The sequence below is a fragment of the Panthera pardus genome, unplaced genomic scaffold (genome assembly GCF_024362965.1).
Source record: "Panthera pardus isolate Hobbes unplaced genomic scaffold, ASM2436296v1 HiC_scaffold_1, whole genome shotgun sequence".
Classification (NCBI taxonomy): domain Eukaryota; kingdom Metazoa; phylum Chordata; class Mammalia; order Carnivora; family Felidae; genus Panthera; species Panthera pardus.
This window is the reverse complement of record NW_026526654.1, coordinates 66910547-67198904: the sequence shown is the minus strand read 5'-3', so window position 1 is coordinate 67198904 and position 288358 is coordinate 66910547. Positions and strand designations below refer to the sequence as shown.

Below are 288358 nucleotides of genomic sequence, written 5' to 3'. Positions count from 1 at the left end.
TTAATATCTAACATAATTGTATTTTCAATCTCTCTTGGGCATTCACGTCTTCATCTGTCAATCATGAATTCTCAGATTGTCAATGAGGTAGTCTGTCACATGGGTCCTCTCTATCTCCCAAAGGAAGATGGGATAAATCCACTAAATAAAATTCCCTGCCTTGCCCCTTAGGGTGGTTGACCTTGCCTAGAACAGTCTTTTCTTTTACCATTAACTTTCTTGTCCCCCCTTATAAAACCTTTCCATTTTGCACAGCTCCTCAGATCTCCCCTTTATGTGCTAGTTAAGATGCTGCCTGATTTAACAATCACTTAAAGCCAATCAGATCCTCAAACTTACTCAACTGGGTTTTGTTTTTTAATACTACATTTAGGTCTCTTATCTGCCAGCCCAACCACTTATGTAGGAGTTGAGTTAGGTTTCTTTCTCTCTCCTTTCCCAATGCCTTGTTCTCATATGGGCCACAAGAGTCTAATGATTTAAATTTCTGAATTTAAATTTCAAACAAATCAACGTTGTTTTCTCAAGTTTCCTGGTCTCACGTGACACTCATTCAAACTCTTCTCCATGTTGAAGGAATCGTGTCAGTTGCCTCTGGAGGTTCTCTCTTACAGTGTCCATTACTCAGTCTCCTGTCCTTTGCTCTCTCTTGATTCCCCCTCACTGACTTCTGACAGCACCAGTGTGAATTGTGGTGCTGTCATCACATAAAAAGTCACACTGCTCCTCCACTGAGGGTTGTTGCTTTTGTTGACCACATGTGCCTTATGAAGGGCTGAGCTCCCTGTGTTTCAAAATTCACTAACAAAGTTGCTGATGTTCTGGAATCCTTGCTAGGTATCCAGACTGTGCAATGTTCTCAGAATAAGATACAATTTTTTTTTTAATTTTTTTTACACCACATATATTACCTTCTTTTAGAGGAACTCATACCCAAGCAGTATACTGCCTTGCACTCCAGCAGGCAACAGTAGAAACAGGATTTTAACATTTGCTTTTAAGTCTCCTTCCTCTAGGCTCACAAGTCAGTTCTAGGCTCACTGTGCTTATCCTTTCCGGAAACATAGGCTAATTACTGAGCCAAGTTTATTGGCCTGAACCACCCTTCTAATGTTCTTTTCCAAGAGGAAAACTTTAGACCTTCATGGTGGGACCTCTCTATAGTCCTCCAGAGTCAGAGTCCCACATTTAAACACATTAGGTTTAAGCTCCAACTCTTGCTGTCTTTGTGAGATTTTTTTTTTCCCAGTCCAGAGAATAAACTAGCCACTTATTAAGCCCTTATAGTACAAAACAGTAGTGTAAAAGGCTATGAAGATCATAGAAATTTCTAGACTATTAATAAAATGTCCTGTCAACATAAACTTGACTCCTTCAAAGTTTAAAGCTTTACAAAAGAAATAAAGTCAAAAGGCAAATGGCAAGTGAAGAAATATACGTAGGTATACATGACAGATTACTTATTTCCTTGACAGGCAGATAACTCTTACAAATCAATACAAAAGATGCATAGCACAACTAAAAAATGAGCCAGCAATGTGAATAGAGAATTCACAGAAAAAAAAAATAGCAAATAAGTCTAGAAAGCAATACTTACCTTACTCATAATCAAAGGAATATTTTAACAGGAAAAATACTAGAAGATAGTCTAGATTTTCACCTGGAAAATTAGAAAAGGTTTACAAGAATAATAAATCTAGTACTATGAAGGTAAGAAGAATCCAGCACTCTGATACCCTGCTCTAAAAGGAACAAATTATTACAATTATTTGGAGACCACCTTGATGATATCAATAAAAATGAAATTTGCATACCTTTTGACCCAGAAAGCTCAGGAAATTTATTCAACAGACATACCTGCAAACATGTATTTAGAACATGTATTCAATAGCATAATTGCCCTGAGGATCTATCCTTGTGTTTTCAAATGGGAAATGTCGCTGTGAACAAAGCCACTGGCTGAAACTTATGCATGGAATAACATGGTTTGTATAAAGTAAGTAGGTAGATGGATTGATAGGTAGATAGGTAAGTACTTTTAATGCATAGTAAATTAGGTTAGATGAAGTAGAAAACAAAGTAGTTGGTCTGGGGAATAACAATGCATATGGGGGCAAAGTAGAAGCGACCACAGTCATGGCAGCATTTAACCTTTCACTTTATTCCCCTCACATTGTCCAATTTTTTTTCACAACGAACACGTGTAACTTTTGTAATTTAAAATGATATTTTTTTGAAAAGGGAAGAAAAAATAGCCCCAGCTTAAACAGCTCCTGTAAGTAGCAGGCGACTTCATGAAAGTGTCGCTTATTTAAGGACTCGGTCCTTAAAGTTGAATGTGTGTCTCCTTTCTCTGATATTCTTCTGCCCAGCCCACTGCTCTCTCTGGCGTATGGTCTCAATCTCTTCCCACCATGACACAAACTCCACTTTCTCCTGGTCACAACGTCACATCTTTCACGTATTACACCCCTGTCTCTCATCTTGTCAACATAGCACAATCACGACTGCCCGTCTAGCCTGGTACTACTCCACAGTCTTCCTACCAGAATTGTTTTAGCCAACATTTCAAGGACATGTTGGTAAATTAGAAGAGTAGTAGCTATGGTAGTCTTTGGAACACGATATAAAAATAACCTGTCAGAACACAGACCTACATAGTTTAGTCACACCCTGTACATAAATAGCACATGGCTTACTTCTTCATGGAACAAAATACAGAGGCAAGGACACCCTCACAAGTCATTCAACATCTATTTTTGAAATTTTTTCTTTCTAGTCCCACAGGTTACACATACCTTTGTAGAGAATACAACTAGCAAGTAGAAAACAAATTAAAATAGTCCAACTGCTTTTTCACATTTTGACACATGCAAATATGTGCTGGCTTTACAAAAATAGGTTTGTATCTATGTATGTACACCTTTTATTGTAATAATTTTTCTAGAAATAAATGTGCAGCCGCATTATCATTTTGAACTCATATTTAACATTATGTTCCATTACTTGATGCATTCATTCATACCACAAACGTTCAGGAGAGTTTTCTGGTCTCTACGCATATCATCATGAATAAAAATATCCCTGTGCTCTTGAGTTTATATTCCAGTGGGAGAACAACAAATAAATATATATTATAAATGCATTTGGGGACAAGCACAATTTACAAAACAAAGGAGGGTGATGTGATGTTGCACTGCAGAGCTGCAAAGGGAGAAGCCAGGCTCTTAGGCAAGTTGGCAAGGAAGGTGACCTTTGAATGGGTGGGAATGAACTCTTCGGATGGAAATATGTAGGCAGAGTCCCAATAAAACTAACAGAAAAGGTCCTAAAGGCTCAAATAGTCTTTTCATGTCCTATATTTATTTTTCACACTTAAAGATTATATAATGATTCTCATTTGATTTCCTCTAGTATTTGGGGAGGAGGATTTCATTGTTGCATTTAAATCTTTTATTCAAACAAGTATATTTATCTTAATACAGGGATTTTAATCCTCTTGTGAATGAGTAAATGTATCAGTGTATATGCTCCCATTATTTCCCCAGGATAATTTCCTAGAGGTAGAATAGATTTAAAACACTGACTTTTTAAAGGTTTTTTTGATGCACATTGCCTAACTGCACACCCAGGAGGACTGGAACAATTTGAAGTGTTTAGGATATATCTCACCACACCCTTAAAAACTTGTGAAATCCAGAATACTACCATCTAAGAGAACAAAAGCATCTCAGGTTTTTCCACTGCGCAGTCTTTTAAAAATTGCTTTATGTATGTATCTATCTACTTGGTTATATTTATCTTTTCTGGTTTCTCTATTCGTCCTTAATCATTTTGTAGTATCTATTTTAATGCTGTGATATTACCTCCCTGAAGGTTGATGAAAATCATACTTTCATTTTTCGGTAATTTCCTTCATTATAACATACAATTCCACCTTTAATCAATTTAATGGTTCATATTTTAAACTTCATTTTGTCTGAAAATACCGCACCCAACTTTCTTTAAAAATGCTCACTCGTGGGGCGCCTGGCTGGTTCAGTCGGCTAAGTGTCCAACTTTGGCTCAGGTCACAAGTTTGAGCCCCATGTCAGGATCTGTGCTGACAGCTTGGAGCCTCCATTGAATTCTGTGTCTCCTTCTCCCTGCCCCTCCCTTGCTCATGTGCTCTCTCTCTTAAAAATAAATGTTAAAAAAAAATTTTTTTTTAAATGATCGCTTGCAGAGCATCTGGGTGGCTCAGTCAGTTAAGCGTCCAACTTCAACTCAGGTCATGATCTCAAAGTTCATGAGTTCAAGCCTCCCGTCGGACTCTGTGCTGAGAGTTTAAGCCTGGAGCCTGCTTCAGATTCTGTCTCCCTCTCTGCCCCTCCCCCACTTGTACTTGGTCTCTCTCTCTCTAAAAATAAACATTAAAGAAAAAAAAATTTAATTTCTTGCTCTCTAAAAAAATGTTCACTTGCACTAGGTTTTTTGTTAAACCTTAGTTTTCATGAGGCACTGTGTTATGGGTGCGTCACTTGTTAATAGTATAAAGTTCCATTTTGGTTTGGTACCCAAAAGTATACATTTTATTCAATTAACTTTATGTAATTTATCGTCATAACAGGCACAGTGGGTCTTATTTCTGATTTTTTTTCCCAGTTGGTTTCTTTTAGATATTGCTTTTGCTTCTCTAATTGGAAAGCCACATCAAGTGATTTTTATAAGTACTTAATTTTCAGGTTTTAGAAAAAACAATTTAAACAATTTTCTTAATGTCAACAGAATTTCTCTTTTTCTATGTAAGGTTAAATAATGCGCTTCTTCCCTTTCTCTGACATTTTCTTTTTACTTGTGTCAAGTATGATTTGGAACTTTCATTTCATTATGGTCATTGTTTTTCTGCTACAGTCTGTATGTTCTCTTAAGAATAATATTTGCATCTTTTCTAATCATTTTTACTTAGAATTAATTCCATTCTCAAATAGTTTCCATAGGTACTATTATTTCTCAGACTGTGACTTCCTTTGTGGTCTTTCAATTGTTTCTCAGTTGAGTAAAATATATCTTGCCACACAGAGTGTGTGGAAGGACTTCCACCTTGAGCCTTATCGATCTGAAACTACATTTTCGTTGTTGTCATAAATGAAAAACCACCTGCTATGACATAGAGTTGAAAGGGTGAGATCATAAAAATAGCCCCAATTCACTTTACGTATATCTCCATTTGTTGGGGGGGGGGGGGTGAGTATCTAATATTTCAAGTCTGAGACCAATTTGCTATTTTCCCCCTTTATTAGCACTTTTCTCCCCTCTATTCTTGCAGGTCTCACAAAATTCCAAACCTTTGCTATGTGCAGATTTTCATCAATTTTCATTAACTTTACTCGGTGGACTGAGTCTTTTTACCAGCTGGTTCAGGGCTTTTCAATTCAGTCTTGGTTTTTTTGTTGTTGTTAAAACTGAAATGGTATCATCCTTTCAATTCACACTGTTCACGTCCTCAGAAAAACCAAACTATCCTTGTGTTAGGTCTTTGTCAAATGTCCTCCTTGTCTGTTGTCTTCAATCACTTTCATCTCATTAGCCTTCTTTTCCTTTATCCTATTTACCCTGTTTTCTAAGATGGAGTCTCACAATCTGCTTTATACCTCATTTATTTGATTTTCAACAAAAACTCTGTCAACCCTTTACAATGTCTAATGTTATTTTTACTTCTACTAATTGTGTGTTCTGGTTTTCCATCTCCTTCATTTTTTTCCTCAGCACTACCAGGTCTTTAATTCAATAAAGTCTGTTGCTTGTCTTTTCCTAACAAGTTCCAGTTTTCTTTTGTGTACACAAGCACTCATAACAAATCCTAAAGTTTCTTTTTCTGTCTGTAATAATTTTTTTAAATTTTTTTTACTGTTTATTTTTGAGAGAGAGAGAGAGAGAGAGCGCACGTGAGACAGTGCGAATGAATGGGGGAGGGGCAGACAGAGAGGGAGACACAGAATTCGAAGCAGGCTCCAGGCTCTGAGCTGTCAGCCCAGAGCCTGATGTGGGGCTTGAACTCATGATCTGTGAGATCATGACCTGAGTGAAGTTGGTTGCCCAACCGACTGAGCCACCCAGGTGCCCCTGTAATAAAAATATTTTAATAGATTTTTTTCATTTTAGAGACAGAGACAGAGCACAAGCAGAAAAGAGAGGCAGAGGAAGAGAGAGAATCTCAAGTAGGCTCCATGCTCAATGAGGAGCCCAACACAGGGTTCTATTTCAAAACTCTGGGATTGTGACCTGAGCTGAAACCAAGAGTCAGATGCTCAACCCACTGAGCCAACCAGATTCCCCTAAATAGGTTCTTCTTCTAACTTGCCATTACTTATGACACAAAATCTTTCTCCAAAAACTCCATGTTATTCTAAGTGCAATATTTCCTACAACTGTTATTTGTTTGAAAATATGTGGTAGAAACTTCACCATTTATGTAAGTGTTGAAATTCTCCTCTTGCAGAATCTCTGAGAAAAAAATCTCATTTCTATCATTTCAGTTTTCATCTTAGTAAAGACAGGCATTCTTTCACCTAATCTTGGCTTACAATTAATGTAAATAGATCTTCCTTCGGGTATCCCGTGATTTATCTAGGTATGTTTGAAATTCTCCTCTTAGATATTAACCAAGAATGTTAGACAGTCTAGTTCAATTAACTTCAAATCATTAGGAGCCCTAATAGCATGGCAAGCAAGGTCATGGAATGCCCCAGTGAAGGGGAGAATTTTCCACATGTTTTTCTCTACCTTTTGCATCTATTTATCTATATGTGATTATCTCTTTGGTCTGGCCCTTACTTCAGAGATACAGACTAAATGCATCTATTTTTTTTTCTAGTGCTCCTGACTTTTTAGTTGGAAAATGGTTACACCCACCAATTATTGAATTTTCAACGGAAGTGCCCTACTGCTCACACACTTCCTATTTACTATAGCAAATGTTACATTTCCAGGGTCTATGCTGAAACCCTTCCAAGTCCTTATCGGTAAAACTAAAATTAGCTTTAAGTGAAATAATCCTTATTTTCCCATGGTACCCCTCACCTCCACAGTTGAACCCTCAAAAATAATGTTGTGGTCTTCTCCAAAACTATGTGTTTCCTAGAATTCTATACTATTTAACTGGGGAAAGAGAGCTATGAATTGATCCTTTGTTACTTCCTTCAATATACTACCAGGCAGACCAAGATTTCTCCAGGATCCTGAGAGGTGGCTGGCATCATTCCCTTTGTCAGCAATGAGGCAAGTTTTCCCTCTTTGTGTTTTTAGTTATCACAGGCAATTTCTATAAAGCGAGTTTGTATGCTGGCTCTTATATTGATATTTTCTCCTGACCCTCACTAACTGTGTTGAATTTATGTTATGTATCAATCGTAACGCTAAGTAATCAGAGACAAAGGACTCTCCCTTGTCCTCAAGCCACTTACTTTTTTTATATGATCAAAGTAAGATCTGACCATCAGCTCACTCATGCCTGGTGCCTCTTCTTAGTTTCTAGGTATAAACTTACCCACCAAGACTTGGTTATTGAATTGGTTGCCAGGAATCAAGCAGCAAGACAAGGGACTAGAGCAGTTTCCAGAATCAAAGGGACCACAAAGACCAGCTTAGTCTATTGACAAGAATTTAAAGAGAACACAGAGGACAACAGTTTCCTTGCTAATGGTTTCATTACGTCTGAGAGGCAGAACTAGGAAACAGACTGAAACCAAACTCACAGGGAGGTGAAAAGTAGTGGTAAGGGGTACAAACAAAACAAAAACAAAAGTACAAGAAACAAAAAACCTACCACCAACAACAAAAATACCCTAAGGTCATTTAAAGTCTGAAAACTCTGATCTAAACATTGACAAGTTCCTTATAATCTTTCCTGAAATCTTGTGACAGGAGGCGCCCCAATTTCATACTATGTTTTAAATTAAGACATGACAATTGAACATTCTTATGAAAAATAGTCCTGTATAACAATGGGGGTAGGTATCGTTGTTCAGAGACCAATTACACCCGTTCTTTTACTACTAATGCACACATTTGTTTTGTTGGGTTGTGTTTTTGTCTTTATGTCTTAAGGAAGACTTAAAGAGTGAAATTAGGTAAGAACCTCATGATCTTTCATTTGTCACTAACTGAAAAATTTAATAAATGTGATTCTATAAAGATGAAATTGGTTTCTTTGTGATCCTCAAAGTTGTTGCAACATCAAGTAGGCTAGTTGACTGAGAAAACAAAGCAAAAGACATCAATCTCAGAGGTATGATGTCCTTGAGCATGATTTGTTTATGTTTCAATTAATAATGACAAGAAGTTTTTTTTCTTTTTGAACTATAATTTTTAATTGGATTCCAGCCTTTGTGATTTTTACCTTTTAGGTCATGAATATTTTCACATCCATATAAATATTCTTCAATTTTGTTCTACGATGCAGTCAACTTACTGATAAACAGTTTGGTCCCTGTGAGCATTATTTTTGTATTTGGTAGGTGAGGCCAGAGAAGTATATAGTCTGAGGCTAATCATTCTCCATTTCTGACAGAAGACTCTTCTGATTATTCTAGGTCATGTCCCATGAATAAAGGTTTTTTGCAGTTTGGTGGAAAGAGGCCCAATTCCTGGCCCTGTGTCAACTCCAGGGACTGTCACTTCTCATTCTTTCTGATAGTTCTCCAGCCTTGGATACTTTCCTTCTACGTTTGCAATCATCAGTTCCCTGCTTAATACTTGAGGATCCCTTCACACATCTCTGGTATGTTTCTGCTGGGCACAGCAATCGTCTTTACTGTGCTCTGTCCTACAAACTCTAGGTGCCTTACCGTTCCTGGCCCCTCACCCTAGTCTCATTCAACTGAAGGGGTCTTTCTGGGTTCCTCCTCTTTGCACAATGGGCTACAAGTTCTCTCAAGCCAGTATTTGTGGCAATCAGAGTGCATTTTGCTTTTTTCCCCTATCGCTTTGCTTGTTTCCCATCCTGCCTGATGTGATCAGAGATCACATTCATGGAATCATACCCATTACCTTTTAAAATCTGTCGTTTCATGTATTTTTACCTGAGTGAAATGTTTCAGGCAGGAGGGTAAATATGGTCCCTGTTTTTCCAACTTGGACAAAATGGTGGTCTCCAGGGAAACGTTTCTGAAATCTCAATATGGGAGCCTCACAGTAATGCATGTGGGTACTCTAATGTTTTCTGATAGGGAGAGAGAGGCTTACAGATTCATTAGTTCTTACCAATCATGTAACAAAAAGCCCAGCTGGTCAAAAGCAATCTACTGTTTTGGGGGAACTCCAAGGCCAGCTGCTGACCTAATGTGGAGGATACTGTAGAATATATGAACCAGCACTCTGGTTTCTCTTTCCGATCACCCTAGTGTGTGACTCAGTCCCCTGGTGTTGCAAATACAAGATACATACTCAACAGTAGGGGCCCAGCTAGAGTTCACCACTAACTGAATTCTTCTATTCCTCCTCCCCCACTCCTTTAACACTTACCATCTGCCTCCCATCTGGTAGGGAAAATCAAAGAAAAGGCTTCTCCCTACACTCAGGTTAGAGTAGTGTACCCCTAAAAAAAGCATTAAAACACCCTTGAAATGAAAGCGCTCCCCATCCAAAAAGAAAACAAAATTCAGAAAGGCAAAATCAGTTTCCTGATCTATTCATCCCACTTCCTCTCCAATAGTCTCAAAGTACCTCTGTTCAAAGCCACCATCTTGATAGATTTTTGTTTATTCAGCTAAGTGATTTCTTCTATGCCCCTCACCCCAACGAAACACAATCACAGCTTCATTTACCCAAAGGGCAAGTCAGCACTGACCTTGGGGTAACAGACCCCAGTGTGGTACAGCTTCTGTGGGGGGTGGTGATGGGGTGGGGAATATGTTAATAGAAAGCATAACGAAGAAAAATTCAGGAAAGCAGTACAATAGAATTAGGGGCAGCCTCTATGACAGGCATTGTTCTTCAACTATTTCTAATTGTTAGAACATTTAAACATTGTTTTTATGCTATCTACAGATGTCAAAATTGAGGTTCGGAGTTAACGGACTCGTTCAAAATACTATAGTCAGTGGTTGATAGGAATACATTCTCAAACTGCGACCTGATTCCAAAGCTAATGCCCACCACAACGTAAGACTGTATTTTCTATCTCCAAATAAAGACAGTCCTGCCAGCTAACGGAATAAAAATTAACTGAATCTCAAAAACACAATCAGACCCAAATCCTACATCCTTCCTACTGCCAACATTACCAACTTGTTTGCAGTGCTAGCTTCACACATCTTCACACATTTCTTTATCATCTTAGGGATGCCCTCAATAGTCACTTCAGAACCATCTTGATGCCCTAACTTCAAATAGAGCAGGTTAAGGGATAAAGGTTGTGGCATGCAGGCCACAGGCATGGCAAGAAGAGATGCTAAAGAAGCAAAGTTCCCTTACCCCAGACCCTACCAGGAAGTTTCCTGTTAAAAAAAAAAAAAAAAAAAAAAAAGAATGAAAGAAACAATTCCGATGGACTGCTTATTCACCATGTTAAAAGGCCTTTCTGCCCCCTCATTTCCTAATTGGTCTTTCTTGGCCTTTAAAAGTTTAACCACAGTACTGTTATCAGTTAGAATGTAACCCTCTGGAATGGATGTTTGTTCAATTTGCATAGGGTGAATAGGAGAGAGAGATCTAAAATTCCCTCCTTTGTCAGCTATGACTTAATACAAAAAAACAAGGGAAGGTCTTCTTTTTCTGTTTATACATCTCACAGATACCACATCTGAAGTATCTAAATTCTGAGTCTTGGGTATATTCGCCCCTTGACTTGAAATCAGGGACAAATGGAACAGCAAGTTATTTGGTAAAGAGAACACAAATGTTCTGAAAACACTCTATGTTGAACCAATGCTATGTTGTTACGAGTAAGGCATAAAAGGCAAGTACTCAAACATTAAGAGTCAAAATGTGCTTTCAGGAATTCTATATAAACACGAATGCACTAAAATAAGCAAAAAATGATCTTCAATAGCAATTTTTTAATTTTCAATTTATCATTGCTTTTCCTGGTAGCTATTATTTTAGCCACATGCCCTTTAATACACCCACGCTGATCTGAAGGTGCAGGAACACGCAGATACACAGAAGCAAATTGATTCTTCTGTTTTGGTTTTTTTTTTTCTTGCCAGGAAAATTGTCTGACAAAACACAGTCAGGTTTGAGGATGATGTGTTAAGATATCATTGTAGTACCCAAGCCATCCTTCAAGCATTCTATCACCAGCTCCATTCAGCAGTTTTCTGACCTGTGAGGCATCTTAATCTCTCCCACGTTTGGAGATGATCTGTTGCACAATAAATGAGCTCTATAACAGAATGTAAGGTCTGGTGTGCTCAGAGGGTGAGGATAAATCCTAGCAGAACATTGACACCATTGCTCATGTATTATCGGAAGGCTACACAATAAAAACCACCATGCATTTTATATAATGCCCACTGCTATAAATCTGCATACAAAATAAAGCCCTCTTTAACAGGTCAGAACCATGCACATTCCAGCCAACATTCATATTCTATTGATCTCAGCCAAATTGGCTGTTTTCAACTCAAGCTAAGACCTTGTTCCTCAGAGAAATTTTAGAATCTGGAATGACCGTCTAACTTCCCTTGTGGTGGTGTTTTGTTTTGTTTTCCCTGCAAAAACTAACATGATGCAGCCCAGTGACTGTCATTTGTTAGAAATCTTTCCATGGAACTAAAAATTTGTCTTTGAGGTAAAGAGATCAATTTGTCTGAAGGACCTTGCTGTATTCCATACCAAGTTTGACTGTGGCTTTTTTTTTATTTTTAATTTTTTTAACGTTTCTTTATTATTGAGAGACAGACACAGAGCATGAGCAGGGGAAGGGTAGAGAGAGGGGGAGACACACAGTCTGAGGCAGGCTCCAGGCTCTGCGCTGTCAGCACAGAGCCCGACATGGGGCTTGAACTCACAAACCGCGAGATCATGACCTGAGCCGAAGTCGGTCACCTAAACAATTGCGCCACCCAGGTGCCCCATTTGCCTGTGGCTTTTAAGCAATATAATGTATGTATGACGTTGAAAACTTTACAAGATGGTGAAAGCCATAAGGACACCTTTGGTAGTTTGATGACTGCCATTTGTACCAAAGTTTCACCAAGTCAAGAAAGTGGCATTTTCCATGTACATGGGTTCAACAAATGTTTGCTGAACATCTGCTATGTGCCAGGTGCTCTACTAGGAAAGCATTGAGTTGAACAAAATCCCCAACTTCATAAAGCTTAGTCAGAGGGATAGGAACAACAACAACAAAATACATACCATAATGTCAGGTAGTGATAATAGCTATCAAGAAAATGAAACAGGTTCAAGGCATAAAAAGGGGTGAGTTCTATTCTACATGCAATGGTCAGGGAAGTCCTCCCTAAGGATGAGATATGTGAGCAAAGATGTAAATCATGTGAAAGAAAATCAGGCTGAGAACAGTGCTATAGCATAGGAAAGAGCAAGTACAAAAGTTCAGAGATGCAAATGAACTTGGTATGTTCTAGAAATCTTTTAGCTCACTGGAACTAAACAGGGAACACAGTAAGGAAATGGGGTTGGAGATGAAGAGATAGTCAGAGACCTGGTAATGTAGGCCTGTGGGATCTACAGATACTAAGATATTGCAGAGTACTGAGTCTGGAGTATGCTCTTAGAACATTACTCCTCTGGCTATGTTGTGGAAAATAGAAGTTAGAGGATCCAGAGGAGAAGCAGGGACCAGCTGCTGGTCACAGCAGGAATGTGAATTAGTAATGACTAGGACAAGGTGAGAATCGTTAATAATTTGGATGAGAGGAGTTGAGAATTCACTGTTCTGTTTTCAGTGTGTTTAATTTGAAATGCCTATAAAGAATCTAAGTGGACAACAATTGGATCTCCAAGTCTGGAGGTCAGGAGCAAGGGCAGGACTAAAGATACAAGCTCAGAAGAGAACAGTAGGAGAGACTATTAAAACCATGCACCTTTATGAGATCTAGAGTAGAAAGTTGTGTAGGGAGAGAAAACAAAGTCTCCAATATCTAGAAGTCAAGAAGAGACAGAATCAGAGAAGCAAACCCAGGAATTAAGGGACCACTTTACTATATGGTATTTTAGAAGTGAAAGAAGTATTTTAAAAAGAATTATGATAAATGCTACTTAAATAATGAGTGAAATAAAACTGACCCTTGACCATTGGATTCAGTGTGTAGGACAACATAAACTTAAAATAGATGTTAGAAACATTTTTAAATCCATTTTCAGAAAGCTATTTTACCTAGTGGATAGCTTGCAAAAAAGCCAGCTTTCTGAATTTTATATTTATATTATGTTATAATTTCTAACAGGAATTTTTAAGATACTTAACAAAAACGTTTCAAAATATATGTAATGAAATAGAAGTATGTTTTATCATAATAAAATATATGAATATATAAAATATATATTTTTTAATTTAATATATAAAATATATACATATATTTTTAATATATGAATATATATTTTAACATAATGAAATATAAATATATCAGAAGTAATCAAAATGATTTCATATATGGTATTTTTCTTATAATTTTTAATACAAGATTATCTGGGCTAATTTGATTCCTTTCAGAGATGTCATTGATTTGAATAAAATTTAACTTGAAATATTAGTCACATATTAAAATTTCTATTATACAGATTCAAATATTCAAAATATTTCTAATTGTAATATTATTTCTAAGTTATGTGCTAAAATGTCAATCTAGTTTTGAATTAAACTTATTTTAAAATTTTTAGATCCATAATTGTTGCAAATGGCTAGTATCTTTCAAAAGTTGAAAAAGAATACTAAAAATAAAGTTTGAACAAGAAAAAAAATGGTTTTTAAAAGTATCTAAAGGAAAATGAAATTAGCCAAAACAATCTGGGTAAATGTGAAGTACTTATAACAAGATTAACTACGACATGAGTAATTGGTACAAGTTTGCAGAAAATAGAAAAAAGCAAAGTGTCAAGTCAAATCAGGCAGTGAGGGGGGACTGAGTAATCTAGGAAGGGTTACTATTCTGGATCATTAAATCTGGACTAGTGAGAAATCACAGATGTGTCAAAACAAACACTTTAAAGATTAATTTTTGGATACTAATTGCTAAAACCAAAAAAGTAAAGTTGACAAGCTACCAGAGAAAATTTGTAGAAAAATACTAAAAAGTTGGCAAGATTAGAAAGAAAAACAGATGTGACAGTTATAAAGCAATTTAAATGCAACTTAAATACCTATCAAAAAGGCATTTTACAATAAATAATGTGAATTACAATTTTATCTTAATCTCAATTTTAAGTTTTCAATTCAAAAACATCCCCAATATATCAGAATTGGCAAAACAGTATAGCATAGAAGTCCCATATTTAAGCATCCATGTGAATGGCAGTTCTTGCTGTTTCTTATTTCAAATTCTCACGCAACCAACCTCAGAGAGGCGCAGTTCATCCATTCAAGCCAAATCACAAATTTTAAGTGACTGGCCTGTCAACAGACTGGCTTTTGGTGTTCAAGTTCTTCCCTGTGACTTGGCCTGAGGAAGAGCATAGCCCAGAGGTACAGGGCAGGCATGAGAGCATAGTGGTTTCATGACTGGTCTCTGGAATCAGACTCCAGGGTTCAAACCTTGGATCTTTCTTTCATTTACAAGCTGTGCAACCTTGGGCAAGTTATTTAATCACTCTGTGTCAGCTTCCTCATCTGTAAAAGGGTAATAGTAGTATCTACCTAACAAAACTGTGAAGCAATGGGTGGAATGGGTTTACATCTTGGCACACAGTGAACTAATGAAGCATGTAAACTGTTATTATAGTATGAAAGAGCCAATTAAGGGTTACTTTGAAACCCAGAATTCAGAATATTAGCATTATCCAGTAGAAAATGAGCATTGGTGGTTTTGGAGCAGGAGAATATGGAATGCACAACAATTAATCCAATGGTCCTGGGAATGAAAACTGTACACACATTTTAACAACTGGACTCTAGGGTCCCTGACCACAAGATTTCCATTTTGTTCAGGGTAAGTTAACCATATACCCCAGTGTCCAGCACTGAGCTGCGGCTGTAGCTCATGTCCAATAGATGGGTTTATGGAATGGAACGGACTTACTTTAAAAAAAAGAATTGGTGGAATTTGGTGAAAACGGGAATGTAAAAGCAAGATAAACTTCCAACTACACTCAATCTGATTTTGATACTGCATCAAAGAATATCACTACCTTTTTGCAAAACAGCAAGCAGGAAGAAAGTAAGTTAGACACTTTGCATTTCAGATACGGGTGGTACACTTAGGTGCAAATGTCTAGCAGAGAGAGTTAGGAATGTGAGACTGAGCTTGGAAGGTAAGACAGCGCTAAAAATACAAATTTGGGAATCATCTGCTTCCATGTGTGAATTAAAGCTAGAGGAAAGGATCAAATGACTAACTGCAAACTCAGAAGAAAAGACGAGGCCAGAGCACGAATCAGGAAAAGCAAATAGTCTTATAAAGTCGGATTCCGGATGGCCCAAGACAGGACTGCATTGAGCACAGAGGTAGAGCTGTTAATTTTAGAAATCTACGGAGATACCTTTTCCTTGATAAATGACCCCCGCATTACTTCATCTACTGTCAACAAACTCTGCCAAACTTCCAAAAACAACTTACCCTTCAAACATTTTTGCCTTCATCTCTTTTCTATGGAATGGTCTCGAACAGAAACTGTAGCATAACCACTATTTTCTGCTTCTCCCCCTGTAAATGCTGGAGCAATCAACATGAAATTCTGAAATGATTTCACACTCTTGACCAGAGCTGAAGAAGGAATTGACATTCTTGGAAGGTAATAGTAAAATTGTATGTTAAACAGGGCACTTTTTTTTTCTCCCTCAGCAAAAATTTTCTCTAAGTCTTATTTTTTTATTTAACTTCATGTTTTCAATAACTTAATTTGGGCTTCACTGGAAATTTTTTTGAGGTGAATGACATAATAATAGCTAGAATATTAATTGGCATGTTCAGGCAGGGATGAGAATCTATTTGAGGAAAATGTAAATTGGAAGTACAGGGAGGTGGCATTTAAGAATCCAGAAGCACAAGAACAAACTGAATCTTAATTTTTTTTTCCCTGATTTTACTGTTCACATAAACCATGTGGCAGAATTTGGAATGAGTCGTTTCTGACCTATGTGGATATCCTCTGAGCATACTTAAGAAGCTTATACTGAATGTTCATTTACAGAAGGGGTAGTAGGCATTTCACAAAGGTGATTTATTTACTTTATTTTTACTTATTTTTTTAAATTTAATGTGAATACAGTGAGAAAGAAGACATTAGGACATTAAGACTTGCTTAAGATTATATCCTAAAAAACTAAAATTATGGAATTATCTTTTTAATCTCATGTTTAGTATTTATTTACATTGTAATTGCAAATGTGCATTCTTAAGAAAAAAACTAGTATATGAACGTGATTTTTCAAACACAAATATACTGTATATAATTTATAGTGGATTCTTATGATCATAAAGACACACGTTTCACACACAAAAATTGTGCCATTTAAGCCTTTAATTTTCAAATTCTTTTCAGGTCCATCACTTCATTATTTTCCTCTTCAGTTGGTAATTGAAAATGTGGTAGACTTACACTATCAGTCATTTTTTTTTTTAATTTTTTTTTTAACGGTTATTTACTTTTGAGGCAGAGACACACAGAGCATGAACATGGGAGGGGCAGAGAGAGAGGGAGACACAGAATCCGAAACAGGCTCCAGGCTCTGAGCTGTCAGCACAGAGCCCGACACGGGGCTCGAACCCACGGACCGCGAGATCATGACCTGAGCCGAAATCGGACGCTTAACCGACCAAGCCACCCAGGCACCCCACTATCAGTCATTTTTATGTGATTAATCACTTTCATGGATGTCATGAAACCTAAAATCCCTCCACCATGATTTGAGATTTTCAGTATGTTTGCATTGAATTTTTGGGTGTTTACAGTAACTGATATTCAGCAATGCTCTTCTGTACAGATATTTTTACAATGGGTAGGGATGGATGCTAGTGTTAGGACCAGGGAGAGGCTAGAAAATGGAATCTTTTTTAAGAACTCACTTCAACCGAGGAACGTTTTCATGTAATGTCAACATGTGTTTCCTTAGCAACTGTGTAACAATGGGAGATTGAATCATATATATTGGATTTCGCAGACTCACCAGACTATAGTTTTTTAGACTGGATGACCTTTGCCTCTTACTCCAGAGATACAGCATAAAAGAGCAGGATAAATGCCCAGAACATACTTTAAGGTGAATACTTCATAGGGGTTATAAGTAAATGAGCACTTTTCATTGATATTAACAACACTTATTGAGTGATCATTATTGCCCAACGTTTCACTTGCCTTAATTCTACTTTTCATTGTCACCTAACCCATTAAGATGGGTATGATGACATTGCCTGCATTTAACCAGTGACAAAAGTGAGACCCAGAAAGGCTAGAAATGTTGCTCAATTTCACAAGGCTAGCAAAAATTTTGAAAAAAAAATAACTCTAAGCTCTATAAACTTTATTTGAGTGAGGTTATAGAGGTGGGTCACATGGGTGGCTCAGTCAGTTAAGTGCCAGACTTCTGTTTTTGGCTCAGATCATGATATCACTCTTTGTGAGATCCAGCCTTGAGTCCAGCGCTATGCTAACAGTGCAGAACCTGCTTGGGATTTTCTCTGTCTCCCTCTCTCTGCCCCTCTCCTGACTGCTCACTTTCTCTCTCTCTCAAAATAAAGGAAGGAAGGAAGGAAGGAAGGAAGGAAGGAAGGAAGGAAGGAAGGAAGGAAGGAAGGAAAGAAAGAAAGAAAGAAAGAAAGAAAGAAAGAAAGAAAGAAAAAAAGAAAGAAAGAAAGAAAGGTTAGTTATGGAGTTTAGATACAATGGCATATACAAATAATAGATCCTGTTGGGGATGATGTAGCTATTAGACTACTTACACACTAGTTCATAAAGAAGGATAAGCTTACCTATGGAGTTTAAAGATGAAAACAGTGATAAGCCACTAATTCATTCTTTAAGCATCAAACAAGCTATGAGGTTATGTTTCTAATTTATATTAGTTTTGTTCCATACAACAGCCAAAGACTACAAGAATTTGAAGTTATCTTTTGTGAATAGAAGTTAAAAAGGAATTCCTTAGAACTATCATGTTCTATATGGAAGTGCTAACTACTTAGTTGTGCAGCCTCATTCATCCATAAAGCACTGCATTTGACATTGATTTCTTTAGGCACTTGAAGGGAGTATCAACAGCTAGAAGGGTGCATGACCATTCATTATTTAACAGTGAAAATACAAGCTCATGAGGTCAAAATCCATATCAGTAATGTATAGGTATTCATTTGCAAATCTTGACTACTTGTAAGACTGATGAGACACTGATATTAGAGTATCTCAGTAATAATTCATAAACTGGGTTTAGACAGATATTTGAAGCACCAATAATTCCCTAAGTGCCTCCTTCCATAAAACTGACACAAACAAATCCGTCCCCTGGAAATCCACTGATAGTTTTGAATAAATGGCAGGGGCAAGGACAAAGCATTTCTAACACATTGTTCTTAGAATGTTCTAGAAATTTCAAAGTTTCCTAATTCTTTTTGCTAGCTCTACCTTACTTATCAAGTCATCAGTGTAAATCAAATGTTAAAACTAGCAAACGAACAAGCAAACAAAAACCTACCAGGTTTACCAAGTCCCTGGATACCAGTGATGTTTTCTGGCATTTTTCTAACAGGTGTTTCAGATGATCAGTCAGTTGCCATCCCACAGGGAAAATTCTCTGGTTCACCACACTTAAGTCAGGCTCCTCTGAGCACTCTGCTTAACTTAGACTGGACCCTTGGCTTCTGTTACTGTCCTTGTAGTGTTTCGTTTTACCAAGAATACTAAGTCAGATTAGCCACAATCCCCACCCACCTTCTTTTTCTTCCATTATCTTCCAGGTAAAATGTGACCACTCAGGCCTGCCTTCAGCAAGAATCATGTTAGGTTCAGTTTGGCAAAGAACTACTCTACTTTCTCTATCATTTTGTATCCACTGACCCCTCCACCTTCTTCCTTGACTATGAATTCCCACTTGCCCATGCTGTATTTGGCATTGAGCCCAATTCTATACTAAGATCTTTTTTCCCGTATTACAATAGTTCCTCAGTAAAATCTGTTTTTACTGCTTTATCATCCAGTTGTCATTTTGACAAACGGGTCAAGTCCAATAGCGAAAGTTCATGTTGATAATTATGGTCTAGGTACTCTACAAACATCTCCAACTGTCTTTGAATCCATGCATCAGCTTTCTCATCTCTAACATGAAGATAAAGTCTCCTTCACTTTGAGGATTAAATGAGTTAATAGTAGTTCAAAACTTAGAATGTCTAGCACATACTAAATATTCAGTCCATGTCATTTTTGTTACTCTTACTACCAAATTCTACATTCCTAAGTTCTTCTAAACCTCTGGTGCTTTAGCCATATAGGTACTTCAATATTAACAAGTCTTTTCATTATGCCCTGAATACTTAAATTCAAGCAAAATTTCCAAATACCGTGTAAGTATCCTACAGGTAACTACAAGTTAGTAAGTGAAGATCTGTAACACATGAAAAAAAAAATCCCCTTGTTACTTCTTGGTCACCTATCAATATAAATCCATCAGTATATGAGTAGATTCACAAACTGTTATGGTTTTAAAGATAAGGAGCACCTACAGAGGTGTAAAAAGTAATCACTAGCACAGTAGGGATCAACCATCAATTTATCAGAGGCTGTAAAAGAAATTAGTATTTGATCACATAGAACCATGCCTGACTGACTCTTAGATATCTTTTTTAGTTGAAATAATCTGAAGATACCAAGCTCTAAGCCTTTTGGGGGTTCAATAAATGTTAGCTTTTGTTTTATTAGTGAAAAATGCTGATTTACTTTCAACTCACATATTTGGTGTGTAAAACACCTCTCAGAGTTCCTAACATAAAGGCTCTAGAGAAACTTGTTGCATCAAAGAATAGATGAGTAAATACATTAATGTGATCATATCAATGCCATTGTGATTTGAGTATCTCTGGTCTTCTGCCGGTCCTCAATCTCTTATTCATTCTTCCCTCTACCTGTTTATCTTGACCTCTTGGGGATCGCTTCCTGTCTTCCACTTCAATTTGACTTTATTTACTCTTGTTTATTTGGTCATCTTTCCCCTCCCCTCCCTTTTCAATCTTATATACACACTGAACTCTCCCCTCTCAAAATTCTTCTAAGGTGGAAATAGATAATTTCTTTCAAAAATATAGATCCTCAAGGACAAAGATAAGAGGGTGAATAAAACATCAAGATTTTAGAAGCTAGAAATCCTATGAATGAATGGGAAATTACTTAGCAAACCTGAAAGCCCTGACCAGCCTGGTTGATGGGGAAGCTCAAAATCTGGTCATTATATACCACAAATGACAAAACTGTTAAAGAATTGAAGTTACATGGTACCTCCGAAAGGAAGAGATACAGATAGAGCTGATTGGCTGAAAATCTGTTTAGAAAGAAAATAAACACGCTCCAAACTCAGCCAAAGATGGACAATTTACTCTCTCAGTAGGGTTAATTGGGGGATTCTAGAGAGTATCAGGCACAGTTGGGAGCAGAGTTACCCAACTGAGAATTGCTAAGTCAAAGACAATCCACTGGGTAATGAGGCCCCTAATCCCTTCCCCAACTCAGATTCCAAAATAAAATCAACTAGACTTGTACCTTCCACAGGTAATTGAAAATAATCCAAAGTCATGAAGGAAATATGACCAGAGAGAACAGAGCTAGTGAAACCGATAGGCAAGTGATTGCCCCCACCAACAAAATGGTCTAGAAGACACCCCCACATACACACACACAGACAGTGCTTAGAATCAGGATTTCTGCTCCTCAACCTAAAGTGAGTGGTGAGCCTGAGACCGTTAGACATTTGAGAAAAGCTTCTCATATAAGAGACAGAAATCCATCAGAAAATAAGAATTGTCCCTTGTGTCCCTTCATTACCTACCTTAGTCCTTTCATGGTTCTTTATTATAGTTATTTTTTCCCCATGTCTACCTTTTGCCAGCAGACTATGAATTGAACAGACAGAATGTATCTTATTTATTTTTCCATTTCCAGCACATAGCCTGGGGCCCAGAAAAAAACAGAGTACTTGACAAAAGTCGGTTAATTTAAGGAGAGAAGGAGAAAAGTAGAGTGATAGAGATTATAAGGAGAAAAAGCTAACTGTGAGTGACTGAACACTAGACATGACTCATATAAAGCAAACAAAATGACTGGACTGTTTCAAAATTTAGTAGTTCAGTATAGGAAGAGAAGCTAGAGCAAGAAAATGAAAGCTGCCAGGGAGTTAGAAGCACAGCAGCAAATATGGTCTCTGAAGGACAGGCAGTTAAAAAGTGCTTTGAGGAGTTCGTTGTCTATAATGGCAGGCCACTGACCACATCAGCTTGGAGGAGGACAAAGAATTTCCCAGAGGCTTTGGCATGCTGACATTGCTGACGTCCATGATAGTAGCCATTTCCAGGGAGAGGGGGAAGGAAAAGCCTCATTGGGCTGACTTGTGGAAAAATCTAAGCTGAAAAGTAGAGACAGTAAAAACATCCATAGAGATGTCTGCTGTGAAAGAGAGTTGCAGTGGGGGAAGATGGGGACTCAATACCAACATGAATAAAATATTACGAAGGGATAATTGTACGCCCACAGGAAGGATCTGATACGGACACAGAAAGTAGTGATGGAAGAGCAACAACGATGTGAGCAGATCTTTCGAGAAGATCAGAAAGATTGTAGAGAGGCTGCCCTTAGCAACGAGAACAGACAATTCCATTATAAGAGGACAGAAGGTAGACTCTGTAGGAGCAGAGGAAGATGGGCTGGTAAAATTGGTGCTGGGAACATGAGGCAGTTCTCAGTTGATTGCATCCCTTTTGTCCATGAAATGTGCACCATTTGCACACAGTGAGAGGGGAGATTTTTCTTCTAACACGAGTAAAATTGGGTTGTAAAGACCAGGAAAAAACCTCAAATAGTTTTTTAGAGTAAGATGTATTTGCTGGGGAAAACTAACTAAAAGGCCAAGCTGTGGAATGTGCCTCTATGAAACATTAGCGTCCTAAGTCTGGAAAGAAAGAAGTGTATAATTTAACTTTACAACAGACTACTACCCAAGCAACCACTGGGAAGGGTTGTTTTTTTGTTTTTTTGTTTTTTTTTAGCTCAAGGCAATAGCCCCAATCACACAAATTCAAGGTTCTTCAGAGAACATCTCATAATAGCCATTTCTTTTAAATTTACTGATTTATTTTGAGAGACATGGTGTGGAGAGAATGCATGCAAGCTGAGGAAGGAAGGAAGGAAGGAAGGAAGGAAGGAAGGAAGGAAGGAAGGAAGGAAGGAAGGAAGAAGAGAGAACACCCCAAGCAGGCTCCATACTGCTAGCATGGAGCCCAATGCCAGACTCGAACTCACAAACCGTGAGATCATAACCTGAGCTGTAATCTAGAGACAAACACCCCATCAATTGAGCCACCCAGGCACCATAATAGCTATTTCTAAATGTCACAATAGTGGGGCACCTTGGTGGCTCAGACAGTTAAGTGTCCCACTTCAAATGAGGTCATGATCTCACAGTCTGTGAGTTCGAGCCCCACATCAGGCTCTGTGCTGACAGCTCCAAGCCTGGGGAGCTCAGATTCTGTGTCTCCTTCTCTCTCTGCCCCTCCCCCACTCCTATTCTGTGTGTCTTTCTCAAAAAAATAAACATTAAAAAAATTGAAAAAATAAAATGTCAAAATAGAAAATACCATGTACACTAGGTGTTTACATATATTTTACACACCTTAATTTCACTCAGTCTCATAACAATCCTGTAAATTATCCTTTCCCTGTTTAAAACCCAAAAAATGATACCCCAGAAAATTAACCAAGCCAACACAGCTGCCAAATAGCCAAACTGGAAGTCAAACCTCAGTGTGATTCCTAAGATCAGTTCTTTCTCCGACCCTATCAACAAAGACATCCATGACTTCATGCAATACCGTAACTTAAAAAAATGCTCACTTTAGGTAATACTCCAAAATTTAAAGTATTCTTTTTAAACTCTATTTTTCAGTTTATTCAGAATTATATGGATCTCACATGTATGGTGATACATGCAGAATTTGTTCATTTATAGATAGATGATAGATAGATAGATAGATGTTAAATGTTGCTCAAGTATATACCTCTCACGAACGGTAAGACATGTTATAGGAGCATGGGTGGGGTGAGGGATGGGAGAGAACCTAGTAAGAAATAACTTCAAGAGTAACAGGCTTCATTTGGAGGCACAGATGCTTAAATTATGTCTACATTAAAACAAAAAGAACACATTTTCTGTAAAAGAGGACTAAAGCACATAGACAAGATCTTTGGTATAAGGTCTGGCACATAGTGAGCGCTCAAGAAATGTTCCTTTTCTTTTCCTCCCAGTACCACCGAAACTAGCAACATCCAAGATTTGGGATCTTAAATCAGTCCCTTAGAATAATCTATTATCTAAAGAACGGTATGGGCTCATCAAGATTTGCTCTAAAACTACCAATCAGACACACAAAGAAAAACTAAATACAATGACCTTTGACCATACATTTCAAATCTAATCTCAAGTTAAGTGTGGAGAAAATGTGAATAAAAAGCACAGAACAATCAGTAGACATCTGAACATTCACCTTGGGGAAGTTCTGTTGACTAAAGAAGAAATCTACGAGGCAGAAAACAAACTGGAAGAGACAGCTTTTTCCATGGGGTCACTGGATGAATCATCAGTTTTGAGATTTGCTTTTGATTCTACAAAAATTCTAGAATGAAGGAAGAAAGCCCAGGGCCCACCATAAGTGGGGAGTTTAATAATAAAGCCTGTGTAACAGATGCACTGTCCTTATTCTGAGCTATAAAATATCTCAACAAGTCAAAATATTGGTACTTATGTTTAATTATAAAAATGGGACACAAATATCCATAATTACAATTTGCTTACAGTACATGTAAAATATACTTCCAAATCTATAGGTTGTTAATATATCCAACTCTGCCTAGAATTACCCTGGTTTGAGTCTGTGGTCTTCAGATAATTAATAGTACATCCTTTCATTCTCAAATATGTCTTAATTTAGACAATAGAGTATATGATCATCCTGATGGCTCAAGAAAAAAAAAATTTAATACCTAGAATAATAAATACCTGGGAAAATGTGAGATAGGGGATTTACATACTCTTTTCCAAACTGGCTATATTAGTTTACCTCTCATCAGTGGTAGATTAGAGTCCCTTTTCTCCACATCATCACCGATAACTTTTTTTTCATAATAACTATCTATACACATGTGAAGGTGATATCTCATAATTGTTTTGATTCCTATTTCTCTGATGATTAGTGATGATGGTCAAGTTTTCATATACCTGCTGCCATAGGTTTATCTTCTTCCTTCCCTTTCTTCCTTCATTCCTATTTTTTTTAACTTACTTATTTAAATTCAAGCTACTTAACACACAGTGTAGTACTGGTTTTGGGAGTAGAACCACAGTCATTCATCACTTACATATAATACCTAGTGCTCATCCGAACAAGTGCCCTTCTCAATGCCCATCACCTATTTAGCCCATTTCCTCTCCCACCTCCCTTTCAGCAACTCTCAGTTTGTTCTATATCTTTAAGAGTCTCCTATCATTTGCCTCCCTCTGTTTTTATCTTAGTTTTCCTTCCCTTCCCCTATGTTCAAGTGTTTTGTTTCTTAAATTCCATAGGAGTGAAATCATGTATTTGTCTGTATGATACTTGTCTTTCTCAGATATATTTTACTTAGCATAATACACTCTAGTTCCATCCACGATTTTGGAAATGGCAAGATTTCCTTCTTTTTCATTGCTGAATAGTATTCCACTGTACAATATACCACATCTTTATCCATTCATCAGTTCGTGGACATTTGGGTTCTTTCTGTAACTTGGCTATTGATGATAGCACTGCTATAAACGTCGGGGTGCATATGTCCCTTTGAATCGGCATTTTTGTTTCCTTTGGATAAATTCCTAGTAGTGTAATCGCTGCTGCTGTTATCTTCTGCTACCAAGGCAGCACCCTACAGGTCAAGTTCATCTATTGAAGACATCATTGTCTTTGGCATTTTCAACTCTGTCAAGTTCTTCCTTGTTAAAACTAATTCAAGGGTTTAAGTCTCCATTCTTTCATTTATTAATGTTTATTTGATATCTGAATGAGGTATTCTGTAACTTTCCATCTTAAACTAACCAACACTTTGTGTACAGTTACTAGTACCAAAGACAACAAGTAAATACACACAAAAATAAAGTGGCATCCCAGCTAGACCCTGCTAAGAACAGGTACAAAAGCAAGTGGAAGCTGCATGCACTGACTGCCCACTGTATTAGGCATTTCACTTAGGCTCTCCCAATATGTTTATAACCTCCCATGGGGACAGGTGTCATGAAATAGCTATTGTTCTATTTTACAATAGGGAAACTAGCTCAGTGGCATTAAAGAACTTTCTCAAGGTTATCCAAGTCCCATGCTTGTACTAAAAATTCACATCTGTCCAAAACTCATACTCTATTTTGTCCAGATTATAAATGAAATTACTAAGAGCGGACTTGAAATTCATCAATTTGACAACTACTTCTTACCGCAAGATACTTGGACACTCACCCTTGTGTGTTTGTCCACAGCTCATCTACTTTTCAATGTCTGGACATAGCTAAGAAAAAGTATTAATTCAATAAATAAGATTATGCAATTTCACCTCAAAGTCAGTCGGGCCTACTCAAAGACTTGCGATTTTTGTAACATTTTACAATTCTACTCTGAAGATGTTATGACTTAGCTTGTCTTGATCACCTCAGTGACGTGGAGTTTTTACCATTTTAAGATTTAGCCAATAACCACACTTAACACATTTAGGTGGTGAGATCTTGCCATACTACGGACCTCAAACTGCCATTCACACAGGCTAATGTAAAAACTTTTTAATTCAACTGTGCAAATCTGTCTCCTGCATTCAGTATCCTTGTATCTATGTCCTAATGATATAATCAATTAACGCCTGAAGCTTTCGAGTGGTTCCTTTCATCCTCTATCAGTAGGTATTTTATACATTCTTATGTTTTCCTACCTTGTAGTGACACCTTTTAAAATCAGTTTACTATCTAACCTCCTATGATCATCATCCATCCCCTCATTTGTAAATGTCACTTCTGCAGCAGCTCTTTTCCCTGAAAACTTTGTAAATACTAATTCCATTCTTGGTTCTCTCCCCCTCTTTCCAAGTCACAATTTATTCTGGTCTTCTCTTCCTCTTATCTGCTTTCTACAAACCATACACCTATAACCTGTGTCTTACTGTGCTGTGCGTTTTTTGTCTAACGTAATCTGTCCAGTATTGGTTCAGTTCTTGGCTCCACACTACAAAAGATCGTGTTTTGGGGAGACTTTCGTTCATTCTTCTTCTTCAGAGAAATGCAAGCAATTTAACTTCCTTAGCTCTGATTCATAGGCACTTTCACATCCTTGGAGCTTTTCATGTTCTGTTGCTCGTTTAATTCAACAAATAACTGAACATTCCCAAATTCACTTCCTGGCTATCTAATTCCTTTGTCGGGCAGTGCATTTCCATAGTGCCTTTCAATACCTGACATTCAATTATAAATGGGACACAGAGGAGAAGCAGGGATGAACAGACCCTCCTCCTCCAGTGCTGTCTTTCCTGATTAGCTGGCAGTCAGAAAAAAAGCTCCTAGATGCCAGCTTTCAAAGTCCCGGAGCTAAAAGCAAGGGAATGACCGGACAAAGAGATAATTTCTCTTCCTGAAGAGATTCCAGGCATCAAGCCAGGGAAAATAAGTGCCATCATGTTTAATAGTTTAACCCAAGAGAAATTAAAGGGGAATGGATAGGGGAGGTGGATGAGTTACAAGAAACTGGCTGAAAGCCAGTCCATCCCAGGATTCAATCTTAGGCTGGCCTAACAAGAGGCCAGCAAGTCTGCGTAATAGGCAACTTCAGCAACATTTGGAGCTGTATTCTTCCTTCAATCCTCAACATCCCACATCGTGATTTTACAAATAAAATTATCAACGTATCTCCAGTCCTGGACACCCCGTTTGCCAGGTTTTAAGTGGTGGGAGATAAAGGTCCCAGGGAATATCTACCTTCAGGAGTACAAATACAAATAGAATCTAACAAGGAAGTGAAAAATAAGGTAATGGGATCAAAAGCATGCGTGCAGAGGCTTTATGCCAAAAGAAGGCAACATGATAGTCCTGAATATTGATTCAAGATCAAATAGGAGAGTGCTTTGGGTTTTTGGAAGCCAGGTGCTCTATGGATGCCAACTATGGCGTTATTCGTTCCTTTGCAGGCGATGAAGAATGAGACCACGTAAGGAGACTGCATGTGGTCTCAAAAGCACCATATCTATGCATATCATTTTTTAAGTTAACTTGCATAGCTCAATTTTCAAGAGGTAAAATACTCCTTAAGCGCCCCATGCATGACCTACTTTGGCCGAGACGGACAGCTAAGCTCAAGCCCTTACCAGCATCTGCTGCCACCACAGCTTCACATATTAACCACCTTTAGAAATCTTTATGGATTAATCACTGGGAAAATTAAGCTCATAGCAAGGTTGTTCTCAGGAGAAAGATGCTGCCATTTTGAGACCTATTATGCCAAATATGAACTAGCACAAAGTACAGAACGATTCTTGTTTTCAGTAAATGGTGACTCTAAATTTTGTTAGGTGTAGTTAATAATAGCATAGTTCTCTGAATAGAGAATAACATTGGCACCGAGCATTCCTCTGTGGATGCATTCGATCTATTAATACCTTCAATTCAAACGATCATTTCAGAAGGTTGTTTAGAACATTTCATTAGCATGTAATAGGGCATTTTACAGTGATCCAAGATGAAGCTTTTATTAACTGTTACTTCTGAAGATAGAACATGTTTTTCAAGAGGTCCATCAATCTTAATGTGTATGTCAAGTTGCATAAAAGGTCAGTTGACCTCCCTGAACAACGGACCCCCAGTTAAAGAAGACAGTGGCAGGCTCCTGACTGTGTCCTACCTCCCACCCTCATTTTAAGATGTGGGTTGTTACAGTTACAGGGCGAAACTCTAAGAGGATTGTGGGATGTTATGCTATAAGTACGTGCTTCTTTTTAAGAATTATTTTTGAATTACACTCAAGTCTCCCCAACTTATTTCCTAGTGCTTAGTTATGCTATCAATCAAATGTCAAAAGATTCAAGTCATTATTTGTTGTTGTTTTAACTGAGGACCATATGAAATATTTAACTATTAATTGGCTGAGTTGGCCAAAAGTCTCTAGGGAAGGGGCAGTGACTAGCCCAGGGACGTACAATGAGTGCTTAATAAATGCACGTTGATGCTTTCATATCTTATTTCTGCAAGAGTTCTTATAGTTTTTATCAAGAAGAATTAGAGTCTATGTGTAGGTAGAATCATATACAATTTTAAGAAATAATAAAGAGAAATCATGTATACCTTTAGCCTAGTTTTCCCCAAAGGTAACATCTTGCAAAACTATAGAACTGTATGCTAATTGAAATTGATTCAAGCCATTCGTCTTACTCAGATTTTCCTAGTACTGAATTGCTGTACCTGTATTAGCTTCTATAAACTTTTATGACAGAGTTTCTTGTATCCAGAACTGCAGACAAGATACGGAACAAACAGTTCCATTCCCACAAGGATTCTTCTTGTTGCCCTTTTATAACTCTGACCTATCCCCACCCCATGCCACTACTAATCTATCCTCCATTTCTATAATTTTATAATTTCACAAAGTTGTATAAATAGACTCACACAGTATGTAACCTTTCCTTCCTGTTTTTTTGTGGGTTTTTTTTGTTTTTTTGTTTTTTTTTTTTTTGACTCTGCACAGTGCCCTTTTGATTGATCCAAATTGCTGCATGTTTCAGTAGCCCTTTCTTTTCTATTGTGCTGAAAAGAATTTTTCTGGGGGAAACACCCACGAGTGCAATTGCTGGATCCTATGTTAATTGAACATTTAGTTGTAGCAGCAACTACCAAAGTCATTTCCTGAATGGCTGTACCACTTTAAATTCCTACCAGCAATGTATGAGTGATCGACTTTACATCCTTGCCGGAAATTCATCTTTTATTTTAGCCATTCTGATAAGCGTGTAGCCATATCTCGTTGTGGTTTCAATTTGCCTTTCTGTAATGGTTAATAATGTTGAACATCTTTTCATGTGCTTATTTGCCATCTGTACATCCTCCTTGGTGAAATGTCCATTCATGTGCTTTGTCCATTTTCTAATTGGATTGCACTTAGGCTGTTGAGCTTTCAGAGTTCTTTATAAGTAGGATTCTATTTTAGGTAAGCTTTGGCAATGTTAAACCACTGGAGAAACTACAGTTGATTCCAACATAGAATGGATTTCATGGCTTTGAAAGAGCCAGCAGATTATCTGGCCAAATCTCCTCTTTCACAGGTAAGATTGCCTATGTTCACTTTAGCAGATAAGAAACTGGGACCCAGCAAAAGCACATGGTTTTCCCAAGTCAAGCACAGTTAGTGAATAAAGAAGGGGGCAGATTCCCTAGCAATGGAAAAATCACCTACCCCTTCTGGTCCTCAGGATTCCACCTGAAAAATTAAGGTAATACCGGTACTCTATCTCCAAAGAGATTAAAAGCCCAAAGTCTGTTTCAAAGTCTCCTAAGGGCACACATTCCCAAATCTGTAATGACACTACCCAAACAACCCATGTCCTTTCTTAGTGGTGGCAGAGCTTATTCTCGACCGTAGCTTTATGTCCCTCATTAAAATTGGATGAAATAACACTTCATAAGTAGAAAAGCTTCTGTTCTGCCACTTAAGAGTCACCTAGTCAATTAATACTGATTTTCATTAGAATACAAAGAACATAACGAAGTTCTGAGAAATAAAGGGAAATACAATGAACACAAACAGTGGGTGGGAAGAGGGACCAATGCGTTTCCTCATCTGATGCTGCTTCATCTGCAGGCACCAAAGAAAAAGATTCCATTATTCACAACAACGTGAGAAGGTAATTACTAGTAGAAGTTGAACTTCAGGCTAGCAAAGACTACCAGGACACAGGCAGAATGAAAGGACCTACTTTGTCTCTTGGCAATGTGTCACTTAGCTCTTACCACCCATCAGGTGATTATGGAACAAACTTGTCATCTCCCAAGGGACTATGCTTGGTGTGATGAGTTACGGGGTCCTCAGGTTCTGCCTCTGGTTTTTTGTTTTAGATTTTAACACAAGAAATATATAATTAACTAGAAAATGAATCTGAAATATCCAAAGCTTTTCTTCTAGGGGTCTTCATCACTCAATCAGAACTTTCCCTGCTAGAATAGTTTTCAGTTGCTATGTCATAAATCCTACGAAATTAGTAGCTGGAAACAATCTACATATATTGCCTCATGATTTCAGTTGTTTAAGAGTCGACACGGCTTAGCTAGTTTCCCCGCTTAGCATCTGACAAAGGCTGCAAGTGAAGTGTCAGCCAGGCTCTACTCTTATCTGGAACTCAGGGTTTTCTTCCAAGTTCATGTGGTGTTGACAGAATTCAGTCCTTTTGGGATGTAGGACTAAGGCCCTTAGTTCCTGGACACTGGCTATAGCTAGCTACCATGTGGCTATCCCCATAAGCAGTGCTCATTACAGCATTTGCTTTTTCAAAATTAGAACGCCCCAGTCTGCTAGGATGCAGTACTATATAATGTAACTGTATGGAAAATGACATCCCATCACCTTTGCCATTTTCTACTGGTTAGAGACAAATCACAGATTCCACTTCTACTCAAGGGGAGGTAATTATACAAGAGCATGATGCCTTGGCCATCACCTGAAAATGTGTCTGCCATGCCTACTTATGTTTAGTTGTGAAAGAAAATAAGCCTTTCTTTTGAATGTCCCCCTAAAGCAATCAGGCAGGCAGAGTGCCACGGGCAGTCAACTTATTCTCAAGATAGATCTTCTCAGCTGTCTTCCTCAGTTGTCAACTTTGAAAAAAGGGCAGGACACAAAGAAACCGAAGCAAACACACAGGGGCTTGCTGATGACACTTTTCTGGGGTAAACCTGAGGCGTTTCCTCTGGATTGGCATCAGGTTTAAAATGCCAAGGCTTTCACTCAGTGTTTGCCTAGGAAAAACCATTTGTTTAGCGTTCGTTTTGTAAAAAAGCAAAACGGCTTTGATTCAGTGTAAATAATTACATTTGCCAAGCACCTTGACCAACTCAGGTATTTTTGATTCAGCCTCTAAAGCATTCCCTCCAACCGCATTTCTCCTGCCTTGTCTTCCTTCTCTCTCTCCACTTCCAAAACAAGTGAGAGTCTCTTCCACCCACCCTCAACACTCCCGGAATCTAATGATAGATTCTGACATTTGACAGTAGTGATGTCACTTAATGAAAATTCTTCATGCATGGAGAGATAAAAGAATAAACATCACGCCTTCAATATGCAAGGGTAATTGAATCTTCTCCCTCCACCTTAGGGGGGAAAAAAAAAAAACCTGAGGTCATCACCCAGTGACTATTCTTCCCAAGAAAGTTCTCCATGCTACTTCATCTGGTTAAAAAATCTTTCGATTTCATATATAAAGCTTCCAATGCCATCGTTTTCAGTCACCTATGCTCATAGTCTCGATCTTTAGTACTGACGTCCTCCAAGTGAAATCACTCTGACTGAATATTCACTATCATTTCCATCACCTCACCACCACAAACACATCCTATTTGAACAAGAAACTCTTGCTTCATTTTGTGCTTTTTCCTGCCTTCCTAATTATTAAAAGCAACACATTTCCTCTAGCTTCTCCGACTGAAATTCTGTAAATTCCCTCCCTCTCTTTAAAGACTATTTTCAGGGTTTTTCCTGCCATCTCAATCACTGCGGGATTGCTCCCCCGTATCCTCCCCTTTCCACTCCCTGTGCTCCTACCTCCGCTCTGGCCCACCTTTCTTGTTCTGTGCTGTAGGAAATAAATTCTTTTCTTCTTCCTGCTTCCTTTATCATCAATTGTACACACTATTCCCAATATCTTTTTAAAACACCTCATATCATGGCGTGATCCTGTTGAAGAGTAGTCAATAGCTCTCTAAAACACAGGCAATACAATCCAAACTCCTCGGGCAGGCATTCAAAAATTTCCAGAATATGGTGCCCAACGTCTATTCCTAGCATTATCTTCTGTGACCATTACAGTCGCACTCTGTCACACTCTTACATCGTCACAGTCATTTAGTTACTTATCTTCCACCTAGTTCATCTAATTTACCCTTTCCACACCATATATGCTTATCACTGTGCGGAATTACGTCTATCTCTTTTTTTTTTTTTAATTTTTTTTTAATTTTTTTTTTTTAATTTTTAAAAAAATTTTTTTTTATAATTTTTTTTTAACGTTGATTTATTTTTGAGACAGAGAGAGACAGAGCATGAACAGGGGAGGGGCAGAGGGAGAGGGAGACACAGAATCCGAAACAGGCTCCAGGCTCTGAGCTGTCAGCCCAGAGCCCCACGCGGGGCTCGAACTCACAGACCGCGAGATCATGACCTGAGCCGAAGTCGGCCGCCCAACAGACCAAGCCACCCAGGCGCCCCTACGTCTATCTCTTTTAGGAGTTTTCTCAATATCCATGTGCCTCATGAAGCATTCCAGGTTTCCTCATCTGTATCCTGATTTGGGGAGAGGACAGAAGCAGCCGAGTGTTACCATAGTACTCCACTGTAATGAATGTATGAATGAATGAATGAATGAATGAATGAGAAAGAAAGAAAGAAAGAAAGAAAGAAAGAAAGAAAGAAAGAAAGAAAGACTCTTGCTTTCCATATGACATCATAAGTAAGTATCTGACTAAATGAAGGTCATTTGGCAGAAACTTTCCTAGGAAAACATTTTTCAAAATTCACCCATTCACTAAATATTCATTAACCTTTTTATCATGTTCCAGGAATGAAGGTGATGAACAAACAAAGATATGAACTCTGGCTATAAGGGACTTGGGATCTAATAGGAAACAAAAACAATGTGATAAATATCTGTACAAGCATACCTTGTTTTATTGTTCTCTGCTGATATTGTGAGAGTTTTTTTGTTGTTTTTTCTGAGAAATTTTGGGGGGGTTTCTATGTGGTTTTTTTTTCTATTTTTTTTAAACAAAGTTTGTGGCAACCCCTCATGTACCAAGTCTATCAGTGCCCTTTTTCCAACAGCATGTACACGCTTTGTGTCTCAGTAACACGTTTTGATATTTCTTAAAAATACTACAAACTTTTTCATTATTATTATATTTATTATGATAATTTGATCAGTGATTACAACTCACTGAAAGCTCAGGTGATGGTTGACATCTTTTAGCAATAAAGTTTTTTTTTAATTAAAGTGTATGCTTTGTTGGGGTTTTTTTTTTAGATATAATGCTTTTGCACATTTAACAGATTACAGTATGTTGTAAGCATAACTTTATACATACTAGGAATCCAAAAACTTATTTTGACTCGTTCTACTGTGATATTTGTTTTATTCCAGTGATCTAGAACCAAACCTTGAATATCTCCAAGGTACGCCTAATTGATAATAAGTAAATGTAAGTAGACTGAGTTATTCTGACAAGAGGTGGAAATCAACAACTGAGAAAGGCTAAAGCCTTTAGTAAATAGAAGAAATGACATTTCAGATGGGCCCACAATAGTCTATGTAACATTTTTGAGTAGTTATTACATGCCAGGCACGATACCAGCACTTCATCTCTTTCTTTCATGTGATTCTAACATCCATATGAAATTGTCATTATTCCCTTTTACAGATTACAAAAAAAAAGGCTCAGAGATGTTTAACAACATAGCCCAACCCACACAGTTAATAAGCAGTGGACTTGGGATGAACACCTAGATCTGGCTAAATCCATAATGCAAGCATTTGCAACCACACCAACCAGAGCTCTAGGCTCCAACAACCTAGATCTCAAGTACCCCCATCGCAGCCCCTCCACAAATGTAGACAGTGAAATCTGCACTGGACATTTGCTCATGACAACAATGCATCAAAACACAAGCAATATACAGCAACAGAAGCTTTACTGAAAATTCTGTGGAGACAATTTGGGAGGTGGTCACACTTTTCATTATGTATTTCCATGCTGCTAAATCACTTGTCACTCCGCTACCATCTGAGTATTTCTCCTCTCCCCTTCCTTCCTAGACTCCTTGATCAAAATGCCTGCTCCTTTTTTTCCTCCTTGGGTATACAGAGCAATTTCATTCATGCACATGCAAAACCACCAGTGATCCACAAAATGACCTCTAATTAACATCTTTATTAAAATCAAGTATCAGAGAAACTTCTGACAGTAGAATCTGCTGCTTGGGGACCTACTTCTCATGCCAAATAGATTTTACTATATTCTTCTCCCCCAAAAATGCAATGCTATCACCAAAAAAACTCTGGTCAATGAATTTTTCCCCCCACAATTTTACTATATTGGTATAATACTCAAATTTTGAAATATATTAACGTGATTTTCTCTGGCACACTTATATATACACGATTCTTCAGTCAGATCGAGTCAGACAGATAAACTCTACTAGTTTTCTTTAACAGAAAAATTTTAACAAAGATGAATTGGCTGAATAGGAGACGATGGAGAAGGCCAAGAGAGAATAAATGGAGGTAACACCAAGACTAACTGCAAGAAGCAGCTATGGCCCCATAGGGCTGGAACCAAGGGATGACAGTGGAAGCTCAGAGAAACATCTAGAGACCAGGTCTTCAGGCCTCTGAGGAGGTGGCATGAATGAGACTGAAACTCACAATTGTAACTACCTGTCACTTGTCAGGTTAGAAGTCATTACTGAAGTAATGTGACAAGGATAGGAAGCCAACAGGAAAGACTAAGTTGCTTCTCCCTTCTCATATGTTCCAGTCTTCCTCTGGTTCCCCTTCTGGCAAAACAGAATATTGCTTTGCAGAATCATTCCATTTCAAAGCCAAAGAGAACTGAAAGCCTTTGAAACACGTAATAGCTTGAAAACCAGTACAATCATCTCTCTGGTTAACCTGAATCATCCATCTGCCTGGATTGGGGCAAGGAGGTAGGGGTAGTAGTAAAGATTTTTACAGAAAGAATTCCAAAGGAAGGAAAGATGGCATTAATACTTATCTTCCAATATCTGCATGATGAGTTCCGAGTTTCCAGTGAGACAGTAGGCACTGTTAGGAGAGCAAAGTTTCTTCTAAATTCTTTCATCTCAAGAAATAAATCTAGAAATCCAGACAATTAAGTTTACCTTTATGCTCAGGATAGGAAGAGAAAATTACATAGATAAATAGTCTAAAGCTGGCCTCTTCCAGCTCAGCGGATTGTGGGAACAAGGGGGCAGTGAATAGGTCAAAAGCAAGGGCCTTCAGAAAAATTCTGTATGTTCTCACTTATATATGGAATCTTTAACACCAAACTCATGGAGGGGGTGGGGGATAGGGGGAAGACCAGATCAGTGTTGTGGTTACTAGAGGGGGGTGAGAATGCAGGAGAGAGAATTGGAGAAAGGTGGTCAAAAGCTACAAAATCACATATGGTGAGCCCTAGGATTGTGACACATGACATCATGACTATAGTTAACACTGCTGTATGATACTAAAAGGGTTGTTGAAGTAAATCCTAAGCATTCTCATCACAAGAAAAGTTTTGCTTTGTCTTTTTCTTTCAACTATATTAGATGATGGGTGCTAAATAAACTGTGGTAATCACTTCACAATATATGTAAGTCAAACCATTATGCTGTATGTCTTCAACTTAAACAGTGGTATGTGTCAATTTTATCTCAATAAAACTGGAGGAGGGAAGTAAGCAAGAGCTTTCATTTCTTTTGCTTCTCTTCATATCAAGCCTCACTAGGACAGGAAAATGGGAAACATGCAGGTATACAGAAGGATAGCTCAAACACACTGGCAGCACGCTTAGGAATGCTAGGGGAAGACTGCAAGCTTTATTCATGGATATTACCAAATGGCACAGATTAATGCAGCAGCAACATAATGGGAGGTAATTAAGTAGAAACTTTGGTGTGAGGTGATAAATGTTCCTGGTTGTCGATGAGCTATATGTGCTATACATGGAATGGAGAAGCTCCCACATGCCTCAGTTACTAGGTGTAAATATGCTCAAGGAGTCAAAGGGTAACCAGGAGACTGAGAAAAGAACAGAGAGGCCACAGTGTGTGAGGCCATCAAGACAGAGACCATGGACAGAACACCATCTATAGAGGTAGGTTCTAGCGCATTGCCCAGAAGATGGATCAGAGGAGATGCAGCATGAAGATGATCAATTCAGAACAGACTAGCACTCATCTCAAGATCCAAAAGTGAGTTTCAGGCCAAGGGCCCCAAGGGCTTTATTATTTGTCTACTTACGATCATGAGGCTTCCTTTTCCCCTTCCTCCAATCTCTTCCTTCCCTCCCTCTCCTCCTCTCTCCTTCAGCTAAAACATTATTCTTTAATTGCTTTTTAAAGTTTAATTTAGCTAATAACGAACACTTTTCCCACCCAGGGCTTTAATTCCTAAGCTACAACTTTATATTGTCACAGACTCTGCATATTACAGGTTAGGAGTAGGGTGTATTCATTAAGTTGGCCTACCATAGAAACTCACACCTGCATCCAAAATGGACTAATATCCGAGGAACATGGCAGCATAGCAGAACCTAAGGCTCACGTCCTCCCACAGATACACCTCAGTGTAAATAAACCACATCAGTGTAAAGAACTGAGAAAATGGCTTCAAGACCAGCAGAACAGACTCCACAGATAAATGGGAAGAAGCAATATCGAAGACATTAGAAAGGACAGAGATGTGGACATGAGCCAAACTGACATGTGGGACTGTCTGCAAGAGAAAGGGATATCTCCAGAGCAGAGCAGAGCACATGTCCACACCAGGTACATCAGGCACAGGGACCCACACTAGGAAGATGAATCTCCTTAACATTTGACTTTGAATACCAGACAGACTTAATTGGAATTCTTACAATCAATGGGGCTTACTATCTACAACTTTCAAAATCAGCAGGTTCTGCACTGGGAGATCTGGGAAGATGACAGAAAACTGTGTACCTACTCTTAAAGAGACAGCATAACAAACAGTCCCACTGAAATACAACACTACAACATAAAAATACCAGTTTGAAAAATGCCTGGCGTATACGGGAGGCAGACATTTTTACTATTATCAGGGCCTATGCTGGAGGGGCAGTGACCTTTGGAGACTTCTCCAGGAACAAAAGAGCTAGAGGACACCATTTTCCTACCTTCCCCGTCCCCCGCCCCAAGCCTAGATACATTAACACCTGGGGGACAAGTGCAGCACCAACACTGCCCACCTAGCTTGCTAACAGCATATGCAGCCCTCACATTCTCCTGAAGACCCATATCCTCCAACGCATTGCCTACAGGAATCCATCCAAAGCAGATCCACAAGTCTGGCAGGGTGCAAGCCCCCACTACAAATGTCAGTACCACCTCAATGCAACTCCCGCCCTAAAGGGAAGAAAATCACACATGAGTCTGACTGCAGCCCCAGATATCTGGTCTGACTGCTGGCCCCAATCTACAAAAGCTACTCAGGATGTAATATAGGGAGAGCACCCTGAAGATTGGTGTTACTACAGCACTGGCAAAAGCCTAGCCTCACCAAACCCAAGCCAAAGGCAGCCACCAACTGGCCCACTAACAACACATGGACCAAACTCTGCCCACAACAGATTACTGGACTGAAGGCACAGCCACAACAGTGGGGTGCCTGCAACCCACATGGGAGACACCCCTGCACTAGTCCTGGTGAATAGGAGATGTTGCACTGCAGAGCATCACAGGACTTCTTCATAAGGCAACTACTTTCAAGATTAGGAGATGTACCTGACTTTCCTCATGCATAGAAACACACAAACAGCATTTGTTTAAAAAAAAAAAAAAAAAAAAAAAAGACAGAAGTGTATGTCCCAAAAGAAAGAACAGAACAAAATACCAGCAAGAGAGATAAATGAAACACAGAAAAGTAGTATGCCTGATAGTGAATTTAAAGTCATGGTCATAAAGACACTGGACTTGAGTAAATAGTGGAGGACCTCAGGGAGACCCTCAGAGAGAAAACAAAGAACGAATTTGACAAAGAACTCAATGACTGAAGTTAAAAATACAGGAGAGTGAAGAAATTGTAGACTAGAGAAAACAGAACAGATCAGCAACCTGTAAAAGAGAATAATGGAAAGCAATCAAGCTGAACAGGAGAAAGTAACATTAATTAAAAATGCAAATAGATCAATGGAACTCAGCAAGACCATCAAGTGTAGTAACATTCTCATTGTAGACATCCCAGAAGAGAGAAAAGGAGGCAAAAAATTTGGACACATGGTAGCTGATAACTTCCCTATTCTGGGTAAGGAAACAAATCCAGATCCAGGATGCACAGAGCACTCCAACAAATCCACCCAAAGAGGTCCACACCAAGACACAGAGTAATTAAAATGGCAAAAAGCAGTGATAAAGAGTTTTAAATGCACCAAGAAAAAACAGTAACATACAAGGAAACACCAGAATGCTATCAGTGGATTTTTTAGCATAAACTTTGCAGGCCATAAGCGAGTGGAATGATATACTCAAAGTGTTGAAACAAAGAAACAAACAAACCCTGCCTCCAAGAATACTTTATCCAGCAAAGGTATCATTTAGGACAGAAGGAGAGCTAGTTTCCCAAACGAACAAAAATTAAAGGGGATTCTACACAGAAAGGAATGACCATAAGAGGAGGTAAGGAAAGTAAGAAGCACAAAAGCAGTAAAGTTAAGTATATCTATAAAAATCGGTCAAGGGATTCACAAAATAAAAGGGTGCAGAATATGACACCATACACCTAAAATGTGGCAGGGGGGACAGGATTAAAAATTTGTTGCTTTCAAAATGGATTCAAACTTAAGCAATTATCAATTTAATATAGCCTATGTGAATAAAGTGCTATATATAATGCTAATAGTAACCACAAATCAAAAACTAGTGACATGCAAAAAAAACAAATGGAAAGAAATTAAGTATATCACTAAAGAAAAGCAACTAATTTAAAAGAGAGCAAAAGAAAAGAACAGAGAAGAACAACAAAAACTAAGACAAGTAAAAACAGGCAGTAAGTACATACTTATCAACACTTATTTTGAATGTACATGGACTAAATACTCCAATCAAAGGACAGGGTGAAAGAATGAATAAAAAACACCACTCTATCTACTACTTACAAGAGGCTCATCTCAGACATAAAGACACTGCAGATTGAAGGTGAGGATATAGAGAAACATTTATCATGCAAATGGATGTGAAAAGAAAGCTGGGGTAGCAATACCTACATCAGACAAAATGGACTTTAAAACAAAGACTGTAACAAGAGACAAAAAGGCCACCACATCAGCATAAAAGGAATAATTCAACAAGAGTTACAGTGGAAAATAATTATGTGCCCAACACAGAAGCACCCAGTCCACAGAGTAGCTAATAACAAAGATAAAGGAAGTGGCCCATAGAAATTCAAGACTTAAACACTTCTACTTCCATCTATGGACAGATCATCCACTTTGGTTGACAGAAAATCCACAAAGCAACAATGACTTTGAAATATCAGACCAGATGGATCTAATAGATACATTCAGGAACAGCCCACTGTGAAACAAGAGAATACACATTCTTCCTAATTACACATAGAACATTCTCTAAATCACACACTAGGCTACAAGGCTCAACAAATTCAAAAGATGAAGTCAAACTATGCATCTTCTGACCACAGCACTATGACACTAGAAAAAAACACAAGAAACAATCTGGAAAGAGCACAAATTCATGGAGGTTAATTAACATACTACTAAACAATGAATGAGCCAACCAAGAAATCAAAGAGGAAATTAAAGAAATCCATGAAGACAAAAATAAAGACACAATGGCTCAAATTCCTTGATATGCAGTAAAAGCTGTTTTAAGAGGGGAGTTTATAACAATACCAGCCTACCTCAAAAGGCAAGAAAAATCTCCAATGAACATCTAACTTTACACCTAAAGGAGCTAGAGTACCAAGAACAAAACTCAAAACCAGTGAGAGGAAGAAAGAATATAGAGCAAAAATAAAGGAAATAGAAACTTAAAAAATGCAATGATAGATAAAACCAGGAGCTGATTCTTTCAATGGATCATCAAAAAACCTTTAGCCAGTCTCACAAAAAAAAAGAGACAGAGAGAGAAAGACCATGAACTCCAACAAAATCACAAATGAAAGGGAAGAAAAATGACACTACAGAAATACAAAGGATTCTAGGAGACTATGAAAAATTAAATGCCAACACATTGGAAAAAGAAGAAATGGATAAAGTTCTAGAAATAACTTCCCAAAACTGAAGCAGGAAAAAAAAGAAAATTTGAACAGACCAGTTACCAGCAATTAAGTTGAAGGAATAATCAAACTCCCAGCAAACCAAAGCCTAGGACTAGATGCCTTCACAAGTGAATTCTACCAAATACTTAAAGAAGAGTTAATACCTAGTATTCTCAAACTATTCCAAAATATAGAAGACGAAGGAAAGCTAAATTCATTCTGCAGGGCCAGTATTCCCAATACCAAAACCACACAAAGACACCATAAAAAAACAACTATAGGCCATTATCTCTCAGGTACATAGATGCAGAAATCCTCAAAATATTAGCAAACCAAAGCCAACAATACATTAAAAATATCATTCACCACAATCATCTGGGATTTATTCTTGGGATCTAAGAGTGGTTCAAGTGAATCAATGTGATACAATCCATCAACCAAACCAAGGATAAAAACCACATCATTTCAACAGATGCAGAAAAGGATTTGACAAAGTACAACATTCATTCATAACAGAACCCTCAATTAAGTGTTGAGAGCTTTTCACCGAGGATCAGGAACAAGATAAAGATGTCCACTCTCTCTCACCTTACCACTTTTGTTCAACATACTACTGGAAATCTTAGTCACAGCAATCAGACAACAAGAAATAAAAGACATCCAAATTGCTTAAGGAGGAAGTAAAACTTTTATTTGCGGATGACATGGTACTATTTATAGAAAACCCTAGGGGCACCTGGGTGGCTCAGTCAGTTAAGCGTCTGACTTCAGTTCAGATCATGATCTCATGATTTCTGAGTTCAAGTCCCACATTGGGCTCTGTGTTGATGGCTCAGAGCCTGGAGACTGCTTCAGATTCTATGTCTCCCTCTCTCTCTCTGCCCCTCCCCTGCTCACTCTCTCTCAAAAATAAACATTAAAAAAATTTTTTAAACCCTCAAGACCCCACCAAAAGACTACCAGAACTGAAAAATGAATTCAGCAAGGTTGCAGGAAACAAAATAAATATCCAGAAGTCCCTTGCATTTCCATACAATAATGAAGCAGCAGAAAAAGAAATTAAGAGAACACTCCCATTTATAATCGTCCCTAAAGAATAATATACCTAGGAATAGAGTTAACCAAGGAGATGAAAAACCTGTACTCTGAAAAATATAATACACTGATAAAACAAAGTTAAGATGACATAAACAAAGGGAAAGATATTTCATGCTTATGAATTGGGAGAATATTTTTTGAATGTCTATCATACCCAAAGCAATCTACACATTTAATGCAATCCCTATCAAAATGCTAACAGTATTTTCCACAGAAAAACAAATAGTCCTAAAATTTGCATGGAACCGCGCGCGCACACACACACACACACACACACACACACAAAACCCAAAGAGCCAAAGCAATCATGAAAAAGAACAAAACTGGAGGTATTACAATCCCAGATTTCAAGATATACTACAAGCTGTAGTAATCAAAACATTACGGTATTGGCACAAAAAATAGTCACACAGATCAACGGAACAGAATAGAGAGCTCAGAAATAAACCCATGATTTTATGGTCAATTAATCTTTGACAAAGGAGGCAAGAATATGTAATGGGAAAAAGGTAGTCTCTTCAACAAATAGTGCTGGGAGAACTGAAAACCTACATGTAAAAAAATGAAACTAGACCACTTTCTTACACCATATGCAAAAATAAACTTAAAATGAATTAAAGACCTAAATGGGAGATCTGAAACCCTAAAAGTCCTAGAAGAGAACACAGGAAGTAATTTCTCTATGATCTGCCAGAGCAACATTTTTTAGGTATATCTCCCGAAGCAAGAGAAACAAAAGCAAAAAAATCATTTCAACTACATCAAAATAAAAAGCTTATGCACAGGAAAAGGAACAAAGTAAAAAAACAACCTACTGAAGAGAAGATATTTGCAAATGATGCATCTGATAAAGGGGTAGTATCCAAAATGTATCAAGAACTTATACAACTCAACACCAAAAGACAATCCAATTAAAAATCGGCAGAAGACATTAATAGACATTTCTACAAAGAAGACATCCAGACGGCCAACACACAAACAAAAGGAGGCTCAACATCACTCATCAGGGAAATGTAGATCAAAAACACAATGAGGTATCACCTCACACCCTTCAGAATGGCTAAAATCAAAAACACAAGAAACAAGTGTTGATGAGAATGTAAAGAAATAAAACCTATTTAGAGAAAAAAAAACTATTGATTGAAATACTGATGGAGCCACTGTAGAAAACAGTATGGAGGTTCCTCAAAATTTTAAAAACAATTACTATACGGTCCAGTTATTCCAGTACTATTACCAAAAGAAAACGAAAATACTAATTCGAAGGGATATATGCACCCCATGTTTATTGCAGCATTATTTACAATAGCCAATGTCTATAAGCAGCCTAAATGTCTATCAATAGGTGAATGGATAAACAGTAAGTGGGGGCGCCTGAGTGGCTGAGTTAAGCGTCCAACTTCGGCTCAGGTCATGATATCATGGTTGGTGGGTTCAAGCCCGGTGTCAGGCTCTGTGCTGACAGTTCAGAGACGGAGCCTGTTTAGGATTCTGCCCCTCCCCTGCTCATGCTATGTCTCTCCCCCCAAAATAAACAAACATTAAAAATTAAAAACAAAAATAACTGGTATACACATATGATGGAATATTATTCAGCCATAAAAAAGAATGGAATCTTGCCATTTGCAAGAGCATGGATGGAGCTAGAGGATATAATACTAAGGGAAATAAGTCAGAGAAAGGCACATACCATATGATTTTACTCCTACATGGAACTTAAGCAACAAGTGAACAATGATAAAAAGAGACAAAACAGGCTCAAACTACAGAGAACAAAGAGATGGTTACTAGAGGAGAGGTAGGTGAAATAAATGAAATGGATTAATAGTATACTTATAATGAGCACTGAGGAATGTAGAGAATTATGGCATCATTATGTGTACACCTGAAATTAATGTAACACTATGTTAATCACAATTGGAATTAAAATTTTAGAAATATTATTTTTGATGAAAAAAATAAAACAGATTATTTGGCTTAAAAAAACCCAAGGGGGGCGGGGGGACCTGGGTGGCTCAGTCTGTTAAGCATCCTACTTCGGTTCAGGTCATGATCTCATGGTTTGTGAGTTCAAGCCCTGTGTCAGGCTCTGTGCTGACACATTAGGGCCTGGAGCCTGCTTCGCATTCTGTGTCTCCCTGTCTCTCTGCTCTTCCCCTGGTGACCTGCTGTCTCTCTCTCAAAAATAGATGAATATTAAAAAAAAATTTTTTTAACTAAAAAACCAACAAACAAAAAAAACCCACAGGGGCGCCTGGGTGGCTTAGTCGGTTAAGTGTCCCACTCTTGATTTCAGCTCATGTCATGATCTCACAGTTCATGAGTTCAAGCCCTGCACTGGGCTCTGTATTGACAGCACAGAGCCTGCTTAGGATTCTCTCTCTCTCTCTGATTCTCCCCCCCACCTCATGTTCTGTCTTCATCTCTCTCCGTCTCTATGTAAAAATAAACTTAAACACACACACACACACACACACACACACACACACACACACACACACACCACAGACTAATGTTTCCCTTAATAGAATTGGTAAAATTAGAATTGGATGAACCATGGAAATAGGCTCAATTCAAACATTCTTTGAGTTTGGAAATTAATAGGCTTCAACAGTTGGTGTTCCTGCCAATGCTGTGAATTGCATCAGCCATCAAGAATGAAGGAAGGAAGAGGATGATGGAATTATCGAACTGTGGAAGAGAGTTTCCAGGGAAAGGTTTAATATTGCAACGTTAATGAAATTTATAAAATGCAGCTTACATTTTAAAAGTTTATCCTTATCTTTTCTTCCTTTGCAATACACTTTCTCTTCCCTATCACCTGTATTTTTCCTTACTCTCCAATTTCTTTTTGCCTGAGGTATAATTAACCTAATGAGGTATAATTAACCAAATAAATTGCCTAAATCTCAGTTATTCCATTTTGTTCAATTTCTATTATCATATATACCTCTCTATTAGCCACCTGAAAAAATGGCCACCTTTACAACACCCTAAGAAGTCTTTTGTGCTCTTTTCCAGTTAATTCCTGTCCCCCCACCCTAACTAAATTTCTAACTCTTTCCAATTGAATAGTTATTACTCGAGGTTATGTATCTAAGTTTTTCAGAAAAATTCCTGGCACACATTAAGTATTCAATAAATGCTATTACAATGTTAATGAGGATGTATCAGGAGCCTTATCAGGGTTATCATCATCCCTTATCACTGCCAGGCAAAGAACCAGGTTGGAAAATGGCTCAAATTATAAAAGGGGACATGAATTCAACTATCAAAGGAGACCAGGTGAAAAGACTTAATTCACTCATGATTATCGACATATTCCCTAAGAAGTTAGTGGAACTAATTTCTCACTGATTAACTCCAATAGTCATGTATCTGAAGACTTATTTTGATTATCTTCACCCAAATGTAGGAAGGAACTAACAAGAAAAGCAGGTAAGAAATTCAAGTGCTGTTCTAACTGCACCAGCCCCTCTCATCATTTCTATGAGTTTACCAAAAGAGCAGAACCCAAAACATTTTGCATCAATAAATGGAGTTTAGATGCTGGAATTCAGATGGTCCAGGAGAGCATGGCTAAATTCTGTAACTTGAAGCAATGACAACAGTGGCAAAGCCGTTAGAATCATATCCACTACCTTTTACTTAGTAGTCAGTTTTATCTACTGAGGAGGAACAAAAGCTACAGTGTAAAATGTGTGAATACTGCTCTTACTACATCCTACAAAACAGCTATTGCTGGAAATCAGGTGATAGAAAACACAGAACATATTCTTAAACGATGTGTTCCCTTTAGAACCTGACAGGTATGTTAGAATTCAAAGGTATCTCTCTAAGGAGGAATAATATTGCTCAATATTAGTGTTCCAATTTTTCTCATTTCCAGGGTTTTTATAGTAATTTAATAGGAAGTTTGCTGATTGTGGCTTTTTGCAACAATTAAGACCCATTCTTACTTGCTGTTTAAAAAACAAAGGAGAGCCACTTTTGAAGAGTTGGACTTCATTCCAAAGAATGAGAAGAGTCCCATGATTGTGGCAAGACCCCAACCCTCACAGCTACATACCACTACCATTTGCCATGGGATCCCCAGGACTCATTTTGTTCATTCCTTAATCTCTGTTTCATCAATCACCCAAAGAATCTCACAATGCCCTGGTTTTCCCCTCATCTTCCAGATGTTTTTCCATAGGAGGAGTACTGGGAAATAAGGAACACCAACCCTATACCCCAGCACTCCCTACACCCCTTTTCTTCTCTCAATACCACTTAGTATCTGATATACTATAGGCTTATTTGTTTATCTCCCCCTTCCCAGTAGGAGGTAAGCTTTATAAGAGTACATAGTTTTGTTTGGTCCAGATGTATTCCTACTGTTTAAATAGAGTTCCATTATAGGCATTAAACATTTGCTGGATAAATTAATTCACCCCCTTTGCAATGGCATATAGGACTCCAGAATTACTCTACTCCCTACTGCTTTTCTCCAGTGGACAGAGTGGTTAGGCAGAGAGGAACAGAGCAGATGCCATGGTTTGTAGTAGAAGGTCATCCCACTTCATTTTTCCCCCAAATTACTGTCTTTTCACCTTTAACCACTGAAGGTCTCTGGGTATGTATGGAACTAATTAAAAGGAATGATTCTAAGCACGAAATTTGACTTAGGCAAGTGCATACAGATGGCCATAGGCTAGGCTTTTCCACATTAAAACCCTAAGCCTAAATCCTTGGGTGAAAGCAAGGCAATAGTGAAGTGTTTTAATGTAAGCAACGTGTACCCCGCTACTGCAGGAAATGCTCATGAACATGAGAATGTTCTTGCTAAGATCTACATAATACTAGAATCCCTGAGATTAAGAATTTACGTTTATCAAAATGTACTATAAAGAGTAAAATGGTGAGACACAGATTGAGAAAAGATCTGTCCAATCATGAATGTAAGGAAGAATGCAAATCTGGGGCACCTGAGTGGCTCAGTCAGTTAAGCATCTGACTGTTGATTTTGGCTCAGGTCATGATTTCAGTTTGTGAGTTGAAGCCCCACCTTACGCTTTGTGTTGACAGCATGGAGACTGCTTGGGATTCTCTCTCCCTTTCTCTCCTTCTCTGCCTCCCTCTCTCAAAAAAGAACAAACGTTAAAAAAAATAATGGAAATCTATACCTACACAGACACACACAAAGCATTAATGACAAGAAAACTTGACACAAAAAAAAACTGATATGAGGCTTAAATACGCAGCCCCCCCCCAAAAAAAAAACAAATCATATTTAAATGGCCAACAAACACGAGCATAGTACTCCACATCATTCATCTTGAGAATGGCAATTATAGTCACAATGATATACCATTAACTCAGCAACATGACTAAACTAAACTGACAATGGGAAGTGATGTTGAATTATTAGAACTCCTATTACTGGTGAAAGTGCCAATTGTGCAATGCATTAGGCTTGGTAGTATGCATTAAAGAAAAATACATGCCTGCCCCATGACTAGGAATTCCACTCCTGAATATACCAATGGAAATGAATCTGCATGTCCACCTCAAGTTATGCACTGAAACATTCAGAACAGCTGTGTTCATAATAGCCCAAAAAGTGGATACAAAACCCTAATCCTCACCAGCAATAAAATCCAAGAACTGATCCATTTACTGAAAGGAATACTCTACAAAAAGAAAAAAGGTTATTAACTAGTGCTACACACAATAGCACCAATAAACAAAAAAAACACACACAGGAAGAGAGGGGAAGATGGCGGCATAGGAGGATGCTGGGCTCACCTCCTCCTGACGATCCCTTAGATTCCACCCACATCTGCCTAAATAACCCAGCAAACCACCAGAAGACTAGCAGAAGAGACTCTCCTGAGCCAATCATAGACAAAAGGCCCACTGAAGAGGTTAGGAAGGACCAAGTGCTACACGGACTGGTGGGAGGGAGCTGGGGCGGTGGAGGGGCAGCCCACCTGGCAAAGCAGAGCCCCTTGCAAAAGCAGAGGGGCCGGACTCCATGAGTTCTGGCAGCCAGAGCGACTTAATATCTGGAATGTTAAAAGTCAACATCTCTGCTCTCAGAGAGCTGGAAGGGTGAGAGGGCACCAGGAGGGAGAGTTGTTGAGCCCCAGAAGACAGAGCTCAGCTCTGTGGGGGAACAAAGGCACTGGCAAGTGCCATCTCCCTCTCACATCGCCCAGCCGAAATCCCAAAGGGAACCAGTTCCCGTCACCAAACTTGCTTGCACTATGCAAACACCCAACGCTGTGCTTCTGTGGATCTATCCCTCCAACCGGTCCGCCTCCCTCCCGGTGCTGAAGGGCTCCTCCCACAGGGGACCACCGCCAGCAAAGCAAGCTAAGCCTGCCCCTCCCGCCCCTGTGCACCTTGCAGATCCACGCCGGCTAATACGCCAGATCCCATAGAAGCAGCACCACAAACCTGGTAGTGTGCTAGTAGCCCAGACAGGGGCCACACCACTCCACAGTGACTCCTACCTCTGGGAGAGGGGAAGATAAGGTACATACCAGTCTGACTGTGGCCCAGCAGTGGGCTGGGGGCAGACATCGGGTCTGACTGCGGCCCCACCCACCAGCACAAGTTCCTCCAGACAGCACAGGGCAAGTGCCCTACAGTTTGGAGCCAATGCAGGCACTACCCCAAAAGACAAAATGGAAGAGCTCTCCTCAAAAGAAACTCCAGGAAGTAGCAACAGCTAACGAATTCATCAAAAACAATTTAAGCAATATAATGGAACAAGAATTTAGAATAATAGTCATAAAATTAATCACTGGACTTGAAAAAAGTATAGAGCACAGCAGAGAATCTATTGCTACAGAGATCAGGGACTAAGAAGTAGTCATGAGGAGCTAAAAAATGGTTTAAATGAGGTGCAAAATAAAATGGAGGTGGCCATAGCACAGATTGAAGAGGCAGAGGAGACAATAGGTGAATTAGAAGATAAAATTATGGAAAAAGAGGAAGCTGAGAAAAAGAGATAAAAAATCCAGGAGCATGAGGGGGAGAATTAGAGAACTAAGTGATGAAATCAAATGGAACAATATCCGTATAATAGGAATTCCAGAAGAAGGAGAGAGAGGAAACAGGCTGAAGGTGTACTTGAAAAAATCACAGCTGAGTAATACCCTGATCAGGGGAAGGAAAAGGCATTAAAATCCAAGAGGCACAGAGAACTCCCTTCAGACATAACTTGAATCAATATTCTGCATGACATATCATAGTGAAACTGGCAAAATACAAGGATAAAGAGAAAATTCTGAAAGCAGCTAGGGATAAACACGCTCTAACATATAAAGGGAGACTGATAAGACTAGTGACGGATCTCTCTACTGAAACTTGGCAGGCCAGAAAGGAATGGCAGGAAATCTTCAATATGATGAAAAGAAAATATACACAGCCAAGAATCCTTTATCCAGCAAGTCTGTCATTCAGAATAGGAGAGATAAAGGTTTTCCCAAACAAAAACTGAAGGAATTCATCACCACTAAACCAACCCTACAAGAGATCCTAAGGGGGATTCTGTGAGTGAAAAGTTGCAAGGACCACCAAGTACCAAAAACATCACTACAAGCATGAAACCTACAGACATCACAATGACTCTAAACCCATACCTTTCTATAACAACATTGAATGCAAATGGACAAAATGCTCCAAGAAAAAGACATAGGGTATCAGAATGGATAAAAAAACAAGACCCATCTATTTGCTGTCTACAAGAGACTCATTTTAGACCTTCAGACTGAAAGTGAGGAAATGGAAAACTATCATGCTACTGGAGGTCAAAAGAAAGTTGGAGTAGCCATACTTAGACAAACTAGACTTTCAATTAAAGGCAGTAACAAGAGATGAAGAAGGGCATTATATAATAATCACAGGGTCTATCCATCAGGAAGAGCTAACAATTATAAATGTCTATGTGCCGAATACAATGGCCCCCAAATATATAAAACAATCACAAACATAAGCAACCTTATTGATAAGAACATAGGAATAGCAGGGGACTTTAATATCCCACTTACAACAATGGATAGATCATCTAGACACAGAATTAATAAAGAAACAAGGGCCCTGAATGATACACTGGATCAGATGGACTTGACAGATATATTTAGAACTCTGCATCCCAAAGCAACAGAATATACTTTCTTCTCAAGTGCACATGGAACATTCTCCAAGATAGATCACATACTGCGTCACAAAACAGCCCTTCATAAGTATTAAATAATTGAGATCAGACCATGCACACTTTCAGACCACAATGCTATGAAACTTGAAATCAACCACAGGGAAAAGCCTGGAAATCTCCAAAAGTATGGAGATTAAAGAACACCCTACTAAAGAATGAATGGGTCAACCAGGTAATTAGAGAAGAAATTTAAAAATATATGAAACAAATGAAAACGAAAATACAACAATCCAAACGCTTTGGGATGCAGCAAAGGCAGTCCTGAGAGGAAAATACGTTGCAATCCAGGCCTATCTCAAGAAACAAGAAAAATCCCAAATACAAAATCTAACCACACACCTAAAGGAAACAGAAGCAGAACAGCAAAGACAGCCTAAACGAAACAGAAGAAGAGAAATAATAAAGATCAGAGCAGAAATAAACAATACAGAATCTAAAAATACTATAGAGCAGATCAATGGAACCAAGAGTTGGTTTTTTGAAAAAAAATAAAATTGATAAACCTCTAGCCAGGCTTCTCAAAAAGAAAAGGGAGATGACCCAAATAGGTAAAATCATGAATGAAAATTGAATTATTATAACCAATCCCTCAGAAATACAAGCAATTATCAGGGAATACTATAAAAAATTATATGCCAACAAAATGGGCAACCTGGAAGAAATTGACAAATTCCTAAGCACCCACACACTTCCAAAAATCAAACAGGAAGAAATAAAAAACTTGAACAGACCCATAACCAGCAAAGATATTGAATCAGTTATCAAAAATCTCCCAACAAATAAGAGTCCAGGACCAGATGGTTTCCCTGGGGAATTCTACCCGACATTAAAGCAGAGATAATACCTATCCTTCTCAAGCTGTTCCAAAAAACAGCAAGGGAAGAAAAACTCCCAGAATCAACCTATGAAGCAAGCATTACTTTGATTCCCAAACCAGACAGAGCCCCAGCAAAAAAATAGAACTACAGGCCACTATACCTGATGAATATGGATGCAAAAATTCTCAACAAGATACCAGCAAATCGAATTCAACAGCATACGAAAAGAATTTCACTGTGATCAAGTGGGATTCATTCCTGGGATGCAGGGCTGGTTCAACATTCACAACAATCAATGTGATACATCCCATTAATAAAAGAAAAGAAAGGAACCATAGGATCCTGTCAATCGATGCAGAAAAAGCATTTGACAAAATTCAGCATCCTTTCTTAATAAAAATCCTCGAGAAAGTCGGGATAGAAGGAACATAGTTAAACATCATAAAAGCCATTTATGAAAAGCCCATAGCTAATATCATCCTCAATGGGGAAAAAATGAGAGCTTACCCCCTGAGATCAGGAACACGGCAGGGATGTCCACTCTCACCGCTGTTGTTTACCATAGTGTTGGAAGTTCTAGCATCAGCAATCAGACAACAAAAGGAAATCAAAGGCATCAAAATTGGCAAAGATGAAGTCAAGCTTTCACTTTTTGCAGATGACATGATATTATACATGGAAAACCCAATAAACTCCACCAAAAGTCTGCTAGAACTGATACATGAATTCAGCCAAGTCGCAGGATACAAAATCAATGTACAGAAATCAGTTGCATTCTTATACACTAATAATGAAGCAACAGAAAGACAAATAAAGAAACTGATCCCATTCACAATTGCATCAACAATAATAAAACAGCTAGGAATAAAAATAACCAAAGATGTAAAAGATCTGTGTGCTGAAAACTATAGAAAGCTTATGAAGGAAATTGAAGAAGATATAAAGAAATGGAAAAACATTCTATGCTCATGGATTGGAAGAATAGTGTTAAAATATCAATACTACCCATAGCTATCTACACATTCAATGCAATTCTAATCAAAATTGCAGCAGCATTCTTCTTCAAGATAGAACAAGCCATCCTAAAATTTGTACGGAACCACAAAAGACCCTGAATATCCAAAGTAATTTTGAAGAAGAAGACCAAAGCAGGAGGCATCACAATCCCAGATTTTAGCCTCTACTACAAAGCTGTAATCATCAAGACAGCATGGTATTGGCACAAAAACAGACACATAGACCAATGGAATAGAATAGAGACTCCAGAATTAGACCCACAAAAGTATGGCCAACTAATCTTTGACAAAGCAGGAAAGAACATCCAACGGAAAAAAGTCTCTTTAACAAATGGTGCTGGGAGAACTGGACAGCAACATGCAGAAGAATGAAACCGGACCACTTTCTTATACCATTCACAAAAATAAACTCAAAGTGGATGAAGGACCTGAATGTGAGACAGGAAACCATCAAAACCCTAGAGGAGAAAGCAGGAAAAAACCTCTCTGACCTCAGCCTCAGCAATTTCTTAGTTGACGTATCTCCAAAGGCTAGGGAATTAAAAGCAAAAATGAACTATTGGGACCTGATGAAGATAAAAAGCTTATGCACTGCAAAGGAAACAATCAACAAAACTAAAAGGCAACCAACGGAATGGGAATAGATACTTGCAAATAACATATTGGGCAAAGGGCTAGTATCCAACATCTATAAAGAGCTCACCAAACTCCACACCTAAAAACCAAATAATCCAGTAAAGAAATGGGCAGAAAACATGACTGGACACTTCTCTAAAGAAGACACCCAGATGGCCAACAGGCACATGAAAAGATGCTCAACGTCACTCCTCATCAAGGAAATACAAATCAAAACCACACTGAGATACCACTTCATGCCAGTCAGAGTGGCTAAAATGAAGAAATTAGTAGACTATAGATTCTGGAGAGGATGTGGAGAAACGGGAACCCTCTTGCACTGTTGGTGGGAATGCAAATTGGTGCAACCACTCTGGGAAACAGCATGGAGGTTCCTCAAAAAATTAAAAATAGATCTACCCTAGGACCCAGCAATAGCACTGCTAGGAATTTACCCAAATGATATAGGAATGCTGATGCATAGAGGCACTTGTACCCCAATCTTTATAGTAGCACTTTTAACTATAGCCAAATTATGGAAAGAGCCTAAATGTCCATCAACTGATGAATGGATACAGAAATTGTGGTTTATATACACAATGGAGTACTACGTGGCAATGAGAAAGAATGAAATATGGTCTTTTGTAGCAATGTGGACAGAACTGGAGAGTGTTATACTAAATGAAATAAGTCATACAGAGAAAGACAGATACCATATGTTTTCACTCTTATGTGGATCCTGAGAATTTTAACAGAAGACCATGGGGGAGGGGAAGAAAAAAAAAAGAGGGAGAGAGCCAAATCATAAAAGACTTAAAAACTGAGAATAATCTGAGGGTTGATGGGGGGTGGGAGTGAGGGTAGGGTGGGTGATGGGCATTGAGGAGTGCACCTGTTGGGAGAGCACTGGGTGTTGTATTGAAACCAATTTAAATAAATAATACAAAAGCACACACATTATGATTCTATGTATATGAAGTTAAAAATAGGCACACCTTACCTATGGTGATACAGGTCGCAAAAATGGTTACCTTTATGTAGTATTCACTTAAAGGGGCAACAGGAGGCCTAACAGAATCCTAACAAATTTTATTTCATGATCTGAGTATTGTTCCATTGATACCTACCAATATAAACATCCATTGAGATGTACCATTAAGATCTGTGTAGTTTATAAAGTTTACTTAAAAAACAAGATCTATAAAGATAAAAAAAAAATAGTGAAATAGTTCTGTGTAAATCAGCTGATGGTCTTGCACATTTACCTAGTGAAATCTCCTCAATCTGTAGAGTTCAGCCATGAAAAACACAGAGGTGACACTACGAAGAATTACAAGAGGCACCTGGATGGCTCAGTCCATTAAGCGTCAGACTCAGTTTGAGAGTTTGAGTCTTAAATCAGGCTCTGTGCTGGGCTCTACACTAACCTCTGTTCTGACCTTGCAGATCCTGCTTGGGATTCTCTCTTCCTCTCTCTCTGCCCCTCCCCTGTTCATGCTCTTTAATAAATAAAACAAACATTAAAATTTTTTAAAAATAAAGAATTACATGCTGGGTAGTTTCCTCCCTTCTGCCCCAAGGATTCCTGTCCTTTCAGGAAGGATACAACCAGTAGAGGGGAAGAATGGGGAGTAAGATAGTCTCAAGTTGACTATACTTTAGACAAGTGTCTTCCTGACTTTTGTCAGGCTCCTGGCCTCCCTTATTTACTTCAGAAAACTTCCTTTTGTAAATTCTTTCTCTTCCTCTTTCAGATGTAAATCTCCCATTCTCTTGCCAGTTTTATAGGGAGGAATGTCTTTCTCAAGGACCTAGACACCATCCCTTAAAAATGTAATCCATTAAAAAAAATGTAATCAATGAAGGAGATGATGCCTCCTAGTTTCTGTGGGAAGAGAGGACCCCAACTTGCAAGAACATCAATTAGGAAACAGATGGCCCAACCACATTGACCTACATCCCCCACTGAAGTCCCCAGGACTTTTCAACTAGCTCACCCCAGCATTTGCTAAAAGTTACCTTTTGTTTCAGCAAGGCTGCAATTAATCTTTCCTCCCCAAATAGTCTTGACCCCTACTGCAATAGGCTGGAATAAAGTCTTCTATGTCTGCCCAGGAATTTTGTCTGGTGTAATTTTTTTTTGACACCCTGCTCCCTTGAAGTATAAGACCCAGTGTGAGGCCATAGTTCCCAGGTGCTAAGGACAGTAATGAATCTAGGAGCCACAAAACTTCTTGACAATCTTTGTCAGGGGCTATGCCCAAAGGTTGTATCTAATGGCAATCAGGTATTGCCAGTGGTCTCTAATGAAGATACTTATTAAAAATCAGACATATACCAGTTAGTTTTTCTTAAATAAATCCATACTAAGTGACTATTTATAGAAGGTCAACAAATGTACTAATTCTTATTCCTAATAAATGACATACATGTGAGATAGAAACAAATCCAAAAATGCTTAGAATTGAGATTAAATTGAAAAACCATATGGAAGCCACAAATCAACCCACTATACATAGAAATAGTGATTTTTGTGGGCTTAACTAGATGAAGGTTAAGATATACATTTTTTTTTCATTTTTTTTAATGTTACTTAATTTTTTTTTGAGAGAGAGAGACATAGAGACAGTATCTGAAGGAGTCTCCAGGCTCTGAGCTGTCAGCACAGAGCCCAACGTGGGGCTCAGACTCACAGACTGCGAGATCATGACCTGAGCCAATGTCAACGTTTAACTGACTGAGCCACCCAGGCACCCCAAGATAGACATTCTAATTTAACAATACAAAAATAGGTAAGGAGACACTTGGGACAATCAACACCCTAGAAATGTTCTATTTAAGTAAACAACATGGCTGACCAATTTCACTAAGAATAAAGACCAAAAAAAAAAAAATTCTTGATTGACAAAATAAAAAATATGAGCTTTTAAAGGCAGACAAGAGAATAAATAAGGGCACATACCAATAAAGCTAGATTTTTCTTTAAGTTTTGGCTGATAATTTAGGAAATGTAAATTATTGTGGAGAGAAATAAGAGACTTTGTTAACAACAACAAAAAAGTCAGACAACATCTGAGATGACAAATCCACAAATTTCTACCATTAAACTCTCATCGTTCCTGACAAGAAAAATTTGCATGAGAGAGGCTTTGAGTCTCACATTGGTTAATAACCATATTTAATTTTTCCTCCTGGGATTTTGGGTATTCTTACAGGTTTAAATAATTTCCTAGCCCCTTTAAGTCTAAATTATACTTGGGGAGACATAATCTAGTCTGAAAATCCACAGCCCCAAGGCAGAGTACTTCGCAAACCAATGACTGGAAATGCCAAATTGAGAATTACCAGATGCAGACAGTATTTCCCTTAGGCTTTAGCCAAAGGGGTCTGCCCCAGGCCCACAAATCAGGAGTTCCCACACTTTGGAGTGCCTTTCTTATAATTTTTTAAGTCCGTATCAGGTGTCTGAGACAGGTGAACAAAAGCATTCTAGCAAAGCACCCCAAGCCGAATCCCATTGCTTCCTCTCAAGGCATTCTCAGACCTTCTATCCTGCACAGGATTTTGACCAAAGCCTGGAGGACCTCCCTGGCTTGTGCTTGGGTCATCCTAGGGCTCAGGGACCAGCCCCATTTAAGGAGAATGAGATATGAGAGGCAAATCACTCCTGCTGACAAGCGAGCTACTTCTTTTGTACGTTTGAGATTGGCCTCCAGAATGGTGCTGACATGCTCACTTGGAGTAACTTCAGTTGTTTATAGGTGAAACCCTACACACTCAAGGAATAACCCAGACTTCAGAAGGTTCAGAAAACATTCTCCTGACTTCTAATAATGCATATATAAATATTGCAATAGAGTGTTAAGAGAGAGTTGTTTTATTACAAAGATCAAGGGAGAAGGCATCAACGAAGGGAGAGAAAAACAGACTTCTGTTTAGTGCAAAATGACAGTGATATGGGCATTATAATGACCATTTTAGAGACAACGAAACTATGACTGGCTCAGAGAGCCTAAGTTACTTGTCCTTGTTCACACAGCCATTGACCACGTCTACCATCACTACAATAGAACTAGATCAGTATTGGATTCCAAGCAAACATTGAATCAGAAACAGAACGATGCCAAGAGGTATTTAAATGACCAGATGCGTCTTATGTCCAGGAATTTGAGAGACCCCTCTGCTGTCACCATTAGCATCCAATGACCCATGAAGACATGGCTTGGACAAGCAACCCTATACAGGTCACGTTGACAGCTGTCCTCTGGGAGTGTTTTTCTCTGTGTGAATTCTTTCATGCTCCTGTGAAGGATGTGTTCCTATGCCAACGTGACCTGATTACTATTATACCAGCATGTGGGATTCCATTTGGATCACAAGTCAGTGGACAACCCCAATTCAGAGCATCAACATACCTCCAAAATACATTAACTCATTTTAGTCTGGATCATGGGAAAAAGTACTTTATGTCATCCATGATTTTTTTTTTTAAATTGAAGAACCCATATTATACATTAAAAAAAAAAATCAAAGAAAGTTAGAAGAATTGAATGAGGAGGAAAATTTCTTCAGGGAAAAAAACTCAGAAATTAGCTAAATATACAACTGGCTTAAATAGTGCCTGAGATATTAGGGAGCCCTGAGATTGGAATTATCCAGAATTCATATATGATCTAATAAAGTGCCTTTCTACATGGTTAAATCAAGTTAGAGAGCTAGAAACTTCTGAGAGGTGGCAAGCTTTAGGTTATACATTCCTCTCCAGAGGAAAGTGGCTCTTGACCCATTTCTCACTGAAGTGGGAAAGGTGATATCAAGTGCCCTGTGGGTAGGCATAAGTTAGGTGACTTCATGGCTTGGCTCTCATTTCCGTGATAGCAGGCCATCCAATATAAACTAGAAAATCCGTAAAACACCTTTCCAACTGCTCTCACAGGTATTTTGTGTAGGCTGGCATCCTTCTGCCAAAAAACCACCACAACTTTATCAGGCAGTTCCTTGTCCCACATGGTAAGTGTCTCCTGAAGGTATTCTGCTAAGTAATTAAGCTTATTATGGATAGGAGAAAGAGGATCATTTGTGTTACAGTGGTTTTGGTATAGCCTTTCTTTCCCTTTTCCCCACCTAGGCCTAATATGTACGAGTTCTAGTTTTTTAGATCAGATTAGTCCATTTTCCTGTTCCACATCTAACACAGAATACTTAGAGATCCATCTACAACCAAAGAAAATTATTTCCATTCCTTCAAAGTTTGTTTCCCCATTCCTTTGTTTTTGAGGTGGAACATGCAACTCAGCAATGAACATTTTACTGCTGTGTTCAGTAGGGCAGATTTTTAAAGGAGCCATCAGATGGCTGAAGGCGAACAGAAGACAGGATGCAGAATTGTATCATTGCCAAGATGGCCCCACTCACACTCCAGCTCCACACTGAATCTGCAGTAAATTGTCCATTTATCATTAGTGCAATGTGAAGTTGGATCAATTTAGGAGGTACACTAAAAAGCACTGAGTCTGCTTAAATGACCAAAGCAGAATAAGAACAGAAACTGTTCTTGGCTTCCCTTAACATGACTTTCTAGGTTCTAGGCTTTTGTGTTATAAACACAATGACAGAGGCATGCACAAAGAATTACAGTAAGGTGGAAAATGTGTACATGATCCAAGTAATGATTGTTAAGATTGTGTGAGAGGGGCACCTGGCTCAGATGGTAGAGCATGCAACTCAATCTTAAAGTCGTGAGTTCAAGCCCCACATTGGGCATGGAGCCTACTTAAAAAAAAAAAAAGAAAGACTATGTGGGACAAAGACTGCTTCAAGGGGGACTTTCAACTGGGACTTTCAAGTTAGAAAATGAACAAGTTCTTAATTTTGACTTTCAGAACAAAGATTAATCTGTCTCTGAGTAGACATGAAAAAGGGATATGTATGGTAAGTAGACACGGTTTATTCAGGGGAGTCCCCTAGTTTTAGCAAAACACCCTGAGGAAAAGACTGGGAGTGAGGAACTCAGTCCCCCTGTGCATGACCCCCAGAAGGGAGATGAGGAATGGCACCAACAAGGTCTGAGTAGACTCACTGCCGTTTAAAAAGGGATTGTGTATTAGTTTGCTAGGCCTGCCACCATAGACTAAGTGGCTTAAACATCATAAATTTCTTCTAGTCCTGGAGGCTCAAGTCTGAGATCAAGGTGTTGACAGAGTTGGTTTCTTTCAAGGACTCTCACCTTGGCTTGTGAAATATCGTCTTCTCCCTATGTTTCCCCATCCTCTTCCCTCAGTACATGTCTGGCCAAATTTCCTCTTCTTCGAGTAACACCAGTCATGCTCAAGTACAGTCTACCTTAATTATCTCATTTTAACCTAATTATCTCTTTAAAGGTCCTATCTTCAGGGCACCCGGGTGGCTCAGTGGGTTAAGCATCCAACTTCAGCTCAGGTCATGATCTCACAGTTCATCAGTTTGAGCACCACATCGGGCTCTGGGCTAACAGCTCAGAGCCTGGAGCCTGCTTCAGATTCTTTGTCTTCCTCCCTCTACCCACCCCACCTCAAAAAGAAACTTTAAAAAAAAAAAAAACTATCTTAAAGATTTTATCTCCAAATAGATAACATTCTCAGGAGTTAGGATTTTAATATATGAGTTTAGGGAAGATACAATTCAGCCCACAACAGATGGTCAACTTCTGCCTGATTTTTAAGGGTATGTGTCTTGAGATTAAGGTAGGACTCTTAATTGTATATAAATTAACAAGGACAATCAAGTATAGGCTTATAAGTAGGTTGACTGGTACAGAGAAGCTAGAGAAAATGAAAAGACATATACATATTTCTATCTGCATATGGGTAATATATAGATCTCATTGTCTCAGAAAAATGTTATCAGCAGGTATAGATTTTCAAAAAGTTCAAATAAACAACTCCAATTAAAAATGACTAAGGACACACTTGTGGATAGCTTTGAATACAACGAAACAATGTAGAATTGGTCAAAACAAACTATGAAGATTTTATTGCCTTTTTTCAACTAAATGAGGACCAAGAACCAAACAATTCTTTTGAAGCTTAAATTGCTAGTATTATGTAGGGCAGGCTGGTAGAACAACAAACTAGAATTTCACCAAAAAAAATATCACCAGGTGCTAAAAGCTTACATCAGGGGCATGTGGGTGGCTCAGTCGGTTAAGCATCCGACTTCGGCTCAGGTCATGATCTCGCGGTCCATGAGTTCGAGCCCCGCGTCGGGCTCTGTGCTGACAGCTCCGAGCCTGCTTCCAATTCTGCGTCTCCCTCTCTCTCTGCCCTCCCCCACTCATGCTCTGTCTCTGTCTCAAAAATAAATAAATGTTAAAAAAAAAAAAATTTAAAAGCTTACATCAAATAGCAACCGTGGAAATGGGGGATGGAGATAGTAGGGAGAAAACTAAAGAGAAAATAAGAAAGAACAGGATCAAAGTTAATAACTCTGAACTCAAGAAAGAGAAGAGTGAACAAAATACCAAAACTGGAACCCATCTTATTCATCACCACCCTTGATAGCAATGTTTCTATGTTTCATTTTTAAATACCTAATTAAAATGTCACTTTAAAAATGGAGCAATTTCTCTGTTGTTAGTTGTCTGAGTTGCTTTTGCAGAGCTGTGATTATTTAGAGGATACCTATTTTCCCCTCAGAATGGTTTTACATTCAGTGAAATGTTAAATTATTCACAAAAACTTACTAATTAAATTGACTTTAAGTGCCACTATTAAAATGTGATGGCCAACATAATTGGCCTGAAAGTGACTGCTAATGTCTCATGCATAGAGGATGTGCAAGTTAATTTTATTGTTTCCCATTTCAAAACAGTGCCTTCCATTCCCTCCATTACCCATCTGTCATCCCCTGCCTACGTAGCCTCTCTCACCAGGCTCACTTATGACGTTCCCACAACTCCCTCCCAGGTTCCTAAAATAGTCATAACAGGAAATAAAGCAGCCACCTCATCTTAACTAGCACAAGTGTGGAGACAGTCTCACTGCTATAGGTAACAAGTTCCTGGCCCAAAGTAAAACTCGCAAATCATGGATTGCCCCACTCATTTCCTCCTTCTCCAAGACCACACCATGGTCTTACTTCTACCAGACCCGCCCGCAGGCATGCATATGCATACCCAGGCATTTGTCACACTTGTCCAATAGCTGGCTGTGAACATCTACCTTGATTTCCCTATTCTGCTTTTATTCCCATCTGTTATAACTCTGCCCTAACCTCAACCACCTGATTAGGGCCCTTAAGATTTGAACTGCTTCTGTCAGTTTTCCTTCCCCTAAAAGCAGGATCCTGCACTGAATCCTAGACGTAAACTGACCGCCTGTGGTGAACTAATGAGACCACAGCCACTAACCTGAACTTTCAGTATTCCCTACTACCCGACTCAGGCTACCAGGCTCCAACTAACAAATCACATTCTTAGGGGCCAAGAGCAAGCTGAGTTGATTATACTTCTGATGACTCCCTCCAATAGCAGCCCATGCCCCAAACAGACCCATCTTTCTTCTTTCTCCCCATGAATCATTGTTGCCAAGGTCTTTGTAGATCTCAGAACAGAGACCCTGTGAATGGTAATACTAATTTATGTTGGAATTTCTATACTGTTGGCTTCACCAGCAAAAGGAAAAGTTTACTTTTCACATTTACAATTCTAGCATATTCCAAAAATAACCATGAAGGTATTACAGGTAGCCAGGTCATGTAATAAAATTAGCAATTCTAAAATCCTTGGGGAACCCTTAAACTCACTGTTTTCAAAATATAATAAATAATATACATACCCTCTTTCCCAACCATGTGACTTTTCTCCCCTGGGGATTCCCTGCTGTCATGCTCCCCTCCCCCATACCTTTTGGAAGAGGTGAGGGGCCTCATCTCTTTTCTCAGACATAAGTCAACCTGTTTTGTGTCAGAGCCTCAGTGTCCTGCCTTCTGAATTATTCTAAAGCCCAGTTGTTGAGTGGGGAGGGGGCTGCCTCTCCCTGACTCCCATCCCCTAGGTCAGGCAGAATGGCTGGCCTGTGCTGCCTCTGCACAGAGGAAGTCCCTCCTCCTTCAACATATTGGCTTGAGACCTGCCTTCCCACCCCCATGTAAGACATCTGGACCTCCCTTGGGCAGATTTCTATCAAGTCTGCAATAATCTTGGGGGGGTGGGGGCGGTATATAATAAATACCATAGCTGGTTTTACCTAACATAAGAATCAAGTTTTTCTTTATGGAAATATAGTCTATTACTTATTACAAGGGACTCCTACAAATGATCAGAAACAGCAACCCTCTAGAATGGTCTTGAATCTAGAAATCCGTTCAAAGGTTCCAGGGTGAAAATCTTAAATTATGTGTCACAAAGTGTTCCCATGCACTTGATCAGTCTTACAAATAGGACTTATGTGATTAATCCAACTCTGCATTTTCTTCTTAACAAGAAGCTGTAATTAAGTAGAAAGACTAGGAAATTGGAACCACAACACCTAATATATCGATCAGTGTTCAGTTGAAAATGACAACCTAGTCTGGGAAGTGTAAGCAGATGTGGATTTTGTCCAAGACAAAAATCTCTACAGGTGCTGGGGAACTTCCTTGGGCATATTATAGTCAGTCACTGCCCGGACAAGAGAACAGCTGGCAAGTTAACACACAAACTGGACTAGTGAGTCCCTCTAGGTGTCACCAGTGAGGAAGGAGCTCCAGAAAGTCCACTGTGGCCACACCATACACTCAGATATTTCCACCATTACACTTGCTCCTTGTTCACAGCCACCATGACTCCTAAGTCTTTTATGTTGCATTGGTTTGGTAGAACCCAATCCACTTGCTAGCACTTTAAGTTGCTAGAGAATCCAAAAATGTTGGTCCCTAGCAGAGGAAAACAAACAAAAAGGGAACTAGAATGGATGTTATACAAGCCAAAGTAAGTATTGGTCATAGTCTGCTCCTGTAACAAAACATCCTTCCACCCCTTCCTTGTTAGAATTGAACCTCAAAAACACAAAACACAACACCTCCTGCTAACTTAATCCAACTTTGCCTTACATAAACATTAAAACTTTTTCCCCAAAAAGTACAGATCCATTGTCCTATTAATCCCTGTACCTATATGAATGATACACATTCACCCTCTAGTTCAGATACAATCTTATGTTCTGTAGGCTGTGGCCTAAATTACATACATATTCAATGTAAAAACAAGGGGGAGAGTGATAGGAGATAAAGCTTTGAGCTTTCATTTCTCTTAAGCTCTGGAGCCCAGCCAGAAGCAACCCGTCCATTGGTCAGTATTCCTTGCGCATCCATATTACTTTGTGGGAGATACCTTCAGTTCCATCCAAGCTATGTCTTGAGAGGCTTTTCTCTCCAAATGAACTCAAATAGTGATTAAATAACCATTGCAACAGGGAATACTTATGTCTCCCACTGTAATACAAGGGATCCTCACGACCTTCAAGCCTGTAAAACCAATTAATAATTCCAGTAACTATTACTAAATTAACCCCTAGGTTTGGATACTGGTTCTTACACTTCCCAGCTCTGTGATCTGGTGCACATTCAAACACAAAGTGGGTGTAATACAATATGGTTCTTTTGAAGTTAAAAAAAAAAAATGGCGAATGCCTTACATGATGCACTTCGTAGATGCTTAATATGTGTGAAATGAAACTTATCTGATGTATTACCACCAAAATAATTGTTTTGGGCACAGGAACATAGGACAGGGAGGGAAAAAAATCAGATATTGGGGTTGGGTACAAGGAACTCAAAGGCAGGTTAAAAGAGGACAATCCTAGGGGAGTTTGTCTTAGCTTGGGCTGCTTTAACAAAAATACCAGAGATTGGGTAGCATTAATAACAAACTTTTATTTCTCACAGTTCTGAGGCTAGGAAGTCCAGGATCAAGATGTTGGCAGATTTGCTTCCTGCTGAGAGCCTTCTTTCTGGCTTATAAACAGCCACCTTCTGGCTGTATCCTTACATGATAGATGGAGGGAGCTCTAAAAGCTCTTCCTCTTTTCACAAAGGTACTAATCCCATCATGAGGGGTTACCCTCATAACCTCATCTGAACCTAATTACTCTCCAGAAGCCCTACCTCCTAATACCATCCTATTGGGGATTAGGAATTCCACACATTAATTTTGGGAACATAAACATGCATAAACAACTCCCTAACAGAGTTGGTATGAGAAAACACATGTGGAACCAAAAAGCAATTTAGGGAATCCAGTAAGAAATAAGTCATGCCATATACATCCCAGGAGCCCTTGAAGAGAACCCATTTTACACAACGGTACAATGACTGCAATAAACAGTACTCCTGAGGCCTTGCAGTATAGTATCAACTGGCTGACCCTCTGGAGTGAGATAAACGCAAACCCCAACTCCACAATTTACTAGCTTCATGACCATGACTAATTTAAATTTCTAATGAGGAAATTTAAATACAGTTTCCTCATTAGAAAGCCATAGACATTTTAGCAAAGCTTCTTAATAGTCTTAAGAGATTATGTACGTAAGAAATAATACCCAGGATATGGCACATAGTCAACAAATACATTTTAGTAAAACCCTATCTGTGTTTCAGGTACCATATTAAGTCCCTTACATGCCTTATCTCATAAAATTCTATGATCATCCTGTGACAAGGTTTGTTCTGCTTTACAGGTAAGAGAACAAAAGCTCAGAAAAGTTAAATGATTTATGTTTTCTATAGATGGCAAAAAAAAAAAATCATGATTTGCACACAGGTGATCTGGCTTTACAGTTTGTATTTTATTATTATTCCCTATGTCCTCCTTGTAAGGACAGTTCCTAGAACCAGAGTAGAACACCTTGACCTCATTCCCAATCCTACTGTGAAATACCAGTAATATTTAATATTCTCTCAACATTAAAAATGGAAGTATATAAAGAATTTTCAAAAAACTTTCCATCAATACTAGATACAAATCAAAGTATTTCCAGGCCAAAAGACAGCACCTCACTTACCTGGGGGACAAATGCCACTAACCTAGGATAATTGATGACCTAGGAAAAATGAGGAATACATAAGAAAACAAGATAATTACAGGACATGCTGCAAAACACCACCATAGGAGAGAAGCAAACATCTCAAATTACAGTAAAATTCAGTCTAAGGGTTTTCTAAACCTTAGAGACAGCAAAAGATAAAAATGACGGTCCTCAGAGTTCATTAGTTTAAGGACTAAATTAAACAGAAGCAAACAGGGGCTGTTTGGATGCCTACAGAGCTAGAAAAAAAATATATACACCATCTCTTTATAGCAAATCAAATCATTCCAAAAATGCACTACTCAGCATAGGGACTGGGTGGCACTTTCATGGCAGCTCCTTCTGCCTCAGCAAACCAGGAGGCTGAGGCCCATAATGGCAAAACCTTAGGATGAGGAGACGATACATCTGGTTCCCATGGGCAACTCTCAGGCCAATTACTGGCATGACATTGAGCAAGTGGCTACAGGTCTTTGCCTCAGTGGCCTCCTGAGTTAATGATCCCAAGCAGATCAAGGTGTGTGAAAACCAGGTTGGGGCTATTAGCGTGAGATAATGCATGTTAAAGACAAGGGCTACAGAGCAATGAAATTGAAGCTGTCCCTTTAAACTAGGCAGGGAAAAAACCCTGGTAATCTGTACAAATTGTGAACAAGATGACCTTCTCCTGGCTTATATCTGGAATTATTTTGAGAACTCTAAGGCTATAAATCAATTTTAAATAGGCTGTGAATAGTCAAATTAGAGAAAAAAATGTCAAATATTCTTGTATCAAAGTTAACAGAAATGGGGAAAAGCCCTGAAGAAAAAAAAAATGACTCATTTGCTAAAATACTGTTTGGGGAATGAGAATGGTTTGTATTTGTTATCTCTCTTATTATCTTAATCTTTCAAGTTCCCCACTACACTTTGCCGTTTTTCCTATCTCTGACCTTGATACCTTGGATCCCCAGGATCCTGGCAGTGAAGCGCATAATCAACTTTGACTCAGCACATTTGGTTCTAATCCTGGTTCTGACCACGTATTAGTTGAGCGAAGTGGATATAAAGATGAGATACCCAGTCTTCATGATGCCCATCAGCCATCAACCGCAGAGAAACATGCTCTATTTCTGGATACAATTCTGTAACTTACTCTATACTGAGGAAAAGACAAAATTCCTTCCCATAGCCTCAAAATCCTTGCAGGATATGTTGCCTACCTATCCCTGCAGCCTCGGTCTCATGATGCTGTCCCTAACCATCTTCACACCATGCCATCTAATGTTTCCTCCTACTCTAGGCCTTTGTGTATGTTTCTTCTTCCTGAAGATTCTTATATTTCATTGGTTTGCTCTTATTCATCCTTTAAACCTGAACTCAAGCATCACTTCCTTAAGGAATTTTTCCTGACCTCCCAGCAATCACCCTAGTTCCAATTTTACATTTGATCAATATCTCCTTGACGAGACTAAAACTTTGAGGACAGAGAATCCTTTCCATTTTTCTCTTTATCACCAGCACCTATTGTAGTGCTGGGTACATAAGGTGTTGCTAAATGTTGAGTAAATAAATTAAAACACTAGCTATTTCTAGACCAGTATTTTGGGGATATTTGGTGGTAACTATCCATGTTACACTAATATTCTCCTTTCTCTCTGAGCACACAAAACACCAAAATTCCTGTTACCCTTATAGTTGGGTGAGGATATGCAGCCAGGTCTGGTTTATAGGTTACAGATCAATGAAACATTTAACTGTCAGTAGGAAACCTTTCTTCTTTTCTGATTTCTGTGGTGATCTTGGGATCACACTGAAATGCACTTTTCAATCAGGCTGGCACCCTGAATGAGGACAGCAGAGACCAGAGCTTTCCAGTCAGCCGGCAATGGGTATGTAGCACCAGGGATAATAGGCCATTACCATGGAGTTTTTAAGGGGTGTTTGCTACAGCAGCATAATCTATCCTGAATGAAGCAGACACTGCTACTAGGAATATGGTAATCCATATCATACAGTGAAAACATTTGACAATGTTATTACCTATGATGATTTGGTCAACTGATCAATATACTTAGTGAGTGTGTATCTCTCGAAGTGGTTAGGAATCACAACAGCATACTGTGTTCCCACTGTGGTTGGCTTCATTTGAAGGGTTTATAGTTTTCTAGGGCTTCCATAATAGACTACCACCAAAAAACAAATGTATTCTCAGTTCTGGAGGCTTGAAGTCCAGGATCAAGGTGTCACCAAGATTGACTTCTGTGGACTTCGTATGAAGGACAATCTGTTTCATGTCCCTCCCTCCTCCTGATGTTTTGTTGACTATCTTCGGTGTTCCTTGGTTTATACATGGGCTACTCGGTCTTCATCTTCATATGGCGTTATTCCTGTCTTTCTAAAATTTTCCCCTTTTTAAGGACATACACGGTACTGTATTGGTGTTCAACCTAATAAACCTCATTTGAACTTAATTATCTCTGTAAAGACTTTCCAAATAAGGTGACTTTCTGAAGTAATGAGTGGTTAGGACTTTAGATCTTTTACGGAAGACACAATAGCATAGCATAGGTACTACAAGAAAGATAAAGTCAGGGAACAAATTAGCCATGCCATAAGCAGAAATATCAGGTAATAGAGCCCATACTGCAGGAACTTCTAAGTTTAGAAGAGACAACTCTTTCTCAAACTTAACATATATAGGAAAAATGACCAATGTCTTCAACAGTGCATGCCCACTAAAATTCTCCATTGCAGGAAGAATTCAACCAGAGTTTAGCTGCCTCACTCATAGTTACAATCTTTGAACAGATTTAAGTCACATCCAATTATGTCAGATGGGGAAAAAATGGCTCAGCAAAAAGTACACTGAAGAAATAGTTCTGCCAAAGCAGCATGATAGGCCCCTATGGCATCCACAATTAAGCCAAGAAAGAGAGGGTTAGAAAACAGATACAGAGCAAATCTGGAGAAAACATCTACCAAATATCTGAGTGTGGCCATTAGAACATTTTGGTACTTGGACTGGAAGAGCTAAGACATGGAGAGAATTGAATTGCCAAAACAAACCAAAACTATGACACCTACTAAGAACTTGACGTTCTCAAACATCTACAGTAAGAAGTGGGTTGAGGAGGCTGCTCAGATCACAAGAAAATCCAATTGTCCAATCCCTACTTCATACGTGACCAAAGAGGATAGTAGGAAAACAGCACATCTCCCAGAAGGTGAAGCCAAGGGCTACGGAGCGCAATGGAGTGGGAGCTCCACCCAGCAATCATTACTAGTTAAGTCTATTCCCAGGTATGTATCTAGAAACAGTGGCCCTTTCCCTGTTCCTGGTGTGCAAACTCATATACACAATCCAGAGATGCTGTACTTTGAACTTCATGTCATGACTAAAAGGCACTTCTGGAGCATGATCCTCAGAGAGGGAGGAGTGTACTTCTCAGGTGTTTAGGAGAATAAACTAAATATTTGATGAACATACGGGCAGAATGTGGTCGTTATTACAACTACTCACTAAAATCCAGTTATCGGTTCCTTTTGAGGCCATGGGCAACTAAATCTCCAGGCTCCCATCTGTGGGGGTGAAACCATGAAACCAGGGAGCATGAGGGATGTGGGTCATTTCCAGGCTACATTATCCAATTGCTCTTGTAAGATCCTCCAGAGTTTCCCACCCCCATTTCTTCTAAGCTCATCATGAAAGTCCATGTCAGGCTATGGTGTGCTTTTGAGCCTGAGTCTCAATGAGTAGAATAGAGTCCCCAACACAATTCAAGATGAACATGTAGCTTGAACAAGGAAGATGTTTGCTTTACAATGTTGAAATTTTGCCTTAACATAATGCAGTCATCATGCTCCTTGCTATTTTCCTAAAGGAGTTGAAAATACGTATCTACACAAAAACCTGCACGTGATGTTTACAACATCTTTAACCATATTTGTCAAAACTTAGAAGTAACCAACGTGTTAAGTGAATGGTTAAACTTCGAAATACTCAAGAGAGTATTATTTAAAATGAGACATCAGGCCATCCATGAAAAAACATGAAAATCTTGTATTCATTCTGGAAAAGGCAAAATTATGGGGACAGTAAAAAGATCAATTGTTGCTAGAGATTTGTGGAAAGGGGGAAGGCAAGAATACATGGAGCACAGGGAATTTTTAGGGTGGTGAAACTATTGTGTAGAACATTGTGACAGTTGATATGGATCATTATGCAGCAGTCAAAATCCACAGAACGTAGAACAAAAAATAAACTTGATGTGAACTTTGGGCTTTGTTAATAATGTATCCATACTGGCTCTTCAATAAAAATGAAATTAGAGGTTATTACAGAAGCATTTCCCTCTCCTGATACAGCATTAATAAATCAATTGATTAAATAATCTCACAAAACTAAAAATGATAATGTGGATTTACAAGAGGTGAAGTTCATATGCCTATCAGATATTTACTTCAGAAGCAACAGCACCTGATTAATGGTAATACAACATAGGAGCAGTCTTCCAAAATGCAACACCTCTCCAAAGTAATATGAACCACTTTTAAAAAATAACAAATTCCAAGAATTGTTAATGCATCACAAAAATATGGGCTTAATTATCTTCAATATGTTAGAATTTATTTTTCAGTGAATTGCAATAAATCATTTCACTCCTCAAAATTTTAATGAACTCAAGCCAGCATTTCTAAAGAAAAGTGAACCAACTGTACTGGAATAACCTGAAGAACTTTTGAAAAACGTAGACGCCCAGAGTCTCTCCCAGCTCTGTTGACTCAAAATCTTTAAGAGGCCCAGGGATCCAAAGTGTGTCATGCTACACAGGTTTGAGCATCACTGACTTTAATTCTATATAAAATTACAAGACACCATGTGATAAATCTTTCATTTCTCAAGACACTAGTTTCTCGATGCTTCATAAGCACCTAAGCACTGCTGTCACAATTAATCTTACGCATACGCAATACCCAGAGTAACAAGTATGAGCCTTCCTGGGGCACCATTCTCCCTCTAGCCCTTGAGCTGTACTGAGTAGCACAGTTGTTTTATAATAAACAGTCTCAGAGTGGGGCTTACCAACAGAATGCACTTCAAGCAAAAAGAGCTCATAAGTGAATTCTCATTTTTCCTAACGCAAAATTAAGCTACTTCTATATCTGAATTTTCTTCCTTCTGCCTCCATTTCCTATAAGGGCTAAATGGTATAACTTGAAGTAATGAGGCTTTGCAGTTAAGAAACTGATGGGAAACATAACATAAATTGCAAGATCTTCAAGTGTCTGCGGAGGACCCAGCCTCATTGTGCCAACAGCAACACAATAACATAATGCGAGTGCATCCATTCATCTGTGTTTTCCTAAGAACGAAAGCCAAAATATGTTATTTGGTGTTTCTTTTGATAATGAGTTTATTCTCTAATTGCACATCTATGACTTTTACAATGAATTAATCAAGGGTGATTAGACACAGATAGACATGTTCTGTATCTGTAAAATATGAGCACCTCTGTCCTTCTTACAATCTAACATTAAGGAGCTAAGATAATGTTTCCATTGTGCAAATATAGGGAAGTTCAACTGATACTTTTTCACAAATCAGAGGCAAGAGTAGGCCAATTCTCACATAATGGGATTTATTCAACCTATACTGACCTTTCTCCTCCTCTATTTAGGGTCACAACCACTTAATACTTTTTTAATGGTTACGTATCTGTTAGTTTTTCTCCCTCAAGTTGCTCAGTGTAAGCTTTTTGAGAACACAGACCATATCTAAATAACATTATAGCTGTGAAAACACTGATGACTATAAAAAGCAACATAAAAGTTACATATTATCATTTGTTCCTTGTTCTAGAACAGCAAAGAAAATATAATCATTTGAGCTATATTTAATGAACAAAAACATTGGTCTCTGAAGACTCTAAGATTAAAATTCATTTCCTAACTAATTAAAACCAATACACAAACCGAATCTTAGTTTTACCTTTTATCTAGTTTTTACACTTATGGTCATCAAAAAAATGCCATCAGTTACATAAATGTCTTGATTTCACAGTTACCAAGGAGGCTGAGGAACTGGGATATTATATGATAAGCCAGTTGATAGATTTCTGAGTTAAGCATGTTTTCTTTCAGCAAGAATGGACTTTCAAGATTTTTGGAGATACCAATGTAAATTTAATCTAAAACACATTAATATGATAATCTCAGCATCTGAGAATGTACTCAGTCAACACACAGTTTCAGTTTGGTAGGTAGATGTAGTATCAGTAACAGGCTTCATAACACAACTTCTGTGACACAGGAGCCATGACCTACAATACAAACTTCCCCTTACTATACCTGAAGGGTCCTCAGTGGTTGAAGGCCCTCCTGGGAATAAATGTGCTTATATGTCCAGCCATCAAATAAAACTCACCAAAGAAGTCAGAGACGTCTTAGAGGTAGAACTACAGAGGTAGTAGAGGGAGGCGGTGGCTATCCGTCAGACAGAAACAAATATGCACGATCGAAACAAGGCATATAGGATCTAAAATAGGTCAGGACATTAGAACGTTGGTCAAAATTTATAGTGCAAAACAGAACTGATAAATATGCAGTTTGGTGACTAAAATAAGGGAGTTGGTGTATGGGAAAGCATCCTGTACAGGTCTAGCTTATATAGTATGTGCTTGATACACGTTAAGCTTGGTTTTTTAATGATGACCTTATAGTTCATGACAATCAGAGGCTCTGCCTTTCTACAAAATCCTACACATGGCTTCTCTGCCCCTGCCCATGGCTGCAAAACACCTTCTCACGGGAACTGGTATTATGACCTGTAGGAGATTAACAACGGATACTAACAAATTACATCCCAAGCAATTTCAGCCAAGGTGAGGGGTTAAATGGCAAAATCCTTCCTTCTATGGATGAATTTGGTGTTTAATGAAAAAGAGCATTCATGCTGCCAGCACTCCGCAGGATGTGCTGTCACCCAAAGACACAGAACCTGATACTTGAACTGAATGCTGCTAAAAGTGGCTCATCACCTATCTGCTCCTTCATTCTTCTGTCCAAACCTGCATATCAGAAACCACAAGAAGAAAGAGTTTCCTGGGTTTTATTCAGAGACGAGACCCATAATCAAAGACTTAGTCTGGGACAGATCCAAGAAGTTTGACAGCCATATTTACCCAGTCAATACCAAGGAAAGTCTGAGAAAGAAACAGATTTGAAATTGACACTGTAATAAGACCAGGCCATTGATCTACAAGTCAGGTACACTCCATCTTTATTTCACAAAGGAAGGCTTAGGGACTTTCCACCAATTACAGAGTAAGACCTACTTTTTCCAGTACCTAGTACCAACATCCGTTCTGCCATGCTGCTGCTCCTCAGGACCAGGGTGGTCAACACTCCTGGCCATCAATGCTCAGGAGCTAGGTACACTCTCTTAAAGCAGCTCCTGTACCTTCTCTTGCTGTCCTAATGCCAGTAATTCCCTCTCCATCAAAGTAAAGGGGATGAGCATCTTCTAATTTCAGACAGACTCACCTCCATCTATCCCCTTTAACTTACCCTTACTGTCCCTAGAGAATATCTTCTATGTGGTGTATGTGTGTGTGTAATGTCTGTTGTATATAAACAAACTGTATACATTATATCTAATTATGTGTAAAGTATATATTCTATATTCTAAAGATTTGTGTATTTATTATTATTAAACTTTTGGGTTTCATTATAAAAATCAAATATGATTTGCTTTAAAAATGGGGCCACTAACAGGCACATGAAAAGATGCTCAATGTCACTCCTTATCAGGGAAATACAAATCAAAACCACACTAAGATATCACCCCACACCAGTCAGAGTGGCCAAAATGAACAAATCAGGAGACTATAGATGCTGGAGAGGATGTGGAGAAACGGGAACCCTCTTGCACTGTTGGTGGGAATGCAAATCGGTGCAGCCACTCTGGAAAGCAGTGTGGAGGTTCCTCAGAAAATTAAAAATAGACCTACCCTATGACCCAGCAATAGCACTGCTAGGAATTTACCCAAGGGATACAGGAGTACTGATGCATAGGGGCACTTGTACCCCAATGTTTATAGCAGCTCTCTCAACAATAGTCAAATTATGGAAAGAGCCTAAATGTCCATCAACTGATGAATGGATAAAGAAATTGTGGTTTATATATGCAATGGAGTACTACATGGCAATGAGAAAGAACGAAATATGGCCCTTTGTAGCAACGTGGATGGAACTGGAGAGTGTGATGCTAAGTGAAATAAGACATACAGAGAAAGACAGATACCATATGGTTTCACTCTTATGTGGATCCTGAGAAACTTAACAGAAACCCATGGGGGAAGGGAAGGAAAAAAAAAAAAAGAGGTTAGAGTGGGAGAGAGCCAAAGCATAAGAGACTCTTAAAAACTGAGAACAAACTGAGGGTTGATGGGGGGTGGGAGGGAGGGAAGGGTGGGTGATGGGTATTGAGGAGGGCACCTTTTGGGATGAGCACTGGGTGTTGTATGGAAACCAATTTGACAATAAATTTCATATATTGAAAAAAAAATGGGGCCACTAACATTATGAACACTATTTCCTGAGTCCTTAATCAGTTTTGCCTAAACCAGGAGCTTTAAGAAATCAGATCGTATCTATTCATCTTCAATTCCAAAATTTAACATGTTTTCCTTTTCCTTTACTTTCTCATGTTTCCAAAAGTCTAGTAGATTGGGTGGGACACAAAGATAACAAAGATGTTACCCATTGCTATATATTTTATTACAGTAAAAAAAAAAGGCAACATGAGACCTGCAACTAATTTTTAAGTATATAGCACAGTATTAGTTACGTGCACTGTGATGCACAGATCTCTAGAACTTTTTCATCTTGCATGATAAACCATATCCACTGAACTGCATAGCACTTCTGTACTCTTCCATACCTGCTATAAGTACAATCATGCAGGATTCGTCTTCCTGTGGCTGGGTGATTTCTCTCAGCATCATGTCAAGATCCAACCATATTGTAGCAAATACAATTTCTTTTTTAAGGCTGAGTATTCTATTGTAAATTTTTGTCACATTTTCTGTATGCAGTCCTCTGTTGATGGGCACTTAGGTTGTTTCCACCTCTTGGCTAATGTGACCAATGCTGAAATAAGCATACGTATGTAAATATCCATGCAAAACCCTAAGTTTAATTCATCTGGATAAATACCAGGAAGTGAGATTGCTGAATCACAGTATTTTTTTTTCAACCTCTATACTATTTTTCATAGTATCTGCACCTCTTTATATTTCTAGCAACAATGGAGAAGAGATCCATTTTCTTGGCATACAAACCAAAACTTTTTCTAATAGCCACCCTAACAGGTGAGCAATAACAGCTCACAGTATTCATTTGTATTTCCCCTGATAATGAGAGATGTTAAGTATCTTTTCATGTACCTGTTAATCACTGTAGGTCTTCTTTGGAGAACTGTCTATTCAGTCCCTTTCTTCTTTCATCAATCAAGTTTTGGTTTTGATTTGTTTTAGTTTTGTTTTTGGTTTTGGTTCTGTTTTGTTTTGCTGTTGAGTTGAAAGAGTTTCTTACATACATTGGATATTAACCCCTTATCAAATAGTTTCTCCCATTCCATATGGTGTCTTTTCTCTCTGTGGAAGGTTTCCTTTGTTTAAAAACAAAAAAATTAATAAAACCAGAAGCTTTTTAGTTTAATGCACTGATCTACCTTAACTTACAATGGGGTTACATCCCAATAAAGCCATCATAAATTGAGAATATCGTCAACTGAAAAAGCATTTAATACACCTAACCTACCATTCCTAGCAGTTTAAGCTTAGCCCACCTTAAATGTACTCAGAACATTGGGGTGCCTGGGTGGCTCAGTCGGCTAAGTGAAGCTGACTTCAGCTCAGGTCACGATTCATAGGTCAGGAGTTCGAGCCCAGTGTTGGCTCTATGCTGACAGCTTGGAGCCTGCAGCCTGCTACGGATTTTTTGCCTCCTTCTCTCTTTGCCCCTCCCCCCTACTTGCACTCTCTCTCTCTCTCTCAAAAATAAAACATTTAAAAAAATTTTTAAAAATACTCAGAATACTTACATTAGCCTACAATTGGGCAAAATCATCTAACTCCAAGTCTATTTTATGATATAGGGTTGAAGATCTCATTTAATTTTTTGAATACCATAAAGTGAAAAACAAAATGGTTTTATTGGTACAGGATGGTTATAAGTCTATCAGTTGTTTACCCTCATGATCACACAGCTGACTGGGAGTTGCTGGTGCCCAGCATCATACTAGAGTGTTGTACCACCTGTCACTAACCCCAGAAAAGTTCAAATTCAAAGTATAGTTTCCACTGAATATCTGTCACTATCCCATCTTCATCAACTTGAAAAGTTTTAAGTGGAACCATTCTAAGTCAGGGACCATACATAGTCCCATTTGTCCAATTTTTTTGTTGCTTGTGCTTTTGTCATATCTAGGCAGGCAATCATTGCCAAGACCATTATCATCCATCTTTTCTGTTTTCTTACAGAAGTTTCATAGTTTCAGGTCCTATGTTTAGGATATAGGACACTGTAGCTTTACAATAGATTTTTACATCAGGAAGTATGAGGATTCCAGCTTTGTTCTTCCTCAAGATTGTTTCGGTTATTCAGGATCTTTGTGGTTCCATATGGCTTCTAGGATTATTTTTAAAATGTTTGAGAGAGAGAAAGACAAAGACTGAGTGTGTGGGGGGAGAGGCAGAGGGAGAGAGAGAATCCCAAACAGGCTCCACGCTGCCACAGCAGAGCCTAACTCAGGGCTCAGTTTCACTAACTGTGAGATCATGACCTGAGCCAAAACCATGAGTCAGCCACATAACAGACTGAGCCACCCAGGCACCGTAGGATTTTTTTTTTCTATTTCTACAAAATATATCATTGGGATTTTGATAGGGATTGCATTGAATGTGCAAACTCTTTGGGTAGTATGGATGCTTTAAGTCCTCCAGTCCATGAACACAGGTAGCTTATTTATGTCTTAAAATTTCTATCAATAATGTTCTCTAAGTTTTCAATATACAAGTCTGTCACCTCCTTGGTTAACATTATTCCTAAATACTTTTTCCTTTTTTACGCTATAATTGAGGGTTTTTTTCTTAACTTCTCAGATTGTTCTTTAGTATATAGAAATACAAGTAATTTTTGTATGTTGACCTTATATCTGACAACTTCACTAAATTAGGTCCAATAGTTTTTTATGGGATCTTCAGGGCTTTTTACATATGCCATCTGTGAATAATGGTATCTATACTTATTTTGTTCAGTACTATGTTGAATAGAACTAGCAAAAGTAGGTGTCCTTGACTTGTTCCTGATCTTACAAGAAAAGCTTTCAGTTTTTCACCAAGTATGCAATTACCATGGGATTTTAACGTATGGCTTTTGTTATGTTTAAGTAATTTCATTCTATTCCTACTTTGAGTGTTTTAACTTGAAAGGATGGTATATTTTGTCATTTGCTTTTTCTGTATCTATTGCCATGTGATTTTTTTAGCCTTCATTCTGTTCACATAGTGTGATTGATTTCCATATATTGAAGACTCTTTGCATCCCAGAGATAAATCCCACAAGATCATGCTGTATGACCCATTAAACGTGATATTGAAATCCGTTTGCTAGTATTTCATTGACAAGTTTCACATGAGTATTCATCAGGGTTCGTGCACGTGCACGCGTGCATGGGCACACGCACAGGGGCACACACACGTGCACACACACACCTTTGGCTTTGTTAGCAGGATAGCCTTATGAAATGAGTTTAAAAGCATTTTTTTTCTTGGCAAGAGTTTAAGAATGACTTGCATTAATGCTTCTTTAAATGGTTGGTGTATTTCTCCAATGAAGACATCTGGTCCCAGGCTTTTAGTGTGGAAAGATTTTTGATTACTGAAAGAATCTCCTTACTAGTTACACGTTTCTTCAGATTTTCTTTTTCTTCCTAATTTAGTCTTGGTACTTTGCTTATTTCTAGGCATTTTTTTCCTGTAGATTTTCCAATTTCCTGTCTTCAATTTTTCATAAGTCTTCTAATTCTTTCATTTTTATGAATCATTTTTTATGCCTCTGCTTTCATTTCTGATTTTGAGTCTCATTTTCTTGATTCACTTTTATCAAAGAACCAACTCTTAGTTTTATTGACCTTTTCTATGTAATTCCGTTTCATTTATGCTCTGATTTCCTTACTTCTACTAATTTTGAACTTAGCTTATTTGTTTATAAATATATATTGTTTTTTATTTAAATAGTTAACAGTATAATAATCATTTCAGGAATAGAGTTTAGTGACTGATCACTTATATTTAACACCAAGTGCTTATCCCAACAAGTGTCCTTGATGTCCATCGCCCATTTATCCCATTCCCCCACCCATCTTCCCTCCAGCAACCCTCAGTTTGTTCTTTCTCTGTCCTATGGTTTGCCTCTCTCCCTGTTTTTATATTATTTTTGCTTCCCTTCCCTTATGTACATCTGTTTTTTACCTTAAATTCCACGAGTGCTGTCACATGATACTTGTCTTTATCTGATTTGTTTCGCTTAGCATAATACACTCTAATTCCATCCATGTAGTTGCAAATGGCAAGATTTCATTATTTTTGATTGCTGAGTAAAATACCTTTGTATATATATATATACCACAACTTCTTTATCCATTCATCTGTCAATGGACATTTGGGCTCTTTCCATACTTTGGCTATTGTTGATAGTGCTGCTATAAACATGGGGATGCATGTGCCCCTTCAAACAAGCATTCCTTTATCCTTTGCATAAATTCCTAGTAGTACAATTGCTGTGTCATAAGGTAGTCCTATTTTAATTTTTTGAAGAACCTCCATACTGTTTTCCAGAGTGGCTGCACCAGTTTGCATTCCCATCAACCATGCAAAAGTGTTCCTCTTTTTCCGCACCCTTGCCAACATTTGTTGTTGCCTGAGTTGTTAATTTTAGCACACCATTCTAACAGGTGTGAGGTGGTATCTCATTGAGATTTTTATTTGTATTTTCCTGATGAGTGATATTGAGCATTTTTTCATGTGTCTGTTAGCCTTCTGGATGTGCCTTCGTTGGAAAAGTGTCTATTCATGTCTTTTGCTCATTCATTCACTGGAATATTTGTTTTTTGTGTGTTGAGTTTGGTAGGTTCTTTATACATTTTGGATACTAGCCCTTATCTACTATGTCATTTGCAAATATCTTCTCCCATTCCGTAGGCTGCCTTTTAGTTCTCTTGTTTCCTTTGCTGTGTAGAAGATTCTTATCTCAATGATGTCCCAGTAGTTCATTTTTGCTTCTGTTTCTCTTGCATCCAGAGACATGTCAAGTAAGAAGTTGCTGCAGCTGAGGTCAAGGGGGTTGTTGCCTGTTTTGTCCTCTAGGATTTTAATGGCTTCCTGTCTTACATTTAGGTCTTTCATCCACTTTGAATTTATTTTTGTGTATGGTGTAAGAGAGTGGTCCAGGTTTCCAACACTATTTGAGACTGTCTTCATTCCATTGGATATTATTTCCTGCTTTGTCAAAGATTAGTTGGCCATACGTTTGTGGGTCCATTTCTGGGTTTTCTATTCTGTTCCATTGATCTGAGTGTCTGTTTTTGTACCAGTACCATAATGTCTTGATTATAGCTTTGTAATACAGCTTCAAGTCCAGGATTGCGATGCCTCCAGCATTTTCTTATTCAGGATTGCTTTGGCATTTTGGGGTCTTTTCTGGTTCCATACAAATTTTAGGATTGTTCTAAGCTCTGTAAAGAAAGCTGGTGTTATTTTGATAGATATTGCATTGAATATGTATACTGTTTGGGGTAGTTTTGACGTTTTAACAGTATTTGTTCCTCTGATCCATGAGTATGGAACATTTTCCATTTGTGTGTATCTTCCATCTCTTTAATAAGCTTTCTATAGTTTTCTGTGTATATATATTTTTGCCTCTTTGGTTAGATTTATTCCTAGGTGTTTTATGGGTTTTTGTGCAATTGTAAATGGAATCGATTCCTTGAGATCTCTGTTGCTCCATTATTGGTGTATGGAAACGCAACCAGTTTCTCTACATTGATTTTATATCATGCAAATTTGCTGAATTCAAGAATCAGTTCTAGCAGTTTTTTGGTGGAGTCTTTTGGGTTTTCCACATACATATCATGTCATCTGCACAGAGTCAAAATTTGACTTCCTCCTTGCCTATTTGGATCCTTTTGTGTCTTTTGAGTTGCCTGATTGCCAAGGCTAGGACTTCCAACACTATGTTAAATAACAGTGGTGAGAGTGGACATCCTTGTCGTGTTCCTCATCTTAGGGGAAAAGCTCTCAGTTTTCCCGTTAAGGATATTAGCAGTGGGTCTTTCATATATGGCCTTTATGATCTTGAGGTATGATCCTTCTATCCCTACTTTCTTGACAGTTTTTATCAAGTAAGGATGCTGTATTTTGTCAAATGCTTTCTCTGCATCTACTGAGCATTATGTGGCTCTTAATCTTTCATTAATGTGATGTATCACATTGATTTATTTGCAGATATTGAACCAGCCCTGCATCCCAGGTATAAATCCCACTTGGTCGTGGTAATTTTTTAATATATCAGTGGATCCAGTTTGCTAGTATCTTGTTGCCATTTTTTGCATCCATCAGGGAAATCGGTCTGTAGTTATCCTTTTTAGTGGGGTCTTGGGATTTAGAATCAAGGTAATGTTGGCCTCATAAAATGAATTTGGAATTTTCCTTCCATTTCTATTTTTTGGAACAGCTTTCAAATAATAGGTTTTAACTCTGCTTTAAACATTTGGTAGAATTTCCCTGGGAAGCCATCTGGCTCTGGACTCGTTTGTTAGGAGATTTTTATTTTCAATTACCTTACTGATTATGGGTCTCTTCAAATTTTCTCTTGCTTCCTGCTTCACTTTTGGTAGTTCTTATGTTTCTAGGAATTTGTCCACCTCTTCCAGATTATCCAACTTGTTGGCATATAATTGCTTATAATATTCTATTTTTGTTTGTATTTCTACAGTGTTGGTATTATCTCTTTCACTTGTGAATTTATTTACTTGGGTCATTTCTCTTTTTCTTTTTGATCAATCTGGCTAGCAGTTTATCAATTCTGTTACTTCTTTCAAAGAACCAGCTCCTGTTTTCATTGATCTGTTATTTTTTATCATTATTTTGATACCATTGATTTCTGCTCTAATCTTTATTATTTCCCTCCTACTGGTTTTAGCTTTTTTTGTTGTTGTTGTTGTTATTTTTCCAGATCTTTTAAGTGTAAGATTAATTTGTGTATTTGAGACCTTTCTTCCCTCATTAAGAAGGCCTGGATTGCTACATACTTCCCTTATGACTGCCTTTGCTGCATCCAAGAGATTTGGGGTTGTCGTGTTTTCCTTTTCATTGGCTTCCATGTACTTTTTAATTTCCTCTTTAATATTCTTTAGTAGGATGTTCTTTAATCTCCAAGTATACATGGTCTTTTCCAAATTTTTCTTGTGGTTGATTTTGAGTTTCACAGCATTGTGATCTGAAAATATGCAAGATATTATCTCAATCTTTTGTACTTGTTGAGGGCTGATTTGTGACCCAATATGTAATGTATTCTGGAAAATGTTCCATGTGAACTCACAAACTACATGTATTCTGTTGCTTTAGGATGAAATCTTCTCAATGTATCTGTTAAATCCTTCTGGTCCACTGTGTCACTTAGACCCATTGTTTCCTTGTTTATTTTCTGCTTAGATTATCTGTCCGTTGCTTTAAGTGGGGTGTTGAAGTCCCCTACTATTATGGTATTATCAATGAGTTTCTTTGCATTTGTAATTGGTTTATATATTTCGATGCTTTCAAGTTGGGGGCATACGTATTTACAATTGTTAGATCTTCTTGGTGGATAGATCTCTTAATTATGATAGAATGACCTTATTCATTTGTTACAGTCTTTATTTTACAATCTAGTATGTTTGATCTAAGTATGGCTACTCCAGCTTTGATGACAATTAGCATGGTAGATAGCTCTCCATCCCCTTTCCATTTGTGAGTGTCTTTACATATAAAATTAGTCTCCTGTCAGCAACATATAAAAGGGGCTTGTTTTCTTTTCCATTCTGATACCTTAGGTCTTTTGATTGGAATGTTTAGTTTATTGACTTCTAGAGTGAGTACTAAAAGATGAATTTAGTGCCACTTTGTTGCCTGTAGAGTTGGAGTTTTTGGTTATGTTCTCTGGTCCTTTCTAGTCTTTGTTGCTTTTGTCTTATTTTTCTTTTCTCCAAAGAGTCCCACTTAAAATTCCTTGCAGGGCTGATTGAATGGCCACAAATTCCTTTAGTTTTTGTGTGTCCAGGAAACTCAATCTCATTCTATTTTGAATGACAGCCTTGCTGGATCAAGCACTCTCATTTGCACATTTTTCAGATTCAGTACTATGAATATATCCTGCCCCTCCTTCCTGGCCTGCCAATTCTCTGTGGATAGGTCTGCTGCAAACATGATCTGTCTTCCCTAAAGAGGTTAAGGACTTTTTTGCCCTTGCTTTCATAATTCTTTGTGTATTTTGTGAATTTGACTATGATATGCCTTGTGCTAGTCATCTAGGGGATGTGCTTGGAGGCTGCAATAGGGCAGAACTTGGTTTAACAACTCCATTCTCCACTTATTAGCTTACTGGGGTGGATCAGTGTGGCACACATGCACACGTGCATATGTGGGAGAAGTGGCAATGGCTTCACCCAGCTCCCGAGTCTTTGGCATAGGAACTTTGCACTCTCACCTACCTACGATCAAACACCCCTCCTTTAACTCAGGCCTTTTTCCATTCCCTACCTCGACCCTATCCATCTCCAAGCTGTCTGCCTGCCACATGGTTTTATCCAGAGTTTTATCTCAGATGGGGTTGTCTCTCATAAGTCCATACTTCAAAGACCCTGAAACTTGGACCCCCCACCAACTCTCTGGGGGAGTCTTGCTGAGCAATGGCCTGGTGCCATCTTGCCCCAGAAAATGTTCATTAGATCACACAGTGGTAGAGGTTTGGAGATTGTGGCATATCACAACAAATAGCTGGCATCAGGTTTCACCACACTCTGGCATCTTTGTTCCAATAGCAGCAAATGTGGCTGTTCTCTGGGGTCCACTGGAACCTTTGCCTGTGGGTAGGCTGTATGGCCTCTACCAAATGCTACCCCAGCAGGGGAACTGCTTCTCCCCATGTGGCACATGGACCCCTCAGACCCCACTGCCTGCCTCTGGGAGTTTGCCCTACTTCTTCACCAGAGCATCCCCAGGCACTGAGCCCCAGAATTTCCATCTCTGCCCTCCACTCTTTATAGAACTCTGGTGGTGTTGAAACCTTCTGTTTTCTTCCCATCAATGGTTTTGCAGAACAGATTTTTTTTGTTCAGTCCCCTGCAAGCATTTTCAGTCTTTCTCTCCAGCTACTTTCAGGGGGAGTGCATTTCTTGCGCAATCCCGACGTCCCTCTCTCTCAGCCTTTTGCTCTGTTCTCTCTCCATAGTAACAGCTCCCTACCCTCCATGGCTTTTCTCTCCCCCAGTTCACCTCTCTGTACCACATGCTGGCCAACTTTTGCGGGTCAAGTTACGCAGATTGTTACATTAATCTTCAAATCAATTTCCCAGGTGTTCCAAAATGGTTTGGTGCTGATCTAGCCGCATTTCAGGGACAAGACAAGCTCAGGCTCTTCATACTGCTCTGCCATCCTAACTTATCCTCGTGCCTCCAGCTTGTTCTCTTTCTTGAAGTGCCCAGTTAGAATACTTGAGAGATCTCAACTTAGGTATTTATCACTATAAATTTTTATTTTAGTGCTGCTTTTGCTGCACCCCAATATTTTGTTACCTTGTGTTTGTCTTACCGTATCTTCTATTTTCTCTTTTGATTTCTTCTTTGGTTCATTTGTTGTTCAAGAGTATGTTGTTTCATTTCCTCATATTTGTATTCTCTGGTTTTCTTCTGCTATTAGTTTTTAATTTCATTCCATTGCAGTAGGGAGAAATACTTGGAAGGATTTTAGTCTTCTCATTAGTATTTTGTGACCTAATGTATCAACAATCTTGTAAAATATTTCATTGGTGCAATGTTCTGTGTATGTGTGGACTGTTTGACCTATAACATGATTCATGACGTCTATTTCCTTACTGACCCATCTGGATGCTCTAGTCACTATCTTAAGTGAAATTTTTCATGCTTTAATATGGAGTACATTTATACTTGTTACAGCTTCCTAGTGAATTGGCTCTTTCAGTGGATTTTGTTCCTTGTTTAAGTTTTTGATTTAATCTACCTTGCCTGCTTTAACTTTGGCCATTACCAACCACTCTTTTCTAGTTACCACTTGCCAAAATATCTTGTTCCATCCTTTCACTTTTAGCCAATACATGTCCTTAAATCAAAAGTCAGTCTTTTGCAGGTAGTGTATATTTACAACTTATTTTTTTAATCCAAATAATCTTTGTGGAGTTTAATTCATTTGCATTTAAGCTAATTACTGTTAAGGGAGAATATACTATTATCATTTTGTTATTCTCTTATAGTTCTTGATTCTTCTTTTCCTCTCAAAGTCTGTCTTCCTTTGTGCGTTCCTTTTTCTGTAGTGTCACCCTTTGATTCCATTCTCATTTTCTTTTTTGAATCTTCTCTAAGTACGTTGTGTTATATGAGCCCTCTGGCAACCAAGATCTATTTTAAGCTGGTAACTTAATATTAATCACATTGAAAAAAAATTCTAACTCTGCTCATACTGTTACTAATGTCACAAATTGCATTTTTTATATCCTATCCATTAACATTTTTATAGTTTTGTCTTCTAGGGTTTTTATCTTTTAAATTCTACATGACCATTAGAAGTGGTTTACATACCAGTATTATAGTGTTCTCTATTTGTCTATTTACTTTTCTTTTTAAATATGATATTTATTGTCAAACTGGTTTCTATACAACACCCAGTGCTCATCCCAACAGGTGCCCTCCTCAATGCCCATCCCCCACTTTCCCCTGCCTCCCACCCCCCCCCCCCATAAACCCTCAGTTTATTCTCAGTTTTTAAGAGCCTCTTATGGTTTGCTTCCTTCCCTAACTTTTTTACCCCATTTCCCTGGTCTTCTGTTAAGTTTCTCAGGATCCACATAACAGTGAAAACATATGGTATCTATCTTTCTCTGTATGACTTATTTCACTTAGCATAACACTCTCCAGTTCCATCCACATTGCTACAAAAGGTCGTTTTTCATTCTTTCTCATTGCCAAGTAGTATTCCATTGTATATATAAACCACAACTTCTTTATCCATTCAGTTGATGGATACCAGATGGCCAACAGGCACATGAAAAGATGCTCAACGTCACTCCTCATCAGGGAAATACAAATCAAAACTACAATGAAATGTATATTTACTTTCAACAGTGAGCTTTATGGTCTCATGTCCAGTCTAGAATCCTCAATTTCAACTTGAGGGACTTCCTTTATAGCCTTTCTTTTAAACCATGTCTCTTCATAATAAAATGCCTCATGTTTAGTTTCTCTGGAGAAGCCTTTATCTCTCCATTTTTAGAAGAATTTTGCTACATATAGTATTCTTGGCTCAAAATGTTTATCAGCACTTCGAATGTAAGATCTCACTGCCTTCTGGCCTGCAAAGTTTATACAGGAAAAAAAAAATCCACACGTAGTTTTATGGAGTCTCCTTCCTATCTGGCCACTTTTACTTATAAGATTTTTGGTTTTTGACAACTTGATTGCAAGAGGTTTCAGCATGAACTATGTTTTCATCCTAGTTGAACATCTATGTATGGAATTCTTGAATTTGAATGTGTATCTCCTCCAGATTTGGGCAGTTTTCAGCCATTATTTATTCAAATAATCTTTCTGCCCTCTCCCCCTCCTCCTTCTGGGACTTCTACAATGCATATATTGGTTTACCTAGTGTTCTTCACTCTGCTGTTTGCTTCCCTTTTGTTTTTGTTCTTCTTATTGGGTAATTACAAATGACCTATCTTGGACTTTACCAGATCCTTCATCTGATCAAATCTGTTGAATTTCTCTGGTGAATTTTTAAATTCAGCTATTTCTGTAGCTCCACATTATTTTTTCATCTTCTCTTTGCTTATGCTCTTGCTTTGTTCATGCATTGTTTTTTCAAGTTTATTGACCATCTTTAGGTTATCATGAGGTGTTCAGTAATTCATTTTCCTCCATTTCTTTGGGATTATTTTCTGGAGACGCCTTGTGCTTTTGGCCATATCTCCATCTTTTTTCATATGCCTTACAACTTTTTAGGATTCACACTTTGAAAAAAAAAAAAAAAAAAGAAGAGCCAACTCTCCCAGTCCTTAGGGTCCATCTAAACAGGGGCAAAGATTCATCAATTCGCTATTCAGCCTGGCTAAAGATTGTGGGGACCTTTCAAACCCTTTCTGTCAGTGTGGTTATTCCCTGCATTTTTACATGTAAATTATGAATTAGAGGGATATTCCAGTTCACCCCCACCCCACCCCTCCCCGCAGGAGCTCATTTTCTCTTCCTTCCTCTGGAGTCCGTCTATGCAGCTGCAGTTTCTCTGGAGATCCCCTACCCACCCAGCAGTCTTTTGTTTCTATGGCCCCAAGTTTCTAGAGTATGCCAGGCCCCAAGAGTGCTCCAAGTCAGATGAGACCGAAATCAGTCCCTCAGGCAACTGCTTAAAAAGCTCTAATAATAAATGCACGATCTACCCCTTTCTCCCTACTCTCCCACAAAGGAGAGGTCAAATTTCGTTAGTTTGTTTCCTCTACTTCACGTCATCTTCAACAACAAGCTCCATAGTGCTCCTTTTCTCAGTGACACCTAGATAATCCTAAATATGCCAGGTTCTATCCATGCTCCTAGTTCAATCAGACAAACCAGTCCCCTCGTATATCCCCCTAAAATACTGAAATGTCATATTTGTGTGCCAACTCTCTCTCCCCCCACAGAGAAGGTGGAGTTGCAAGTTTTCTCACATTCATTCCATACTGAGTCAGGGGGAGAGACTATAGAAGGTCTTAGTTCAAACCATCACTTTTGTTCTCAGCTGCCCCCAAGCTTTGGCCCTTTCAGGTCAATACTTAGATTCAGGCAACACAAAAACCAGTTCCTCCAGTACCTCCTCAATATATCTGTATATTTGGTGTACAGTCTGGTCTTGTGTTTCCCTATCCAAGAAGCCAGGGTGTGGGAGTTTTCTCCAAGCTATGGGGACCAGAAGACAAACTGAGTGCCATGAATTCTATAGACCTTGAAGCAGTTGGTTTCATGTTCACCTGGGATGCAGGTGCCTCTTAACTAATTTCTGGAGGTATCACAAAGGAAATTGGTACAACCATGTCTCTTTTGTGGAGAAGTGAAGTATGGGGCTTCTACCCTCTTTCTAATGTCACTCCTACGTCATGTCCTCCCAGTGGAGCTACGGATGTAACCCTACATGCTCAACTACAATTTATTCACCTATGAAACGCAAGCCTACACTGTATAATTTCCATGTCCTATAAAATCCCAACAACCTAAAAATATCTATGACCTAAGTTGAGAATAAAAAATAGTCTATAATGAAGGTGGACAGGCCATTACAACACATTGCCAAACCGATTTGTGAGATTTCTAAGTATGACCAACTTAGTAAATATCCTTTAAGTTTCTCCTCAGAATTAAATGTACTTCCCCTTTTTAAGTGCCTTTTCAACTTACATATACAAATCCAAATGTCTATTTTGTAGTTTACAAAGTTAGAAAATGGACTTTTATAGTAAAAAAAAAAAAAATTCTCACCTGGAATTAGTAATTATAGGATTAGTAATAAAATGATAACAGTAACAGCTATAATGTTGATTAGTAATATCAATGCAACCATGGTGTGTGTATGTGTATGTAAATTGCAAATATTCCATCACAGATGCAAAGTTGTAATTGCATCCATTATCTTTGGTCCAATTTCTACCATGCTCACCATTCTAGCAGCCTCTCAAATAGAAAAGCATGGGTCTCAAGCTTTCTCTGCTGGAAGCTAAGCAATATGAAATGTCAAACAGCTGCACACACTTCATTCCTCTTTTGTCTTTTATTATACACACAGTTTGGCCCATTTTAAAATAGATTAAATAAAGTCTAGCAGTAAATGAATTCTTGTTGACAAATACAATCATAATGCTCAATTGAACAAATTGTTTTTCCTGCCCTCCAACTGTTCCTAAAACAAGAAGCCACAGAAGTTATTTACCAGAAAAAAATATATACATATCAAGCCTATGAGGACAAAGTTTTTTCATGTTATTCACTGATTTCCTTTCTGTTAAAAATAGGTATTTCCTAACATTTGGCAGAATGTGCAGAGTCCTACGCAAAAAAATGCCTACAAATTTCAACAAATATAATACTATTTTGGTTTTATAATGTTATTTTATTTTTGAGAGACAGAGTGTGATCAGAGGAGGGACAGAGAAGACACATACGCAGAATCCAAAGCAGGCTCCAGGCTCTGAGCTGTCAGCACAGAGCCCAACGCGGGGCTCGAACCCACAAACCATGAGATGACTTGAAGTCACTGCTAAACCGACTAAGCCACCCAGGCGCCCCTATAGTAATACTATTTTGGATCAGACCTGAATGGCAAGGAGACTGTTCTTCAAGGTATAAGGGCAAAGCATTTGAGACAGTAGTAGGTAGGACACACATTTGGGAGAATGAGGCTTAAAACACTTTAGGGGAAAAAATCAGAGTGACTCAAGAGGCATCACATGTAGGGGAGAATGATAAAATTGAGATTGTAGATATAGATAGGAAGCGGGTCAGCCAGACATAACCTCTGTAAAGGAGTACCAATTTTATTCCATGAGGGTATTAAGACATTTTAGAATTTTAAGGACAGTGACATCACCTGGCTGACATCAAAATTATCACTCCAGCTCTTATGTGGAGAACAGCTTGTGGGCACTAGATATAGAGTGGGGGTAGAAGTTGCTAGACTGCGATAGGCCTTCAGACAAAAGGTGGTGGCTGCTTAGAAGATGGTAGCAGTGGGAGCTGGGGCATAGAGCAGATTAAGGATAGATTTTCAAAAACGCTGCTGATAGAGGTTTGTTGATCAATTAGAGGAGATGGGGGGAGGAGAAAACAAGAATGAATCGTATGCTTTGGGCTTTGGTGGAGGAATTACATGTGCTAATAGAAGGTGGTTATCTGGAACAGTGGACCAAACATTAAAAATTAACCTTTGTGATGATCACTTTAAAATTCTGCCCTTAGGTTTTTAAAAAATGACTGCCAAGTTTAGAAACATTTGGGTTAACTCAACTGTGTTAGAAAAAAGTTTTGTGGGGCGCCTGGGTGGCTCAGTCGGTTAAGAGTCCGACTTCTGCTCAGGTCATGATCTCGCAGTTCCTGGGTTTGAGCCCTGTGTCAGGCTCTGTGCTGACAGTTCAGAGCCTGGAGCCTGCTTCAGATTCCGTCTGCCCCTCCCCTACTCACACCCTGTCTCTCTCTCTCTCTCAAAAATAAACATTTAAAAAAAAGAAGAAAGCTTTCCGTACTTAATAGAACCCTAGAGAACAAGTAACAATTCCTATTGTGTATCTTCAGACTGCTTATGTGCAACGCACATTATAACTCAACAATGTAAGGCCTTCACAACCATTTTATAAAGTTCCTAACATTCTTATTAAATACATCAAGACTTAAACAGTCCCCTATGAAATAGCTTAAATTATCACAGTGACTATCAGCATGTATATGGCTTTTTGAACATGCGGGCTCACTTCCTGGGAAAAATTTCTCAAGACAGAATTTTAGAGTGAACACTGATTAATATTCAGCCAGTACACATTGTATAGCAATATTGGCTTCTAAGCTATTACAGTATATTCATAGTGGGAAACAGCCACTGCCCATCACCTCCTGAATACCTCCTTTCCTCATCACCAGGCCTTCCCTTGCAACCACCCTGTCATCTCCAAGATCCTAAATCAAGAAGATTAACACCTGGCTGCATAAAAGGGTTGTGACCAGGGCCCTGATTGGTCACCGGCCACCCATTGTCAAATGTTAAATATTTTCATTCCCTGGAGTCAGAGACTTTTGCATCTATCATGACATTTGTATAAAATTAGTTCCATTTTAACAAGTTAAATTTAACTTGTCCTACTGTGTTGATATTGGTGCAATAACATTCAAGGAAGAATGGCCATTTCATCCAATTTGCCATCTTTTAATCATTGTAGCTTTTTTGGAATCTAAAAATGCCTCATGAGGAGCAGCTGGCTGGCTCAGACGGTAGAGCATTTGACCCGATCTTGGGGTCATGAGTTCAAGCCCTACACTGGGTGTATAGAATACTTAAAAAAATAGCAATACACTTTAAAAATGCCTCAGTGAGTTGCCACAGATACTCCCCAGCCCCATCCCACCTCTCACCCACACTTCACATAGGTGCTCTTCGAGCTACCCTGAGATACTGCAAAATTGTGGGATCTCTTTACCACTGCACTCCTCCCCTTTACTTCAGTAAATATTGGGCTCTGCAGATGGCCTTTCTTTCCTCTTCTGTGTAGGAATAAGGTCTATAAATATTTTTTGATTTGTTGACGGTACATAGTCTGTATTTTTTACTGTTGTCCTAAGGACATTAGGGCTTTGGAAGATCACAAAAATAGTACCTTCAGGGCTGCTAAGGGATCAGACAATTCTGAACTCAATGAATAAACTATTTTTCTCCTTCTGAAATAAATACTTGAGGGTGCCTGATCTTGACAAAAGAACAAATATTCTATTCAGTGAATAATGCATGTAAGCAATTTATGCCAAACTTGTTTTTCTAAAAATGTTGTTCAGCCAAAGCAATCAGACAAGGATTATTGCACAGTATGATAGTCACCACTCAGGTAACTATTACAATGTATACTCTAAATTTAGTACACACCCAAGTCAGTTTTGTGGTCCTTCCCACAGCTCATTTCCCTTTCTCTTAGCTGTACCAGTTGGTTTTGAGAATCACTCAAAGCAAGGCGAGTGTAACACATAATTCCATCAGTAAGAGACCAGATGGACCCAGTTTAGAGTAACTGGGAATTTTATCCTCAGAGAAGATACATGGAGAAAATGTGACATTCTGACAAGTCTGTCATCTGCAAAACTACCATAGTGAAATCCACTAAAGGAACTATCAAATTATCCTAGAATACGCTTAAAGCAGATTGCATTTAGGATGAACTTATCAAGACACACGTAGTTTGGTAAGTGCTTTATAGATTTTGGATACTAACCCTTTATCTAATATGCCATTTGCAAATGTCTTCTCCCGTTTTGCCAGTTGCCTTTTAGTTTTGTTGATGGTTTCCTTTGCTGCACAGAGGCTTTTTATCTTGATGAGGTCCCAATAGTTCATTTTTCCTTTTATTTCCCTTGCCTCTGGAGACATGTCAAGTAAGAAGGTGATGGGCATTAAGGAGCGCTCTTCTGGGGATGAGCCCTGGATTACTTATGTACGGGATGAATCACTCGGTTCTACTCCTGAAGGCAAGACTACACTTTATGTTAAGTAACTTGAATTTAAACACAGTTATCTCACCTGAAATTCCTCCATTATTGAAAAAAAAAATCCATCCGCCACTGAGTACATATTTATCACTCTATACAAACTACCATGGTAAGCAATCCATGTGGTAAATACAATATGCAACGCATAGAAACTTTGCCTTCTAGTGGCAAGTAAAGGCAGAGTTGAAAGGTAATGTTAAGTGCCAGATATGTAAACTTACTGTGCTAAGCAAGCTACTTTCCTGTTTGTTGTCATGAATTGAACCATGTGCTAGATGTTGAAGGAACAACTGAGGAAATGGAAAATAGATGAGTATACAATAGAGATCTAGGTAGTGTCATGAATAAAGGAACTGAAACAAATTTTCAGGATAGAGCGTTCTCTCCCTTTGCTACTCGAAACAGCAGCAACCACACGTGTGATTCACCTTTATAGAGAGCTTTGAATGTTCCGATTGGAAGTTTGTACACTTCCTTTGAAGGGAATATCAAAGCCATAACCAACAAGTGGCTGTCCTCTGAGGTACCTGAAGATTAGACCCAAGTTTGTTTAACAGCCCATCTAGAAGCAAGTTAGCTGAGTAATACTGCAATGATCCAAGTAACAGCATACCTACAACCGCGCTTCTCAGATCAACAGAGATTTAAAATCAGCTTATCTTTTTACAATTGTCATCAGGCATGCGGGAAAGATAGTAAAAGAATAGGAGAAAGATTTCCTTAACTATCTCAAACTTCCTCTGCACAACCTACTTATCAACACGGGTATGTTCTTAGTAACCGCCAATTTACGGACCATCACACGAAGCTACACCTCTATTCACAGAAAAGCCCTCTAAAATTTAATCACTTGTAATTTGTAAATACAGATGGTCCTAAAAACATAGACATATAACCATTAGGAGAGGCAATCTGCTATAGGCCTTGAGTGCTCCTTCCCACATGTCCCTGTCGAGGCTGCCCGACTGTCCTGTCATAATTTCTATAGTTAGTCACACAGTTAAGGTGAACACAGTTGACTACTATGCGTTTCCCACACACGAGATGGTTCTGTTTGCTGCTTATGAAACTAGCACTACTATACGGATGCCCCTACTCTGATGTACTGTCAACAGTCAACAGTCTTGTTTTGATCCATTGTGTTCTACTGTTTTTTTTTTTTTTTTTTTTTTGGCCTTAAGTTATGATATAGCTATAGGGTTGGGATTCTTCTGCAGCAGCCAACTGGGTGCCAAGACAATGATATTTAGAAAAGAAAAGGCAAGAGCCTCATGGGCCAGGTTCTAAGATATAAGAAAACTCCCAGGGACTAGCGGCAAAGGTTCCCATCCAAGCGATGGGCTGGGGGTGAAGGGAAGCAATGATCTCTCACTGTGCCAGTTGCTAAAAAGAGTTGAGCCAATGAATGGTGAGAAGTAGGATTGAAACAAGCTGTCTAACCAAGTGCCATTGTATTCTTGCTCTGTGGGATAATGCATTAAGAAAGCACCCTGGGCCCCCTGTCAACAGAGAAAGCACAGCCATACCTTGTTTTAACACCTACCAGAACCACCCCTGCCGAGCACCGTATTCCAATACAAACTAATAAGATGTAGACCCACAGTGAGAGAAGGGGAGGAAAATGCAGAACCACTTTCATCAACAAATTTAGGATCTGTTAGGGACATGGCGAGTGTATTTCTGTAATGAGGGAATTAGAGATGTTATTCTCTTAGGTGAATGGCAGCACCTAGGCCAGCTCATATCTGACACCACTATTCCAACATATACAGATCATTTGGCTAAAACAATGTCATGTTTCACGAAAGTGCCTCTATGGAACCTGATTCCTCTTTGGAGATCGATGTTGTTCCAAAGGAAAAATTAAGAGGGTGGGAGCTGGGTAGCTCCCTTAGAACCAACTATTCCTTCAGTATCTCCATGTTGCCTGACCATGCACCCTGCCCTATTTGACAGCCCTTAACAAAAAGAGGGACGTGGGGTGAGTCTAAGAGTTCTGTCTCCAGAGGCAACTGTCAATCTCATTTCCCAGGGAGGGTGCATAGCTCAAAGCCTCTGCCCATTCCTGGTGAACAGAGTACCTCAATCCCCTCCTATCTTATTCTACCAGTGTTGTCCGGAAGCCATCAACAATTACTCCAGCCATGACCACACAGTAGCACTGCAGACCCAACTATACCATGTTTGGGGGCATCTGGGTCTTTTACAGTAAGACAGTGATATTGTTTCATGGAAGAAGGGACTCAACAGTGGTAAACAGGCATGGCATTCAATGGATATTTCACACCCTTATTATCCTGAGGCTTCTGGCAGAACCAAAAGGTGAGATAAACATTTAACTACTTGACTGAAAAAGATCGCTGTACAGAATACACTGTCATCATTGTGGACCAACACAAAGTGAGACAGCCAAGTCATGAGATGGAGCTGTTCTTTTTGAGGGAACCTGCCTTTGGCAAACTCAGGACAGCAGTGGGGAGTAGAGGACAGATGAACTTTATCTGCAGTTCCAACAAAATGATGTTTCTCTTTTTTTCCACTGACTCTTCTATCTGGGAGGTCTGCGAAATTTCATCTTAGTGTGGCAATTAAACAACAGGGTGTGAGTGACTCTCCCCTGTTGCTTGCACTCCATTTCATTTCAGTTATCAACTATGAGAGATCACAGACCACAAGCACATGTAACAGCCACAAGAATTTTAAACTCTAGACAATCCCTACTCGGCGTGGCCTACTTGGGAAGTGATAGGGGCATCCTAAGTTGCCACCAGTCTACAACTGTACCCTAACCCACTTGACACCTGACCCATCAGGCTGACCAAAGGGAAGAAGTGGCTAATACTAGAACATACTATGTAGCTGTGGAGAGAGGAAAAAAAAAAAACCCAACTCTGGCACCTGAGAAGAGCTTAGATCCTGAAAAGTATGGAGAGAGAACTGATTCATGATCTCCTTGTCCCCTAGACTGAGCACCACAGTTTGAAAATACCATCATGTAGCCTGAGTCAAGCAGCAGCTGAACTGGCCATCTGATCCTCTGCTGGCTTTATGGTTCCCTTTATTCTAAGGGAACAGGAAAATTTACATAGGCATGACTGGCCAGCAATGTTTCTGTGCTGGACACCATCGTCAGTGGCTCCCAGTGTCGATTTCCCCTCTCCCATACAGGACAAACATGGACAGTCACAACTTCTTGTTTACTTGATTGTCTACTACCTTGAGTAGTTTAGCATACTCATCTTTATACCCCAAGTCTTTAATACAGTGCTTACCCAGTGCCTCACATACTTTGAATGATTAAATGATGTTTTAATGAATGATAACTTAACAAATCAATCCAAAGAATAGCTATCAAAGGCTGGTGTAAGGCAAGATTAGTCAGGACTCTCTTTTTTTTTTTTTAATTTTTTTTTTCAACGTTTTTTATTTATTTTTGGGACAGAGAGAGACAGAGCATGAACGGGGGAGGGGCAGAGAGAGAGGGAGACACAGAATCGGAAACAGGCTCCAGGCTCCGAGCCATCAGCCCAGAGCCTGACCCGGGGCTCGAACTCACGGACCGCGAGATCGTGACCTGGCTGAAGTCGGACGCTTAACCGACTGCGCCACCCAGGCGCCCCAGGACTCTCTTTTAAGTGACAGGAACCCAAACCGAGTTCCCTCAGGCAAGATTAATATTTATTAGAAAGTAACAGTCTTAGGAAACTCTCTAGATCCATTGGGATCTAATTAGAAGACAGAACCATGCCAGTAATTTGAACAAGGAAAATATTAATACAAAGGTTAACTAGGTAAAAGGTAGTTAATTATTTAAAAGTTGTAAAAACTTTTAGGTCCAAGGGAGTAGCAACTTCACTAAGTGGCTGCCACCATAAGGCAGAGAAAAACTGAATAAGGGTCGTGGAGATGCAAAAGAGGGGGTCTACCACAGGATGAGCATTCTGACATTTGAGGAGAAACTGGCTGCTGCAGAAATATGCTGCCATCAATCAAGGTGAAGAGGCAACAGGCTCCAGGTTACTTGCCAGAACCAGGAAAGCTGGTTGCTGCTGTGGCAAGGGTTGCCAGGACCCACCGGTCCCCTAGCAACTGACAGCAAACTCAAAGCCCCACCCCCCCCCGGGGGGGGGGGTGTTCCTTCTCCCACCTTGCTATCTCCCTACAATACCACCTACTGGCAGAGCTTAACATCAAGCCAGTTGGTAAAGCAGAAGTTACTTCTACACAGTCCAGATTCATTATTACACATTCAGACAAAAACCAGTGGATTTGAAAGTAATAACTGATACTTCCCAAACTGGAGCAGGTGATAATAAAAACCAGGCTAGCTCCTAAGACTGGAGATGCTAGGAGCCGAGGCTCCCACACTGTAAGCATCTTGCCTGTGCAGCTCTCTAAAAGCTTTCTTCTCTAAAAGAATCCTCCTAATTCCACCATTCAACCTTGGATGAGCTCTTTTATGAATCAGAGATCATGGATATTGTCACCTTTGGAACCATACTTTTCAAATCAAAACTAGAGTTTAAGCGTTGGACATCTTCTCCTTCAACTCCATTATAAAAAAAACTCCAAAGAAACTCCAAAGAAGTTTTGAGTCATTCAATGATTCAATGACCAAGAGGGTGTACAAGTCGGACACTTTATGTGACACATGCTTGTCTCTGGAGAGAGGAAATAAGAGCTATCATTGCAAATGCCACCAAAAGCACACAGGTGAAATGGCAAACAAGATCTCCCCCAAATGAAGGAGCAGGGTAAGACAAAAACAGTAAATGTCTACTACAGATACCTCAAAAATATTCTATGCCTCCCTTTTCTCTTCTTCAGGCCATTGTCTCAAACCCTGTGAACAAAGCAGAGAGGCAGAATTCTGCAAATTCAATACCTACATAACCAACTTGTTCACTGTGTTTGATTCTCCTCTGCTCTCATTTCAGCCATGACTCAAATAGAAGGCCAACGCATGGTGGTGGACACAATGATAGATCACAACGCAGTCAGTCTTATGGCTGGTTGTGTTTCCCTAGTGTAGCTACTTAAATGCAGGGAAAAGGGAATTTGAAAGGCAAGTTATATATATATATGAGAAAAAATTGGTTTTAAATTAAAAACTTCCTTACAGAGAACCAATAATTATGACTAATGGGTTTTTAATTCAAGGAAAGGAATATACATTACTATGGTCTTTTAATATTAGTCTATTAAACTTTTATCTGATTAAAAACTTGAAGATTTATGGAGGACTTAGACATCGATTATAACTTTGATTAAATCCTCTCAATTTAAACTGTAATTACAAGTTGAGTATGGCTGATTCCTTTGACTGTATTAAGCATCTAAAACAGCAGTCAAGTCATATACAAGTAAAAGGATTACAAAATTTACAATACACTAAATCTAGTTATCAAAATACTGAAACATGTTTAACTTTGTCTCTTATTCCTACCTTTATTTTGACACCTTGCTAGGGCTCCTATTTTTAGATACTCTTAGGAGTTCTTCGTCTTACCAAACACAAAGGAAAAAGATTGATCTTATACCCATCAAGGTTGCAGATTCTGAGTTGCTGGCTAGGTGACCCTGGGTTGGAACCTCAGTTGTGACTCAAAGGTCCACAGTGATTCAATCAAGAGACACTGAATATGGTAAGTTGAATCATCTTATATAATAAATGTGGGGTTTTTTTTGACTTGGTGACTGTCTGGAAATGATATTTTCCTAAACTTTTGTTTCTCATTACTATTCTGTCCTTATGATGTATGAACCTAAAACTACTGACATTTTAAGTATATATTTTACCAGTTTTATTTTAATTACTGGAGACATCTAAAATTTAATCTCTATAAACAGCTCACCTTCTGGGTTAAAGATGAGAGATTAGGTTGTTTTACTGGAAGCAACTTGTGAAATATCCATTATACTGACCAACAGGTCTGATTACCTTTTGTAGTATTACATGTTACAACCCATTACAGTAGGTTCTTTTATATAAATAACCACAAAAGTGCATCACTACATCTCGTTCTTGATAGAGTTCCTACTTTACACAGGATTTGTCTCCTGCTTACAAAGAAACAAGTCTATGTATGCATATTTGTAATAGAAGCCAAATACCAAATATACTCTACTGTAAAAACCCATTTTTTAAAAAGCATCCGCATACAAAAGCTTCTTTTATATGACCACCCTCTGCATACTAACTTTTTACTTCATGTGTATTAGGAATTCATAGATTTTATAGCCCCTTATATCTTTGAAAGCATTCTTGCTTTCTGACAACAGAATATTCCAGACCTATCCTGTTTTGTTTTTTTTTTTTCCCTACAGCTGTAAAGCAGAAAATATCAAATACCTTCAAGAAGACCTGGTCTTTTATGTAGAGGACAAAACTAAAGACCAAGCTATATCTGGACACTAAATGTACACTGTAGAAAAGGGCCAAAGATATGAATGCAGGATTTTTTTTTAGTGTCTGATCTAGAAAACTGTATGTGTATTTAAAAGTATGGCTTAAAGCTAACTTTTCCAGCTTTCTACCTTTTTGCTCCCTGTTTTCCTTATGCTATTTCATAAGCCACTTTCATACTGGCATTAAGGCCTCTATGGTTCAACAAAGTCGTCTCCAAAAAAGTAAAAAGTTTAGGATTCCATATTGCTTATACAGTCAAAGACTATTTTCCTATAAAAAAGTAAAAGTATCTGTTTTTCAAAAAAACAAAAATATATCCCCCAAGGAAAGCCAATTAGCAAATAGAGTAGGATTTATGATTTTGGAAAGGAAAATTACTGTAATAGTGGTCCTAGATAGAGAATTGCCACTTTACTCTTCTTTGAGACGAATAGAAGGCTAAAGTTGGAGGAGTGAATGGAGAGAGAAGCCAGTATTTTATGAAACTCAGCCAGTTTCATAGGAGTCCATGGATCATACTGCTATATAATCAGTTCTAATTCCAAGAAATTTTTACATACTCCTATACCATAAAAAAATGTTATGAAATCATCCGTGTGTTGAATCTAATTCCATGAATGACTCAACTATCCACTACTTTTGTTATATATTCTTGAACATATAATAATAAAGCTTGATTCAGGGAAGATGGTGGCAGTGGCAGCTTAGTTTTTCAATCTCTTTTAATCCCACTATACAAAGCAGATTGAAAGTTGGAAAAGCAGACGACCCATGTTTTCAACAAACTTAAGTGACAAAGTATCTTCATGCACCCCACAACATAGGCAGGTGTGGATAAACTTAATAGCTATAACATGCATAGCATCCACACCAGAGAAAGACTAAGCAACTAGGCATCCCACAGTCCTTATCATCCTAAAATAGCCAAGAGGAAGTCACTAGACATTTCAGAGGGCCAGTGTGAGAACGGCAGCTAGAACTTACTGGGTTTTTCATACACTAGTAGTGGGTCAGTGTGATGAACCTTGCAATTGGCTGTGGAGAGACTGGAGCAGTCTGTTCATCATTAACTCTCAAAACCAGCTGCCAAGCTCCCTTGCAATAGAAGCCCCACACTGAGAATAAAGTGCTAGGAGTAACACTTCAAAGAGAAAAAGGAAAAAAGGGTGGCTCACATGTTAGTTGGACATAGGAACAGAGCCAAGAGGTCTCAAAGTAAAGCAGGTATTTTAACGTTACACAGAACAATACAAGACCTACCTTTCGAGTGTCAAGTCAGAAAACTCCCTCTAAACGTTAAGAAAATTTCAGGGGCACCTGGGTGGTTCAGTAAGTTAAGCATCCGACTCTTGGTTTGGGCTTTCATAATCTCATGGTTTTGTGGGTGCCAGCCCTGTGTACAGCTCCTCCATGCTCAGGGTGTGCAGCCTGCTTGGGATTCTCTGTCTCCTTCTCTCTCTACCCTTCCCCCACTCATGCTGTCTCTGTCTCTCTCAAAATTTTAAAAATTTTAAAAATAATAAAAGTTTAAGAAAATGTCATGTAAAACTAAGCAATAGAAAAGAGCAAGAGGTCAACCTCCTTTCATAGTAAGAAAAATTAAGCAATTGCCATCTTCTGTAGAACTGAGGTCATCATGATTATATACCAGGAAACAGCTTCAGAGGATTTGCCACATGACTTGGAGGGTACTTGGGCAAAAATCTGTACATTTAAAAGTATTTTATTTATCGAATCATTTGGTCCAGTATTTGGAGTTAGCCACAAAAAGATTAATAACATCCTCCTCATTTATAACTAGGAAAACTGAGGCTCACAGGAGACCTTCTTGGGATCCCTTTGCTAAACTACCAGAATAAAAGCATTCTATAAAGCCATCTCCAAAAAATCATCTGGAAACTCTAATATTTCAAAATGAGTCAAATATACTTAAAATAAGATTAACATAAATCAGAATTAGAGAAACGAGGTTAACAGAATTCAGAAGAGAAATAGAAATACAAGAGTAATTTTAGAAGAGAACACTCAACTAGAATAAAGTGGGGAAAAGTAGACATCGGAGACATAGAAGGTAAGAGGAAAGGAAATTGTAAACATCTTGAAGAAATTTCAATAGGAATTAGATGCTACTACACACCTATCAGGATGATGAAAGTCCCAAACACTAATGAAACTAAATGCTAGCGAGAATGTAGAGTGGCAGGAAGGACAGCCACTTTAGGTGATCGTTCCTCACAACAAAGACTCTCACCCAATCATCCACCCACTGCACTGCTTTAAGTATTTACCCTATTGAGTAAAAAACTTGTATCCACACCAAAACCTGCATAAGCTGGATCTTAGTAATGTTAATAGTGGTCTCATTCATAATTGCCAAAACTTGGAAGCAACCTGTAGGTGAATGGATAGACTACAGTACTTCTAGACGACAGATTATTGAAAACTAAAAAGAAAAAAAAGAAAAAGAAAATGAGCTATCAAGCCATGAAAAGACAAGGAGGAATCTTCAATGCATAATACTAAGTGCAGTAAGGCAATCTGAAAGACTACATGCTGTATGATTTCAACTATATGACATTCTGGAAAAAACAAAACCATAAAGACACTAAAAAAGACACTCAACGACCCAACAGAGGTTGGGGTGAGGGAGTGATGAATAGGCAGAAAACCGCATTTTTAGCACAGTGAAATTATTCTGTATGATACTACAATGGTGGATTCATTTGTCAGAACACATAGGATGTGCAACACTGGAGTAAACCCTAATGTCAATTATGGACTTTGGTTAACAATCATGTATCAACGTAGGTTCCTTAATTTTAACAAATGTAGCCTGATGTAGGCATGCTGATGAATGGAAAGGCTGCGTGTGGGAGTGGCATGGGCAACCTGAGAACTCTGCTTTCTGCTCAGCTTTGCTGAGAAACATAAACTATTTTTAAAAACAAAGTATTTTTTTAAGAGGCAGAAACAAAGATTTGAGACTAAGGGACCAATATCAAAAGGTAGGTAGAGAAGATACATAAATATAAGCGCTTAAAGATAAAAATCAAATTGAGGAAATAGAATACAGTATATGAATTGATACAACTTTTTCCTTAATTAAAAAATTGAAACTGTATACTCAAACTGAATTTTGAAACAAATAGGGTACCTAAATAGAAACTACCAATACCTGGCAAAATTCTAGTGAAATGGGAAAAAAAAGAGACTAAGAAAAGGGTGTATTACTTCCAAAGAAATCCTATTTTTATCTGACCTTTCAATAAATAGCAGTGTTTTATACCATCAGAAAATATAGTAAGACATTTGAGTTATCAAGGAAAGAAAATGTAAGCCAAGGATTTTTATATCTAGTCAAAATAACTTGTTAATACGAGGACTAAATCAACCTGGTATCAAAACATAACAACTCAGGTAGTATTTTTTCCCATGATTTTCCTGAGGGATCTACTAGAGAACAAGTTTAATATCCAAATTACTAGAGAAACATTGACCTATGGACAAGAGATGAGCATTAATATGCCCTTACTTGTAGAGCTAGGACACAGTGATGTTTAAAAGTGTGATAATATTACTATACTATAATAAAGAAATTGTGAAGTTTTTTAATGGGAAATACTGAGGAAACATGTGCATAAAGAAATGTTAAACCATTTTTACATGGGCCATAACAGTAGTCCTGTGTAATTCTTAGAGCCTGCTGTTTAAATGATGCAGAATAAAGTAATAGAATAATTATATGATATTCTAATTCAATCATCCTATATCCTTGAGAAGCAAAATTCTTGATCTGGGACAAAGATTCAGATTTTAGATACGAACTACTGAACAGAAACCCTATAGTCATGAAATTTAATGTCTACATATTTCTCTTCATATAATGTATTTATGCTTTTGGGATTTTTCTTCCTAACCATCCACTCAAATGGCTTAGCAACAACCAGCCCAGTAGCAAGGAAAAGCCCTAGCACTGAGGTTAGGGTCTTGAAAACCATTTCCCCCTAAAAAATACCAGGAACCCCTGGTGAATGGCTGATTATGCTGTATTAGGTACAGGAAACATAGAAAATGAGCCACAACCTGTTATCTTAATGAATGACTGTACCTGAGCAATGTGCACAAATGGCTGCCACCATCAGTCAAGAACGTGTCCTACCCATGGAATAGTGTTGCCAAAAAATTCACACGTAATTAAATTTCTATATCCAGTTATCAATCTACATGAAACAAAGAGGACAGAGGAACAGGCTAAAACCACATGTGGGGCATGCAACTAGCATAATCCAGAGCAGGAGAAACTCTACATACAGATCAAATATCTGAGTTTCTTCAGCAAAAATCATTTCAAGGGAAAAGACGGAAAGAGGAGAGAGAGAAGAAAAACCTGTACATTATGGAGACCATAAAGGGACTATATTATACTCTACTGTAGAAGCACTATAAAGGAACAAAGACAGGGAGGGAGGGTACCAAAGGGCATCAAAGTTGCACACTTTGGTGGTAAGACAAAGAAAAGCAAAAAAGTAATTACTTTAAATGTCAGTATAGTGGTTGCTTTTTTAGAAGTCTAAGAGATTTTGAGTAGAATAGGGAATTGCAAATATAAAGACTCAAAGGCTTCTAAGGTGACTGCAAAAAATTTTCTTTCTTCACATGGGTGATTTATAAATGTATTTGCCTTAATTCACTAAGTTACATATGTGTTTTATACAATTCTTTCATTTTACGGTGATTTTATCAAATAAAGTTCTTTAAATACTTTATTTCAGACCAGGGTTTTGTTTTTGTTTTTTTATCTGAATTTACAATCATGCTTTTTAAATAACTCCCCTTCCTGGAGTTGCCATTTTATTGAAAACTAAACTTAGTCATATCCATGCTTAGTACACAACCATGCATAAAACAGGGGCTCAAGAAGTGGTTACAAAGCAAAGTAAAAAGTGCCTCAATAACATAAAAGTTCAAGAAGTTTGAGAGCAAACAGGATATCCACGGAAAATAAACCAATTTTCAATTTAGACAGAACTAAAGAGATGTGGTGTTTTTCTTAGAACTGGAAATGTTCATTGGACAGATCACAGGCAGAGCAGCCATTGCAGCAACACAGAAATAAACATCATTAGCCTAAGAATGAGCAACAGCCCACAAAACAGCTGCAATAAGGTGTAATTTTTATTTTTGAAATGAAGACTGCCTTTCCACTAGGCACAAAGGTCTATCAGACTGGCTTTGATTAAAAGGAAACTAACCTCTGCTGATCAGAAACTTCTTTCCCAAGGAAACACAGACCTAAAAGTTGACCATAAAGAAGTAGGAGTAGAGGTATTTTAAGAGGTCTGTGAATCCACAGGTGAGTAAACAATGCTTATAGGTTCAAAATATCATCCTTATAAAATGTTCTTTAACTGTTCAAATATAAGTAATTCCATTTTTATTTAAGGTAACTTAGATTATTGAAGTCAGTTTCTTTCTCATTTAGATTTTTATGAACGTTTTAAGATCTTTCTCTTTATTTTGAATATTTCCAAAGCTACAAGGGAGTTGGAAGAATAGCACACGACCCCATATAACTTTCAAGTAGATTCACTAATCCTTAACATTTTTGGGTGTGGGAAGTAAGTTTAGGAATTCCCTGAGCACCAATGGGTTAACAAGGCTTAGGATGAAAGCATCCACAATTAGGTAAACAGGGCAAAAGCATCCCCAACATAGTACAAAAGCCCCAAGCTTCTTTCACTGGATGGAAGGTCCAGAATAGGTAAACAGGATAACAAGGTTATAGACTTCTGTAGCAGGGTGAAATTGCCCAGAGCAGAGCTAATTAGCAAAAGAAAGGTGCCCTGTGGACCCTGAGGTAGCATGCTCTGTCTTATACCCCAGGCAAGTTAAGATAAACAGACACAGTACCTCCTGTCAGAAATAACCATCTGCTGCTCAGTGCTAGGATTTTGTTTTGTATTGACCCAAATCCCTAACACCATCTATCTTTGAAACCCCCTTTCTCTCACACAGGAGTTTATGTTCACTGTTTTCACAGTTTCTTTCTGCACACCCATCACGTTTGTAAGCCTTCTGATACTAATAAAAATGGAGCAAGGACCCTTCCTCAGGACTCTTCTCTCCTCCCAGACATTAGCCGCTCTCACATTTAATTTTGCATTTCTCTCTTGCTGGACAAGAGCGAATTCCAGACTCAAAATCTGCGACAATTGGGAATATATTTTCATTCTCTCTTGCTCACTCTTATACGCTTACCTGTGGTGGGTTTGTTTGTTTTCCTGATCCACTTTTAAGTTAACTTCAGACTTCCCTTCTTTTTTAAATTTATTTAGAGAATGTGAGTGTTCAAGTCAGTCAGTTAAGCATCCTGACTCTTGATTTCAGCTCAGGTCATGATCTCAGGGTTCTGAGAAGGTGCCCTCCTTAGTCTCTATGCTGAGCATGAAGCTTGATTAAGATTCTCTCCCTCCCTTTCTCTGTCTCTTCTTGGCTGGTGTGCATCAATGTGCTCTCTAAATAATAAAGGGAGACAGAGACTAAATTCAATGACTCCTAAGTATTACCTAAATTTCAACAATTCCCAAAATATTCCTAAATATTTTGTTTTGTTTCTGAATATGAAATTTGTTTTTCAAGTTTGTTCTCCACCCCGCTCCCCCCCCACCCCCCAGGATCTAAACAGGATTCAGGGAATGAGTTTGCTTGTGTGGTTTTTTTTTTTTTTTCTTCTTTTTTCTTTAATATAGAATTGTCCCTTGGCCTTTTTTTAATGCCTTTTTTTTTTAAGCCAGAGCCAGGACGATCTTATAGAATATCTTACATAATTTGTCTGATTGAAGGTTCATTAATAAATTCAGCCAACTTTTTTTATAAAAACATTAGAGGCAATATTAGGTGTTTATTTCATTTAATCAGGATGTACATGATGGCCATTGTCCCACTATTAAGGATGCTAAGTTTAATTGCTTAAGATGATCACAGGCATACGTCCCCATTACAAGGTTGAGTTTTCCCTAAGTTATCTAATTCTCAACAAAATATCAGCAAATTATTTTTTTTCAGTATTACTATATTCCCTATGCTTTTCATCTCAGTGACTTATTTTGAAACCAGAAGTTTGTACCTCTTAATTCCCTTTATCTATTTAGCCCATCCCATTCCCCTCCAGCCACAACCCCTCTGGAAACCACTTGTTTGTTCTCAGTATTTAAAGGTTTGTTTTTGTTGTTGTCTTTGTCCATTTTCTTAAGTTCCACAAGTGAAATCATATGGTATTTGTTTTTATCGACCTAAAGCTAATATAATACAGTACATTAATTGTATTTGAAAAGAAGAAAAAAGGAACCAGTTAAAGAAAAATGGATAATATCCATATACTGGCAAGCTGAATTCAATAGTACATTTAAAGAATCCATCATGATCAAGTGGGATGTATTGTGAGGATGTAAATATGATTCAACATATACAAATCAACAAATGTGATAAATGGAGCACCTGGGTAGCTCAGTCAGTTAAGCATCCAACTTCAGCTCAGGACATGATCTCCAGGTTCATGAGTTTGAGCCCCATATCAGACTCTGTGCTGACAACTCAGAGCCTGGAGCCTGCTTCAGACTCTGGTCTCCCTCTCTCTCATGGCCTGTCTCTTTGTCTCAAAAATAAGTAAACATCAAAAAATTTTAAAAAAATAAATGTCATATATACATTAATAAAATAAAAGCTGCCATGATCATCTTAATAGATGTAGGAAAAAAAAAACACTCGAGGTAAATTCAACAAATGAGGTATAGAAGGAACATTCCCCAGTATAACACAGGTTATATACAGTAAGTCCACAGGTAACATCATGCCCAGTGGTTCAAATTTAAAATCCTTTCCTCTAAGATCAACAAGACAGGGATGCCCACCTTGTCACTTCTATTCACCAGAGTCCTGAAGTCCTAGCGAGACCAATTGGGCAAGAAAAAAAAGAAGGCATCTGTATCAGAAAATAAGTAAAATTATCTGTTTGCAGCTGACATGATCTTATATATAGAAAATCCTAGGGGTGCCTGGGTGTTTCATTCATTAACCATCTGACTCTCAGTTTTGGTGCAGGTCATGATCTCAGTTTCATGAGTTTGAGCCACACATCAGGCTCTGTGCCGGCAGTACAGAGCTTGCTTGGGTTGCTCTCTCTCCCCCTCTCTCTCTGCCCCTCCCCTGCTCACATTGTCCCTCTCAAAATGCATAAATCATCTTAAAATTAAAAAAAGAAAATCCTAATAATTCCACTAAAAATAAATAAATGCATTCAGTGAAGTTACAGGATATAAAAATTACCATATAGAAATCAGCTGCATTTCTATACAGTATTTGAAAGAGAAACTAAGAAAGCAATCTCATTTGCAATAGCAAAGTCAATAAAATATTTAGAAATAAATTTAACCAAGGAGGGGAAAGATCTGCATGATACAACTATAGGACACTAATAAAAGACTGAAGACAACACAAATAAATGGAAAGATATTCTTGTGTTCTTGGATTGGAACAACACTGTAAATCATCCATATTACCCAAAGTGAACTACACAGATTCAATGCAATCCCAATGGCAATTTTTTTTAGTAGAAAAACGTTTTACTAAAATGTTTTCAGGAGAAACTTAACAGAAACCCATGTGGGAGGGAAAGAAAAAAAAAATAGGTTAGAGTGGGAGAGAACCAAAGCATAAGAGACTCTTAAAAACTGAGAACAAACTGAGGGTTGATGGGGGGTGGGAGGGAGGGGAGGGTGGGTGATGGGTATTGAGGAGAGCACCTTTTGGGATGAGCACTGGGTGTTGTATGGAAACCAATTTGACAATAAATTTCATATATTGAAAAAATAAATAAAAATAAATAGATAAATAAACAAATAAATAAATAAAATGTTTTCAGAACCACAAAAACTTTGAATAATCAAAGCAATCCTGAGAAATAAGGGCAAAGACAGAGGTAGTAATCACACTACCGTATTTCAAACCATATTATAAAGGCCTAGTAATTACAACAGTACTATACTGGCATTAAAACTGGCACATAGGTCAGTGGAATAAAAACCCCACACATAAATCTACAAATATCAGGTTAACTAATTTTTACAAGGTTGAAAAAAAAAATCACAATGGGACTGAACAGTCTCTTCAAAATATCGTGCTGGGCAAGGTGGGTATCTGCAGGGAGAGGAATGAAACTGAACCCTCATCCTCCACTACTCACAAAAATTAACTTAAAATGGATCACTTAAATGTGAGACCTGAGATTGCAACACACAAAAACCAAAAGGAAACATTTCTTAACATTAGCCTTGTCAAGGATTTCTTGGAAAAGACACCAAAAGCACAGGCAACAGAAACTAAAATAAGTGGGATTACTTTAAAGAGCTCTGTACAATAAAACAAGTTGAAAAGACATCCTACAGAATGGAAGACAATATTCACAAAATGTTTATCTGCTATGGAGTTAATATCCTAAATATATGACGAACTTATACAACTCAGTAACAACAAAGGAAAGAATCCATTAAGAAATAAGTGTAGAACCCGAATCGCCACTTGTCCAAAGAATATATGAAAATGGCCAACATGAAAAGATGCTCAACATCACTCATTGTCAGGAAGATACAAAACAAAACCATAATGAGCAATCACCTCACACCTGTTAGAAAGGTTAGTATCAAAAAGAGGTAAATGCTAAGAAGGATGTAGAGAAAAGGGAAGCCTTATACACTACTGGTGGAAATGTAATATGGTACAGACATTATTGAAAACAGCAGTTTTCCAGTTTGCATTCCCACCAATGCAAAAGAGATCCTCTTTCTCCACATCCTTGCCAACATCTGTTGTTGCCTGAGTTATTAATGTCAGCCATTCTGACAGGTGTGAGATGGTATCTCATTGTGGTTTTGATTTTTATTTCCCTGTTGAGTGAGGTTGAGCTTTTTCTCATGTGTTAGTCATCTGGGTGTCTTTTTGGAAAAGTGTCTATTCATGTCTTTTGCACATTTCTTCACTGGATTGGTTTTTGGGTGTTGAGTTTGATAAGTTCTTTCTAGATTTTGGATACTAACCCTTTATCTGATGTGTCATTTGCAAAAATCTTCTCCCATTCTGTCGGTTGCCTTTTAGTTTTGCTGATTGTTTCCTTCGCTGTGCAAAAGCTTTTTATCTTGATGAGGTCCCTTCATTTTTGCTTTTTTTTCCTTTGCCTCCAAAGACATTTTCAGTAAGAAGGTGCTGTGGCCAAGGTAAACGAGGTTTTTGCCTGCTTTCTCCTCTAGGATTTTGATAGCTTCCTGTCTTACATTTAGGTCTCTCATCTATTTTGAGTTTAGTTTTGTATATGGTGTAAGCAAGTGGTACAGGTTCATTTTTCTGCCTGTCTCTCTCCAATTTTCCCAGTACCATTTGATGAACAGACCGTCTATATTCCATTGGATATTCTTTCCTGCTTTGTCAAAAATTAGTTGGCTATACATTTGTGGGTCTATTTCTGTGTTCTCTATTCTGTTCCATTGATCTAAGCTTCTGTTGTTGTGTCAGTACCATACTGTGTTGACGATTACAGCTTTGTAATACATCTTCAAGTATGGGATTAAATCAAAACAAATAGTTATCTAGGAAAGGATATTTCAAAATAATGTTAGTTTCTTGTTTTCAACAATATTTGCCCTCTAATTTTAACATCTATTGATGTTATTCTGGAGGTGCCAAGATAGAATAATGAAGTTAGAAAACCACTTTCTGCATTAACATGTAGTTTTTCTTTATCTCAATCCCTACATATAGAAACATCTACTTTTATGATAGTACAAATCTTCACCTAACTTAGAAGTCACACTATCTAGGCAGACACTAGACTTTTGACTACAGAGTGCTTAACTGTCCCACTTTCCCACACATTTTCCTGCAACAACACACAGGACAACTATCTGTTCACTTAGATGATCTGTTGATTGAGAGCACTGATGTTTGAATTATTTGCTCAGATTTCATTAAATAATGATCAATGGTTTTTGTTTTTATAAAAACCAGAACATAATTATTCCAGACACCTAGTATCAGGCTTTTAGAAAGTGGTAGGAAATAAATCAGGTTCTATCCATATATGGAATTAGTAAGCAAATAACTGTTCAACCCCTATTCTCCATACATGCTGAGAGCAATGCAATTTACCATTTGCTCTTTTATACATCTTCATTTTCTTTAATTTCTGATGTGTTTAATGCAAAGACTACATGGGGCCATGTTGTTAAACTTTTGTGCAGGCACATTACTCTGTAATTTCTCATTTCCTGGGCTTTCTTGAAAATCAGCCAAAAATTGCTACAGGTGCACAATTCAGCAGCTTGAAAACTGCATTCAAGGAGCAGAGAGACAATTTAATTAAGAACACAGTATGTAGATCCTTCATTAGATTCACAAATAAGGGCCTGACTTACTTGACCTAAGCCAAGTCAAGAATCTGGCTGACCAGTTACAGTCTCGCCCCTCTGATGTTAACAGAAACATCAGTTAAAATAGAGGTTCCATTTCCTAGATATGCCTGTACAGAAGTGTTTAACAAGTTGTTTTTGTGAAGATTACTACTTACTAAATTATCAAGTCTTCTAGTACAAATAATAAGAGCCTCTTTACTGATCTGGGGTGATCTTCTCCAAAGCAGACCGACGGTAAGTATTTAAAATACAGCAGAAATCAGAGACTATTGTAGTCAATAGACCGTACCAACTTTCTGGATTATGCTAGGATTACTACTTTTGTTTTAATAAAATTTGAACGATAATAATGGAGTACATACTTGCTTATAGGAAACACTAGCTTACAGGAATTATGGAAATTATTTAAATGAAAACCAATAATCCTTGGATGAAATTTAGGAATGACTGAAATTTGGGAAGGGATCATACAAAAGAGCTAATTCCTAAAACAGATGATGCTTTGTCCTTTTTTCAGAAAATCAGAATCAACACTATCCTATTATACATTTTATTTTCAAGTATATTACCATGTTTCCAACAGAATTCTTCTACCTAACAATCCAAATGTTGTCTAATAAGTCCAGAAAATACATGGAAGTTTGCCTTGCTAAAAGCCAAAACACATTTCTTCTCTAAGTCTGTTGTTTGTGTAGCTATAAATGAGCATCATTCATTCAACACTAATATTCACCTTGGATCAGGAGAGTTATTACCTAAGGCTGTATCTATCACCTAGATTAAAAATACCCATGCTTGAGCACAACTCCAGACATTCTGGTTTACTCAAAATTTACTGGATTCAGGTATGTTCAGATTTTAAAACCTCTCCCAGGTGATTCTGATGCATACTGCCATTTGGAACCACTCAGTATAAAGTAGATATATATAGGTTTGCCTAACTAGTTATGCAGTATTGCAAAGGATAGTAATATCTCCAAACACTGCTTTATTCATATGTAATCATGCCATGTAAACATAGAAAAATAATGAAGTATCCTTTTATTTCATTTCTTATTTTTATAATGTTTTAGGTAAGAAAATCTATGCACATGTTTAACAGAATTCCGCCCCCCCCCCCCCCCCCCACCAAAAGCTAGTCCTAAAGTCACAGTGAGTCTTAAGATGAATGATATCCTAGGATGAGCAAGCAGGGTGTGGATTCAAAGGCCATGGCCCAAAATCAATGTTGCCCTGGCAATGTTCTACCAGCCACATACTCCTCTACTATGTCAAGAAGGACCTTAGAACCTGAAAATTGAGTTTGCACAGTCAAATCAAACCATTTGAGTTCCTTCAAGTGTCAATCTCTATAGGTGTGACAATTAAGTTTGGGTAATCAGGATCTATCATTTTAGTACCATCTCAGAATGTAAATATAACCTTAATAAACAAAAAAAGACCCACAATTAGTCCTAATCGAAACTCCAAGTGTCAATTTTAAGTTCTTATACAAATTCTTCCTCTCTTCATACCAACTTCAAAAGTCACATCTCTCTTGCTTCCTGGTCTTGTCTTTTTTGAATCACCCTTAGGGTGGATAACTATCCTTTCATGTGTTTGGGACCACCATTATTATTACTCTTCATCATTTCATTTTATTAAGGGAGAAGACCTAAGAACAGACCAGAATGTCTTGAGTAGGGGCCTCTCTACCACAGTAGGGGTTATTGAATTATGACCTATGTTAGTGTATTAGGAGTTTCTAACAAGAATTTTAAACTTTCATACCTCTCATCTTCCTTTCCATCCTCTCTATATCCTAAAGTGAAATAATGGTAAGCTTTCATGAAGGATAAAGTATCACACAGTACAGTGTAGGTAGGTAATCCTACAGCATTTTATTTTTTGTATCTAATCTCCTTCATATAGCCCTGAGAGCTTCTGATTTGGAAAACAACAACCCATAGTCCTTAGCTTTAGCTTTTATCAGTTCTTCAGTTATTCCATTATTGGTTTAATGTCTCTTCTGCAAGATAAGCTAACTAAAGGATTTTGTCTCATCATTGTGACTTGTCAAATGCTTAACAAAATGGTAGGTATATAACAGAGGAACATTACTACTGAATGAAAAAATTTTAAGCCTAATTATATTGAGTCCAGAAGCTACTCCTGAATCAGTCTGTGACTCTACCTTCCATCATATAAATATGAAGTAGCAGTTATTTTTGTTCCTTATTATAATATCCAAGCACCTCTCTCAAGCCATCTCCATTCTCTGTGAGGCTCTTAGGGGCCCACGTCCTCGTTCAAGATAGCAGCTGTGTCTGTGGTCAATAGAATGACTCACCAATGGTTATTTCTCATTTGGCCACATGAGAGGTTCTTTCTGAACTTGCTTCTGCCACAGAGTATCTGGGATTTTTCCTCCAATTAACTGGTTCTTCCATACTAACTGGGTGTCCAACAATTCAATTCTGATACCTACTCCTGGGATTAATTCAGACTCCACAGGTTAAGAGCTCAGTCCCACAAATCTAATCCCAATTCAGATACCAGCTGCAAATGGGTTTCCCAGGCTACTCACATTTCTGCCCAGCTAATATAAACGCATGCATTTCTCAGGTTTGATAGTTTAATCACAGAACTCGTCAAAACTTCAATTTACTATTACTGGTTAATTACAAAGGATATGCCTTAAAACAGCCCAATTGAAGAGATACATAGGACAGAGAATAGAAGAGGTACAGAGCTACTATGCACTCTCTGGGTCAACGATCCTCCTAGCACTTTTATGTGTTCACTAATCTGGAAGCCCCCCCACCCCAAGCTTCATTTTTAGGGGTTTTTATAGAAGTTCTATTGTGTTGGCATGAATGATTAATTGACCTGTCATTGAACTCTATCTCCAGTCTCTCCCTTCTCTAGATATTGAGGGGTAGAGTTGAATGTTCTAAGCTTCTAATCAAGGCCAGGTCTTTCCGGCAACCAGCCTCCATCCTGAAGCTATTTAAGGGACCCGCCAAGAAGTGCCTTATTAACATAAACTCAGGTATGGTTGAAAGGAGTTCCTATCATCCTTTTGAGAAATTTCAAGGATTTCAAGAGGTCTATGCCAGGAATTTGAACAAAGTCCTACTATTTTTTCTTATTATATCACACACCATGGGTGTTGCCTCTCTGTATTTTACCTGTGGTCATACTGAAGGGAGAAATGCAACCCCCTGTCTGGGTTGAAATCTACTTTTAAGCTATAATATAGAACAATCTTACGTTCCACAGCACCAACACAGTCCTAAGACTATACATGGTTCTTTAACTTGCCTCCTTAAAGCTTTAATGTAGGTCCACCTCAGCAACCTGTTATTATTATCTCCCTAATGGGAATTTGAAAAATAACCCAAGGGATCGTATGTCCTGTTCGACATTTCTTCCTTCAAACTCACAGGGACTATCTCCAGACCAAATTTCTATGTTCAGACTATCTGCCTTACATGCAGCTCCTTCGGTATCCAGAAATATCCTTCACCTTGGTTGAAACCCAGAAGGCTGCCCTTGAGCTCCGTGTAACAAGATTTTTTTTTTCCCAAGTAGGTGAAACTTATATAGTGTCTACTACACAGCAGGCAATGTACTTAGTGCTTTCCTACACTAATTCAACCCTTACAACAATCCTTTGAAATAGGTACCGTTATCTTCTCCGTTTTCCAGATAAGGAAATTGAGGCAACAATATATTAAGTAATTTGTCCAAAGTAATAAAGTAGGGGACCCAAGATTCCAATCCTGAGACATTGGCACCACAATCTAAGCTCCTATCATCAATACTACTTTCATGCAAATTAAAACCCATACACTCAGGGTGCCTAGGTGACTCGGCTGAGCGTTCAACTTCAGCTCAGGTCATGATCTCGTTGTCTGTGAGTTCGAGCCCTGCCTCAGGCTCTGTGCTGACAGCTGGGAGCCTGCGGCCTGCTTCAAGTTCTGTGTTTCCCACTCTCTCTGCCCCTCCTCCACTCACGCTCTCTCACTCTCAAAAATGAATGTTAAAAAGAAAAAAAAACATACAGTCTACTGAGTGGTTGTAATGATTCAATGATACACTTTCAAGTATTAAGCTATTATTTTTAAAAGACATGTTGCTTTCTCAATTTCTTATCTCCACCTCTTCCTTCCTTCTCCCATTTCTTTTTTCCTTTTTCTTCTATCAGCTCCTCAAACAGCATTATGGCAAAACCCAATGCTCTTCAATGAGAGGTGCTGAGCAGAGGTAACAGAAATTCATTAGAAGTGTCAACAGGAACCCCAGGATACAGCCTCCCAACAGCTTCTTCTAGATGTGAAACCTTAGGCAGACCCAAGTAACAGAAACTCCAGGCAGGGATGCCTGCTTTTACCAGAGTAACCAGACTTCAGTCAGCAATACAGAATTGAAAATGGCAGTTCTGCCAAGAGGTCTTGTCTTCCCATACAGAAAAAAAGAAAAGAAAAAAAAGGACTTTCTGGGATAACACTTAGGCCTAGGGCCCATCACCCTCATAGACCCTCACATACATTTGTTTCTATACCTGCACGCTGGCTAAGTTTCTTTGGTCGAGATGTACTTCTAACTGGTTTGTGTAGCCTTGGAGAACGTCTAAGAGAAGGATTCTATTTAACCAGGAATAATATCAGCAATGTTTTGCATGGTAAATAGTAAAGCCTGTGCTGATATGCCCACTAGAGTTAGTTATACATGTCAGCCTTGTCCTATTAAAGCATCATGCCTGCTTGTCATCTTCTTGGCTGACACCTGCAGAGGTACTGCTGCCTTCAAGTATGTTTACAGAATCCAGTTCAGATAATGAGACCATTTGCCATCCCACCCTCATCCTGTCAAAAATCAACATTGAGGAAAGACATAGCTAACTAAATCTCAGACAAGAACCAAGTAGTTCTAAAGAACAAAAGCAAAGCAATGAGTGACAGGAGGAATGTAAGAGAACATTGTCTGTAATTCAGGAAGTAAATCTTCAACACTTTAATGCCCTACTTTAATGCAATGTACATTGCAACAGGTGGGAGTGTCATAGTATTTAATTCAGGATGAGGTAATTAACTTTTCAGAGTTATCATCCCTGCTAGATTTTCTCAGTGAGTTGAAGAGAGATTTTACATTTCCTATTATCATTCCACATTCCTAGTAAACATCCTTCCCTCAGTAAACAGTTCACTCATTATCTACAATGGAGATTGGCAAACTGTAGTCTACAGGCAAAACACCTGTTTTTATAAATAAATTCTTACTGGAACATAGTCATACCCATTCATTTATATGTTGTCTATGGCTGCTTTTGTACTAAAACCGAGTTCAGTAGTTGCAACAGAATTCATACAACCTACAAACCTAAATTGTGGCCCTTTAAGAAAAGAATTTGTCAACCTTTAATCTAAATTCTGGGCAAAAGTCTCTGGCCCTGGGTAAGATGGGGTAAAAGTACTCCTACCCCATCCCACCCTCAGCGTTTCTCCCATTTGCTTCAGTTATAAAACGTGGAAAAAATGCACAGAGAAACTAGGAGAGGACTTTGAAAATTACCAGCAGGTGGATTGAGAAGAAAGAGCCTAATTCAAAGTACCACCAAACCTATGGTAAGTTTGCCATTTTTCTTCCCTCCTCTCAGAATTCCCATTTGTCCCCAACAAGTGGACACAGCTGCAGAAGACCATGGCCAACCAGGATAACTAAAGCCCCATGTATCTAGCCCGAAGACTGAAAAGGATATTCCCAGGAAGCTGGAAAGTACCGAGAAGATTTCAATGGAAGAGAAGTTTGTGACTTCAGCCAATAAATGAAGGAACAAAACAGAAATTTTACAACTTAATATAAGAAATTCAAGACAAATGACTAACAGATGAAGCTCTACCAGAGGCACTAGGATAATTTTTTTTAACCCGTATAAATATGCCTTCATCAGTGGGCAAGATGACAGAGGAGGAGAACCCTAAACTCACCTCATCCCAGATACAGCTAAGTAACACTCAGAGCAAACAACCCAGAAAAGGACCCGAAGCTAACCAAACAAACTCCACAACTAAAGGTAGATAAGAGGTCACAGCTAAGAGGGTACGAAGGGTGAGGACTCATTGTGAACCTAAGTCCTTTAGGTCTGACTGCAAGAGGGAGCCATAGGCACAGAGAGAAGCCAGAAGCAGTATCCTACCAGGGATCCTGCAACGCGAAGAGCAATCCCCAGAGCATTTAGCATTGAAAATTAGAGGGGCTTAATTTTATGAATGCGTGTAACCAGCAGGACTTAAAGCCTAGCACTTTTAATATCAGCAGGCTTACCACTAAGAGCCTGAAGGGCAATAGGAAATTGAGTCCCTGCCCTTAAATAGACAGCACAGCAAACAGCCTGCATAAATACAAACACAGCTCACAAGCAGCAGTTTGAAAGGCACCTGGGGTTTAGGCAAGGGAGAGTTACTAATCTCAGAGTTCACTGAGAGACTTCTCCAGAAACCAAGGAGCTGGCTGGCACCATTTTCCTCCCCCGACCCCCAACATAAACACCCAACCACCTGCGGAAACCAGCAGGCCACTGGCATTCTTTACCTAACTTACTTACACCGTGACCCACACCCTCCGGCCAGGCCTCTGTCAGTCCCAGGGCTGAGGATCCCCTCCTCCACAAAACCGACACAAACCTTACCAACACTGGGTCTCCTGACCTCCCATGGAGGATGCCCTCACCTTGTTAGACCTATACTGCCCTGGGTGCTGTGAAGAGCAGCCCCAAATACCCCAGTCTCCGCAGTGGCTCCAAGTCTCCTGTGGAGGACCACCAGCACCATCTAGTTAGTAGTGCACATCCCACCCACTTTCAAGAGAAAGACTTGACTGACTTTCCTAACATGCAAAAACAGGCACAGGTAAAATGGGGAGACAGAGGAATAGGTCACAAATTAAAGAATGGCAAAACCATAGCAGGAAACCTAAGCAAAACAGTTATTAAAACTTCTTAAAAGCATAAAGTTGAACAAAAATCAAAATGGCTGTACTAATGCTTCAGTAAGGTTTCACTTTATACTAAGTATCCTTTTCCGTCCCTCCTGGAACCTCCCCTCCACCCTTCTTACACTTCGGTTTTAGGAATCTGGTACCAATCTAAAGACATGATAAATGAGGCTGGCAGCACTTAAAAAAAATCCCTGTGAAAAGAAGCTAGATACTTGACTTTCCCATAAACCTCCCAGCCCTTTCCTGTAGGTGGGCTTTAGTTTTCAAGTACTCAGCCTGGGTCAGTCTCCTTTGCCTGGGAAAACAATAAAGCTACTGGTCCTCTTTATACCCAACTCTGTCTTCACAATAAGTATTTCAGCTTCAGAGCACAAAGGTCAGTTTTAGGCAACAATCTGAGTAACATGCCTGATAGAAAATTTAAGATAATGATCATAAATATAGTCACTGGACTTAAGAATGCAGGACCTCAAGAGACCCTCAAGAGGTAGAAAACTACTAGAGAGGAAAAGCACAATAAATAAGATTGAAAATACACTTGATAGATGGGGTGCCTGTGTGGCTCAGTTGGTTGAGTGATTCTTGATTTCAGCTCAGGTCACAATCCCAATGTATGGGATTGTGCCCCACATCAGGCTCTGCTGCACTGTGGAGCCTGCTCAAGATTCTCTCTCCCTCTCCCCCTAAACCCCACTCACACATGCTATCTCTGAAGAGAGAGAGAGAAAAAAAAAATACACTTGGTAGAACAAGTAGACTGGAAAAGCAGAGGAATCAATCAAATAGAAGACAGAGTAATGGAAAGTAATCAAGTTGAAATGAGAGAAAAAAAGATTATGCAAAATGACAACCATTTAAGCATCTCAGTGACTCCATCAAGCATAGTATCCATCACATTATAGGGATCCCAAGAAGGAGAAGATACAGAAAATGAGGCAGAAATTTTATTTGAAGAAATAATAGATGAAAACTTTCTTAATCTAGGGCAACAAAGAAACATATCCAGATCCAGGAAGCACAGAGATCACCCAACAAAATCCACCTAAGGAGGTCCACACCAAGACACCCAGTAATCCAGATGGAGAAAACTAACGAAAAAATTTTATCACAAAAGAAAAGAAGGTAGTAATGGAAAAGACAAACCACATAAGGGTACCAGCAGATTTTTCAGCAGGGATTTTACAGGCCAGAAGGGAGTAGCAGGATATATTCAAAGTGCTGAAAGGGGAAAATCTGCGACCAAGAATACTCTATATCCAGCAAGGCTATCATTCAGAATAGAAGGATAAATACAGAGTTTTCCAGGCTAACAAAATCTAAAGCAGTTCATGTGCACTAAACCTACAATAAATATTAAAGAGTACTCTAATATTTAAGCAAGAGCTTAAGTGACAGTATGCAAAGTAGGAAAAATAAAAGCAGTAAAATTAAGTCTGTGAAGAAAATCAGTCAAGGGATTCACTAAATAAAAGGATGTAAAATATAACACCATATACCTCAACTGTGAGGGAGGGGAGTAAAAAGTGGGTTTAAACTAAAGGAACTTAATATAGACTGCTATATGCAGAAGATTTTATTTACAAACCTAATGGTAACAAATCAAAAGCTACTAATAGGTATGCAAAAAATAAAGACAAAGCAATTTAAGTATATCACTAAAAGCCAGCATACCACGAAAGAGCAAGAGAAGGATCAGAAAAAAACAACAAAAACAAGCACAAAGTAACAAAATGGCAACAGATACATAACAATAATTATTTTGAATGTAAATGGACTAAACACTGCAATCAAAGGACATAGGGTGACAGAATGTTTAAAAAATATTTTTTAAAAAGGAACACCCATCTATTTGCTGCCTACAAGAGACTCTTTTTAGACATAAAGACATCTGCAGATTGCAAGTGAGAGGATGGAGAAACATCATGTAAATGTCAAAAGCACGCCAGAGAACCAATACTTGTATCAGATAAAATAGACTTTAAAACAAAACCTTTAACAAGAGACAAAGAAGGACAGTATATAATAATAAAAGGGATATTCCAACAAGAAGATGTAACAATTTTAAGTTTTTATGCACCAATATGGAAGCACTCCAATACATGAAAGAGTAACAAAGAAACTAATTGATAATACAATAATAATAGGGGACTTTAACACCCCACTTAAATCAATGTACAGATCATCTAAAGAGAAAAATCAAGAAACAGTGGCTTTGAATGATGCTGGATCAGATTGATTTAACAGATATACTCAGAACATTCCATCCTTAAACAGAATACATATTCTTTCCAAGTGCATATGCAACATTCTCCACGGTAGATCACTATTAGGACAAAGCAAGCCTCAATCAATTCAAAAATATTCAAGTCATATATACAACTTTTCTGGCCATAAAGCTATGAAACTATCAACCACAAGAAAAAAAATCAGATATAAAGACCACAAATACATGGACATTAAACAACATACTACTAAATAATAAATGCACCAACCAAGAAATCAAAGAAGAAATCCAAAAGTCCATGGAAACAAATGAAAATGAAAACACAATGGTCCCAAACCTTTGGGATGCAACAAAAGTGCTTTTAAGTTTGTAGCAATACATGCCTATCTCAAGAAGGAAAATCTCAAACAACCTAACCTCACACCTAAAGGAGCTAGAAAAATAAAACCCAAAAGCTGAAGAAGGAAGTAAGATGAGAGCAGCCATAAATTATATAGAAACTAAAAATCCATGAAACTAGGAGCTGGTTCTTTGAAAAGATCAAAGCTGATAAACCTCTAGCCAGACTCATCTTAAAAAAAAAAAAAGGAGGGGGGCAAGAAGAGATGAACAAAATCACAAATGAAAGAGAACTATAAAAAACTGTATGCCAATTAGACAGCTTAGAAGAAAAGGATAAATTGCTAGAAACATAATCTACCAAAGCTGAAGCTACAAAAAAATAGACAAGTTGAACAGATGATCAGCAAGGAGATTGAATCAATAATCAAAGAAAAAAACTCCAACAAAAGAAACAGATGGATTCACAAGTGCATTCTACCAAAGATTTAAAGAAGAGTTAATACCTATTCTTAAACTATTCTAAAAACATTGAAGGAATACTCTCAAATTCCTTCTAAGAGGCCAGTATCATCCAGATAACAAACCCAGATAAACATACCACAGAAAAACCCTACAGGCTAATTTTTCTGGTGTAGATAGATGCAAAAATCAGTAAAAGTAGGAGCAAACCAAAATAAACAACACATTTAAAAAACCATTCACCACAACCAAGTGAGATTTATTCCTGGGATGCAAGGCTGGGGGGTTCAATATTTTCCAATCAACATGATACATCCCACCAATAAGAGAAAGGATAAAAACAGTATGATTATTTCAGTGGATGCAGAAAAAGCATTTAACCAAGTACATGCATGCATATTAACATCCCTCAACAAAGTAGGCTTAGACTGAACATACCTCAACATCATGAAGGCCACATATGAAAATCCAACAGCTAACATCATACTCAATGAGGAAAAACAGAGCTTTTCCCCTAAGGACACTGTTCACTTTCACTGCTTTTATTCAACATAGTAATGGAAATCCTAGCCACAGCAATCAGACAAAGAGAAATAAAAGCCACCCAAATTAATAAGGAACAAGTAAAACTTTCACTATTTACAGCTAACGTGATATTCCATACAGAAAACCCTACAGACTCCACCAAGAAACTACAACTGGTAAATGAATTCAGTCAAGTCACAGGATACAAAATCAATCTGCAGAAATATGTTGCATTTCTATACACTAATCATTAAGTAGCACAAAGAGAAATTGAGAAAACTATCTCCTTTACAATTGCAGCCAACTTAAGATACCTAGGAATAAACTTAACCAGAGAGTTGGAAGACCTGCATTCTAAAAACTATCAAACACTGATGAAAGAAATTGAACAAGACACAAAGAAATACAAAGACATCCCATGCTCATGGATTGGAATATATTGTTAAAATGTTTCTGCTACCCAAAGCAATCTACACACTTAATACAATCTCCATCAAAATACAGCATTTTTCACACAGTTAGAATAAACCATCGTAAAATTTGTATGAGGCCACCCAAGACCTCGAATAGCCAAAGCAATCTTGACAGAAAGCAAAGCTGGAGTTATCACAATTCTACACTTCAAATTTTATTCCAAAGCTGAAGTAATGACAAAAGTAGACACATAATCAATAACCAATGGAAAAGACTAGAAAACCCAGAAATAAACCCACAATTCTATCATAATATTCAATGTAATCAGTGGAAAAGAATAGAAAATCCAGAAATAAACCCACAATTGTATAGTAAATTAATCTTCCACAAAGGAGGCAAGCAAACCCAATTGGAAAAAGACAGTCTTGTCAACATATGGTGTTTGGAAAACTGGTCAGCTACATGCACAACAATGAAACTGGACCACTTTCTTACAGCATACAAAAAAAAAAAAAAACCCACTAAAAATGAATTAAAGACCTAAATCCATAAAAATCCTAGCAGAGAGCAGAGACCGTGATATCTCTGTTCACAAGTGCTCAGTGATATCAGCCATAACATCATTTTCCTGAGGCAAAGGAAATAAAAGCAAAAATAAACTATTGGGACTACATCAAAAGGTAAAGCTTCTGCACAGTAAATAAAAAAATAAAACTAAAAGGCAACCTATTGAATGGGAGAAGATATTTGTAAATCACTTATGGAATAAAGGGTTAGTATCCAAAATACATACAGAACTTAAAATTGGAAGACAGGACCTGACATTTCTCCAAAGATGACATACATCCAGCCAACAGACACATGAAAGGATGCTCTGTATCACTCAGCATCAGGGAAATGCAAATCAAAAACACAATGAGGCATCACCTCACACTTAATGAGAATGGCTAAAATCAGCACAAGTGTTAGCAAGGATGTGGAGAAAGGGCAACCCTCTTGGTGGGAATGCAAAGTGGTGCAGCCACTCTGGCAAACAGCATGGATGGAGGTTCCTCAAAAACTTAAAGGGGTGCCTGGGTGAGTCAGTTGAGCATCCAACTTTGGCTCAGGTCATCATCACACAGTTCATGAGTTCAAGCCCTGTGTCAGGCTCTGTGATGGCAGCACGGAGCCTACTTGAGACTCTCACTGTCTCCTCTTTCTCTGATCCTCCCCCACTTGTTCTTTCTCTCCCTCTCTCTAAAAATAAACTTTATAAAAGTTAAAAATCAAAGTACCTTAGGATCCAGTAATTGTACTACTGGCTATTTACCAAAAAAAACTCACAAACACCAATTCCAAGGGATACACACACACCCCCTATGTCAACAGCAGCATTCTCTACAATAGCCAAAATATGGAAACAGCCCAAGTGTACATCCACTGATTAATGGATAAAGAAGATGTGGTATACATACAAATGGACTATTACTCAGCCATCCAAAAAATAAAATCTTGCCATTTGCAACAACATGGTTTGAGCTAGAGTGTATAAGTGAAATTACTAAGTCAGAAAAAGACAAATATCGTACGATTCCACTCATATGTATAATGTGAGAAATGAAACAAAGGAGCAAAAGACAAAAACACACCAAGAAATAGACTTTTAGACAACAAATTAATGGTCACCAGAGGCAGGTGGTTGGGGGGATAGGGGAAATAGGTGATGGCCATTAGGGAGGGCATTTGTTGTGGTGAGCATTGGGGTGGTATGTGGGATTGTTGAATCATTTTATTATACACTTGAAACTAATTTAACACTGCATATTAACTACTAGAATTAAAATTAAAACATCCCTTCACCAAATAGCACAATTACAAGTTCTAGATCTCAAACTATATTTTCAAAAAATCTATCATTACTCCTTTGATCTACCTCTAAGATAAAGTTTTTGTAGCTGAGAAACTTAATTTTACAGATATATATATAGATATATATATATATAGATAGATAGATATGTATATGTATATGTATATGTATATGTATATGTATATGTATATGTATATGTATTTTTGGCTTGTTAAATGAAACTGGTTTCACCGAGTTCAGTTTTCCATCAAATGCAATGTTTTCTGGCAAACACCTATCAAATATTTGGCACATTTACTGAAACACTTTGTACCCATTAACAAAAAAATATCAAAGACAAGTGTGTTGTGCCAAGAGGATATGGAAGCTTATCAGAAAGGGCTATCAAAGAATGAATGCTGATAGAAACACAATACTAAAACCCATGAATTCATAATGACAATTTAAAGAGAGCAAGGGAAAAAAACTGAACATCTCTGAAAGTAAGTAGGTCACCAGTGCCTTATTTTGGAGGTTGGCTATTGGAAATTAAAGAGGAAAGAATTTGACCATCAGGTTGCCTTCCCTACATGAACTGTGTTTTAGCATAGTTTTAGTTCATGATGGAAATTTTTATTTTATTTTTCTTAACCCAAATATTCTAGCTACAGTATGTAAGAGGGATACGAGATATAGAAACACACTACTATAGACCAATTTCCCTGACGAACATGGATGCAAAAATCCTCAACAAGATATTAGCCAACTGGATCCAACAATACATTAAAAAATTGTTCACCACGACCAAGTGGGACTTATACCTGGGATGCAGGGCTGGTTCAATATCCACAAAATAATTAACATGATTCATCACGTCAGTAAAAGAAAGGACAAGAACCATATGATCCTCTCAATAGATGCAGAGAAAGCTTTTGACAAAATACAGCATCCTTTCCTGATAAAAACCCTCAAGAAAGTAGGGGTAGAAGGGGCATACCTCCAGATCATAAAAGCCATATATGAACGACCCAACACTAACATCCTCATTGGGGAAAAACTGAGAGCTTTTCCCTTAAGGTCAGGAACAAGACAGGGATGTCCACTCTCGCCACTGTTATTCAACATAGTATCGCAAGTCTTAGCCTCTGCAATCAGACAATACAAAGAAATAAAAGGCATCCAAATCAGCCAGGAGGAGGTCAAACTTTCACTCTTCACAGATGACATGATACTCTAGATGGAAAACCCTAAAGATTCCACCAAAAAACTGCTAGAATTGATTCATGAATTCAGCCAAGTTGCAGGATATAAAATCAACACACAGAAATCGGTTGCATTCCTATACACCAACAATGAAGCAACAGAAAGAGAAATCAAGGAATCGATCCCATTTACAGTTGCACCAATAACCATAAAATACCTAGGAATAAATCTAACCAAAGAGGTGAAAAATCTATACACTGAAAACTATAGAAAGCTTATGAAAGAAATTGAAGACACAAAAACATGGAAAAAGATTCCATACTCCTAGATAGGAAGAACAAATATTGTTAAAATGTCGATACTAACCAAAGATATCTACATATTCAATGCAATCCCTATCAAAGTAACACCAGCATTCTTCACAGAGCCAGAACAAACAAACCTAAAATGTGTATGGAACCCGCAAAGACCTGAATAGGCAAAGCAATATTGAAAAAGAAAACCAAAGCAGGACGCATCACAATCCCAGACTTCAAGCTATACTACAAAGCTGTAATCATCAAGACAGTCTGGTGCTGGCACAAGAACAGACACTCAGATCAATGGAACAGAATAGAGAACCCAGAAATAGACCCACAAACGTATGGCCAATTAATCTTTGACAAAGCAGGAAAGAATATCCAAAGGAATTAAGACAGTCTCTTCAGCAAGTGGTGCTGGGAAAACTGGATAGCAACATGCAGAAAAATGAACCCGGACTACTTTCTTACACCAGACATGAAAATAAAGTCAAAATGGATGAAAGACCTCAATGTAAGACAGGAAGCCATCAGAATCCTTGAGGAGAAAGGCAAAAACCTCTTTGATCTTGGTCCCAGCAACTTCTTACTCAACACGTCTCCAGAGTCAAGGGAAACAAAAGCAAAAATGAACTACTGGGACCTCATCAAAATAAAACCTTCTGCACAGGGAAGGAAACAATCAGCAAAACTAAAAGGCAACCGACAGAACAGGAAAAGATATTTGCAAACGATATATCAGATAAAGGGTTAGTATCCAAAATCTATAAAGAACATGTCAAACTCAACACCCAAAAAACAAATACTCCAGTGAAGAAATGGGCATAAGACATGAATAGACACTTCTCCAAAGAAGACATCCAGATGGCCAACTGACACATGAAAAGATGCTCAACATCAGTCATCAGGGAAATACAAATCAAAACCACAATGAGATACCACCTGACACCTGTCACAGTGGCTAACATTAACAACTCAGGCAACAACAGATGTTGGCGAGGATGTGGAGAAAGAGGATCTCTTTTGCATTGTTGGTGGGAATGCAAGCTGGTGCAGCCACTCTGGAAAACAGTATGGAGGTTCCTCAAACAACTAAAAATAGAACTACTCTATGACCCAGCAATTGCACTACTATGCATTTATCCAAGGGATACAGGTGTGCTGTTTTGAAGGGACACATGCACCCCCACGTTTATAGCAGCACTATCAACAATAGCCAAAGTATGGAAAGAGCCCAAATGTCCATCGAAGGATGAATGGATAAAGAAGATGTGGTGTGTATATATATATATGTATATATACATATATATATATACATATATACATATACACACACACACATACAATGGAGTATTACTTGGCAATCAGAATGAAATCTTGCCATTTGCAACTACGTGGATGGAACTGGAGGGTATTATGCTAAGTGAAATTAGTCAGAGAAAGACAAAAATCCTATGACTTCACTCATGAGGACTTTAAGAGACAAAACAGATGAACATAAGGGAAGGGAAACAAAAATATAAAAATGGAGGGGAACAGAAGAGACTCATAAATATAGAGAACAAACTGAGGGTTACTGGATGGGTTGTGGGAGGGCGGATGGGCTAAATGGGTAAGGGGCACTAAGGAATCTACTCCTGAAATCATTGCACTATATGCTAATTTGGATGTAAATTTACAATATAAATAAATATATATAATATAATATAATATAATATAATATAATATAATATAAATAAAAGAAAAACACTACTTTGCAGTCCCTAAGTAAAATAATTGATTCTGACAACATTAAGAAGAAACCCTTAGACATATGCTAATGGCAACTTTACAATGGAAGAGTCAGGCTTCAGCAATTGACTCTTAATATCCCAAGGATTAAAACAACCAGACATTGCCTTCTGATGTGATACAATAAAAAGCACCCAAGATCCATTCTATGAAGTATTCTTGCCAAAAATGTTGAACAAAAGTCAGATCAAGTACCTAAAATTAGTATAAATAACAAGAAATATAGGTGATGGAAGCTATCATTTAAATGACACAAGGAAGCCAACTATTCTATACTTAGGACTTTTTACACGTTTCTTCTAACAAGTCACTGACCTGGTGCTGTCACAAGTCAAAAGGTCATCCAGAGAAATAGGGAAGGAGTCAATATACATGAAAAGAGTCTTAGGAACCAATTATGAAATACAATGTATAGATCTTGTTTGGATTCTAGCTTTAGAGAAAGAGACCTCTTTGAGAACATGGTACTGGGTTATAATGAATTATTAGGTATAATAGCATCGTAATTAAATTTAGAAGCACGAAGGTGTAAAATGACATGTCTGATATTTGTCTTCTGACACTTCAGAAAAGTTATGAAGTCAATATAGAAAAATCCTAACTCTTAAACCTTGATGTTGAGCATGTTCAAGTACTAGCCTGTGTACTATTGTATGTTTAATGTTTTTATGTTAAAAAAAAAAAAAACTTTTATTAAGAGTAGTCACTGAGATCATAAAGATATTTCCAAGTCTACCAGCTAAGTTCCAGAATTATCTCTGATAAAGTAATAGAAGATTTGGGTGCATTACCAGCCTCTTTTAAGCATACGGTTGTCTTCCCAAAGTGATTTTATTTTTTTTTTATTTTTTTCAGTATATGAAGTTTATTGTCAAATTGGTTTCCATACAACACCCAGTGCTCATCCCAAAAGGTGCCCTCCTCAATACCCATCACCCACCCTCCACTCCCTCCCACCCCCCATCAACCCTCAGTTTGTTCTCCGTTTTTAAGAGTCTCTTATGCTTTGGCTCTCTTCCATTCTTTTTTTTTTTTTCCAAAGTGATTATTTTAAAGGGACAACTGTCTTGAGTTGGAAATTGTCTTTTTTTAATGCAATCACTTGCATTTGTAGTTTCACATGTCTTGCTATTTACTGTAAAGTCAAATCATTCTGTCTCTGAAAAAAAAAAAAATTAAACCCCATATCTTCCATTGATAATGGAAAAGAAGGTCAGGTGGAAGAGAAAGCATCACTGGACCTCATAACCTTCCCTCTCAGAGATTTATCTTCTTACTGACTATAGCTTTCTCCCGGGGGAACACCACACCTTTAATATTTCAGCCTAAGACACAACATAGGAACCATCTCTTACAACTCAAGCTAAACTGAGGTAATGTGGCAAATTTACACACTAGATTTTAGTTGAAAATTGGGAATCAAAAGTGAACACTAAGAGTAATATAACCAGATCAGGGCTCCACGAAAAGTAGCCAGTGAACCAGCATCATCACCTCCACTTAGGGGTCTAATATACATGCAAACTCACGGACCCCACCATAAGTTACTGAGTTAGAGGATCTGAGGATACAGAGCACAATTCCATGCTATAAAAAGCTTTGATTTTTAACAATCATTAAACTTGATAGCCACCAGAGATTCTTATTAGGTTGGTTTATGATAATCATTTTCTCAAACTTGATGACACATTAGAATCACCTTGGGAATCTTACAAGTCCTAACACCCAGGCCTTACAATAAACCAATTAAATGAGAAACTCTGGGAGTAGATGCCAGGCATCAGTAGTTTTTAAAACTTCCCAGAGGATTCCAATGTGCAGCTATACTTGCGAATCATTGGTCTAGAATGGGACATAACCCAGCCATCATTATTTAAGAATTCCCTTGGGGCACCTGGGTCTCAGTCAGTTGAGCGTCTGACTTTGGCTCAAGTCATGATCTCACCATTTATGAGTTCCAGCCCCGTGTCCGGCTCTGTGCTGACAGCTCGGAGCCTAGAGCCTGCTTCACATTCTGTGTCTCCCTATCTCTCTGCTCCTCCCTTGTTCAAGCTCTGTTTCTTTCTTGAAATTAAATAAACAAAAAATTTTTAAGAATTCCCTAGATGACGTTGAAGAGCAGCTCAAATTAAGAATGAGTGAGTGGCTTACACACAAGATACATTCCATTCATCTTCAAAGAAGGCTCTAATGCATCTATTTGCTTCCATAGAACATTGATCATTTTTTCCCTACACACCAGAAATACCCACAATTATGACTCAATGTCAAAGAAAAATCCAAGAAAACAAGAATGAAGGAAGTCATCAATTCCTTTTTCTAGCTTTAAGTGTGTTCCTTCGAAATTCTCATGAGCTTTTTCTTTAATAGATGGGTGACAGAAGCGATTTTATCCCCAAGACCTTAGTAACAACCATATCAGAATCTAGTACAATACAGTAATTTTAAAATGAAATTCTGATTTAGTATATTAGGTAAAACATGTAATCTGTATTACCAAAAGTAATTCAAGCATTTGAGCACCCAGAACAGACCATTAGAAGTCTGTTCACATGTGAACACATGTGAACTACTCTGGTTTCTAATTTGATTGTAGACCCTATGGCTAGAAATGACTTTAGATATTGATTTCCACGATTTCTGAAGGCTTTAGGGTTCCAAAGAACAATTCATCTGTTATTAATGCTATCCTCAACTACCACCAGAGGGATACTACCACGTTATGAACTTGTATTTGGGATTTAGACAGACCTGCATTTGAACCCAGATCCCTCAGTTACTATGGGATCTTGAACATGTTACTTTATTCTAACCTTGATTTCCTGATCTGTAATAGTGAGATTAACACGTGCCCAGAAGGACTTTTATGAGGATGCCTGGGACATGCTGAAATTTTGTAGCATATTTGTGTTCAACAATGGGTAGCTATTGTTTTCAGAACACCCCGAGTCCTTTTGATGCCTCCATGATTTTGCCACACTATTTCCTCTTCCTGGAATGCCCTTCCCTTATGTCAACCTGGTTCATTCATTCATCTGGTATTTATTAATTACCTGCTATGTATTGAACCTTTATTAGGCATCAAGAATAAACTAACCCACATCAGACATTCCATCTCTCATGTTAGCACAACCCAAGCTGATAAATGCTATGAGGCAGAATACAGAAATAAATTGAAGGGTATAAAAGAGCCTCTAGGGTATCAGAGAGCAGTACAATGTAGGGGTTGAAAGCATGAACTCTGGAGTCACTCCCATTGCTGCTTAACGTGTGACACTGAGAAAGTTATTTCAGCCTCTGTGCTTGGTTCCTTTGTACCTACTACATAGTGTTGCTGGAACAATTAAATGCTGTTCAATCAACATAATACTTGGCATACAACAAATACTTAATAAAGCCTTTATCTGGTGAAAGCCATCTTGACTTAAATGTTGTATTTTGTATGAAACCTTTCCTGTTATTGGCCTAAGGCACATAGCAGAAACACAATACTGTTTCTGGTTGCATGAATACAATGCACATGTGCTGCAAATAAGTCAGATGCTTTGATCAAGTTATACTAGATTGTATTGCAGTTCAGCATGGCAGCATTTTAGCATCTAGTTTAAGGTTTGTCATTTTAACCTCTATGTAATAGCTCACGTATTCCACTAACATTCCCTAAGATCTTCAAAGGGAAGCTTTTTTAGTATAGGAAACGATTTATCTTTGTTAAAGTATAGCTTAAGTAAGTCTATCTTGGCAATTTTGCACCTATCCAAACTAACTATAAGGTGGCAACTACAATACCCCCTATGAATAAAAAATCATATTAAGCACTTATTAATACAGTTGTATACACACTAAAAGATAATATTGGAAGAATAAACCCAGCTTGGAGGCTACTATGTCCATATTTTTAACTACTAAAAGATAGACACAACTCCTTCAAACATAGGCTTCCAAGCTCCATGATTTTTTACCTTCTTGCAGCTACAAACCACAAGATCCTTATTATATTTAAATCCTTTTTTTAAGAAAACGATTACCAATATCCCCTAGTAATTCTAAAGCCAACTGAGTCTGTGTCAACATGTACACAGAGGCCAATGTTTCACTGCAACCAAGCCCCACCTAATTCAATTTCTAACCCATTAGCTCCGATAGGTATTATAAACATTAGGAAGAGTGTACTAACATTTATGCTTCCTATGTGCCAGACACCATGCAAAGCACTTGACAGATATTATCTCATTTAGTTCTCTCAACATCTGAGATACCCAGTGCCACTGCCCTATTTCACAATGAGTGATTTGAAGGTTAGAACGGTTTATCTAGTCTATTTTCAAAGCTTTAATTTGTAGCCAGTTTTCTTTTTGGTGTTTTCAGCTCATCTGGGTTCTTGGTTATGGACAGGATACCATCTTAGAGTTTCCCATTCTTGTCTTCTCTGTTGCTTGGTATTATAGTTCTCTGCTTCAGGTTATTGTTCTTAAAGGTCATTATATCTCTGCCAAATTTTTCCTCTGAAAGGGTCCTCAACTAAGTCTGAGAGTCTGTGTTCAACCTATCAGCCTTCGTACCTACATGGAAGGATGTGGCAGAAGAGGAACGCTTCTATGCTGTTGGTTGAAATGTGAATTGGTTCAGTCCCTGTGGAAAACAGTTTCGAGTCTTCTCAAAAAATTCTAACTACCATGATTCAGCAATCCCACTTCCAGATATATATCCAGTGGAAATGAATAAAGGATATTCAAACAGTATTTCCACTTCCATGTATTTTTGTTTATTTTTATCTATAGCAGCATTATTTACAATAGCCAAGATATGGAAAAAAACTTATCAATGAATGAATGGCTAAAGAAGATATGGTGTACATGATAGGTATTTTTCTAATCATGACCAAGAAAAGGACATCCTGCCATTTGAAATATAAATTGGAGGGTATAACAACCAAGTGAAAAAAGACAACATACTTCATGATCTCACTTACATGTGGAATCTATAAAAGCTAAACTCTTAGAAACAGTAGAATGGTAGTTCATCAGGGCTGAGGGGTGGGATGATTGAGGAGATGATTGTTAAAGTGTGTAAACTTGCAATTATGAGTAAGTTCTGGAAACCTAATACCCAGTATCGTGTTTATGGTAATATTCCATTATATACTTCAGAGTTGGTAAGCATAGATTTTTGTCACACACACAAAAAAATTAACATGATCACTTCTTAGCTAATGGTAACTGTAATGGTTACCATATTACAACATAAAAATGTATTATAACACATCATACCCTTTAAATTTACAATGTTATAGGTCAGCTATATCTCAAAACAAAACAATACTGCAAACTCTATACATGGGTTCAAAATCCAGAGAACTTGGCAGCAAAGGAATACAGATGAAGCACTCAGAAGGTACTATCCTAGGGAGGTTCATGTGGAAAAAAATTCAGACTTGAGAGACTGAATTCGTGTTATCAGAAGAGCAAATGTGGGAAGCAACAGGGAAGAATTGGCTCCCTGAGGGAATGAGACAAGGAGTTTAAGGATAGCATTGAAGTAGAGAAGAGAAATGGCTTAGCCTCTTAAAAGATTACATCCTTGTCAAGTAAGGCCCTTGCCGTCAGGCAGGATTCCAAGCCACCCAGTCTGCTATCTTCACAAGGATGGTAACCAACAGCAAAGCCGTTACCAAGTATGTAACAACTACCAGCTCCTCTTAGACACCATTCATGTGGGGAAGATTCTAAATCAATTCTGGCACTGTCCAGCATATTGAGGGGTATAAACGTACACCTATTTCAGTTGTGATGAGAAGGAACACGTGCAGACAGACTGCCACCACAAAGAAATATACTTAGTGACTTAGCCACGTGTCTTTATCAGAGGAAATCCGAAAAGAGATACTTAAGAGGGGTGGGAGGGAACCTACACAGTGTTCCTTATCCTTTGCAGAGTAAGAGGAGGGTCAGATAACCCAGGTATGGTTGGATTCCATTTGAAGCAAACACAAAAGGCAGCCCAGATGGGGATTCTGCCCCATCACTGGTGTGACTCAGTTTGACTCAATACTCAAATCCCCAGTCCCTCATGTTCCCTAAGGCACCGGCTTACCTCTAAGGCACTCATCTGCCTGGGCAATGGCAGGAGAGCTGTACCCAGAGGTTAGAGCACAAATCTTCCCAGCACTTTAATGTCCAGGCTAAGGAGAGATACCTAATAAAGTTCCTCAGATTAGCCATGCTCAATCCTGAAGGGACAGGGAAGAGGTGGGTGGCTGGGCCTAAGAGATAGGGCTCAACTATGCATCTCAGTCAAAAGGGAAATCAAGGGACAGTGAATATTACATAGGATTTTTCCATCAATACTTCTGTCATCTTCCTCCTCTGCTACAAGGGGCTTAGCAAGAAGCAAAAGTTACTTTGTTTTGAAACTCAGAAGGGTAGGCAAACTAATGGGGACAGCCCATTCTCTTGAATAATAGGAGGGATTTTAGACAGATGGCAGGGCACACACATGAGAAAAAAAGAACATATTTGTGTAATGGGAAATGCTTAACTTTTTCTGTATGGTGTAGGATATAGAGGTCTCCTCTAATCCACTCCCAAAAAAATTACCTTCAGAAAAACTAAGCAAAGAGTACTCTGGCTGTTACGGTAACAATAGAGTGACGTGAGGAAGTGCTAAGTCTGGCTGGAAGGTAGGAAGCTGTGAAGGTGAAACACATAGAGCCAGCCTCACCCAAGCTGTGTGAGGTCCTCCTATGGACCAATAGAAGGAGAGCTCACACTGTTTGCCCCTGTAAAATCAGACTTGTGCGCAGAACTGGCAGGGACATTGGCACTGAAAATCTGAGACCCTTTGGTTGCCAAAGGAAACAGAAGAACCAACACATCCTGAGGAAAATCAGAAGCCATTCCAGTTATAGAAATATCACTACATAACAACCTATGTCCAAAATTATGTGGCTTAAAACAACTGTTGTATCTCAATTTCATGAGTCAGGAATTTGAACGAGTCTTGGCTGGCCAATTCTGGACCATGGTAGTATCACCTTGGATCACTCAGCTGTATTTAGGTGGTGACTGAATAAAATGTCTAAAATGTCTGCACTCAATGTGCCTAGGCCTTTCAGATGAGGGAGGCTGGAAGGTTGGGCTTGGATGGGCCCCTCAATTTCTCCATCTAGACTCAGAGCTACTCCAGGGTACCTCCCAGCATGTTGATTGGACTGTGGACGTATGGCCCAGAACTCTCAAGGAGCACTCCAAGGGACAGTAAGTAGGAACTGCTATCCCCTTAGTAGTTAGGCCTACAAGTGACATAGCACTGCTTTTCCAAAATCCATTGGTAAAGCTATAGCAGGCCAGCCTGAATTCAGGAAAAGTAGACCCACCTTCCAATGGAGCATCCTTAAATCTGTCAGAGAAACAAGTTTAGCACACCAACAATTCTGTTTTCCAAGGAGAAGGATGACTGAATACATACAGTATGTGTTTCTCAGTCTGCACTGAGGCACCCAGGCATATACACCAGGTTTTACAAAAGGGAGCTGCAGTGCAGAGAGGAGATAAAAGAACATCATCTGAGTTTTAGTAGAAAACTGAGGAGACTGATTAGCCTGAGTTGGGGCAGATCACCTGTCAATGTCAGATGTGCACCAGGCCAGGAGCCACCAAGGCCCTGAGCCTCCCTTCTGTATCACAGCCTCAGAGAAGCCTCCACCACAGCCTAAGGAGAGGACAAGGGATAGTCAACACCCATGGCCACCACATACCCTCACACACATAATGTGCCTGTCAACTCCAGGGCATCAGAGAGAAGGGGACCAAGTCCCACGATACTGTAGGTGGAGAATAAGAGAATACTTGTCTATTCCTACTCTTGTGATCCCCTTTTTCTCCCGGACAAACAGATGCCACTTATTCATCCCATTTACTTGTGATCTGTTGCTGAGAAGGTGGAACGAAGGTTGGCCTCTATGGGGACTTCTACATACTGCATGAACACAAATAAGCAATTTCTGGGACACTTGAGTGGCTCAGTTGGTTAAGCATCCAACTTTTGATTTTGGCTCAGGTCATGATCTCATGGTTCCTGAGCTCAAGCCCCACATCAGGCTCTGCATTGGCAGTGTGGAGCCCGCTTCAGTCTCTCTCTCTGCCCCTTCCTCCCCACAACTCACACATGCCCTCAAAATGAACATTTACAGAAATAAGAGATTTCTAGTACATCATGACTTTCTTCCATATTTTGTCATTATTGCCAGTCCTTCTGTTCAAATACTGCAATAAATGTTAGGGATATAGAGTTTCTTGTTGCAGGACATTCCTTCATGTTCATGGCAATGCATCATGGTGGGCTTCCAAGAAGAATGTGAATATACTCACTAAACAGACATGGTCCACTTCCCTAGTCCCACAGACCCAATTACTTTACATACAACTCAGCAGCATAACCAAAATTGGGGCATATGCTGGCAATGAGAATGACAATGTAGTTTCTTTGTTAGAAGTAGGTGGTAAATAATCTGAACGAAGAAGCTCAACAATAAGATATAGGCAATGTATTTCTCCACTAATTTCCTTTCTTAGACTATCCACCCACATTCCATGCAGACATGGAAATCCTATCTGACAACCAAAAGATTTGATCATCATTGTTTTCCAATAGGCTCAGGATTCAGTATCTGAAAATATATAATTCTGTTACCTGTGCCATGTAGTGTTAAGGATTATTACGACTTTTTCAGGTACAACTTGTAGAAATTCATCCAACGACCCTAAGCCAAAAAAGGGAATTGACTTAGGCAACTGGAAATTTCAAGGGAGGATACGCTTCAAGCACAGGTAGATCTAGAGGCTTGAATGTGGTCATTCACACTGTCTCTCTCCCTGGGCTCTGCTTCTCCTTGTGTATTTACCTCATTCTTTCCTACCTCAAGCTTACAGATTATTCTTCAAAAGTGAGATGTTCTGTCTCCTAGAATCTGTAATTGTAATCTCACAGGACTCTACCTCAGTCTTCTTAGATTCTATGTCAACTCCTAGACCAAGCACAGCGGTGAAGGAGATGGGCATCCAGATCACACTAGTTAGGTCCTGTTCTCACCCTAAAAGTGAGAAAGCCCTAACAACAGGTCTATCAGAACCCTGGACTTGAGAGGACAGTTTCCCTACTACTCAAAGAGGGATGCTGGGCTGAAAAAGGCAACACATGTCCATCTCACATGATCAATTGGGTTTGGTTAAACTGAAAAGCACGTGCTAAAAGCAATGATAAAACAAACTCTTGAAAGTAATCTAATATGCTGTTCTACTTTTATTGTTATATTTTTGTTAGATTTTAATTCCCATCTTATTCCACTTTATATTTAATGCAGTTATAGTTCTTCTTCCTTAGCACTTCCTGCTCCCTTGCTATAGTATTTTTTCTCTCTAAGCATAGAAACATACTGCAACATTTTCCATCACAGTGTCTCCCTTAAACCCCACCTTCTTTTCCAGCTCCCACACTGTTTCTCTGGTCCTATTTATGGCAAAACTCAAGAACTGCCTATTAACTATCTCTTCTTTTTCACCTCTAATCTTGTTCTCCATCTATGCCAATCAGACTTTCATCCCACTTCCTCAAACCTTTAGTCAACAAAGTCCTCAGGTGTTATCTCTTTTTTAAGACTTACAATCAATTATCAGTCTTCTCTTGATTCATTGCTCAGAAACATTTGACACTATCTGGTCACCTATGAAGATTTCCTTCTCTTGGCTTTCACAAGACTTTTCTTTCCTTAGTGTCCTCCCACCTCAGTGACTTCTCCCCTTGTTTCCTTTGCCAGTGATCCCTCATCTTCTGGACTTCTACCTCAGAGGTCGGCCTTTAGTTATCTTTTTCTCATCTATGTTCACCATTTAGGCAAGTCTGCCAATTCCATAGCTTCAAAGACTGTATACAATTTGAGGACTTTCAAATTTATACTCCAGTCTTAATCCCAATGCAAGACTCGTACATTCAACTGTATCACCATTTGCATGCCTAAGGGGGCACATCGAATGTAACATTTGCCCTCCACCCCACAATAAGTTTCTCCTACAGTCTTTCATGTCTCAGTAAATGGTAACTCCATCCAATTGCTTAGGTCAAAAGCCAGAGTTGTCCTTGACTCCTGTCACACTCCATATTTCAATCCATCACCAAGTTTTATTGCTTCTACCTTCACAATATATCCTCAATCCAATGAGTACCTTCTCACTTTCACCAAAATCAGGTAGTCCAAGCTTGGATTATTTGCACAACTTCCATCTGGTCTTCCTTCTACCATTTAGCTTCCTACAATTTTCTACCCCACTGCCAAACACTCTTGTGTTCTGAAGCATCCACCTACTTGCCATGATCTGTGCAACCCTACATCATCTGATAGTTGTTTATTTCTCCCACCTCCTTAAACCATCTGCCTCTCACTTTCTCCCTTGTTAAAATGGACATTATTCTATTCCTCAAATATCCCAAATCCATCTCAAAAGGTCTTCACATTTACTTTTCCTCTGCCTGGAAAGCTCTTGTCCCAATTCTCAGAGCTCGATCCCCCTGGTTATTCAGATCTTAGCTGTAACATAGCATCCTCTGAAAGATGTTAACAACCCTCTCTAAATACTTCCCACCCACCTATCTTCCTATACTGTGTCATGGTCTTTGGCACTCACCATCACCTGGCCAAGTATTATATACTAATTTGTATACCGTGATTTATCTTCCCAAGTAGAATGGAATCTTTATACACATCTGTATACCCAGAATCTAGAGCACTGGGGAAAAAAATGGCAGACCCAAAATAGTAAGTGAGGCAAATGTCAGAGGCTGTTGGAGAGAAACTGGGGGAAAATGTTAGCTGTCAGGGTAACTGGAACTGGAAAGAGATTACAGAAAACATCTTTCTGTTTAATTAGAGAGTTTTTATTAGTGACAGAACATCACTAACCCAATTATGTTTGTAGGAATATAAGTGATTTTTAAATACTGTTAAAAAAAGTACCAACATTGAGAATGTCAAACTTCTGACAAGAAAATGACAGCTGAGATTTGTTAGGAATACATAATGAACATCTTCTGACTAAGTAGGTTATGATTAATAAATTGCATCTTAGAACTAGTATGTTTAAGTAATGCATATGAAATTTGATAGTGTCCAGTTATCTTTGTAAATCCATATTGTATGGCATTTCTTCATTTAATATTAAAGACTATTAATATCTATGATTTATTTATCATTTAAATTTTGTCTCGATCTAAAATATTCAGTCCAGGGGTGCCTGGGTGGCTCAGTCGGTTAAGCATCTGACTTCAGCTCAGGTCATGATCTCGCAGTCCGTGGGTTCAAGCCCGCATCGGGCTCTGTGCTGACAGCTCAGAGCCTGGAGCCTGTTTCAGATTCTGTGTCTCCCTCTCTCTCTGACCCTCCCCCATTCATGCTCTGTCTCTGTCTCAAAAATAAATAAACGTTAAAAAAAAAATTTAAAAAAAATATTCAGTCCATTTTCCTATATCCATTCATACTTAATTTGTCCATTTATAAACAGTTTTCAGACTGCCCAAGTGGTGCTGAAGTGGCATCTTTTCTCACGAATGGCACACAATTAAGGACGAAGATAGTGGTTTTTCAAACCCTTAAAAAATCTATATAATAACTATCTCCTAGAGCAACAGCCTATTCTAATTCCCCTTTCACAGGCTCTGCTTCCAGCATGCCAATGGAGTAGGTACTAAGTCCCTAACAGTACTGCTCTCCTTATAGATAAATAGAACAGAAGTGGATAACTGGCCCTAACTGGGCCATTCAGATGGTCTTTAATTCTGAGATGGTCTTCAAAATCCTTCAGCAATAAAACTTCACTTCCAGGAACAGAGACATACTTTTCCTTATTCTTTCCATGGAATTCAACTAAAAACACTAGATGTTGTATGTAAAATGAATTTAAGACTATTCTGAATGGTGGAAAGGAGGCAGACCAGCTAGGGTCCTTGGAATCCAAGGAACACCACAGTGGTGAGTTCCTTGGGTTTTCTTTTTCTCTCGTAGATTCCAGACCAACTTCTAGAGAAGGCAGAGACCTGGAAACACCAATAGCATTCAACAAGAAAAAACTTTAAAAGCTTCTCTCTAGCCAAAGGATCAAAAAAAGGCAAGCCTAGGAAGATGTTTTTTCAACTAATAACAACTCTCCTCCAATCCAACATCAAAAGATTAAACTGTGGTCCCATCAAGCAAAAGCAGAGTGGAAATCCTAGACTTCCACTCTTTCCAGGCTATACTGAGGTACCTAAAGGACCTAAGATGTTATTAGAGAAGGCTGAGTAGGTTGCCAGGACACTTACCTCTACTGAGTGACAAACAGCCCTAACTCAGTGTCACTGGAAACTGCATGGGGAACCTGGACTTCTAATGTCCACACGGCAGTAACAGAGGCACTCCCCTCCACTTCCCTGCAAAAGCATGTATCAGAGGAAGCCAACAATAACAGAAGGTTTACTAAAGATCCCGAATCTCAAATCAAAATACCCAAATGTCAGATTTCAATTGAAAAAAATTATACAAAGCAACAAGATCTCTAATTGAAAAGAGATAATCAATAAACAGATAACAGCGTATTACAATTTTCTGACAATGATTTTCAACTAGCCATTATAATAATTCTCCAAGAAACACAAACACACTTGCAACAAATGCAAAGTATCAAGTGTCAAGGAAGATATAAAGAAATGAATTAAAATTTCGTAACTGAAAACTACAAAATTTTACACTCTCAATGGGCTCAACAGCAGAATGGAGAAGATATGGGGCCAGGCAGTGAGTGGGCAGTATATGGAGAGAGCGAACAATATAAGTTAGCTAATATGAACACAGAATTTTTTAACATTAAAAGACACTGGTTGGAAATGAGGACAAGTCTCAAGTCAATAATCAAAACTCCCCTATCAAAGATCCAGAAAAAGCAAAAATAAACTGCAATATAGGAATGAAGTAATGAAATAGCATAATCAAGAAAACTGAGCAGAAAAAAAATGAGTAAAATCAATAAAACAAGTAACTGGTTCTTGGAAAATAAAAAAAAAATTGACAATCTTCTATCAAGATTGAAAAAAGACACAAATTACCAATGTCAAGGGAAAAAAAAATCCAGCATATCACTAAAACCTTGTATATATTGACAAAGCGTCCACTATGATAAGTCTACGCACATAAATTTGACAATTTAGATAAAATGGACCAATTCCTTGAAAAGTACAAACTACCATAACTCACTGTACCCTAAAAAAAATGGAATCAAGGATCTGAACTGGATAGACATTCCATGTTCATAGAGTAGAAGTTTCTACATATTAAAGATGTCAATTCTCTCCAAATTTATGCACAAATTGAGTTAACTCCATCCCCACTTTCAACAATTTTATAGATACAAGTGAAGTTGTTGAACATTTCAATGAAAAGGCTAAGGATCTAGAATAGCAGTCATTTTTTTGAAGAAGAAAGTAGGAAATCAAGTTACTCAATTTCAAGGATTATTCATCTACAGTAATCATAATTGTGTGGTTTTGGTAGAGGAACAGGCATACCGATCAAAGAATAAAGAACTCAGAATTAGTCCCACACAATTATGCCTTTTGACAAAGGTGCAAAAACAATGCATGGGCAAAAGTTGCCTTTTCAATAGCACTGGAGCAACTGGTCATCTATAGCCAGAAAATGAGCCTCCACTTAAGTCCCACACCTTATACAAAAATTCCTTTAAAGCAATCCCGAATATAAAACTATGAAACTTCTTCTGAAAAAAAACCCAGGTTCATCTTTGGGGTCTAGGGCTAGGTACAGAGTTTCTTAACTTGACACCAAAGTAACAACCCATGAAAGGAAAACTATATAAATTGGATTTAATCAATTTATCAATTAATCAATACTAAAAAAGCTTTCTCTGTGAAATTGTGGATGAAGAGGATGAAAAAACAGTCTGTGGAATGAGAGAAAATGTTTATAAGGTGCACGTGTGATAAAGGGCTGGTTTGTAAACTATACAAAGAATCCTCAGTGTAAAATTAAAATTTTTTAAATTAAAGTTGAAAAACCCCACACAAACTGAAAATGGCCAACAGATATCCACAATTGTTTTACTGAAAAAGATATACAGACAGCAAATAAGCACTGGAAAAGATATTCAATGTTATGAACAACCAGGGAGCTAAAAATTAAAACAATGAGATCACTACATACTTGTCAAAACTCAATAAAGAATAGTGACAGCACCAAATGCAGGGAAGGAAACCAAACCAACTCACACCTTTCTCATGTGAATATAAGATTTTATAACTACTGTAAACATTAGTTTGGCCTTTTTGTAATAATCTAAACGTGCAACAACCTTACAACCCAGCAGTGTTATCAGATATTTATCCCATGGACGTTTATGTTTACACAGCTACCCGAACATCAATGTTTATAATTGATTCGAAACAGCAAAAAGGTGGAAACCTGTTGAGCAACAGGTCAGTAGGTAAACTACAGTACACTTTTACCACAGAACTCTATTCCACAATAAAATGAACTGCCAGTACACATAAAATCCTGATATACCTCCAGACAATTAGCTGAGTGCAAAAGCCCTTTTCAGTGCATCGCATTCTGCATGATTTCCTTCATGTACCATTTGAAATAACAAAATTACAATGAGGAACAGATTAGTGGTTGTCAGGGGATCAGGAGGAAGTGGAGACAGGAGAAATTGGGTGTAGCTATAAAAGGATAACGTAAGGAATCCTTGTGATGATGGAAATATTCTGTATCCTGACTGTGCCCATGTCAATATCCAGGTAATATTGTCTTCCAAGAGGTTAGTTACCATGTTGAGGAAATGAGTAAAGGGTACACAGAATCTATTTCTTGAAACTGCATGTAAATCTACAATCATCTCAAATAAAACACAGCAAGTCTGTTGGGAGCTTGAGCTGAGAGTGGATTTAAAATGGAGGCTGGGAGGCCATGTTGGACCAAGTAAAGCAGGAAAAGAAGTTTGAAGTGATTGGAGAATAAGCAAACAAGGCAGGTAAGAATGAGCAGCTATGAAAAAGGAGCTGTCTAAATAGACAGCTGCCTTGATTTCTCTTGACAGTGGAGTTCTTGGTTCCACATTAATGCAAGGCATAGCAGCACTTCCCAATTCTGAGATGTCTAAGACAGGTGTCCTTGTGTTTTCCCAGGTCAGGTTCCTTTGGCCTTATGCCAGTGTGGGTGGGTTGTATTACTTGCTATGAAACAATTCCTAACAAGACAGCCATGTTCAAATTACCTCAACTCTCCTAAGAAAAAAGAAATGTAAGGAAAGTAAGGATACAGGACATACACTTCCTTTTGTTTGGTTGCACCAGGGTTTTGTATTTTTAAGGCTAATAGAGTGTGAAGTATTAAGTGTATTCAAATATTGATGTTATAGGTTAATTTTAATTGTAAAAAGCCATCTGCCAAGTAACATATATAACCTTATAATGTCACTTATATGTCCCATTTCAGTGGGAAATTTTCAAATTGTTTTTCCACTAAAGCAAGGTGTTCTGATACGACCTGTTTTTCTCTTTAGATCAGCTCATATTCAATTGTTTTAAAACACAAAGAAATGGTTAAGAGAAACCACTGTTTGCTGGACATTTTTCAAGCTGGATAGCATAAACATTCATCAATTTATATTACAGGACTGTGTGCACTATGAGTGAAACATCATTAGGCTTATGTTCATTTTATGCTTTTAATGGGGACAATTAAATGCAACAGGTGATTCAGATCCCTTCTTAGCAAGCAGAGAAATCATTCAACTAAATAATCCTCTAAAAAGCACTGGTGTCAGATTTCTTTAAAATAGCAATTACCCTTCCATCTCCTAAAATTCAGAATTAGTAAAGTTAGCTGGAACTGTTTCAGAACACTTTTATTATAATGAGGATCCCTCACCCACCCATTTATCATTATTTATCTATTCAACACAATTATGGCACTCAGTGTTACAACCTCTCTCAACAGCAGAGTATCTCATGATTTCGAGGAAGCATATTCTGAGATGTACCGATATAGTCAACAGAAATTAGTCCATCCCAAGTAAAACCTTGCATTTTGTGTGTAAATGTAAGCACATTATGAAATTGAGCACAGAACCTCGGAGGACATGTCTCCTAACATCGTGGTGTGGCAACTAAAGGTATGGTGGAGACTTTACACAAGTATCAGAAACTATTTCTAAGAAGAATGAAAAATTCAAACCAAGATCAACACTGTATTTTAGAAATTAGACACTTTTGACCCTAAAAAGCACTTCTGACAGGGACAAAGTAAAATGCATTATGCCCACACAAACCATGAATTTAAGGATGAAAACATCATTTTATCTCCAACAGTCACAGATTGTCCAGACCCCAGAAAATATAACTTAAAGCAGCTTGGCATATTTTTAACTCAGCAAATTACAAACACACCATCCTTATTTTCTTTGAATGAGACAAGCTTTTAACTTGTCCTCTGTATGTGGAAATACGATTCATATAGAGTGAGCAAATGCTGCCTGAGAGTAAAACCTGAAGCACCTTCCTGACCTTCATCTCTCTTCACCGCAAAGCACTTATTGACTCTCATAATTCTAGTCCTAATTGTTCCATTTATTGAATGTCTGTTACGTGCCAGGTACCATACTTTGTACTCTCCAGAAACTGCGTTTATTCCTCACAATCTTCAAAGGAATTACTACCCCATCTTATAGTGGAAGAAGTTGAGGCTCAGAATGTTTGGGCTAGCCTAAGGCCACCATATTGCCAACACAAGTCCAACACCTCACATATGCTTGGAAAAACGAAGATGGTGCTCGCTTCTGGGAACTGAGCCTGACAAATGGTGGCTAAACAAGAGTTTGTATCTGCTGCTTTTTTTTTAAACAAGGAGAATGGTTATCTGTTATAATAAAAGCTATTGAATTCCTTGATCTGTTCAAACACATGCTGTACGAAAATTTCCAATCCCTGGAGAGCTGAACACAGAGCAAACACGAGGTATAAATAAAGTGGGTTAAAATGGATTCCTCTTAAAAATTGAAGATAAACAACTATACATACATCTTTATCATTTATGACGTATCATTATACTATATATGAATATACATAAACCCTTATATCAAATATAGTTAATGTGCCCAAAGAATATTTAACATTCTTCTCTCCTGAGTATGATTGATTCTCAACTTTCAATGCACAAGGGCATCCCCATGGACTTTGTTTTAGTGAAGAAAATTTGGCCCCACTCCAGAGGAGCTGAATCTCAACCTAAGGTAGAATTCAGGCATATGCATTTGTAAAAATCTCCACATATCTGTTGAATGGACCAGTGACTCAGAATCCCTACAAAAACAGAAACTCAGCAATTCCTCCTTCTAGGCATATGCCCGACAGAATACTCATGTTTACCAGAACACATGTAGTAGATTAGTAACAGCACGATCGACAAGAGTCCCAAATTAGAAGCTAACCAAAAGCCTGGTGACAGAATAAATAAGTGCTGTGGTCTATTCACACAATGGAATGCTATAAAGCAGTCAACAGCTACATGCAGTAAGGATCAATCTCACAAAATGTTGACAATAGCCAGACACAAAAAAGTACACCATGTGTAATTCCATTGCCCTAAAACGCATATCTGAGGAAACTCATTTTTGCTGTCAGAAGTCTAGATGGCAGCCACCTGTAAGGCTGCAGGAAGTGGAGAGTGACAGGGAGATTAAGGATTTCTTGTATGCTGCTACTGTTCTGTTTCTCCAACTGGTCACATGGGTACATTCAGTTTAGGAAGGTTAATCAGATGGTACAGAGACGCTATGTGCACTTTGCTATATTATATAGCACCTTAATGATAAATACAAAACACCCATAAAATAGCAGTCATTTGGCAGTTTAGAATTTAAGAACCAAGACCATTTAAAATATACAAAGAAAATGTGATGTGAGTAATAAATAGGGGTTCAAGTCCCAACAGGACCATCAGCCTATTGGACTTCAATGGACTATCATCCCTAAACTTCTGAAGACTCAGTCACATATTTCACCTCTTGCAAAGGTTGTTTCTAGGATTATGTAACTCTAACAAAGCTTAATATTTGGCACTTGGTTCACCATACACATTCATTTCTCTTCCTTCCTTGATTTTATAACAAAATTTAAGCTTCATAAAAATCAACTCTTACCATTCTTAACTGTAGTAGCAATGCAGGAAAAACTACCAAGAAATTTTAAGCCAGTTCAGAAGTAAGTAATTGCAGAGTATTTTTAGATACAGTAAAACATTGGTTTGAGAGCATAATTTGTTCTGGTAACATGCTTGTAATCCAAAGCATTTGTGTATCAAAGCAAATTTCAACAACCATTGGCTCAGTTATGATCATGTGGCTTTTGGCATCATGTACTACTCAGATTGCAAGAAATCACTCATTTCTCAAATTAAAATTTATTAGAAATGTTTGCTCGTCTTGCAGAACAGTCACAGAACAAGTTACTCACATTTCTAGGGTTCACTGTAATTCTAATTTTGCATGCTTTTCTGGGGTGGGAAAGCAAATGATAGGTGATGACTAAGCTACCAGACAGACATCTCCAGCAACCAAATCCATGGAGTGCATAATGTGCTATCTGAAACACTGACAGTTTTCAACAACCAGGAGCTGTGATTCTAACTCAGTGGGATATCGCTAAAATGTGTCACTGAAGGAAAAAAATGATCAAATTCCAGCAGCCAAATTCAAATGCAGCAGAAAAAAAAAAGAGATCTGGGTATTGAACGATTTTGAGTTGAATGGCAGTTAGCACTAGCATGTTTCCATTTAAAAGGCAAATCATCAGATGTAGCACGAACTGGCCTATTGTTAGTCACAGCACACTGACAGAACATTTGCTGTGTATGGAGACTCTGGTCTCACCACCCAGTCCTCATCTGGGCTTTAGGGAAGGGTTGAAGATGCTTAACACCGGCAAAGGTTGATGACTAGGACATACAAGCACAACTCCAACTGACCAACATTACTCAAAGAAGAGAAAAGCAGGGGACAATTCAACAATCTGTGTTTGAATCAAAAGATCAGATTGAGAGAAGTTACAAATACATGGTCAGTAAGATCAAACCTATTTGTCATTCAACCTTACTGCATGTTTTTAGCACCATGCCTACTGGATCCCTTTCTGCCCCCCAGACAAAATGATGGCTCCTTCACTGGCCTTGTTTTAGAGTAGTATGTGCAGTTAGGATATCATCCCTTTAATTTCTGATTACAATAATGAACCCATGCCTGGAAATGGAGGAAGTAGAACGGAAGGGAAAGGAGTGACTGGGTGAATAGGGTGGTTTTATATCCCACTATCTTTATGTTACTTGGCTACCAGGTGAATTGCAAATGGCTTTGTAAGTCATGAATCATGAGCACCCCAAAATAGATCGTAACTAAATTGAGGGAATTATGGCATGTTATATAGCCATGAGAGATTGATATATGATACACACCTGAGTATCACAAAAGGTAACTCAAGAGTAAAATCCTGTAACTTTGCTCTTTACCCTTTAAATCTTTAAAATCTAGTTTTCTGTCCTCTCCCCAAAAATGAATGATGGCTTACAAATATGGGATCAGGCCCATGGCTAAGAAATACTTTAAAAGCACTGTTTATATGCCAAACTTTCACATGCCATCTACTCAGATAGGAGAGGAAGAATGGAAATTTGATTTATTGTTAGAGTGACTGTAATAGAAAAAATAAAAACTGAGCCTTGTAAGATGGAAGACAACTAGTTCTTCTCAAGTAGGGATCAGTTGTGTTTTTTTCCTGTAAAAAAAAAAAAAAACAACAAACAAACACTTTAGAATATGTAAGCTAAATGGTTTGCCACAACTATTCAACTCTGTTGTAGCTCAAAAGAAGTCATAGACTACATGGAAGAAAATGAGCATGGTCATTTTCTAATAAGCCTTGACTGAAACAGGCAGGGGGCAGTATTTAGCCTGAGAGCCATACTTTGACAATTCCTTTTTTTTTTTTTTTTTTTTTTTTTTTAATTTAATGTTTGTTTGTATTTGAGGGAGAGAGAGAGAGAGAGTGCACAAGCAAGGGAGGGGCAGCAAGAGAGATGGAAACAGAATCTGAAGCAGGCTCCGGGCTCTGAGTTGTCAGCACAGAGCCCGACGCGGAGCTCAAACCCATGAGCCCTGAGTTCATGACCTGAGCTGAAGCTGGACGCTTAACCGACTCAGCCACCCAGGTGTCCCTGTTTTTTTATTTTGAGAGAGAGAGACAGAGAGAGAGAGGGCGAGAGAATGAACACTCAGCAAGGCAACCAGGGGAGGGACAGAGAGAGGAGAGAGAATCCCAAGCAGACTGTGCTGACAGCACAGGTGGCCCAACCCTTTCTTTAAAAAAAAGAAAAAAAATTAATGTTTATTTTTGAGAAAGAGAGAGAGAGAGAGAGAGAGAGAGACAGAACATGAGCAGGGGAGAGGTACAGAGAGAGAGAGAGAGAGAGGGAGACAGAGAAACCGAAGCAGGCTCCAGGCTCAGAGCCGTTAGCACAGAAGCTGACACAGGGCTGGAACCCACAAGGCAGGAGATCATGTCCTGAGCCAAAGTCGGATGCTCAACCGACTGAGCCACCCAGGCACCCCCAACCCTTTCTTTAGAATATTAAGATCTAGTTAGCAGAGGGGAGATGTTAAGTAGGTGTTGGGGCTTGAGAAATGCACTTGTGAGGAGCACAGGGTGATATATGCAAGTGCTGAATCACTATGCTGTACACCTGCAACTGATATAACACTGTATCAACTAAATAGGATTAAAATAAAACAAAAAATAGAGGCACCTGGGGGGCTCAGTCAGTTAAGTATCCTACTCCTGATTTCAGCTCAGGTCATGATCTCACAGTTCGGGAGTTTGAGCCCCACATCAGGCTCTGCACTGGCAGTGGGATTCTCTTTCCCAAAAATACATAAAAAATTTAAATAGAAAGATGTGGTAGACTATGGCAAACCACCCTTTTCCTCAAACTGGCCATGAATAGATAACAGTACTCAAAGCCTTGGCCCAAAGCTTGAGCACACATTCTTTGGAAGACATTAAGTTCTTCAAATCTCCTTACACTGAGAAAAATAAGACGACCTTCTCTTCTTGATATTTAAACACATTTCACCTGTTTTCATAAGCTCAGGAATTATAGAATCAAAACTTTAAAACATAAGGCTTTGACACAATAGAATTGGTAGGAAAAGAGAATTCAGTCTGACTCCAACAGAATTCATCCAGTGCAACAAAAAGACAATTCCAAAATATGTACTTAAGACAATTTTGCCCCTTTGTTTTTTCAGTGGCACCATACAAACTCCAGGAGTTAGAAGCAAATACAGGCTGTATAGCTTATTGCAACCTTGCAACGCATTGCAACGATATGTGAAAAAAGGCTGCCAAATTCAGGAGAAAAGAGGTATGGGACATGCCAAGAGAATGCCTGTGGCTTCGTATCTCAAAGCTGGCAGCATAGACGTTCCCAGGAAATGGTCCACTATGAGACAGAGGACCAACAAACCATTTTGGTGTTTGTTTTTTGTAATATGCAGGATAGAATAAGCATGTTAACATGAGCTTTCCTAATCCAATTTGGGATAGAGAAGGCAAGGCTGAATGAAAAATCTTCAAGTAGCAGTGAGGCAGGGTATCTACGGCCAATATTTGCATCATTGTCCTGCAGTATTCATCTCTCACAGCTAGAGAGAAGTAAGCTGTAAACCTCACAGTGTATGATCAGCAACTTGAGCACACAAGATGTAAATTGCTTTAGACCTATGGACAAATTCTCCAAGCAAAGGGGAAGAATATAAGGGGAGTGGTTGAGGAAAAACTAGCAGACCAAGACTATATGCTCTTCTCAAAACATTTCCGTGGAGAATATTAAAATTTTGACCAAACATAGGTCATGAATGTAAAGGTATTAATCAATCTCCTCTATAATCAAGAGCTTGAAACAGTGATTCTAAGATCTCGGGCAGTCTCAGGGAAGATTAACAGGGAAATCAAGAAATATAGCAGGAGCTGGCTCATGGCAACAGAAAATACGAAGTAGTTTCACAAATGTAGACCATACTGAAAATAGCAGAAATAGACACTGCTAAAACACTAAAATGGAGGACAGTCAAGATTAATCAAATTAAATACAAAGATGCATTACAAAGAAAATGAGGGCCATGAAATTAAAGCAGTAAGACAAACTCATAATTGGTGTCCTGAAGGGACAAATACTAGGAAAGTTTTTTAAGGATTCTCTCCAAGAGCCTTTGGAAAGATCACGGCCCTGTCATAACCTTGGTTTTAGGCATCTGGCTTCCACAACTATTAGAGTATTTGTTGTTTTAGGCCACACAAAAAAGATATTAAGCTATAATTCAGGAAAGTTTCAGGAGGACTTCAAGAGGAATTTCATCTATACGTTGAAAGGGCACAGTATGTTCCAGGAAAAACTGACAAGGATCAATAGCAGTACATCTCCAGGTAAACTTACTCGACATCAAAAAGCTTTAAAAAAAAAAAAAATTTAAAAAAACACACCTAAGCCCTTTGAGCATTCCAACACGAGGAATCAAACGCTTAAAACAGTGAGAAAAATCTCACTAAACTCATATTTCTACACAGCCATATTCAACAGAAGATATTAAGAATATACATGGTGTCCTTTTATTGGCAATAGCCAAGACATGGACGCAGCCTAAATGTCTGTGATCGATAAATGGATTAAGAAAATGTGATATATACACAATAGAATGTTATTCAGCCTTAAAGCAAATCCCGCCATTTGGGATCACTTAAGTGGACCTGGAGGGCCCTGTGCTAAATGAGATAAGCCAGATACAGGAGAAATACTAGATGATACCACTTATGTGAGGAACTCTAAAATAGCTAAACACAGAAGCAGAGAGTAGAATCACGGATGCTACGACTTGGTGTAGGGCAAGGGGAGAAAAAGAGGGAGATGCTCAAGAGGACTAACTTTCAGTTATGCAAAATGACTAAGTCCTAGAGGTCTACTATCTGGCATAGTTCCTACAGTTAATAGCATATCGCATACTTTAAAATTTGCTTAGGGGGTATATCTTAAGTGTTCTTTTTTTTTTTTAATTTTTTTTTCAACGTTTTTTATTTATTTTTGGGACAGAGAGAGACAGAGCATGAACGGGGGAGGGGCAGAGAGAGAGGGAGACACAGAATCGGAAACAGGCTCCAGGCTCCGAGCCATCTGCCCAGAGGCCGACGCGGGGCTCGAACTCACGGACCGCGAGATCGTGACCTGGCTGAAGTCGGACGCTTAACCGACTGCGCCACCCAGGCGCCCCATGTGTTCTTACCACAAATAAAAAGTGAGGAAACCTTTGAAGGTGATAATTATGTTTATGACAAAAATGTGTTCAGAGGTTCCTAGATGCGTACTTATCTCCAAAGTCATCAAGCTGTATCCATTAAATATGTACAATTTTTTTTTTTTTTTGGTCAAGCATACCTGAATTGAGTGATTAAAGACTTTATGTACAATGTTCAAGAAAATGGCAAGAATCTGACTAAGCGTTTAAGTATACTTACAGAGGTGTTTTTTAACTTTTCAAAGTCAGGTCATATAGTTTTCAGGTGTCGTTTTTGAGTAAACTACTACAGAACTATCTTCTATCAACCAAAAGATAACTAGACAAATGATCAACTACATGGTGGTACATCCCAGCAAACCATAGGATTAAGCCTAGATTAGATATGGGGATTATGGTCACAAAATAGTATTTAACATTATAAACCCCAGAAATTCTTAGTATTGTTATTAACAAAACCGGAAGGAAAACCGGGGGGGGGGGGGGGGGGAGTAGTAATATAAGCATGCTGATTTTCTCTTTTTATAGTTTATTAAAGCTCTCTAGGAAAGGTATACACATATACTTAAAAGTTACAAAAGATGTAAAAACCTCAATCACAGGCACAGATCTTCACAAGTACTAGGTGTCACATTTTTATGTTGCCTGAGTAGGTTAAGTATTTTCTCCTGTCTTTGACTTTTCTTTGTGGAAAATGATCTAGAGAAAGACATTTGACCTTTGTTAACAAGTTATCTGGAACCAAGTTACTACAACAGAGTTAAAATTAACTTTGATGGAAATGGTACAAGCAGAGAATCCCCAACTAAGGAACAGAGATATTCCAAGTGAAAGTCAGGGTTTTTCAGTTACAAAGATTGCAGGTTCCCCAAATTGCTTCATTTTTAGGCCTTGAAAGTTTACATATAAATGAAAAAAAATTTGTAGGTACAATAAACATTTCTTAAATATTTTTATGTGTCACTTAAATTTTTTTGTGTCTAACAGTGAGGCACAAGTTTTAACAACTGGTGGTTCATAAGATGTATAAAAAAAAAAAAGGTTTTAAAAATGTAAAAATGTTAGAGCTAACAATTTAAAGGAAACCTGTGTTTTCATCAATTCCACACTACATTTAGAAAACTAATACCTATCCTTCTCAAACTATTGCAAAAAATAATAATAACAATAAAAGGAGGAAAAAGAATGATTCCAAGTTTATTCTACAGAGCTAGCATTACCACTTCTGGGTGTTTGAAAAAAATAAAAACACTAATTGAAAATGATACATGCACCCCTATGTTTATTGCAGCTTTTTTTTTTTTTTTATAATAGTCATGACATGGGAACTACCCAAGTACCTATCAATAGATATATGGATCAAGAAGATGCAATACACACACACACACACACACACACACACACACACACACAGGATTATTACTGAGCCATACAAAAGAATAAGATCTTGGCATTTGCAAGGGCATGAATGGACCTAGAGGGTATTTTGCTAGGTGAAATAAGTCAGAGAAAGGCAAATACTGTATGATTCCACTTACATGTGGAATCTAACCAAAAACAAACAAAAACAAAAAACAAAAAAAACAAGTGACTCAACTACAGAGAACTGGTTGTTGGCCAAGGGGTAGGAGTGAAGATGGAGTGAAACAGATAAAGGACATGAAGACATACAAATTTCCAGTTATAAAATAAGTCATGGATGTAAAATTTACAGCATAGCGAGTAGTTAACAATATTGCAATAACTTTAAATCTTGAGATGGTAATCATACTTATCATGAGCATTTTAGAATGTATATTATTGTCAAATCACTGTATTATACACCTGAAACTAACAGGATATGTCTATTTCAAAGAAATTTTGAATGCTTACAAAAACCTTTAGAGAATATTAAAAAAGGCCATAATTAGATATAAGAACATGATGAATGAAAGGATGTAAAATCTAACAGCATATACATAAAATGTAAAAGGAGTATGCAAGTTTTTTACAATGTGTTTAAACTTAAATGATAGTCAAATTAACACAGACTGCTATGTACTTAGGTTATTACAAATAAACCTCATGGTGACCAGAAACTCACAGCCTGTAATAGATCCACAAAAAAAAAAAAAAAAAAAAAAAAAATCAAGCCAAATGTAACACTGTAGAAAGTCAATCCCCACAAGGTACCAGAATAACTCAAAAAATAAACAAAAACTAGAAAACATAACAAAATGGCAATAAGTACATACTTATCAATAATTAACTGTAAGCGGCCTAAATGGTCCAGTCAAAAAACAGTTTGAATGGATTAAAAACAAGACTCATCTGTGTGCTGCCTCCAGGAGACTTACCTCAGACCTATAGACACATACAGACAACAAGTGAAGGGATGGGAAACCATTTACCCTGAAATAGAAGCAGAAACGTTTTGTTTTTTTCTTGGGGAGAGGGGAGGACACAAGCTATACTTTTAACCAATAAAAGAGACTTCAAAACTATACTAGAACAAGAGGGAAAAAAAGAGCACTACACAATGATAAAGGGATTGATCCCACAAGAAGATATAGCATTTTTAACTGGAGCTAAAAAAATGCATTTTTAACTGCATTTTATCTGGAGCACCTATATACATAAAGCAAAAATTAATCAACAGGAAGAGAAATGGATGGTAATGAATAGTAGGGGACTTTAACATCCCACTTCTATCAATGAATAGATCACCCAGCCAGAAAATCAATAATATAACAATGTCTTTGAATGGCACACTACACTAGATGGACATAACATGTATACAGAACATGCCATCCAAGAACAGAATATATTTTTTAAAAAGGAAATTTTTTTCATGTTTTTTTATTTTTGAAGGAAACAGCATGAGCAAGGGAGGGGCAGAGCACTATTTTTGCTCAATGAAGTTGCTCAGTGCTGATGGACAAGATGAAAAAGACATCCCCAAGCTCGTTTGTCCCTGGAGTGGGAAGTGTGGGCCACCACTCTTCAGGAAGCCCTCACCTCTCTTGTGTTCCCAGCTTCACCAGATCCCTGCCTGCATCTGACCGGCCCACCTGCCAGGTGGCACAACATACCTGTGTTCCGTCTCTCCAAATTTTAGAGATTCCTGCAGCACAGACCACATTGATCCTCTGGAAGAGGCTCTCACTGAGCTGTGCCAAATGTTGGCTTGTCCAAGAAATCAGCTGTACAGCTGTGCAGTGGGTCAGAGTTTATGGTAAAGCACAGAAGGCTTACTGCCCTCAGCCAGTGTCCCTGGTACTGTGTTGAAGAGGGCAGCTCAGTGACACCTGCCGGGTCTTTTGCTCTCAGAGAGGCTGTGTCCCATCTCCCAAATGTATCCCAAACAGAGGAGCATCTCCCCCATGCAACCCAGGGGAGCCTCAGCCCATACTACCCACTCCCAGGTCTCTGCCCTCCTTCCCCACTGGAACAACACTAAACCCACCAGACAACATCCTTGATGGCCCAAACCTCCCCAATTTCAGACTCTGCACTCCACTGTTTATAGAAATTTGTGATATTTAGCCCTGCTTTTTCCACAGTTAATGGTTTGGGGGAAGAGGCTTTTTTATTTATTTAGGAGGGAGGGAGGGAGGGAGTCAAATGAAAGCAGGGGAGGGACAGAGACAGAGGGAGAGAGAGGGCAAATCCCAAGCAGGCTCTGCACTCTCAGTGCAGAGCCCAACACAGGGCTCAGACCCATGAACCAAGAGGATCATGACCTGAGTTGACATCAAGAGAGGGAAGCTTAACAACCGAGCCATCCAAGCGCTCAGAGGAAGATTTTCCTTGTGCAGTTTCCTGCATGTGCTTTTACTCTCCCTTTCTCCGATCAGGGTTCCCTCCCCATTGCAGCACCTACAGCTCTTCTCTCCCCAAAATCAACTCCCTGTAGTTCCTACCTTCCACAATGGGTTATTTTCACCTTTAGTTGTACACTTTGCTGAGCCCTCAGATCAGTTTCTTGGGTGTTCAAAACGATTTTATATTTATCTGTGCTCCAGGAACCAGACAAAACTAGGGTTTCCATACTCCTCTGCCATCTTAAACCCTTCTCTCCTGAAGGAATAATTTTAATGTACAGTAATATTCTTGTCCATTTCAATAATTTCTGGAACCCCATTGGAGGTTTTGATAAAAGACCCTGAGGGGTTTAACTGCCAGAAACAGCAATGTCAGGTGGACAGAAGGGATCTTTGGATTTAAAAAGTCACAAATTATACAAATTAAAAATGGGCAAAAGACATGAATAGGTATTTTTCCAAAGATGACAAATGGCCAACTGATATGTGGAAAGCTGCTCATTACCACTTACCAGAGAAATACAAATCAATAACTCCAATGAGATATCACCTCCTACCTATCAAAATGATTAAAATCAGTAACACAAGAAACAAGCTTTGGCAGGGATGAGGAGAAAGGGGAACCTTCTTGCACTTTTGGTAGAAATGCAAAGGAATGCAACCACTCTGTAAAAACAGTATGGAGGGTCCCCAGAAAGTTAAAAAAAGAACTTCCCTGCCATACAGCAATCACACTAAGTATTTACCCAACGAATACAAAAATACTATTTCAATGAGATACGTGCACCCCAATATTTATAGCAGCATTATCTACAATAGCCAAATTATGGAAGCAGCCCAAGTGTCCACTGACTAATGAATGGATAAAGAAGAGGTAAGATATATATATAAACATACATACCACACATGCATACATATACATACAAATAGTGGAATATTACTCAGCCATCAAAAACAATAAAATCTTGGGGCCCCTGGGTGGCTCTGTCAGTTAAGGATCCGACTTCAACTCAGATCATTATCTCCCAATTCAGGTATTGAGCCCCGTGTCAGGCTCTGTGCTGACAGTTTGGAGCCTGCTTCAGATTCTGTGTCTCCTTTTCTCTCTCTCCCCCTTCCCCATTCATGCTCTCTCTCAAAAATAAACTTTAAAAAAATAAAATCTTACATTTTCAATGATGTGGATGGAGCTGGAGTGTATTATACTAAGCAAAATAAGACAAAGACAAATACCCTTTGATTTCACTCACATGTGGAAGTTAACAAATGAGCAAAGGGGGGGGGGGTGGGAAAGAGTCAAAGCAAGATTTAAAGTCTTAACTATTCAGAACAAACCAATGGTAACCAGAGGTGAAATGGGTGGGTGAATGGCTTAAATAGGTAGTGGGAATTAAGGGTTGCACTTGTTGTGATGACCATCAGGAGATCTATTCAAGTTTTGAATCGGTATATTGTACACCTGAAACTAATACTGCACTGATGTTAACTGTAATTTACCTAATTTAAAAATAAAAATAAACAAGGGCCTCATGAAGGTGAAAATTTGGCTTTTCTGATATACAGTTTTACTCCTGAGGAAGGTCAGTAATTACTATTCACATTCACTAATCTATGATTATTGCAGCCATTAGAATACAGAGGAACCAAGTATATGGTCTACCCATCTTATTCTACCAAAATTCAAGATGAGGTAGAGATCCAATGTGGGTCAAACCCAAGGGCACAATTAGTCTGTAATGTGAAAAGATACAGCCTTCCCTGAAAGAAGCCAAGACATTAAAAATCTATCCTCTGAGCAATGAGCTGTCATGATTTGCTTTTTAGATGCATTTCCTCTAATAGGCTGCTTTTCTCATAATGCTCCTTCAGTAAAATTGTCCCCAAGGGTTTTTCCCCCTTGGAAAGTACCTCAACCATCAGCTACCATATTCCCTATTACCCCAAAATTGGAAATGGAATGGGGACACAGAAGGGAGGTCTAACAGGCTGTTAGGTGTGGCTCTGATCACACAAATAGAACCCTCACAGCTCACAAGGTCCAATGTGGTTCAGTACATGTCCTAGTTAGGAATATGTGTATTTGCCAGGAATATTCCTCCAGCACATATCACAAACTACCACCAGGGTAGCACCACCCTCAGTTGGTGCCAGAACAAAATTTGGGATCCTGCCCAAATGTCTTGGAGATTCACTTAATAGCATCTGCAAGATTTTATGAGGCAATCCTTTGGAACTGGCAAAAATATTTGCCTTAAATAGTTCTGTGCTCTTCATATAAGAGGTTATCCCCCTGCCGTATAATTAGTCTAAAGAATATATATATGTTTATCCCCAAACCTGCATTGTGTCTAGTTGTAAATTAGGTATTTCAGGAAGCACATCTAGTAAGAATGTACCAAGTGGATTCCTTATGACTTGAGATAAAGGCAATGCACCTTGAAGCACCTCAGTTAATCTGACTGAATAAAGACGAAATTGGCAAATCAAGTGCGCCATTCAATTAATAGGCTAGATAGTCATTTTACTAGTCTGAGTAGAAGTCCTTATTCAGGAAAGGGGTCCCAATGCACTGGTTGATCACATGTCCTGGTATCTCTGCACAAGGATGGTCGGGTGGCAGGACCCATACTGGCCAGTTCAAGTACTCAATTCTTCCAGCCACCATGATTGGTTCAGAGATGGGCATCTGAACATCAGGTCCAATCAGGATCTTCCCTCCGTGTGATAAAACGATTATGATAGTTAAATCCTTTTCGCAAGCTTCAATAATGCAAAAATTGGCATTGTCAGCAGCTATCTTTCACAACTATATGAAGGAAGCCATCTCAGTAAAAGAAAATCAATTCAGCCCAAAGGAAAGCCAGTTCTAGGGATAGAAATATTGTCTCCATCTTTTTAGCTCCTAGATGTTGCCATGCCTTAAGCTCCAGTTCTATTCCTGGACTTGTCAATTACCTGACTCTCTTTCTGAGGTTTCTTTGACTTAGATATTTTCCCCTTGCCAATAAAATCCTGAATACCACAACTACTATGTCTTAAAGGTACAAGCTATTTTTAAAAAATTTCACCTTAAAGTCAGTGTATCCCATAGTAAGAATGTAAGATCATCCCCAGCTCTCTTCCTAGGACATTTGATCATTAAGTAATATTTCTAGGAGCATATACATGGCTCAGAAAGCTTGTAAAGTCCAAAATATGATGAACTTCTTGGCCCAGATTGTTTTGACCATTTTAATGTGTTTGCTTTAAATTTAAGAAAGGCATACATGTTCTCAAAAGTAACAATAATATTCTAGAGAGGTCTTTATATCCTACTCTTGTTTAATGTTAACTTATGAGTAGTTTTCCACATGATGAAATACTCTTCAAGTGCATGATTCCTAGAAGCTTCATAGTATTTCACCTTCTTTTTTAAGGAAAAAATTCCATTTACCATTACACCAAAAAGAGTTCGATACCTAAGAATAAAATTAACTGAAGAGGCCAAAGACCTGTTATCTGAAAACGCAAGCACTGAAGAGGACACAAGTGGAAAGCTATTGCACATTCATGGATTGGAAGAACGTTGGGAACATGTCCATTCTACCCAAAGTAGTCTACAGATTCAATGCAGTATCAACAGCATTTTTCGCAGAACTAGAATACTAAAATTTATATGGAACCACAGAAGATCCCAACTAGCCAAGCAATCAAAGCTGGAGGTATCACAGTTCCAGATTTCAAGTCATACCACAAAGCTGAAGTAATAAAAACAGGATAGTACTGGCACAAAAACACATATGGATCAATGGAACAGAATATAGAACCCAGAGATAAAGCCATGCTTATCTAGTCAATTAATCTAGGACAAAGTAGCTAAGAGTATCCAGTGGGGAGAAGACAATCTCTTCAATAAACAGTACTGGGGCAACTGAACAGCTACATGGCAAAGAATGAAACTGGACCACTTTCCTACACCATATACAAAGAAACTTCAAATAGGTTGAACACCTGAAACCATCCAACTCCTTGAAGCAGGCAGCAGGCAATAATCTCTTGGACATCAACGGAAACTTATTCTAAAGGTCTCCTAAGGCAAGGGAAATGAAAGCAAAAATCAACTGTTGGGACTATACCAACATAAAAAGCTTTTGCAAAGTAAAGGCCAACAACAAAATAAAGGAACAGAGTGAATAGAATATATTTAAAAACGATGTATTTGATAAGAGGTTAATATCTAAAATAAAGAACTCCAACTCAACACCAAAAAGACAAATAATTTGATTAAAAGTTGGGCACAGAACCTGAATAGACCTTTCACCATACAAGATATACAGAGGACCACACATGAAAAGATGCTTAACATTACTCATCATCAGGTAAATGTAAATCAAAACCCAATGAGATATCACTTCACACCAGGCAGAATGACTAGCATCCAAAAGACAAGAAATAACAAGTGTTGGTGCAAATGTGTAGAAAAAGGAACTCATGCACAGTTGGTGGGAATGCAAATTGCAACAGCCACTCTGAAAAACAGTACGGAAGTTCCTCAAAAAATTAAAAATGGGAATACCCTATGATCCAGGAATTCTACTACCTACTACCTACTACTACTACTACTACCAGGAATACTACTACCTACTACCTACTACCCGCCCCCCCCCCCCAAAATGAACACACTAATTTGAGAAGATCTATCATCCCTATGTTTATTGCACCATTACTGACAATTGCCAACAAATGGAAGCAACTCACGTGTCCATCAATAGATGGACAGTGTTATATGTATTCAGTGGAATATTAGTCAAAAAAACTGAGATCTTGCATTTTCACCATGTATGGACCTAAAGGGTATAATGCTAAGCGAAATAAGTCAGACAGAGTCTAAAGACAAACCGTATTGTTTCACTCGTATGCGTAATCTCAAACAAAAACGTAAAGATGGTTACAATACAGAGAACAAACTGGTGGTTACCAGAGGGGAGTTTGGGAGAGGGCTGGGTCAAACAGGTAAAGGAGATTAAGAGTACATTTATCATGAGTATCATTTATCATGAGCACTGGGTAACGTACAGAATTTTTTAAGTATTTTTTAAAGTTTATATACTTTGAAAGACAGAAGTGCATGCAAGCAGGGGAGAGGGGCAGAGAGAGAGAGCGCGTGCGAGCACGCAAGAGAAAATCCCAAGCAGGCTCTACACTCAGTGCAGAGTCTGACACAAGGCTCAGTCTTACAAACCGTGAAATCATGACCGGAAGCCAAAATCAAGAGCCGACGTTCAACCGAGTCACCCAGGTGCCCCTACAGGTTTTAAATCATACATCAATGTAAATAAATTTTTTAAAAAATATGTTCTATTGGGGCGCCTGGGTGGCGCAGTCGGTTAAGCGTCCGACTTCAGCCAGGTCACGATCTCGCGGTCCGTGAGTTCGAGCCCCGCGTCAGGCTCTGGGCTGATGGCTCGGAGCCTGGAGCCTGTTTCCGATTCTGTGTCTCCCTCTCTCTCTGCCCCTCCCCCGTTCATGCTCTGTCTCTCTCTGTCCCAAAAATAAATAAAAAACGTTGAAAAAAAAAATTTTAAAAAATATGTTCTATTGTCTTAGCTCCCAGGACACCACACTCTTGCCTTTTTCTCCTTCGTCATCACCTCCACCCCACTGTCCTTTGTGGGTTCTTCCTCATTTCCCTCACCTCTAAATGTTAAAGAATCTCTGGATTCTGTCCTTGGACAGCTTCTTACTCTCCTTAGATGGGATGATTTCTCAAGTATTTCATGACTCTCAACACCACTTATATATTCACAATATCCTAATTTGTATCTCCAACTTCAATCTCCCTCATTCTCCTCCAGACCTTTACATTCACTTGTGTTTTAAGACATTGTTATTTGTTATAATTCATCTCCAGTTTAACATGCCCCAAGCTGATCTGAAATTTTCTAAAAGTTGTACCTCCTAAAGCCTTCCCCACTTCGGTTAAGGACAACTCCACCCACCCAGTTGCTCTGATCTAAAACCTCATAGTCACCTTTAGACACTTGGTTTTCTCACGTGTCACATGCTATCCTTCCACCTCCCATTCACCCCCTGCTATCAGCCCATGTTGTTCGTGTATATTTTAACATTTTCAGTGAATGGGCTCTTATCAAGGTTATCACCAAACTCACGTTGCTAAATCCAATGGACTCTTCCGTGCTTTCATCTTAATAGACATCTTGGTATTCATGGACCTCTTAGCCTCTTTCTTGAGAAGACTTTCTTCTTTTGGGTTCCAAGACACCATACTCTCCTAAGTGGTCTTACCATTTCTCTAAAGATTTTTTGTTGAATCCTCTACCTCCTTAAAATCTTTAAAATCCATCCCTTGTCTCTAAATCAAAGTTGTCATTCCAGCAATTGTTTCCTGCCTCTATTGCATGGTCAATTTCTTCCTTTCTTCTGGATCATTCCTATCACCACAAAAACACAGTATAATTCATCTTTATCTTGAAAAAAAAAATTCTCTTCGCCTCATATCCCGTCATTTGCAATTCCATTTAGATTATCAAAGTAGTTATCTCTGTCTATATTTATCACTTCTTCCCGTCTTCCTATATATATATATTTTTTTTGTATCCATATAGTTGGGCTCTTACTCCCAACTATTCCAGTTACAGTCAAAGCCAAAAGTTTCCATTTTGGAAAATGTAATTGTCATTTCTTCTATCTCATACTCAGCTAATCAGAGCATTGGACAGTTGAGTATATTCCCCCCTCACCCCTTTTTTTATCTGACTTCTGGGATAGTACTCTTTGTCCCTCCTAATTCACTGAGTGCTACTCATTCTGCTTGAGTAGTCCCCCCCTAGATTGCTCCAACGTCAAAATATTGGAATAATCCAGGGCCCATTCCTCAAACCTCTTTTCCCTTATGTTTCCACTCCTTCCCTCAGCGTTCCCACCAAGTTTCGTACTTAAGTACCACCACAATGCCATGGATCACTAAGTTTATACCTCCTCCCTATACCCCTGAACTCCAACTTGCTGCCACCAACTATTTAAGTTTATGAATTAAGGCAGGAATCTTATCTTCAATGTTCTACTCAGCACTACAACAGGGCTTGACATAGCACTCAAAGGTTGTCTGTTAGGAGTATTGTTAAACTAAACACCACTGTGCAAATATTTAACAGAGAACAGTGATTAGCTAATTCCAAGTAATTGCTTCTTTTGACCTAAGTCAATGGTGTAAGGGAGGACAATTTAAGACCTTGCTTTTCAAGCACGCAGTCATCAAGTGGTCTGGTTTGTTCTAAACCTGAGAGCTAGAGCATCCAAAGGAAGGGATGGATCATTTATCATTTGGGAAATCTTCTGTTAAAATTTGTTCTCGGGGCACTCGGGTGGCTCAGTCTGCTGGGCAGCCAACTTCGGCTCAGGTCATCATCTCACGGTTCGTGGGTTCGAGCCCCATGTTGACAGCTCAGAGCCTGGATCCCCCTTCGGATTCTGTGTCTCCCTCTCTCTCTGCCCCATCCCTACTCACGCTTTGTCTGTCTCTCACTCTCAAAAATGTTAAAAAAATTTCTAAGTAAAAATTTAAAGAAAATTGTTCTCATTCTCAGACTATTAGTAGGATTTGGACAACCTAAATCTCAAGGATATATTCTTAAGAACAGAGTTGAAGAATTCTAGGCAGCCATTTCAGAATAAAATCAGACATAGTCCACTGAGCAGAGGTGAAGGTTGATATGGCCCTGAAGAGAAACCTAGGAAGACTGCAACAAGGATGTGGCCTAGGTTTCTTTGAACAAGAGGAAATAAATGACTTCCCAAACATACAGGTCATTGAACAGTTTTTCAGACTACGATCCACAGAAAGTTTACAGCAACATGGGTAAATCTCACATACTACTGAGCAAAAGAAGCCAGAACGAAAATCAGTATATACTACGGGTTACCATTTAAATCAAGGTGAGAAGAGCAGGAGGAGAGAAATTTCAGAAGTGATGGCAATGGTGGCTTTTTTATTTGTGGGATGGTCACACCGGTGGATGCTCGTCAAAACTTGAACTATATGCTTAGGATCTTTACATTTTAGTTTTACATTCCTTAAATGAATGAAAGAGGCCTGAAATGAGTGTTGTGGGGGACAGATCGGAATTGAGAAAGGTAATTGTGAGCAAATCTCTTCACTGCACAGTCCCTCACTGCATATATTAGGTTTATAGTGCACTGCAGATATCTAAGAGGAGGCAATAGGATGCATTCTACTCCCGATTTACTTGCTCAACAATTTCCCTCACACATCTACTAATATCTGTAAGGCACTCATGTTTCAGAAGCCACTCACTTTTGACTGTAGAAAAATTCAAGGTTGCAATACCACTGCAACCATTTAAAAAAAAAAAAAAAAGTCAACATCTGATTTAGGCAATCATCTTTTGGTGAACCCTCCCAGAATAAACAGAACATTGCAAAACATATCCTGAAAGAAGGTCCAATTAGGGACTCAAGTAATTGTGCCCCAAGGAAGTTTCTTTTGGGGGGTATTGGCCTTAAATTCCTTGTGGAAGTATATAGTAAAGCCAGTTGTCCAATAAAGAACTTCTAGATTATGAGAATAATGTATTTTTATAATGTTTAATTTCTGAGAGACAGCACAAGGAGGGGGAAGTGGCAGAGACAGGGAGACACAGAATCTGAAGCAGCTCCAGGCTCTGAGCTGTCAGCACAGAGCCCAACGTGGGGCTGAACTCACAAACCGTGAGATCATGACTTGAGCCAAAGTCGGAGGCTTAACTGAGCCTCCCAGGTGCCCGGAGAATAGTATATTCATCAACATACTTTTTTTTTTCCTATTTTCTCTAAGATATTAAGCTCATCCAGAGTGAGCATTAGAAACACAGGTTTAAAAACATAGGCCTTTCTTTCCCCACCCCCACCCACGATGGGCATAGAGGACGGCACTTACTGGGATGAGCACTGGGTGTTGTATGTAAGCGAATCTGACAATAAATTATATTTAAAATAATAAAATGGGATGACTAAAAAATATAAATAAGTATTAGAAAAAAATATAGGCCTTAAGGGGGTGCCTAGGTGGCTCAGTCAGTTAAGCGGCCAATTTGGGCTGAGGTCTGGTCTCGAGGTTCGTGAGTTCAGCCCCATGTCAGACTCTGTGCTGACAGTGTAGAGCCTGGAGCCTGCATTGGATTCTGTGTCTCCCTCCCTCTCTCTGCCCTTCCCCTGCTCACTCCGTCTCTCTCAAAAATAAATAAACGTTAAAAGTTTTTTTTATTTTTTATTTTTTTTTAATTTTTTTGTTTATTGTTTATTTATTTTTGAGACAGAGAGAGACAGAGCATGAACGGGGGACGGTCAGAGAGAGGGAGACACAGAATCGGAAACAGACTCCAGGCTCCGAGCTGTCAGCACAGAGCCCGACGTGGGGCTTGAACTCACGGACCGTGAGATCATGACCTGAGCCGAAGTCGGCCGCTCAACCGACTGAGCCACCCAGGCGCCCCCCAAAAAAATTTTTTTTTTATTTTTTAAATATAAGCTTTAGGTTCCCTAGGAAGCCACACTTGTGTGCAAGAGACACACTTGTGTGCAAGAGAAGGAATGCCTAGAGCTCCAGATCCGTATCTGCAGGGCAGCGAGGGAGGCAGGACAAGGGAGAGGGAGGAGATTAACTATGGTGTAGTCCCTCAGCAGATGCCATGGAGGCTCTGGTATAGCAGGATGGTCCCTCAGCATCGTCCAGTCCCGAGGCAAGGGAGCCAGACTTTTGTATCCTCACAGCAGACCCCAGGGGAGAGGCAGGACTATGGGCAAAATGGCCTCTTTGGTGGAGGTTAATTTTCACAACGAGAATCCACTGAGAGCCATCAGTTATCAACACTTCCAGCAACAGGGAAAACGAGTACCTCTGAAGGAGAAGCCGGGCTGCACATCAGTGTTCACCATAGCAGCCAACCTACACCCCTCTTCCCAACTCAACAGTGTCTGACCTTTAAGAAACCATTCCTACCAAATCTCACCCCCACCCTATTAATACACAAGCTCCGCTTAAGCACAGTAGCCAAGGCTCTGGGTTTTGCACAAGTGTTCATACAGTTGCGAATAACCCCAAAGGCTACTGACAATTATTTTGCAATATAAACCGTACACCAAGAAATTCATGGACTGGCTTTGCCATGATTGCAAACCTACCTATTCGTGAAGGCATGAAGCCTGAGATCAGATTTCCCCAAGAAAAACACAGTAATCCATAAAACAAAACGTATCATCAGAAAGCTTTAATTTTGTAACAAAGTATTTTTCAGTCACACTTGTCTTTGCCTTCTTAAGATTAAATTAGTATCTCATTGGACAAAGTAATGAAAAAGGAACTAGAGATGCTTTGTTTCCCCCTGATTCTGCTTTTTAATACAGGCTGTCAATTCATTTATTCTTTCAAAATTCAGCGGGAGATACCATGCTTAGCCTTGAAGGTAGGTAAGAAGTTCACCCTTTAATAAAGACAGACGTGAACAGGTGTTTATCAGTCACATGTTTCTTTCAACAAACAAATCTAAGCACTATGTGTACAGCCATCAACAAGACAAACCTAGTCTTTGCCTACATGCAATGTGAGACCTGATAAAATAGAAAGCTGAAGGGGCCTACATATGGGAGGAGAGCCATGGAAAGCTTGCTAACCGTAAGCCAACAACTAGCCTTTACAGAGCTCTTAAGTTTACACGTGTCTGGTGATTTTTTTGTTTGTTTAGAGAGAGCAAGAGTGCACGCGCACAAGCATGCATACGTACACATTTAGGGGAGGGGGCAGGGGGAGGGGGCAGAGAGAGGGAGAGAGAATCCCAAGCAGGCTCCTTACCATCAGCACAGAGCCAAAGCAGCGTCAAACTCATGAACTGAGAGGTCACGACATGAGCCCAAATCAGGAATCGGATGCTCAACGGGCTGAGCCACCCAGGTACCCCATGCCTGGTACATTTTAACTCTGACATCAGTTATCTAAGGTAGATACTATTTTTCCCCATTTACAGATGAGGCAATTCAGGCACAAAGATGAAGCAGCTTCTCAAGGTCACACAGGTAGTGAGTGTTAAGAGTGGGATTCAGAGGACTTACCTCTGGAACTGAGCCTTGACAATGGAGTAGGAATTTGCCAGATGGATACTAGGAGGGGGGTGGGGAGCATTCCAGACACAGGGAACTGCAAGTACAAATGCTTCAAAAGGATCAAACCTGCAAGTTCACTCGCACTCAGGCTGCCTGGAGAAGAAAACAGGAATCCAGGCCCAGGAAGTGGGAACGGTGGGGGCAGAAGAGACCGGAGTTGTGCCTCACAAGGGAGAGACTGAACGAATGGAAGCACAAGTTGATTGGGAGTGAGGTCAATTTTGTTTTAATAAAGTCAACACTAGTATTAATAGGAGCCACTGACATTAACAACATCCTTTAAGCATGTTGGGTTAATTATTTATATGCATGACCTCCTTTTAGTTTCATTGCCACCTTGAGGGAGGTACTACAATTATCCCATTTTTACAAGGGAAGATACGGAGTCTCCAGGAGGACAGCTGGATTGTCCAGGGCTCTGCTGTTTGAATCAAGGAGCTGGGATTCAAAACCAAGGAGTCATGACCCAGAGCCCAGGCTCTCCGCTGCCTGCTCTAGGTGCCCAGCATCACCCCCCTCCTTCTCTGAGGAACGCAGAGGGGGGAGGAGGGTGGCAGAAAGGGAAAATTCCCACTAAGGAGATGCTCCAGCCCAGCAAGCTTGTAGGGCATGGGCCAGAGGATAGGACATCTGAGTCCACCCAAGTGGCATTGTGGACAAAGTTCTGGCAGTGAGAACAAACGAAGAGTCTTGCTAACAGCCAGCTGTCTGAAGAGATGCTGATTCTGTGACTAAGAGAATGGGTGGAGATAAGCACCAAGAAGTGGGCACGGGGTAGGGAGAAAGGTGCAGAGTCAAGGTCTTCTAGGGCACAGACGAAGGGGGTCAGGCAGCTGAATGTCTAAGTCAAGAGCTGAGAGAAACCATCTGCTAAGAAGGTACAGGTTTGTCCCAAGACATGCTGAAGGGACTCAAGTGATGGAATGTGTCCAGAAACAATGTGAAGACAATGGACAGAAACCGAGAAAACTGCTATTCAGCAAAGACTCCTGTTTTCTTCTGTAAAAAATAAGCAGATAGCGTGTGTATGCATATATACGCTTCTGCGTCTGCCATATAGCTGCTTTCTTTAGAAACTATAGAAGGCGCTTTTTTGTTTGGTTTACAAGGAAGGCAGGAGGCCTTCACAATTCTCTAAGAAACTAACTCTGTCTTCCACATGTGAGATTTTTAATTACTTCTAGGCGGTACAAGTCTGGACAAAGTAAGTTAGTTGAATGGTGTTATGCTTTTAAGAACTAAAAATGCTACAAACAGTTTGAGTATCGCCCAAGAGGTGCTTGGCCACTCTGAGCCCAAGTCACTGACGTCAGTAACTGCGCTTCGGGCATAAGCACTTACGGGCTCTGGACGGAAGCATGGCATGCTTACAGTGCTCCCGGGATATGCCATTTTCTAGCCTTATTTATGTTAGCTCTTCACCCTAAAAACACCACAGAGCAGCTTACCTGCTTTAGCCATCTGTACAGAAGGCTATTTCTCCCGTTTCTAACAACAGAAAACTTCCCAGTGTTAACATGTAGCAAAAAGGAGAAACAAAAAGAAAAAAAAAAAAAAAAAGCCTCTTTGGTCCGCCCTCCCTGGCTGTTGCTACCTTGCAGTTTATGACATGCAGATAGAGGGAGGTCTGGTGAAGTGAACAAGGCAGCCGGAGAGCTGGTCCATTCCCGTGGAAACCACGAATCCCTGGGCACAGGCAGCTCTCCCTACTTTCCTGCGGGATTTCTTTTGTGCGACTTTGAGAGGGGCTCATGAATGATCTCTCAACGTGTGCCTGGCTCAGGCAAGCCGCACAGGGAGGGAGTAACCCAGCTGAGTGGGGGCAGAGCCAGCAAACACAGACCGCGCAGCGCTGGAAGTGGTTCTACTCGTGCATGCAGTTTTTGAAGTCAGCAAAACAGAAATCAAATTACTATCCTATTATGCTGGTCGATGCTCAAGAAGGGACTCTATGCTCGCTTAATTACCATGAGAGATGCGGCAAGTCACAGAACAGCAAAGTATGTCTAACGTGGGGACCCTGAAGACAAATGTAAGTTCTCATGCTGCTGTATTTTACTGCCGTGCAATTTCTTTCTGGCTTGAAATCGTGCTTGGCCAAAATGTTACCATTTCCATGAGAATTGCTAGCGTGGAAAGTTGTCTGATCTTTGCTTAAGACTTTTTTTTTTCCTTCTTTTATTAACTAAGAATAATGCAAATGGAAATTCCCGACAGCAGCTGGGAAATTCCCGACATTCAGCCTCAGACTTAGAACTATAACCCCAACTAGATTCAATTACTATGGGATTAACACTGGATGTATTTTTAATGGATTTTCTTAACGTAGAATGCCTCCCGCCCCACTGTTTTGGACTGCATGCTATTTTAATACTGCTGTGGCTAAACTAGTGTGATCAACATAACCAACAGAATGAGATAGAGCTCAGGGAGATTCCTGGTAATCACCAAACTTTTCTTTTCTGGCCAGGATCACCTCGTTTCTTCCTGAATCCTCAAAACTCTGCAACCTCTGTTAAAAAGTTCATTCTGCTTTTTTGACCTTGCTTTGAAGGAAAAAAAAAATGCAACCAACAAGACTCCCCTAACATTGTGAAGGAAAGAAACAGAAGAAGCCACTGCAGTTCCTCAACAACCATTGTGATCATGAGGGGAAAAAAGGCAACCCAAGGAGCCCAGCATGTACACCAGCTTCCGTGTGACAGAGCGTGAGGACAGAAAGATGAATGGCGGGCTGAGGCTCTGACTTGTTAGTTTTCCTTTACTTCAGCTGCTACAAATTCCGGCTTAGCAATGGATGTTCTTTTTGAAGAAAATGCTTCCTTGAGCTCCACTACAAACTCCTTAGTGCAATTACATGACGACACAAGGCTCTACAATAATGACTTTAACAACGGAGAAGCTAACACTTCAGATGCATTTAACTGGACAGTGGACTCGGAAAATCGAACCAACCTTTCCTGTGAGGGCTGCCTCTCACCACCCTGCTTCTCCTTACTTCATCTCCAGGAAAAAAACTGGTCTGCTTTGTTGACAGCTGTAGTGATTATTCTAACCATTGCTGGAAACATACTCGTCATCATGGCAGTGTCCCTAGAGAAAAAGCTGCAGAACGCCACCAACTATTTCCTGATGTCACTTGCCATAGCTGATATGCTGCTGGGTTTCCTTGTCATGCCCGTGTCCATGTTAACCATCCTATATGGTGAGTGGCGTTAGTTTCCCAGCTATACCCACCCTGGAAATAGCATGTGCATGTGAGGAGCAGATGAGCTGGGGCTCAAGGGACAAACTCAACACCAGGGTTTATTTATAGTCAAGGGTCTACGGTGTCAAACTCGTTAAATTTAAAGTGAACTTTCACATATTACACGATCTGACAACCTATTGTTGGAGAGTTTGGGGCTTTGGGACACGTACATTTCATCTAGTAATTTTAAATGCCCCCAAAGAAGTCATAAAGCAGTAATCTGTCCTTCTGAATCCCCTTGATTTTCACTTCTGTAGATTCCCAAGTATTCCAGCCTCCAGGACAAAACACAGTGGTATCTTTGTCACAGTTTTCAGCACTTCTAATGGAGTGGTAAAACCTTCCCAGTTGCCTTAGAATATGTGCAGAGACAATCTCAGTGGTGCAGCGAGTGTGAGGTTAAAATATGCAGATTCTCCTTTAGAATAAATGAATTACTCCAGTTGTCAGTTGTTCCTACCCAGAGAAGCTAATTTGGAAGTGTACCTCTGAATTATGCCGTCCGCTCTTTAAAAACACAGCCACACCAACTCCTCCCGTCTGGTTTGGAGGGTAGAAAACAAACGGGAAGACATTAATCCTGCTGTCTCCAACAGTTTCAAAGAGTCAGACCTCTTAGCAAGTCAGCAAACACTGGGACGGCTTCAGCGGAAAGCAGAATGTGAGGTTTCCAAGTCAGGAGTAATACAGCCGGATTTCTCTTTAAAATAATATTTAGACTGACATAGGCACACAGTCACTCAGAGCTGGAAATACATTATGGTCAGTGTAAGAGGGGATTTTTCTGGCCAGGTCTTAGGGGCTATATATGTATCACCCCAGCGCCGAGTCTGGAGGAGGAGGGAGATGGGCAACGCAGAGCAGGCGCCGGTTTGCACAGGGTCGATAATGCTTTCTTGCAAGGCCAGCCTCCTTTTGGCCACTCAAATGTCACACCGGGATGATTTCGTTAAATTCGCAGTCATTTCCCAGACAGGCTGCAAAGGTTCTGGCTTCCTCAAACCCCACCCCCTTAGAAGGCGAACTCCGGGAGTTGCGCACGACTCCCAGAGGTTCTGTCAGGGAACCAAAACCACAGCGCGTGGGGGGGGGGGGGGGTGACCCCAGTGGCGGGGGGTGGGGGGTGACCCCAGTGGCAGGTGGGGGGCAGGCACCCGCCAGCTGGGTTAAGAAGCTAGGACCTGGCCAGGGCCTCCGGCTCGGGATCCAACTGCGCCCCCTGGCGGCGGCCACTCCGCGTGCAGCCTGTTCCAGCAGGAGTTGGACCTCTCCCCGAACCCATCACCGCAGGGTGAGGAAATGCTCCCTCCCTATCCTTGCCTCGGAAACCAGACTAGGCCCGCCCCAACTGCCTCCTCCCTGCAGAGCAAACTCCAGAGGCCAACATCAGTTCCGACCAGACGGAGCGGGGCTTCCCTCCAGGCACTGCAAATGAAGACGCTCCTGTTTTAGGTTTTCGTTGTTGGTTTTTTTCCCCCTCCAAATAATCAGAGTGAAAAGCATAATGTCAGGCTGGTATCCTGCACCCTTTACTTTCCTAAATATAGGTGATGGCATTTTCACAGAGTCTGTTTGCAAATGTAGTTCATTCAGCTTTGTCAGTCTGGAATATCGCAAAGAAAGGCAATCTTGAGGACTTGCCTTTTCACAAGCACACAGATGCAACATCACTGCTTACACAGCTATCAAAACTAATACAGGTTAACCTGTTTGAACCCCTCTCCAACAAAGACAGGGCACTTCAAATATGCCTTATGGACCCTCCTCCCGCAGAGCTCCTCGTATTGGAATCATCAGGGACAGATTTGCAACACTTTGTTGGGGCCCCACCTCCACCCACACCCGTAGGCCCCGGGGACCCTAGAGAAAAGCTCTCCAAGCTGATTGCAAAGTGCAGCGGGGGCTGACAACCACTGCCGGCAGCAGCTGCTGCCCAAATGTGATCCTTCGACCAGCAGCACCACCTGGTGACTTGTTAGAAATGACTCTTCTGCCCCACTGCAGATTCACATCATCAGGACCTCCAGGTGGGGTCCGGCAGTACCATTTTAAGACCCCATCTAGGAAATTCTGAGGCTCCCTCAAGTTTGAGAGCCACTTCCCTGAAACAATGGTCAGGGCAAGAACACCATGCTTTTCTGCAGGTTTCCCCTACCCACAGGCAGGTCCCAAACTGGAGTTAAACATCCCCAAATATTATGTAATTACTTTGTCTTTCCAAATAAAAATATTGTCCATCTGGACCTTTTAATCATTTATTCATTCACACCAATAGCATTTATTGGAAGACCACCAAATGCAATCACTGTGGAAGACTGAGGGGTTCTAGTGATTCGCAGGCGGGTCGAACCTCCGGGAACTTACAACATGTGTAAGAGGTGAACTGAAGGCAGTGCACTACAAGAGGAGCTTCAATAGAGGGGCTCAAAATACATCGAGGCTGCTAGCTCATTAAAGACAATAAAGGTCGATTCCGTTAGGCAGAGGAGATAGATCAAGAGAAACCCTGAAGACAACCCACATTAAGCACAACACCCTGGCCTAACTGCAGCCACAAGAAATTTCCAAACCTTGTGTTCCTCAGCTAGTATGGGCTTATTGTAAACACAATTTTTTAAGGCTTTTTAATATATTGAAAATCTATGGTATTGCCCTTTGCCAGCACCGGTGCCTTTCCCCGGAATGGAAACCCTTCCGGCACGGTAGGTGCCACCCACCAAGAGGCCTGAGGTCCCTTACTAACGCTAACCTTCTGCATCACAGGCTATCGGTGGCCTCTACCTAGCAAACTCTGTGCTGTCTGGATCTACCTGGACGTGCTCTTCTCCACGGCCTCCATCATGCACCTCTGTGCCATCTCGCTGGATCGCTACGTTGCCATCCAGAATCCCATCCATCACAGCCGATTCAACTCCAGAACTAAGGCATTCCTGAAAATAATTGCTGTTTGGACCATATCAGTGGGTAAGTTGGGTACAGGATTTCAGGGTCTCATTTGAAAGGACAGGTCACACCTTCCAGAGGGACTGGTCCTGTTTTGTTGCCCTGAAACCTGACACCCTGAATCTCTGGGTGTTTTTTGCTGCTGTTGTTGCGAGAGAAGGTATAATGTAGTCATTATCAGGTTTGCTTTAGGAAGCAAAGTCTATTAACGTCACTGGCTGACAATGTCAAGCTTTCACAGTTAAGACCATACATACCTACGGCGCCAAAATTAGACCTAACTGTGCCAAAGCCACTTCCAGATGCTTTTTCCCCATCTCACACTTTCAAACTCAGTTCTCTACAATTCCCCCGGAGACCTCAGCATTTGTCATCACCAGACTGTGGTCAGTTTAAGACTACAGATCCCCACGCTGAACAACACACAGCTTCTGGAGACTGGGGAAAGGTGCTGGATTCTGTAACTCAGAGGCAGAGGACAGAAGACTTGCAGAGGCAGTACTTGCTCAGGGTCAAGACGTTTCTGCCTGCCTCATGCCTCTGTAAACCCTGGTCCTGTTATGTCACCACACCCCCAGAAGATCTCAACCCCCTTATGTTGATCATACACATTCACCGCTCACCAGGATTGATGTTCTGTCACACACCCAACAAACAGGAAAGCCCGGGTAATGGAAGCCAGAGGGGCAGCTCCCAGGTAACTAAGTCAGTTGCACCTGTCACCTCAGCAGACTTGGTTTATAACCAGATTCCCCCGGGGTTTGCTTTAAAGCTGCAGAACTTTACAGGCAATAACACTGCACCTGCTTATGGTCACATGGGTACCAGCATCTACTAACATGAGAGACTATGGGATTTGATAGCAGGCTTGAGTCTACCCCATAGCGTGTAATAGAAATCCTAGTTCATAGCTAACACGAGGATGGGTTTTTTTTCAGTTCCTATTGTTTGCCTTGCTGCTACAGATTCCTCTGCAGAATAGGTAACTCCATCTTATGGATGAGGGAACTAGGGTTCAACAAGTGAAAAGACTCCTGCACAGCTAGCCAAAAGGACTCCCACAGCTAGCACATAGGACAGTGCCAAATTATGATGGAAATGCTAACAATCTGCATGATTTTTTAAGTTGTGTAGAGTCTTCTATTTTCCATTTTAAATTTCCTATTGCAGTTTGAACTAGATAGATCTCATTAAGCTTATTTGATCAATTAGGGAGCCAGAGCAATGAAAGGTCTTGTGGGCTTGCCGGATCAGCTCTCCAACTAATGGCGGGACTGGGACTCCCAACCTTCTGGCACCAAGCCCTGCACTTACTGCCGAATGACCACCTTCTTTATAAAACCATATTTGCTTTACCAAAGTTTGTTGTTTCTGCATCTATGCAATCTTAGACTCATTCTCTTTCAAGAGAAAGACTAGTGACTCTCAATCCCAGATGCACCCCTGGGGAGCATTGTGATTTAATTCTTCTATGGGAGGGTGATTCTAAGAGTACAACTAGGGTTGAGGAGGACCGAAACAAATAGCAAGAGGTAATTAGCAAAAGTAGGCAATAATGCAAATGAAGTAAACCATGCTATAGTCAAGTTTTACCCTTGTACACTGTCCCATTGGTGAGACAGACACTAGGAGCACTACCCATCTTTTACCTTCTGCTGTACTAACAGCCCTTGCCCCATCTTAGTCAAGCTCAATAGCCCTAGAAGTAAGGGCTGTTTCTGAGCAAAGACTACCAACCGGGCAGCGTGTAAAGCACCTTACAGGAAATCAAGTGCAGAGAGGTTGCACAGGACGACGTCACTCCATTCAGCCATCACTCCAGGAGGAAGGCAGGCTGCAAAGGTTGTGGGAGTGCTAGTAGGGGTCATCATCAATGAAGCCATGCTTACAGCATAGCTACTATGTGCTTAGCACTGAATGGACCAAGTTATGTATTTGAAGACCTCCAACAAGGTGGTGGGGGAAGGCAGGTAAGAAGACAAAAATGGAGTTTACCTAGGCTCTATATCACAGGTCTGAGATGTAAGGCTGAGTAGAAGACAGTTGGGGAAAAAAATTCTTAAGAACCCAAAGGAGCTTAGCCTAACTATTCTGAATTTTCTTGTGTTTCCATTTCTATTTTATATTTAGATACTTAGTTGAGATGGAATTTTGTGTATACAAAATAACGGGTTCTTTGACTAATTTCACTTAGCATCATACCCTCCAGTTCCATCCACGTAGTTGCAAATGGCAAGATTTCATTTCTTTTTGATTGCCAAGAAATACTCCATTGTATATATATACCACATCTTCTTTATCCATTCATCCATCGATGGACATTTGGGCTCTTTCCATACTTTGGCTATTATTGATATTGCTGCTATAAACATGGGGGTGCATGTGTCCTTCGAAACAGCACACCTGTATCCCTTGGATAAATGCCTCGTAGCACAATTACTGGGTCATAGGGTTCTTGTACCAATGAACATAGCCTTTTCAGCATCTATTGATAGATCAATAAACTGAAGGGAAAAAACTGGTATCTTGTTTTCTTCCTAGATTTGAATTTGAACTGCCCTTGCATTCCTGCAATACATTCCTAAATGAAATTGTTTTTGGAGGACCTTGTTAGTGAGTTTTTCTTAGAAAGATTATTTTTCTAGCTCCAGTAAGTAAATTTGGGGTATTACTCCCCCCTTCCACCATGGTCTTTATTTAAGTAGGAACATTCTTCAAAAGTTATATAGAATTTAATTCTAAATCTCTCTTCCTGCTACCTTTTCAAATGTTATCTTTAATTGCAACCCTAACCTTTCTTCAGTGGTTATTTACATTTTCTACCTTGCCTTGGGTTAGTAATTACAAAGTTAAAATTTTCTTTCATACTGATTATTATTAAATGCAATTCTTGCCTTAACATCAAAGTCAACTGATCTTAGTATAGCTATGCCAGTTCCCTTTTGGTTATCATACTCTGGATCTATCTTATTCCATCTTACTACTGTTACTTTTTTGATTTAATAAAGTATATTGCTTTTAAGCAGCAAATAGTTTTCTTTGTAATCCAATCTTTACCTTTTAATTGGAGTATTTACTCCATTTATATTTCGTGTAACCCATATATGCAGTATTTGGGTTTAAATTTACCCAGTTATTTTTCTTTGTATCTTCACATTTATTCTAAAAATATTTTTTTATTAGTTTTCTTTATTTTTGAGAGGCAGAGACAGACAGAGCATGTGTGGGGGAAGGGCAGAGAGAGAGAGGGAGACAGAATCGGAAGCAGGCTCCAGGCTCCGAGCTGTCAGCACAGAGCCCGATGCAGGGACCGAACTCACGAACCATGAGATTATGACCTGAGCCAAAGTTGGACGCTCAACCAACTGAGCCACCCAGGCACCCCTATCACATTTATTCTATATTCTGGTTTCTAACCTTGCTTCAGTGGCCTCATCAAGAATTATTCATTCATCATTCCCTTTATAAGCTTGTTATTTCTTTTAAATCCTTTTAGTGATTTAATATTCATTTTTTACCTAAAAGAGTACAACACAAATTACCTTAGTATTTGTTGGATAGTGGAAAACCTTTGGAATAGTTTAACCCACATACCCCTAGATTTCCTATTATTTTTTCCTATTTCCTAATTTTAAGAATCCTTTTAAAACCCCGAGGACTTAAGTGTTCTTCTCCCTACTTCCCATATACTAACCATTTCTGTTGCTGTTCATTACTTTGGTCATTTCCATGATTCTGCTGGCCTTCATATTCCTTACTTCTGAGGAATTTCTTTTAGCCTAAGTATGTAATTTTCTTTCAGTTTATTATTCTCAACACCTTTATTTTGCTGTTTTTTAAGCAGGATTTTTGCCCAGTCAATAATTCCAAGTTTCTAGTTTTCCAGCAACTTAAAAGTGGCATTCTCAAATTCTAGCTTTTAGGATTTTGTTTGATTGTGAGAACTCAGCTGTCTGACTTAGCGGTGTTCCTTAGAAACCACCATATCTCTTGCTACCCTTATGCTGCTTTGGGATTTTTTCTTTGTATCTTAGCAATTTTACTATGATGGGCATACATGAGGTTTAGCTTTGGTTTTGTCCTGCTTGGTCCTTTTATCTATTCTTGTGTTGGTTACTCAGTGTCTTTTGTTAATTTAGCAACACTATTGGCCATTGTCTTTTCAAGTACTGCTTCTGCCACATTCTCTCCCCCCAACACATTTCTTGGGCTCCAGTTTCATGGATGGTGGAACTTTCATGGTTAGGACTCAACTTTTCTACTTTTCATCTTTAAGTCTTTAGTCTGGGCAGTTTTACTGCATTTTCTTCTGGATTATTAATCCTCTCTCCAGCTACTTCTAATTTGCTGTTCAACCTACGTATTATAGCCTTAATAGTTCACTGTGTTTTTAGTTTTGATATTTCCAACAAATTCTTTTTGTATGTATTTAGTTCTCTGGAATAATTCTCCATGTTTTTAACAGTTTTCTTAAATACTGAATCACAGGTGTCTATATAGCTGAGTTACCTGGGGATTTCTATTTTCTGGGATCTTTTTTCCCTTTGGCTCTTAGTATGCCTGGTAATTTTTTTAATACTGGACACTGAGAAAAATTGTGAATATTCTCTCTTGATAGGGGTTCTTTAGCTTCAGCAGGCAGTTACAATAATCTCCTTAATCCAATCAGGGATTGAGTTTATTTTAGTCTGACTTCATAAGCACTTATTTTTAGTTTACCCTTATACCTAAGGGTATAGTCCTTCATGACCTCAAATGAAAGCCTCAAGCGTTTTCCATTTTGCGCAACTCTGATCACCTATCTTCTCAGCACTTTAAGGACTGCTGCTGACTCTTCAGCTACTCAGCCTCTCAGTCTATCCCTCTAACTGGTATATGACTACTTGGCAGAAGTGGATCACGTTAATACATTCTTTGTGCTCCCTTCACTCCTGAATCTTAATTCCTGAAATCCTGGCTGCCTTGGTAGCCCTAACTCCAATTTTTGATCTCCCTAACTCCTGAGACAAGGCTTTGGGCCTTGAGTTCTGCTTTATTTCAAACTATTACCATACCTTTTCCTCATTTGAAATTGTCCAGTGCATCTTTTCTCCTCTCATTTTTGTCGTTGTTCCTTTTATATTTTCACAACTTGTGTTTAACACACCATCTGCCTACCTCTGCCTTTTGAGGAAGAAATTCAGCCTATGTTACTGTCACAATTGACAATTTTATTCTTCTATTTCACATGCTTTCCTTTGTAGTAGCTCATTTTCCCTATTTCTCAGGTTTACTCAATTGTACAAGGCCTTCATTTCCTTCACCCATCCCAGCAGTTTGGATTAGCTGGTTTTTCCATTCCTTTCATTATCCCAAATCATTTCACTGATATTTCTATTAATATATCATAAATAATCCTTCTAAGGTTGTTTCATTTCCTCGTTCACCCTGAGGCCAAAAATCACAGACTTTTCCATAACTTTAAAAGAACTTAGTAGTGAAATAGCTTTTTAAGTCAAAAAAATGCACAAACTGTCAATATCCAGACATACCTACCTGAGAAAAAATTTTATGGCTAAAAAATCAATATGAACAGTCAAAAGAAAAATTTCTGTGTATATGAAGAGACCAAGGGTTGACATTTCCAACCTACAGTAAGTACCTACATTTTGAAAAACAAAAAGACAACCCATAAAAAAAAACTAGGAAAAATATAAACAGGAACAGGAACAGGAACAGGAACAAAATGGACGATAAATGCTGGGGAAAAAAGGACAATAAATCGACTGGAAAATGCTTAGCTTCTATAACAGTCACGGAACTGTAACTTAAAACAATGCATTACCATTGTTCACCTGTCTCAAAGTTAAAATGAGTAGGGCACCACACTAGGTGTTTCCACGTGTACTCACGTTTGTGTGAATATGAATCGCTCTTGGACAGTCTAGCCAAAGTTATTAGAATTTTACCTACTTCAGATCATCTGTTCTACAGAAAAACCAAAGTAGATGTAAGAATCTATGCCTACAATATTAAGAGGTGCAACAGTCTTGGGAAGTAGCAGACAAGAAGGTTGGATTATGGTTTGTTGTATTGTTTTTATCCTAATTACAGAACATTTTGTAGCTCTTAAGAATACAGAGGTGGGGTTATTGGATATTCAACTGGAAAACTGGCCATGGTTCTAAGTGAAAAAAGATTTCAGCATGGTGTGGACGATATGAGCCCCTGCTGGTAAAGTAGGAATTTATGGAGATCTATTAGCAAGGAGAATCTGAGGACTTCACATTTGCCAACAAGGTGAAATTAGGGAGAAAAAAATGGCAGGATTATTGTATTTTCCCTTGTATTCTTCTGTATAGTTTTGTCCCAAATATTGTTCTGATGATCAAGAATGAAACATTTCCACCTGTGGCATGGGAGAGGCTTCATGGAGACGGTGGTGGACCTTCCAAGTTGGCTTGAATCTAGCATACGGCAAACCTTGGGGACCACACCCTAGATAGCTTGTTTTCTCCTGCACTTGGCGTTTCTGAGATTTGCTGCTGCCTCCCCTGCTTACTCCTACCAGCTTGGTCATTTTGCCGTTGCCAAGGCTTTCATCCAATTCTGAGGCAAATGAACGTAATTACAAATCAATTGCACTTTCTATTTGTGAGCTTGAGTCAAGAATTGATGACAGAAAAGATTGAGGCATTAGATTAAGAATGATCCCAGGGTTCTTTGGATTTCATCATCCCTTCATAAACCCAATTCCCATGATCAGAGGCAACCATGACTTCGCTACAATGTATAAAATAAGCAAACCCTTTCCCCTCAATGATTGCCTTGCTAATGTCATGTAACAAGAGAAAATACTTTATTCCCCAACTGTCTTTAACAAGTCTAAGTATAGGTTAGATGGAAAAAAGTGAAATAGACTCTTTTTCACAGTCATTCACGTGACAGGCAAAGACACCTATGTAAATTTTTTCTTGCATTTCAGAAATCTATTTGCAGCTCATGGAATCATTTTTTAGTATCATGGGTCCAAAAAGAAAGATTTTTTGCCTCCCTCCTCAAGGCTATGCCTGAATATGTATTCTCTACATTACTACTTTTATAGTAGGAGAAAGGCCAGCTGTGTCACATGTATTCAGAACCTGTGTTTTCACAAACTGACAGCAGGCAGAAATCCTCAAATTAAATGCCTCGGCCACTAGGTACAACCTCTTGCCTTCCAGCAAGTCAAAAATTTACCTTCTTAGTGCAGATTGATAAAGAAACTGAGGGACAGTGGAAGTATCTCGGTGTAGCCTTAATATTTTGTATAGGACTTTGAGTATCTTTAGACAATTTTCTATCTTGTTCGGTATGGTCGGTCGGTCACAGATCTGGGTTATAAGGTAAAAGCCTGGAGTATCGCTATCTGTCACTCCTAATCTCTGTGACAGAGCAAGTTTACTAACCTCTCTGTAGGTTCCCCAAGCACGATGACAGTAATAGTACCTATGTCCTGACATTTAGGGACTGAGTCAATATAGTGTTTGTGTTTTAAGTGTTACAACATGTAAACCTTTCTGTAAGGTTCTTGGGTTTTTTTCCTAACAAGTTATCGGGATTAGCATTTTGTTTCTTTTCAGGATTGATCTATGTATTCCCAGTACGTTACTACTGGTCACTTGACATTGGTGGTTTTTACCACAGGGATTTTTGTTTTTGGGTATGTTCTTTTCTTCTTTAGGTCTTCTGAATTTTGAGTTACTAAAATTGCCTTTCTAAGTTATTAACAATATAAAAATCAATAAAAGTAATGGAAGATTAAGTCTTTGAGCCATTTAGAGAATTTAACCTGCAATTTTATTCTTTCTACATTGCTACTTATGCCTTTTTTCCCCTTATTTGACATGCCACTTTATCATAATCTGAGTTCCCATATATGTATTTGGGTTTATTTCTGGACTTGTTTTGTTCATCTGTTTGTTCTTTTACCCAAGGTGTATTTTGGATTAAGAATACATAATAGCATTTATTATCTTATATCAACTCCCTCATCCTTTCAGACTTTCCATGACCATTTTCACTTGCTTTGAGTTTTAGAAATCACATCTAGCTCCAGGGGGAAAAAAAATACTTTTACTGAAATTGCATTTAGCTTAATCAACTTTCTAGAACTTTTGTGTGGTATACTTGTGTATCTTTTGGGTCTTTTCTACTTTTCTGTGTTTTTGTAAGCAGACTCCAATTCAATATGGAATGAACTGAACATATATAAACAAATATAACTATCTAAAATTCTAGCATTTGGCATTTTAAAAAGCCATATGCACATAGGTCCAAGAGAAACAGTAGTGAACTATGCTTCATTTTTCTATCAGATCCTATCTTCTGGGGGAAAAAAAAAAGTTGCAAAATACAAACTGAATTAACTGAATCAAATGAGCTCAACACCAGTGTTCTGCTGGCCTTTATGCTGGGGCCAATTCCCAGCTCCACTGCCTGAAACCAAGTATCTAAGGAGTCTGCCTGGGATTCTTTCCTCTGGAATCTGATGGGTTTATGCCCAGCTCCCTTACTGCCAGGAGTCAGCCCAGGAAGTGGGGTCCAGAGACTCAAGCAACCAGGACAGGAAGCCAATGGGTCACCTGTTCTGTCTCCCACTGCTGGGAGATCACAATGTAGGCTAGCACCCACCAGAACACAAAGGCAAACCTGACGAATTAATCTACATCTTCCTTCCCGTTGGTTTCTGTAGTCATTTCATCTCCTGGGTGAAGTGAAACTGCCCCCCCCCCCACTTTTTTTTTTTTGCCTCTGCCATCCTGCATTGTCTTAATCCAGGAGCTCTGGGCACCACCTCAGCCTGCAGGTGAGTGGGCCAGTGTCCATGAACAGGGATGCTCACCGCCACACACAGATGGCTGTCCTTCCCAAGAGGAGCACAGTGCCAGACAAGCTGCCAAGTGGCCAGCCCCCGCAGGGCCTCTACCCACTCAACCCACCTTCTCTTATCCCTTGAGTTCCACAGTCCTTTCCTTTTCTGCCCACAGGTGCAGAATTTAGGGACCTCTTCCCTGCTGACCAGCGCTTCTCATACTCAGGAACACCACAGAAAGGCTAGGCTTTTGCAGGACATGTCCTTGATTGTCCTCCAGGATGCTCGCCCATGGATAGGAAGCCATTTAATGGTCCACGCAGCTCAAAACCTGCCAGACTGACAGCTGACTTCTTTCTGCATGGCAGACTCAGCCATAGCTATGGGACAATATGCTCAATAAAATGGCACTTAGCATATACTCTCCAGGGTTACTGGAAACTGGTGAGAACATTAACAACTGATTTTGGTGGTAAAGAAGAAGGGCTTATACTTTGTCTGTCTGCTGCTGTGGCCTGCTTATGGACTTTGTTGCTCTTTTTAGCACTCCCTCAAGGAAAATGAGGAAGGAAAGGAGGGACAGGACTCAGACTTTTGTTGCCTCTGACCATTTTTTAAATTTTACTTAGCGTGTGCACGTGGTGCGGGTGGCCTAGAGCAGGGGGGAAGATCCCAAGCATGGAGGCCGACACGGGACTTGATCCCGTAAACTGTGACATCATGACCTGAGCTGAAATTAAGAGCCGCTCTGCCTTGGGTGACTGAGTCACCCAAGCACCCCACTTCTGGCCATTTAAAGCAGAGGACTAGCGTCCATTTACTGCCCCTCCATGCCCATAGGCTGTGTCAGGAAACTTCAGGTTATGGAGGCTTTTACTTTTTCCACATCTAACCATTCCTTCTGGGGTAGATGGTAGGAAGCCTCCAGTCAGAGACTATGGTAGATCATCTGATTGATAGGTTATCACCAGCCCCCTTCATGTCCTAGTACCTGCTTCTTCGTTGGCCCAACAAAACTCCAACCCTGGATCACTCAGACCACCAGCCCTCACTGTTGCTGCACCCACGTAACCAAGAGCTTTTGGAGAAAGTAGCCCACTGAATTTCATGGCACCATAGATCCCTGGTTTCCAACTTTGCCTGGACCCTCACTCTGGTCAGTGCTTTGGTTTGTCCCTAGTGGATCTTTCAAGTCTTTTCGTATTTAAGTTTTCTCAATCTCAGACATTCATTTTCCATATAGATAACCTTATCCCATCCTCCTCCAAGAAAAGGCCATCAAGCTCAATTCCCCCTTTCCCTACTTCTACTTCCCATTTCCAATTTCCAAATAGGCATTCTAGGACCATCCATGTTCTTCTGTACTTTGTCTCTACTTCCTGTCCTTCCCCAAAGTGTCTTCAACGCCTCCCCATCCTCTCTGATTTAGCTCCTTAACAATTCCACCCTTGCTTGTTCCATCTTGTCACATTGTTCACCCTCAAAGCACCATCCAGCTTTGGCCGCCCTCCTTTTCATTGTTCCCAAGGTCACCAAAGCCTTTCTCATTTCCCGTATCTGGAAGGCTTTAATAATATACTCAAGTAATATGTAAATACCTTCTCAATGTGAAAGTCAAGCAGTTCGGACTACGGAGAACACAAAGTCGCTTTCATCTCTTCTGCCTTTCCTGACCAGAACCCACTGAGGTAACCTTGAACCTCACCTTACCATTCAACGCAGAGCACAGGCATGAGAGGAGCAAGTGAGTAGTACCGAGCAAAGATCCCTCAGATTTCAGCCCTTTGACAATGCCCCTCAGTCCCCTTTCATCTGTCTCTCCTTAGACTCTGCACTTCAAGCTGTTCCTTCTAAACCCTGCTGGCCTTCGCTGCAGTTGCTCTGGTTTGGCCCTTTCTTCAAGTTCTGCGTTTTCTAAACCAGATCCCATCTGCTGTCCTCCATCATTTGTGAATTACTAATGAGTGTACATTCTTTACATGGGTTATTCCAGTTAATTTTGACCTGTGCGTTTTGTTTTTTAACCAAAGGAATTTTAGGGTTGTCTACACAACCCTGATTCAAAGAGATTTCTCATTCCTTGTCTACTCTTTTATGTATTTAATTCAGATTAATCTCTCCTTCAAAACATTCCTCTGTTCCTTTACTACCTCCCAGAAGAATCACTGTGAAGGTTTATATGAGGAATCATATTTACAGGCTACACTCAGATAGTTAAGACATGACCAATTCCTACCACATTTAAGGATACCACTTAGTTAACACATTTGATATTAGGAACTTTGGAAACCACCCAGGATATAGGAACCCAAGATCTGATTACTCAGGGATCCTTTTTGCTTCCGATACAGCAATTACCCCATCTAGTTTTGTTTTTGTTTTTTTTAATTTTAATTAAAATTTCATTTCATCCAATGAAAGATACTCCACCCTATCTGGGAGAAAGTTGATGCTCATTGGTTGTCTTATTTGGCCCAGTGGTTAGTGTCTGCCTTACGCACTGGCTAATGAACCCCTCATAAATGCCCATGTTGTACCTGTGGTTTCTCTACTCAGAGGGAAAGGAGAGGGTCCTCTTACATTTCCCAACTACCTAAGTTCCCAGCACCTTCCTGTACATTCCTATCAGCATTCTATTGTGGCTCCCATCACTATTCAGGCATCACCATTCTTAGATGTATATTGAGGCATTACCTTTTGGATGCCATGATGAAAAGTCACCATGTCTGCCCTATCATTCTGGCTTAACACACATGCTCCCCCGACGTATACCTGAAGACATCATTTCTTTTGATTGGTCTCCTAAAGCCACCTATCAAGGAATCAAACACCTAGGAGACAAAGGCAGAGTGTATTTAGCCATATAGAGGAGCTCAATCATGTTGTTTCAACTAAGTAAATCAACTAGAAAAGGATGGAGGAAGACCTGGAAGAATGGATAGGGAAGCAAAGGGAGGGAAAGCAATAGGGTTTCTTCAGAGGCCCTTGTAGTTTTTCCCTGATACCAAGTCATATTTAAAGTAATAGGTCCCCTATGCCAGCTGTTTTACATACAGGACCTCAGTTAGCCAAGCGTAGCTTTTTTCAGTATTCAGATGTAAGATCTGTTACCATAGAAACAGGTTTGGCAAGCCGGGTCAAAGCAGCAGCAGAGACCTACCATGAGCATTACACTAACTTCGGGCAAATGTTAAAAGTCACACTTTGGTCTCTTCTTTAACTTGGTGCTTTAAACTCAGCAGGAGAGCTTTATTAAGTCAAGCAAAAAATAGTTATTAATGAGGTTTCATTTTTGACTTAGATTTCTCATAAAATTGATAGCAGTCACACAACAGTGTGACTTGGTAATGTTCCTCTAGGGAATGGAAAACTTTCAGATTCTAGGTATGTGTTCAGAACCGCCCCCCACCCAGCCCTTTTCTCCGTGAGCTGTCATAGCCACCACTTGCTCATCTGCATATTTTGAGGTATTTTATGGTTTAGCTAAACACTTGGATTGTTAGAGAAAACTGAAAGACTCAAAGAAGATGACTGAATTGTGAAAGTGAAGTATTTCTCTAAGCATCCCTAGTAGCCATTCTCAGACCAGTTTCTGAAACTATGTGCAACAAAATTGACAACCCATAACTGAAGACCATTTCCACCCTTGGAGGAGAACTTCCTTTGTGTCTGAAGGAGGACTTTTCTGTAACCATGGAAGTACCTTAAAATTACTGTAAAATGCACGTGCTTGGGGCCCATTCCCAGATCGTCTGGTTCAACACGAACAGAGAAGCCCAGGAATTGGTATACCTCAAGAAGCACTGCCCGGACTATCAGTTTGGCATTTGAATTTTTTTTTAATGTATATTTTCATGTATCATACTGCATGTATTAAGATTTCAGATTGTATGTATTTGTCAAGAACCAGGTCAGCATTTCCACTGGTACACAGCCGTTCAACCATGAAGAACATACGAGGCTTTTAACAAGGGGGGGGAGGGGCAGGGTCAGGTCTTACTGGTCTGTGTTCTTTACTAATAACAGTAGATAGTCACTAATTTCTTGCAAAACTGACCAATAATGAGCCAATCCCAATTTCCTCAGTTTTCCTTTCAAATCTGTCAAGGTAATAAAGTACTTTCTCACATCTAAAGGAAGATCATGATATTTTACAGATATCACGACCCATCAGTAATATTACCAGAATTTAAGAGGTAAAATACAATTAAGACCTAATTTCCCTGGAGCTCTTTTGAAAGGGTTTAGAAAATCTTACATCTTACATGGGATTTGTCTAGAATTAAATTACATTTTGATGATCCTAACTTTCTAATTCCACTTTCTACTCTTGGGTCTCAATACCTAGAATGGTCAGCAAGCCTCTGAACAAAGATGCTTTTGTTCCTGTAGCAAAGAATTCTATTTCTAGATCTGCATTCAACCTTCAGAATCATGCTCAGAACAAGTTGTGTGTCAAAATATGGAGGAGAGCACTGAAACCACTTACTGGCCTGCCCAGACAGTGTTACCTCCAACTATCTGTTCCCCTATTTGGAAAGTGTGTCAGCTCTTCATAATTATTTTGAAATGGGGATGGTTCTTGGGTGACTAATATACAGACCCTATTGAAAGAGTAATGCTAAATAGCCTAGCTTCAGAATGATTTGCTTTTCTTTTTCCATAAAGATTGAAGGCAGAGAAGACATCGCTTCTTTAGCAACCCAATCAGTGGCCCAGCAGCCAGAATATAAACAGGATATAAACGGAATTAGAGCAGGTGAGGAGTAACGAATCTAAAGGGGTTTTTTGTTTTGTTTAGCCCAGATCCAGTTTCAAGTAGAACTCAGTAGAGAGCAATCATAAAAGATAGGGTCTTGGGGCGCCTGGGTGGCGCAGTCGGTTAAGCGTCCAACTTCAGCCAGGTCACGATCTCGTGGTCCGTGAGTTCGAGCCCCGCGTCAGGCTCTGGGCTGATGGCTCGGAGCCTGGAGCCTGTTTCCGATTCTGTGTCTCCCTCTCTCTCTGCCCCTCCCCCGTTCATGCTCTGTCTCTCTCTGTCCCAAAAATAAATAAAAAACGTTGAAAAAAAAATTAAAAAAAAAAGATAAGGTCTTACGATTGACATCTCTTGGTTTGTCAGGTCAAAATTGACTGGTCTAGGGGCTCTTAACAGATTTTTCCCAAGGATAAAATAAGAAGTCAGAATCAGATTGCTTTCAGAGTTCTTTAGGAAGATTGTTCCACATTAATACATGCTAGAAGCTTAAGGTCCAATTACTCTAAGTTGAAATAATTCTCACCACATCAAAGACCCCTACAAGTTAAAAAGAAGGAGAGTAGGGATGATGGGTGTGGCTCATAGCAAGAAGTTCAACATTTTAGAGCGGCCTTGCAGCACCAAGCCCATCTGTCCATGGTACACTGACATTCAGAGTTGAGCACCAACCAGGTAGGGAGCTTCACCGGCAGGATGAGAGACAGGAGACCTAGGCTACCATCCAGCTTTCATCAGCATGTGAGCTGTGTCCATGTACTTGCGAAGTGCCAAGTTTGGACTACAGTCCTAAAGTCTGTAAAATTGAACCCTGAAGTCTTGGTATCAAAGGAGAATATTTAGGGAGAGCCCAAGTAAAGCTTAATTAGAATTTATTATCTCTAAACCACCGGTTTGGCTGTTCTTCACATTTTAGCTCAAATTAGATAGAATTCACCAGATTAAAATCGAGTATAACTGATATAGCTCTAAAATATGGCTCAAAACTCCAATAGGTAATTAACAGGTCATTATTAATATACACAAGGATTTGAGCCAGGCAATAGCTTTCCTCTTTAAAGAAAAAAAAAAAAAGTTGAAAACAGTTGCAATTTTAATCCTAGAACTATTTTCATTGGTCTCCCACGTAGAAAGTATTTTAGCAAAGATAATACCCTTCATGCAATTCTATATCCTAATACTTTCATAATGTTGTTTTGATGTTTTTCTATTTTTCCATTACAGACTCTGTTATAGGGTTTTAACAGAGACAAGTTATTCCCTCATGTTGGTAACGCATACTGTGTTAGCAATCTCCCCGTAGTTTCTAGTTTTGACCAACAGTAGTAGATTCAGGACATTCATTTGGCACTTAATAGCATTTACTATATTCTGTCCTTATGGTTGTCTACTTTTTAGTTTAGTACTTTCAGTTTCACTTGCCCATAATTCCTTCAGGTGCATTTACTCTGGTCCAAATGATTTCTTCACTGTTTTCCTATTTAAGCAAATCTGACCAAGGTTTTTTTTGTTGTTTTCATTTTTTTAAGGTCACGAAGGCATGTACTTTTCGAAACCAAGTTTTAACCACCAAGGTGCCATTTCACTATTAAGCATCTAATCTCACGGTTTCCCCTTCAGAATCTTGTGCAACCATCACAGCTTTCCATTTCCAAGCTTACCATGACAAGCAGAAACTGACCATTAAGCAATTATTCCACATTCCCTCCTACCCTAGCCCCTAACTGCTAACCTACTTGGTCTCTCTGAATCAGTCTCTTCATTTCATAGAAGAGGAAGTATATTCGTCCTTTTGAGCCTAGCTTACCTCACTTAGGTTTTCAAGGTTCATTACACTATGTATCTAGAAACTATATTCCTCCTTCTAGCTCAGTAGCCTATTGTAGGTACATTTTTTGTTGATTTATCTGGCGGTGGACACCTAGGTTATTTTCACCTTTTGCCTATTGTGCCAACTGCTGTAATGGACTTTGGCATTCAAGGTTCTGTCGGAGTCACATTCTCAATTCTTTTGTGTATTTACCAAGGAGTAGAATTGCAGGTCTTATTCTAGGTTTACCTTTTTGAAGAATTGCTACACTGTCTTCTACAGCATTACATTTCCATCAGCAACATGTAAGGGTCCCAGTTTCCCCATATCAAAGTTACCTTGTTTTTTATTGTAGCCATACCAGTAAGGGTGAAGTGGTATTTCATTGTGGCTTTGAAGTTTATTTCCCTAACGACCGATGTTTTTTCATGTGTTTGTTGACTTTTGTGTATCTTTGATGAACTGTCAAGTCCTCTGCCCATTTTTTAACGTTTTAATGTTTATTTTTCAGAGAGCGAGCAAGCACACATGAGCAGGGGAGGGGCAGACAGACACAGAATCCAAAGCAGGCTCTAGCCTCTGAGCTGTCAGCGAGGAGCCCAACATGGGGTTCAAACCCACAAACCACAACCTCAACAACCTAAGTTAGACACTTAACCAGCTGAACCACCCAGGCACCCCAACTCTTCCCCTTTAATTGGGATGCTTAGCGGTATCTGAGTGGCTCAGTCAGTTAAGTGTCCAACTTCAGCTCAGGTCATGATCTCACGGTTCGTGGGTTCAAGCCCCACATCAGGCTCTGTGTTGAACACTTGCTCAGCCTGGAGCCTACTTCAGATTCTTTGTCTCTTCTCTCTGCCCCTCTGCCGCTCACGCTCTCTGCCTCTCAAAAATAAGTCAATGTAATAAAAAAATTTAATTGGGATGCTTATCCTTTGATTTCTAGGAATTCTTTACGTATTTTGGACATAAACCTTTCAGGCAACACTTGCAAATATTTTCACTTATAGGTTGTCCTTTTGACAATCAAAATTACACTTGTGCATGGAAGGACATTAAGTCCAATTTACCTTTTTCTTCTGTTGCTTGTCCTTTTAGTGTCCTGGTTTAATCACTTTTTATTCCTTTCATCTAGTTTCCTTCCTCCCTTCATGTTCCCTAAGGTTTATCACAAGCTATACTATTGTTAGTCAATCAATTATCAAGGTTTAAATAGATTTGCAAAAAGTTGTTTCCTAAGTGTTGAAATTGTGTGTGGCACTGTTAATAGAAGTGAACCCTTCCATTTTCAGACATGGCAATATGTCAGCAGTTGTCAAGTGTTGATGTTAGTTACAGAGCACTTTTGGATGCTTCAAGGATAAAGAGCCACCCTAGATTTCTTTGGGGAAGTACCTCATGATAGATCATGAAAATAAGGTGTAGACAATGAAATACCCATGCAGTCAAATAGAGAGAATTTAAGATATTCTACACCTGTGTGAAAACACTCTCAAAAGAACTAGGTATAATTACACATTTGATGGTGCTAATTCCTTCATCTAAGAGATAAAAAGAATCGAGCAATATTTTAGTCAAGTGTTAGGTAGTCTAATTCCTTCAGTCGGAGTTTGCTCTTCCTCATATGGTTGATTCTTCCCAATACATGATCTTCTGAACAGCTATTTGTTCTTGGCCATGGCTTCACCCTCCAAGACCTTATAGGAAGGTTAAATCTCAATACCAAGCTGTCAGAGCTTTGCCATCTAGTTCATCTACAGATTGCATTTCCAGCCACACCGCAGCCTTCAGTGATTCCATTCGGCTGGACTCTGACCCAGCTCTGGCAGCTTTGCACATCCAAGGATGCTGAGCTTTCAGATGATGCAAATGTTATGTGCTTCCTGAAACCTGACCTCTCGAGGGAGAGGACATCCCCATGGCTTTAGAGATGGGAAGAAAACATTTTAAAATGGCAACGATTTCCACTGATCAGCTTTTAAATTCACAATTTATATCATCTAGGTTTCTAATTGCCTAAGGAAACAAACTACCTAAGAATTGACCATCTCTCTGCAATACTGAGACAATTAATGAAATATCCTCTTTATATTCTACTTTATGATCTGGTTATTTTGTACCTCAGGACAAATGAGGTGTAGATTCTTCTGTAACTTCAAGTTTATTTCTTCAATTTAACTATTCTGTTCTAGCAAAATCTAATTAATTCAAATAATAGATGTGAAGAATTAATGTGGATCTTAGGCTTACCTCTACGTGCAAAGCTAACAAATTAGCTTGCCAATTTTATAGATGCTGGCAGAGGATATCAAACTCTTGGGTCAGAGATTCCTCGCACAGAGTATCCGAATATTCTTATACTAGTTGCCCGAGCCCTAGTTCCCCCAGGGAACTCAGGTTCATTTCCCCCATTACAGGAAATGAACCTGAGCTTAAACCCAAATCCTTCCTTGTGAGCAGTAAGCAACCCGCCCCTTGCTCCACATGAAGAGGTTAGCTCTGTCATCCAAGGCTGTTCACTTTTCAGACAAGCCTTGAAGAGATGCTCTGGAGGAACGACAACTCGGAATTCTGTGGAGAATGGTCTCCCCAGTTTAATTTTTTTCTCCCTTTAAAATCTTAATTCCAGGGTAGTTAACACACAGTGTTAGATTGGCTCTTTTTTATGCTATATTGCACATCGTATGTACCAGGCGGTCGCAAAGTTGATCTAAATTGGCGAGCAAAAAAATGCTAAAACAAGACAGATTTCAAATTAAAAACGGCAAATTATCAGTATCAGGGGACAAGAGAGCTGCCTTCACTTTCTAGGACGAAGGTCACTTGGTACCAGCTTGTAAGCAGATCTACACTATTTTAGCTGTCATCTATGCCAGGTACTTCTGGGCCCCGCATGTAATAAGCATCTTGGAGGAGCTGTTTTCAAGGTCATTAGGTCCAGGAAAGTGTGGTTTAATACATTAAACTATATATAAAATACAGAAGCTATGAAAACTCATTTGTATACAACAAACTAGGTTTTGTATTTTCCTGTTTCTGGATCCAGAACTGTGTTACTTTGAAAGCTCCTCCCCAAATAGGAAATAAGCCAATAGGACGTGTACCTTCAAGCCTTTGCTCCCGTGTTCATTTTCTGGAGAAGCCTACCTGACCCCATCTGGAGAACTTCTCACATTCTTTCCTGCCTACCCTTCCATCCACCCTACCCAGCTTATTACCTTCTTTTTATGTGTATTTATGTTTATCTTCAGCTTCCCCCACTGGAATCTATGTTCCATGAGGGTAGAAGTTTGTAATCTAGTACCTGATCAATCTCCAGCCCCCAACAATGTCTATCCACCCACAGTTGATGCTCAGTTTGTTCAAGGAGACAACAGAGGCACAGGATTTCCTAAAGAGGTAGGATTGGGACGCAGATACAGATCTTCTGGCTCAGTTACTATCTCTACCTCTCCCTGTCCTCAGGCCTCTAGGCATGGTCTGTGCTAGCTGGACCTAGGAGCTGAATGACCCCAGGAAAAGGGGGGGACTAGGAGGCGGCAGAAGGATAAGTCAGCTTTCCGGGTAAACAGACTACCTGATCCAGCCGTATGTATGCGTTGGCCTCCTGGGTTAGTAACAGATGCACATCTCTGAAATCTACAAAGGTGAGCTTTCAGAAGTCTAATCTCTCCAAGTCAGGACTGCCCAGAGTATTAAACACTTGATATTGAATTTTAATCTACAAAGCAATTTCTAAAGCTCTCCCAAGTGAATCCTCTTAGGATTCTCAGGATGTAGACAAAATAGCAGAACTTGAAAAGAATGAAGTGAGACCAACAGCAAAAAGGCCTCATGAGATGGCTGGAAGGCCCAAAGGAGTTTACCTCAGTCTGAGAATCCCAATATTCCCATCACTGCTAACAACTTTTAGAACTTCCACTCCAGTGTCTACATATCCTGCTGTCATTCATAGATCCTCACCAGTATCCTAGACTTATTTCCCCCTCATAACACAAGTGATGTATATTTTCACATATGCCCTAAGTGAACCCAAGATTTCCATTAAATCAAATAGTTCCATAAAGCTACCCATGAAGGAACCACTCGACCCGTGCATTGCTATTTAAACTTGAAAATATAAGAGGTAACTATTCACATTGCTACATTTTCAATTTTCAGTAGACACATATGGCCAGTGACAACTGTGTAGGACAGCAGATATAGGACACTTCCATCACAGAAAGTTCCAATGGACAGCACCATTCCAGGTACAGCCCATGTGAACAGGTATACTCTGCATGTCAACCTGGTAGAGCTACGATGGTTTTGTATGGCAGTCTGTGGGAAGTCCTGGTGCTAGAACTTGTGCCCAATAGTCCCTTCAACACTTTTCTTATCAATTTTGGGGCATTGCTTGGTCTCATACAGTCTTATGAGGCCAGCAAGAGTTTTACTCTCCATCAGGGTTTTCTTGTTGACCTTGAGTCCTCAACAGCTGAGACTGTTCCCTCCCCACATGCACTAGTTTTTGTCAGCCAGCTGGCACTTCCTGGCCACATGAGACTTAGGACAATCTAGTTTGTTATTCTCCTTCTTTGATGCATCAGGGTCTCCATGCCCAAATTACAGGATTAGCTGTAATCCCAGAATATGGGGAGGGGTAGCAAAATCTCTTCCAGTAGCAAGTAGCCAGATATGGAAATAGGAGAACTCAAGTTTGGTACTCATGGTTAACCCATAGGCCAGTCTCCTAACGTCTCTCAAAATCTCTTGTCATTTAAGTATTCACATCTGCTGGAGGCCTGGCAGAATATCTTAACAGCAGGAAATAGAACATCAATTTTAGATCTTGTTGAGAAATTAAACACAGATTCTCCCAACCCAGAAAACCTCTCCACAAAACAACCGAGAGTTCTTAACTAAGAAGCATTGGTCAGCACATACTCTGCATCACAGGCAACTTAAGACTGAGGAGACAGGGTGAATTTTCCTTTATTTAGCCAGGCAGGGACAGCCGGATACCCATGTGGTCTGAAGCAACTGGTCCTTAAGTATACAGGATTTGCCGGCAACACTTGTCTCACAAAGTTCATCCTAAACTTACCTGGTAATTGGCATGACCTGACTATCTGTGTTAGCTAATTTGTTGTATACAAATGTGAATTTCTCATCTTTACGACAGGAGACAGTTTTGCAAATCAGTGGGAGGTATTGGCCAAACTTAAGATTCCACCTTCCTACAGAACCTGGTAGATGTAGCATCCCTCTTGTAAGATCTCCTTTAATAATTACATTTCAAAAGGATGGCTTCCTGATCCTTAAGATATCCCCTAGTTTTAAGACTCACAATAAGCTTGTAAGATGACTTAAAATTCAACAAGGCCAAGAAGGAATATACCATTACAATTTGATCAAAGAAAATGCCTTAAGAAAAGGAAGGGGAAGGTCTCTCCCCTTATTAAGGGGAATTAAGCCTTTTTTCACTTGTATTTGTCCTTCAAGTCTTCATAAGCAATAGGCTATTTCCAATTTGTATCTTGACTTATAATGAAACCTTATCTAATCTTTGGGAAAGCAAATCTGAATTAAAGCATCTTAAGTGACTATTAATTTTACCCTCACGTGCACATAGTAAACTAGGGTTATACCAAAGAGAAGGCAGTGAACATAGGTCCTTGATATCTTCTCCCACCGAATTAAACAGTTGTGTAAGTAGTGAATTCACACCAATGCGGACCATGTACCTAAAAGCAGTGTAGACATCTTAATATTTCCCCCAATAACTTATTTGAGGTTATAGAAATGTCATTTTGTAAATTGCGTATATGAGAAATGCTTGTGTGAAGTAGTGATAGTTTTATTATAGGAACTGAAGACCCTAATTTTTCTTGGATGGGTTGCATGACAGGCCTTACTATAGGTCTGACTTGTGTTATTGAAAATGTCGTATGTAACAATGATGCACTCCTATCAGCTTTCTCATTGTGTAGGCAAACTCAAACAACCCTATTTCTTAACAGTTGATTCCAGTACTTGATAAACATCAGTCAGGAGTCCTAGCATCATTCACCTCAAGAGCAGTCAGCTATGGTCCACATATTTCATGCTCCTAGAGATCTTAACGACAATCAAGTGGTCAGAACAGTACCAAGATTTTTATATACTCTTTAAATACATATACCTATTAACCCAGTTAATTTGTGGTTGAATAGTTGAATGTATAAACACCCAGAGGTTTGATTCGTCATTTTAGGTACTCAGAATTGAGAGGGAGGGGTTCTGAAAGAGCTTTTAGTAACTTTTCCAATGGCTTACCAGCCTTTAGGAGGAGTTTGAGAGGTGTTCACTAGGCTTAGATGCTAAGGAAGCCCTTCTGCAACCCCCCCGCCCCCCCCCCCCGCCCCACACACACCTGCTCATGTCTCCACCCTCTTTTTACCCAACTTGTTCCGTATCTCCCTTCAGACCTGCCTTGACTTTCCCACACCAGTCTTGCTCCTGCTTCAGGGGTCAAGGACTTCCTCCCCCACCCACTATTCACTTCACTTCCTATTCTTCCTTTAGGTCTGAACCCCAGATTTTTTAAACTACTAGGTTTTATTACTGGAGCCACTACTAGTTAGAGGACATGGAGTTATGAACCCAACGTAAGTCATCATCAGTTTAACAGAAACCAGTCACAACTTTACTTCCCCTCACTGGTCAGCCAAATTCGCATTCTTCTTCCTATTTCTGGGGTTTCTCACTAGGGGCTTCTAGGTCCCTGTATGCCACATTTAAAACCATAGTCAGTTCTACTTCTTTTCCAGCTAATTTTCTTTTGTTTATATTAGACTGTATAGTGAAACAGTTAATCTTCCCCATTTATTTGGATTTAACTGATCTTATGGTGCTTACCTCTAGACTCTTTGGTTGTGATACCTACCACAGTAGGCTCGAAATGATCTAATACACCAAATCCCTACCACCACTGCCCCCTAAGAACTGCTTGCCGTGAGTCTATTTCTTCCAATGTGTGATATGCTTGAGCTTTGAGCTGCTTGGTTCCCAACTCTAGATGTAGTTCCTACATGCTGTGTAGTAACTGTTGAGTTTAAGTATACTTTCAGAAGGTACAGTAATTTCCTTCATTAGAACAGAGTCAGACAAGAAACTTGCCCATCTTCATCCAGTACTCTGTTGCATGCTTGGATAGAGATCATTTAAACCCCCAACTCATTTCTTATGAAATAAACTAGTAGGTCTTAGACCCCTGATCCAGAAACTAAAGGACAGGCAACAGCAACACAGAATCTTGTCTGTGAGGTTGCCTCCCTAATAAATTCAGTATTTACCATCTTAGGCTCTTCAGTAATATATCAAGGTATGACAATTGCCATCAGTAAGCCTGCGTGGCTCAGTTGTGTGTCCCAGTCTTGGGAGGGCTTGGGAGTTTTGGGAGTTTGAGAGTCTTGGGAGTTTGTGGGTCTGAGCCCTACATTGGGCTCTGCATCGACAGTGCAGAAGCTACTTGGGATTCTCTCCTCCTCCCCCTTCCCCTCCCTGTTCGTGCCCTCTCTCAAAGAATGAAAAAAAAAAAAAAAAACGGAAATTGACTTGAGTTGGGCAATTAGTGATTGGGGAAGTTGGCAGTAGAAACAGAGCCAGAGAAGGAGCCTCCTCTTCAGAGGAGAGCAGGTAAAACCGAGTTCTTTACACATACATGCACAGGAATACAAGAATAATTGTCGGTAAAGGAATCTGAAAGCCCAGGGTTGAATAGTGCCGCTCCCCACCCCACATTCACCTGCACCGAGCACTTCAGAATGTGACGGACTTTTCTGAGGTTGCTGTAACACACCATCACTAGCAGCTTTCTTGTGGATTCTGTGGGATTTTCTAAATATAGAATCCTGCCATCCATGAATAGACGTAGTTTTAATTCTCTCCAATTTGGATGTTTTTTCTCTTGTCTAATTGCTCTGGCTAGAATTTTCTGTACAAATATTGAGTAGCAGCAGTAAAAGCAGGCATCCTTGTCCTATTCCTTATTTTAAGGGGAAGGCTTTTGGTCTGAATATGTTAAGTGTGGGGTTTTCGCAAATGTCCTTTATCTAGTATATAATCATCATTTAAATATTTTGGTCCACACTGGGATACCGTTTATGCAGAATGCCATAGTTAAAAAAAAAAAAAAGCCAATGTGTTATGATACCAATAAAAAAGATTTTCATTGTATAAATAAATGCTCTTTACCATGAAAAGGAAAAATCCACTCTTCTCCCTTTGGAGTGTATTACTCTCCCCCTCTTTCACTCTTTCATATGCTGATTTCCCGATCATCTATTCTACCTGCTTCAGTCCCCACAGGACTTCTATTTGGGTTAAGGTTTTAGTTGAGCTAGTAGGTTCCAAGTTCCTACCTCTTCCAGAAAGGAGCATCCAGGAACAAAGAACTAGGAAGTGGGGCGGGGGGGAGGGGGGGGGGGAATCAAGATGCTTGATACAATGAATCAACCTGATTGAAAAATTGTAGGAAGGTGAGAGAGCTCATTTGAGAACAGGCCTTTCCATGGTCTCCCAAACTATATCCTAGAAGCAGGTTCACTCCTTTGTCCACAGCTGACTGTGGGTTGTCCATGGAGGGAGGAGGCAAACCCGTTTAAGTACTTGTTGTTGCCGGTCATGTGCCTGGAGATAATCCAAGTTTAATAATGGCCTGGGGGATAAGGGAAGAAAAATTTTTACCATCTCGAAATATGTCAGGGAGGAGGAAGCTGCTTAGGAGAAGAAAATCACATTCTTGTGTACAGCAGCCCAAGCTTCCGGACTTCAGAAACGCTAACACTCCACAGGATTTGATTTATTCTCCTTCTCACTTCTAAGCTTTTCTCCTCCATTTCCCTCTGAACGTGATTTCAGTTCAGTTTCCTACCAGCTGTTATGAAATAACTAGGACCTTTTGAAAGGATACATTCCTATTCCCCCCCCCACTCAGTCAGCTCCCCATTCCTGCCTCCAACAAAAACATCTGGCAAGTCTAATTTTAAATCAACCTTTCCAATATGGTAATTAAAAGATATATATCTGAATTTGCATTCGTTTGTAGGAATTCTTCCTGCAAGCCATTCATTTTTCATCAAGCTCCCTGTGCTTTTCATTACTTCCTTCCTCACCTCCTCCCTGTGGGTTAACCTGAGTAAGCAGACGTATTTCACTCCAGGCTCATGTGCTCTGCACAAGTCCAACTATTAGCATATGTTAATAGTAACCCATCATAGTTCATTATTTCAGTAATGGAATCTGTCAGTCAGCCCCTGATGGCCATTAATGACCACTTTGTTGATAAATAGGGGATAACTTCAACAATATTAATTTTAAGCAAATAAAATATGTTCTGATTAAGAACTCATTCTGCCCAGTGGGGATCCAATTAAGCCAGCTTCTGGAGGAAGGTTCATTCAGGATCTCTCAGTCGTAGAAACTTAAGCTTGACTGGGCTGCCTGGGTGGCTCAGTCCGTTAAGCATCTGACTTGGGCTCTGGTCATGATCTCGAGGTCCAGGAGTTTGAGCCCCACATGGGGCTCTGTGCTGACAGCTCAGAGCCCAGAGCCTGCTTCAGATCCTGACTCCCTCTCTCTCTGCCCCTCCCCTACTCACACGCTCTCAAAAATGAATAAACCTTAAAAAACTTAAGAAACTTGTACTCCATACAGCTCTCCTCTTTGAAAGCAAGGCAACTTTGTCCTTCTTTCAAAACAAAGGGTGATAGCTCTGCAATCCTCCCTGGCCACAGACCTCCCCATCTCCGACCTTAACACACACAGACCCACCCACTTACCATATCTCACACTACAGGTTTTCTTCCGTTTTTCATGTTACCATTGCCCATCTCAAATTCTAAAGGTTTCCATGTATCATAAACCAACATAAAGCAGATTCTGACCGCGAATTAGGAGTGTAGTCACAGGGGACCGTCAAAAGATTTCACTGACCTATTCAACACAGACACCAAGGACGTTTCAGTAAGAATGACAACTATATAAACAAAAAGCAGGATTTGAAGCTGATGGAAGTGCTCTGAACACATAGTCCATAGTTCCCACTATTAGGATACTATTTAGAGAAGGTGTTCAAGGAAAGCTTTTCACATTTCAGCTGAAACTTTAAAAATAGATCAGCCATATAACATCTTGAGGCCTTGGACAAGTTATTAAAAAGCTTTTCTTACCGATATCTGTATCTGACTTGGGAAAGAAATCCGTCCTACCAATTCTAAGTCCTAGTACTTTTCCCTCCACGTGTTGAATACTGATACCTCTTTAGAAAACAAAGTAATTTGGGGCACCTGGGTGGCTCAGTTGGCGTAGTGTCCGACTTTGGCTTGGGTCATGATCTCGAGGTCTGTGAGTTGGACTGGAGTCTGTTTCAGATTCTGTGTCTCCCTCTCCCCCTCTCTGCTCCTCCCCTGCTCACACTCTCTCACCCTCTCTCAAAAAAAAAAAAAAAAAAAAAAAGTAATTTTGCAGAGTGAAAATTCCTAAGCCTCAATATGGATATAAACAGGTAAAAAGGGACATCACTGCAAATTCTTTACTGCAGATGGAAGTAAAAGTGGCTTTTTCTCATAGTGACTGCCACTTCTAATCCTTCAGTAACTCATGACTTGAGTCAGACGAAAAACCGAGGTTTGTGACCCATCTACACTGCTTTCCCTCAAACTCCCTCTTATCATCACCCATCTGGTGTCCTTACCAAGTGACCCGCCATCAGCCAAGTCAGAACCCGGAGCACCATTCTTGCCTTCCTGCCTCCCTGAGTCCATGGCTCCATCTACCATTTCTGTCTCAGTAGTGCCTGAATTCACCCTTTCTCCATCCCCTCTGCCTCAGTTTGTAACTTCTTTTTTGACAGGAGTAGTACTGTGTTCTAAGTAGTGTGACTTATTCCCATTTCCTGTACTCCTGCTAGTCACTTAGGTTTCTAAAGCACAAATAAGAGGAGGTTTCTCCCCTGTCTTAAACCTTACTGGCTCCTTCCTAGTCCCTTAGGCATAGAACAGGCCATGGAAGACCTCATGATTTCCTGCCTTCCTACTCCATCTCAATCCCCTATACCATGTACAGTTCCTCGATGCATTCTGGTCTCTTTCCCCAACCTGCTCCTTTCTGGAGCACCTTTACCTTCTTTACCACCCAACTACTACTATTCAGCCTTCAAAACTCAGCTCAGTACTGCTTTCTGGGGTCCTCCTCCAACAGCAGTCTGAGCGACTCCTCCTCCTGCAAGAGTCTCTAGCACCTTCCCTCTCCAGGTCTCATGAATCTGTTTACCTGAGAGCTCTACTTGGATATGCCCTGTCTCCCAATTAGTGTGTCTCAAGCTAACTTCCTTTCCTTTTCTCTAAAGCTGATCCTTCTCCTGGAGTTCAAGTTCCATGGGGGGGCGGGGGGGGGGGGGGTACCACTCTATTAACCTTAACAGAAACACACTTCAGTCTTCCGCTTCTCATCCATACCCACTAAATTCTACCAGTTCTATTTTTTAGTAGCTCCCGTATCCCACACTGCCACTGTTGGTCACTTCTCCCCTTGTTTACTGCATCAGCCCCATTACGAATCTAATTCCTTTCTAATCCTTTTTTTTTTTTTTTTTTTTTAACACTGCCAGGCAACTCCTCTGATCCTTTTCACTAAGATTTAATGGCAACCGGTTGCTCTCAGGATAAAAGTAAAACTTCAAATGGCTCACAATGCCCTTCTTGCATACCTCTCCAAGTTCATATCTCTTGAGGATCCTTCTAGTGAATTACTTTCAGTTCCTATTTCGTGCTGTGCTTTTCTGCCTCTAGGCAATTTGTCCGGTTTGCCTGAATATATACCCTTCTTATTTAGAGTCATAACTTAGAGTCCCTCTCTATAGAAAGCGTTCTTGATCAGTCCCCAAATTCAAGTCAAATGTGCTCCATGGTTTCTTCACAGCACCAGTTACCATGAATTCTTAATGCCTCCTACTGAATTATAAACTTCATAAGGCCAGAGACTGGCTGTTTTGGCCAGGTATCCACCCTGCTTAGCATCATGCCTGACACTTAGTTGACATCCAGAAAGTATTTGCAGGATGAATAAGTAATTAGATCATGAAATCCCTTTAACCTAAGTTATGAGGATTTTAAGAAGAAACTGATCCCAGGATCAAAGTACTTAGATCGTAAATATAACCATCACCATGGGGCACCTGGGTGGCGCAGTCAGTTAAGTGTCAGACTTCAGCTAAGGCCATGATCTCTTGGTTCGTGAGTTCCAGCCCCAGGCCAGGCTCTGCTGACAGCTCAGAGCCTGGAGCCTGCTTCAGATTCTGCATCTTCCCTCTTTCTGCCCCTTCACACTCATGCTCGGTCTCTCAAAAAATGAACATTAAGGGGCGCCTGGGTGGCGCAGTCGGTTAAGCGTCCGACTTCAGCCAGGTCACGATCTCGCGGTCCGTGGGTTCAAGCCCCGCGTTGGGCTCTGGGCTGATGGCTTGGAGCCTGGAGCCTGTTTCCGATTCTGTGTCTCCCTCTCTCTCTGCCCCTCCCCCGTTCATGCTCTGTCTCTCTCTGTCCCAAAAATAAATAAAAAACGTTGAAAAAAAAAAATTTAAAAAAAAAAAATGAACATTAAAAAAAAAAAAAACAAAAAAAAACCACAACCATCACCCTACTATTCTAGGGCTCCTTTCTTCCTTGTGTTTTGTTACTAAGAGTTGAAGCCTGCTAAGAAAGAACACGTTTATCTTCCCTTTTACCAGCTTTAGGGTCTCAGACTCCTCTCCACTTAAAAGATTTCTATTCCATAAAGGAGAGGGATAACCAAGCTTCATGTCTACTTAGAGGACTCCTATTAAAAACTCTGCTGCATTTTAACTTCTTGTGTTTCAGAAGCTTGGATCAAAATGAATGAAGGAACACCTTACATCTTTACTTCTGACTTGTCTGCCCAGGAAAAATAGAGGCTACCTCCACTTATTGAGGGTTCACTGTCCGCTTAGGAGATTGCATATATAGGCACTTTCATTTCATGTCTTTTCTAAACTGCATATTTGATTACAAAGCCACAGGGGATTGCTGGGTTTTTGTTTAGTGAAAATTTTATTAATGGAGATCGACTACTTCAAGTGGGGACTCTTACAAAACAAGGAAGCACTGGCAGGGAGAAAAATCACCTGAATCTTGTTGCCAGCCCACTGTCACAACAGTCCATTTTCCCCATGTATCAGATTGCTTTATTCCAAGGATTGCTTTATTCCAGGTCTTTTGTGCTCCATTCACAAAGTCTCTCATCTCAGAGGTCAGTGTACCCGGCGGGGGGGGGGGGGGGGGGGGGGGGGAGGAGGGTGTGGTAAGTGCTAGACAGCAGCAGCTAGAGGAGGAAAGACCACTTGCCCCGATGCCCAGGGCTGTTGAAGATTTTTGCTTACTGTTACATTTAGAGACTTCACCCACATCATAGCTTAAATAGGATTTCATGTGGTCTACTGATCTGGAATTATCTGAACCGATCTGGCTGGGTTATAGTTTAGATATTCAAGCGTTTGAGGTTCCATATATTTTGGATATTTTTTTCCAAGTCTTAAGATTTTCTTAGGCCCTTCAGAACACCAAAAGGTCCCCACCTCCCCACCCACCTCAGGCTTTTCCAGGGAGGGAAAGCTTTAGAGTTCTGTTCCTCCTCCCTTATCCCACCAGATTTTTACATCACCATATGGGATAGGAGAATCCCACAAACAGGGAAAGCCTAAGAAATAGGTGGCCAGGATGTCCCCCAGTTCAGAGCACTTCCTTCCTTCACCCCACAGGAAGTGAAAAATCCAGAGAGCGCCCCCACCTACCCTGAGATTCTCAGGTCTCACAAAAGGGTCCCCCCACTAGAAAAGTCTTTAAGTGGATCATGGGATACTACCCTTCCCGAAGGTCAAATACCAGCCTTTTCACTTCCAACCTAGTTGTTCACTGAGGGTCTCTGAAGTCAACCAATCCATGGCATCCCTGCTCCTGAGAGGCAGACAGAAATAGCAATGTTGGATTCCTAGGGTTGCCATAACAAAATACTACCAACTAGGCAACTCAAACAAGAATTTACGGTCTCAATTCTGGAAGCTACAAGTCCCAAGTAAAGATGTTGGCAGGGCCAATTCTGGATGGCTCGGAGAATCCATGTCATGCCTCTCTCTCCCAGCTCCTGCTGGTTTGCTGACAATCTTCTGCATGTCTTCAGTTGAAGGACATCATCTAACTTCTACCTTCATCTTGATAGTGTTATCCCTGTGTGGTCTCCATCATTTCACCTCTTGTAAGATCACCAGTTATATTGAGTTAGGGCTCACCCTAATGACCATATTTTCACTTGTTCATCTCCAGAGATCCTATTTCCAAATAAGGACACATTCAGAGGTGCTAGGGGTTAGGATCTCAACATGGTGGGGGGGGGGGGGGGGGCAGAAAGGCATCTATGGTCTACTAGCCCCAATCAGTTTCAGCCTCAAATGTTCTTATCACATCTCCCCAGCTACGTGTCTGCTGAGTTCTGTTAGTCAGGTCGACTAATAACCTCAGGGCAGATTCCAGCCTGCAAAGGCTTGAGGTCAGATAGGGCCAGACCTGGAACGGTGAGATTTTATTCCAATATATCCTAATACGGACTCAAAAACAAAAACCATTAACTCCAGACACAAAGTTTTATCAACTTCTACCAACAGCCAATCCAAGCCTGAAGTTACAGGAGCTTTAATGCCCCTCTTGTAGCCTAACAGAGGAATCTCATCAGCTAAATTCTAGCCAATTCTAATAAGCAATCTTAACAGAAGGAAGCACTGAGGTGTGGCTCACAGCCACTGAGGAACCCCTAAGTGTGCTTTTTTACCACCACCTACTAGATGGTTCTTCTCTTCTCAGATAGCTGATCCCTGGTCACTCATCAGTTAATGTTTCTATCCTATTCCCACCCCAACAGTTAACCTCCAGCTAATGTCTAGGATTACCTCCTGAGAGCCCATTGCTGGTGCATACTTTTCTGTTTTATCCCATTTAATCCTCACAAGAACTCAGGGATAAATTTGTTTTGTTAAGTATCTAATCCCAGACTTGGCACTATGTGGCCTGGGTCTTCTCCAATAACCCCTCAATTGGATAATGTTCTGAAGCAAAATATACAGGACACCGAAGACCAGGACCCTTCAGGCTGGTTTCCCTTCAGTTCTCCAGGTGCTGTCATGTAGGCAAGTGGATCAGGTTTACAAGAGGCAGCTGGCAATCCTAAGAAGGAAGTTGGTGAATCTTAGAACATAAAAGCTTTGGAAAAAAACCTTAGAGAAGGGGATTAGATCCATGCATGGCAGACACGTAACCCAGATGGAAAAGCCAGAGAGCCACAGACAGGGTGGTTGGCTCCCTTCTGGAACCTCCACAAGGCCCTTGGCAGGGGCCCACCAGCCCAGGACCAAACCAAGACAAACAACAGTGGTGGCCCAGGTCCTCCTCCAGCTGGTTGAGCAACTTCAGGATAGGCCCAGAGCCACCTAGATAGAGCTTAGGCTTTGTGGCACATTAGCATCACCTGTGGAGTTTTAAGGCCTCCTTATGCCTGAGGCCTCACCTGCAGCTCCTAAGAGACTTGGTTCATTCTAAGTATCAATATTTTTAAAGCTCCCAGGTGGTCCCAACATGCTCCAGGGTCGAGAACCACAGAATTAAGGCAAGTGGAGAGTGAAAGTCCACCTGTCTGGTCTTAGCTTTCTCTCCTCCTAGCCCAAGAAATTGGAATCTAGAGTAGCAGCCCAGACAGGTGTCCGTAGAGGGATCTGGGAAGGATGCAGGTAAATGGGGAGTGCGGAGGTGGAGGGAGCCTTAAGCCCACATTTTAACTCTAGAGGTTCTCTGCCCTCATTTCCTCCTTCCACTCCAGCCAGAATCACCAGGAGGTGGACAGAGTAGGGCTTCAGCTGCAGCCCCTTCTTCGGTTATATAGACTTGGTTGTGGTAGCTTATATCCCCAGAGCAATATTAACACACAAGAAAAAAATATCTCAGCATAGGAAGATCAAGTCTCTACAAAAGACATGTAACAAGTAGACCAACCTCTACCCCACAATTCAGAAGTAATACACGACACAAAGGAACAAAATGAGCAAAAAGAAAAACGCAGCGTACTGGATGTAAAGACAGGTTAACATAAAAACTTACAACATCTTTTTGGGGGGGGGGAAAACAATGAAACCTTAAGATTATAGGACATCAAAGACTTAGCCTTTTCAATACAACACGTTTGTACTGTGATAGTTTAGTGTTGTATGTTACAGGACTAAGATATTTGTTCTCCCCCAAATTAGCCCACGGTTTTGATGGTGTCAAGTCAAATGCCGGTAGGACTTGAACTTGATGAAATTCCTGTAAAGATGTTTCTGGGAAAATAACCACAGCTTGCATGGGGCAGAGGAAGGAACAAGGGAAAAGCCAGGGCCCTCACCCCCCAGACTGGGCCTCACTTTACCCTACTTGTCTACAGCTCTGAGTTACATTTTAATAGACTAGTAAAAGTGAAAAACATTGCTTACTTACAGCTTGCTCACAGAAAAATTGCAAAGTTAATACAGAAGTCTGAAGGTCATAAAAACCCACCAAGTCCATCCCCTTGAAGGATTCTCAAAGTGAAGATCACTCCAAACGCAAAGTAATGCCATTAAAAACAGTGGGAGCAGGGGAGCCCTCCACACAAGCAAACCTAGTCCTCCCAGGCCGAAGAGCACCCCCCCACCCTCTCCAGGAGTGTGCACACCTACAGCAACATCCAAACGTTGGAGCAAGAATGGGGCCAGCCAACATACATTTATTTTGCTGCTCTAAAACACTAGCACTTTTGTTAGCTAAAAAAACAAAACAAAACGTAAATTCAAAACTTACAGTTTCAGCTCAAGGTCCGAAACTGGTCTCACTGGGCCAAATTCAAAATGTCAGCAGGGCTATATCCCTTCCGGAGGCTTTAAGGGAAAAAGCGTCCACTTGAGACTTCCAGCTTCCAGAGAACACCCTCCACTCTCTGCAAAGACAGAAGCACTCTGACATACCTCTCGCCCTCCTCCTCCTCCACTTTTAAGAACGCTAGTGATTAAACCAGACCCACCCAGAAAACCCACGATCCTCGCCCTATTTGAAGGTCAGCGAATTAGCAGCCTTAATTACCCTTTGCTGTGGAACACATCGTATTCAGTTTCCAGGAGACAGATGGAAACTTTGGGGGGATCGTTATTTCTACCACAAGATGCATTGGGGTCAAATGTTTAGTGGGCTGAAGTTGGTTAAACAATGTCCCTGTTACTGTCACAAACTTTAGAAAAGTGATGAGTACATCATGAGTAAGTCCACAGCTTATTTAGCTGATCCACAACCATCCCAGGTGCCTAAAATACTGTTAAAAGGAGGACTTCTCTCCCAGTTGGCTTAAAACCATCCTAACTTTATAAGGCGAGGTGGAGAGCTGAACCAATTTTTCACATGTTCCTATTCCCATTAGATAGATATCCTGTGTGAAAGTATCTTTTGGGTTGACTTATTCTAAGTGCTTCAATTTTAACATGTGTCTAGCCTGGCAAGTTAACTTCTCCACAGGATACCAAAGTGAATGAATTAATGTGTTCTGTGGAGTGTGTGTCTGTGGATTTTAACCTGAATACACGACTCATAAAGGAACTCATTCTTTACCACTTTCCCACATTTCCTTGAAACTATCTGGCTCATTATATTTTGACTGTGAATTGTCTCCTTAACGTCTTGCAAGGCTCCAGACTGCTTCCACATTTTCAGAAATGAACTATCCAGGGGAAGTAGAACTCTGGAGATGGTTTTTTGTTGTTGTTGGTTTTTTTTTGGACACACACAACATAGCCTTTGTACACCCAGGCTCAGTGATTCAGAATCAATTTTGTTTTACAGAGTATTAGGGGATTACCTGTCTAATGAAAATTTTACACAGTCACAACAACATAAATTTTCTATTCATTCTCAGGGGGTTTCTGCCCCACTCTTACCCCTGAATTCATATAAAGGTTAAGTTGGAAGAAAAGCATTCAGCATCAGAACGGGTGTAGGACGCTACTCCTCTGGAACCCATGAAAAGAAAATAAGCATAGTAAGAAATCATGCCAACAAGTCTTATTCAATATGCCTCAAAGATATAGCATAAAATTCCATTAAAAAAAGAATATAATGGTTAAAATAGTAAATTTTATATTATGCATATTTTACCACAATAAAAAAGAGAATGCAGAGTGCCTTACGGGTATAAATTTCCATTTCTTCCAACACTTAGTGCCTGTAAACTCTCATTATTTTCTAAAATACCTGAAACCATAATAAGAGCGAGTTTAACACTTCGCAGATGTTTAAAAACATATCTTCCAAATATACTGCTAGTGAAAAGCCAAGCACAAAACTATACATGCTGAGTGACTCCAATATAGAGAGTTTACAAGCACACGAAGCTAATCTATTGCAGAAGAAGAAGACCCAGGATCTTCGGGCAGGGGGAGGGGGAGAGGAGGAGTGGCCACCAGGAGGAGTCTCCAGGGTGCCTCTGAGGTGCTGGTAATGCTGTGTGTCAGGTACATGGATTCACTCACCTTCAGTAACTCAGCTCTACCCTCTGGTTATACACTTTTCTTTGTGGGTGTTACACTTCAATAAGTTTTAAGTGTCCACTTTAAACAAGTGGGGGAGGGGTGCCTGGGTGGCTCAGTCAGTTAAGCGACTGACTTCAGCTCAGGTCATGATCTCACAGTTTGTGAGTTCAAGCCCCGCTTCGGGGCCTGTGCTAACAGCTCAGAATCTGGAGCCTGTTTCGGATTCTGTGTCTCCCTCTCTCTCTGTCCCTCCCCTGCTCACTCTCTGTCCCTCTCTGTCTCTCAAAAATAAATAAATGTAAAAAAAAATGTTTTTAAGTGGAGGAAGTTATAATTTTTTAAATGTTAACATTGTTAATACTAATGTAAAAATGCTAAATTAGGGGGAAAAAAAACTCCTGAGGGGTGGATATCAAAGGCTTACAGTACATAATGACTCCACAACCATGAGCCCCGCAACAGCACGTCCCATATCGTATCTCATTCATGACTCAGGGCCATGACTGGCCTTCCCGTGGAGAGCACCAATGTGACTCTAAATGTGAAACGTGTGCCCAAACACAGGAAGAAGGAGACTCAAGCTAGTTGCACTCACTTTATCAGTAGAGCACGGCAGGGATGTCAGGATCCAGACCTGAGGCTGCAGGGTGCAGGAACCAGGCCTGACTGATGGGGCTCGTCAAGCAGCAGATTCTGTGCATCGGGGTAGTTTGATCCCCCCGCCTCCCCCCACCACCACCACCACACACACACACACACACACACACACACACACACACACAGGCCTGCGGGCCTGAGGGCTAAGCTGGGCTGAGGCCACACAGCAAAGCAGCTCACAGACTGTGGAGCCAGGCCGAGTGCATCTCAAAGTCCTAGTTCCTACCTAGGGTTGTGTGTCTTTAGGCAAGTTACTGTGTGACTTCAGGAAGGAAACTTCACTTCTCTGTGCCTCAAGTGTTTCATCAGCAAATGAAGAGACTGTAGTATGTACTTCACAGGGTTGCTGCTAAGGATCAAGTGAGCTAATTGGTATAAAGTGCTCAGGCTAGTACTTGGAACATCAGAAACATCACACAAGGATTTGCTGTTACTATTTTTACTATTCTTATCACTACCACCACGGCATAGTGTCCCTGAAGTAGTTAGGTTGTAAAGATCAAGTATTATCAACTCCAGGATATTAGAGAAAGAGTAATATCTGTAGAAAGCCCTCATATTTAATAACTTTACCTTTCACCTAAAAAGCCCTAATTTACCAGAATTTTTCCTGGCCCAAATGACCTCTTTTTTGGGCAAACTCTTACCCTTACCCCTATAACCAAGATAATGAAGATGTGTACCATCTAGTCACAATTTCTCTTTTTATTTCCCAAAGGCCTCTGAATTTGCCTGTTCACTTTTTCCACAGATCTTTATTTAGTATTTACCATTTAAATACTATGTGCCAGGCAGCCCTATCTTAGGAGAATGCCTTGATTTTATGGGGTTCACATTCATGAAAAGAGACAGACAACAAACAAGCAAATAAATAGACCAACAAAAAATGTCATGGAGTCACAAATGCTATGGAGAAAACAAGTCAGGGAAATGTGCTATAGAGTGACTCAGGTAGGGGTGAGGAAGGACTAATTTATGTGAACGTCTCAAGAAGGGCCTCACTGAGGAGAGGGCATTAAAACTGATGCTGAAGAATAAGAAGGAGCCAGCCTTGGGATTGTCAGTGGAGGGCATGTTCCTGGCAGTGGGATCAGGAAAGTCTAAGGCCCTACTGTGGAAACCAGCTTTTGGGGTTGAAGGATCAGAAAGAAGCTAATGCGGCTCAAGCAATTCATCAAGAAGGGATAAGCGTAGGAGACAAGGAAGAAGAGGTAAGCAGAGCCTTATAACCAAGTAAGGAGTTCGGACATTGTTCTGAGTGTAGTCGGGGACCTCTGAGAGTTTTAAGCAGGGGTGGGGGTACATAGGTAAAGGTAGAAACAGTGAGGGTAGCTCAGGTTAGAAAAATGAGTTGCTAGTTGGGGACTGTGTCCCTTCCTCCACAGACACTGTCAGAACAAGAGCTTATCCACCTGGTGTGACACCTGTGTGACTGGATCTGAATCCAAGGGGATTGCATCTTGCTATAATCCAGTTGTGAGTCTTAATGGCTTGGAGTACTGAGACGGCAGTGGAGATGGAGAGAGGTGGACAGATTTGGACAGAAAATATATTTCAGAGGTAGAATTAATAGGATGTGGGTGAGGTTTTTCCAAGGGGAGGCTAACGGAAAGAACGACTTCTAAGTTTTTGAGCCGTGCACCTGGAAGGATGCTAGCACCATTAGCTAAGATGGGGAAATGATGGGAAGTGGGCATTCAGGGGATAGGGAGGCAGTGTGCATTCCAGAGTTCTATTGTGACCGTGAAAGGTTAGGGGTGCCTATTCAAGACATCCAAGCTGAGAGGCGACATAGGTAGCTAGATATTTGTTTACTCCTTATTAAAGAGTTGTTTGTGACCTTGAATAGAATACTTTTATTGAAGAGCTTCATGAGCCCTGCGGTGGAGGTTTGATTTGTTTTCCATTCCTTATCTCCGGTTTCTATTCCTACCTCCCATGTATAAGATCTCACATAACGTTCAAGTGCATCTCAACATCTCAAGTGTTACAAATAAACACTCGTAATCCTTAAAGCCTAACGAAGTATTTGTTATAAAATGAAAGCAAATGCAAAAGCTGACTAAACGCTGAGGTAGTCAAAGGCCCTCTAGACTAGGGATCACAAGGCCAAGGTCCTAACACAAAGCGAGGTACAGAAGAAAACCAATGAGGCCTATATTGGAATCCTAGTCCATTCATTCACTAACTGAAAACCTAGAGCCAATTACAGAATATTTTGGAAACACAGTTTTCTCCACCTGAAAATGGGGATAATAACTCTTGCCTTACGGGTACCTTGTGGGGATGAAATTTGTTGAAGGCTTACACAGTGTCTGACATATGGCAGATACCTGTAAGTATAGGGTTTGTCACTCTTTTTGCCAGTACACTACTCTTTTATCAGTGTAAACTTGCGCAAAGCATTTAATATCTCTCTACCTTAGTTCACCAACTATGAAAGGAAGATGCTTCACCAGCTGATCATTAAGCTCCATGTTAGGTCTTTGAAAACAACAACAACAAATGATCATCTTGATAACAACCAGATAACACTTCTTGGTGAAGGCTGCTTTTTAATCTGATATCACTGCATCTTTCTGCAAAACCACTTAGACCAAAGAAGACAGGGCATTCAGAAGCAGAAATTAGACCAGAGAACTGTATCTCCGATGTCACAAAAATGTTCTCCCCCCAAACCACTAAAATTTCAGGATACAAACGACTATGCAGAAGATGGAGTAAATGAAATCTCACCACACAGTCTGAGAGGAATCAAAACCCAAAGCTCTTCATCTCAGGCTTCCTAAACTGGATGGGAAGTTTGGAGGTCTGGGCCAGACCATGTGGGAAAGGTGGAACTGCAGAGAAATTTCTAGAATCCTAGCAGCTCAAAGAGATGGTGGCTAAGACAGGAGGGAGATCCTGAAGTTTAGCTCAGGTTAGAAAAATGAGTTGCTAGTTGGGGACTCTCTGTGTCCCCTCCTCCACAGACACTGTGAGAACAAGAGCTTATCCACCCTCTGTGACACCTGTGTGACTGGATCTGAATCCAAGGGGATTGCATCTGACACCCATGCTGAGATCAAGACCCTGCTTGATCGATGGGCTTAGGAACCAAAACAAAAACGTGATTGAGCCTTGTGATAGAAATAGTGTCAATCTATCAATGCAGGACCAGTGACCCCAAGAGCAAAGCCAAGATAAGAAGCCCATAAGATATATGAATAAAGAAGAACCCCAGATAAAGTTTATTTGAAGTTCCAAACCTGTGCCAAGCTAACTGAATAATGAAAAATTTGTCTAGCCCAGAGATATGTGTTCTCTGGCTTGTATAATGTGTATTTTTTTTAACTGAACCTGATTGTCCTTAGACACTTCCCAGTTTACCAAGTACTGTTCTATCACCTTATACCCCACAACATGGCTCAGTTATATGACCACGCTAGCCCCACAAACATTTCACAGATACTGGTAGGTAATTTCCAGATTGGCTTATTTTAAAATATTAAATACTTGAACGTATGCTGACCACAGAGATGGCAGAGAAAAGAGAACAATCACAGGAAAAAAGATGAACATAGGAAAATGTCAGAAATTCTAGCATCGCCATCTTTGGGAGAAGCATCTCCCAGGCCCAGCTCAGTTACAGCAGCTACAAATCATGCCATATAAAGGTCAAGTTAAATGGGTTCTTGACATATTTGTGGCTGCCTGTCTCTTTCAACTAACCTTTCTATATTTAGGGAAATTCCCAAGTAGCAGAACTCAAATTCCAAGCCTTCCCTATAGCTAGAACATTGGCTCATCGCCTAGATTCACCCAAATAGCAGTACCCTGGCAAAACTGTGATGTAGAAAAGAGCAAAGTGAACAAATAGGTGAGCAAACCACCTCTATCTTTGCCAGCATGGAGGTGGCTGAGGTGTCCGGCTTCCAGCAGTTGCGTAATTGAGTCCCTGATGTAGAAGTGGCATTGGTGAGGCAGGACCTTCTGTTGTTGTCGCCCCTGGTGCTCAGAGGACAAGGAAAACAGACGTTTCCTCATCAAACCAAATTTGTAATGCAATTTTACTCCTGGAATTTCAGCCTGGAGCCCAGCCCTGTCAAGAATTCTTTGAACTACTCCGTATCATTTTATTAAACTCATTTTCTGCTACATCAGCCCAAATCAGCTTCTGTTGCTTCAAACCAAAGTACCCTGACTGATAAAACAAGCGACGGCAGACCCTCCTTTCATTGGGGGTGCCTTGGGAGAAAGCCAATCACGCTGATATCTGTGAACCCTAACACCTGTGAAAGAAACCCCAGATTTTGTAAGGCCATCCTTGTTCCCACAGAGGAAGTACGCAGTAGAAATCTCTATCCTTGCTCTGTGAATCCTAGCATGTACTTTCTAAAGCAATATCATATTACACACCTGTTACTCAGTACTCCTGGCAGTTGACTTAATTGTCACCATTCACAGAAGAGGCCATTAAATTTTCATCATTTGCTAGTCAGCTATGGAAAATTACAGCTTTGAGGAGTCCATTATCAACCATTCTGGGCAATGGTCTTGCTCTACGAGGCCTCTAGGTAAGTGATAACCAGGTTCCATATTAACAGACTTCTACATGAGCAAGCGAGGCACAGATTTTTAAGCTAAACTGTAAAGATGACATCAGGCTGGTTTGGATTTCTATGACATCCAAACAAGGGGCATTGGAGGTCTCAGCTACAGAAGGGATTTTTAGACAGAATAAAGAACTCAGCACATTAAGGAAGGCTGTGGAGCATTCTTCTCTATGATTTCCATCTACTAGACAATACTGTATTTATTACCTAGAGAACAGCAATTTTCATTGTCCCTCATGATAAGTTGTTAAAGGGGATACTATTAAATAATAGAACATTCCCCATTTTAAAGGTGAAAGATCTCACAGGGATTAAGTGGCTTGCTTAAAAGTCATAGGGAATCCAAACGTGGGTTTTCTGATCCCAAGCTGATAGTTTTCCTCCTACATCAGTGGGATTTCTGAGGATACCTGAGATGCTTTCAAGATGTCCAAGAAATTGATACTATTTTCATAACAACAAAAACAAGAACAACAATACTAATATCCAAGGAAAAGAAATCACTATCTCAAAGAGATATCTGCACCTCAATGTTTGTAGCAGCTGTATCACAATAGTCAAACATGGAAATAACCTAAGTGCCCAACGATGAATGGATGAAGAAAATTGGCTTGTATATCTATATCTATAGATAGATAGATATGTGTATATTATGTAGATATAGATATAGATACAGATAGATACAATGTGACATTATTCAGCCACGAAAAAGAAGAAATTCCTGTCATTTGTGACAACATGGATGGACTTTGAGGCCATTATGCTAAGTGAAATAAGTCAGAGAAAGACAAATACCGTATGACCTCTCTTGCATGTGGAATCTAAAAACATCAAACTTATAGGAACAGAGAAGAATGGTAGTTACCAGGAACTGAAAAGCGGGGAAAATGAGGAGGTGTTGGACATAGGGTACAAACTTTTACTTATAAATAAGTTCTGGGGTTTCCGAGGTACAGCATGGTGACGACAGTTAACAAAACTGTATTGTATATTGGAAAGTTGCTGGGAGAGTAGAGCTCTAATGTTCTCACCATAACAATAACAATGAAACGGGAATTGTGTGAGGCGAAGGATGTGTTAACTAACCTTATTGTGGCAAATACGTCTCAATGTATAGGTGCTTCAGATCATCACACACTACAGCTTAAACTTGCACAATGTTATATGTCAATCATATCTCCATCAAGCTGGCAAGAAATCAGGTGTTATCTTCTCTTTTCCCTTTCATCCTTTTATAAGGGTACAGTGGAGTTTTCTGGAGGATATGTTGTATGTGATATAACAGACTAAAACAGAAGCGTCTGTGAGAATCCAGCTGTGTCCTATTAAACCAGCCATAAGAGAAACTTTCAAAACTACAAAACAGTGCCATTCTTCTATTGACATTTGACATTTGCCATTCTTCTATTGTTCTGGAAAATATAATTCTTTTCCATAAAAATGTTATTTATGTTGGGGCGCCTGGGTGGCTCAGTCGGATGAGCGTCCGACTTCAGCTCAGGTCACGAGCTCACAGTCCGTGGGTTCGAGCCCCGCGTTGGGATCTGTGCTGACCTCTAAGAGCCTGGAGCCTGTTTCAGATTCTGTGTCTCCCTCTTTCTCTGACCCTCCCCCACTCATGCTCTCTCTCGCTCTCGCTCTCTCTCTCTTTGTCAAAAATAAATAAACATTTAAAAAAATGTTATTTATGTTAATATGGAATGGGTTTATTAGTTTTCTTTTTAAATGAATTGATACATCATTATTTTAAGTGCCCTCAGTTTTCATTTCTAATACCACAAATATTTATAGGTATAATCCACAGAAATAAAGATTCTTTAGAGTCCTTTATCATTTTTAAATGTGTAAAGGAGTCTTGAGACCAAAACATTTGAGAACTGCTATCTCTCATTATAGCTGCCTTTAAAAAACAAGAAACCAGGGGCACCTGGCTGGCTCAGTCAATTAAGCATCTGACTCTTGATCTTGGCTCTGGTCATGATCTCACTGGTTCGTGAGTTGTAGCCCCACGTAGGGCTCTGCATTGACAGCATGGAGCCTGCTTGGGATTCTCTCTCTCCCTCTCTCTCTTCCCTTCCCCTGGTCATGCTCATGCACATTCTGTCTAAATAAATAAATAAACTTAAAAAAAAAATCCAGGCTAAATACAGATTTCCCTTGATTGTATTATTTTTAACCAACTGATGCCCCTGTTAAACCTAGTTTTTCTGCTTGCATCTCTGTGCCGTCTTTCTCCCTAGTCTTGGTTTGGACTGAGGAGTTCATGTGTGACAGCAAACAGTCTTGGAATAGAAAGCAGCGATTATAGACTCAAGCACCTCCTTCCTCTCAAATCCCTAAAGTACCTACTTCACTGTATATTCAATTAATATTTGATTAACGGGTGGATAACTGAAACTGATTGCTAACACAGAGAGGCCTGCTTGATGCCTCTGAGAAGTAACATGTGTAGTTCACAGGTGCATGCCAAACACAGCAGAACGAACCTAGCAAGGCCAGGTGCACCGGGGTCCTGGGTGCATAGCAATCATACACCTGTCTCCCCCATCCAGATCATACTGCCATCCAGATTCTGTTCACTCACAGGACGTGAATCAGCAACTCGTCTCCTACACAGCTTTTTCCCCCCGGAGACGGTAACCCACAATGAGCATCACATGCTGAGCTCACACATCCATCCATCTTTATCCATGTGGCTGCTTTTGTCCCTTGATCTCATTCTCTTTTTTTTAATTTTTTTTAATGTTTATTTATTTTTGAGACAGACTGCAAGTGGGTTAGGGGCAGAGAGAGAGAGGGAGACACAGAATCCGAAGCAGACTCCAGGCTCTGAGCTGCCAGCACAGAGCCCGACATGGGGCTCGAACTCACGAGCTGTGAGATCATGACCTGAGCCGAAGTCGGACACTCAACCGACTGAGCCACCCAGGCGCCCCCTCTTGATCTCATTCTACTCCGCACCACTGTCTGTCTAGATTAGGTGTGTGTATTTTATCTTAGGAGATAAAGATCTTAGGCTCCATGAAGGTTCTCAAAGGCCTTTCGAGGTACCCAAGAGTCTAGCATAACACTAAGTAAATTATAATCACTGTCATCTCAAAAGTTTACAAAATAGTTCAGACACATGACCCCACTGTTTTCTCACCAAAGCCCTATATGTAAATTACGGAAGGTCCTCTGTTTATGTATCTGCACCTCACAGAGGGAGGCTTCAAAGTTAAGCAACCTAAGGTCACACAGTCGGTGATTGTCAGCCAGGGCGCACGCGTGCCTCTTGGGGTGGCCCAGTCTGTACTTACCTCACTGCATCAGGCTCTTATTTGTCAACACACACTCATTCAGTCTATCTGAAAGAGAGCTTTGAGAAAAATAACAGCCCTACATCCAGACTATGAGCCAAAACATACAAGAATAAGCCCAGGTCTCCTGATTCCCACTCAGGCACTGTATTTTACAGCATCTTTCCCCTGGTGATTTTAGCTGTCAAAGTAGTCAGTGCATGTGCTAGTTAATCTTATATGTTCTTCTCTCCGAAAAGTACACAAATTATTAAGTATCATTGCAATACCCACTTTCCTTCTTTCTGCCCTCAGTGGCTAATTGGGAAGCCACATTTTATTGTGTTTTCCCAGCGAAAATGAAGGGAAACATTATAAAATAATGCAGTAAATTCAAGCTGTGTCACTAAAGTTGATTATGATTCCTTCTTTTTTTTTTCTCCCTTTCACTGACTCACTCATCAATCCCACAAAATGCTGGAGTGGCTTCCAGTAAGTAAAAGATAACCCTGCCATTAATGAGATTATCACCTCGTGGGTGAAATGACACTTCCAGAGAAAAATTCTAAGGTATTAGAAGTGTGAATTAGCACAGCATAAATTATTTATGAAGGTGATGAAGGAATATAGACTAAAAGAGCTCTTATTACAGGGAGAATTTTAGGAAAGCTTCATACAGGGCATGTCCTTAAAGAAAGATGTCATGAGATATATCTTAAATGTAGGGAGTGGTTTGGGCACATAACCTCCTTCTGCAGCCCCCCAAACCCAAACAATCATAGAGTCAAAGCAAAACCAGTATGCTTCCTCTGCAAATGGAGCCACAAAATGAGGTTATTTCAGTCTCCCATGCCCAGCCAGATGCCACCCATAGGGCCCTGCTACAGAGACATTCTGGAGCCCCCACTGGTTGGTAGAGTATTTCAGGAAAGAGGATGGAATCAGAACTGAACCAGGGCAAAATGGAGAAGTGAGTCTACCTTTCAGTTACTATTTACAGTACACGTTTCCCCAGAGGAAACATGACATGCCATCGATACCACATCCTCTCTGACCTGCATCCCTGAGCTATAGCCTGTGTCTTCTCTCCTGTGACTCCTTTCCTTTCCAAGGGCCACGCCCCCAGGGTTCTTCCCGGCTGTGCATCTCTGTGCCACTACAACTTGGGCTTGGATTATTAGTTAACCGTCTGAGGTGTTACAGGTACAAAACAATGGGACCTCTCTCATTCTAGCAGTGGCACATTGCAATGTTCCAGCAAGCAAGCCACTGGGAAAAGACACAGGTGGGAGCCGGCAGATTTTGAGAGTTCTTCAGATCATATTATGTGATTGGCTGAGAAATCAAGCTATATGTAACTCCATTCTGAATCGTTCAAGAGATGGCATAAAGAAGAGAGACTGCCACCTGACTATGTCAAAAATTGACAACGTTGAATGATCACATTAAGGCCAGATCACAAAGACCTTGTAGGATGGGCTCAGTAGTTGGTAATGGCTTGAGCATTAGGGCAACTGTCGTCCTTCATTATGTCATATGGTAAATGCTGCTTTGGGAAAGTGTAAGAGAGGCTAAGGGAAGGAGAATTGACAACCTGTGGGCCTGGATTATGTGGTCACCTGCTGCAAGCCAACTTTCCAGCTACCATCCCTGTGGCTGAACACACTCTAGACCAGAGTCTCTGAAATGAGACGTTACATGTGAGACCCATTCCCCATGCTTTCAGAAAGAATCGCTACAAGATCTTTTAAAACAAATGGAGGAAAGGATGTGATACTTTAAAGATGAGGTTTAGTTAGGAATAAATCTAACCAAAGATGTAAAAGATCTGTATGCTGAAAACTATAGAAAGCTTATGCAGGTAATTGAAGAAGATATAAAGAAATGGAAAGACATTCCCTGCTCATGGATTGGAAGAATAAATATTGTCAAAATGTCAATACTACCCAAAGCTATCTACACATTCAATGCAATCCCAATCAAAATTGCACCAGCATTCTTCTCGAAACTAGAACAAGCAATCCTAAAATTCATATGGAACCACAAAAGGCCCCGAATAGCCAAAGTAATTTTGAAGAAGAAGACCAAAGCAGGAGGCATCACAATCCCAGACTTTAGCCTCTACTACAAAGCTGTCATCATCAAGACAGCATGGTATTGGCATAAAAACAGACACATAGACCAATGGAATAGAATAGAAACCCCAGAACTAGACCCACAAACGTATGGCCAACTCATCTTTGACAAAGCAGGAAAGAACATCCAATGGAAAAAAGACAGTCTCTTTAACAAATGGTGCTGGGAGAACTGGACAGCAACATGCAGAAGGTTGAAACTAGACCACTTTCTCACACCATTCACAAAAATAAACTCAAAATGGATAAAGGACCTGAATGTGAGACAGGAAACCATCAAAACCTTAGAGGAGAAAGCAGGAAAAGACCTCTCTGACCTCAGCCGTAGCAATCTCTTACTCGGCACATCCCCAAAGGCAAGGGAATTAAAAGCAAAAGTGAATTACTGGGACCTTATGAAGATAAAAAGCTTCTGCACAGCAAAGGAAACAACCAACAAAACTAAAAGGCAACCAACGGAATGGGAAAAGATATTTGCAAATGACACATCGGACAAAGGGCTAGTATCCAAAATCTATAAAGAGCTCAATCAAACTCCACACCCGAAAAACAAATAACCCAGTGAAGAAATGGCAGAAAACATGAATAGACACTTCTCTAAAGAAGACATCCGGATGGCCAACAGGCACATGAAAAGATGTTCAACGTCGCTCCTTATCAGGGAAATACAAATCAAAACCACACTCAGATACCACCTCACGCCAGTCAGAGTGGCCAAAATGAAGAAATCAGGAGACTATAGATGCTGGAGAGGATGTGGAGAAACAGGAACCCTCTTGCACTGTTGGTGGGAATGCAAATTGGTGCAGCCGCTCTGGAAAGCAGTGTGGAGGTTCCTCAGAAAATTAAAAATAGACCTACCCTATGACCCAGCAATAGCACTGCTAGGAATTTATCCAAGGGATACAGGAGTACTGATGCATAGGGGCACCCTGTACCCCAATGTTTATAGCGGCACTCTCAACAATAGCCAAATTATGGAAAGAGCCTAAATGTCCATCAACTGATGAATGGATAAAGAAATTGTGGTTTATATACACAATGGAATACTACGTGGCAATGAGAAAAAATGAAATATGGCCTTTTGTAGCAACATGGATGGAACTGGAGAGTGTGATGCTAAGTGAAATAAGCCATACAGAGAAAGACAGATACCATATGGTTTCACTCTTATGTGGATCCTGAGAAACATAACAGAAACCCATGGGGGAGGGGAAGGGAAAAAAAAAAAAAAAAAAAAAAGAGGTTAGAGTGGGAGAGAGCCAAAGCATAAGAGACTGTTAAAAACTGAGAACAAACTGAGGGTTGATGGGGAGTGGGAGGGAGGGCAGGGTGGGTGATGGGTATTGAGGAGGGCACCTTTTGGGATGAGCACTGGGTGTTGTATGGAAACCAATTTGACAGTAAATTTCATATATTAAAAAATAAAAAAATAAAAAATAAATAAAAAAAAAAAGATGAGGTTTAGTAATATGGAGCAGAGATGATTTTTTTTAAATAAACCTCTGTTTGTGAGCATATTGCTAAAAGAAACTTTTCCATTGTTGGTGAATAGTGTAATATCTGCGTATTTAAAGAAGGGTCAGTGGACGACAAGTTGAAGCATTTGAGAAGTTTCTCTACGAATTGTGATTCCAACAGCAAAATGAGGCTCTGATCATTTATCCACATGCCAACATATCATTCAGATTCTATGTGGGATACATAACACATTGATGGGAAAAGATGGTACATGGAAGTCAATCTGCCTTGGAAGGAAAAACATGATGGGCTGCCAGGTGTCAGAGCGACAGCTGACAATCCACATCCTGCAAGTCAGAATTCAGTCCCTTTACCTTTCAATGCAAGATCATCATAGTAAAGCACAACTTCCGGGCTACAAAACTGAAAGGAAACAGAATGACGGTCTGAAGAGCACGAGACCATCTTTCCAGGAATCCATGACAGGGCAGTTGGGCCAGTGGCTTTCGGTAGTTCCCGACTGGCTATACTTCAGGGAGACTGAGTATTTCTTCTGAGTATCTCCTATCTCCTGGGACAGAACACAAACTTTAAGCCTTTGGGGGCATTTAGCCATAACAGTCCAACTATTAAAACAAGGATGGGTAGCTTTATACAATAACTCACGCAACACATTTTTTCCCCCAGATAACTCATAGCCAAGTTGAGGGAGGGGTGGAGGCAGGCTTCTTTCCCTGGAAACTCTCCATCATTTCTCCACTTGAGGTCAGCCCGAGCCTTTTGGAAATTAATAGAGTTGTTTAATAAAGGCAAAGGGAGCAGCTGTAAGACTTTCCTCTATTTACTCTTCTTTCAAAATAAAGACATTTGTACTATGCTTTTCACCCTACACATCCCAGGTTCTTAGCACTAGTTGCGTATCAGGATCACCCAGGTGTTGTTTTGTTTGAGTAACAATGTTCATGTGGGGTCCGAACATTACCATTTTCTAAAAGTACTAGTATCAGAACCTCTGGGAATGGTGCCCATGCAATGTAATTTTTAAAAGCTCCCTAGGTAATTCTAATATGCAGCCAAATTTAAGAATAACTACCATACTGGGGCACCTGGGTGGCTCAGTCACTTAAGCGTCCGACTTCGGCTCAGGTCATGATCTCACGGTTCGTGAGTTCGAGCCCCGCATCGTGCTCTGTGCTGACAGCTCAGAGCCTGGAGCCTACTTCAGATTCTGTGTCTCCCTCTCTCTCTGCCCCTCCCCTGCTCATGCTCTGTCTCTTGCTGTCTCAAAAATAAATAAAACGTTAAAAAAATTTTTTAAAAAAAGAATACCATACAAAAGAGGAAACTAGGTGTTGATTATAAGGATTTTAGTTTTAGAATAGCTGTCTGACTTCAAAGAATAATGTCTCACCAGAGGAAACTTTGACTTTGAGATTAAAGAATGAAAAAAAGAAAGTATCAAAACACAGAGAATCATTAGAGTGTGTGCGTGTGTGCTCTTGACACAGGGCAGCGATATAATTTAGTGTTTATTAACTGCCTTGGGGCCTGGAACTTTTTTTGATAATCTGTGTCAAAAAGTAAGCACATATATGAAAATTGTGCAGATTTCAGAAACATCACAGACTTCCTGAAACCAATGTTAAGGACCTCTGGTATAGTCGCAGACTTTCGTAGCTACTCTTGTAAATAAGCAAGTAGGAAAAAAAAAATCATCCATAAGAAATGAGAAATTTACATAGGAGTCTGGATTTTGCCCCTAAATTGCTATGAGTGTAAATAAGTCACCTAAGCTTGCTAGCCCTCAGCTTTTCCACAAACTGAAATTTTTATCTACCCATAGGACAGTGTGGGTAATGTTTTTACGATTTTGTAAAAAAAAGAAAAAAAAAGTCGAGTGAATGAATACATGTGAAAGTACTTTGAGAAGTTATGATTTATTATTAGAGATATTAAGAATTAATCTAAAAAGAAACATAATTTCTTGGGTAACTGACATGTTGATCTAGCTCTCACTTTTATCTGCCTGGTCAGCAGACCATAGATTATAAGAAATTTAGCAACTCTTGAACTATACACTTCCTATTAGAAGGATGAGTCCCAGCCCCAGTTGCCCTTAGATACCCCATCTCTCTCTCCCTGCCATATGACTGTCCTGCGGTATTCACAAATGGCGCTTTCTGTCAAACTGATAGTAAAACCATTCGTATTACTGGAGAACATTCGGTGTGAGTTAAAATACAAAGGAAAGGAAGTAGTTCCAGAGGAAATGAAACCCATGAACCCAAATTCAGTCTTTTTCACGATAGCCCTGAAGTATTTGTTTCTTTCCCCTCTACCTCCCACAACACCTGAGGCCCTGCGGACTCCATTGTCGTGTTCCCTATCAGAGGATCATACCTAGTAAGGCAACCTTCTTATTTCCCAAGGAAACGCTCCTGCAGAAGCACACTCAGTCCCAAGATAATAAAGCGTAAAAAGCTAGGATTAAGAATAAAGCTTATCTTTCACAGCCAGTGCTCCAGAGTTAAGGCCATTCACCAGACCATGGTTAGATGTTAACCAGAGGTGCAAACTTAATGTGCAGAGTAAGCAGAGGCATCCTAAAACAAGACACCGGCCCAAGTCTTCATGCTCCTGGGTGTCAATATTTCCCACGCATTTCATTGTCTGAATTTTCACGAAAAAAACAAAATGAAAATGTGCATGGAGGAGCCAGTACTGATATTGAATCTTAACAGCTATTTACCACTCCTCAGAAAAATATATTAAACAAAATGCAGAGTCACGTAGTTTAAGCTACTGTCTATTTGTTCATAAAGGAAAATGCTTTATATGCAGAAATTTCAAGTGAGAGGAGATGTCAGGTCTCCAAAAGCAGCTATTATCAAACAAAGCAGCCAGAAAATTAATGCACTGCAGATGGCTGTGACCGCAACCTTGGATACGAGCCAGTGTCTTCGTCTCTCTTGGTAGGAGAGTTTTTGAACTCTCTCCTACCCACAAAGCCTCCTTAAATGTTCTAGTTCTTTGACATAAAATTCTTTCCCCTCTTTTACAGAGTATTGCTTTAACTGTCTAGTTTTTCTTTCCATAAACCCTTGCTGACCTTTACTACAAGTGAGGCACTAAAAAAGAATGGTAAATTGACAATAGTCAGGACATTCGTGTTAAATATAAAGAGGAATGGGCCATTTAAAGAACAATCAGGTTGATTCTCCTCCTCCAAATCAAGGTCCCCCTTCCAGACAGCCTGCGTGTGTCTTCGTTCCATATCCGATTTATAAAGAGGGTTTTTTTTAATTTTTTTAAATGTTTATTTATTTTTGAGAGAGAGAGAGAGAGAGAAACATAGCACAAGCGGGGAAGGGGCACAGACAGAGGGAGACACAGAATCCAAAGCAGGCTCCAGGCCCCGAGCTGTCAGCACAGAGCCCAATGTGGGGCTCCAACTTACAAGCTGTGAGATCACGACCTTAGCCAAAGTCGGGCGCTTAACCAACTGAGCCACCCAGGCGCTCCTTGCCATATGCATTTTAAAGTGGCTCTTTATCCCAGGCAGCTAAAAGAGGGAATCTCCACTTCGTAAAATGGCTCCATCATCCCTTTTTCTCCCTGGCTACAGAAGTTGAGCCATTCTGGAGGGTGTGTGTGCTTTTGTTCTTGCCAAACAAGTACACTCATCTGACTTCCAAATGACTGAAGAGTTTTGTGTTTTAAGTAGTACTTTATTCTGGTTAATTGAGAATTGCCACTTATATAAACCACCAACCAGGCTGCAAACAAAATAGGGCAAAAGACTCACAGTAGCAACTTCCTTTGCATTAGGAAAATGCACACCCAAGAGTTTAATAACAAAACCATATACCTTTTTACACAGTTGGTATTTTGTTTATGTGTAGCATGACTAATAGTAATGGCTGTAATTCATCACAGCAGAAAAGCAATCAACCGCTCTAGCTGTAGAAAATTAAAATTGATTGAGACCTTTTGTCTACCCTGCCAGAAGCTAATAATTACATCATTATTAACAATATAGCCAGTAGCCAAATTTTTTTAACTTCTTTTGGTTTAAGACAAAATAGAACAAAATCAAGTTAATGTATTCAAGTTGAGTAATTCTGTGGAGCAGGCTACTCCCATGTGGATCTACCACTGGCAGAACATCCACTCTGGACTAAGGACTGTCCTAGGTGTTTGCACGTTGGATTCATTTTATCCTCCCCACATCCACGGAGGCACGATGGTGATAGATGAGGAACTATGAAAATGAAGTAACCAGCCCAGGAGCACAGAGCTAGGACACAGACTCAAATCCAGGGCCTGTCTCACTCCAAAGCCTCCATTCCAACCAATGAGCAACTACACTGTCGAACAAAGACCTTCTAGATGAATACAGGAAACACCTGTCACAGGTACATACTCAAACACCTGGAAAACAAAACATTCTTCTTAGAAACCATCTGTTAATTTTTGTGATCCAGAGTTTTCTGAAGGCTAAACAAAACTGGTACGTATACAGTCTCAGAGGATGTCCCCGGGCCATAGAATGTTCCCAACAGGCCAGGGACAGAGAGGAATAAAGGAAATGAAGAGTCATTAACCACACTCAGCGTCCTTAAGACCAAGCTCTGATGTCACTTATTTCCACCTTCCAAGAATACTGGGATGGCCCGGCATGGACAAGTGACAAATACTTGTCAATTAAGTTTGTGAAGATAATGGCAAATGCCACTGAGAAAGACTTGCGTTAAACATTAACTCAAGCTAATGTCCCCTCCTTGCAAGGATGGCCAATGTGAGGTTAGGAGAGTCAGGGGCGTGGTTGGATGGAGCTGAACTGTGTTCTGAGTATGCACAAACTAGATTACAGAGCCTCAAAGGAAGTTTTTCCAGATGGATAGAAGAGTCCGACAAGCAGCAGCTCCCAAATCTGGAATGAACCTGTGTTCTTGGCTGGACTGTGGCCATTTATTAGGCTCTAACTGATGGTCAGAAGCAGTGAGCAAGATGCTCCCTGTCACACAGCTCTGAGGTAGAGGGTAGGAAGAAACTTTGTTCTGATGTTCTCCCAGGGTGCCCCTGTGGCATCAACCCTTTCATGAAAGAAGCCACCTTTAAGTTATACAAAGTAGTTATTTGATTCATGTTTTCTCTCCTTCCTCTCTCCCTGACTCTTCCTTTATGGCAATCACATGATTGTCTTGGTCTGTCCCAGGCCAGTAGAGGAAGACATTCCCAGTCCCCCAAAACTGCACAGTGGTGGTAGTGGCCGGCTCAATCTCCCTTAAATAAGGTCCTACATCATGGGGGAGAAATTAGCACCATTAGAGGCCAAGTGTTCCTTTAACTCACTTTGTTCTCTCTTCTGCCTAACCCCTGCGCCTAAGGGAGCTGCATGGGTTCTCTAAACTTCAATGATGGAACAGTCGACCATGGGCTAGTGTTCCCACGTATTCTCTCATCTCATACCTAACTCCCGTATTTATCAATAAAAGTTTGTGGCTGCTTATGATTTTGTATTCCACCCTTATGAATGTTCTACTACTAAAAACATATAACGATTTTTATGGACCAATTGGAAATTTGAACGCTGATTCCATATTTAAAAATATTAAGGAAATATTAAATTTCTATTTAGGAGTGGGAATGACACTGTGATATTTGGGGTTTTTTAAAGAATGCATAGCTTTTGGGGCGCCAGGGTGACTCAGTCGGTTAAGCGTATGACTTGGTTTCAGCTCAGGTCATGATCTCGCAGTTTGTGAGCTTGAGCCCTGTTTCAGGCTCTATGCTGACAGCATGGAGCCTGCTTGGGATCGTCTCTCTCTCCCTCTCTCTCTCTGCCCCTCCCCTGCTCTCTCTCTCTCTCTCTCTCTTTTTCAAAATAAATAAACTTTAAAATATAAAAGAATGCATAGCTTTTATATCTATATATGAAAATATTTACAGATTGGATGATATGCTGTCTGGGATTTGTTTCAAAATAACATGGGAGGAGTTGCAGCAGGTGGGAGTATGGGTGAAACAAGATTGCCCTTGAATTAATTATTGCTGGAGCTGGGTAATGGGTTCATTGCGCTAGGTTTGTTTTGGTTTTTCAGTGGTACTTTTTCTGTATGTGTGAGAACTTTTTGATAGTAAAAAGCTTTTTTAAAAAAGAATCAAAATTAGCTAGATTAAAAAAAATAAAATATAAAATATAATTGGTGACTTACTTTTAATTCACATTAGAAAATTATATTTTTCAAAAATACTTTAAAATATGTACAATTTGCATGATTGAATGTTAAATGAAATAGGAAGATCTAAAACTGCACATAAAATACTGCATATACATAATTATTTACACATGCATATAAATGGAAGAAAAACTACATAAAATGTGTATCAGAATTTTCCCTGTCTGGCAAGAATATATATTATTATTCTTTATTGTTACTTTTTTCTATTTTTCAAGTGTTCTGAAAAGAAAATATGTTTACAATTTCATAAAGTTCTTTTTATAAACTATACTCATTATGTTAGGGGAAAAATAGTTACAGAACTGAATGTGAAACTCAGTTATAAAATGGGTGTGAATGGTTGTGTGTGTGTGTGTGTGTGTGTGTGTGTGTGTGTGTGTGTGTTTATCTAAAATAAATAGCATCATATTGTTAATAGTGATTATCTCTGTGTGATAGCATCATTGGTCATTTTTATTTTTGTTTGACTCTCTGTATTTTCTCCAATTAACAAGAATTATGTTATAATCAGAAAAAACATGAAAAATTAAAGCTAGATTTATTGTACTTCTTTATAAGTAAAGGACTATCTCTATAGGGCAAACAACATACAAGTTTAAGAAACCATGCATTATATATAGTAAATATATATTATATACATTAGTATAATATTATAACTACATATAATGTCACTATATATAACTATATATTATAACCATATATTAAATTTTATATAATAACCACATAATACCTATAAAGACAGGAGACTTTTAAATTCTCATTGAAGGTATATGTTGAGCTTTAAAACAATGTTAATACAGAATCCTTTGCACAGCCACCATGATGTAGCGATACTCACAGACAATTCCTTCATAATCATGTTTCGTTTTCTGTCCAACTCCAGGGATATCTATGCCAATACCAGTCTTTGGACTACAGGATGATTCCAAGGTCTTTAAGAAAGGGAGCTGCTTACTTGCTGACGACAATTTCGTCCTGATCGGCTCTTTTGTGTCATTCTTCATTCCCTTAACCATCATGGTGATCACCTACTTTCTAACTATCAAGTCACTCCAGAAAGAAGCTACTTTGTGTGTGAGTGATCTTGGCACACGGGCCAAACTAGCTTCTTTCAGCTTCCTCCCTCAGAGTTCCCTGTCTTCAGAAAAACTCTTCCAGCGGTCAATCCACAGGGAACCAGGGTCCTATGGCAGAAGGACTATGCAGTCCATCAGCAATGAGCAAAAGGCCTGCAAGGTGCTGGGCATTGTCTTCTTTCTGTTTGTGGTGATGTGGTGCCCATTCTTCATCACGAACATAATGGCCGTCATCTGCAAAGAGTCTTGCAACGAGGATATCATCGGAGCCCTGCTCAACGTGTTTGTTTGGATCGGTTACCTCTCCTCAGCGGTCAACCCACTTGTGTATACACTGTTCAACAAGACCTACAGGTCGGCCTTTTCACGGTATATTCAGTGTCAGTACAAGGAAAATAAAAAACCATTGCAGTTAATTTTAGTGAACACTATACCGGCCTTGGCCTATAAATCTAGTCAACTCCAAATGGGACAAAAAAAGAATTCAAAGAAAGATGCCAAGACCACAGATAACGACTACAGTATGGTTGCTCTAGGAAAACAACATTCAGAAGATGCTCCTACAGACAATATTAACACAGTGAATGAAAAGGTTAGCTGTGTGTGATAGACTGGTTGCCATAGCAACCATGGAGGGCACACTGGGCAAATTTTTACCTATCTGGGGGGAAAAAAAAGACAAAGGGGAGACTGGAAAAAAAATTAGGCCGATCTAGTAGAACCAACAATATTTATATGCCTCATTTTATTCTGTCAATGAAAAAAAAAAAAAAGGCAGGGTTAAAAGACACAAAATGTGCACTTCAAAAATGTTCTGACAGCATTTCAGCTGTGAGCTTTACGATACTTATTTTTAACATTGTAAATGATATACATCTTTAAAATAATTAGCTTTTATTGTAAAATTATAATGAGGCCATAAATAAGTCTAAATTAACTTCTATTCCAAGTGGAAACCTTGCTCCTACGTTAGTTGATGGCATGAGTTGGTTACCTATTGCTGTAAATAACAATAGCTACAAATAGTGAGAAGTTGGGTGAATATAATATAATGACCTCTTAAAGAAAAATCCTCTTTAAAACTTATCATGCTACATATTTTGAACAACAACAAAAAAGACACTAACGACGGTGTTATGAAATCTGTATTGTTAAGATAATTAAATGAAATACTTGACAACTTTTTCATTCCGGCTTTTTCACAGATGTCGTTTTGAAATATTCACAAAGTTGCTGACATTTGCTGCATTTCAACTTAATTCTTCAAAGAAGTGAAAAAGTTTTAAAATGTTATTTAATAACTACTGCTGCTTTCTCTTCTACTATTTGTGCTTTATTCTGAATTTCCAATGTGGTCTTGTTTAGTGTTTCTTCTCATAGGTAAACTATCAAAAGGATAACTTAACATTACCAAATACATTTCTAGAAATTGCTTCTCCTAAACGACACCATAGTGGTGTTTGGTAACTCGCTCTTTAATGACTGCACCGTGCATGCGCTCCGTTGAGCAGTAAGCAGTATTGATGTAACTGTGTCAAGATTGAGGAATAAACTCAGGTTTTTGGCTACTGCCAGCAGTACAGTCTTAGGAGATCTCTGTAAAATAAATACAGGTGACTTTCCCATTGGCACCCATCAGGTAAATTGATGCTTTCTGATCAATTAATCTCTATTATTTGCCAAAATTGTTCAGCTTTGGTCTCACGATCAGCTACTGAGTGTACATTATCTGTGAAGAAATTTCCTGGGTACTGAGGATATAAAAATAATTAAAACAAGATCCCTGCTTTTAAAGCAAATGACCTAATTGGAAGAGTCCTTGTCAAAAATATTAATTAACAGACATTTTGAGAATTGGTTCAAACTATTTCCTTCTACGTAGTTCAGAAAAAGGCTTGTTTTGACCCTGAGGGTAATTTTCTCAGTAAGTTTCCTGATTGGTTGTCAATGAACATCAACCAAATGACCGAGAGGGGAAATATTACGTGAGGTCAAAATTTGTAATTAGTTTAGAAATATACACCTCAACCTGGGCCCAACCTATGACTACCAAAGTTTGGAGCAAAATTTTGGTTCATTTCCATAAAAACTAACTTCTTTATTACTTACTAACACTGGACTCCATAAAAAAAAAAAAAGCAATAATATAATGCTATGTAAAAAAGTTTGCTAAAGAGAGAAAGACTAACAGCAGTTAATTCACCTTGACGTCACTCGAGATTAAATTACATATCCTTACTAAAATAGAAGTTAGGTATGAGATTACAATACTGAAGCATTTCTATTGAATGAAAAATAGTGTTTTGCACTAAGCCATTTGAAAAATATTATGGATTTGAAAACTAAAGAATGTGGGAGATGCCACTGTGTAATTTGGAAATGTATTAAGGCTATCCAATTATGTCCTTCTAGATACATTGAAAGATACGTATTTCAAAGCTAGAATTTCTAGTAAGCCACTCGTATCAAGGCTGCATTTAAACTGAACTACTTTAATGATTACACCATACTAACTGATAAAACTACAAATGCTAAAAAATCTCTACTGTATTTTGCCTTAGTTTGTAACTCTGCACATCTCATTAAATATTAGAGAAAAAATTCCAGATTCTATCCCCATACACTCAATCTTGATCAGAATGAACATAAATACTGCCTGACAGGTATCTTTTGACTACATATATATTACAAATGTGTATGTGTTTTCTTTCCATAAGTATCTCTTCAAGTGTATATAGACAACCATGTATCTGCGTACATGTACAGACATGTTCTCATGCACTTTATTCGATATTTATATATTTATATGGAGAAAAAGCAAGAAGTCATTAATGAAAACCTTCAATATATACACATGTGTGCATGTTTGTATCCTGTCCATTAAAATGTGAATTCATGTTCTAATGTTTCTATAACCTTCCATTGCGGTCAAAGGCAGATTAAAATGTAACAGAAGTATCAGCTCTTTAAATAAACTGGAAATTCACCTGATTTTATGGGAAGACTTTAACACAATTCTGTAAGTGTGGTGAAAACAATAGTCCTTATATACAGTTGAGTGATCTTGAATAAAATGGTACCTTTGGGCCCTTTGTTTAGTCTAGGGACTTTCTGACTACTAAGGATTTCAAAAATACCCCCCGGCCCCAGTGAAACACGGTGCTTGAATGATTTATGGATCTGTGATTAAAGGACTCACTCCTAGTCAATACTATTAAAATACAGTGACCAACCTTACTCTACTTTAAGTTGAATGGTAGATTCTTCTATATTTAAAGAAAGGAATTAAATGCCATACCTAATTAGGGGAAACACTCAGTTTAGACATACTTAATCTACTTGGCCACAGCGCCACCTCATGGTCAAAGTGCTACCGTAGCCAAATTGAACTAAGTTACTGTACTGCTTTTGGCAAAGGGTGCTTTTCCCATTTGCGCATCTATGAAACATGTTCATAAAGTGTTAAATTATTCTGTGCCATATATAATAAATACGGTGAAGATTATTTTGTGTAATGATTTTAATCAAGGTAATTCTAAAAGATTTCAAGAAAGAAGGAATAATTATCAATAAAGTCTACTCAAAAATCAATGCAATTATGTGAGTCCATAGTTTTGTCTGCCAAAGGGAGTGACCCACACCTTTCAGATACTCACACTAGGAACTCTATGTATCATTTAGATATTTTGAGAGAACAAAGCCTGTTCTTCTGAAGTTCAGTGACTCAACTAGGACTTACCTGCTTATGATTCAGCTTCCAGTTATCTGCAGCAGAGACACTCCACATTTGGTCACTCTATCTGGTTGCACACAGCCCAGAAACATATAGAACTGCTGCTGTAACCCCAACACATGCACACAGGTACTGATGGCTACGCGTGTACACGCGTACCCCAAGACATGCACGGGTGCATTCACACAAACAGTACACACATTTTCACAGGAGATAATTTCAGGAATTAAAGTAAACCAAGAAGACACAGTATCATTGAATAAACTGGAAAGCTGCCTTGATTTGTCATTTCACCTCTAAATGTTGTAAAAGTTTATGAAATAGGGACAGCAGGTATCTTTTCCAGGTGTTTATAGCTCCCTGTATTGAGTACCTACCACATGCCAGGCATTAAGCTGTTTGATTTGTTTGCTTCACCTAATGGAATCTTCACAACAATCCTATAAAGTAGGTATTATTATGCCTTATTTTTCATAACTAAAGAAACTGAGATTCAGAACAGTTAGTAATGTGGCCAACGTCCCACAGCTGCCAAAAAAAGAAAAAGCGGCAAGTTCAAGCCTGGCTCATCTGACTCTGAAAAATAAGTTCTTGTTTGTACCCAATCTGGCAGAGAACAAAGAGAACTGAGTTTAGAACCAAAGGATGCGAGATCCCATCTTGGCTTGGACAAATCACTTAATAACCCCGTGTCTCAATTTCATTGTCTCTAAAAATGGAGCTACTAGCGCCTGTCCTGACTGAGAGCATCACTTAAATGAGGTCATGACTATAGCTGTGCTTGATAACCTGTAAAGCACTATGTAAATGTAATAACTGTTGTTATTAAAAAGAAAAAAACCCAAAGCCATTATATATTATTAGCTATCAGAGCAAAAAGTAGACAAATTGTGGGATAGTCAATATTATTATTCAATAGCTTCCACATTCTGTGAACACTCTCATTTTTAATTTTTTTTTTTTTTTACTTCTGCTTTGTCCTCACCATGATGCAGAATTCCCTTTGCTGGTACTCTTTTTTCCTGCTCACATCAAAACTTGCCCATTCTATGACCCATTCCATTAGGTTTCTCCTCTTTGCTGGAGCACCAATAAGTAATTCAGGCTGGTAAACTATGGTCTATCACTGAGGTCCCTTTAGCTGTTCACCATGATACTAATCCAAAAGGTAAAATTTTAGCACCAGGCAGACAAGTGAGAAAGAAATTTAGGGACAAGAAATAGTCTCCTGGTATCACTCAAATGACCCACAGAAAAACAAGCACCTTCAGAAACTCCATAATTTATATAAAGTTTTATAACTTAATATTAAATTTCAATCCATAATAATAACAGCGATTTGAAAGAAAACATCTGATTTCTAAGATTTGATTTTAACTGAGAACACTAATAATATTAGTAAGTTTATCTCAAGTTTAATACCCAATGGACATTTGCCCCAGTCGCTATGCAGTAAGACAAAAATTTTGTTAAATTTTTATTATTTTAACAGGTGGCTTGCTAAAACAAATGGTTTCCCTATTTTCCCTAGTGGTATATACCCCAGTCTTAGCTCTATTCTTCGTTTTTGATATTTAACAACAGTATATCCACCTTAGCTAACACATGATGGGCGGTTTTCACCCCCAATTGGAGCCTCAGGATTTGATGTAACCCTATTGTCATGGAAGACTGAGGAAGGAAACCGAGATTCAGTCTGCTGCTACTTTCTGAACCTGCACAAACAAAGCCTCTCTTCCCTTGAGTGTATACTATGGGACTAGAGTCACTGATCTTTTCAAAAGTTCTCTTCTAGGTTTATGCTCATCTCAATGCTACGGAGTCCAGTCAAGGCTTTGATGAACCAAGACACAGCTTCATGACCAAAGAACATTCTGGAACAATACTCACATTCTCTTAAATTCTTTTAGATGAATTACAAATAAATGACAGTTTTAAGTTTTATAGGGGAATATTATGAGAAAAATCAAATTTTTAATGATCCAAGGAGTTTCTAAGATATGAGACCAAGAGTCAGACTATCAACACAAATGATCCCTAACGTGTCATTTTTCTTACAATCAGCCTCCCTTCTGCACAGTTTCTAGCTGCTACCAGATATCAGGTTGCACTTTATAACAGCCCCCAAGCTTCCTGAAGAACAAGTACTCTCACTATTTAAGTTCAATTTCCTTAAAGGGTTAAATTTTTAAAGCTCAAAAATATTTAGATATCACGGTGCAGAGGAGGTCTCTTTTTAACTGCTAGATTTTTATTGAAAGTGAGCCAAGGTCATTTAAGTTTTTATTTATAATTAAGATTATAACATCTTCAAAGGTGTTTATTCTGGCTTCTGGAGAACAGCACAATCTGTACTTCCTGTCCTACATTTATCTCAGATATTGAAAGGTAATAATATGCTATTATTCTGATGATCTTGTCTACTTGGGGTGACCCCAAGTACAGAGCCAAGACAAGAACTTGAGTGCAGATTGTTTATGTGGAGCATGATCCCAAGAAGCAGATAGAATTTGGGAATAAGTAAAGTCTATTTAAGGGTATGGTACCAAGGATCCACAGACAGTTAGGGATCAATTCCCCTACAGGAGATGCCTTGGAACTCTTCACTGCAGATGGAACTAAAATCAAAGGTGGGCCAAAAGCAACCGGTTGAGCTTGCATGAAGGTTTTACTCAGTTGGTGATTAACCATAGTCTCAAAAATCAATATGCATCCTGAACAGAAAATGCTGTTATTATGGTTAGTAACAATACTTAAATGAACATACATTCATATTGTACAATCACATCTAAAATTATTACTGAGACCGTCAAACACATTTCTTATAGAATGAAACTCGGTAATTCCTTCCAGCTTTGCTAAGACAGTTCTGGTTAGCCATTACCATTCCCACAGGAGCTGCAGAAGACCTAGAAAAGTTCTCTAACATCCAAATACATAAATGACTAATTCTCTGTATGAGCTCTACTTATTTAGCCTATGTAATGGTTCTAAACTACTAAAATATAAGGAACAAAAAGAAACATACTCAATAAATTAAAAAGCTAGAGAAGCTTAGACATCATCTGATCCAGGATTCTCTTTTAGCAGAAATGGTGATAAAGAGCCAGGGAAATAAGAGAAATTATGCAAGGCCGCCTGGCCAAGCAGCTGATCAGAGCCAGCAATAGGATCAGGGCCTCACATCTTCCAATCTCTAGCTTTCTCCTTTGATATGAGAAAAGGATCTAAGAAGGGCCCATTGGTCCATGGTTTATATGGCGTATTTATTCATATAACCAAAAATATATTTAAATAAGGTTGAGAAACCAGTGCTGCAACACTCTCAACATGCTTGTCAGTGAGGGTCTACTATGTTTATGTTATATCTCAGACATCGTCTAGTGTAGGAAGTCTCAAGATGAAATTACTCCTGGGGTGCCTGGATGGCTCAGTCAATTGATCATCTGAATTCAGCTCAGGTCATGATCTCACAAGTCATGGGTCGGAGCCCCAAGTCCGGCTTCAGCGCCTAAGCCTGCTTGGGATTCTCTATCTTCCTCTCTCTAATCAACACACTTACCCATGATGCTTCTTGAGAGACTGCATCTGATAGGTGTCCCCAGGGCATGCCACCTCTCTCACGCTGATGTTTCAGTGACTGTAGACCCTAGTGAAAAGCAGATTCATGTGGGCCACTGGCAAAAGTGTTAAAAATATTGAAATTGGAAGTTAATTTTAAAGGGGGGAAAAATTAAAACTAGATATAATGTTCAATATCATTATCTCCAGGCTCTACTATCAATGTTCTGCATTCTACAACACAGGTTCACAATAGTTTATATAAAGAAGACTATCCAAAAGCTGGGAACTGAGTCAACATAGACAAGCAAACAGAGAAGAATTTTTTTTAATAAGAAAAAAAATTAAAAAGAAATAAAATGATGATAAAATTCAAAACTAATTTGCTCAGCTAATTTAATAACTTGTTATTTATAACAGTCATTTTATAACTTGTCTCTCTGATACTCTGAAAATGAGAAATATCTAGAAGTATTTAATTTCTAAAAATGAGACAGTGCGTTTTTTCTCTGAGTTAGCAGGAAATAGGAAATGTTCGTTATTCATGAGTGATTATGAGTATGACAAATTTAATTCAACTAAACATTTCCAAGACTGAAGAGCAAGAGTGATTTGCATGAAAATGTCATGCTATTCTCAGCCTTCAGTTCACCAGAGAAATCGTCTTTGATAAATTCATCCCTGTACTTGTCTACACCAGTATGTGAAGTTCTGACTCACATTTGGTCCTCCATCTGTCCACCAGATAGACCTAACCAACTTGCACCACTCAAAAGGAATCATTCTTGTCACCCTTAGAATTATAATGGTAATCATGATGCAAATACCATGTTATCTCAATTCATGTTAAGCATAATAAGTAAAACACTGAAGCTATAGGTGCATTTATATAATCTTCTGGTTTAGGAAATTTGCTTAATAATTTGAATTTGAAACACAAATTTGAATTTGCCAATGACTTTGAAAGACAAATTATTTCCCCCTTGGAGAAGAATTTTTTTTTATTTGAATTCAATAATAACTTGTATTGCTAAGGGTTTTGAGTGGTCCTACTTGGTTCTAAGAATTCGTGCAAAGTACAGCCAGCTAAGGTAGATGATAACGTGTATATGAACATAAACTACAGTGTTTTGCCATCTTTTTGAAATCATGGAATTAAACCCAGAACTATCCAATCTTTCTTCCTTACAGTAGGAAGGAAAGCAGAAGGAAGAATGTAAAAGGAAGACACTGACATTGCTATTTATTGAGCAACTATTTGGTACTAAGGGCTTTCACATATGTAATCATAGTGATATGTATGTCCATCTGTCTATAGTGTATCTCACTATAACCAGTGAGGAAACTGGGTCTCAAAGGGAAATTGGCCCAGTTTCCCTAAGCTAACGACTACAATCAGAATTCAAGTTCAGAGCTGTATGACTGTTATGCTTTTACTGTTTCCTCTTTCCACTAGGCCAAAGATCAGAAAACAGCTTCTACAAACAGCCAAGTAGTATATATCTTAGGTTCTGTGGACCATACGATCTGTTAGAACCATGCAGCTCTTCTGCTGTAGTGTGAAAGCAGACAAAGACAATAAGCAAATGAGAGGACATGACTGTCTCCCATTAAAACTGTATTTATAAAAATAGATGGCAGGCCAAATTTGGCTGTTGGGTTGGGCTAGCCACCCTCTGGAATACACCATCCAACAACAGTAATAATTACAACAAACACAATAACTATGACATATTCTACCATCACAACTATTCATTTGGACCCTTACTGAATGCTAAGTATTGTTTGGTCCTTTAATATATCATTTCATTTAATCCTTACAGCATCAACACTAAATGCTTGATACTATTATTATCTCCATTCTGCAAATAAGGAAATTCAAGATTAAGGGACTTGACCAAGCTCACACATAGTAAATGGTAGAGCTGGATTTTTGAATCAACAGTCCATATTCTCAGCCACTTGCTCTATTTCTTCCCTACTCCAGAAATGTAAGAGCAAATCTCCATCATGCCTGCATTATGTCCAAGATTGTTCTTCCTAAGTTAAATTAAAAAAAAAAAAAAAAAAGGTGAACAGAACTCTAACCTTGTCGAGGGACAACCCCTCCTAACTTCACTAACCTATGATGCAGAGTAGAGGAGACATTGCTGAATAAACATTTTAACCTGTGAGTATAGTTCATCATCAACATGATTAATGCTTACCTAAAGGATCATTCCGGATCTTATAAGATACAATCACCATATATTGATTGCTGTCTCTTCTCTTGGCTTACCTTCATGCCCAGAGAACGTATGTCACGTTAAGTTCCTCCCAAAGAAGGCTAAAATGAACAAACCCTATGTCCTTCTATGTCCTTCATGCTAGTAGAATTATGCTTAAAAATACATTTCTGCTGTTTCCTTTCTATATCTTGCACTAATGAATAAAAGAATGAATTTGAACTAATGATAAAAATACTACTTAAAATGAGTGTTAGACATGCTGGTTTGTTGAAAAATGTCCTCAAATTCCTTCAGAGAACATGGAGTTTATTGTCAGGAGGCACACAAAATGAGTAAGGAGGAATCACAAATGTTAAGCAGAATTCCCAGAAGCCGAAAAGAAAAGCCCAGTTTCATAACAAATCTAAGATCTGAGGTTACGCAGGCACCAGTTCTTCCACCTTGATTAGAGGGTTTGATCATCCATGGGGCCCAGCTACTCCCTCTCAGCCTGTTCCTCTCTGTGCTTCTTTAACTCCTCCTGCACCTACCAGTTGGCTTCTTTCCAGGTTCTCCTTACTTGTAACACTCTCACTCATGGTCCACCATAACCTCTCTCTACTTCATGGACTTCCATCTTCTACACCTGCCACTAGTTACTTGATCTTTGCTGTACTACCCTGTTCAGATTTCTAAAAGATGGTGATCAAGTTGGTAGTTGGTCCATACTCTCCCTATTTAGGCAGAGATTTTGTTCTGAGCCCCTCTTATGGTCCACTACCATGGTAAGGCCAGATGCCCATCCCAATCCAATCAGCTGTGTGGACTGTGCAGAATGTACCCTCCAACTTCCATTGGATCCCTGGACAGAATAAGAATTTTCACATAACAGGTTAAGAAGTGTTCAGTGCTGTGTCTAATCAGCACCTTATATGAAAAGGTAAAAAATCTATTGACTTACTATTCTGTTAAGGAAAGCCATTTCTTTCAAATAGGACTCCTATTTTTCCCCTTGTAATACAATAATTTCCAATTTCCTACCTGTTACCTAGTCTATAAAACAGAACAGTCACATTTTAAAGAATGTTACCAAAAAGCGAGCCAGCCAATTTTCTTCTATGGGGCAATCTGCAAAACAGTCATTGCTAAAAATACAGAAGCTTAAATATGAAACCCAGAAAATACAATGGACAGGAGATGGACCAAACTCAATGACGCTTTTCCAGCACTCTCCCTAGGAACTGTGATTTGATGACCTCAACAAGTAACATAGTGTACTGTGATTAAAATAGCCATCTTACAATCTAAAGAAAATTAGACAACACAGAAGAATAAATCTGCCAAGCCTCAGTAGAGGAGGAAATCATTTAGTAGCTGAGTTGGAAACATTTGTGTTATTGACTGGGCTAGCAGAGTCCTCCAACCACCTGACCCTGACGTTATGAAGACAAACCTAGGAGAAGAAAGGCAAAGAATGACACAAGTGGCCTGCAGCCCTCAGTACGATGCCCAGCTTATACCCATGAGCAGAGAGGAGCATGGGTTTAGTTATCTGCAAACCAAGACTCTAAGAAGAAATGAGGGAATTAACTACAGGATGTTAATAAAAATAAGCTAATAAAATATTTTCCCCTCTAATGCAGCAAGCATTGTTCCGATTTATTCCATATTCCTTGGATTCACAATAACAAGAAGTTACACCAGAGAGCTAGGGGGCTTTATTTTAGTGAAAATTGCACCAATTCAAAGTTCATGGTAAGGCCATTAGGGGAGGTTGTGTTTTAAACCTAATGGGAAAACACTTAGGAAAATGTTAGAAAGGGCATGGGTTTAGGAGTTTAATAGAGACATTACTTCAGATTCTGCCTCTACTATTTAATGGGGCTGTATGAGAAAATTACTTAACCTTTGTGATGCTAATCTGTTAAATGGGGATGCTACTACCTCATGGTGTTGTAAGAACTAAAGGTAGATCCTCAGACAGCATTTGACCTATTCTAGATGATGACTATTAACGTCACCAGCTAGAGAGCAAAGACACAACTCTGCTTATTAAGAGCATCTGCCTGCCTATCTCTCACACAAAGGAGGACCAAAGTGAAGGCAAAGGGATCTCTAGAGCTACCAAGTCATAGGCAAAAATTACACTTGAGGTCTGGCAAGCCTCTCAAACCAATCTATCCCTACCCTGCTTTTCCTTTGGTGTTTATATAAGAATGTGGGTTAGCAAGGAAAAAAAAAAAACAACCCACGATTGTTTGGGGCTTTTTTACCTGCAGGGATTTAAAAGGAATAATTTCATTTGCCTACTTCCACCCATCTCTAAAACTCTGTGGGTTCCTTGCCACAAGGGGGTTGGTGAACAGGCCTGTTTCAGACCTACCAAGACTGTGTTCTATCAGAAGCACAGAAGACAGAGCTAATGCTTTAAACTGCAGGTGGAGATGATGGTCTGCACCACAGGTTCCCTGAGTTTCGGAAAAGTGTAGGTTGAGCATTTCTATAAGTGAGAAAGATTTATCCTCTACCCCATCCAGGGCCCTGGGACTCAGGCACGCTTCTGTCTGGCTCCCAGTGAATGGCAGAGAACAGAAAAGCAGATGCCTTTGCAAAAGCACTCCAGGCCTGGGGCACCCGGGTGGCTCAGTCAGTTAAGCATCTGACTTCAGCTCAGGTCATGATCTTGTGGTTTGTGAGCTCGAGCCTTGTGTTGGGCCCTGTGCTAATAGCTCAGAGCCTGGAGCCTGCTTCAGATTCTGTAGCTCCCTCTTTCTCTCTGCCCCTCCCATGCTTATGCTCTGTCTCTCTCTGTTTCTCAATAATAAATAAACGTTAAAAATAAATAAATAAATAAATAAATAAATAAATAAATAAATAAAAGCACTCCAGATCTGATGAAGGCCTGGGCGGTATATGCTTCCCACCCTCCCTCCTCAGCACAGCCATAGCCATGAGTGTCTCCAAGTTTCTGGACAATGACCTTTGGATTCTTACAAAGTAAAATAATCGACTCCCTGGCAACAGTGACCAAACTGGACTATTCTCCAAACCTGGGGGGTGGGGAGAGGGGAGGGAGAGGAGGGAGGGGAGCTCAGGCCCAGATTTGTTTTTATTTAGAAAACTAAGTAATTTTTTGTTGTTTTGTTTTGTCGTTCTTGGGGGTCATTATATAGAGTAGCAATAAGAAGGAAGAAGGAAGGAAAGTCCCATTTCCTTTTTCAACTCTGCCCTTTGATGATAAGTCTGTTTGTCCGTTGATGATGAGTCTGTGAAGACTATCAGTCCTGACTGTCCATGAGAAGGCCTCATTCCATTCTAGTGAAGCCATCTCTGGGCAGAATAATCCTGTTCTAATAAAGGAATTCTTGTACCACTGGCTGACATTTTCTTGGCATTAGCTGTCCAGCCACCTCAGATCTCCAGAACAGAGTTACAGAGAGAAATGAGTGAAAAGGACTTGAGGGGCCAAAGTAACCTCCATCAAGGCCATCGACATAAGTCTGTTCTTTATTCCACAGCAAATGCCCTTAAACCCCGAAGCAGAGTAAATCTGTCTATGTAATAAGCAATATTATGTCCCTCACACCTTCATAAACTTGAGGTTCCATGTACCTTGGGATTGTGGCAAGGATCAGAAGATGAGGTGCTCTTGATTACTATTGTGTGGTTGCTTGTTATAAAACAGATTAGGAATCGAAGACTGGGAAATAGGAAGGAAATGGGATCTAAAGAACAGCCATGGCTGAGTGGTAGGCAGAAAAACTATAAAGCGGGTAGGAGAAGAAAATCACCTGAACAGTTTCTTTCTGCTACAATTCCCACGTGCCTCAAAGACCCCCAAAATAACAGCTTTTAGCTTTCAAAACACCCCATGAGTTTGTTTAAAGTACAGATTTCAGAGTCTCCCTATGGAATTCTCTTTGGGGCCATCTAGGGTTGGGCCCAGAAACCTGAAGTTTTTTAAGAGACCTTGGGTATTTTTGTAATAGTAAGTCCTTGAATCACTTTTCAGAAACGTTGAACTGAAGGTATGACTGCACCCCAGTTATTCATTCCTTCAAATAATGTTTTTTTAAAAAGTACCAGGTCCTGAGCTGGATGCTGGGAATACAGAGATGATGGAGTCATGGCCTCTGCCCTCAGGATGCCCGCAGCCCAGGTGGAGATACAGACAGGTAGATAAAATCTGCAACAATGCAATCGATACTCTGCTGGCATATATTTATACATATTCTAAGCACACTGGTGACAAAAAGAGAACAATCAACTCTACCTCGGCAGAGCTGAAAAGCCTTCCCTGATGAGGAGATGTTTGAATTGCACCATGAACATGTATGAATTCACAAAGCTGACCTAAGGGAAGGGAATTTAAATAACAGATGAGCTCCGAAGTTGGAAAAGTGAGGACAGCGAGAACTGTTAGGTCTAACCTTGAGAGTGAAGGAGGAAGAGAAAAACAGCAGAGGAGGTACAACTGTACAGGTAGGGGGCCGGTCAAAGCCAACCCTGAATTGCAAACTTGTCATGTTAGGACTGTCTCCTGTGGGCAGAGGGGAGCCACTGACAGAATTAGTGGAAAAACAACACATAGTCAGATTTGTACCTTTGATCTTTCCGGTGCCAGTAGGCAGCCCACACTTGAAGGTTAAGGGTGCCGACGGCTTCAACGGTATAAGCCCGAGCCTTATATAAAGCAATAGTAGCAAGGGTGGAGAAGCCCAAAATGTTGAAATGTGCTAGTACAAAGAATAAATTAGAGATGGGAGGACTATAGCATCAAGCTTTCCTGGAACTATTATACAACAGGCACAGAGTTTTTTAACTGTAAGTCCCAAATCCATTACCCTCAATTCCAAAGCCAAAAAGCTCTGAAAACTAAAAAATAATTCCTAATAACTGATGTGGTAGCAAAACCTGACCTGATCTAGTCATTTATGACAAAACCAGCCCTGAGCTGATATGATAAATCTTGCATAATGTTTAGTCGTCCCCCTTGGTGTGACTTTATGTTTTGCTGCAGAAATATTAAAGGATCTAATTCCTCGTTGCTGTTCTAGCTCCTGCTGGTGATGTTATGGAATGTGTGCTTCAAGTTCCAGATTCCTTGTCTAAAATCAGGATAATCTGAATTCACAGACACATCTGTCGGGTCCCAAGGATTTTGGATAAAGGGCTGTGGCCCTATGAAACTAGAGCCAAGAGCCTGCCCTGACTTAAAACAGCCACAGCATCAAGAGAGAAAAGGAGATCAAGACTTGTACCTGCATGTGATGGAGAGAGAGAAATCTCATTTCCAGCCTGGGTCTAGGACAATAAAAAGTCTCATCATCCAGAATGATGAAGAGGGAACCAAGAGATCAAGGAACACTTGAAAGGAGCTCAGGAATACTCCAATTCAAGTTATTCATTTTGGGGGCACCTGGGTGGCTCAGTCGGTTGAGTGTCCGGCTCTTGATTTTGGCTCAGGTCATGATCCCAGAGTCATGGGACCAAGCCCCACATCAGGCTCTGTGCTGAGCATGGAATCTGCTTGAGATTCTCTCCCTCCCTCCCCCCCTCTCTCTCTCTCTCCCCCTCTGCCCCTTTCCCCCCACTTACACACTCTCTCCCTAAAATAAAAAACAAAAACAAAATAATTCATTTTTAAAATGGTGTCTAAATGGGCACATTACACCTATCTAGAAATCCATGTGTCTAGAATATCTCAAATCTCTTTAAAGCTAGATAAATGAAATCAAAACAATAATTCCTTATATTGTCGTGTGCTTTAGAGATTATGGAGCACTGTCCTATAACTATACCACTTAGCCCTCTGAACTACCCCAGGGGATTTTTTGTGTGAATGTACTCATAGACTTAGCTGAACTTTAAATTCAAAAAGAAGCACTCAGGTTATTTTTGCATCTGTAATGTTTGAAAACATGCACTGAATATCAGAAAAGCCTCTGTGTACAGGGAAAGGCTTGCTAATCTAGGGAAAAGAATCTATAGAGCCACATGAAGTCTAACTGGTGTACTTCCATATCAGTGTGGAAGATGTTGAAATCTATATTGAATTCATCAAATGGTACAGGATTATGGGACTTCTGTAGGGAAAAAAAAAAAAGGCAGGCTGTACCTCTCTCTCCTTAAGCATTCTAACAATATGGTTTGATCACTATTTCTTTCAATCAGTAAACTTTTCTCCCTTCTAAAATATGCACCATGATCTATAATTATACATATGTTAACCTCAACTGTATCTCAATCTCCTGAGTCAATAACGAATTTAATTGTTCACTCTTGATTGCATTTTTCTTTATAATTCTGTTTATCAGATGATTCCATGGCACTTTGCAGTGTTCTTGCCAATTGTAGGTGCTAACTATTTGTCTCAATTAACCTACATCTCTGATAAAACTCATGTTAAAATTGCATACATGTTGCCCAAATGAAGGGAGAAGTGTCCTTGACAAAAGTTGTCAGTCTCATCTGTAACTTTTTTTTTTTTATATCATGTAAGTAACATAAGACTATATTGTTGTTGTAAAAGATCCAAATACTCAGCACCACACAGCAAAATGGGAAGGTTCCTTTCACAGCCATTTAGGCTCTTGTATTTCATGCCACTGACAACAGTTCGGTATAAGTTTTTCATGCTGCACACCCTTTCTGTGCTCGAAGAGTAGTTCAAAGGGGATTCAATTGTTGTTCCTTTTAGATTCTCTCTCTCTCTCTCTCTGTACATTTAATGTCTTCTCCATCAGGAAACCCTGTCGACTCAGTCTTCAAAATATATCCATCACCCCATTCTGTCACCACCTTGGCCCAAATCACCATCATCTCTCACCTGAATGACTGCAGTAGCCTCCTTCCTGGTCTCCCGGATTCCATTCTTACCCTACCCTAAAAATCTATTCATAACAGAACAGTCAGAAGGATCCTTCTGAAAACAGTGTTCTGCTCAAAAGCCTCCAGTGGCTCCCCACCTCACACAGTCAAAGGTCTAGTCCTTTTGGAGCCCAGAAAGTTCTATAAAATCTGCCCCATTTCTTACTTCTCTGAGCTCATCTTCTGTAACTCTCCTAGCTCTGTCCAGCCGCACTGGCTTCCCTGCTATTCTCAAATGTGCCAGACCTGGGTCCACTTAGGGTCTCCAGAATGAACACAGCTCCACCAACACTTTGATTTTAGGCCTGGAAGACGCAATGTGGATGTCTGACCTCAGAAAGTAGAAGATAATAAGTTTGTGCTGTTTTAAGTCACTAAATTTGTGATAATTTGTTACATAAATAATAGGAAACTAATATATAATCTGCCATTCTTTTACAGTAGCCCCAGGCAAGCATCCCTTCTAGACACAAGTGGTAAAAGTCTTCCAACTTTGAAATTTCACTAATTTCCCAGTGAATCTGTGGATGCTTATTTACTTATTTGCTTACATATTTGTTTGTTTATGCTTGTATAATATATGGCAACTGGAATTCTAGCCTATTCAGTAGACATAATGTATAGAAAAACAGGCATTCAAAAAGAGAAAGGGCAGAAACCTAAAAAAAAATTTTTATTTATCCAGAAATTACTGAAAATCCCCAATGGGCCAGATGCCATAACCATGGCAGGCAGTGTGCCCCTGAAAAAACAAAGGACAGTAATCATTCAAGGACTGAATTTGTGACTATGGTTACTGCTCATCCATTAGCCATCTAGCAATTACTGGCTGATCATCTACTACTCAGTACTATACCAGACACTGAGTAACACAAAGAAGCATTAAGATTCACAATTATGTATGACTAGACTGATAATAAACAATGTAAGGCACCACAGAGTTTACGTTAAATCATAAGGATGGCAATAGATCCACATATATGGACCAGAGTGAGGGCTGCATTCAGCAGGGCCTAAATGGAGGACTGTAAGATTAGGATGAGTGGAAAGGGGATATCAGGGCATCTTAGGCAGGAGAAAGAGCAGGAGCAAAAGTGTGAAAGAGGAAATGAGCATAGCACAAGTGAGGGACAGTGAGGAAATTAGCTTGGTTACAGCACAGGGCTTGATAGGGAGCAGTGGAAATAAAGTTGGACAGGTATAGCACAACTTTTTAATTCTGACTTTTAACAGCCAGGCAGAGGCATTTAGACTCAATGTGATAAAAGTAGGGAGCTGTGGCATAGATTTTCCCATCTTCTGTGGAAAATTTTCAAACAAGAAAAACAGTTGAAAAAATTGTACATAAAAGATCCTATATGCATAATGTGGGTTCCACAATTCACCTGCTGCTATGTCCACTTTATTCTTATCTAATCATCCCTGTGCCTCACTAGCTATCAATCCATCCCATGTTTTAGGACTTTTTAAAAGTCTTAGGGCTTTTTAAAAATTTTTAATTCTTATTCTTCCAGATGAATTGTATCATTTTCCAAGTTCCACAAGAACACATTTGGAATTTCGAGGGATATTACACAAAACTTGTCCATCATTTTGGAAGGAATTTACATTAAAAAAAATTTTTTTTAATGTTTATTTATTTTGAGAGAGAGAGAGAGAGAGAGAGAGAGAGAGAGAGAGACAGAGCATGAGCAGGGGAGGGGCAGAGAGGGAGGGAGACACAGAATCCATAGCAGGCTCCAGGCTCTGAGCCGTCAGCACAGACCTTGACACAGGGCTCAAACCCACAAGCGAGATCATGGCCTGAGCCAGTCAGATGCTCAAGCAACTGAGCCACCCAGGTGCCCCATGGAAAGAATTTACATTTTTAATTGTCTGCTTTTCTTCTTAGGAAAGTGGTTTCAGTAATTTTTTTCTTTTTAGGTTGATTTATTTATTTTTAGAGAGAGAGAGTGCACATGCAGGGGGCACGGTCAGGAGACAGGGAAAGAGAGAATCCCAAGCAGGCTCCACACTGTCAGCACACAGCCTGATGGGGTTGGGGGGAGGAGGAAAGGGGAGATGATCCCATGAACTGTGAGATCACAACCTGATCCAAAATCAGGTGTCAGGCGCTCAACCCAGAGACACCCAGGCTGCCCAAGTACTGTACTGTATTTTGTGTTTTCTCTTTGCATAGGTTTCACAAACTTACGATCAAGATTCCTTAGTAGTTTATCAACAATGTGAATACCTTTTCCCCCTATTTCATGTTTCTAACTAGTGGCCCAGACCTTTTCTTTCATGGTCATGCTTAGCCATTCTTTGCTCGTCTTGTATGTTTCTCTTACTGAGAACCCATTATCTCCTGGACTCACAATGCCTCATGCACGGCTGAGATGGGTATAGTCTATACACACAAACCAGCAGTCTTCTCAACAATCCATCAAAAAATATTCATAAGACTTGTTTCTCAGTACTTATATACTCTTTTGCTAACATTTGGGAGAACAATTTACTCAAAACACATTTAAGAATTTAGGGAACAGGGGCACCTGGGTGGCTCAGTCAGTTGAGCACCTGTCTCCTGATTTGGGGTCAGGTCATGATCTCATGTTTTGTGGGATAGAGCCCCATGTGGGGCTTCATGCTGACAGCACAGAGCCTGCTTGGGATTCTCTGTCTCCCTCTTTCTCTGCCCTCCCCAGTTTGCACTCTCTGCCCCTCAAAATTAATAAACTTTTAAAAAAAGTTAAGAGAATAAAAGATCTAGCAATTGACAAAAATTAATAGCCCAAAGTAAATATACATCCTTCATCAATAGTTGGTAGCATTTATTTCCTGAATAAATATTCTTCTGAGAGAATAAAAGGCCAGGATACACAAGATGGTCATTTAAAATCAAAGATAAAAGGTGGTGGATATGATCAAGTGAAAAGAAAGGGGAAAGCTGTGTGGCACATACCTTCAGCAGCACAGGGCCACCTTCCCCTGGAGTCATCATCTTTTGATTCAACACTGAATGAGCAGAATTCTAAATAAATGATGTATTTCTTTTACAGCTAACCACAGAACATAAATATTTTCATTTTGCTTTAAAATTAATTTTATAGTTAACAGATTCAAATGTTTTCAAAAAATCAAACCAAAATAATTAGGACTCCCATGGCTTCCTGTTTCCTCATTTTCTTCCTCATTTCCTTATTTCCAAAATTTTATTTATGGATAGCACACTTCAGTAGATTTGTGTATCCTCCCAGTATTTCTTTACACGAATACAAATACTTACTTATATTTTTCCACTTTTATATATGAAAGGTACCATACTACATGCATTAATCTACACCTTTCTTTTTCCTTGAACTACAGATCATGCCATATTTGTACACAAAGAACCTCTTCATTCTCATGTAAGGCCACATAGAATCCCATTTTGTGATGTGGCACAGTTTATTTAACCAGCCTTTTACTGACGGAGACTTAGGTTGTTTTCCTCGGTTTACCATTATAAACAATGCTGCAACAAATAGCCTTGGATGTATAATATTTCATATATTTGCTGTCATATCATGTGGTTTATAATGTATGTAGATGTAATATTAATGATTACAATAGCTAAAAGAATGATGGTGGAGAAACGAAACTATATGGTCACAAAATTCTCATTTCATAAAGTGGCATAATATTAAATCAAGGTAGACAATGGTAAAATGAGAACATACATTGTAATTTCTAAAGAAATCAATTTAAAAATATAGAGGTTGGGGTGCCTGGGTGGCTTAGTCAGTTAAGTGTCCAGTTTTTTGGTTTCATCTCAGGTCATGAGCTCAACTCAGGTCACAAGTTCTAGTCCCACATCAGGCTCTGTGCTGACAGCGCTGAACCTGCTTGGGATTCTCTCTCTCTCTCTCTCTCTCTCTCTCTCCCCCTCTGCTCTTCCCCCACTTCCTTGCACTCTGGCTCTCTCTCTCAAAATAAATAAACTTTTTTTTAAAAATACAAAGGTTATATTAAAAGGCAATAAAGAATACTGAATACTGAAAATAGAACACTGACAAATATTCAATGAACCCAAAAGAAAGCTAGAAAAAAATATCAGAAAAATAAAAACCAGAGGGGACAAATAGAAAATGAATAGCTAACGTATAGATGTAAATTCAACCAATATTTACATTAACTGTAAATAGACTGAACATTCCTACTAAAAGACAAAGACACTTCAGGGGTGCCTGGGTGGCTCAGTTGGTTGGGCGTCTGACTTCAGCTCATGTAATGATCTCATGGTTTGTGGGTTCAAGTTCCACATTGGGCTTTGTGCTGACAGCTCAGAGATTGGAGCCTGCTTCAGATTCTGTGTCTCCCTCTCTCTCTGTCTCTCTCTCTCTCTCTCTCTCAAAAATAAATAAACATTAAAATTTTTTTTAAAAAAGACAGAGATACTTCAAAATGAAAAAGGGTCAATTTATCAGGAAAGTATAACAGTAAAAAATGTTTACCAGAATTTCAAAATACATGAAGGAAAACTGACAGATCTAAAGAAAAAGGACAAATCTATAATCATGGTTGCACATTTAAATACCCTTCTATGAAAAATTAATGGAACACCTTGAAAACTACCTACACAAAAAATAGTAAAGATATGGAGTAGCTGAACAACATTATTGACCAACTGGACCTCATCAATATTTATAAACAGTGCACTCAACACCACATCATACATATTATATTCAAGTGCACATGGAATATTCACTAAAACAGACATTATACTGGGTTGTATGAATGTCTCAATAAATTTCAAAAGTTTGAAAGCTTTCACAGTATGTTCCCTGACAGCAAGGAAATTAAATTAGCAATCAATGACAACAGACAACTAGAAGATAGAAAGGAGAATTACAAGTATGGAAAGGAGGGAACACTAGGCCTTGGCATTGGATAGGAATTGGGGACATCAGCCTGAACACATTAATCTTAATATGTATAGAAATAAATACAGGAAGGTATGCCTACAGGAATATGTGTGCCCATTCTAGTCTGGCTTCCTGAAAGGGCCCAGAAGCAATTACATGCCAGAAGCAATTAGCACACTTAACTCCTAAATCTTAATTTATAAAAACAGACCTCCTTGGAGAAAAGACTGACTCTGGCTCTGGGGCAGGGATAAGCCTAGAGTATCTTGTTGCTCCAGAAAGTAAGAAATTGCTCAAAAAAAATAATGGAAACATGTCAGAAAGACATGAGAGCCCCTCGCAAAATCTGGGACACCTCAAGCATCAGAATAAATCATATTAGTAATGGATTACATAACCCATTGAAAGATACAAATGCATGAGTACATTTTGATATAAATAAGTGAATGAATAAACAAATAGAGGAGAAGGGAAACATCTTCCTTATATTAGAATGCCCACTAATAAAGACAGAAGAAACAAGAAAGCTAGAAAAGCATTAATGAATGCTAAAACTAACAGATTAAAAACTCAGTAAGAAAGAGGATACTCTAAAATTAACTAGCCTGTGTTCTTCAAAAAAGGCAAAGAAAACCTGAGGAACTGTTCTCGATTAAAGGAGACTAAAGAGATATATCAGCTAAATGCATGACTCTGGACTGTGAGGGGTAAAATACACACACACATAGATGCACACGTGTGTGCATGTGTGCGCGCGCACACACACACACACACACACACACACTTTGAATATTCAAAGGGAAACCTGACAAAATTCAGACATGAACTGTGGATTAGATAATAGTGTTATATAATGTTAATTTCCTGATTTCAATAATGGCACTAGGTTATTTCAAATTTAAATAGTGTCTTTGATAGAGCATAAGTGGTAAAGGATGTACAAGACTTCCTTATGTTATTTTTGCAATTATTTTGTAATCTCTAAATTACATCATCATAAAATGTTACCCAAAAATGAATATCCCAAGCAGGTGAAATTCCTCTAAAATCTTTTCTACCACTCTTGTAATATACCTCCATAAGACTGTTTTCTCCACTATGGTGCTATTAAAACAAAACATAAAAACAGTTTAGATGTCTATTATCCCCTATGTGTAACACAAGTTATCAATCCACCCTACTTTAGATAAAGTAACACACAAAAGGCAAACTCATTTGTCAAATTGAAACTTCTTTTTCATGTGCTTTATATATTTTCTTTTATTTATTTATTTTCAAGTTAGTTAACATACAGTGTAGTCCTGACTTCAGGAGTAGAACCCAGTGACTATGTCATACATACGACACGCAGTGCTCTTGGGACTTCATCAAGACAAAAAACTTCTGCTCAGCAAAGGAAACAACCAACAAATCTAAAGGCAACTGATGGAATGGGAGAAAATATTTGCAAATTACATATCAGATAAAGGGTTAATATCCCAAATCTATAAAGAACTTTCCAAACTCAACACCCAAAAAACAAATAACCCAGTGAAGAAATGGGCAAAAGACATGAATAGACACTTTTCCAAAGTAGACATCGAGATGACTAACACACACATGAAAAATGCTCATCACTCATCATCGGAGAAATACAAATCAAAAGCACATTGAGCTATCACCTTATACTGGTCAGAGTGGCTAAAATTAACAAGTCAGCAAACAACAGATGTTGGTGAGGATGTGGAGAAAGGGGAACCCTCTTGCACTGCTGGTGGGAATGCAAACTGGACAGTCACTCTGGAAAACAGTATGGAGGTTCCTCAAAAAGTTAAAAAGAGAGCTACCCTATAACCCAGCAATTTCACTACTAGGGATTTACCCAAAGGATACAGGAGTGCTGGTATGAAGGAACACATACACCCCAATATTTACAGTGTGCTATCACCAATAGTCAAATTATGAAAAGAGCCCAATGTCCATCAATAGATAAAGAAGATGTGGTACATATATAATGGAATACTACTCAGCGATGAATGAAATCTTGCCATCTGCAACAACGTGAGTGGAACTGGAGCGTATTATGCTAAGTGAAATAAGTCAGTAAGAGAAAGACAGATATCATATGACTTCACTCGTGTGGAATTTGAGAAATTCAACAGATGAACATAGGGAAAGGGAAGGAAAAATAAGAGAAACTTTTTTTTAAGTGTATTTATTTATTTAGAGAGAGAGTGAGAGCAAGTGGGGTAGGAGCAGAGAAAGGGTGAGAGAGAGCATGAGAGAAGATGAGAGAGAATCCCAAGTGGGCTCCACACTGTCTGCACAGAGCCCGGCCCAGAGCTCAACCTCACAAACCATGAGATCGTGACCTGAGCCAAAATCAAGAGTCGGATGCTTAACCAACTGAGTCACCCAGGGGCCCCTCATATTGAAACTTTTAATACTGATATGCACTATGCTCATTCAAAATATGCATATAGGCATTTTATATGTGGGAATGACTATTTGATTCAACTTTTAGTTTACTTATGAATGTGGAATTTAAAAAGTAATTAGTGATTATCATCTATTCCCATGAACATATTCAATAAACATTTTTTCTAATTAGAGTTTTTTCTTCTTATATTATGCTAATTATATTTACCGAAATGTAGTTTTTATCTGTTTAAGCTACTAATTAAAAAATTGGAACTTACTTACGTTTTGGCCTTTGTGGGGGGTTTTTGTTTTGTTTTTTGAGAAATTCATTTTTATTATCTTGGTCCATAACATTGGGTATTATATGTGCAGTTATTCATTGCAGACAGTTTAAGAGGCACTGGTTAAAAGACTGATTTATGCATAAACAATCCAGCCTCCCAGAGGTATCTGCTTACTGAAAGGACCTGATCTCTTTCACTAAGAGAATAAAGGATCCAGTGGATTGATAGGATTTCTTTAATTTGTTTGATTCAAATAAATATTCCCACTATAACTGAACTATGCTGTCACTTCTACCCACTTTGGTAATGGAAGAGTCCAAATATGTGGGTTTCATCTCTGCAAGGATCAGCTATCCTTACTCACAGAGGAATCATTCGAGACCATAGCCTCGTTCAAGAAGGCACACTTTCACGGCCATCTCACATCTGCAGTGTGCAGTGATTATGAGGGGACTGTATACTTAGCTCAGTATTTGGAAGGCTGGAGAATGGGAAGTGGAGCACATTTAGGAGGTTAAAATCCACTGACTAGTTACATCTATGTGGAAATTTATTTTTAGTTTTCTTTAATTAGGAAAAGTTTTTCTCTCATGTTCTCACAGAAAGCTTTAAAATTCCTGTCTCCAGTGGGACTATGCAAGGCCTTCACCTGGCAAGCTAAACCCACATAAATCCTTCTCTAGAAGTTACTAAACCCGGGCCCGTGGCACCACTGTAGAAACAAAGTAACACAAACACTGATTAAATAAATACTGTCAGTGGAGAATTACTGACTGCTGAGAAAAAATTACCCAATACTTAAAAATAGGCAAAAAGATTACTGCGAGTGCCCTGGATGGAGATTGAGCATTGTCTAATGGACACTCTGGGTATTACCTGATTGTAAGGGAGCTTGCACCCATGATTGACTTTCTATTGGCGAGGCTATTCTACAATGCTACAGGGGTAGAGGTTAAGTAATAAAAAACTTGAAGCAATGCAAATGATTCTAGTTAGTCACAATGCAAATTACTCATATTTATAGTAATACAGATTAATTTTATCTAGTAGAAAATATAATCTCTGACTATAAAACTTTGAACCAATTTTAACATCTTACTAGCTTCTCCTTTAATTAATAAGTTGAACAAAGTTGGGGTGCCTGGGTGGCTCAGTCAGTTTAGCACCAGGTTTGGCTAAGGTCATGATCTCACAGTTCGTGGGTTCAAGCCCCACGTCAGGCTCTGTGCTGACAGCTCAGAGCCTGGAGCCTGTATCTCTTGTCCCTCCTCTGCTCGTACTCTGTCTCTCAAAAATAAATAAACATTAAAATTTTTTAAAAATAATAAGAATAAATAAATTTAATAAAGTCTTTGATTCATGTTACTCATTTTACTTGTATGAGAATCATGCACATGCACGTGACTTTTTAAAAATTACACTTAGCCGGACTATCAGGTAACAAATGTTTCCTCCAAGGAAACCAAAAAGGCAACATGGTCAAAAGAAGGAGGAGTGACATCTTTATCAGTAATAAAAAAATCTCCTTGGAAAAAAAAAAAAAAAAAAAAAAAAAAAAATCTCCTTGGAGAGAAATTAGGCCTGTTGAGGGGGCTGAAACAACCAAGGCATATGTTGATCAAAGCCCCTTCTGGGGCGCCTGGAGGGGCTCAATGGGTCAGTTAGGTGTTGGACCCTTGGTTTCCGCTCTGGTCATGATCTCACAGTTGGTGAGATGGAGCCCCACATGGAGCCCCACCTCTGACTCCACCCTGACAGCACAGAGCCTGCTTGGGATTCTCTCCTCCCTCTCTGTCTGCCCCTCCCCTGCTCCTGCACTCTCTCACTCGGTCTCAAAATAAATAAATAATATTTTTTTTAAAAAAAGAAGCCCCCCTCTTGAGGAGGTAATTCCAGAAAATTAAAAAGTGAGAAATATTTGTGAAATTCTGGGAAGAAAACTGAAGTAGGAGTTGACAATTGGCTGGGAAAGTAGAATAAAAGGCAATCAAATATATAACTGCTTGGAGTTTATTGTTTAAGAAACAGGTGATACTATGATATTAAGAATGAAGAGACATCAAGTCGTCCTTGGAATACAAACAGTTAAGGACTTAGAAAAAGATTATGGGGTCTGATCCAATGGGAACATGACCACCAGTGAACTAGACGGGAATTTCCCAAATTGTGTTTCAGATGATACAAATCTATCAGAGTGCTCTAAGACAAAAACAGTACTATATCCCACAAGGGGAGATTTATATGTTCCCTAGCACCTTGAAGATTCAGTGAAGTCCTTTGTTTAACCTACCACTCCCACATTTAATCACAGAAACATGAATCTAAATAATTTCCTAAGGAAATGCGAGTTTCTCAACATCACTTTGAGAAATGTGGCACCAGATTTATAAAGAAAGTGCATTTATTAAACAAGTTTTGTCAAGTGATAATAAAATTAAAGTAAGATATAAATTATGTGAGCTCTGACTTCACCCAAGTGTATTCCTGAAACATCCTGGTCTATGGTTTCATATAATTAGTTCATGAAAATTCCAGAAATCTGGCAGTTTTATAAGAATGGTTTTTTATAGTACCAGGCAATTCAAATATAGTAATAAAATTATCACAGTTTCCTTACCATTTCCATTAAGTCCAAAATGGTCTCAGCATTTTTCCATTCTTCCATTTCAAATCAAGTTCCAGTCTGTAAAAATCTCTAATATTCACACATTTATTCTCACTTAGTCTCATTTTCCACTAACTCATCTCACTCATACTTTTTTAAAACTCTACTCTCTCCTTCTCTTATGGATTCCAATAAAAACAGTTTTAGATATGGCTCATTACCCCTGTCTCCTACTCACAGCATAATACTTCTAGAGTGTTTATGTAACATGGCTGATTTCCAGGTTCTATGGCCTAATTTAGTAGAAGGTAAACTGGAAAAGATCAGAATTTACTAAGAATCAGGAGATACTGGCTATGTCTTCTCAAGTTCAACTGAACTTTACAGAGTTGAAAGCACTGGTCATTTACAAACACATCAGCTACCATTCTATGGGACAGGGGCTGCCTCTCTTGCAAACCTTGGTCCGCTCCAAGTAAGTGGATTAATTCAGTGTTTAGGCTGGAGCCAGATCACTTGGGTTCATGGCAATCTAATCTTAAACTTGATTTCCAGCTGTGCAAATGCCTTGACTCAAGTCATTTATTCCCTTGTGAATTAGTACGTAATCTGTAAAGACCAAATTAACTGTATCTGAAGATATTTGATTCTGTTAACTTAGTTTTAAAGATTTGTTTTACTAATACAGAATTTTTGTCACACTTTTGGAAAAAGTAAACTCCATAAGAGCAGAGGCTAACTTGTCCATTTCTGTATTGGTAGTACCTAAAAAAGTTCCTGGTATATATGGTAGGCAAACAGTAATTATTGGTGGGTAAAAGAATGGATGAATGGATGAATGGATGAATGGATGAATGGATGATGGTGTAAGTGGAGATCCAGAAGGTATGGCAAATGAGTTTACTTTGCCCAGTGATGCAAAATAAACCCATGTCCTTGTAACCAGTATCTTATATTTTAAATACCAATTCCTTATTCTTTTCATAAGATGTAACATGAGGATAACATCGATTTGTTTAATCTACAATGCTTTGATAGCAAAAATAAAGGTGTATGCCACTATCTTCCTCATTATTGTTATCACGAAGCAGTATGGTTTAATGGTTAAACACACAAATTCTGGATTCTGACAAATGGAAACAAATCTCTGTTCTGCCATGTACTACCTCTTTGAGCCCATGTTAAGTAACTTATCTGTGTTTCAGTTTCCTCATCTACAAAAACATAAACATAAAAATATGTATCTCATAACCTCACAGGTTAACACATGTAAAGAACTTACAATAGTACCTGCCTGTAGGAAGCACTATATAAGTCTCTACTGTTTTTAGTAATAGCACTGTGCACTCCTATCTCAGAATCAGAAAAACGCAGAACAGCCGTTAGAAATGGGAAAGGCTGCCTTTCATTTTGATTTTTTTTTTTTTAACATAAGCTTCACACCCAGTGTGGAGCCCAATGTGGGGCTTGATCTCAAGACCATGAGATCAAGCCCTGAGCTGAGATCATCAAAAGTCAGACACTTAACCAACTGAGCCACCCAGGTGCCTCTCATTTTGATCTTTAGGTACCAAAAGACAGAGAGTCTCTGTTAGAGTAAAAAAAAAAAAAAATCAGAGCATCTTTAGTATCTGCCCTGTTAGCCTTCGTTCTTTTGTGGAAGCACACCAAGTCCTACCTTAGGGCCTTTGCACTACCTATACTCTCTACTTAGAATTGTCTTCCACTCATCTTTACAGAAAGGAACTATTCTGATTCTGATCTCAGCTAAAATTTAGCCTCCTCAGAAGTCCTTCTATGACCAATGTTTCTAAAGTAGAGGCTTATTACTATAGCCCTACTTAATTCTCTGAATAGTACTTACAACTAACTAAAATTTTCTTATTTATTTACATATTTATTTTTATTTTATTTTCTGGCTCCTCCTTCTGGACTATAAGTTTTATTTATTTTTTATTTTGTTAAGTTTATTTATTTATTTTGAGAGAGAGAGAGATTGGGGGACACGCAAAAAAAGGGGGGAGAGAGACAATCCCAAGAAGCCTCCACACTGTCAGCACAGAGTCCAATACAGGGCTTGAGATCCCGAACCATGAGATCATAACCTGAGCCTAAATCAAGAGTCAGACACTTAACTGACTAAGCCACCCAGGCACCCCTAGAATGTAAGTTTTATAAGATCAAGAACCTTGCCTGTCTACTGCTGTCTAGTTCACCATTTTATCCCAGTAATAGTACCTGATACATAAAAGGTAAACAAATATACACTGAATGAATGCATTAGTAACTGAATCAACCTTGAGTTCTTTGAAATGACTCATGGCTAAAGTCATGGGTAACTTTTATTCCAGTTGTCTCATCTCTCGAAACAGCATTTTTAAGGAGGAAATTGCTGTTTAACTAGCTACAATCAGAATTGATTTTACATGGTTCATAGAACATTTGTGGAAGGGACACAGAATTAACTCAGTAGACAAATAAATGTACACATAACTATGAGATGTAAATCCTATTTTCCCATGACATTTGGAAACCTAACCAGTCTCCCATGTCATATTTGCAAGCTAACACATAATAACAGAAAGCCAAGATACCAAACATGATAATGTTTAAAAAATACAGAACCAGAAACATAAACTATTTCAGGCTGTCAACCTACAGTTGCTAGATCTGTCATCTGTGTAAATATAAAACGTTAAAACATGCAAACCTCTCTTCTATAGCTAGTTCTGTGTTATAAAGGAATCCATTAGATGTTTTATTAAATACAGTTTATAAAAACAAAATCAGATTAAACTTAAAATAAAGCCTTTGATTACTCCCAAAGTCCTAGTTTCTTTTGCCAGGCAGAGAAAGGTGAATAGAAAAATAACTCACACTCTAATTTTTAAACTGTTTCTAAGTCATACATAAAAATTAATACATATTTAGCCCAACCCCAAAATCATCTATATTACTAATTAAAGATATAACTTTTTTTAAGAGGCAGGGGGAAGGAGCAGAGGGAGAGAGAGAGAGAGAGAATCATAAGGCAGGCTCCATGCCCAGTGTAAAGTCCCACACAGCACTCTTTCCCCCAACCCCCGGATCATGACCTGAGCCAAAATCAAGAGTCAGACGCTCAACTCACTGAGCCACCCAGGCACCCCAAGATATAATTTTTATCAACTGGTTTATAATTTGACCTTCTCTCTCCACCCTCTAAAAAGTATTAAAGGTATATTAATTATAGTAAGAGCTGAACATTCCACAAAAAAAGAGAGAGAGAAATAAAAAAGGACAAAAGAAAATTTATATTTTAAAAAATCTTGCTTAAAGTGAATAATGCTATAGTAATTGCATAGAACTTAGTTCTGATCATCCTAAAAACCAGGACAAAAAAAGGAAGTACACCACATAGCTCTCACCGATAGACAGAAGTACACTAGTTTATTGGGAAAAACAAACTTTTATTCAGATCCTTAGTGCTAAGAGAAATACTCCTAGGGGATTTTGTAAGAGGCCATTGAACTGTTTTAAAAATATCATATGGAGGTTTTTCAAATGTTACATGTTTTCATATCAGCCATCTATATAAGAAAATAAGCCAAAGCATGGTTCTGTAAATGTAGTTATAATGGGCGCAGGGAAATACAGACAGGTGGTGCAGTGCAAGTATTGAATTTTCTATTTTCTTTAGCACATGGTGCACGTGAAAAAGACACAAAACATTCAACAAAACATCCTATTCCTAGAGAATTACAACTAGGGAGTTGTTCGATGTGATTTCTGAGTTGACTCTGAAAATTTGTAGTTAAATGTCCTTTACATTATATATTAGAAAATGTTAAGTGCCCCACTGTTGAAGAACATTGTCTAATGAAAGGACATGTTGATGGGATGTAAAATGACATAAATGTTCTGTTATTTAGGCAATATGTATCAGGAGGCTTAAACAAAAGGATAAATTTTGACTTGGCAATTCTACTTCTAGGACTGTATCCTTAGGATATAATTAAGAAAGTGGGCAAAGGTTTACTTACAAGGATATATACATCATCAAATTCCTTAGAGTGGTCAAGTACTAGGAACAATCTAAACACCCAAACAATACAAGAGTGGCAAAATTCATTATATGGAAAACTATTTATGCATTAAAAATTCCTTGACAGAAAAAGTATTATCCTGGAAATATGCTCAAATACAGGTTAGTGTTTCAATCCCTATCAAAATAACACCAGCATGCTTCACAGAGCTAGAACAAATAATCCTAACATTTGTATGGAACCAGAAAACACCCCGAAGAGCCAAAGCGGTCTTGAAAAAGAAAACTAAAGCAGGAGGCATCACAATCCCAGACTTCAAGCTATACTACAAAGCTGTAATCATCAAGACAGTATGGTGCTGGCACAAGAACAGACACTCAGATCAATGGAACAGAATAGAGAACCCAGAAATAGACCCACAAATGTATGGCCAACTAATCTTTGACAAAGCAGGAAAGAATATCCAATGGAATAAAGACCGTCTCCTTAGCAAGTGGTTCTGGAAAAACTAGATAGCGACATGCAGAAGAATGAACCTGGACCACTTTCTTACACCATACACAAAGATAAACTCAAAATGGATGAAAGGCCTAAATGTAAGACAGGAAGCCATCAAAATCCTTGAGGAGAAAGCAGGCACAAACCTCTTTGACCTTGGCTGCAGCAACTTCTTATTCAACATGTCTCTGGAGGCAAGGGAAACAAATGCAAAAATGAACTACTGGGACTTCATCAAAATAAAAAGCTTCTGCACAGCAAAGGAAACAATCAGCAAAACTAAAAGGCAACTGACAGAATGGGAGAAGATATTTGCAAACAACATATCACATAAAGGGTTAGTATCCAAAATCTATTAAAGAATTTATGAAACTCAACACCCAAAAAACAAATAATCCAGTGAAGAAATGGGCAAAAGACATGAATAGTCACTTCACCAAAGAAGACATCCAGACGACCAACTGACACATGAAAAAAATGCTCAACATCACTCATCATCAGGGAAATACACATCAAAATCACAATGTGATACCACCTCACCCCTGTCAGAATGGCTAACATTAACAACTCAGGCAACAACAGATGTTGGCGAGGATGCAGAGAAAGAGGATCTCTTTTGCACTGCTGGCAGGAATGCAAACTGGTGCAGCCACTCTGGAAAACACTATGGAGGTTCCTCAAAAAATTAAAAATAGAACTACCTTACAACCCAGCAATTGCACTACTAGGTATTTATCCAAGGGATACAGGTATGCTGTTTCGAAGGGACACATGAACCACATGTTTATAGCAGCACTATCGACAATAGCCAAAGTATGGAAAGAGCCCAAAGGTCCATTGATGGATGAATGGATAAAGAAGATGTGGTATGTGTGTTATATATATATATATATATATATATATATATATATATATATATATATATATATATATACATACACACACACACACACACACACAATGGAGTATTTCTCGGCAATCAAAAAGAATGAAATCTTGCCATTTGCAACTATGTGGATGGAACTAGAGGGTATTATGCCAAGCAGAATTAGTCAGTCATATATCATATGATATATGACATAAGACATATATCATATGACTTCACTCATATGAGGACTTTAAAACACAGAACAGATGAACGTAAGGGAAGGGAAGCAAAAATAATATAAAAACAGGGAGGGGGACAAAACATAAGAGACTTAAATATGGAGAACAAACAGGGTTACTGGAGGGGTTGTGGGAGGGGGGATGGGCTAAATGGGTAAGGGGCATTAAGGAATCTACCCCTGAAATCATTGTTGCACTATATAACTAATTTGGATGTAAATTTAAAAAAAATTTTTTTTTAATGTATAAAAAAATTTTTTTAAAAAGTGGAAAAAGGAATACAAACTTAGGAATACTCAGCTTTCTCAAAAACCAAGTAAATACAAATTTTTTCATCAGATTAGCAAGAGAATGATCTTCTGCAGAATTGGTGGTGCTCATTAGAAATGGACACACTCCTATATTGTTGGTGGAAGTCTAATTAGAACAATGTTTTGGGAAACCAATATGGAATGTCTACCAAAGTTTTAACATCAAGTTGTATAGATTGAATATCAACAGCTTTTTGCATGCCAATCACTCCTCAATAACAGGGTTAAAATTTAAAATATATATATACGTTAGTGTCAGGAAAGTGGTAAAGAAATAACTTCTTTCACATTGTAGAGGGTGCATAAATTTGGCAAAGCCCTATGGGAGAGATATTAGGTAGATTTAACAAAATTGTAAATGTGCACCCCCATGGAGCAGCAATTCTATTTATGGGAAATATGCCCTGTAGGAACCCTTACCGTGTGCATGCAGACATATGTATGCACATGTTCATTGCTATGTTGTAATGAACAAAATCGTAAATGACCTAACTATTCATAATAGATGTGGTGGTTTTTCCCACAAAGTCTCTGACACTTCTCCCTTCAAAAGATGGGGTCTATGTCCCCTCTCCTGATGTGACTACCATGACCAACTGAGTGCAACAAAAGTGACACTAGGCCAAAAAAGGCCATGCAGCTTCTGCCTGGTGCTCTGGGGGCATTCACCTTTAGGACTGTCAGCCTCCATGAAAAATGTCTAACTGTACTCAAGCTGCCATACTGTGAGGAAGCTCAGACCACATGGAGAGGTAAGTGCTCTGGACAAGATCCAGCAGCAACCACAGACATGTGAGTGAAAATACCTACCAGTGATTCCATTCCCTGGTTGTTGAGTCTGTCTGGTTGTTGGGTGACCCCAGCTGAGGCCACAGACATCATGTATCAGAGATAAATCATCTCCACTGTACTCTGTCTGAACTCCTAATCCACAGGGTGAGCACAACAAAATGGTATTTCATATGACTAGGTTTTAGGGTAGTTTTTATGCAGCATAGCTCCCCAGAATGATAAGGCATTGGTTAAATAAAATATGGTACATCATTGAAGGAAACACTTGACAGCTATTAAAAAGTAAACGATGGCGTAGTTTTAGAAACAATACATAATATAACCCAACTTGGTTTTGTGTTTTTTTGTGAGGCAGCCTGATCAGGGACGGGCTGACAGAATGGGCAGTAATAGAATCCGCTTAAAGCAGAACAAAGGAGATAGGAATTTATTTGAATATACTGTAAGGGAGCAGCTGTCAGGAGAGCAAAGGAGAGACTGTCTGCCACAAGGCAGTGAGTGGTACGGAACTATAGTGAAGGGGGAAGGTGCAGAATTTTCCCTTTTTTGGTATCTATGTCTGGGTGTAAGTAACACATTGGTCACATTGGTCAGCTAGAGCTTATGGGTATTTAGAGGTGGGTCCTAATGGGCCCGCTTGTATTCAGTCAAGGGGGTCACTGGGGTCTCTTCTACCTTACTCAGGCTTCCATTGCTGAAGTTGGTTGCCTAAAAGCGGCCCCTACATTTTAAAAATTTTGTTCCAACTTTATTGAAGTATAATTGACAATTACTGCCCAGTTCATAAAACAGAGAAATAGAGATAAATACTGCATATGAATTTTATGAACTGTCTAGAAAGCAATTTGGCAGTACATTTATTTCAAGAGCAGTAGAAATGTCCAAAACCACTGACCCAATAATTCCTTTTGTAAGAATATATTTTGCATTTTAAAACCTTAACTGTAAATCTAAGAATTGTTCTTTAAAAAAGTCAACTAAAAAAAATTCCCATCTGAATGAAAGAATCAAGTAAAAAAAGAAAGAACACAAACATTCAAAACTAACAAGGAAAAAAAGTGTGATAAACACAGGAGTGGAGATTTAAATTTTTCAATGTCAAAAAATATAAAATTGGATAAAAGAGATTGCTTTTTTTGAAAATACAAATTATCAAAATTATCCTTTTTAAAAACAGACATTTAAAATCTAAGTAATCATGTTAGAAGGTAAAAAATATTTCACTGCGGCTTCCAAAAAATTGTCAGGCACAAAAAATTATGCATGCAAGCGGTTTCAAAACTTGAATGAACAGAAGACCTATCAGAGAAATTAAACCAAATTCTCTCTTAACCAGTCGGATTATTGGTGATTTAATTTTCTTTTTCCACTATTCCATATTTTCTAAGCGTTCTATTCTCAAATAAATTTTTATATGATTAATATAATATTATATGTAATATTACAACTAAAATGCATTAAAAACTTGGTTGAATCTAACTGAAATCATGAAACTGGCAATATGTAATTTTTTACGAAGCTTTGAAATCAGTGAAAGGCAGGGTCAAGGTGGTACTCATTTGGCTGGGGACGTTGAGCTCTTTAGAAAGAGATAAGAACAGAAGTGCAGCCTGTTTCCCAGGCCAAAGCTCCCGAAAAAGCAAAGTAGGCCTCCTCCTCCGAAGGACAGGCCTGTGTTGCAGTCTGCTATCAGCGCAGGGCTGTAGGGGTGCAAGTCTGGTGCTCTTCCCTCCAGAGCCAGCCCATCAAAGAGCTTCCCCTGGTTTCTCACTGCAAAACCTGGGGCACCAGACTGTGTGAAAGCTCCCGTCTGGGAGATACTGAGGCTGTGGAGCGCAGCAGAGGGAGAGCCGGAAGGCGCCCACCAAGGAAAGAAAAAAGGTCTAGGGGAAAAAAAGGAAAATGGCGCCTGCCACCAGTGCTATCGCTAGGAGTATCCCAACAGGCCCCTGCCCCTCTGGGGATCCTTTAAAATTAGCAATTGAATCTCTTTCACCTAAAATCTGGGTATTTTTCAAAGAGCTGCATCTGCTCTAGACCCTAGGGCAGCTGAGTCTGCGGGAGCCCTTTAAGGGCCGCTCCTTGGTTCCCTTCTGGTCTCATGGACTCGGGCCTTGTTTGTTTTCAAAGCCAGATGTTTTGTGGGTTCCTTTCTCGGATGCAGGTCTTAAAAGCTGGGGGTGCCTGATGTGGGATACAAACTCATCATTCCTCACAGAGAAACTTCAAGTTTGTGGGATTCCTTCTAATTGTGAGTCACGGTGGGAGGGAAGTTAAAGGTGAACTTTTATCCCAGCCTCTCGTACCTGCTCCGATGTTTTCATTTGCCCAAGTGAAGGAGTTTCTCAGCTTGCTTTCAGGCCTTTTTCAGAGGAAATTGTTCCATATGTAATTGCAGATTCTCTGTGTCCAGGGGAGGAAATAAGTTCAGGGTCTTCCTGGGTCGCCATCTTGAGCTGCCTCCCAGGACTTAACTACATAATAGGAAATTTGTAGCTTTAATCCACTTGAGCTTTTGCCCATTTGCCCACCCCCATTTGCCTAACTCTGACAACCTCCAATATGTTCTCTATACCTATGAGCTTGGAGTTATTATTATCAATTTTTAGGATTCTACATTTAAGAGAGATCACATACATGTAGGTGAGACAGTTTTTGCCTTTCTCTGACTTACTTCACTTATTATTTTTTAAGTTTTTTAATGTTTATTTAATTTTGAGAGAGAGACAGAGCAGGAGTTGCAGAGGGGCAGAGAAAGAGAAGGAGACACAGAATCTGAAGCAGTCTCCAGACTCTAAGCTGTCAGCACAGAGCCTGATGTGGGGCTTAAACCCACAAACTCTAAGATCTGAGCCCATCAGAGGCTTAACCAACTGAGCCACCCAGGCACCCCCTTACCTCACTTATAAAACCCTCGTTCCATCCATTTTGTCACAAATGGCAAGATTTCTTTCTTTTTATGGCTGATTAATATTCTATTGTGTGTGTGTGTGTGTGTGTATATATATATATATATATATACACACACACCACATTTTCTTTATCCATTCATCCATCTATAGATACTTGGATTGTTTCCATGTCTTAGATATTATAAGTAACATCAAAACGAACGTTGGGGGAGGGGGTGCAGATATCTCTTCAAGTTAGTATGTTTCCTTTGGATAAATACCCAGAAATGGAATTGCTGGATCATATGGTAGTTTTATTTTTAATATTTTTAAGAAACTCCATCCTGTTTTCATAGTGGCTGCCCCAATTTACATTCCCACTAACAGTGCATGAGTGTTCTCTTTTCTCCACCTTCTCACTAACACTTGTCATTTCTTGTCTTTTGAGTCTAGCCATTCTAACAGGTTTGAGGTGGTATCTAACGGTTTTGATTTACATTTCCCTGATGATTAGTGATGTTGAGCACCTTTTCATGGATCTGTTCACCATCTGATGTCACTCTTGATCTTTTTGAGACAAGTAAGGAGTTGCAGATACCATGAATGTGTGGTGGAAAAGAAATACAAGCTTTAGGATTTAAGAAATTAAAAAAAAAAAATGACATTGGGAAATAAAATGGAAAACAGTCTGCGAGATTTGGACATTTGTCAATACGAGTGTGGGAGTTAGATAATCTTCACTAAGGTTCATCTGTACTCATTCTACTGAACTCTGCAGTTAGAATTAAGGTCATAATGTTGGGATGAGACACTGACATAGGGCTACACATTTGCAGTACTGGGTTGAGTTCTCATGGTTCAAAATCTGGTCTTCAGCGATACATATTTAGAAACTCAATTTTATAAGGTGAGTATCACATTCAAAGGTGAACAGTCTCTTCGAGAATGAGTCACCCCAATTAGATTCTCCAGAGACTAATGCATTATTAACCCAAATTCTTATTTATTAAATAATAATGAGGGCTATTCTTTTCTAAAATCTCATTAGATGAGGACAGAATCAGAATAAAAGGAGTTTTGAAAAATGTTTACCTAGGCCAGAGTTTCTCAAATGGGGGCAAATTTCCCACCCTCCCCCCCCCCCACCCCCACCAAACTAGTGGACATTTGGCAAGATCTAGGGACATTGTGGTCATCACAGCTTGGATGCACAGGAAGCAAAAGAAAGTTCATCTGGTTATATTAGCCTCAGAGTAAAATTCAAGCTTGGAGGTAAGGGGAGGTCTGGGAGTCCTCTTGTTATTTGGTAGACAAAGGGCAGGGTGCTACTAAGCATCCCACAATGCCCAGGATAGTTTCCCACAGCCAAAAATTATCTGGTCCTAAATGTCAATGGTGCCAACGTTGAGAAACACTGATCAAGTCTGTGGAAAAGCCGTAAGAACTCTTCTCAAGTAGCACAGTGCTGACGTCCAACAGATTATACTATTCTTCATGTATGTGTGGTGCCTTTTCTGTCTCCTTTCCCAAAGACCTTAAGCAGAGTTGAGCTTTTTCTCTCTTTCATGATCTTTGTTGCCTCCCTAAGATTACACCCTATTTATTTTAGTTCAGACAGACTCCTTAAATCTTCTCAGCCACATATTTACAGATCATTTTGGGTCTACTTCTTTTGTTTTTGTTTTGTTTTGTTTTTTTAATTTTTTTTAACGTTTATTTATTTTTGAGACAGAGAGAGGACAGAGTATGAATGGGGGAGGGTCAGAGAGAGGGAGACACAGAATCGGAAGCAGGCTCCAGGCTCTGAGCTGTCAGCACAGAGCCGGACGCGGGGCTCGAACTCACGGACCTCGAGATCATGACCTGAGCTGAAGTCGGCTGCTTAACCGACTGAGCCACCCAGGCGCCCCTGGGTCTACTTCTTTAAGTAGTTAATATTCAGCCATTTTTATTACTAGTTTTGTTATGAGAAATATCAACCTTAATTTATTATTTCAGCCTACTTTGCTTCCATGCATGTATATGAGTACATAATATTTTAAAGCAGAAACAGAAATTTACTGGATCACTTATTATTTATGTGGAGTAAAGGAAATTTTAGTTCTGGTTATTATCACATTGTATTAACACCAGAACCCTTGCATAAACGACTCCATGCTCGTTAGGTTAGTTTGCACCCCACAGCAATTAATTTATTAAATAAACACCCTTTAACTTTCTTCAAATATTTCCTATCACTTTGAAATAACTTGCAAACCCAGGTGTTCTGTTTTGTTGTGAAGCTCAGTTTAGAGAAAATTCCCTTTTCTGTGATTTATATTTAAAAAGAATAGAGGGGCCCCTGGATGGCTCAGTTGGTTAAGCAGCCAACTTTGGCCCAAGTCATGATCTCACAGTCCATTAAGGGCTCTGTGTTGATTGTTTGGAATTCTCTCTCTCTTTTTTCTCTGCCCTTCCCTCACTCACGGTTTCTCTCCCTCTCCCTCTCTCTCAAAATAAGTAAATAAACTTAAATAAAAACAATAGAAAGTAAAAAGAAATTTCACTTCACTTCAACTTCACTTTCCCAGAATAAAAGCTTTATTTTGATTAAACATTTTCAGACTGAGTCTCAATTGATCTGCAGGTGCACAGGTTTAGTCCACAGGTCATTATGACAAAATGGGCTTGGGCCACAGGACAGATTCTGGCATCCATGTCAGCTCCCACAGAGGTCATGTCACCCACAGTCCTTTCAGCAGGATTAGCCACAATAATTTGCAGGGTTCAGTGTCATACGAAAATATGGGAACCCCTCTTTAAAATCGTTTTAACCATGTGGCGCAGAAAATAATTACATCAAGCAGAGAATTGTACCAAGTGAAGGGTCCTTCTGAGATAGGGACCCTGTTCTACTGCACGGTTTGCACACCCATGAAATTAGTCCTGACTTTCAGATTGTATCATTTACACTGTCTAGCTGTTTGGGTTTTTTTAAAAAAAAAAAAAAAAGCTTTCTGTGATCAGATTTAATTTTTCGCAAAAGGCAACAAACTACACTAACAATCAGTTCAATTGAATCATATCAAAATATCAAAGGAAGATTTGCTGTAAATTATCAATCAGCAACTATTAATTCGAGTAAGTTATATTCAAAGAAGGGAGAAAACAGAACATTGATGGAGCTCCTTCTCTGTGCCTGGCACTGGAGATTTAAAAATGATGCTTGATGTGGGTTGGGGGCGGGGATAGGTGAAACATGTGAAGAGGATTAAGAGTATGCTTACCCAGGGGTACCTGGGTGGTTCAGTGCCTTAAGCCTCTGACTTTGGCTCAGATCATGATCTCAGGGTTTGTGGGGTCTGGCTCTGCGCTGTGCAGAGCCTGCTTGGGATTCTCTCTCCCTCTCTTTCTCTCTCTCTCCGCCCCCCCCCCCACTTGTGCGCGCAGCGTGCTCTCTCTCAAAGTAAATAAACTTTAAGAAATTAAAAAAAAAAAAAAAGAGTATACCTAACTTAATGAGCACTGAGCAATACATGGAACTGCTGAATCATATCACACACCTAAAATTAACGTAACACTACGCTAACTACACTGGAAATAAAAATGAATAAATAATAAAAATGCCGCTTGTTGAACTCCAGCTCTCAGGACGGTGAACTGGAAAGATTTGGGGGCCTGGGGGCTCCCAGACTCCCTAATATAACCTGGTTTTTAAATAATTTCAAAGCCTACGTGTAAACCCTTTCCACCAGTTAAGTGGGGCCAGACCTCAGGCCTCCGGGAACAACCTGGGTCGGTGGACGAGCTGGTCCTTCACGAAGGGACGCTAGGCCAGGAGGAGCAGGAGGAGGAGCCCGCGACAGCTGGGCGGCGGAGCAGCGCGCGGTGAGGGAGGGCGGAGACGGTGTGGCGGAGCCGAGGGGGCGTGGCTGTGGCTTGACCCCGCGCGGGAGAAGGGACACAAGAGCAAAGACCCGTAAGTGGGCGGGCCCGACGGGGGCGTGGTCAAGGATGGGCTCCCCCAAACGTTGGCCCCGGCGGCCATGATGAGGCCCCGCCTTTGCGCTCCAGCTGCCCCCCCTTTCCTTGCCGCCGTGATTCCGAGAGGTAAGACTGTCTGGACTGAGGCCTGAATGTCCTCGGCTCGCCTGCGGTTCGGACTGCACCCGCGACGCGGCGGGGCCTGGTCCGGGCGGACGTTGAGACCAGTGGCGCCGCAGGCTTGAACGCGGAAACTGCGGCCGGGATCCCGCCTGCGATCGAGCCGAGGCCGGAGGCCGAGCGCTGGGCACCGAGGCCAGGACCTTGGCTGCAGACGCAGGCCTCGTCCCGAATCCGTTTCTTTCACTGAACTTCCAAGAATGGGGTGCTCGGGCCTACGGTCTCCGCTACGTTTATTTAGCGCTTTCCATTTTGCATAGATTTTCCCCGCCCTTTGACCCGATCTCTACTGCACGAGGTAGATGTGTACCCAGTTTATAGAGAAACAGACCCCAAAGCGCTAGTGACCCCGCCAAGTCCCCCGTTCAGGGGTCAGCGAGCGCTTTGGACGTCTGTTAGTGTCGTAAATGTTTTGCGAGTTCTGGAGGGGTCTGGAGGGCACCCCTGAAGGCGTTGCCCGGGAGCTGGCATTGGAGCGGACCTTGAAGGAGGGCATTCAAAGTTGCTGGAATAATAATAACTAACATTTGCATGCATATCATAGTCAGCAGTGTCACAACCAGTAGTGAATTAACTCATTTAGTCTCGGGAGCAATCACGAATATTCTAACGTATTAGATATTATACATATTAGATACACGTGGTGAAGCCGGAATTTTAACCTGGAGAGTGTGGCCCCGGAACCTACTCTGAAATTGTTAAACCATAGCGTTGAGTAAAGCCACCCAGTGGAAACATCCAGGCTGTACTAGGATTGTGCATAATTGAGTTTGACTGATTTAAGGTAATAGAAAGTGAGGCCAAAAAAGTAATGTGGGACCGTTGAAGACAATTTTGAGAGCGAAGTTAACGTGTTTGGAATTCGTGGATGCTGTATTTTTTCCTCCCACGGTGGATTAGAAATGTATATGTGGGCCAGCCATGTGAATGTTTATAAAGGAAAAGAGATTATGCTTAGTACCGCAGTTAAAATGTGACCAAAGTATATTACCAAAGTAGGGCAAGTATTATATATATATACCAAAATAAACCAAAGTTTTATTCGTCTTTATTTACCTTTTGTCATTTCTTCATAGTTTCAATTTTATGAAGTTTTAATGGCCTCAAACCTGAAAATATATATATAATTAGTTGCATTATTTTTCGTTTCAATAACTTAGTGGGTTTCAACCACTAGGAGAGTCGGATAAGCCCTACACCTGTAGCAGCAGCCTGGAGATGGCCAAGATTTCTCTTCTGCTGGTTAATGTGGGCAGGCTAACCATGTTTTTAAAATTGATAGAACATGTTTACCACAACTGAATTATACACTTAAAAATGGTTAAGGCAGTAAACTTTATGGTATGTGTTTTTTATCACAGTTTTTAAAAATAAAAAATAAATCAAAATGACCAGCAATTGCATGCAGGCCATGTTAGGCCTGAATATGTAATGTGTATAGGTATCCATTAAGCAATAAATTCATGTATTGAAGCCCTAGGCTTCCATGCAGGATTGATTTTAGTGGGATATACAAGAAAGAAACAAAGCAGGAGCCTAAGTTTTCATTTCTTGTGTATAATTAGGATGATAGCAGTGAGAATTCAAAGGAGTAACTTTAAGACATTTCACACATCGACAGGCATGGATGAAAAGAGAGGCAAACAAAGGAAAGAAAATGGTTTGAAGGTGGGACACAGACACTTCATTTTAGATGTGTTGAGGGTTTTTTTTTTTAATTTTTAATAGTTTATTTATTTTTTGAGAGAGAGAGAGAGAGCAGGAGGGGCAGAGATAGAGGTAGAGGTAGAAGGCTCTGCCCAAGCAGGCTCTGCACTGTGAAGAGCCCCATGTGGGGCTGAAACTCACAAACCGTGAGATCATGACCTGAGCCGAAATTGAGTCAGATGGTTAACCAACCTACTGAGCTACCCTGATGCCCCAGATGTGTTGAGTTTTGTTAATTGGTGACATATCTTGGAAGAAGGGTCCAGCAAGACATTTAAATTCTGGCACTAATGTGTGAGAACGATTGGATCTAGAGATGCAGAATTTGATTCTTCCACCTAGAAAATGTGGTAGAAACATAGGGAATGGGGAGGTAGGGCAAGTGCGTGTGAAGAGAAAAGGAAAGGGAGAAGGGGCAGGAGTAGGAGAACCCGGATCTTGAGTTCTCTCTGAGACGAGGATTGGTGCAGACAAAAAGGCAAGTAGCATTTGGTCGGGTAAATTTATATTTCTTATATGTTACTTTGAAAGTTAGATAAGGGGCACCTGGATGGTTCAGTCGGTTAAGAGTCTGACTTTGGCTCCAGTCATGATCTTGTGTGGTCTGTGGGTTCAAGTCCCATGTCGGGCTCTGTGCCGACTGCTCAGAGCCCAGAGCCTGCTTCAGATTCTGTGTCCCCCTCTCTCTCTGCCCCTCCCCTGCTTGCACTCCGTCTGTCTCTCTCTCAAAAATAAAGAAATGTTAAAAAACAGTTTTTTTTAAACTTGCATATAATTGGTAGTCTGAAGTTAATAAAATAAGTTATTCATTAATTCAACAAATAATTATTAGTTATCTCTTATCTACTAGATGTACCATGGCCTGGGAAAGCAGACAGTCCTTACTAAATTTAATAGGACATCCTTATAGACTAATTCAGCAAAAAAATTTATTCCTTGCTCTTATGTATATATGCTAAAATTATACATCTGTCTTTGTCAGTGTATTATTTGTTAGGATCATGAATAAGAATAGCTGAAGTTAATAGTCAATAATTAATAACATTTATAAACTTTGTTAAAAATTGATCTTTTATAGATTAAATGCATACACCTGTGATAGAAGGTAATGTCTCTGTAATTGTAAACCCTAATCCTATAAAATTAGTCAATCTCAGAGTGTCTAATAAAGAGAGTATTTAAAGACCCTCCAAGGAAAGGAGAGCATAGCAGTAGAGTAGACGTCCTATTGTCAGGCTTCCTGGTTCAAATCCCAGCTTTCCAATGCAAAGCTAAGTATTTGGATTTACTGAGGACATTACTAAAAGATGGAATTTAAACTAATTTTTTTTAATTTTGCAAAGACATTTCCAAGATTAACTTTTTAAGATTATTGTTAAGTATTTTTTTAGAGTGACCCTAACACCACAACTGATCAGCGTACTGTAGAACCCAGCATATCAGTAGAAATTATGTAGAACATATTCATTGAGAAGAAAACTAGAGTGGTAATACCTGTTTCCAGTTTCTGAGGATTTTCTATTCAGTGTGTTTGGCTGGTCTGTAATAAGGAGGGGGAGGGAACCTTCCTCAAGAGATACAAATCAGAAGGTTCTTCTTTGCTCAGCAGGCACTTATGGTAAGGATGCTTTTCCAGCTTTTTTCGTATCATTAAAAATTAATAATGTGTGGTATTTTAACATTTAAGTTTAAAACTATTTATGACATTTAAAAGATTTATTGGAGAGAAAAGAATTACCAAACTTCAAAATCTCCCAACGATAAGCTGCACTTTTAATTCACTAATGTTTTTAAAAGGAAAATTGTTGATCTAAAAGCTGTACATTGCTTTCTCAGAAAAACTCTCCTGGGACGAGGAATTTGATCGGGGTGAGCATATCACAGAGTGGCGATCACGCTGTAAGTGCTCAATAAATGTTTTCACTTACTGTTATCAAAATGGTTATTGTTACATCATTCTCCTCCCATTTTAAAATCAGCCATAATCAGTAATACCAATTCTTTGATTCCTTTGTTAGAGTTGACAGGTAAACTATTAGCAATTTTTAAAAAAAAATTTTTAATGTTTATTTTTGAGAGAGAGAGAGCGCGCACATGAGCAAGGGAGGGGCAGAACGAAAGGGAGATAAAATAATTAAAATTCTTTCTGAAAAGAATTTGGAGCAGTCCAGAAAAAGAAAAAAAAAAAGCTTGTTAATAAATTAGGCAAATTAGTAATGACATACCAAAGTACTAAAGTTTCCTAAAGTGCATAACAAGTATAATTGTGTGCATGAAAGTGAGTCAGTTTCTTAATATTATTTATCAGAGAAAATTAGCATGTGAAAAAATATTCTAAGTGGAAAACAGTTGCATGTTTGATAATCTATCTGAAAATGAGTTTTCAAATTTTTCAAGAATGAATGTAGAAATGAATGAGCTTGATCTTTACTAATAGGAGAAGAATGGCATTGAAACAGATTTCCAGTAACAAGTGCTTTGGAGGATTGCAGAAAGTTTTTGAACATGACAGGTAATAACTAAGAAGATCTAATTTTAGATATCTTTCATCCTGCTTCTATTTGATTCCTTAATAGGCCCATGAACGATCACTGTTGCACAAAATTACTGTTTACGTAGAAAAATGCATATAGTTCTTATCAAAATTACCTCATTTGTGATATTAGTGATTATAATACAATATGAGTGACAAACAAAGATGTGGTACATTTCAGTGCCCATGAGCAAAAATGCAATTTACGATCTTTAGAATTCATTTTTTATAAAAGCTGATTTGTTATTTCATACATTTCTTTAGAAACAGAAAAAGTTTCTCTTTTAGTAATATTAGTGCTACATTGAGGATGTTACATTTATTCTTTTAATTTATTCCCCCATCCCCCAAGTGACTTACATGCCATGCACAGCAAAGACTCAAGTTGGTTAATAGATCAGTATGCTAATTTGGCCCCATTCTTTAAGGATCAAGTTATGTTCCTTAAATATTGGTAGAATCACTTATTTTGTACATTAAAACACTTATTTTTATGTTTCTGTCTTAACCAGTCTGAGGCATTGATTTTTTTGTTGTGGCTGTTAAAATTTCAGTGTTGAACTGAACTGCAAAATGAAATTCGCGATCTACTTACCACCCAAGGCAGAAACTGGAAAATGCCCTGCGCTGTATTGGCTATCTGGTGAGTATTATGCATTTAAGTTTTGGAAGGAGTTTCTTTTTGTTTTTAACTGGTTCATCTTACTCTTTTATCTTGATTTCCTTGTGTGCTTTCTGAGCCATTTATAGGACTTTAGGAGCCTCTTATAGTCAACTCTTACTTTATCCTGAGAATAACTTCAGCCCTATGGAATTACATTTATTTCACTTCTTTTAAAATTAAACCAAGTAATTTAACAGAAAATGTAAAATTCTGGACTCATTGGCAAGAGCTTGGAAATGTTACTTATTCAGGCACCTGGGTGGCTCAGTCGGTTAAGCATCCGACTTTGGCTCAGGTCATGATCTCGCGGTTCGTGGGTTACAGCCCCGTGTCAGGCTCAGGACTGACAGTGTGGAGCCTGCTTGGGAATCAGTCTTTCACTTGCTCTCGTTCTCACTCTCTCTCCCTCTCTCTCCCTGCCACTCCCCTGTGCATTCTCGCTCTCTCTCTCTCTCTCTCTCTCTCTCTCAAAAATAAATAAATAAATATTATTTTTAAAAAAGAAAGAAAAATTACTTAACTTGTACCTACCTAAGAATTTTGGAAGTCTATGGAGATTTTACCACTCAAATAGAACAATATTAGGTAAAACACCAGAGCACCCACGATACACTACTTAGAAACTACCAGCAAATAACTTTTTTATAGCCTTCTCTAGAATGTTTTAATTGGACTCCACCAATCTTCTCTGGCAACAGTCTGGGAAATCACAAAAGAATACTAAAGCTTCTTAAGCAGTGGTGAATATTAAAGACTATAGGATGGATTATGAGACAGTAAGGCTTTGCCACCAGTAGTTTGAAGCTCCCTGCTAACTTATTTCACAAGATGTTGTTGGTATTTTATCTTTAGAAGCAAACGTTGTAAGGAGACACTCTGTAGAAATCAAATTATATCATAGAATGCTCTTTTTGTTACCTTAAAATTGCTTATATCTTTGATTTTAATAAATTCCCACTTACATATGTTTTATCAAGGATCATCCCCAAATACCAGTCTTTTAAAATGAAAATACATATTTCATTTTAAAAGGTAAAAATTTTTTAAGTAAATAAATAAAAGGCAAAAATTAAGTGTCTGTGTGGTTGTAACTCAGCGGCCCATTTCTGTGTTTGAAAAAAGCAATCTGATTTTGCTAGAAAAGGAACAAGTATTGCCAAAAGCAAAAGAAAGAACAAAATTGCATGTTTGTTTTAGAAACAGTATTGTATAGCTGAAGACCACCTTAGAAAATAGGTAACTGGGGCGCCTGGGTGGCTCAGTTGGTTGAGCGTCAGACTTCAGCTCAGGTCACGATCTCGTGGTTTGTGAGTTCAAGCCCCGCATCGGTCTCTGTGCTGACAGCTCGGAGCCTGGAGCCTGCTTCGAATTCTGTGTCTCCTTCTCTCTCTGCCCATCCCCTGCTTGTGCTCTCTCTCTCTCTCTCTGCCTATCAAAAATAAATAAATGTAAAAAAAAAAAAAAATTAAAACAAACAAAAAAAAGAAAATAGATAACTATTCTGTAGGCCCAGAGAAGTTATACATTACCCAAGATCCCTTGACAGAGTGAACAAGTTGTCTGACTCATAGCCTGGCACTGGATTTAGTCCTTCTCTTATTCTTTTCGCATTTTGTTTTCTGGCGGCAGCTGCTGGAGACCTGTCTCTTGGCTGAAAGAAAGATAACCAAATCAGAAGTACCAGGAGGGTATTGTGTAAGAGGTACTATAATAATAAGGCCCTAAATTCCTAAGCAGAATTGAATCTGTCAAGACCTATCATCTGAGCTTTATGAGTATAAAAACTAGAATCTTTGTTTACATCACATGACAGCACGCTTTCCTTAGTGAGAGGCTGAAGAACAGATAGACCTTGGAAATCAATGCTTGATTTTCTTTTAAAAAAAGTGAGATCGTCTGATCAATATACTTGAGAAATAATGGCAGAAAATTTTCAGGATGTTTATTTCCAAGTAGGTTGAATAGGAAAACACTGACAAGGATTTATGTCAGTTGTTATATTTGCAAAGTTAACAAATTAACTAAAATTAGAACATCCAAACTGAAATTGTCAAAGATGGTCCTGATGGTGTGGTTTACATCTTTCCCAAGCTAGGGTGACCTTCAGAATAGCCATATACTCAAGAGAATTGAAAATACGTGTCCAGGGGTGCCTGGGTGGGCGGTAGAGCATCTGACTTCAGCTCAGGTCATGATGTCACGGCTCATGGGTTCAAGCCCTGCATCGGGCTCTGTGCTGGCAGCTCAGAGCCTGGAGCCTGCTTCTGATTCTGTGTCTCCCTCTCTCTCTGCCCCTCCCCTGCTCATGCTCTCATGCTCTGTCTCTCAAGAATAAATAAACATAAAAAAAAAAGAAAATATGTGTCCATACAAAAACTTGCACATAAATGTCCACGTATTACATTATACATTTGCTATTATAAATAGCAAAAAAAAAAATGGAAACAAACCGATAGTCCATCAACTAATGAAATGATAAGTGTAGTATGTCCATACAATGGAATATTAATTCAATAACAAAAAGTAATGCAGTCTTTATAGATGCTACATACTACATGGGTGAACCTTGAAAACCTGCTAAGTGAAAAAAGCCATTCACAAGAGACTACATATTGTTAAATTCCATATGTATGAAATGCCTTGCATAAGCTAATCCATAAAGACAGGAAGTGATTACCTAGGGCCGTGGAGGGAGGGTTGGGTGAAAATAGGAGCGACCACAGATGGGTATGGGGTTTCTTTTTGGGGTGATAGAAATGTTCTAAAATTAGATAGTGGTAGTGTTCCATAATTGTAAATATACCAACAGTCGAGCTGTATACTTATATGGCATCTGAATTCTACCTCAATAAACCTGTCAACCAACAAAAAAAACCCTCAAAGCTCTTCATAGAAAATATAGTTGATCTAGTGGATATTAATTCGTAACCGTCTTTATACTTGTGAGAGTAATTCTGCTAGTAGAATTATCTTCCCTTCTAGGAGTCTACAGTTTATTCCCTCCTACATTAATCAAGGAATTTGTGTTCTGACTAGAAAACAACAAATTTTTCTCTGGTCTCTAAACATTGACATTTCTTAAGCGTAAGACACTGCACTGTGACTGAGGCACAATTCAAGGCTTTTTACATGTTACCACATTTAATCCTCACAGCCATAGTATAAGATAAACATAAGCAGTATTATCCCCATTTTTCAAATGAAAGAACTGAGACTTAGAATATTCAGCTTACTTGCCTAATTTTGGTTAGGCAATGAGTGGCTGAGTAACATCTTTAGAATGAGATCCTGTCTGAAATCCTTTTCAGACATTCTTTTTACACTATCACCTTGCCTCTAAACACATTTACATTAAGGTCAGCAAGAGTGCTAACCTTTTAGCAGTATTTGGGGCAGCTCTCCTTCGTGATACGGCTCCAGAATCTCTGGAAGACGTACTGGGAAGGAACATGGTAGACAAACAAGGACCCTGTACTCCGCCATGACTAGTGAAAGTAGGTATGTCCTCACAGTTTAAACATAAACTCCCATAACGCTTTATACCATGACACTTGTAACTTTGTATCTTGTAATTATGAATTTAATCTTCATTAGCAACTATTTCATAAGTCCCTGTGCTGGCTGTTAGGGGATAAATAGAAACTATTAAAGTGTTCCATAGTTAATTCATTCTGAGTCATGCGTACTAGTAAGCTTTGATGTTGCTAATCATCAGATGTAGTGGAATATTTAGCATCGGACACGGGGAAAGGTGTGTTAGGTTGGGCAGTACTTAGCTCAGTCATTTATTGCCAATTTATTCTTGGCCATTCTCACGTCATTATAGTGTTGGGCTCCTATAGTAAGAAAATTCAGTCATCTCTTCGATCACATGTCTGAAAAGGCTAGATAGTTAGGAAAAATGGAAGAAACAGCTGTAAAAACTGGGGCTAAAATTTAAGGAAGGTACATGGCGACCATTTCTCTTTTAAATCAGTGAAGAATACAGAGATGATCAGGCAGAATTTTGTAGCTGAGGACTACTCATATATAAAAAAATTATAAGTTATTTATAGTATTATGGTGACTTATTGTATTTATGTTTTAATGCAGGAATAGTAACACATTTAATTGGCATGTTTGACAGCACCCCAGTGGGGTTGATATAACATTCTCCAGTTTGAAAAATTCTGATTCCCAAATACATCTGGTCCTAAGGATTTCAGTAATTAAAACTTCATTGAGTGACTTTGAAAGGACAGCTATGGGAGCATTTAACCTAAGACAGTTCTTGATTAATACTGTTGTAAATTTTACAAGAAAGGGAACTTTATTATCTTCTTTAGAATTATTTCTTTAAAAAAAAGCCTTTTATTGATAGTAAGTGAGCTCGTTTTCCCATATCATACAGGGATTAACTCTTATCAGCTATCCACAGTATAGCATGAAATAATCTATTCTTCTGCAGGTTTAACTTGCACGGAACAAAATTTCATATCAAAGTCTGGTTATCATCAAGCTGCCTCAGAACATGGCCTTGTCGTCATTGCTCCAGATACCAGCCCTCGTAAGTGTTCTCGTTCCAGATATTCTTTGTAAAAATATGAATCTTTAAAGTATAAGTTGTGTAACGCTATACAATGTATTTCATATTTTTGCTATTATCTCAACCTTTCAGGTGATAATCATGATTATAAAAGACTGTGCTATATATTTTCCTCATTGCGAATTTTACTCATGACATCACTCTTACAAGAACAGACAGTTTTGCTATTCCCATTTTATAGATGAAGACGCTTCAAAACAGAGATTGAGCAACTTGGTTAATATACCATATTGGCACCAGTGCCAAAAGAACATACGGTGGATAAGAAGTTTTTCTGTTTCAAAGATAAACTGCCTTGTCACATGAAAATTAGGTTTTTTTCATCCTCTCTTCATCAAACAATCATACAGTGAAATATGCATTTGTTTTAATATAAATAACTAGAATGCTTACATTGAAGAAATGAAAATATCAAATATTTGAAAACTCAGTCCATCAGAATTAAAGCTTACTTTGTGACCCTAGAAGTGTCAGGAAAAGGAATTTACTTGTCTTTAATTTTTTTAAAGTGTACTTATTTTTAAGAGAGAGACAGAGGGGCGCCTGGGTGGCTCAGTCGGTTAAGCGGCCGACTTTGGCTCAGGTCACGATCCCACAGTCGGTGAGTTCGAGCCCCGCATCAGGCTCTGGGCTGACGGCCCAGAGCCTGGAGCCTGCTTCCAATTCTGTGTCTCCCTCTCTCTCTGGCCCTCCCCCGTTCATGCTCTGTCTCTCTCTGTCTCAAAAATAAATAAACGTTAAAAAAAATTAAAAAAAAAAAAAAAGTGTGAGCGGGGGAGGGGCAGAGAGAGAGAAGAGAGGGAGACACAGAATTCGAACAGGCTCCAGGCTCTGAGCTGCTAGCGCCAGACGTGGAACTCCAACCTGTGAACTGACCTGAGCCAAAGTCGGATGCTTAACCTACTGAGCCACCCAGGCACCCCTGGGAGTGGAATTTAAACCATGGGGGAAGGGAAGGGGAAAAATAGTTACAAACAGAGGGAGGGGTGCAAACCACAAGAGACTCTTAAATAGAACAAACTGAGGGCAGATGCGGGGGGGTGGGGGGAATGGGTGATAGGCATTGAGGACGGCACTTGTTGGGATGAGCACTGGGTGTTGTATGTAAGCCAGTTTGACGATAAATTATGTTTAAAAAAATGGCAGCTAAAACTATCTGGAAGATAAATGGTGGGCCTTAGGAAGTAGTGCATTTCCTTTCACAGCACATATAATACACCAAAGCAAGACAGGTCTCACTAGAAATGTAATAAAAAATTTAATTCAGGGGCACCTGGGTGGCTAAGTGTTGGTTAAGTGTCCATCTCTTGATCACAGCTCAGGTCTTGATCTCAGGGTCATGAGTTCAAGCCTCACATTGGGCTCCATGCTGAGTGTGGAGCCTACTTTTTAAAAAATGTAATTCAGAGTACTATCAAAAATGTTAAATGCCTAGGAATAAACTTTAAAAATATGAAGAATTATTTTTTAAAAGAATTGCAAAACATGCCAAAGATCATAAACGAAGTCTTTAATAAATGGAAAAATGTCGTGTTCCTGGATGAGTAAACTAAGTATTACAAAGAGGTCATTTCCCTGAAATTACGTATTACCATAATTCTATTAACAGTCTCAGTTGGCTTTTTAACTACCTAGAAGTATATAAAATAAAACCTAATAAATTTTAAAAGATTATAAGAAAATCCCATTGGGGGATGAATAAATAGGGGAAACATGATGGAAGTGATTCCAAAATACATAAAGAGACATTTTCAGTGCGAGATAGTGAACTCAGCACAAGCATCTTGTCTCCCTTCCCTTGGAAAGAAGTGTTGGTAATAGGGGAGGGGTCATCGGAGAAGGAATCTCAGCACATTTTAGAAGGATAGAGGATATAAGCCCTTTGAGAGGTGAACAGTGAAGAAGCATATATTCAGAATACATAGGGGTGCCCTGGGTGGCTGAGTTGGTTGAGCAACCAACTTCAGCTCAGGTCATGTTCTCATGGTTTGTGAGTTCAGGATCTGTGCTGACAGCTTAGAGCCTGGAGCCTGCTTTGGATTCTGTGTCTCCCTGTCTCTCTGCCCCTTCCCTGCTCACACTCTGTCTCTGTCTCTCTCAAAAATAAATAAACTTAATTTTTTTTTTTTTTAAAAGAATACATTGGAGGACATTTCATTCACAAAGAATGTCAGTGTGCCTCACCTTGGCAGTGAATTCTCCAGCCTGAAAGGGCATTCCCTCCCTCGCCTCATTGACTAGAACTAGTCACGTGGCCCTATTGAGGGACAAGAGGGCCAGGAAGTTTGTGCCCTAAGAGGCAGAGAACTGCAATAGTTGGTGATCAGCTCAGATGCAAATGAACCTTCAGATTCATTTAAAAGTGTGTTACGAAATACAGGTTATCACTACGAAGTAGGTGAAACCACAGGGTTTTCCCTTGATAGGTGGCTGCAATATTAAAGGAGAAGATGAGAGCTGGGACTTTGGCACTGGTGCTGGGTTTTATGTGGACGCCACTGAAGATCCTTGGAAAACTAACTACAGAATGTATTCTTATGTAACCGAGGAGGTAATTTCATTTCTGTTGTACTTATTAACTGATGATTGCCAATAGTTTGGTTTGGGACACAGAGTCCTTCTAGTCCTGAGAATTTTAAATTGGGGTGTGGTAGTATTGAATCTATTTGGTACATATTTATTATCTTAGTGAACATTCTAAAGTTTACTTGTACAATAGTCTTATTACAATTGAAGTTAACATTAAGTACACTTTTAAAGAGGGTAATAATTATATTGACACCTTTATACACTACCCAGAGGATACAAAGAAAACAATATATAAAAAAACTTTTCATTTCTCTGGCAGCCAGTTCATTCAGACATATTTTATAATGATTTACCAAGGCTTAGTTAGAAAGGATAAATAAGTAGCTAAATCACTGCTTCTATTAATAATATTTATGTGTAGTTTATGCATTTTTCTAAATTTTGCATATGTACATCATAAAACTCAATGATACAAAATTTTAATCATCCATTATTCTGCACCCCAAATAACAACTATGTTTTGGTATATTCCAGACTTTTTTTCTATGACTAGTTTTCCTAGAATTATAAAAGTTTTTTTCATGTTCATTTTTTTAATTGTATAAAACAAACATTTTCTAATACTCTGTTGGTAACATAACCTTAATAATTTCATAATATTATATCACGTGTCATAATTTACTTTTTTGTAATATAGGATACTTATATATTTACATAGATTTTTTACTGTATTAAGTTTTACTGCATTGAGTGTCTTTATGTATCATTTTCCCCCCTAAGGACTTTTCCCTTAGAATAGATGCCAAGAAGTGAATTTTAGACATTTTAAAGGTTCTTTCTGCATCATTTTCTTTATGCTGCTTTCCTAGAAGGATGTACCATGTTTTCTCCAGTGTTACGTTAAGAATCCTTGTCTACCTGAGATTTTTATTTTTCCATCTTTATTAGTTCATACTATTGTAAGACTAGATTTGGAAGTATTGATTGTGTAATTATTTTATATAACTTTGGAAAAGTTTAAACTTCTCATACCTTCTGTCATATTATTAAATTCTCTCTAGCTTCCCAAACTCATAAATGCCAATTTTCCAGTGGACCCCCAAAGGATGTCTATTTTTGGCCACTCCATGGGAGGCCACGGAGCTCTGATATGTGCTCTGAAGAATCCTGGAAAGTACAAAGTAAGATTACTGAAGCTTCCAGTGACAAGTATTTCTCTTGGATAATATCAATTAGCAACTTTACAAAGAGTTGTAAAATAGTAGGATATTATTATTAGTACTGGGACTAAACTTTTCTAGTGTTGGGAATGAGCTGTAGGGGAAGAGCATTAAACTGAACACAAAATTATATGCTCCAGAATCAGAAGTATAGGAATTCTATCACATTTGGTCTACTAAAAACATTATAAAGCAATTTCTACTGCTTCTATTCAAACTGTAGCTTTCTCGGCTTTTTTTCCCCCCTAAGTCGTATTCTTGTTACTATTGCAGTATATATCACATTTTTACCAGGAAATATATTTGTTAATTGAGTTCAGTGTTCTGAGGGAAGAAGAAGATATTCATGATTTGTGAAAGTGAAGAATTCTCTCTTCTCAGTGCCTTGGATGAAAATTGGATTGCAGCGTAACTGATAGATAACATCCTCAGTCTTTCCATTCATTTATTTGAAACTGTATAGCTTTACTTTTTTGTTGTTTAAACGAGCCAAATTGGAATGACCACCCTATGTAGAACGTCTGACTGGCAGAGCAGCATACCATCCTGTTGCAAAAGGGAATGTTGAAACAGGCATAATCTCAGGACTGCTTCTGTCTTTAAAATCACAGGGCTGTCGGATACCTCAAGATTTGTTTAATCCATTTCCTTCCCCCAGAAGGAACTTCTTAGTCATTTCAGGTGTGCCACTGAGAAGTGAAAATATTTCTTATGGCAGCTTCTTATTGCGGCATCAAATATTTTTCTTTTAATAGGCTTTGCTATATAAAGTTGAATTAATTCAAGTCCTGGCAGTGGGTTTTAAATAAATAATAAATAAATAAATAAATAAATAAATAAATAAATAAATAAATAAAATGGTCTTATATTTTTGTGCGTAAGGCAATCCGTTTATTACATTTGAGGAAGAAAATCAAATTCAGTTGTTTTTTTGTCCTTTAAAAAAAGCGTTAGACTTTGATAAACCTACACAGTGATAAGTGCTCTGAAACTGAGCAATTCCATCTCTGCCACTTACCCAGTGAAAAACAACATTGCATGGGGGTGCCTGGGGGCGCGGTCGGTTAAGTGTCTCATAGTTCGTGAGATCAAGCCCTGTGTGTCGAGCTCCACGCTGACAGGAGATGGCTTGGGATTCTCTCTCCCCACCCTGGCTCACATACTCATGCGCTCTCACTCTCTCGCTCTCTCTCTCTCCCTCTCCCTCCCCCTCTCCCCAAATAAAAAATAAACTTCCAAAAAAAAAAAAAAAAAGAAAAACAACACTGCTTAGAACCCAAAATTGTGTTGTATTAAAATTCTGCCACATTTAAGGGCATTGTTCAGTGCTTTCTTGGTCCTGTTTAAAGAGAAAGAATGTGTCTCAGATTTAATAACCTCACAAAAGTAGGTACGAACTGTTTTATATCACTACGAATTAATTTTAAGTGGAAAAAAGGAGTAGAAAGTCTGAACGTAAACTTGCATTTGTGCCTTATTTAATGAAATGTAATGTTTTGCTTTCCACTATGTTGGCACCTATGGTTAATTAGCTCTCTTACTTGAACACATGAGAGATGTATCATGGAGAGGGCCTGCCGTCCCAGCACATGGTAACTCACAGAGAATTGTTCACAAGTAGTTTTCATGGCAAGTCAGAGTTTATAAGCAAGTTGCAAATAAACTTTTGAGTTTTTAAGCAAGTTGCAAATATGTGTTCCTGTTTGATTTTGCAAAATATAACTTGTTTTTAAATTTCCTTTGTTTCTGAAGTCTGTGTCAGCATTTGCTCCAATTTGCAACCCAGTGCTCTGTCCTTGGGGCAAAAAAGCCTTCAGTGGATATTTGGGAACAGATCAAAATAAATGGAAGGTAGGTGCTGGGAAGGCCGTCTTAATGTTCATTTTTAAGTTTTCAAATTTGTGAAAAAGCTACATATCGCAGACATTATATTCCTAGCTCACTCACAGACGCAGAGCTAAAAATAATTAACACAAGGAAATACATATAATAATAACAAAAAAAGCCTTTTTCTCATTGTATTGAGTTGTGGCAGACATTCTGAGACTACATGTTTTTTCTGCTAATGATTAATTTACATGTTTATTTCTTAAGTAACATTACCAAAAAATACCACATTTTATCCCTAAATTTAGATTTGCCTCTTAACCCTGTGCTCATTTGTACAACAGGAACCGAGTCCCGGCCTTTTAATTGTTTCATGTGTCTGTTTCAAAATTCAGCATCTCTCAGATTGAGATAGTCAATTCCAGACTTAAAAGCCTTTAAAAATAGATATTGTGTAATGTACATCTATGTGAACATTCCCAATAGCAAGATTGCTTTTTGAAGCATGGGAGCAGATGCTTCAAAATGAAAATTAAAAATGGCTCTCTCTCTTGAGACTCATTTGACTTTTGTGCAGAAATAGACCATTTGCAAACTTCACCAAGAGTCTGAATATTTTGCAAATGTACTCATCATCATATGCATGTGAACAAGTAGGAAATACTTGAGTGGGGGGAAGAGAAAAACTTTTTTGTCTTACTGTTGTGTGTTCCAGGTCATTCGCCCGTGCATCTCAATTTTATTTAAGATTGGTCATTGAAATTCTAACAAAGCAGAGGTTTAATCCTGTAGTCACTAAATTAGAATCGTGTTTTGCTTAGGCTTAGATTTTTGTTACAGTGGAAGAATGCAGAACGTGATTACTATTAGGCAGTTTGAGAGCTGACAGTGCACATACATCAGTGTTAGCAGTCCTTGCCACTGTGCAGAGTCTGTGTGGAGTTCTGAGACCTTAGGTCACAAAAGTGATCACCTTTCCCATCCACACGGGGCTTAGGGTCTCATAGAAGTATTGAGCAAAAGACCAGCTGGTTGGGAGAAAGGAAGGGAGAGGTAAAGGCACAGGTAACCAATAAAGGAATCTATAATTTTTCTCCAAGTGACAGTAGATTTTACTACGTTAATTATGTTGTGTTTAGGCTGTTATTTAATTTACTGTTGGAATAAGGAGCCCATGCAGAACTATGAAATCACAGAACTTAGAACTAGTTGGACTTTATAGATCCCCTTCCATTCTCTCCTTTAAGATTAAAGAAAGCAAGTCTTAATAAAGCATGATACTTTAGAAGGGGAAATCTTGGGGGTTTTGTTTGTCTTGATTGGTGCATGGAAGTTGTGGCTAGTGAATATATATGAATAATCAAGAATACTTAAAAGTGGATAATAAAATATAAAATTCTAACGAGTCGCAGCTCCTGAGATCATAAATTTGAGGAGTTGTTTATATGATTCAGATTATTTAAATTAAATCTTCCTGAAAGCTCATGGGGATAGCAGATATCTGGTGCTATTCAACACCATAAAAGAGAAGGCTGAATGTACTAAAGCCAAAAAGAGAAGACAACAAAACAGACTGTTTATTGGAAACAAAGAATATCTGGAAATAGAAAAAGATACAAGGGAGTTAGAAGAAAGAGTCAATTTGTGGTGGGATTCATAAAGGAAAAGATACGATGTGGGGTTTTTTGTTTTTGTTTTTTGTTTGTTTGTTTGTTTGTTTGTTTGGAGTTAAGAGATGATTAAAAACCTCAAAGGTTTAGAAGGGAAAAGGCTATATTCTATGAAAAATGCTGAGATTCAGAATTCTTGCCACTGGCTCAGGACTGCGTGGAAGTAGAAAAGAGGCTATAATTGGGACATAGAATTCTGAAGATCTTGTGAATAAAAACCAGGCAAACCAATGTAAAAAGTGTTTTCTGATTTAAAAGGCCTTCGAGCTTAAATGACTTTAAATTTCTATTTGGTTCTACTGTGGTCTCTTCTGAAGAATATCTTTCTGGGTACTTTCAAATTTATTTTTAAGTGTTTTTCTTTTTCTAGGCTTATGATGCTACCCATCTTGTGAAGTCCTACCCAGGTTCTCAGCTGGACATACTAATCGATCAAGGAAAAGATGACCAGTTCCTTTCAGATGGACAGTTACTACCTGATAACTTCATTGCTGCCTGTACAGAAAAGAAAGTCCCTGTTGTTTTTAGATTACAAGAGGTGAGTCCCAGGAAACCTCAACTTGTTCCAAGTAACTATAAAAAAGCAAATCCAGGGGTTCCTGGGGGGCTCAGTAAGTTACGCATCCAACTCTTGATTTTGGCTTAGGTCATGATCTCATGGTTGTTCATGAGATTGGGCGTGGGGCCTGCTTAAGATTCTCTTCCTCTCCCTCTGCCCCTCCCCCCACTCACATGCTCTTTCTCTCTCTCTCTCTCTCTTTCAAAAAAACTTTTTAAAAAAGGCAAGATTCCGTAATACTTTATATTTGGAATTTGGAAAACTACCTCTAGTAAGATATTTTTAAAATTATAATAAGATACTTAATGTGAAAGCCTTCTGATTAAATTAATGATATCTAAGACCAAATTCCATAGAAAAAAGAAAGCCTTTGGCAGTGAAAAGTGTTTATAATTTTTTGTATGGCCGTAGAACTAGTGAATAACAAGATTACTGGATATGTCTTTCTTTACACGCATGTGGCTGTTCTCACAGGAAATAACAAGAATAAGCTTAATTACTCTTCACTTCGTGTACACCTTAACCTCAGGCTATCAACCATTGGTCTCACACACATCTGCAATTTATACGGTTTGAGTTAGGTGCTAACCTAAACATTGTGCTGCTTGGCAAGTTTTCCTTGACTAAATGACTTTTAGTTATCCACTGCTCACCTAACTCTATGCTAATACAGTTATAATTAAAGGAATTCTGTTTTTATTTTTAAAAAATTATAAGCTTAGGAATATATAAACAAAATATTTCAGGATGAAAAGTGAACACTGTAAATTACAAGGGATTGTGATTTTATTTTTTATTTTTTTAAATTTACATCCAAGTTAGCATAGAGTGCAACAGTGATTTCAGGAGTAGATTCCTTAGTGCCCCTCACCCATTTAGCCCATCCCCCTCCCACAACCCCTCCAGTAACCCTCTGTTTGTTCTCCATATTTGTGAGTCTGTTAACATTTTGTCCCCCTCCCTGTTTTTATATTATTTTTGTTTCCCTTCCCTTATGTTCATCTGATTTGTCTCTTAAAGTCCTCCTATGAGTGAAGTCATATGATTTTTTTCTTTCTCTGATTGACTAATATCACTTAGCATAATACCTTCCAGTTCTAGCCACGTAGTTGCAAATGGCAAGATGTCATTCATTTTGATTGCCAAGTAATACTCCATTGTGTGTGTGTATATATATATATATATACATATATATACACACCACATCTTCTTTATGCATTCATCCCTCGATGGACATTTGGGCTCTTTCCATACTTTGGCTATTGTGGATAGTGCTGCTATAAACATGGGGGTGCATGTATCCCTTCGAAACAGCACACCTGTATCCCATGGAGAAATGCCTAGTAGTGCAATTGCTGGGTTGTAGGGTAGTTCTATTTTTAGTTTTTTGAGGAACCTCCATACTGTTTTCCAGAGTGGCTGCACCAGCTTGCATTCCCAGTGATTGTGATTTTTTTTTTAAGTTTTATTTTTCTTGAGGGAGAGAGTGCGTACGTGCATGGGGGAGGGGCAGAAAGAGAGAGAGAATCTTAAGCAGGCCCCACACTCAGTGCAGAGCCCAATGTGGGGCTCAATCTCATGACCCTGAGATCATGGCCTGAGCCAAAATCAAGAGTCAGATCTCAACCAACTGAGCCACCCAGGTGCCCCGAAATGATTGATTTTAAAACCATTTTTATTCATGTTCAAGGGTACTGTGTCGGACACATTGATCTAAAACGTGTAATTACGATGATAAATGTCCAGATACATCTAGATCAATGTATAATGTGGCACATTGCAGTTTACCAAATGTTTTCACGGCATTAGGTCATTTTATTTTTATGTGACCACATGAGAGACCATTCTTGTCCTCTCCCATCTGTTTTTTTGTTTGTTTGCTCTTTCATTTTTTTCAACTTTTTTGTTGTGGCAGAATACCATACATAAAATTTGCCATCTTAATTATTTTCAAATGTACATGTCTTTGCTAATAAATATATTCGTAATGTTGCTCAGCCATCACCACTATCCGTCTTCATAACCCTTTTATCTTGTAAAATTGAAACTTTATGCCCATTAAACACCACATCTTCGTTCTTCCCTGCACCCAACCCTTGGCAACCATAATTCCCCTTTCTCTGTAAATCTGACTACTCAGTACCTCCTCTAAGTGGAATCATACAGCCATTTTCATTATTTCCTTCCTAGACTGTTCACTGCTAGTATAGAGAAATGCAGCTGATTTTTGTGTGTTGCTTTTGTATCCTGCTACTTTGGAGGCTTTAGGGTTTTGTACAGAGAAGAGCATATCATCTATGAACAGAGATAATTTTACCTCTTTCTTTCCAATCTGTATGCCTTTTATATCTGTTTCTTGCCTAATTGCTCTAGCTAGGACTTCAGTACTATGTTGAATAAAAGTGGCAGAGGTAGGTACCTTGTCTTGTTCCTGATCTTAGAGGAAAAGCTTTCAGTATTTCCCCATTTAGTGTGATGTTTGCTGTGGGTTTTCTAATATGGCTCCTGTCCATCTACTTTACGGGCTCAGAAAAGTAACCTGCGTATCTAAAGTCTCACAACTAGTTCACAGTAGAACCAGGATTGGAAGCAAGGTCACTTGAAATGAAAATACTTGACCTCCTGTCATCCGTCTAACCAATCCCAAGCACGGTAAAGCAGTGCTTCTGAGGAACAGAGGGATGGAATTAGTTAATACGAGGAGAACTTGTGCACAGCCTCCTCTCCGTCTAACTTATGCAACAGATCTGAACAATCTTCCTGTTTTTTTTAATTTCCCTAATATTTTGAACGTGTGAACAATTTATATAAATATACTATGTAACATATTATATATATACACACACACACACACACACACACACACACACACGAGGAAAATTATGTCAAAAACCAATATGTTGGATATACCTTTTTCTCTCTGAGTGTCCCTCTTTAAGTAATAGGGTTTACTTAGATTAATTAAAATACTTAAACATTTAATCACTTAAATTGCCTGTTTTAGATCAATAACCAACTTTGAGAAATCCAGATACTGATTTGATTGTAAAGTAATGCGTTTAACTGTATTAACCATAGCTATAAGTAACGTAACAAACCGTTTCTTTCCAAATGATTTCTTGGCACTCGCAATGTTGGATGCCTCTTCTTGCCCCTGCGAGGCTGTGCCAGGAAATTGTTTTGTTACCACCACCAACAGAGTTTCAGCCTGCCAACAGAGACTGAAAAATCTCTATAGAGCGTGTTATAAAAACAGCATAGAAGTAAAACACTGATGAAATTCTTAGAGGGGGAAAAAAATAAAGAAACTTTTTATTTCTGAAATGCTCATAGCCTAAACAAGTAAAAAACATAGATGGGTGTATTTAATGAGGAGTCAAGACAAAACATTCAATTCTGAAAACAAAAGAAAGCGAGAAAGTATTGAAATAACCAGTCACAGTCTTTAGCTCGGGCACAGTTTTTCATTCAATTTCCTTATGGCAAGGGCCACAGTCTGAAGGTTTTGTTTAGGCTTGTTATAATTGAATGAGCGACTGAGTAGACATGACTGGGCATAGCTTCGGCGAAGTTGCTTTCAGGTTTTCAGGCTGGCTTCCACTGACTTCAGATGACCTCAGGTCCGAGACTTTTACCTGCTTTATCATTTGCTTGTAAGTACCGTATAACTGTATTTCTTTATGAAATGGGAGTGGTGAAGAATTAAGTAAGCTGAAAAAAATGGGGTCTATATAGAAGTATGTGAACTGAGGAGAAAGGCAGAAAATTATTATAATCATGTACATGCCTTACCCAACTTCATTTATTTACTTCTTTTTGGTGTTAAATCTCAGGGTCTTTTTTTTTTAATTTTTTTTTTAACGTTTTATTTATTTTTGAGACAGAGAGAGACAGAGCATGAACGGGGGAGGGGCAGAGAGAGAGGGAGACACAGAATCGGAAGCAGGCTCCAGGCTCTGAGCCATCAGCCCAGAGCCCGACGCAGGGCTCGAACTCACAGACCGCGAGATCATGACCTGAGCCGAAGTCGGACGCTTAACCGACTGAGCCACCCAGGCACCCCTCTCAGGGTCTTTTTGTACATACTCTGTACTGTCAGAAAAAAGTTGAGAGCTAAGTGTGGTGCATAGAGGCATTTGTATGATTGTCACCTCATAGAATTTTTCCTTTTCTGTTTTTGGCTTCAGTGAATCTAAATTGAAAAAGCACTAGATAGCAGAGTCCTGATAGTATACAAAGATCAGATTTTACTCTGAAGCCTCATTTGTCTAATTTTCAGTTTTAAAAAAGTTACACTGTGAGGGAAAAATTTCAGTGACCTAATGGAAACTTCCAGAAACAACATCGAAGCAAGGCTGTATACTACCTCTTCAAGTCCCAGGCCCTTTCTGAAGATTCATAGGTGGTTTGGGCCTGTGCACTGCCTGTCAGAGAACAGTAAGAACATGGCACAGAATTCCAGAAGTGCAGGGATCTCTCAGGCATCCCTGTATCCTCATACTCAGCACGATTACCCAGCACAGACTCTCAGGAATTGCTTATTAAGTAAACAAGTGAACACCTTTTCTCCACAGTCTTCTTTGTATTCTGAAGAGACTTAATAACCCAGGAATTCATATGTGCGCCTTTCTAATTGGGTCTGGAAAATATGTAGGAAAGCACTGCCCTTTAGGACAAATGTTCATCATAGCTGCTGGAGCATTGCTGCTTTTTTGAGAGCCGAGTGAAGAATGAAAGAAATGTGTTCATTTATTTTTGTACTCTGAGAGAGTCTCGCTACTGATGATTTTTCCATGTAGAGTGGGAGGTAGAAGAGGAAACCTAGGCTCTTTCAAGTGTCGCCGGATATATATAATTGTGCAAGCCGCCTAACAAACCAGAGCGATTCAGAGAATTTGATGAAAGGACCCACCCCCATTTAATCGTATTGATAAATAGATCATGACTAGTCAGGAATGACACAATTGGCTGAGGTTATATAAGGATCTTCTGTGTACCAGAATGCCAGTAGTTCAAATGTGTTCTCCTGCCTTTAACTCTTTCTTGCTCTGTCACAGTAGGCATTTTCTGTTTTCTCGTAAAGGTGGATCTTCTGTGAAAATATCATTATGGAAGTCAAGGGCATTGGTTTCGTACTTTAGATAAAACGTACTGTGTTTTGGCAGTACACCCCTGAGAGCTCAAAACTGTAACTTTGTTTTACCCTGGGACTTCTCTAATATAGTCATAATAATAATTTAATAAATAATAATAGCAATGGTAACAGTGACTACCCACTATGCGCTTGAAACTGCAAGGCATTAAACATCTTTGAAACTGCATAAAAATACAGCATACGCAGTCACCGTAGGGACTTGGCTCCTCAAGTGCTTGGGGCATCCATTCCCTTGCATCGGTCCCTATTGTCTATCAGATACATCATTTCATCTGTTAAAAACCAGCAGCTACTACTTGGGACTGTATTCCCTAGGGTTTGTGGATTGCAAATCATGGGCCTGGTTAACCTGGTAACAATTCAAGAATTCCATGAATGGAAAATGCTCTTCTTCACGTTTCTTTCTCTACATAAGAAATTGTTCTTTAGCTCCAAATTGAATTAACTGGGCCTCGTCTGATCGTTGAGAAATGTGAAGCCAAGTAATTCCAAAGGTCAGTCTCAATTTTGACAACGTTCCTGTCAGACTCACTTCTATGGTTCGGCCACAGTAAATAGAAGACAGTGCTTTTGAGTTGCTTTGATGACTTTAAACTAGAACTCTTTATTAACTGCCCCGCATACTCCTGGAAGTAAGAGATGGAGAACGTTGACTGATTCGCTAAAACCTGAGGGATTTGCCTTGTTCCTTGAAACCCAGGGGATATTTTTATTAGGGCTCTTTTTGGTTCTTAAGTGCTTAGGAAAATTCCCATTTTCTCCCATCAGAGACCATTCACAAGATTAAGGTAAAAACTTAAAAATCTTAAGACTTTTATGTCCTTTCGGTGTATTCACCTTGCGTGTTCATTGTGTTTTGGAAGGGAGGCTGCCTCCAGATTACCTGCTGTTTAACCCCCTTAGGTTCTTCCCAGCTTAATTTTGTTTCTTTTTCCTTTAGAAAGCCTCTTGTTGTATTCAAGATGCCCCTGGGGGCATTGCCTCTCCATTGACCTGTATCAGTGGGGGTATTTTTAAGTTTTTTTGTTTATTTTTGTGAGAGAGAGAGCAGGAGGGCAGGGGCAGAGAGAGGGGGTGGGACAGAGGACCCGAAGCAGGCTCCGCACGAACAGCAAAGAGCCCTACTTGGGGCTCGAATTTATGAAACATGAGATCATGACCTGAGCCGAAGCCGGATGCCTAGCGAACTAAGCCACCCAGGTGCCCCTTTGTCAGTGGATTTAATTGACCAGATAGTTTGAGATCCGTTTCAACTCAACTGCTTGGCAGAAAATTACATTTTCTTTCTGTTTCATGATTGTTTTCTAAACAGTTTACTGACTTTTTTCCCCAGTGTGGTTTATTGCTAAGGGATGTCTGTTTGAATGATTTTTTCCTTTTTCCTCAAATGATGATGTGATAGACTTTTATTGAGTAGAAAGTAGAATTTGTAACAAAACTTTATGATGGCTGTGTTTAACTTCCCAGACAACGTTTGACCATTGGATGTTTTTTGTTCTTTCTCTATATTGTTTATGTGTGCTTATTTTGCGTTTTAATACTTTCTGTCTTAGCGATGTTAATGTGTTTCTTCTGTGAGTCAAAACTTCTTGCCTATGTTTCTGACTTCTTTAAATTCTGATTCTTTTAGCCCTTGTTGATAGGACCACCTGTATATCCTGTACATTTAATTAATGTGTCATTTCCTCTCTTTGCATAGTAATGGCAGCATCTAGAAACTAAGCTATGCAGAATGTTTATTTTTCTTCATATTTTTGCTGTTCTTATAATGTTCAGAGAAAATGTAGAAGTACAAGTATAAGCTTGACTTTATTTGTTCGTTTATGTATTTATTTTTGAGTGAGTAAGAGAATGAGCTGGGGAGAGGGACAGAAAGAAAGAGAATCGTAAGCAGACTCCATGCCAGTGGGGAGCCCCAACACAGGGCTCAATCTCACAACCATGAGATCATGACCTGAGCCAAAATCAGGAGTCGGACGCTTAACTGACTGAGGCCTGCAGGCACCCCTAAGCTTGATTTTGACTCTAAGCCTTCCTTATACTGTAATTTTTTCACTGTTTACAGATAATTAAATGACATGAGAGATATGTTTAATGTCTTTGATGTTTCTGAATGGAAAGTATCTTATGTTCCTCTCTTTTGTCTTCTAGGGTTATGATCATAGCTACTACTTCATTGCAACCTTTATTACTGATCACATCAGACATCATGCAAAATACCTGAATGCATGAAAAACTTCAGATAAGAAAATTTGTTCAGGATTATAAAATTGTAGTAAACAGAATTGCTGGGAAAAATGATTTCAATGCATTGGATTTCATAGTGCTAAAAATCATCATTCCATAGTTGAATCACTTTCTGAATGAATATATAAAACCTGCTTTTGATTTAAAAGTTATTTTGCCAATGTTGGGAAATATTTAATACATTACAGCTTTCTCAAGGTCATTTGGAAATCATTGTATTAACCTCAGGCCACAGAATATGAATATAATCGCATTTAAATCATAGAATGTTAACTCAGGAATTGGTTTAAGAGGTAATTTAGCCTAAACCCTTCACTTTTCCAGACTTTAAGTCTGTGAAGGCATGGACTGTCTTCATTATGTTTATTGTTCTGTCTCTAGTATCTGCCAACCACTTGGCTTCTAGGAGGCATTTAGTAACTATTTGTTGTTGAGTAAGGAATGAGGCTCAGAAAGATTAAGTAAATTCTCCATCATTACACAGTTATTTGTGGGACAGCTAAGATTAGAAGCCAGATTTCAAAACCCAATCCAATGAGACTTCTTTTCTTATCTATTAAGCCAAACAGATTTGTGGACATTGGTTTCTGGGATTTCTCAAGAGACGAGAATTAAATAATAAGACTCAATCTGAAAATAGCTCTATGTAAGGAAAGTTGCTTCGTATGTTTCTGTAAACAGATATTTTCCTGTAGTTACATGCAGAAATTTAGCTTGGTGAGCTCACCAAGAAAAGTAATCAGTCTCTTTGTAAATACCAAATTGTGTTCCTTTTACGAACTTAATATGAATAAACTCATTTTGAAACATGATAGATGAAGTCTGACTATTTTATTTTATTTTTTTAATGTTTATTTTGAGGGAAGAGAAACCAGGGGAGGATACAGACAGAGGGAGACAGGGGATTCGAAGAGGGCTCCCTGCTGACAACAGAGAGCCCGACAGGGGACCCAAACTCACAAACTGAGATCATGACCTGAGCTGAAGTTGAATACTTAATCGACTGAACCACCCAGGCTCCCCAGATTATTTTAAAAACATTTTTCTATTAGAGAAGCATGAAGATTATACATTAATTTTTTTTTTCATTCCAGTGTAGTTAACAGAGTATTGTATTCATTTCAGGTGTGTAATATAGTGATTCATCACGTCCATATATTACTCTGTGCTCATCAAGATAAGTGTACTCTTAATCCCTTTCACCTGTTTCACACAGATTATACATTTTAAACACTTGATAAGAATGCATGTTAATATGGTAATCGAAGAAGTCATCAGGTTCTTAAAGTTATCAAATCACATTTAAATTCACCATTTAAATGTGAATTAGATTGTACTAGAATTTCTTAAATTAGTGCTACTGAAATACCAGTAGCCAAGTTAGAGTCC

The 288358-nt window shown here is 39.1% G+C and overlaps 2 protein-coding genes and 1 long non-coding RNA gene across 3 annotated transcripts; 2 read left to right on the top strand and 1 right to left on the bottom strand.

Annotated features, from left to right (window-relative positions):
• Positions 1-163668: 163668 nt before the first annotated feature.
• On the top strand, positions 163669-225556 carry HTR2A (5-hydroxytryptamine receptor 2A). Its single transcript, XM_019447561.2, has 4 exons — positions 163669-164340; positions 164779-165513; positions 168322-168522; positions 221768-225556. Exons 2-4 carry the CDS (start codon positions 165102-165104, stop codon positions 222565-222567), a joined length of 1413 nt encoding a protein of 470 aa, XP_019303106.1. The 5' UTR covers positions 163669-164340; positions 164779-165101; the 3' UTR covers positions 222568-225556.
• Positions 225557-228166: 2610 nt separating this feature from the next.
• Positions 228167-262104, bottom strand: LOC109265943 (uncharacterized). The gene is made up of 3 exons (XR_002079430.2): positions 261901-262104; positions 257546-257713; positions 228167-229342 (listed from the first exon to the last, which is right to left on the bottom strand). It is a non-coding gene; the product is annotated as an uncharacterized LOC109265943 (long non-coding RNA).
• Positions 262095-287781, top strand: ESD (esterase D). Its single transcript, XM_019447562.2, has 10 exons — positions 262095-262219; positions 265817-265879; positions 266418-266492; positions 267068-267156; positions 271625-271723; positions 274189-274313; positions 275353-275472; positions 277264-277362; positions 279379-279546; positions 286874-287781. Exons 3-10 carry the CDS (start codon positions 266425-266427, stop codon positions 286952-286954), a joined length of 849 nt encoding a protein of 282 aa, XP_019303107.1. The 5' UTR covers positions 262095-262219; positions 265817-265879; positions 266418-266424; the 3' UTR covers positions 286955-287781.
• The last annotated feature ends 577 nt before the right edge of the window (positions 287782-288358 follow it).

Coding starts and splice junctions, on each gene's coding strand:
- HTR2A (XM_019447561.2), top strand. CDS start 165,102: ATGGATGTTCTTTTTGAAGAAAATGCTTCCTTGAGCTCCACTACAAAC. Junction 165,514..168,321: donor CATGTTAACCATCCTATATG/GTGAGTGGCGTT, acceptor TCTGCATCACAG/GCTATCGGTGGCCTCTACCT. Junction 168,523..221,767: donor TGTTTGGACCATATCAGTGG/GTAAGTTGGGTA, acceptor GTCCAACTCCAG/GGATATCTATGCCAATACCA.
- ESD (XM_019447562.2), top strand. CDS start 266,425: ATGGCATTGAAACAGATTTCCAGTAACAAGTGCTTTGGAGGATTGCAG. Junction 275,473..277,263: donor AGAATCCTGGAAAGTACAAA/GTAAGATTACTG, acceptor TTGTTTCTGAAG/TCTGTGTCAGCATTTGCTCC. Junction 277,363..279,378: donor CAGATCAAAATAAATGGAAG/GTAGGTGCTGGG, acceptor TTCTTTTTCTAG/GCTTATGATGCTACCCATCT.